Source organism: Thunnus thynnus, chromosome 10 (assembly GCF_963924715.1).
Source record: "Thunnus thynnus chromosome 10, fThuThy2.1, whole genome shotgun sequence".
In the NCBI taxonomy this organism is placed as follows: Eukaryota; Metazoa; Chordata; class Actinopteri; order Scombriformes; family Scombridae; genus Thunnus; species Thunnus thynnus.
Window position 1 is genome coordinate 12,006,293 of NC_089526.1, and position 232,697 is coordinate 12,238,989.

The window sequence follows — 232,697 nt, forward strand, 5'->3', positions numbered from 1 at the left end:
GAATATTTTGAGCCACGACTGTGACACCTTGATTTTTACTTGAGAACTGCACACTCAATTATTTGTTACTTATGTAGTTTTACCTTTATGTGAGTTATTTTACCTTTTCAGTAATAACTGCTTCAACACTTTCATTTGTATAAAGATTACATTCTTATTTCCATTTCTGCTGGCAGCAAACAGCTGTGTACAGTCTCCACGTCCATGTGCAGGAGATAACGTCAGGGAGGACAGAGGACAAGATAAGACATTGTGCTCTGCGGTCAGGGAGTACGCCCTCCTCTCCTTCCTCAAGTCTCCCTCTTCTCCTCTGTCCCTCTTATCTGCTGCCTCTGTTTTGACCTCCACCCTGCTGCATGGTGTTTAGTCAAGGGAGAAAACAGCATGGGACTGGAACAAGTACAAGTGAATACAGTTGAAAACATTCTCCAGAGCATTGCTCTCAGAGAAATACTTCATAATGCTTTAATTTACCATTTGTTCAAAAACGGCTATAAAATTGTTACATAATAGACAACTTTCAGTTTGGTGTGCAATGCATTCGCTAGTATAGAGTAAAGGCTGTTTGTGCTTCATGCTGAGAATATTTTATTGAAGACGTATACCTAAAACAAATGAAATGGCATTTCATGGACAAATTAAACAAAAAACCCTTAAAGTATGATGTACATTGTTGGCAAATGGTGGGCATTAATTTCTGATTATGGCGGTGTTCCTCCACCAATACACTCCAAGTAAATGCACACGAAAATGGCTGGTTTATAGCCAAAATAACATTTCACTGCACATTTGGTGGCAGGACATATATTTTAGTATAGCTTTCTACACTCCACAGTTCTACTTCTACACCGAAGTGCATAATAAAATACTTATGAAGATTCATGTGGCTATTTTGTGCTTTTTTGTTAATAAACAAAGATAATGTGTTGAATGTGACTCCTTGTATTTTATTCACTCATGAGTACAACATCATCTGCTTTTTATAACTGTGTGTTACTTGTTTCTTTTTTTGATTGACACTTTCCCCTGCTCCTTAACAAGATTATTCAGTAAAGACAGTAAACTTGTTGTTGTTGTTGTTGTGAGAAGCAACTGCACTTAAAATGTGCAAACAAGGACAACAAAAACACTTAGTGTCTGTCCTGTTATGTCACAGTTAAACCATGATTCCCATTCGTTGTGGAGTGTTATTGTGTAAATCGACCTGAAGTGCAAGTTCACTGACATTTGTTTGCCATCTGGTCTTTGATTACAGTTTTTCATCAAGTTTCATGTGTATATGGATAATCTCTTAATGGCACAGACCTTGTTAGCGATGTTGTCATTCAGAATATCAGCGTTGTCCAAATATGACCACCTGAGTCTGATGTTATTACATTTTTACTTATAAGTGAATTCTGTAAATGATTTGCATATTAACAATAATTTTCACTCACAAGCAGAGCCTCTCCTGTATTAAAATGTGGAGGTATTTCCTAATGTTGAAACAGCAAAGATTACAACAGACTGTGAGTCAACACATGCTGGGAACCAAGTCACAAAGTAGAGTTGAGGTTTTCGAATAAAAAGGAACCGTATAGTAATATTCACTCATTTATGTCGAAAGCACGGCTTGTAATGAGTTGCTGTTATCGCCGCTCCCTCTATTCACAGCAGCCACTTGTTGGTTTGTTTCTCTTGGTGTTGAGGATCGTGGTATCATGTGAAAAAGTGAATACATGATGAATACAAGTGAATATGTCAATACATAGCCCCTATAGTTCTGCACAGTGTCATATAAGAAATCATATAAGAGCTGCAAACAGTCAATTGTTATTATACAACCAATACTGTTACTGCAGTGTGTTAAAAAAAATCACAGTGGTCTACTAGTGCAGTTTACCATCCTTAAAATCAATTTAAATTGGTACCTGAGAGATTCAGTGGATGTCTCAGTTTAACAGAGGAAAAAAAATCATGTTAAAAACCTGGCAGTGATTCATTTGGCTTGGCTCAGTCCTCCATCAGATGTTATTAGCAATGTTTGCTTGATAGGAAACCAATGAGAATGCATGCTATTTCAAATCTGGTATGTATTCCTAGCTGGTCGGTGTGCCTGAACACATCTGGAAGAATGAATCTCTGCTCACATCTAAGCATCAGTATTAGGAATATGTTCCTCCAATTTGTCCTCTCTGCTCAAAGATGCATTAAAACAATGTCAAGGGCTATGTTAGTGGGGTCATGTTGCTACAGGTACCAGTGAAATATAAAATATTTAAGATCAGATCTGTGAATTTGACTTATCAAATGTCAAAACACTGTACAGCAGTTTATAGTACTCAGAAACAGGATTTTGGTGTGGTTATCACAATGGCAACTATTTTATCTTTTGTAACACTGATTGCAAGTAAATGGTAGAAATACTCTGTTTACATTGCAAAATACTGTGGCAAGAAAATGCACTTACATGTACGTGATTAGCCAATGCAGCATGATACAGAGAGCAGAAATTCAGACAGATTAAATGTGTACTCGATAATTGTTGGAAGCTACTGCTGTTTCTCTTTAAAACCCCCCATCGTTAAAAATTTGTCCTGGCTATGGGCCTCAACAGGCAACTCCATGATTACCTTGGGAGGCACATGATAGTCTATATCCTCCCCATGCCAGCAGCTGGTGTTGGCAGTAGGTTGGCAATGATCTAATTTCAGAGGGAAATGTGGAAATTTTTTGAATAATTAAGAATGAATCCCTTTTGTAAGGTCATAAGCTTCTAACAAAGTCTAACAAAAGTTTAGGCCCATGGGGTTTTGTTGTTCATATGTTTAGTTTCAACAAACTAAACAATATAACTATAATAAAGAAAAAACAAAAAATGTTGACTTTCTAAAAGGAACTCTCATCTCAATAGTGGCTACAGTAAAAAAATACAAAAGTATATATTAAGTTTTAATTAGACTGATGAAAATATCCATTTTAATCAGTGTTCTTCTTTTTCCTATCCATGTTGTTTTACACATTATGAGGGAAGGTAAAACAAAATCTCACCTCTACTTATTGAAATATGAGTGCAGGTGAAGTTTTTGAAATTAGAATGGGCAGCAACCAGTCACTGGCTAGCTCTTAACAATTTCCTAGTTTTAGTATTTGTTCCAACTGGCTCAGTCAATTTTTTGAGCAGAAGATGGCAGAAGATGAAATGACTTCACACCTCCAGTTACATTTTGGGAGGTGTGAAGTTTATTCAAAAATGGTGGCACAAGGTTAGTTTTCCATTTCTGCCAAGGGGAAGAATACAAGTAGAAGCCATCCCCAAGTCAGTGTTAGTAACTCCAGTTCCTAGTGAAAAAAAACTGTGATCACCCTGTTGTGATGTGCCATTTTGCCTTCAGGAACTGAAACACCTACGCAAACCAGAGCGATTGCAAATACACTATTAAATTGTTTTACAGTTTAGAGCTGTTTTAAACAGCTGCTTTACTGCTGCTGTTCACTTTTAATGTTTCATAAACCCTCTGCTGTGCCAAAATCATTACGTACACATGATAAGAAGTGGAAAATCAACAATAGGTTTGGTGATCCAGAGTGGACAAAGACATCCTTATTTGACTATAGCAGCAAGTCAACCATAAGAGCAGAGCATAGCTCATTTCCATCCCTTACCAAAAGGACAATGATGGCATTATCACTGAAATGGGATGAGGTGCCACAAGCTGCCTCCTGTGGGGATTTCCTGGCGATGTGGTGATCAGGACACACACTTCCTTACACACACAAATACCATGCCTACTTGACGGGCTTTGATGGACTTATATCCCGCTTCAGCCTGGCTGACAAACACAACTCCCCTGCTACCAAATGTCACAGTGTGAACACACACTGTTTGACTGGTGATGTGTCTGACTCATGGACACATTCATAGGATGACAAAGGCAAGCCAGAATCAGTCATAGTTGTCTAGATTTATAGGCTGCCCGTAAGTTACTGTCTTGTTCAGACATTGAGTCTTAGTGTATGTGACTGATAAAGTGACAGTTAGTGTTTGACAGAAAACAAAATGAAGTCTGTAACTGAAAAACATGTTTTCTTTATATGGTCATCTGTCTTCATATTAAGCTATTTCAGTGTCAAACTATTTCTTCTCCACAACAGGCAGATGATTCAGTTTCTATGAGAGGTTTTTCAGCAGTGAGGCAGTAGTAGAGTCTACAGCAGATTCCTAAGTTCAAATGAGTTGAATACTGCAGGGGAAAAAAAGCTCTTCACATCACAGCAGAGAAGTATTTGTCAGTGTCTCTTTCTGACTCACTTCCTTGTCATAAAACAGCCATACCATCAAGGCTTTTCAAAATCCCTACAGCATGTATGGGAAGCTGTGGAAATCAATAAGCTTCAAGTGCTAAATTGTTTGCTGGCCATTGATCGTCTTGAATCTACATCTCTGTAATTCAATCCACCTAATAACAACCAATTATTGTTTCCCTTGCTTCAAATCCCAGAGTTCAAGTTGCCTACCCTTGATTTGATTCCAAAGAGACAAATCTATATATTGATGCCTTATTTCTTTTCCTTAGCTGACCTTTACAGGTGTGAGGTTGAATAAATAACTGTGCGAATTTGTATGAGTGAATGGTGACAACACACCACAATGTGATGCGCTGTCACTGGCCATCACAAGCATGTTTCTGGCTGCTCACAGTTATAACTGTCCACAGAGTTATAACAGTCAGGTCAAACCAGTGTGCTGTACCACTGGATACACTTCATTCTGCCTGGCATGACATGACCTTTAGATACTGTTAATGCATTTATACATGATAAAAACTGCCGGTCTGTGACTGCTAAAGTGCAGCTGGTCATTCAGCACAGATTTGAGAGCTGTTGTTCAGTTTGGAAAGCAGAGACTAATTGAAAGAAAGGCTGCTGGGAGATATTAGTCTTTAACATTAGACTCCACCCTTCAAGGGATGAAATGACTCCATGAAGGTACATAAAAAAACTGTCTAGACAGTGCTGGTGATGAACACTACGTCAATAGGTAAATGAGAACATTGATACTACTCGTATGTCTGTATAGTAAATATGAAGCTGGAGCCGTCTTAGCTTAGCTTTAGCATAGCATAAAGAAAGGAAGTAGGAACAGCTAGCCCAGCTCTGTCTGAAGGCAAAGAAATGTTCCTACTAGCACCTCTAAAGCTCACTAATTAACATGTTATATCTTGTTTGTTTAATCCATACAAAAAATGAAAAACTGTGGTTTTACGTGCTGGAATTATTTCTTGGCTAGAGGTTGGCCTGATTACCTCATTGTGACGACTCCAGAGAAGCAATCCAGCACGTAACCCTCTGGTAAAACCCCAACTTGTGGTCTTTAAATTTCCGTTTTTGTACAGATTAAACCAGCAAGATATGACATGTTAATTAATGAGCTTTAGTGGTGCTGCTAGGCAAATTTCTTTTACCACTGGTCAGAGCCAGGCGAGCTGTTTCCCCCCTGCTTCCGGTCTTTTACAGTAAGATAAGCTAATTCGCTGCTGGCTCTAGCTTAACATTTAGTGTACGTGCATGAGAGTGGTATCGATTTTCTCATCTAACTCTCAACAAGCGAGCAAATAGGGAAATTTAAACTTTTGCCTGAAGAGCTGAATGGATGTCTCCTGGAGCAGGATTCTATGAAAAGCTCACTGGACTGGATCTGGAGCAGAATCACACTCTGGGCCTAATTCTCATGAACACTGGAAGTGGAGGTGGTGGTGAGTTGTGTCAGCACTGAAATGACAACTGACAACATTTCATAGATAAAATCAGCCTTCCTCTATTTGAAAGACAACCACACATCTCTAACAGTGTGATGCAACTAGTTAACATGGGAGGAAACAAATGAAGCCAATGAGTAATCTGAGGTATCTTTGTACTCGATGACAACTATTACAGAAAGTGGTGCAATCTTTTGTAAAACCATGCATGGGGCTCAGGAATATAGTGAAGAGAATGTGTCACCTCTCTGTTGGTGAGATGGTGATTGCCTTATCAATATTTGAGGGGCAAGGTAAGTAATTTATAGGTGCACCGACACAATGACGGTGTAGCCAAGTGGGTCCTTGCCACCGTAGAGTCTCATGGGCTTCAAGTGGGAATGCTCGTAAATAATTGTTAGTGCAGTTTGCTTATGTGTTTTGGGGGAGGGTCAGGGCGCTTGAGGCATTGATCAGCCTATGTGTGCATATTGCCAGACTTTGAATTATATATGCATGTGTGTGTGTGATTGTGCACACATGGTGTATTGTATTACAGGCCACAGCATCCAATCTTTTTCCCTTCTCCTCTTCTATCCAGTGAGACCCCCACTCTGTTTCTCCACCAGGCTTATCTTGCTCGCTCGTTCATTCTTGCGAGAAGCAGCATTCAGCAGAAAGAGACATCTGCTCAGTGAGAGAATGCCCTAATTATTCATGACCATTTAACCATTCAGGATTTGGTCTGCGCGGCATATGTGGCGTTTCTCATAAGTGCGTGTCAGCCACACTTGTTAATGGCAGTTTCATTGCTGCTGTTTTGTATTCTTTACCTCCAAATTATCACAACACAGCACGCAATAATTACTATAGTTATTAGTTGTTTTTGTAATTCTAGAAAAATATATTTTGTTTGCTGAAAGGAAATAAACACAACAGAAGAATGAAGACTATAATGTGTTTCTTCTTCACTTTTTTGTGGCTGGTTGTGTTTTTCTTGTAATTTGCTGCAGTTTGGATGTCTGTTCTCAAACATTTGTGACATCACACTTATATTATTGTTCAGCACTTTCTCAGGTGTGTTCAGGAAGTGTTTTCTAAAGGGGATTTCAGACCCACACACACACACACACACACACTCACGAATGGACAAACTGCACTCTGCATTTGTGGGTTTTTTTTTTTCATTCTGACTTGACTTCTCACTCTCTCTGTCTGCCTTTCTTCTCTCCCTCCCTCACCCCTCATCTGTTTGTCCCTATCACAACAAAACCTTGTCACCACGGTAGCTGTGGCCACGTAAATCAGCCCAGCCAGCATCATCTGTTCCCAGCTGTTTACCTCTAGCCAGACAAAGGAGTCTGCCTTTTTGTTGTCGCTGGGGTGGAGTGCTGCGTCGGCTGAGGGCTGTTATTCAACAGCGCATGCTGCTATCAGCCCCCCTCTCTGAAAAGGCCAATTCAACACAGAGAATCAATAGAAAAGGAGAGGAGACAAGGAGAGAAGATGTCAGTGTGGGGGTTGTTGGACACTTAGAAACTATAAGCAATCCTTCTTCCCAAAAGAGCAAAGACAGACTGGGCACAAAGGAGGTAGATCACAGGCAAACGTGAAAAGCAAATAAATAGTTGCGCATCCCCTCTTTTCTCAGCTCAGGTGTATGCAGGAGCTGTTCTCCGGGGAGGAGGGGGTTCAGTTTGTGTCTCCAGAGGAGGAGTAGCAAGCGTCAGTGGGAGCTGCGAGGTCTCGTTTGCATCTGCAAATGAGACAGAACCCGGCTGGCCTGTGTCACCTTGGCAACAGGCCATCAGCACCTCCCTCTCTGCTATATTAGCAGCCATGGTTGTCTGTCTGCTTGTCAGTCTGCACCCTGCCTCCCTCCATCCCTCCACTGCGGGTCTCATCACCACAACAGCAGCAGTAGCAACATCCATCTACCTGACTAGACCCATAGGATTAAGCATCTCCTTAAATCTTTCATTGAGACCGTCATATAGAGACAAAAACAGCATTATAAAAGATTAATGCCCTAGGCTTTTGTGGGTGTCCCAGTGAATCCGACTCAAAGCGAAGAATTGGCAGCAGTAACATGCTGTGGTCATGAAATTTACATGGTGTGCCTGTGCCAAGTGATGGGAGGTTGGCAGCCTGGGTTCTTTAGGTTTTTTGCATAAGGCATGCTGTTGATCAATGAAGTACCAGCAAACAAGTTGCATGACAAAAGCTACAGATACCAGGCAGGTCCGTGACACTGCTACCAGCACTGTCAGAGGAAAGATACAGGTCATAGTTAACTCATCATTTCAATTATCCTCACTATTGATCTTCAGAAGGTGGCTAATGTGTTAAACTGCTCGAAGTGAGCTGCTGTTTCAGTGTCATGTGTCAGACATATCAGCGACAAAATTTTGCACATCATGTTTCTCTCTTCCTCTTTTGAGCTCTATTTTTAAAACACACAGGAATGTCAGAGTTGACTCTCAACAATGATGTGTGACCATGACTTTTGTTGTCTGTCGCCTTTCCACCTCCAACTTTATTGTCTTTCTGTAATCTGTTAAAGTGAACATATGATATATATGTAGTATAAACTGTATGACTGTGTAAAACTGCTTAGTTTTTCTTTGTTTGTTTCTTTCTGTCTCTCTGTCCTTGTTTCCTATTTTTTTCTTTCCTCCTAAGCTTTTGCCTCCCCTCCCCCTATTATAACATGCCACACACTTCCTGTTTACTCTTAATACAACTGGAAGAGGAGCAGACTATTTGGCTTGGGTTTGGCTCCACAAAATCCCCCAAGACATACACCACAAGTCATCGGCATTTAAAAATCATGTCAAGTGACCTCTTATCAACTCAGCTTCAGTGTTACCCAAATGCTTGATTACTGATCAGATAGAGTCATCTTACCGATTAAGCTTTTATATTACAGTAAATGTCAAGATTTGAGTCAAACTAGGTGTGCTAACAGTATTGCACACAGAGTGTCAACCAGTGTCAGCCCTCCCATTCAAATGATGCAAATATGATTTTCGTGGAAGAGATCCAAACAGTTCATACTGAAAGCAATTAAACCCAACTGATGCAACTCTGCTTGACTTGAATTGTGCACATGCTTACATCATCACATCCAGAGTGACTCTGTTTATAAGAAAACAAGAAAACACGCCTACATAGATAGAAAATTAGATTGTATGTAAAATGCTGTATTGGATTTGACTATACTATATTTTTGTTTTATACATTTTAAGAGTTTTAAGATTTTCAGTTCAGCATTTATTCATTATAAGAATCCTTGTTCATTGCTCCTTTTGTGAGATATGTATTTAAAGATGATTCAATGTAAATCAATTCATGTGATGTATTAATTTTAACTGCAATAGAGTAAAAACACTGTGTTACCTAGAAATCCAGTGCATTTTTCACAGCTTTATGGGTCAAAGAATGTTTTATGCCACTATAAAACAGTATGCCTTTACAGAGCTCTTCAGTCTGCTGGTTTCACCTTTTAACATATACGTGGTCATGACACTTAAATGATAATTTACCCTGAGTGTAAAACTTAGATGTTAATGTGACCTCTTTGGGTATTCATGTAAAAACAGAGTCCAGCACCTTCTGACCTTTGAGCCGGTTAGTGCAGCGTGCTTATGTTTGCCTTGGCGACCAGTGTAACGCTAGCCCCAGCGCTGTGGCCACAGGGTGTGTAACTTAATCACGTCCGGTGTGATTGGCAACGCTGATGAATGTCCACTTTGTTTGCACAGCACATTCATCCCCCCTCAGGTTGGATGCTACCAAGACTAAATCTAATTTAAAAAGGCCACCAATGCTCCATGCCCCCAAAATGCTATCTCATCAGTACTGATAGAGCCAGGGTCCCTGTGTGTACTGTGACAAGTACGAATCCTTTTGTTTTCCTTAACTCAGACACAAGGATCAGTCCTCCCACATGTGTGACCCATTTTTCAGACATCCTGTAGGCAATGAGCCACACCTCCGGCTGCCTTGTCTGATTTCTCATTACAGGTCACAGCACTTTTTATGGTTCCCGTGGAGTGAAACACTTCCAGTGCTCATTGATTCATTGTCATTGTGGTAAGATCGTCTTTAGTCATGAAGGTAAATTGGAAATGGATCAATGCAGGGTGATGTAGTGACAGGGAGAAGAGGGGGTCCTTGTGTCCTTTTCAATACAATGTCCTTTTCATGCCTTCAGTTGGGACTGATCCATGACCATCCAGCGTGACTCATTTATCATGAATGTACATTTAAACTATCAAAGGACATTGTGTCTGGGTTGGAGAGCAAGAAACAACACTATACAGTATATTTCACTGTATATTAGTTACAGTATGCACTGTCACTGTAGTTCTATGAAAAACTAATCATTGTGGTGTCTGGATTTTGTGACAAAAGCCCAGATGCTGGGATGGTTGAGCCGCTCCTTATATATGCAGATTAAATCAATCAAGCCATGTAAATAATGCAAATGACTTGTGACAACATGTCGCACAAAAACAAATGCATATGGATGTTTCTGCTGGGTGACAGCGACTGGCTAAGTCACACAGCCTTAAACACTGTAGATTTGTATTTTTGAACCAGAGGAGTGGAACACATCAGAAAACAAGTAACAAAATGGACAGTTTGTTTACTGATGTGTGGGTGAATACTGATGGGCTAAAAAATGGGACCAACTTTTATTTGCCTACAACAAATATATATTCAAACAAAAAAACTTGATATATTCTGCAGTTTAGTCCACCTCTCCACTCCATCCATATGGCTTATGAGTTCCAAACAGTCATATTTTTGTCAAAATACAGCTAAATACACTGCTTCTGTCTTAATCCTTAATGTACAATGCTGTTAAACTTGCAGACCGCTCTTCTGTTCATCAGAGAGACTTAATTTTAGCTTTCTTAGCATTTATGATACTTCTGATGAATCCGCCTCCAGCCCCTTACTCATTCATCAAAACAGTGACTACCTCAAGTAACAAAACACCACGTTCAAGAAAGCCAGCGCACAAACCAACACGTGTTTGCTTGTTAGCTTGTAAGCATATTTCAAACATACCGAAGAAAGAGATTAACATTACAGAAGTGACTGGCACTGATGCACACTGTTGAGCTCAGAGCAGCAAAGGAGCCAGTGGGTGCACAGCAGGTAGCTCGGTCTTCTTTGCTCAGCAACTTGACACATTTAGAAAAGAAACAGAACTCTTCACAACATGGCTATAGCTCCATGATCAGCTGCTGCTGTCATCTTGTCTCTGATAAGGTCTAGCAGACTGCACACTGCACTTCCTCTTCCAGCACACATGCTTCCAAAGTACTGAAATCAAACCTAATGATTGACTGTATTGACAAAGCAATGGCAGAATAAGAACTTCATGACAGGCTAAATACTTCATAAACACATTTCATAATGTAGTCTGGATGAGGGGCAGCATCCATACTGCATTTTGATCATGGGTCATCCCCATATATTGAGTAGGCCCATCCTGATTGGTTGCACACATGCTGATTTCAGGGTGAATATGGTTGGCTAGTTCTATTTTATTAAGATATTGAAGTGGCTTAATTTATATTTTTCTTACTCCAAGGGAGAGCCTGTGACAAAATATGTGATGAAGTCATACTGAATTAAAATGAGTGATAATGGTTTTTGAAAAGCAAAGTCCTCATGAAGTAATCTTCCAGTATTAAAAAACAACATAATTTTATCACTGAACATAATCATCTTTGACCGTGATCATCAAATACAAGCAGTGGCAGAATGACAAAGAAATAGGTCGTTGTGATCGGTTAACAGTATAGGCTTTGTTTGACAAAGTAATTATGCAGGAAAAACTTTAAAAATTAAAGTTTCTGGCATGATTCATACCCCAAACTGTCCTTGGAAGACTGCAGTGAGCCTGGATGACAATAACAAAGTAATGCGTGCTGATAAGGAGTAGCAAAGAAGTGAAGGCCTGAAGGTCAGTCCTGGTTGTGCTGGGAGCTCCCAGAGCGCTGAGGATTCTGCTGACATCCGCCGTCTTTGTTCTGCGTAATTGGCTAAAAGACTGAGCAACTATATTTACACATCCCCCGAAGAACATTAATTACTGACTGAGGGGGAGAAAAAAGTAGCATTACTTCTCTGGTAGCTGCGCCTATGAATGCTTATTAAGGATGGTAGATAATATACTGGCTTTGATACCATTTAAGATCATGTATGGGGTTCAGAAGGCTCAAAATCATGAATATCCATTTGTATGTATGTGATAGAGAATGATTCTGTATTAAATCCAACAAAACTTAAAATCATATATGACAGCCAATTGCTGTTATTGAGAAGACATTACAAAAAAACCCCACTACAGATATAAAGTGACAGATAAGGTCAGAGGTTTAATCTTTCCCCTTTGCTTCCATTGCAGGTGCAGGTTCCTTAAACAAATAATCTTTGAAATGAAATGGAGCTCTTCCATTCAGCTGTGGATTATACACTGAGATCAAATGAGCAATACAAATAGCAGGAGGAAAGAAAGAGCAATCAAGAAAGAACTAGTCATGCTCCAACTCTAACACAACATGTCCTTTGGCTACATTGCATCATGGTCTATTGTGGCTATTGCCAGAGAAGAAAGTTGGTATTGCTTGTCTGTTCTACAATAGATTTGTCCCAGTGCAACCCTGTCTCCTAGAAATTAGGTTTATGTAATACTAATTATAAATGACTAATACATTTGGGGAGAAATTAAATATTGTTGTGTTTTTTATCAACATAATTAGGAAATGTTTTTTAATGAATATGCTTGCCAAGTTGCAAAATGTTGATACCAAACATAGCTGCGAAAGGGACAACACATTTCATTTGTTTTCCCAACAGTATCCACTCTTGCAACACAATGTCACCTCGTAGCAACTAAAGCCTGATTAACATTTATTATGTTTATGTTTAAGCACTCAAAACACTTGATTAAGGTTAGGGAAAGATCATTGTTTTGGTTAAATATCAGAAAAGTCAAAAGCAATATTTCCCTTACCTTAACCAAAGTGATTTTGTTGCCTAAACCTTACTGCACATGGGAGTGAGGAGGCGAACCCTGGTGTCTGGTGTCAAAACCCTGCAGTTTTTACACCCACCATCCACCCCAGCCACCATATTTCCATGTGGTACAAAAATGCAGCCCTTTCTTTATTAGTAAAAACATTGCCACTTCACCTACTCCATTGAGATATTCAGTTTCTCTCATAACATATTTGACACATATTAGTAGTATCTAAATATCATTTCTAGGAGAAGGGGATGCCCAGTGAAATTATATCCAGACAGACATATTTCTTTAGTATGACACCCAACCACTGACAAAAGCACTAATGACTTCTATTGAATATATTTATGCAATCATTTCCAATTTTGATGTAGCTACCCTGAAAATATCTTGACAGATTTTGTTCTTTATTTGCAGACACAAACTAATCCAGCACCACCAATCCAAACCACATCCAGCAACAAAATGAATCCAGAAGGCAAGTTATAACAATAACATCTGTTTCAGTTTACAGTGTTATTGTTTGTATTTGAGCAAATCACAAGTTTTTTTAGGGATTTTTATTAGCATTAACTAAGACAGACATCCCCTCATAATCTGTTTGTACATGGGTGTGTGGTGTGGGTGGGTGAGCTAAAAAAGCAACCTCACCTTTTTCCTGCTGTTCACACTTTGTATCCTGCATTTTTGAGGACAAAATACATTTTGTGGGAGTGTCCTGTAGTTGTGACTCAGTGCTCTTTGACATTCAGTTTGAAACAGCCATGTTGCTGTGGAAGGAATTGGAGCATTTCCACTACTGGGGATGCCTGTTGGGGACCTTGTTAACCACTTCCTGTTATTGTCTGTCACAGGAAGTGGATGCCCATTGCAGAAGTTCAATGGCAGACTTTCAATTTTCCTGTGTCTGTGTTCATATTTTGCAACGGATAGGTGCAGATTACTCCATTCAGGAAAGAGGGAAAAAAAAACATAAATGACCTGACCAAAAAGCAAACAAACATAATGTGATTACAGTCATTGTAAATAATAACTGCAACTCTTTATTATGTGCAATCATGGCCAAATTGACAAAATACCCCTCTAAGTAAAGCAATAGAGTAATCATTTGTGCATCATGCGGCTTTAAACATTATCACAGTTCATTTTACTATTATAGGCAACGAGAAAATCCTTCAGAGGTTATTTTCAAAAGGCAGTTGACTGAGTATAGTGTTGTGCAAGAAATACAATGGTAGCACTTGACCGGAGAGCAAGGAAAGTAGCTAGGGAATCATGATAAAAGGCAGCAGGGATGCGAACAATCTGGATCATCAAGCCATTTTTCTGATACTTCACACCAGAGTAGTGATGAAATACTACAAAGAAGGGTTAGCAATAGAACAGATTGGATGATGTGACAATATTGTTTGCAGCAAGACACCTGTGACTCATAAACTTGACTGAAAAAGACAATGTGAGGGTAAAACCTTAGCTGCTATGGCGAGTTAAAAATCAAATCTGTAAAAATGATTTATGGTACTCTGAGACCCTAATCTTTCACTTTATGGCTCTCCTGCCACGGAGAATGATATACCTCAGCAGGTAAGGAATATTTAGGATTTTCTTCAGCATTTAGAAATGATTTCTGAAGCTGAAAAAAGGAGGGAAACATAATTACAGGAGCACATAACCATGAGCACAAGAGAGCAAATAATAAATCATATTTCACAGGCATTGTTGCATCTTGTCTGATGTTTGTCAAATTACATCATGCTACGCTTTGCAAATCTTTGAGTTTATTATGTGTGACCAGTGCGGCTTATTATTTGGAGTAACCAAGAGCGGTGATGCAATTGAATGCAACCGAACAATCATTTCCCATAGAGCATGTTTTTGTGCACCTTTCTTATTTGTCTTAAATCCACATTTTTTTGTTTAGGTTATGAGCCATAAAACTAATGCTTTCACCCTATTGACACAGATGCCAATCACACTGTTAATATTTATTTTTTTTATACATTCATCTGTATATGGAGGCTATTATTACATAACACCGAATGCTGTTTAAAGGAGACATAAAAAAACTGACAGAGGGTACAAGTGCCAGCATAAGGGAAGAAGAAAAACAGTTCTTGCTGAGGAGGATAGGGAGTTGGCTGATGTAATTGAGATAGAATGAGATGGTATCAGCACTGGGGTCGCCATGAATAAACAGAGGGAGGGCACTGAGGACAATTGAGTGTGTGAAGGAGAAAGAGGCCAACCCTGTGCATGTGTGTGTGTGGAAGCATTCTCCTATGCCTTCGAGCATATGTGTAGCTCGCATGCATGCCCATGTTTGTGTGTGTGTGTGTGTGTGTGTGAGAATCATCATTGTGATGGGGGGAGGGGAAGCCTTCGCTATAAGCCCTGGAACTGACTGACTGGTGCTTTTCCCTGTGGAGCTCTGGCTGTGTTTGTGCTGCATGGAATAAAGACCTCGCTCGCGGGGAATACCCGGGGGACAGTCACCTACACAAAACACCATAACACACAACGTTGTCCTCTCTTTGTCTCACCCACACGTCTATCTCACGAACGTATTTACTCAAACCCCATGCACTCATGCACACACGTATCACCGACACACCATCCACATCAACAATCAACAGCTAGCACAAAATATAGGCTGACAACCGAAGGGTGTGATCACGAAAAAAAAGAAAACACTTTATGAATATGGAGAGGAGATGCCAATCATCAAGTATTTACAAATAAATAATAGCATTTTCCACAACATGCTTGGAGTACCAGATGGATTGAGTTTACACATCTCTACAATGTAAACAGTGTCAGGTAATTTGTCTTTTAATACTTGTCACACACTTGACTTTTAGATACTTTTTTTTGCAATGTGAAAGATCACAATGCATGAACCAAATAGCTGCATGTGTGACACCAAAGAAAGAAATATCATAACATATGGCCTTGATCGGCCCTGGGATGTGTTGGGTGTGACCAACTGCCATGCTCAGGCAGTTCAGATTTAGTTACTCTTCCCTTCCCCCACGATAAGAAAGGGTAAAGCCTTTTAGGATGAGTAGAGTTGGAATGTACACTACAGTAGAGATACTACTGATGGTATCTAAACATGACCTCCAACAAGCTTGAACATTTCCTTCTTGAACATTACAATTAAAATGGATGAGCAGAGGATAAATGTACATTAGGTCACTTGCTATGTTGGCAATAAACATGTAGATAGCCTATGTTTCCTCTGATAGCATCACACACTGTAGAGAGTGTGGAAGTTTATCTTTTTTTTTTACACAAACTTCAAAACTGTTACAGTAGGGGTACAAGTACAGAAACAATATATATATATATATATACACACACACACATACACACACACACACACACGCACACACACGCACACACACACACACACACACACATATATATATATATATATATATATATATATATATATATATATGTATGTATAAAATATGAAGCTAGGACCTTGAGATGATTAGGTTAGCTGTATACATCAGTACTGGTTTTACTGGCACATGTTGATCAGAAGGCACAATATCAGAAATCTGCATTTACCCTTGTAGATCTCAAAGGTTGTTTTGAAATGTTTGTAATTGTATACTGACATTATTAAACAGGAGTCTCTCAAAGCACAAATATGATTTAATTTGGAATATTCCCGGAGGCTTTTTATTGTAACAACCTCAGGTATATTCTTTGGGGCTTGCTGGAAGATATTCTGGGAAATGTTCGATCATGCGAATCATTAAACTGTGTCAATGTGGATGAGATGGGTTGAGGATATTCCACTCAAAATTAATCTTTTGAGTACCAACCACTCACTTCCTTTTTGCTTTCTTGCCCAGAGTTGAGAAGATTGAAGCCACTCTTGTGTGTTTACTAAATTTGAAGCTATAGCCAGCAACAGTAACTTAGCTTAGCATCAAGACTGGAGTCCAAGGGCAAACAGCTAGCCTTGCTATATTCAAAGGCTAAAAAACAATCCACCCACCAGCACTAATTAACACAATAGATTTTCTTTTTGTTTGTTGTTTGTTTGTTTGTTTAATCCCACAGTTGGTATTTTTTATGAGGGTCATATGGTAGACTTTCTTATTACTTAGCTGGGTGCGGAGACCTCCTGGAGTTTCAGCTGGTTGCCTGAAGACAAGTGTTAGTTAATTTCTATTGACTTTTAATATGCACATAGATGCTCAACAGTCCAAAATTGACACCCTCCAAGCGCCAAATGCGGGTAGATTTTCCGTTTGGCAGGTAAATCTCAGAAGGCTATCCGCAACACTGGCAGGTAAATGTTTGTACCAAACAGTCATGTAATAAAATACTTGGCATGATTCTCGGAGGAAATTACTAAAGTTTGTCCCTATACAGTGAAGACTGTGTGTTTTTTACATGCCTCTAAACAGTGCCCCGAAACCGTAGGAGCACTTGAGACGGACTGAGGCAAAGGAGAGCCAGCCACAGACTGTCTCGAGCGCTCCTAGTTTTGCAGCACTGTTTACTGTACAAGACATCAGCTACTCGACATTGCAGCTCTCCGCTGAACTGTCACTTGCCGCCGGTCTGCTGCTAGCTACCATTAATTAAATAGCTATTATGAATATAATTTTGCTTCAGATTTTGCTCTGGCCTCTTCTTTAAATTTATTCAACATAATACCTTATTATCAATAAAATGCACTGAAAAAAATCTATATGTGACACAAAAAGGCAATTTATCATTTTGGCCATTAAAAAATTTGCTTAGCTGGTGGATTTTTTTCATCTACCAGTCCCCTTGGCAGGCAAGTCAAAAAGTTAATTTCAGGTACAGCACACAGACATACACAAACACACAAACGTGTCCAAAACAGAGACAGACATGTCTGCCTTGAATATAAGCATGTCCTGGCTAGTCTCCCTGGAAGCAGCTCGTGGAGAGCCAGGGGACTGAATGAGGCCTTTTGAGTCCTGGCTGGTGAGGGGCAGGTCCATTGTTAAGGACAGCTGGGCCTCTTGTTTCTTGCTTTCTCTCTGGGGGCAATGTGCACCCAATATGAGGAGATTGGGTTTCTACCACCCACTCCCTCCCAGCCCCCCACGCATCTGCAGCAGCATTGACTGTGACTGTCTATCCTTCTGTCTGAGGCCACTTCTGGGCACCTTGCAGCTCATACGTCTGGGCATGAGAGGAATGTAATTTGCCAAGAACTTTATTTTTACAAGCAAATGCATAAAGTACGAGTTCAAAAACTTGTTTTGAATAGGATTTCATAATAAATGCTATAAAATTAAGTTGCATTTTAGCTCTAAACATGTGATGATAAATGAGAAACAATCTGTTGAATTTTAAAAAAATAGCATGTATATGCAGAGATATCATACACTTGTATATTACATGAAGCACCAGAGAATCTGATATTCCTGGTGGCGGAGCGACTCTGCTCTTTTATAGTATCATTCATAAATGGTTTTTCAAACAACACACACAGCTCCAAGCTCATTCTTGTCGCCACATCTTGTCCTTCTGTATCTCCATCCCCCATTCCTCCACCCCTCTCCTTTTTCCCACACTCTCCTCCTTCCTTCTCTGCCCGAGGGAGCGCTGTGATTGGGTGAATAGAGCCGCTCTCTGCGCAGTGTGCTCCGTCTGTCACTATCCTTGTGGCAGGAGAGTGGAATGGAATAAAGCTCCCAAACTGGGCTATTAAAGGCTATTTTCATCCCTGCACGTCTGTTTCTGTGGGCTCATGCTCCAAATATAGATCTGGCACCAGTGACGCTAATGAAACACGTCCCCCTTTTCACTGGTTTAAATCTACTTATGTAATCTCTTCCTTGCATCAACAGGAGCTGGCCGTACCTTACCATCTGGGCCTGATCCTGCAGTTAACTCCTCCTGTCATTGCTGTCTTACAAACTCAGGCCTGTGTTTTTATTCCTGCAGTTCTTGTAGGTCAGGTGGAAAGTGGAAGTACGGAATGGAGCAGCACGTTTCCATTTGGATGCTGAGCACAAATCCAAGAAAAACATGCTGGGTGTGACCTACAAGTTCCAGCCGGTATCCTGTCATTCCAGTGCACAATGCAGGGAGGGAGGTGACAAATCCCTAAGCCACTTTGTGTCAGAGGCAGACACAAATAGAGTGGCGTTCCATGTGACAGATGCTGCACGCGCAGGGCTGTGTTAAAAATCAATGACAGTTCACTTCACCTGATGTTCGACGCTTTGTTTCTCTAAAAAAATAAGTAAGTGAAATAAATAAATAAAGCTGTTGAAACAAAAAGTCTGCATGCTCTGGAATTTAACAGAAAGCAGTAATGTCACCAACACCCCAAAGACACAACCATGGAAGGATTTGTTTGTGTGACCTGTTTTTGCAATAAAACACTTCGGTACATGAGGGGGGAAATCAGCAAGCCTTCTTAACAAGTGACAAAAGTTTATTGTGTGAAAGATGTGAAGTCAGGCAGTAAATACAGAGAAGAATAACATTTTATGCCATGTAGGACAGGTACACAATGTTCTTAAAATATGCTGATATGTTTCATTTTGGAGCTGAATCTCAAAAAATCGTAACTATGCTGTTTCAGCAGCATGTAACAGATACAGAGTGGATTTAAATAATACTTGATTTATAAGAACAGAGCATCCTTCTCAGTTTGCGGTTCTGCTACACGTGAGCGCGTGTGGCAACATTCCCCTCTCTCTCCTGTGTGTGTTTGCTGAATAGAGGTACTAGGGGTCAGTGGAGCAGCTGGTGACTGGGAGGAAGAACTTAACCAGGCCTCCTTTGTGGATCAGCTGTCTCTGCCTGAGCTTTGTCATTCCAAATTGGGTCCCTTACATCCAGAGCCTGGGGAGGTTTTGACATGTAAATGGAGGAGTGAGAGCTCCAAAGCCCCACGATTACTCACTAAAATGCTACAGGAGCCAAAAAACGGTTCCCTGAGATGCACCGCTGGGGGGGGGGGGGGGGGGGGGGGGGGGGCACACAGCCTCACCACAGACTGAAGTGTGCCTCACAGTCTGGAATTATGTTAATGATTGTGCTTCCGTCTGGACACCAAACAGTCTCCACCCTAATAGAATTATTTACGGATGATATGGGTAGCCACTATATGGGCAGTTACATGAAGCATGCAAACTCTATGAAGCCCATTGGGATACTGTATGGTATATTGGGCTATAAAAACAAACTTGACTTCCCTGCACTATTTTATTTTATGGTTAGTTAATTTAAAAGGGCATTACAGATAAACATTGCTAGGAAAAGGAAAGGCATCATATGTAATGTAGTGTATATAGAGCTAATTTGCAGACCTTGTCCCTTTTTATGCATTTGAAATTCATTTGAATCAGAGTAAAAATGACTAAACAAACAAATTAATAGAAGAGTCAGGATAACAACAACAGAGCATTGTCTATGTCTACTGTATATGCAATTACATAAAGGTGCAAAAGTGTATGTGTGTGTTTGTATGCATATGTACATGTATATGAACTGCATGTGAACAGTTGATCCATTCAAAATGCATTCAATGCATTGTTACACTTGCATACTGAAGACTTTAACCCTTTATAAAATTTTAAAGTTTTTTGTTCAAATAGTAAGGCATTCCAGATTTGTGAACATATATCCATACATGCAGATAATTACAAATGTTTTTACAAATTACAAAATCAGTTTAAACACCTCATTTACAAGAGCAGTATTTAATTAAAAAAACAAACATGATGAGTCTTTCTAGAGGAAATAACAATGGTGATGGACTTTTCCATATTTCTCTTCTAAAGACACTGATACTTCATGTGAAGGAGCATGAATGTTGCTGAAGGTGTTTCACCTCGTTGTTGTTGGTTTGCAATGGAAATGTAATTGACCACAATGTGAAATTAACTTCAATATATTCTGTATATTTTTTTAGTAGAGGGATGATGTCAGACAACATTGGCATTGTCACTGGTGCAACCACAGATGCACAGAAGGCATATTATGAAGAGTACATCAAACCAACGTTCCATTTTGAATTTTGTCTCCATATTGATAATATAATGAATTTAAAATACATTACAGATTTCACCTTAAACTTATCCAGAAGTATCTGAATTATAACAGTTAAGAAATGAGTATGCTGAACTAAAGGTGCCAGTGTACTCCAATCAGAGGTGTTTGTTAGATGGTCATCTTTCCAATGTCCAAAATTTCATTCAAAACATTCACACCCACTTCATGCAGTGATTGGCCAGGTGTGTGAGGAAGTAAGGAGGGTTTGAACTTCTTTTAAAGCTCTCTTTTTTCATTCTTCACATAAATATGTCATTTTCGTGTTTACAACCAAGTGCAATACTATGAATACCTTTCAGGAGAGACTGTACTCTGTTATCCTCATATTTCTAAGGACTAATGCCTCTCGCCCATCTCTATGATGGCCTGCTTTCACCCTGCCTTCCAAGTGTAACCACTCAGAGAAGCTTTAAAGACTTTTGCCTTCCAACATTGTTGGAAAACAAGTCATACGAACTACCTCTTTTCTAGCATAACGCGACCATAAGGTGTATGCTGAACTCTTGCGTCCATTCACACAGGAAAATAAGTAGAAAATAAAATACTCGAAAAGCGATTTTACACAAGCCTAACCTTTGATCATTTCAGTAGCTCTATAAAATGAAGCTTATGGCCAGACAGCAACGCCCCAGAGAGCTGGTGTTCAGCACGTCTGTGTGCCACATGTGTGCATGGGCTGTAAAACGACCAACACCTCTCACTCTGTCACTCACAGGAGAAGCTGCCCATATGTAGTTAAATAGTTACAATGCTGCCTTAACCAAGAGAGCAAACAAACAAGAAAAACTCTACACATTTGGACAAGCGCCAGAGCTGCAAACATCATTGCACTAACACAAACAAAATACTCTGTGGCCTCAATAATGCACAACATCACACATCTGGAATATGTGTTGGTCTCATATTTGTAAGAGTGGAGAAAACCAACAGCAGAGAGCTGCTGAGCAGCAGCAGCAGCAGCAGCAGCAGTACGCACATAGGAAGTGATATTTGCTCAATATACTGTAGCCTGCGGCAGTTTGGGGGATAATTGCTGACACTCCTGGCTTGCTAGATAGCCATTCCATGCTGCAGTGGTCAGGGAAACCCTCTGTTACTGACAGCTGTCTGAAGCACAGCACACTGTAAGGACATGACACGAGGCATGTAAACATGGATTTACCCATGTCCTCCATACTGCCCGCACAGCTTATTATAGAAGGATCCTGGCAGAATAATAAACCAGGAATTGCTGCCTGCTGTGACAAAGTGCTTCTTTCCAGGCTGCCCTACTTTCTGCCTGTAGTTTTTGACTTGGGTATTTGTTCTGAATGGCCACTTATCGCTGTTTTTTTCTTTACTTTTGCAGGTTATACGGAAATAGAGTGGCTCTACAATTGGGGGCAGAGTACATTTAGGCCTACTGCTGTGCCTCTTTGAATATTTTCCATCATTGATATCAGGGTAGAGCACGTTGGAACTATGTAAACAAGGAAACATTTCACATTCACAGAGAAGACCATGATAATTAGTTTTAATTGACAGAAGAGCAAACAGTTTAAGTTGCTTAATGTGTGTGTGTGTGTAATGTAAAGCACTTAATAATGTGTTTGCATTTAATGAAAATCACACAGGAGCTGAATTGATATGTCTTTGCAGTAATGTGACGCAGTAAGAGAGAGAGGGGGGGGCATGGGGGTGTGGGGGGGTAAAGAGATGAACAGAGCAGCAGATAATGACCTCAGCTTCCATCTGCTGGGCACCACGGGGCGGAGACACCTTCAACCTGCCACCGGTTGGTCGCCACGGCAATCTGCCGCTCCCCATCGTCCTGGTGACATCTGCTTTTGGGTGACTGAAAGATGAATGCAGCACCAGCCGCATTGGGCACAGAACAGACGTCACGCAGGCCACTAGACACACACACTAACACTGCGGCACAGATGGCCACAGACACACTACTGTGGAGATTACAATCCAGGCATTCTCACTGCCTCTAACCTCTCAGTAAAGTGGATGTAATATTATCACAGATTTGTAGCGCCGTTAGCTGTGACTATGTTATGGGTCTCTTCCTAAAGAGCTGGCACTGGCAGCCTCTGGCTGGTATTCCAGAAACCTTGCCATAGTGCATTTTATTTAGACTATCTTACACCAACAGCCTCCTGTTACACTGCTTACACACAACAGATTTTTTCACCTGTTAAAGGAATCAGACTCATGTTTATGGCTGTTTGAGATGTTAATACCAATTTGTTTGTTTTTATAGCGTGGGGAATAAGTGTTGTTGTTTACTAGTATTCTGTATCTATGGCGATATCGTTTTGCTTGACTAGAGTCCCCAGCCACAGCTGTCACAGTTATTTAGTGCCTCTGCGGTAACCTTGGAAACACCCACCCTGCATACAAGTGTTTTCACGAAGTGAGATCCCGATAAACAGGTGAAGAGCTGGGAATATGGTGATTACACAGAAAGCGGCATGAAAAAAGTAACAACAGCATCTTATGTGTTGGGTTCAGTTTGAGGGGAAGGGCAGCTGGAGGGAGGACAGAAAGAAGAGAGAGAGAGAGGAAATTAAGGGGTGGTGTTGCACTGACAGAGGAACAGCAAAGCAGAGGAAGCCAAGGAAAAAGAGGGGAATTCAGGTCAGTGTTGTGGATTATGCATGCTGGGCCGGGCATTTTGATCCACCTCTGGTTTTGAGAGGGAGAGAAACACTGGGTGAGAAAGGGCAATTGAGTGATAGATGGATAGAAAGAGAGACCGAGAGCCTAGGAGAGGAACAGCAAAGTGAGAACATAATCAATTGTAACTGGCTTTCATAATTTCTCAGGGAGCAGGGCTGAAACTTTGTCGCAATCATCTCATGAGACAGCCGGTTAGATTTAAAGGGAGTGTTGACAGGTTATGCCAGACTTGAAATATTACACTTTGAATATGATCCAAAACAACAAGGCTTTTTGAAATCAAGAAGATGGAAACTGACATTTGCAAGAGGACCAAAGTTAAACCCAACTATAGATGTTGAAGAACTCTAATTGTTAGCTAAAACAGACCAAACATTAATGGTTTTGATTTCAGTTTTCAAAAATATCACGCAAGCTTAGTTTATAAAGGAATGATTCCACATTTCATGCAGCTCTGTTAAGCATCACTTCTTAGAGTCCAGAATAGCCCTTTTATGAGTGTTAGAAAAACAGAATATCTCCCAGACCAGTGTCAGAGGTGTCAAAGTACAAAACTATGTCAACCCTCAGTATTTACCGGGTCAAACGATTTGGGTCAACCTGGGTATTCTGATTTTTGTGTTTTTATAACCAGCTTAAGAGCCAGAGTTTATCACGCAAACAGTAAACTGGCAATCATTTTATTGTAATATATTAGACAAAACTTTTCTATATTGACTTACAACCCATTTATGACAAATCCCACCCTCCTGACACATAAAGGGTTATTTCATCAAATTTCAACTTGAATCCTATCATTCTAATGTTATAATAGTAACCTAAAGGTTTTGTGTTTTTACATTGTGCCCCCACTCTGTTTCTTTGCCATTATTGCTGCTGTCTCTGCTGGAGAAAACTGTTTACATATGACAGCGGTCTGGAAGACAGGTGGCTTGAACTACAGCCTCAACTAATTTTCAGTAAACGCACCTTTAGGAAAAGGCTAATGTGTCTCCAAAGTTGTGTGAACAGAAAGAGTAAATATCCACAACTTCATCAAGTTTCGACCATATACCATAAATTTGGCCCTGGCCAAATGGCTCTATTTCTGAAATGTTTTTTGTTGTGGCTAGTAATGTTAATGTCACTTCCAGACCTTAGCATTAGCTGATTGTGGTAGGCTACCAAGCTAGCACAGCTAATGTTCACCGGCACCTCCCAGCTGCACAAAAAAAAATATCCATTGCTCAGTGTGTATCCTTAAAGTAACTAATATATTTATATTGTTCACCTGTCATGCGCACAATTGCTGTGTCATGTTAGCACAAAAATATTAGCCACCTCAAGGTCTTCTGCTAGCTGGGGGTGTGACAGGCCTCATCTCGGGATGGGCATGGGCTGGGCAGAAATGTTTGTGAGGCATTAGTCCATATGTTCAACATTTCTTCACCAACTAATGTCTTACTGTCTGTCTGTGTGCTGTCTTGTTGCTGGGCAAACTGCATACAGTCTGTTTACCAGCATTTGTTTGCTGAAAACAGTTGCTTGCAACCCCATTACTGGAAATTGGGTTAATGGCAGTGGTGAGACATACAGTAATGTGTTGGCTTTTGATATTGTTAATTGTAAATTGTAGATCCACAATAAATAATAAGAAGATAGATCCATGAGTGCTGGTGTTTTATTTGTTTCATAATTGTAAATTGTTAAATTATAAAAATGATGTGATATAGGCTATTACTCTGTAAAAACGTAAATGCTAATAAAGCTAACTTACATACTGACATAAACTGTTTTTGTTAGTGCAAACAACAACAAAAAAGTACAGTTTGTAGAAAACAAAAACATTGTTGTATAGCAACTGACTTGTAGAGGACTCACCAGCCTATTTCTGGCTCTACAGACTCTGCAAATTTAACATCACACTCCGAAGATTCCACTCACTACCACCAGCCAAGTGTGGAGGGCCACAACAACCAAGCCCCCCACCCCCAACACACACACACACACACAATAACCAACTCATTTAAACATGCACACGTAGCCACAAAATCACGTTCTCCAATATACATGCGGGCCCCCTACTCACGCATGCATCCATGCTGACTTACATGTGCACGTACACAAACATACACACACCTCCCCTGCTGTGCCTGTAAAATCAGCATAGCTCTCAGAAATTCCACTCCACACCTCCCACCCTACGTGGACGCACATGTACACATATACACACACACACACACTCCCGTGAACCCACACAATTAATGTGAAATCACATCCATCTTCCACCCCTCTGCCCCTCCCCTGTTCTCCATTACAAATAGCTGAGGATTGCATTCTCTCCCTCTGGCCTTGCCTGATGTTGTTTTTACATGTCTTGTTGTGTGCAATACTCTCCCTTATGTAAGACAAAATTACCCAACATGAGTGTTATTCTCAGTGGGGATGATTGCACTGGTGCATTCCAAACTCAATGAGAGATGGAGGAAGATTGAGAGTGAGGTGAGAGGGAGATAATCTTTCTTTAATGATTATTTTTATGGCAGCCATGCTTCACTAGATAGTGTACAATGAAGATGGAGGGAAGACTGGGGAGCAGGAGGCATGGAGCAAACATCATGAGTCAGATTCAAACGCATGAGCACCTGCTGAGCTGCCATGATTCCTTAGAGTCAACAATCCTAAGTGGATCATTTCTTTGCAAATTTAACCCCAGCCTCAGCATGAGTACTGAGGATTCCTTGATAAACATTGACCAAGAGATAAGGAGGCTCTGTGTGAAGTTTAGATCCTGTTTACCCTGTACAAAGTCACAGGAGGCAGGAATCTAATCCAGTATACAGTGGATGGACAAGAGTAAAACATCCTGACAGTACAGTTTACAATGTATGTATGGTAGGAGAGTGTGCAAACACTACACTCAAAGTGCAGGGGGATCCACTACTGAGAAGCAACAGAAGGACGTGAAAATATGTGCTGGTCAATAGCTTTTTGTTTCTGATGCTTCATGCACTATGTACAACAACTGACACATTGAGTCTTTTGGTCTTTTGCCTGGAATGACCCATACAAGTCTTTGAAGCACAGTTTCATGGAGGACCTTGATGAACCTTTGGTCTCTGCAGCAACTCAGCGTTACAGCCAGGCTTGTTACCAAACAGTTCACAATCCACAAGGGCCAAACCACATTGGTTCTGGCTGGGTCATGTTCCTGCATTCTTCCATACATGTGATCCAAAGTGATATGTCCTCCAATCAAGTTGTCCATTGTCCTTACACTCCTTCATGAAGACTTCCCACAGACAAAGCAGGGGGCTGAGATACTGACAGAGACAGATCCTCTATTGATAAGGCGACCAAAATAGAACACTACATTGTATAATACTGTAGCTCCTTTGTGGGCATAATGTACTGGCAAGCGCACATGAGGTATAGGACAGGAATGGAGGCAGCCTTTTGACTGATGACTGTGTCCTGTTGGCAAAATAAAACGTGTGTGGAATTGGGAACATTGTATGGTTATGGAAATCTCTCAAGCATGGTAAAAATGAAAGCAATGGAAGAATGCTTATATACTGACATTTTGGGAATTAAAGCTTAAAACTGCACTACTCAATATTTTTGCATTAAAAAAATGGGTCAAATGACTATGTGTTATGTGAAAGGTATTGTTCATAGTATGAACCCACAGATAATCATCATTATTAGTTCCCCTCAGCTCTATAGAGCTTTTTAGTGTCTTCCAGCTCATTGTTTTGGTTTTCTGGCCTGCAGCTTTACTGTTCTGGTTCAATTTCAGACACCGCAGGCTGTTTTCCATGAAAACACTCTAAAAATTCATTGTACACTACACTTGTACACAGCACCAAACAGCAGACAGCAACTGGCTGGTAAATATAGTGGGCAGTTTAGCAACTAAACAGCCATATATTTCCATCATGAGTTGGTGGAGACAAAAAAACAAAACAAAAACCAAGACTATCTTCGGGTTGCCAGAAACACAACTTCAAATGAATGCTAATGTAACTCCTTGTCTGTTGGGTGTGGAAATAGACCACAGTTTCACTTTATATGATGATAATAAATCAGTGTTGTGTTAACAACTTGTTCGGTTGCCCCCAAGCGCCTAAAAGGTGATTAATGCATGTTTAAATAAAACCTTTTGTGGTACTTCAGTGTACTGTGGTGAGTCAGAAAATATTTTCCCCTGACAACAACAACAAAAAAAGACCTTTAGAGATATGAGAATTATTTGCAGCCTTGAACAAAATTCTGTAAGAATGTTGGGAAATATTCCTGTCTTACGGCAGTATGAGGAAGGAAGTAACCTGAACTGTATCAAACCGTATGAACATGAAGTATTTGAACTTGATGTGATGTGAAGTGTCAGCAGCCAGTCACACCTCTCCTGCCTGTAAAGGATGCTGCCACAGCTAAGTGGTGTGAGTGAGCTGAACAGTCTTCAATGCATGAAGAGGTTGAAATAATTGAATAACAGAGTTAGTGATAAAAGGACTGCTTGTTCATCCCAGCCTAGCATCTGACTTGAGAATGACATGTGGTCTACAAGCGCTAATGCACGTGGTCACAAGGCATCAGGGTACATCCTTTCTCTATCTTTGGTATGATCTGTTATTAGACTGAGTACTCAGTGTCCAGGGTGTTATGTCTGCCACCTCAGTTATTTTGGGGCGCAAGACTGAAATTATGTGTCAGTGTGTTTCAATTTGAAAAATAGTACTTTAATTACTGAATGGAATCCTTTATATTAAACTTACATCAAATGGAGGTGATTATTGTGATCATGAGTGCACTAATGTGGCTGTTTGTCAGTGTCCCTTATATTAATCATATCCTGTCTTTATTTAAAACTTTCAATATGCTTTTTAATGAAAAACAGAATGTGGAGCTTTGTGTTTTCATTATTAGAACAACAAAAGATTCTCTCTTTGTTTGGCTTGGCCTTGACATATCGATCGTATCATCATTCGACCATCAAAAAACACAGAACATTCACAGAACATATAATAGCAGTCCAGGTCAAAGGCCACAGCCTAAGTACTCAGGCTTGTTTGCACATTACACACATTATTTATAATGGAATACATGGCTTGATGAATGAGCCCCCATGATCTTCCTCTCAATCTCTCTATTGAGCAGGCATGTCCTCCTGAAGGGGGGCTCAGTGGAGAAAAAAGAGGAGAGCATGCGTTTTAAATTAATCAATCCTTCTCATTTCCCCCTCTCCTTCTAGGCAGACAGACCTCTCCTGGAGGGGGGTCTGCAGTAGTGGGAGGGGGGAAAAAAAACAACAAATCACTGTCATCTGTTTTCATGGAGGTGGCAGAGGCCCAGCCTCTAGCTGTGCTTTGGCTAGGTGGAAAGATAGAGAAAGGAAGAGTGAGAGGATGGTGAGGAGGATTAGGGGGTTATGGAGATAGAGGAGAGAGGAAGGGTAGAGGAAGGGAAAAGGGAAAGGTGCAGGAGGAAGGAGGTCGAGAGAAGCAGGGAGAGAGCAGGAGGCCACATGCTAGGAGTTGGGTCGGGATAATAGTCGAGGACCATGGGATATTCTGGCCTCCATACGTGTACAAAGGCAGCTCACAGATGACAGTGCTGTGGCATACCGGGCACTGATCCAGAGTCTCATTCCCCATGGGAAAGATCTCTCTTTCACTCTATCTGAGTGTCTCTCTCCCCTCTCTCTCTTTCAAAATCACTCAATTTCTATTTCTCTCCATTTCACTCCCTCTCATCTCTCTATTGTCATCCTTGGTGCCATGTTATCCAATAAACTCTCTCCCTCAATGCCTTTCTTCACTGGTGCTCATAATCAAATTAGATTTGCTCCAAGTAGCGAGAGGAAAGACTAACTCTCAGTGCAGACACCAAACAGACAACGCCCTTCAACTGACATTTGTTTTCTCAATAACTTGTGGCTTAGGCAATAGATGTCACACTCCCACACAGGCACACGTGTACGCGCGTAGCGTAAACAGAGTATTAACTAGGTTTAAGACAATGACAAGAAACTCAGAGTGTGGGTTTCCCCAGAGGTCTATGAGCTGGATTTCTCAGAGAGCCTATTGTTTGCCTTAGGCTCCTGTTTACAACCGCACCTGATCTTGTCGTCACATGTGTGTCACTGAAGCTGTCAAGGAATTTTTATATGTATGTGTGTGTGTCACATAAGAACTTCTACCTTTTAAGCAGTATCTCTGATCTTGCATCGGTAAAAACGTTGGTTCAGAAAATATAATTGAAGCAGTATTGAATAAAAGTAGAGTGCTCCCATGACGGTGAGTGTATCAACACTCATGAGTAGACAACTAAAAGATTGGCTGATTGGTAGAAAATGAATAGACAACAATTATGATAAAATTGTTTAAGTCATTTATGACACAAATAAAGGAAATTGGTTCACTGGTTCCAGTTTGTCATGTTTATTCATGTGAGGATTTGATGCTTTTGTTTGTTTTATATCATTTGAATTGGATTTTGTGGAAAAATAACAAGTAATTTGATGACGTCCCCTTGGGCTCTGGGAAACTGTGATGAGCATTTTTCACTATTTTCTAACATTTTATTGACTAAACAATTAATTGATTAATTTAAAAAAATAGCACATTAGCCAAAAATGTTGACAGCAATGATGGTTTGTAACCCTGTAACACCTGATGCACAGAGCTCTCTGAACCTCAGGATTCACCTGAGCAAGAGAAACCTATTATATTCTGTCCGGCACCTGGTTAAGATTTGTGTTTTTGTTCCGCTGCAGTACTGCACTGATCATCATTATCCATGCTCACCCACATGCCTAACCCCTTTGCCGCCACAGCCACTGTTTATCCAGCCCACCAAGCACATGAGCAGCCATAATGACACTAATTGCTCAAGAGCTCACTTTTCCTCTGAGTGGTTGTGTACTGCATTGTGTCTTAAGAGCCATCTGTGTTCCCATCTTAGATCGATCTACCACCTTGCACATTCCAAAACTACAAGAGGACAGGGAGAGGCACCACTCCCATTCATAAATAATGTGTATGGGGTGCGGGGGATGTGGGCTACTGTTTCTTTGTGTGTCTCTGTTTGAGCTGGGAGTTGGACTTCACCAAACCACTGGAGGTCTTTGAGAGTGAAGTAGCTCATGACATCTGACTCCAGTGCTATCTAACTTCACAGGGTGGAAGTGAAGAAAACACTGCCAACACTAACTGATATTTTACTTTGGTAGAATGTTTTCACAACTTTGGCTCGTGAACAGCTTACTTTGCATTTATATTTTTGGTATGAACTGTTTAGTTTGTGCCGTATTACAAACAGTAAAATATGTAACACAGAGAACACATTTGATCAGTTAATATTCCAAAAACCTTAAAAAAATAGTGAGGAAGTTAAATTTAAATGTGAGTCAAAAAGGCAAACATACTGTTATTTAATAGAAGTCCTTCAAATTAGCTCCAGGAATCATTAGTCAACAGCCATTTTCTTATGATTTGTGCTGCTGATAATTGGCATCACATTAAACTATAAGAGACTATAGAAACGGAAGAAAAGTCTTTTTCTTTTTTTACATAGAACAGATAAGTGATTTAGTAATGACATGTTTAACTTTGCCAAGGTGAAAAGTGAGAGTTCCCAACCAAACCCACAAACCTGTTTTCCCTCAGCTGTCACTGTAAAGTCTGCAATGCAATGTATATAATGATATGTCCATTTTAACAGTAGCAAAGTCTATCAATTTTGTATGAGGTCCAATATGATTTCAGTGGATAAATTAGGTCAGGCCCATCTCCCCCCTTTGAAAGACTTATAGCCTTGAGATATTTTGAGTAAAGTTTCATTCAGTATTCAGATCTCACCAGACTCGTTGGCCTCCCTTCGGCTCTTTGTGGAAGGTAAAAAGTATTTCAGGATTAACATTTATAAATAATCATTAACAAACAAGCGTGAGCATTCACAGCTGACTTTGGCCACAGTCAGACACGTGACCAAAACACGCTGTACAACATGGCATTGTATGGCACTATCTCGTGGTCTTTAACAGAAAACAGGAACATACTGTAGGTGGATGATACAAATGACTGCCTGCCATCCTCAGATGTGTTTCCCAAAAAGGTGAATTCAAAGAGGTGGAATTACCGTTGAATTGCCCTCTCTGTTATTTTAAGATTGCAGAGAGATGTGGGAAGCACAGAACCTCTTCATGCAGGAGGTTAATGCGTGTCTGTGCTCACTTGTCAGATGTAATTGAAGGGAACAGCTTACGAAAATGAGGTGGCAGGGATGAGGTCTTTAATTAGATCAAGATCATGGACAGAAATGAATTAGAATCACCACTCTCATTACCCATAGCAAAACTGGAGCAGCACATCCGTGAATACATGAAGGAAAACTTTAGTATCAGTTGTAAGTGGGGTTTTGAGGGGGCACTGCTGTATTTTGTTGTGGCTCATTTGACCAAGCCTTAATCTATGAGGCTACCTATATGCTTACACCTGCATTGATCTCTATGTCACAATAACTGATAGGCAACCTCATGTACTTCCATAAAATTATTGGGTTCATTATTTATAAGTAATCTTATGCATATTAAAAGCTAAATTTAGCCTGCATATATATATGAGATAACGCACTGTGGAAATTATATGCCATCTAGTGGTGAGAATATTACTTGAACAATAAAAATAAAGAATAGAGGAATAGCTTTTGACTAAATTAGAGAGTGTAAAATAATCAGGACATTGAATATTTTTTAATTAATTTCGACCCTATTACTATATGAACTTACAATGACCTTGAAATACTTGTTGCTTGACTCCAATACATGTAAAGTGAAAACCTTATAAGTATTTTGGGAATTTATTGCCCATAATTTTGCCTCTCAGGAAGACTTCTCCGTAACCAAGCCTGAACTCATCCACCTGATTGGTGGATCCTGTGGGGGTGGTACAAATCCTGGAGTAAGGGCTGCCTGAGGGGCTCAGGAAAGGGCGTAAATGTTTTAAAGTCACACACAAACGGAAGGAAACAAGCTGTAGGCTCCTACTGGGGAGAAATGTTTCGCCCAGAACCGCTGAACCTGAACTGCAAGATTGTAGCAGCTATGATGACGAGTGAAGGGAGCTAATATTTGCACTATAAACATGACATTATAGGCCTATTAGGGGTCTGCTGGGGAAGGCATCATGGAAAGTACACAGGCTTTTAATCAGCTACTTAAAAGAAACATAAATACTGAACGCAAGTACAACTTTAAGGCATTTGTACTTTACAGGAGTATTTCCATTATATGCTGTTTTATGCTTCCACTACACTACATCTCAGAGGGAAATATTGTACTTTCTACTCTACTACATTTATTTGACAGCTTTAGTTAATAGTTAATTTTCAGATGAAGATTTTACACAGTGGAAAATATAATGAGCTTTTAAAATACAACACATTGTTAAAGATTAAATGACAAAAATCAGTGTGTAGTTGGGTCACATTTCAGATGTTTATGAGTTGTTAACAGCTCCACCAAATAGTTATTATTCCCTCTGAACTCTCATGTTTTCATTTCAATAAATGTTCAAATGAGCCAATATTTCACCAAAAATCAAAGATTAGAGAAAAAATCCCCCCAAAAAACTGAAAACAGATTTGTGTACCAGAACTTTGTTTTTTCTTCTTTCCTCTCCCATTAATCATTTCAAGGCCCCTCAGATTTATCTGGTGACCCTTTGGAGGGGCCGACCCCTAGGTTGGGAACCCCTAGGTCGGATTAAACTAGCTAAATATATATGAAGTAGTTCAAACACAAACAGTAACATGCTGCTTTTACATTGATGGTACAGTATTAATAATTATTAATAATCTAATGATGTCATAACTAATAATATATCAGTCACAGAGATGAAATGAGTACTTTTATTTTAATACTTTAAGTACATTTTGCTGCTAATACTTATGTGTGTTTACTAAAGTAGGATTTTTCGTGGAGGACTTTTACTTTTAATTGCGGTATTGGTACTTTTACTTAAGTAAATGAGTAAATGATCTGAATACTTCTTCAACCACTGAACAAAAGAAAATGTTCATGTCTGCTTATGCTCCACACTCCAATCCAGTAGGTGGCGGTAATGCACCTGTAAACTGGTTTGCGACTGCCAATAAACATAAAGAAGAAGAGGAAGTGGCTCAGTCAACAAAGGGAAAGGTTCATAATAACATGGATGTTTGATAAGAGCTCTTATCATACATCCATGCATAATATCCATTGGAAAATTGCATTGATGTAGTACAAGAACGGAGGGTTGATTGAGTTTTGATCATAGAGTTTAGAAACATGTAGGTCAAGGAAAGAAGAAGTAATTTGTCACAGAATAAAACTTGGTAATTCCAACTGGTTTATGAGCATTACTAAACATCAGGTTGAGGAGTCTGTTGTGCATGTGGGCCTAATCATGGGTTGTAATAAATATATTCAAGATTCAAGAGCTCTGCAACACAGAGGGTGGCAATATTGAAGGTAGTGAAATTTGGATTCTTCGAGCTCCAATTAGAAATAAATATTTACAATTATAAAAAAAGGAGAGAGAAGAGAAAGATAAGATAGAGATGAAATAAAAAATACAAATATGCATTATATATTGCACACACTGTATATGATACAAATATAAACTAGAAGAAAACTTAATAAACAAGAACTCAGTCAAAGCTGGAATTAAGGATCTTACTATAAAAATATGAATGAACCTGTCAAGTGGGTCATGCAGTAGAAATGTATTTGAATTCTTCAGACAGTCAGGATTTATAGGATTTAATATCTGGTCCAAACCCCGAAGCAGAAGGTGGCGGTAATGCGGTACACTGGTTGCTAACTGCCTTTAAAAAAAAAACAAGAGAAGAAGAAATCAGCCGTCAGTCTCCCCTACACGTGCTTGAAACGCGGTGGGGCCACTACAGCTGGTGACCCGTAAACAGACATAAATAGACAAAGTTACGGAGATATAAACATCACCTGTCAATCACCTGTTAATCAGCCTTCGACGCCAGTTTCTCTTTAGGCGCTAGGTAAGTTGGCTTTAATGGCACCAGTGTTTGTATGCTAGAGAGTCACTAAACAGCTAAATATGCTGTCAAGTTAGTCGCTAAGAAATTGTTGCCATTCGTTAGCTAACATAAATACTGTTCGTAGCTGTGTAGGTAACGCAGGCTGTACATATTTATCTCAGTGTCGATTAGCATTTTGTCTCAAAAAGGCAACGTCTAGCTTGGGAAACGATGATTGTGGCAGTTTGGGGGATTGAGAGCTAAGCTAGGTCAAACTTCCCTGCCGCTCCGCTTTAAGTACTTTATACAATGTTAATGAAGTACTGATTGATTTCTTTATTAAGACTGCCATCATTATGTGAAGATTGTTGGAGGGAATTTTCACAGGAAGCTCATAGGAATCATCTTCCTTCTTCTTTGCGCGCTTAACGTGCCGCGTGTTCCCGCCACTACATTTCATATACTATGATCGTACACAAAGGTAACCCTGATATGGTTGTAAGATGTGTACAGTCGTATACACACATTCAACTTAGAACAACAACTTAGACAACATTTGTTTCTGTTGGAGTGACTTGACTGTCAATGTCATTGTTCCCGGGTATTGTAAAGACACAGCCCGCCATCCAGATGTAAACAAATGCGTAGCCCCACCTCCAAAATTCAAAACAAGACTGTCAAATTGAAAGTTTTAACGTTTCTTTAAAGTTACAGTATAAAGGTTTGCAAACAAAGGAGTAAAACTTAAAATTTCTAATGAGAAATTGATCTAATGAGAAATGCATAAATCATTTTTTTAATCTAATTGTAGTTGCACGGTCAATACACCTGTTAATTATATTGATTGGGACGTACAATATTAGTAATCCATTCGGTAAAGTTCAGTATGTCTGTATTGCATCACCTCTACAACTGACAGGCGGTTAAGCAGGTTTTGTTGGACACATTTCTTGGGCTTGCTGGTTTAATTTACTTGGATATGTTCCTTCTTGTATTTTGTTTCTAGTCGTTATATGCCACTATGAAGTACATCCTGGTTACTGGTGGTGTAATATCCGGCATTGGTAAGGGCATCATTGCCAGCAGCGTGGGAACAATCCTCAAGTCCTGCGGCCTTCATGTCACAGCCATCAAAATCGATCCTTATATCAATATCGATGCCGGCACCTTTTCACCTTATGAACACGGTGAGTAGTTGCTTTTATTTACTTTGAAATATCAACTGCTATTTTTTTTATTGATTGTGTCTTTGAGTCCTACAGTTAACATTTGACAAGATGTAGTGGGGCAGCATGGTGGCCTAGTGGGTACACAAACCACCCTCAGCTAAATGGCATGAGATCAACCACCTGCTGGTCTTCTCTGTTTCCATGTGATATTTTTGTGTCAGTGAGCAAAGTATTTAATTAAAAATAAAAAAAATACAAATTCCCCTGAGATGATCATTCAGCTATCAAACAAAGATATAATTGCTATATGACAAATAATTATAATATCTGTGTTCAACAGGTGAAGTTTTTGTTCTTGATGATGGTGGGGAGGTGGATTTGGACTTGGGAAACTATGAGCGTTTCCTGGACATCCGTCTGACCAAAGACAATAACCTCACCACAGGAAAGATCTACCAATGGGTAATCAACAAGGAGAGGAGGGGAGACTACCTGGGCAAAACTGTGCAAGGTTAGACACCGCTGTATTTAGCTTATTGGTAACTATTTGTTGTTGAGCTGAGACCTTGATACACAAGCAGGTTATTGGTTAAAGCTGCTCTATGTGTGTTTTTATATAACTTTAAATTCCTTGCCCTGACCTTTGGAAGACGCTATATGTGCCCATACAGGCAGCACAGCAAGGCTTGTTGGTATTTGTGTTTTCCAGTTTGTCTTTATAACAACGAATTTGGCAAGCACTGTATTGACATCCAGAATCTGAGGGAATGGTGGCGTGGTCCTGTGGGTGTCCTGCCTTGACACCTTCTCCTGCTATTATTGCTATTATTATTACTAGTCATATCATTATTGTTATTATTGTTGTTATTATGCCTCTCTCTGTCTCTCCCCCCCCCTCTCCCTCCCTCCTTCTTTCTCTCTCAACCCAACTGGTCAAGGCAGATGGCTGCCCACCTAGAGCCCAGTTCTGCTTGAGGTTTCTTCCCGTTAAAGGGGAGTTTTTCCTCGCCGTTGTTGCCAAGTGCTTGCTCATTAGAGGATTGTTGGGTCTCTGTAAATTAAGGAGTACGGTCTTGAACTGCTCCATGTGAAAAGTGCCCTGAGACAACTTTTGTAATGATTTGGCGCTATATAAATCGAACTGAATTGAATTGATTTATATTAATATTATTCTATCAATCTGTTTTCTCAGTGGTGCCCCACATCACAGATGCCATCCAGGAGTGGGTGATGAAGCAGGCCGGGATCTCAGTAGATGATGATGGTGTGGAGCCTCAAGTTTGTGTCATAGAGGTACATTTTTCTTAGATATTTGTTTTTCAGCAAGCAGGGGTTTATGTGCACTAGAAGACTGGGCATTCAAATTTGCATTCAGTGTGAAAGTACACTGAAAATCACCATGTCAAGTCAAAAGTGTTACATTTATTAAAACTCCAATGAACCACTCTTTAGTCATTATTGACCAGGGCATTTTTCTACTGCGTTAAAGAGGAATGGTGGAGTATTTTGATCAGAAATTAAACTGAGCATGTTGCCTGAAGCGATAGAAAATATTGGCACCATTCTGCAAGCAGTGTGAGAAACTGCTGAACCTTGCACAAATGGGTGTGTCAAGTGAAGCAGAAAAATAGACATTGTAAAAAAAAAAAAAAAAAGAAAAATCAAACAGTATAATTGAATTAAATTGATTTTGTTGAGAAGAGTCTGTAAAACTGTCCTTCTGTAAGCCAGCGTTTGTTTGCCAATATGCACTGCAAAGATATTTCATCTTTAGTGAATTTGTAGCGGCAAAGGGTCAGAGCCGCATAAACAAAGTTAAATTATTACCCTGCCTCCAGCAATTGTTTTCTTTCGGCACACATCAAGAACAGCTCTGGCAGTATTATGGGCTCAGTGCAGCTGACAACATTCTGTACTTGTTAAGGCTTTGTTAGGGTTACGTAAGGTACTGAGAACCAGCCTGTGTGTTCATGCATGCAGTTCTGCAGTCTGAGCTAGTGTTTTATGTCAACAGCTGGGAGGCACAGTGGGGGACATTGAGAGCATGCCCTTCATTGAGGCCTTCAGACAGTTCCAGTTCAAGGTGAAGAGGGAGAACTTCTGCAACATCCATGTCAGCCTTGTACCACAGGTATGTCATACTGGTGGACACACTAACCATTAGGAATCACAGAAAGTGCGATAATGGCAGGATGACTGCATCTTCATTGCAGTCTGTTTTTAAGAACTGTGGAATAACTTCTGCGGTGTCCTCACATTTATCAGCTTGTTTATTTTGCAAACACATTTGTGCTCCAATTTGAGGTGAATTTACTTTCATGTTCTCAGCCCAATACCACAGGAGAGCAGAAAACTAAACCAACCCAGAACAGTGTGCGAGAGCTCAGAGGTCTGGGCTTGTCTCCAGATTTGGTGAGTCAGATTATACTTTGTTCCCAAGCTTCTTGCACCCCAGATACAAACATGCCATGCCCCTCCTTTCCCTTTTGTGTGTAGTTGAGTAGCGTAATTATGCATTCTTCTCACGGTAAACACAACCAAATATATAAGCAAAAGTCTGACAGAATATGCACTTTAAAGAGAAATCTTCAGGTTTGTGGTCTAGTATTGTTTTATTTTATTTTTTTTAACATAATATACATTATTCTTTGTCAGATTATGTGCCGCTGTTCAACGCCACTAGAAACGGCCGTAAAGGAGAAGATCTCCATGTTCTGTCATGTGGAGCCCACACAGGTGAAGTACTGTGATCTCTGTCCATTAAAACAACCTCAATTTAAGCTCTGTGTGCAGTATATGTCGCTTAAATAAGTTATGACCCCATGTGTCTGCAGTTGTGGTATTGTGAATTGTGTTTGATAATAAAAGAGGTCTACATATAAGAAGGACCCGGGCTTATAAGGATAACTTCTCCTTCAGTTTATGCTATCATCAATGACGGTTGAGTAAAGTTTTATTAAATCTTTAACTTGATGATTGCGAAAGTCGTCGGCTCTGGCTGATGAGTCAGACTTCCTTCGGCTGGAATCAATGAGGCGTGCCACAGAATTGATGAAATATCAACCACACTTAAAGCTCCGGTGTATATTTTGAAAAATGCGACTCTCAAATGTTGAAAATGAAATGTAATTTAAAAAATAAACACACAAGCCACTACTACATCAACAACAGTATACCTATGATTTATTTCTTATTTTTATTTTTATTTATTTCAATGTTGAGTAATTTTCAAGGCTTTTTTTTAACAGATAGCTTATTTATGGGGGATAGTATTATATCATATATCACAAATTAAAATCACAGTGTAAAAACAATTGCTCAGCCTTCCTGTCATTTAAAAACTGAAATAACATGTTTTGTAACTCTTTCCAGGTGATCTGTGTCCATGATGTCTCTTCAGTCTACAGAGTGCCCCTGCTGCTGGAGGACCAGGGTGTCGTGAGCTACTTCTGTCACCGGCTGAACCTGCCTATCGAAATGAGGCCAAGAAAGATGCTCACAAAGTGGAAGGAGATGGCTGACAGGTGAGGAAAGTTGTCTTTTTACGTTGATCCAATTCAACGTGTTTGGTCTCATGTCTGAGTAAGCATCAGAGTCACTTTTACATAAAAGATCTATCCGTAAATGTCATGTCTGAATAAAGCCGTAAGAAACATTTACACAAAAGACATGTCTGAATGACAAAAAGTCATCACTTTAATGGATAGATGAAGCCAACAATGTTCTTTATTCCATGTCTGGAAAGGGCTTTAGCCACTGATTTATTTTTTTTTGGTTTTGTGTGTTGCTCAAGGAAAGTAAGGATATGGACACAAACCATTTACCTTTCAGTTATGAGATAGTCGTTTTAATTACCGAGAAACTTCTAGGACGCTTGCCAACCAAAAAAATGTAGGATTCTGAAAGACAAATGTTCCTCGATCACTACAGTGCTGCATACTGGAAGTGGAAGAAGCATCACTGTACCCTCTATTGTTCTCTGTGCAGCTGAGTTGATTAAATGATGCATGGGGTCAGTATCATCTCACTCCCTTTTTCAGATCTGACCGTCTCCTGGAGCATGTTTCTATCGCCCTAGTGGGAAAATACACAAAGTTATCAGACTCCTACACCTCTGTTATCAAGGCCCTAGAGCACTCAGCCCTCGCCATTAATCATAAACTAGAGGTCAAGGTATGGAAACATTTCAAACTTGTATTTTTTTATTAAGATTCCCAACTTTGGCATCATCATGTTTTTGCTGTTTTTATGTGTTGACTGTTGTAACTGAACACTTGTTTAACTGGTATATTGCCTTAGATATTCTCATATTTATACAGTAGTTACCCTGTCATGATGTTGATTGATCTCCTTCCTAACGACGCTGTTTGATGCTATTACAGTACATAGATTCTGCAGACCTGGAGACTACCACTCTGCAAGATGAGCCAGTGAAATATCACGAGGCATGGCAAAAACTCTGCAGTGCTCAGTGAGTAAATAAACCAGGGAGAACATGGATGCCAGTAGGCTTGTTAGTATGATATAGAGCTTAACGACCATCAATATTCATTTTTTCCTCCTTTTTGCCACTTGATGGCAACAGAGAGCCGTCGTGCCCAGTGGGTTATGCAGCTGTGCTTTTTTAGAAATGCTTGATGTTCTACTACATTTTAATGTATAGATTACACCTCTAATGTACTGTAAAGCTTCATATTGCAAAAATGAAAGGAAAGTATAAGAGTTAATTTTGCGGCTCTTGTAGCTATTTTCATGGCCTGAGTCTGTCAATGAGTAAATATAGGATTGTAAAGGTTTTGTTGTTAATGAACAAACGCAGGCTTTTTGAGTTAGCTTTTGGGATTGATTAGTTTTGAAAGTCCACGGAGTAAACCAGTGTATCTTGATCAGTCATTTATTAACACATAGCATCTCACAAAGTTTTGCAAATGCAAGCACAATAGCAACTTGGTTTAGTATCCATACAGCATGATGTTCAACTAGTTTATTAGATTGACTGTTACAATAACAGGCCAGTATTTTGCATTTTTAATATATAATGATTGAATCTGTAAAAGTTATTATGTCAATCAATGTCTTAGTCACCAAGTATTCTAAGAAAATATGTAGTTTTTCAAGAATAGTAGTCAAATATTGGATGTCTTGTACAAAATCATCTTAGATTTTACCTCTAAAACTGTCTTTTAGTCATTGCACCGTTATCAGTAATGTGTCTTTGTACACAGGTCATTACATTGCGTAACGTTGGTCTCAAAAATAATCTGGACTACATTATGAAATGAGCTGAGACTAATTTCTTTCTTCCTACCACAGTGGTGTGTTGGTACCAGGAGGTTTTGGTGTGAGAGGGACAGAAGGCAAGATGATGGCTATTAACTGGGCGAGGAAACAAAAGAAGCCATTTCTTGGTGAGAGAGAAAAGAATTCACGCTTTTTTCATCTTATAAGTTCTCGATGCTGACTTTCTTCACACAAGTGCACAAGCAGTCATTGTATTATATGTGTGTAGTATAAGAAAACCAGTTGAATATGGTTTGTTTCTTCTTATGTGTCGACTGTTGCTTAAGAAGTGGTAATAATGAATATGATTTGAGGCTTTTTTTTGTATGCAGCGTCATACTGGTTTTACGGTTCTAATCTTTGTGGGTAAAACACTTGAATTAAAAGCTACAGCGCTGCTAAAATATTTGCTGCTTTGGATGTTGTCATGTTTTATTGTTTGTCAACATTGAACATTGACACAGTGGATGTAGCTGTTTTTTTTTGCACAGCTTAACAGAGAAGTGAAAACAAATCTCTTAATATTTTAGGTAAATTTAGTAGGAATGTCCTGATCAAAACAGTTTTTCATCAGAGTCCTTTAATAACAAGTATCTACCAATACTAAGCTGACCAGTGCATAATACAACCTGAAAATGTGACCATGTAGAAGAAAGTCTAATTCATCCTGTATACATAGTGAAAATAATTATTCATAGCAGTAGAAGATATGCAGTTTTGATGAAATATGTATCTGGCGCATTAAAATAACAGGTGTAGTCTTAATTTAGCACTTCTTGTTTTTCCTGTGCTACTTAATCCAAATACTGAAGGTTCTGGTGGGAGACTCCTGAAACTAATGTGACACAATCAGCTAGAGAGAAGATGTATCACTCTGTCGGAGTTGTTTGGACTACAAAAACGCTCAGTAGTGTTAACATCAATTAGCAACAGCTGATATAACCTGCAGCTGCTGACATTTTTCATTTTAACCAGTGACAACAACAGTTAGTGCCAGCTAAAACTTAAAAAGCTGCCACTTGAATGTTTTTGTACACTTCTCTTTGCTAAAAAAGAAAGAGAGAGGTGAGATAACAGATTTATTAACTTCTGAGCACATCAATGTATTTTCCAATCCAGGTGTCAGTCGCTCACACTGCTACGCCCGAGTAACATTCATATACAGGGAAACGCTCACACTGGGTGTCCAGAGCAGCTATGTAGCAGGCTGATGTAGGCAAAACACAGTTAAGATTTTAGCTGATACTAATCTATTACAATATAACCAATGGGACATGTCTAAAATTAAATACATAAGTATATAAAAAATAATTAGGTCCAGATCTCAAACCAGTTGAGAATTCGTAGCAGGGTTTGCTGTAATTTGTTGTCCACTCACAATGCCCAATTGGGGAATTCTGCACAGAGGAATGAGGAAAAACTTGGTGTCCCGATATGCAAAGCTGATACAGACGCAAGGCTGTGACAGCTTCCTCTGTTAAATACTAACTCGAAGGAGGAGAATTCTTATGCACTAACTCTGTGTTTTATAGTTGTACTTAATTTAGATCCATTGTAGAGATTTGTTTTCACTTTGACATTAAAAAATATTTTTGTTAAGAAAAAAAAAAAGCTTAATTACCTCCATTTACAGCATTCAAAGTTGCAAAAATAATGAAACACGAAAAGTCCAGAGAGGTGTGAGTACTATTATAGGCGCTGTATAATTATATGCAAATACAGTAGTGTTAGTCATGAAAGTGGTTTGCACAGTGGGGATTGTGTTCAGTCTTTATAAATGAGTCCTTACAATAGCACAAATTATGCAAGAATCCTGCTGGTCTTCTTTTGTGCAGGGGTATGTTTGGGCATGCAGCTGGCAGTGTGCGAGTTCGCCCGCAACGTTCTTGGATGGGAAGGTAAGTAATTGCGCAGTTCACCTGGGGTGACTTCTAAGCAACATTTGACTCCTGTGGTTCCTAATTTAATGATTAAAGAACATTATGCCAGGAGCAGACTACATGATATTTTTGTCTTTCACAATGGTCACCGCAACTAGCATAGCAACTAGTATGACCCAGACCAAGCATTGTTTGGGACCTTGCCCAAGTTCATAAGTCGTCGGGGAGGAGGGTTATGAAATTGTCAATCATGGCTACAGAAGTGCTATGTGTGATGCTGGCTGTCTTATGTTCCAAAAAGAAAGAAAAAAATGACTGAGGCGTTCCTATGTGTCATGAAGAGGACAGTATGGGCAACCTCAGATAACAAATGTGTTAACATGTCAAGAACATAAAGCTACCAGGGTCACTGTAGGTAAACAGAAGGTCTCGTGGAGGGGAAAAATGATTGGGTTTTGAGAATTGTATACTGTGGTAAATGAAGATACAAGGATATGTTTTAATAGCAGGTGGTTTCACAATCACTATAACTGAAGTGGTCTCTGTATGTAAACACCGACAGAGAAAGTCAAAGCTGTCCGGCGGCTGTCCAGCTGAGCTGAGCCGTATTTAGTGTCTCAAGACAGCGGGGAGAGCAGCGGCTCATCTCCCCCCCCTCCTCCACAGGCTGACTCAGGCAGAAAAAAACCTGCTGCTGTCATCAGAGGCTATTAACTGAAATCAAGAAAACGATGTTGGAAATTTGTCGGTGACGCTAAAGTCGGGGCTGAATTTTTGTGTGTAGTCTGATCCTGGCAACATGTCCAGAAGTTAATTTGAGCTTAGATCAGTTTCGCTTATCTCTTTTCAGATGCGAACTCCACAGAATTTAATCCTGAATCCAAACACCCAGTGGTAGGTTATCTTTTTTTTTTTTTTTTTTCCGCTGTGCTCATATCACATCGTGTCAGCAGAGTTGTCCCCAGAATGGTGTTAATATCCAGTTTTATCTCGACAGGTGATTGACATGCCAGAACACAACCCCGGGCAGATGGGTGGGACTATGAGGTTGGGGAAGAGGAGAACCATTTTCAAATCCAGCAACAGTGTACTGAGTAAGCATGCTTCTGAATTAAAGATGCATTCTTGGACTGTTTGTTTGTTTGCAGGCTGTCATGTTTCTGATGACTGATATTTCATCATTTCAGGAAAACTGTATGGAGATGTGGAATATGTTGAAGAGAGGCACAGACACAGATTTGAGGTAGAGACCAAACCCAAGTTTTAAAGCTTTTTTATCTGGGAGCCCACCACCTCAGACATACTTTATAAATGTAAACTTTATTTTTTACATGATAACACATGCATATCCTATAGTATCTTATTCAGCCAGTACACATTACAGGGACTTGAGATGTTCCCTTGAATCAGTAGTTTTTAAATATTATAGGATAACCTCTTTATTTCTCCAAAACCTCTGAATCATTGAATCTCTTCTCATTTTAGGTGAACCCTGAGCTGAAGCACCACTTTGAAGTGAAAGGTCTTCAGTTTGTCGGCCAGGATGTGGAAGGAGAGAGAATGGAGGTCATTGAATTGGAGGGTGAGATCAAAGTTCTCTTAAAGACAAGTGTCAACAAGCAGCTGTTATTGAATACAGTATCATGTATATCACCTAAAAGCTTCCTCACCATCTCTGTTTTCTTTAACATGCTCTGAATCGAATCATCTTTCTTTCCGATGAGACAATATTTTAGCCATGTGTTTTATTACTGGGCTGACGAAGTGGAGGTGAATACGTCTGTACTAATCCACTCGACCTTGTTGTCACAGATCATTGTTACTTTGTTGGAGTGCAGTATCATCCAGAGTTCGCCTCCAGGCCCATCAAACCTTCTCCTCCATACCTCGGACTCCTGCTGGCTTCTGCCGGAAAACTCCAGAGCTACATGGCCAAAGGCTGTCGCCTTTCTCCACGGTAAACTTTGACTCAGCAATGTGTATCATTCGAATTTATCTGGTGGAAGGTCGAATAAAACTACTAAACTGCAGCAGCTTATAAGTTTAGCTTTACTTATTGTGAGTTCTCGTTATTTGTGTTCTATCAGGTTTTTCACAATTCTGTACCAGTTTCTATAATTTTTTTTTCCTGCTCTGACTAAAGTACTCGAGTTGCATCAAATTGCATTTAAAGTTTAAACACTTTCAATGCAACACTTTTTATATGAAATTTATTAACTTAAATCAACAATGTTGGCTTGAAATCTAAAATCTATCTTTGCAGCTGTAGCAACGACTTTAGCTATTTTAACCACAATGTATAAAATAAAGTAATGCCAGATTTTTCGTTTAGTGTTTCATGATTTGTTGTTTTCTGAACTCAGATGTAGTTGACTTGTTAACATGACAGTTTCTAATGGCAATTCACAGGCATTTTTTTAGTCTGTGTCATTATCTGCACTCTGCTATTATGCAGTGTAATTAAATCAAAAGATCCGTGGCAGTTTACAGTGACAGTATATTGTCAACATTACACCTCCACCTGCAATCACAATAAACAATCCCTGCCAGGCATTACTGCCGCAGCACTAATTTCTTGTATTTGTTTTCCATCACAGGGACACTTACAGTGACCGCAGTGGCAGCAGCTCTCCTGAAGCTGACATCTCAGAGCTGAAGTTCCCCTCTTTGTGATGAGTCTGAAGTGTTTGTGTCACTCATGCAGATAAATGCAAGGTCTGGGAAGAAATACTGGGCTGCACGTTAACTGACTCTGTAAAGCCAAAAATTGTTTAAAACTGTTTTTACACTCTGGTTGTTATAATATATTGTTAATAATGTATACTCTAAATATATTCAGTGATTGTATGAAGCTGAAGGGGCATCCCGTTAACTCTGTTGGTTCATTAGACTTAAAGCTAGGGTAGGCAATTTATTTTAGAAGAATTTTTTGTTATATTTGTTGAAATTCTCTTTACATCCTGACGGCAATCAATAAATCAAATGCTCTGGCAAAAAAAGAGAAAAATCCAGTATCTTTAGCTGTCGCAAGCCCGTCCAATCATTTCATTCAGCCTACTTGAAATGATATGATGGCCTATCTGCCTACTTACCTACTGCCTATCTACGCACGCTCTGCTCGTCTCTTTTATTGTCCAACTCCAAAACCTGCTCAGTCATCAGCCCGTCAGCAGCACCAGGGTGTAGAGACTGGTCAGTATCTGACCCAAAGCCGCAGTGATGCATAAAAATCTATCACCGCTTTCCACTTCTGGGAGCAGAGTTCATTTCCACTGAAAGTCTCTCGCTCTAGTGTTGATAAGGTTATACGCTGTTCAGTTTTGCCTGCACTACAGACAATAGTCTTGTGATCACACTTTGCTTTTCATTTTGCTTTGTTGATATTCTCGTCTTTTTTTTTTTTTTCCCGTCACAACCTATCAGTCAATGTCCCACTGCTCACCTGGCCTCCAAACTTTCTGTTGTGTGAGTGAATGCAGTAGTAAACTGTTAAACTATTGTGTTGCGTGCATGTTTGAAGCACGTGCATATGTTTATGCTCGTCTGGTGGAGGGAAAACTGCCTACCCCAGCTTTAATGCAATAAGTAAAACCAGGATAAAATGTTTGTGGGGGAATTACGGACATTGTTGAAGATCTGTAAAGAAAACTTTTGTAGAATGAAAATAACAGAATAGGGTGAGAGGAAGACATTACCCTATCAATATACAGTATGTGCAATGTCTTTTATTTGTAAGGTACAGATGATTTGGCAACATTATGAGGAGATGTACAGTGTATTTTGCAGTAAAAATAGCAATGGTGACAAAGTGAATCAGGGTCTGTGCAATCAGGTTTCTCATTAGGGCGAACCAGTCCAATGCTTAACAGTATGGAAATCCTGATAAGAAACTCCATACAGTTTTTTGAGACTTGTGTTGTCACAATTTTGCTTGTGTGTCGTGACAGACATATCTTTGGTACATTTACCTCTTTTAAATGCTTGTTATTGTCTTACAAATTAATTTTATGACATTTTGAGTGTGTGTGTATATATACATATACATATATATAAATGTATTTCTTCTTTAAAATTTAATACAAGTTAACTTATAACACTCATTCAGGGTTACTTCACAAGTGTGTAAACAACATTTGACTCTGGTTTCAAATAATGTTGCATTGCATGCATATCTTTACAAGCATGAGATAAAACTAAGTCACAGTCATGCTTTTGTAACTGGGTTATTTATGGGTTTTTTTTCTGTTGTAATAATGTAAATTGTTAAAGTTTTGTCAATATAACAAGGATAATTGGTTTTAATCTCTACGTTAAAGTTATTATTGAAAACTTGTGCACTTTGAGATGTTTTAACGCTTTGAACCTGAACTTGTTCAGGTTGCATGACTTTAATGTTTGAGACCTTTTACCTGCTGACATCAACAATGACAGTTAGCTGAAATAAATGGACCAAGCTAATGTTTTTTTGAACTCCATTGCCTTTTACTGCTATGTCTGACCTGTAACTTCCTCAAATGAATTCTACTGATGCACAGTCATCTGACAATCTGGCCAACTTTAAGTGACACTTGAGTCATCACTATTAACCGGAAAAGAAAGCTTGGCATATGAAAACTGAAGTCATAAAACCAAAACATAAACCTAAATTTGATCTCAAAACATCAGTAGCATCCAACTGCAGATGATAGGCATCAAGCTTCCAAGTTACACTTCCATTTGGAGTCTGAGGTGTCAAATTGAGTGACATGAGCTCAAATTGGCCTGTTAAGTTTAATAAATGCTTCCGTTTATCTGTTGGTGGTGCAAATGTGGGGCAAACATGCCATATTTGTATATTCATGGAGTTCAGATGCATGTGTGATGTGTGTTTATCCAAAATAAATCTATTTTTATTCCTCATGAAAGTCTGGTCTTCATTTAGTGGAGCTGAAAACTGCTTTTTATCAGTAACTATGTGCCAGCAAAAGTAATGCAAGATACTCTCACACCCCTGACATTGAAAACTTTAGTGTTCACTGGTTTGTTCATGAAAAAAATAACCATACACATTTACGATCAATAATAACTAGTAAATAATTACAATTTCCATTGTAAGGTGCAAAAGAATATCCAAATATTCATGAGTACTGTATTAAATTTGAAATTACAGTACAGGAATCATATCTAAAAAATTGACAAGATTTTAAATATGTGGGTAACTGCTAGACAAGAAGTAAATTTGAGTTATTAATGTTTTCTTATGCTGTAGTAGGTTTGTTAAATAAAAAATGTAGAATACAATCAAAGCAGTCATGACTGTTTAAATTATGTTCACAAATATTACCAGTATAAACATATATATATATATACATATATTTTGAATCCCTAATATTTATTTTTTGTACCACAAACATACAGTAGTAGACATGACATCATCAAATGATATAGTAAACATAAACATAACGTACATCCCCAATAAACTCATCATAGTAAAATTAGCTGAGCCCAGAAGTGGACAGTAACAAAGTACATTTACTCAAGTATTGTACTAAGACTCTGAAGTACTTTAGGATTTCCATTTTATACTGCTTTATACTTCAAAGCCAGTACAATTCAACTCCACTACATTTATTTGGCAGCTTTAGATTATTGCTGTTTTCCAGTTGAAGTCTAGTTTTTCATTCAAAACATATCAGCTTATAAAATACACTGCCTTGTTATAGATTAAACTGCTCTTCAATAAATAAAATGGATAAAAGTAGCTCCACCTTGACTGGCTGCAGCATTAAAAACATGAATGCATGAGTAATAATTATTCAGTAATTTGTCTGATAATACTTCTGTACTTTTACTTAAGTGAGATTTTATGGGCAGGACTTTTACTTGTGACAGTTTTTTTTTGTTTTTTTTACATTGTTGTCGATCTTTCCTCACTGTTAGTGAAGGGTCTGAATGCTTGTTTCACCTCCGCCTGACTCTTTCCTAGTGCTTCCCAGGGGATATAAAGCGGTATTGTTATCAACTTCCCTTTTTGGTTGCAACTCCAGTCTACGGACAAGACCATAAAGTGATAAAAACTACTACATAATAAACGGGCAAACAGATGCCCACACTCACCCTCACTTTCTATGATTGTTAATGATGGCATGTAATTATAAGTTGATGAAAGCAGAAAACTGCAATGTTTGCCTCAATATGGTATCAAACGCAACTACTGCTTCCTTGTAATCCTCCCCCCCCTTTCTCTCCCACATCTGGTCTTTCCTATGTCCTTGCGCTCATGCCCCTCCTTTTGTCAAGTATCAACAGGCAAACTTTAGAAGTCCACACCCCTGCATAACCACCCTCACAAGCACATGCTTACAGTAGCAGTTAAGATCAGCAGCTCAGATGAGAATCGCAGCCATACTGGAATCTACTCTGTGTGGGACAAATTTTTCTACATAGCTGCTTTTGTGGAGGATTTTAGGAGCCAGCATGAGAATGATACGGACGGAGTTGTGCTGCAACAATCAACTGCATAAAAGTGTGGGATGTCGACACAGACTGCTCTAATGGTTGTGAGATTCATAAGGAGTGGCTGCTCTGGTAGTTTCTCAACATTTGGAGCGTCACAAATAGGAAACCAACTGGTGGGAAGCTTGTGTGGGGGTTCTAGTCTCTTGCAGGTTCTTCTTTATTTCTCTCTTTCTCCAACCCCTTTGGTACCATCTAGGCTGTTCACTATTCCTCTTTAACCATTCTTAACCTTACTTACAACCCCATTTGTAATTCCTGCACTGCATATTTTTCTTCTTCTCTGAGTCCCTCTCTCTATACTCCCCTCTCTGTCCCACAACTTTTACACACCTCTGTATTCCCACAAGCTCTCCTCATCCCTCATTTCCCACTGCCAGCAACAATGGACTTGACTTTGTGGCAGTACCAGTTCAGGGTCATCATGCTGGGGGACTCCACGGTGGGCAAATCCTCCTTGCTGAAACGCTACACTGAGGATTTGTTCCTGGAGTTCATCAACGAGACGGTGGGTGTAGACTTCTATGTCCATTTCCTGGAGGTGGCGCCGGGGGTCCGTGTCAAGCTGCAGTTCTGGGACACAGCTGGACAGGAGAGGTTCAGGTGAGGATGAACACATCTTGTGACAAATGATGTCACAAAATAGGTGTCTGTCTTCTACAGTGGTACCAGTCATAGCTTAACATCTCCCCTAGAGCAGATTGGATGCCCCAATATATCAAAACACACACCTACACCTACAGTATGCACCAGGCCTGGTAGTACAGATATGTGTCTCTTTGTATAACATGGTAAATGTTTAATGAAAACAAAGATCACAATTCTCTTGATGAATATTTAAGAGACGTGATGTGCATCCAACTATTCTATCCAAATAAACTACCACTGGTTAATCCGTTCACGACAGAGCTGTTATCAGTGTTTGCTCTCAGCTACGATTGTGTATCCACCCCGTCACCCTCTCAAGATCAGTCTACAGTGTGTACAGAGATGCAGTGCTTAAAGTGGAAAAGGCAGCTCTCTCAGCATATTAAATGCAAGAGCTAAGAGTGACATGTTCCCTTCTGTCTCAAAATTCATTATTTCAGTTCTCCAGTTGAATGAACCGCAGCAAATTACAAACTGTGCCTGTTTTTGTTTACCTACGTCTGTAGCCTGCTAATCCCACGAGTCAGCTAAAAGCTCAGCTAAATCAGTCTGTATTATACTTCAGGTTTTGTTTTTATGAAGAAGTACTCTAATAAAGAAGTAATGTTTCACCAACCGGCTGCTGAGAGGACCCTTTAGGTTATTACTTTGGTTTAAACATTCGGTGACTCAAGGGGGAAATACATGCCTTTCAACTGTGTCAGTGGTAGAAGAAGGATTCAGGTCCTTTACTAAGTAAAAGTACTAATACCACACTGTGAAAATACACCACCACAAGTAAAAGTCCTACATTCAAAACCTTACTTAAGTAAAAGTATGTAAGTATTATTAGCAAAATGTACTTAAAGTATCAAAAGTTAGGGTTAGTTAGGTTAGTTTAATCCACAGTAATGCATCATAATCTATAAGAGCTTCATGAAAACGGTTTTCAGTTTTGTGAGATTTGTGCATTTCCCGGTAATCCAAGTGGGTTTTTAAATAATTTATTTAGCTTAAGAAGTAGGAGAATTTTAATCCTTCAGTTTATCAGAAAAAAATTCAAATTCATAATCACCAAATTTGGAGATACATAGTTTTCACTGGACAGGAAGGGTATAAAAAATTGTAAAAGTATAAAGTAGAAGTATAAAGTTGCATAAAATGGAAATACTCAAGTAAAGTTCAAGTACCTCAAATTTATACTTAAGTACAGTACTTGAGCAAATGTACTTAGTTACATTCCACCACTGAACAGTGTCATGATAAAGGTGAGAAAACACAGTGGTTGTCAATTTCTTACAAAGGAGCAAACTATTTGTCAATCTGCTTATCTAAAAGAGCTCAACTCAAACAGTGCACAGACTCAGCTGATTATTTGCTCACTGAAACAGGAAATAAGTTGGTAGCAAAGTCTGAACACTGCCTGGTGTGAGTTTTGGGAGGTTTCCGTGTGTTGAAATTCAAAATCTCCTTCTCTCCTCTTCCTTTTCTTTTTTGCCCTTTGTCTTTATTCTTTCCTCAGGTCGGTCACCCGCTCTTATTACCGCAACTCGGTCGGAGGCCTGCTGGTGTTTGACATGACCAACCGAGCCTCATTTGACCATATTAAGGAGTGGCATGCCGAGGTGTGCGAGCGGGTGCAGCCACATAAGGTTCTGTTCGTGCTGGTGAGCCAGAAGAGTGACCGAGATGCTCACGGGGAGAGGGTAGTGAGTCACGAAGAGGCTCAGAAACTTGCCGGACAGTTAGGGATGCCTTACGTGGAGGCCTCTGCCAAGACAGGCCAGAATGTGAGGGAGGCCTTCGAGCTCCTCACACGACGGATCTACCAGGGTCTGTTGAGCGGAGAGGTAGAGCTGCAAGAGGGCTGGGATGGGGTCAAGTGCACTTCCCCACAAGCGCTGCAGTTACAGAGAGCCAGCCTGACTCAGCTCAGCAAACCCCCCAAGACCAACAACAAGAAGTGCTGTAGTTAAACTGTGTGCTGGTGGTTGTCACCTATATGCACTCGTGTTACTGTAAAACCAAAACCAGCTCCCTGAGCTAGATTTGTGGTGACATTTTACTGTATGACGTGATCATGGAACACACTGATTTACATCTTTCTGTGACAGATATTCTGTGACTCTGTATGTAGTTATGCGTGTACTTTCAACATCCTTGAAATCAGGTTTTGTGTACTTAACTAAGTGTTTTTAAAATGTTAAATCTACATTTTGTGTTTTTAAGATTTTGTAAGGGTCTACACTTGGATTCATGCTCTCTTATGGGAGATGCTAGGGCACATAGCTGATCAGATGCGGTCATTGCTTACCTCAGTTCAGCAGGGTCATGGGTTGTAATGATGATATCCAGTAGTTGAGGCTTTTTCCCTATTAAGTCTAATAGGTGCTATAGATGAAACTCTGTTACCCATTTAATGTGTTAGGACAGGATACTATCACATCCACTCTACTACTGATTTTTGGATCTCGGGACCTATTAACTAGAAAGGTGGCTCCCAGCTGGGGGGAGGCAAAAAAGTATATTTGGTAAAACTCCTCCTGAGGTCATGATGTGTAACCAGGGGTTGCAAGTTTGATTAATTGTGAGAAGTCACAAGCACAAAAGGTTGGGAACCACTGCACTGGAGGGACATCCTGCTTTTTCCTCAGAACCCATTTCTGGGCATAAATCTGGGAATTCTTGTCTATGTTGGTTGTTTAAGTCCAGTGTTGTGCAAATTACTGAAAATTAGTAATTAGTTACAGTTACTACTCTCAAAAGTAACTGAATTACCAATTACTGCATAGAAAAGCCTAATAAGTTACGAGGGAAAGTAACATCTGCGTCACTTCTAAATGTCTGCTTCAATTCTTCTATCAATGCACACATAGCTATATTATTTTAGTGTTGCTTTGGTACATTGTGGGACAAAACAACCGTCAAATTTTATCTATCATTGTACCCATTATCACTATGATGATAAGTAAGTAGTAGAACAATAAAACAAAATGGATGTTTTGATAGGCCTATTTATTGTAGCCTCAACAGGCCTTCAAATCAAACACTAGTGCACAAGTCAGTTTTAATACTCTTTTGGCAGTGTAACATGAAATAGTCCCAACAACAGTTTCTCTGTAGTGGAATTACTAACACTGGCAGCAGAGGAAGATGGGGTATTATATTGGGTCCCCTGCTTGAGATCAGAGGCATCACTCTGGGCAATTATGCTGCCAGTGCATCTTTTGGGACTGAGCAGGTTTTTGGAAAGAGCTTTGTCGCATCACCAATAATTGCACAGCGTTCTGCAAGTTAGCAATTTTAGCAGGTGTCAGTGTTACCTCGGGGTTCTACTCAGCACAAACAGAGTCGCAAGCAGTTCTGTCCACTTTAGGTCATCCCTTTTTTATTGACCACACGCATGCTTTCACAACATAAACATGTTTCTCACTCTTAACTCCTCCGCTCACTTGACCGGTGTTTCCGGAGGGCACACAGTCCACTTTCTCAAACACATAATCAATATACAATTATAACTGAGAGCTGGCATGTCTTATTCTGGCTCCAGTGTGTGTGTGTGTGTGTGTGTGTGTGTGTGTGTGTCTTCCCAGGTCCAGCATGCTACTGCATCAAGAGGAGAGATAATAATTAGACGACAGGTAACACCTGTGCCAATTAGACTACCCCAGTACTGCTCCCATGAGCCACTCCCACCCGTCTCTCCCCTGCAGCTGAACCTGAACCACATCCCATCACCTCAGTGCTGTTGTTGAAATGAATTACCGAAAAACTCCAGGGTGCCTTTGGATATTGTTCTTTTGAAATGCTGTGAGAGGTTTCCATAGCAATTACCGTTCCTCTGGCTGATGAATAGTCTCCTGTGTTTCTGCATACCAAAATGCAGACAAAGACGCCCAGATTAAGGATTCACTGACTGGTTGTTAACTGTTGAGTCTGTATGATGGTTTGTGTACTCGGTTCTCTACACACTGCAAGTTCAATGATTATGTTTTGTACTTTTAAATGTTTTAACTCCACTGGACCCTTAAAAACTTCAATGTAGTCATATACTGTACAGTGTAGTCCTTTTAAGAGACAATAAATCACTTTCAAACTAACAGCAATAAGCATTTTTTTCTTACAAATTGAAAGCCTTCCCTACAAACTCAAACATAATCCTTTCTAATAAATGCAGACACCATGTTGAACTTCTCCTCAGTTCAGTCTGGCCTCCTCATTTGGTAATATCAATCATTTATTATTTTTTTTATGACATTATGAAAACATCTGGAGATCATTTCTTCCATCATTATTTTGATGCAATATTCTGAAAATGGACAAGAATAAAAATAAAATTTACATGGATGTTTGGAGTAAATTACTGTAATAAAACCAACTACATTCAGTTACAATAGACAACAGCACATACAGTACATGTTTAACACAAAGGCAAATAATCTACTGTATTAGAATCTATCATGTGCAGTAGGAATTTGGTATTATAAACTATTTATATATTTAAAAAAAACAATAATCAACATCGTTTGAGTAGAGTGGGTAAACAGAGGAGCCGTAATCTCTCACTCAATGTTTATGATTATCTATTATTGGCAAGATAACACCAAAGATACTTTTTTTAAGGAGGCAAATGAATCTGTAACATTCACATCCAAATGCTCTAGAGTATCAAAAGGCATACTGGATACAGCAGTGGTCACAATCCAAAAGAAGGTGTAAATGTTTATTGACAAAAATGCAATGAATAGAGTTTTGCCAGACTTTGCTAAATGGCAACAAAACTGTATCAAGGGACAAGAGTTACATTATTAATGATGCTGGCAAAACACTCAAAAATTAGGGGGAAATGACAATCAAACACTAATGTCAAAAAAAATGAACCCCCACCCAAACCCACTATTTCTTCTTCACCAGTCAAAAAATCCAAGTTGAAAATGAAAAAAAAAACAAACAAACCAACAAACAAAAAAGAAAATACAGAGTGGGGACAACACATTAGTGTACAGTCTTGCTATTTTTTGGTCGTCTTGCGGATCAGAGCCATTCTCTGAAATGAAAACAAATGCAAAAGAGTTAACCTCATGTTCATTACAACACAAACATATCAAAAATAAATTATCTGTAATATTAACAGGAAAATCTAACATGTCAAATAGAAACAAAGCATCTTATGTTCACCTGTTTGTGAGCCTCTGTGGTGCAAGCCTTCTTGAACGGCCGGATCTCATCTGAGCCGTAACCAGGGATCCACATGTTCCACTGACGCTCTGGGAAAAAAAACACAAAGCACAATGTCAGCAGGACCAAGGCTGTATTAACATCTCAGGACATCCAACACATTTTCTGTGACATTAAACACTTTCTAAATCAAACAACTAAATTTGCTGTCAGAGTTATCATTTTTTTTCTGATTAGCTCAGTCTATCAGCATAGTGTCACACTCTCAACCTCTAATATCTATGGCATTTACAAAAATTGTTAAATATCTTGTCAGGAGTTTAAAGCAAAACATTTCAACATCCATGACTGCCTTGACTACACAAACACCGTGATGTCCTGTGTGTGCTTTAAACTAAACACTGGAAAGCAGCAGAAATGACAATACGCCCATCGGTGATGTGGTTGACACATCATCTGAAATCTGCCTGTACATTTTTAAGGAAGCTCTTGCATTTTCTGACTGAGGCTGTGTGTAGTCACTCTAGAAGTTTTCAAACATGTTTCTTTTTCTATTTTCCCTCCAGCATGTGGATATTTGACGCCTTAAAGATGTCACTTATCAGCAGTTTTTGTTAAATTCTAAAAGGGGTGAATCTGCTCCTATCAATTACCCATGTTTTTAAATGAACACAAAGTTTGATAAATAACTAGAGTCACTTGAAATGCACAGTGCAAGTTGTAATTAAATTAAAATCACCCATGCATCAAATCTGTGTGATATACAGGGCATAATCTTTGACACCAGCAACTTACCAAGATGTAATTGGACATCTTTCACCTCCAAGGTGTTGGACTTGCGATGGCGTGCCAGTTGACAGGCAGCTGTCACTACACTCTCGATAAAGTCATCTGCAATTTGTAGCAGCATCTGCGAAGAAAACGACAATTTGAGACCCATCAATTAATTAATAAGCCATGCTTAGTAAAGTAAACCAAATCAAAGAAAAAAATTCACAACGGCTGGAAAATCTCTCATATCTCCACCAATCTCTGTTGCAAAAATAATTTATCATGCAGCCAAGCTTTCAGTGATTAAAACTTTAAAATGAGAAATGTGGAAGCAGGTTAAAGAAGCTTTAAAGCAACAGGATCCTGCAAGATGAAAGAGATATTATTTTCAAAGTACTTTGTGCTTATTAAAATACAAGTACAACATTAAAGTGAAACTGTAATTAAAACCACGTACCTCCTCAACGTCCTCATCCAGCTGCTCATTTGGGTCGATCTCTCTCACCAGGTCTTGCAGCTTCTTCTTGCTGAGCACCTGGGAAGAAAGCAGATGTTCAGTATCCACTTACTGTGTTATTAAGACTACAGGATATAGACAGCAACCATAGGGTGTGTTTTTTTATAGGAGTCTAATGATGGCCCAAAATGCAATAATGACAACAAAGCACTCACAAGAAAATGGATTGTGGGGCCAAAATGTGAGTTTGACAGTGAAATTTATAAGGTATCACCATATTCTTTATATATGTTATCAATCGATCTATCTATCTATCATTTTGTCATCCTGATTTTCCATATTGTCATTTTGCTGTTTTGGTCTGTTTCTTCCATTTTTCCCCCATTAAAAGGTTTTTTTTTGGGATGGGTTCCTTAACCTATTTGAGGGTCTCATGACAGAGGGTGTCATATGTTGTACAGACTGTAAAGCCCTTTGGGGAAAATCTACGAGTTGTGATATTGGGCTATATAAATGAAACTGATTTGACTAACTGATGAATTAATGGTGAATGTAGCCTATGAAGACCCTGTCTGTAAAAGGCACAACCTGGGCTATGATCAAAACGGCACACACATGAATAGAGCAACACCCATGTTAAGTATACAGAGCTGTGCTAGTATATCCTGCTTTTCCACGTGAAGCATGTTTCAGTAACCAATTGTTAGCTCACATGTGTAAGAGTAACTCTCCAAACTATATAATGCTGCCACAGAGTGAGGAAGGATTTACCGATTTGCCAAAAGTCACAGTAAAATGTCACAGGAAATGTTATTCTTTGTAGTTTCTAAAAATCCAGAGTTCATTTTATTTCCTGTTTTTTTTATTTGGTAAATGATTGGTGAATGGGCTGCATTTACATAGCACTGCTTAACAATTAGCCTCTCATTCACCGGTTTACACACACATCACACTTCGACATGGGAACAGGAGTCAGGGAGCAATTAGTGGACTTCCCACTGCCCACTCTACCGCTCAACCTCCTGAGCCACAGCCAGTTTATGTGCCTTTCATTAATATCAATCAAGAACATATCTTATTATAATCATATTAGACCCAACAATTGGTGACACTGCATAGAGAAAAAAAAAAGGTTCTTTGCATCTGTTTGAGTCAATTTGATCACAGCCACAGTGAATAGTTTTTCAGACAGGAAGTAGTTGGTGTTATAGCAACCAAACCAAGCCCAGCACCGGTGTCAAAATAAGTTTTAATGAGAAGAAAATGGACTAACCTGAGATCCCTCTGGACTACTTCTGCCAGCAGGGCCAGGGGTTCCCAGAGCCTTTACTGCTGTTGTGGTGCTGTTAGCCATGCTGGTGGCCACAGGAGATGTGGAAGGACTTTAGAGTTTCACAGGAAGCAAAACTGTGTGTCCTGTCTGTGCCTGTATATGTCAGACTCCTGGGTAACAGTCCAAGTTGGGCACCGATGTGATGGATTATCTTTTAACAGGGACCACGTCCATAAATCTATGGAAAAAAAGCCAGAAAGTATAGAAATCAGCATCACAGAGGCACCTCTCTTATCAAATACGCTTCTTGTTAATTGTAACTATGTTATAGATTTCCAGTTGTAATATGTCTCATCTGTGTTTTGTTTTTATTTCTCCTACTTTTACCTTATATTATTGTATTGATTTTTGATTTGTTTCTATAATTTTTTCATATTTGTTTACACATATGCAACAGATACAAATTACTGTACACATAAACTACAGAAAATGTGATGGAGAGGTGCAAAAAAGAAGTAAAAAGTACACAAAGTAATTAAAATAACTGATGTATTTTACGCTACAGTTTGTATTCTGTTATTCGTCTGATTTTATGTAAGTAGCTCTGATGTTTTAATATTTTTCGACTATTTCAAACAATTTGTAACTTTGTTTTTGAAGGTGCTATATAAATAGTTCATTATTACTATCTTATAACATTTTTAAATATCGCACTGTATACTACGGTAGCCGTTTTAGCTAACTTGCAATACATATACAGGAACTAGCCGTATAACAACGTTTAAGGATCTACTCAAAATATTAACCGAGTTAGCAAATTAACACCACATTCACAAAATAGAAACACTTAACAGATATCTATTATGTGGCTGTGAAACCTCGACAAATAAAACAAACGTGTAAAATACAGACCCCAAAGTAGCGTTATGTGCTAAAAACAATAGCAGCAATCGAGCTTTGACGTTAGCCGAACAGGCTAACATTAGCAACTAATCTAGCGGTGTGGCTTTATGCACACTGCAGAATACATTTACGCGTTAAATTACCAACTTACCCAATTAAATAAACATTATCTGTCCATGTTTCGGTGCCGTTGCGACGACAATGTATAAGATTGATACAGAAAGACTCCCTCGAACAGCCTCAACACAGCAAGAAAAATGAGCGAGGATATTTTTCACTACTTCCGCTTTGTTTATGTCTGTTTCCTGCCGTAACATGTCGCCTCAGCTCTGCCACCTGCTGGATAGTTTGTAGAATTACACCGAGATTGAACACTGATGAGCGCTTAATTTGTCTCAGTGTAGTGAGCGCAAATGTGCTGCAAAACCCGCACGATGTCATAGGAATAAAGTAGAATCTCTTCTTCTTTTTTTCAAGAAATGAACAATGAACAAACAAACAACAACACAGCGCTGGAAATATAATGCAATAATACATAATTATCCTATACCAGAGGTGTACTCCATCGATAATAAAATATGTAAAGGCAATAATAATTCGATAATTATTAAAATATTATTCGGAAAGAAATACCTTGAGGAATCAGGTTCAGTGAGACTTTTATTTAACCACTTCACTTTTAAGGAACTATTAACTTCAGGAGGTGCAATACCTCCAAACTAACCTCCGAGCGTTTTATTTTTAAAGACCTGTTTTGTGTTTATATGGCTTATTCTTACAAATGAAGTCACAAAAGGCATGGCAATATCCTTAGCAGTGAGGCCTAAATGTCCTATTAATTTGCAGCCAATTGTTTTGTTGTTGTTGTTTTCCCTTCACCCCTCCCCCTCCCAAAACAAAAAACGTATTTTAGATACTACCTAAGCATTTTACTCATTATTTGACAGGTTTGCTGTTGTTACTTTAGGACACAGGTGACCAATTTCAACAGTATGGGTCCGCGCAGGACGCACCAATGCATCCATCTGAGACTGATAGTGAGAGAATATTTAGTGTGTTAGTCTGAGCATGACTCTGCATTTTATGTCAGTTTACACAGCAAACTACCTTCAGACAGACAATCTTTTTCGATTTCATCCCCTGTACATCTCTGGTTAACAGTTGATCAATCAAAACTCGATTCAAATGACGCTAAAATGTTTGCTTGGTCGGTATTACATGTCACGCCAGGTAATTGCAAAAGTCTGCGGTAACACAGCTTTCAAATTCCCATGAACTTCCTCAGAAACACAAACCTTAACAACAACAAGCTCAAACTGAAAACATTGATACGGCTGATTGACCCAGAGACAAATGACGCACTGGGAGTGAATTGGTTATTGGAGCCGCAGCCATTTTTGCATTTACTGTTGACATACAAAATATTTCTGACATAAATGCTCATCAGCTAAAATTAGTCCTTAGAAATAAGGATAAGGAAATAAGGCTCTTTCAGCAATTTATTTCAGGCTGTAGTATGGAGTTTCCCTGTCCTTTCGGAAGTTCAGAATATTTTGAGGCCATTTCCTGAAAACACAGGAATCAAAGCCCCCATGAAGCCACACCCACCTCGTTATACATAAATACTGAGCAAACTTTCGTTTCAAATTAGAAGCTGCGCAAGACTGAGTTCCGGTTGTTTTGCTACACTGCAAAGGTTTTTCACAGCCATGAAAGTACTTCTAGTTGTTGCAGCGGTCGCCCTGATTCAAAGCAGTTATGGTAAATATGTTTTTTTATGGACTGTTATACAATTTGCTCAAAGTATTTAATTTTATTGTTGCTCTGCAATTAACCATTGGTTTGATTTGCAAGTCTGGCTGTGGTCATTTCTCAAAATATATTTTTACTGTTGCTGGTACTGAGTTTTGTGTGGTTTGCATGTATGTGTGTGTGTGTGTGTGTGTGTTTGCTTGCTTGCCTTGTTGTCGACTGTGTTGTCATTGTCAACTCTGTGTTTGTCTGGCCTCTAGAGGAAACAGTTTACTTTCTCCTCTGTCACACTGACGCGCCTCTTCTTGTGGTTACATGACTCGAGCTGAAACAGGAAATGTTCGGGGAACTGAAATGAGTAACAATTAAATAATTTTATGTAAATATATACAGAGGCCTCTTAACCTTGTTCTCGCTCTTAACTGCGAAAAGTGTCGTGCAGTTATATTTGCCTGTAGGGAAAGACAGATGGCCTCTGTTGACCATATCGCAATAGCAGTAAAGTTGAAGAACCTGTTGCTGGTCATGTGGCCATGGTGATTTGAGAGTATTGCCAGTTTTCCAGCAGGAGCCTGAAACAAATGTCAGGAAAAGGGAGAGGTTGTTTTTGAAAGTGTTGCCCAGAACAGCAGCTAGATCCCCAGTGCAAGTCATCAAGTCTTTTCCTCTGAGCTCCATGCCTATTCATGTTGTGATCAATAACCTGCATCTGTAATCTCTGTCCACATGCAGCTGCTTTGCTCATTAAAGGGCCAACCGAGCCGGTTCTGGAGGGAGATCTTGTCACACTGGAGTGTCTGTACACAGACTCTGAACACAACATCAGTGAGGTCCACTTTGAGGTGTTCTCCAAGGTGAGCAACAGGAACAAATGGGTTTGAGAGCAAAAAAGTGTTGCATTTCAAAATTCAGGACTTTGAAAGGCCAAAGTCCTCAAATGTTTTTGTTCATTTTTTTTTATAGAACAGATACTGTAAATGAGCATAGTGTGAACTGAACAATGTCACATGTCATAATGTCACATGTCAACTAATTTGCAATGCCTGTCCCTAGATGGGCAGTCAGCTGCTCTATGTTAATATCACACAAAGCAGCTGACTGCTGTACGGTATAATAATGCAGTGGAGAGAAATTTGTCTCTATAGTTCTCAAAATATGCAGCCAAATAGACATCTAAAATATTTATTTAGTTTCAATTCAAGTTTTTACCATCACCATCATTCACGACAATAATTAGTCATTTTTATCAAAAAACTGTGGTGATATAATTTTTCCATTTCTTGATTCCACTCATATGTAAACTATTTTACTCCTGCTGTAGTTTGCTGTTGTGCATTTGCAAAGTGAATAAAAAAGTTAAACAGAAGTCTCTTCTCTCTCTGTCTCTCTTATCTTCTACTCTCCCTTCACTAGTACATGCAGGGCTGGCGTTCGATTTGGGAACGATCTTGGTGCTACTATTCGATGCAGATCGAGCAGTTGTCTGACAGGCTCGTCCTTCTAATTCCCCGTGCAGGGAGGTACTATGAGGGGCCCTACCGCTGTGTTTCCGACGCCGATAACGTGACTGCGCCAGACAACTCCTCCCAGCCGCTGGTCATCAAAGTGCATTGTGAGTGCCTGGGTTGATACGGGTAGGATCCGTGTAGGAGCTGTCTGCTGAAAGCCTGTAGAACAATGACTCTGCGACACCGCATTTCCCTTTTACCAAATAAAGAAACTTTAGATTTTTCATAGCGCCTGTGTCCTGCAGAAGTCAAAGAGGTTTCTGTAAGAATCTGACAGTCGGCTAGATAGTATGTGACATGCAAATAAGATGCACAGTTTCTGAGTTTCGCTTTTCTTAAGTTGAGAATACTGACATGCACCACAAAGGAGGAAGCAAACAAAACAAAAAAAACTTGTCTCTGGATGTACATTGGTAAACAGTCTAGGCGAGAAGACAGAACAGAGAGACTCTGAAACCTTGCAATTTTCCTCATATTTCCAACCAGCGGGAGGTGAAGACAATCTTTCAGACACTGTGGACACAGCTTTCTTCACAGTGAGGGATAGAAAAACACATTAATAGTTAATAACACAAGACATATCTATGCAATGCAGCTGCAGAGGAGTACACAACAAAACATCACTGTTCCTTATGATAGGTTGACAACAGTTATTTCTGATTTTTCTTTTTTTTAGCACTCCAAGCAAACAAAGACGCATTCCCCTGGTGGGGCTCAAGATTGAAACTATCAGTGTAGGATACACAGTTGTGTGAAACGGCATCCATGGCGCAGCTAGTGAGATTATCAGTGTCCTCTATCTTCTCAGTGGCCATCAAATCGACCGTAATGCTGTTTGATAGGATCCTCAGCCTCATGGGGGGAATCAATAAGAGGCAAAGATTAGAATGGACTAAAGGAGATAGAGGGGGGGAGAGAAGCCAGGAGCTGGAAGGACGTGGGCCATCTATTGAGATAGAAGAGAAAATGAGCCATTATTCACAACACTGCCTCTCTAAAGACTTCGATAAGATGAAGCCCATTATCATTATTATTGATTGCTTGGTACAGTCAGTACCACTGGGAGGCATTCATACTTGAGCCCATATACTTAAATATACTCAGAAAGATCTGAGTGTTGTACCAGCTGCTACCACTGCAAACATATGTTCAGTCACGTCCCAAACTCTGGAAGAAGTATACAACTGTAGCGTGATAAATAAATCTCTTCCTTCATTAATGCCTGATCGTGCTTCCTCATTCCCACTGCGTTTTAGATATGGGAGAGCTGTCGCTGACCAGGGAAGGCTACACCAGCTACCTGGGTGTCTCACAGGAGCTGAAAGTGCGAGCAGGGGATGACGTGGTGGTGAAGTGCTCTGCCAGCTCATCAGAGCAGCCGAGCTTCTACTGGCAAAAAGAGGTGAGAAAGCCTCGCGAATGTGCACAGCGACAGCGTCCCCATTATGCTTCTGGAAACTTGTCAATCTCTCTCCCTGCTCCCTCTCTCGGCTTTTGATGTGACCTCTTTATTCTGGTCTTCGTCTTCTTCCAGTCTCTCTTTCTGTCTCGGCTTTGTTCAAGGATTCTTTTAATTCTCTCTCTCCTCTAACACACATCTCTTTTTCTCTCCCTGTCTTCCTCAAGCCACTTGTTTCCCCTTGCCTGTCTTCTCTCCATCCCCTCCACAGAAGAAGTGCTCTGTATTTAAGTGACCAGTTGGCTTAGGCCCACCATTCGCTGGGGATTGCAGCTTGCCCACTTACAGAGAATTAATAGTTTAATGAGGTCTAGACAAGAGCCAGTCAACCTAAAAACAATTATGTGGATAGATTTCTAATGATTTTTTTAGTGTTTGGTTAACCAGCGTTGAATTATTCAACTCGGCTCTTCGCTGCGATAAAAAACTCTCACTCGAGGGAAATTAAGACATCTCAGTGTAAAATGCCATGCTGACAACAGGCGTGTAGAACAAGCAGAAGTTGATGTGTTGGGAGATACACTGTGGCCTTGTGGTGAGAAAATGGTATTACACCTTCAAGATGTCGTCAAAATGAACAGCACCGCCACTTGCAGGTAACAGGTGTAATGAAGCTATGAAACTATGAAGATATCTTGGGAACAGGCAGACGTAATTACCAAGTTTCCCCCAAGTTTCCCTTTTGTTATTCTTCTTGATAAGTCGGCTTTGGGTTAATATGCTTGTTAAAGGGTCACTGCTAATCCGGGTTTTAAATGGGCTTACAAGTCCAAATCCAATTCAGTTCAATTCTATACTGCTAATACAGTTTGTCCGCCACATGATCATATGTATTGCTTCAGGTTTATGTCATTATTTGTTAAATATTCAGCCACTGTCATTATGGTGAGGAGGAAAAATCTGCATTATTATTACTGTCAGCGTGACTGACAGGTTCATCACTGTATGGAGGTGCAATCATTTTGCACATCAACATGCCTGATTCGCCTGTCGATCTCTTTGTGCTCCATTTACATAAGTCACAAGGCCTTTGGAAAAGACATTCAAGGAAATGATCAGATGAGATAGAATGATTAAGTGTATTTGTGTGTGCATTTTTCCACTGAGTATCTGTGCGTGTTCACTGTACGAATGACAGGAATGGATATGGGACAGAGAGTGGCATCAGAATGGCCCACTTTGACAGACAGCCGCTGTGGGTACAGTGGCCCCCAGTAATGACAGCAGGACAGAAGCAGAAACGGGCCACTGCTTTGGGAGCCTGTGGATTTGCATACAAAATGCTGCTTTGGCCAGACCTGGCCTTTATGGGAAATCCTCTTAATTCAGATCCATTCAAATTGAAATGGACTTTCTTGGCAGGAGCTGCAGCTCCCAGGAGCCAAATCATTTGCATGGTGTAATGTCTTTTTTTTTTTTTTTTACCCTCTCCTCCACGTTCGTTTGTTTTCCAATCCTTGTGTTTGGCCTATTATTTGTTTCCTCCCATGTCGGGCTCTAACTCATAATAGTGCTGCTATTTTTGTGTCAGCAATTCATCCTGCTCCCTTGCCATCTCATTACGTGTTGTGTTAACACTGTGTGTTGTTGCTGCATCATTCTTTGCGGATGATTCTGTTATCTGGGTTTTTGACTTGTGTTGATGTGTGTTCATTCACTGGGATTACTGCTCAGGTAAATACACTTCATTTGGGACCTTGGGGACTGCTCTCTGAGGGCCACACAACAGCAGATATTTCTGTCTTTCTGTCTCTTTCTGTCTTTGTCCTACTGCCATTGCCAATCTCTCTGTTTTTCTTTATCTCACTTATTCCGTTTTCCTCCTTTGTCCCTCTTTACTCTTCACTATTATACACAAATCAGCCAAAATAACACTTTTTACCACCTTTCTCTCTTTAGCATTCTTTATGTCTGACACTCTTTGTCTGTTTCTCTCTTTCTCCAGCAAGCATCCTCCATCTTTCATGTGTTTTCAGTTAAGAACAATTTTAATTTGAAGGAGTTTGTCGATCCTATTAGGGCTGCAAACAGCTCAGACAATAAAACATTTTTTACTCTCTGCCCTGCTTTCTGTTTGTTTCACACTCTCCTATGCTCTCTCGTATGTCTCAATCTTTCTCTCTCAGGGTGATGACTGGATCCTACCTTCCTCTACGCTGACGCTGAGGAAGGTGAGCCCAATGAATGGAGGGCAGTACACCTGCATGGCCGAGCACCCCTCTGTGGAGTCACTCAACAAGAAACGCACCATCAGCATCACTGTGCTGCCTGGTAAGACAATACTTTAGATCTACCTGGACAGGGACTGAGTCTAGAGCGGTTGTTTCCCTCTTCCTCTGTCTAAAAACTGTATGAGCTTTCTTTTTAAATGTTGGGAAATTCAGCTGTCAACATTCCAAGAATATTATGTTCCATTTCCTCTTCAATCGGCCAATCCTGACTCTCAGGTGTGACCAAAGAGGTCAGGTGTTTAGGTGGAATTGCGTCATTGAAAGCATTATGCAGAAGTGCTCATTCCTAAGAATGAAACCTTTTAAAGCCATACATTTCCGAGAAATTTCAGCAATTTCAGTTGAACTTACCTGTACATAGAAATGAGAAAAAAGTCAAAAGCTGCATTATAGAGCACAAACCGAAGAGACAAACACTTAAGAGAAGTTACTTTGCCATTAGCAAGCCATTAGATAGATATCTATAGAGTGACAGTCTTTGTTTGAATGCGTATGACTGACAAACTGTATTATTTCTCTCGGAACATGAAGATTGTATTCAAGTGGAGAACTAATTTCATTACAACATTATAGCTAATCTAATTATGGCACTTCATCTGTCTTCATCATCTTTATCAGTGACCTGTGAGATGACTGCACTATGTTAATGCAAGGCAGTTTTTAAACACCGTCCTCTCACCCAGTAAGATTCACAGGCCTTGTGATTTAAATCGTTGAAATTATGCCTCCTCTAAAAATGCAATTAAGCCACTGCATGTTATTTATTATGGTAGAGTTATCTTATTACTGTCGCAATTGACTCATTGGTCACTGTGCTCCACAATGTCTCAACTATCGCCTCTGAAGCACATGTACTAATTAAAAAGCTAATCATTTCTAGATGCTGGAATAATGTTTTCTCATCCTTGAAGGTATGGTGAGCAAATGTTGCATGTCACTACTGCTGCTTTGAAGTTGTACCACAATGGCAGTACAAACCTTCAGCAAACAATCGTGGTGCAAACCTGTCTGACTAAAGCTGCCAAAGAATCCTCTTAACACAAGGAATTTGAACAAAAGCATTTGTTTGTTGCTGCCTCAAATCCTCATAACGCGAATTTTTCAATGTTTACCCTGTCTGTTACTTTAAAGTAAGGTCTCAGAGCATACAGTCCATGAAATACCTGTCTTGAAATGTTATATATAATTTTAAAATTCATGCACATGAATAGGATAATCAGCCAGTTTTTAAAATTGTAAAAGGCAGACTTCTTGAAGATCAGGGCACCACAACTGTCTGAACTGCAGACAGATGCTCTTTTATTCAACAAACAAACAGGAGGTTGCCTTTAGAAGCTTTGCTTTGAGGTGGGAAGCTCATAGTTTTGCTGATTCCAGTTTCTGTGTGATGCACAATTCCCTTCACGTCTGACTGATCTGTCCCACAGAGGATGCCCCCTGGTATGAGTCTAGTAATGGCCGTCTCACGTTGATGACCTCGGCAGCGGCTGCTGCTCTCTTGGTGCTCATCCTCTCAATGAGTGTATTCCTGTGCTTCAGGGCCAAGCAGACCAAGACCAGCAAGGGACCCATGTAAGGAATGACTGTTTGTGTTTTGCGCTTTACTTATGATCATCTTAAATCATGTTCAGTCTGATGGATAACGTGCTTCTGAAAGCTAGTGAATGTGTGCGTGTCTGTTCAATTTCTTCACCGGGTTTTATCCACGCTCACTTTCCTATTTTCCCTAACTCAGCCCCAGTTTTTCCTTCCACGGTTTAGCTTTATATTACGGATATGAAAATTGCTGCAATATTTCATTCTGTCTCATGTGATAGAACCAAGGCCACTTCAGCTACAGAGTGTGTGTCAGTGTGTACCCTGGTGTATACTTCACATTGTGTTTGTGTGTTATGTGTGTCAAGTGTTCTGGCAAAAGAGCACATGTGCAAACCTTTTGTGTGTTTAAAAGGCGTTGTCCATGCTGAATATTAAAGTCTATCTCAGCAGGTCTGACCTACTTGACCCTATCCTTGATCTCCTTCATGCTCTGTCCTCCCATGTGTTTCCACGCTTTCTTTTGAAAAAACCTGACCTAATAGCACCAGGTTTATATTCTGTGGTAGTATATCGGGTATAAATAGGGTCCTAGCAATGATAAGAACATTAGTGGAAGTCCCATTAAACCTGTATGCTGACAGCATGTTAATGTGCACTGTGACCCCCTGCGACTCTGCTCATTAACTTCTTTTCCATATGGGCTGAAAAAAAAATTAAATTTTAAAAGGAATTTCCATAAGAGCCTGCTTCATTCAGGATTTTTGTGCATTTGTGGTGGAGAAAAATTGACTTTTAAATCAACAGCCAGGTGTGGCTCCATTGCTCACTTCTAGTCTATAATTTCCCTCACTTATACTTTTCTAGTGCTTACTGGGAGGTCGATATACTGATAATCACGCTCCTCTGTCTTTCCCTCTCTCCCTCTCTCCAGTGATGACAAGTCTCAGAAGAAGCCCATCTACAAATCCAGTGTGGAGTCCCTGCCCTCCACCTGCGGAGACAAACAGCCTCTGGTGTGACCGCATAGCCAGGTGGCAGGATGAAGAGGGGGAAGGAAGATGGAGTGAGAGATGAGGAATATGGAATGGGTGGTCAGAAAATGAAGGATGGCATTGAAGGGATACTTCAAGACGGAGGAGATGGTATAGGGTTATAGATGGTCACATTGGGGGAGAATAGAGGAAGGAAAGGAGGGAGGCAAAGAGGAGTATTGGGAGACTGCAGGGAGAGCAAAATCGAAATCAGTAACAAGCAGGATGTAAAAAAAAAAAAAAAAAAAAAAAAACCTGAAGGGCAAATGATTGCTTTAGAGACATAGAAGCTGCTTTGCTTGTGGGTGTAGCCTGCAGTTATGCGTCTTGTACAAAAAGGTGGGCAATTTTCTCTTCATTTATTCTGCAGTGTGGAAAGTGGTGAGCTACATTCTTAGCAAAACCTTGGGGGATGAGTCCTGTGTACTGTAAAAGCTGTAAAGACTCCACAAGCAATTTTCTCCTCTCAGTTGCAAGCATAATTGCTCAGCTGTACATTATGAATGAACCATTTGGGTGATAGGACAAGGTTTTATTTTGTTGATTTCCTTCCCTTTCAGTCTTTTTTCCAAAGCAGTACCAGCTCAAAGCATTTGTGAGAAGGTTTTGTTATAATCTCTTTACTGTGACAGCTCTCAAGCACATAGCACTTCACTATTTAATTTACTGTACTTTGGATTTCTTTTATATTAAATTGCTTTGAAGAAATATGATTTACTGTCCTCCTGTGTGCCAATGATTTTGTTCCATTTTAGAGATACAAAAGAGGCTGAGAGAGTATTGACAACATGGTGAAAGCCGGACATGCATGCTCACTCAGCCGCACATCTTCTCAATCCAATGCCATCTCAGGTTTGCATCAGCTTGTTTACCAACCTTCCCTTTCAGTCTGTAAGACCTTACTCTAAAGCTATGACCTTTACACAAAATACCGTGCCCATGAACGCTTGTGTTTTCCCCCCATCAGCCTGTCAGCATGCACCCCCACCCCAACCCCCCCATCAGTCGGTTCAGCTACATAAACACGTGTGGAGTTGCAGTTACACACATAAACACTCACACATTGCACAGTGAGAATAATGGAAAAGTCGGATAACCTTGAAACTTTGCCCATCTATTATAAGAGCAGGCAGAGTTAGCCACAGCTAGTTCTATTGTAATCTAAACTACGTTTAGTCTCTTTTAATCCCCACCCACCCAAAATAACCATCACAACTTCATATTTCTAATTTTCTCCTCTGTTGCCTTGTGTCACAGCCTGTGGCAAAAAAAGGGAAGTCACAGTGGTATTCCATATATTAAAGTGAATTTATTTAAAACAAAGCACTCAAAACAAACTGAAATAACAAATTGGTGGGGTGAGTCTGAGAAGTGTAGTTTACACTGACATCTTGACCTTGATAGTGCCTCATGGATAAACCACCGGACAACAGCTTAGGGCAATGTAGGAGCTGTGCAAAGAATACAGAGCAGCCATTTTTTTTGTCTGTAGTGCAGGCAGGATCCTAACAGGACAAGGAAGCAGATTTGTGACATTTAAGTCAGGCAACTCCTCACTGAGTGTCGACATTTTGTCAACTGGGCCAATGTCCTGGCAGCCCTCACACTAACCTATATGTAAAAGTGAATTATACCAAACATGACATCTCATTGACTAATGCCCTGAAGTGCCAGGCATTTGTAACTTTGTGCCAGTGCCCACTGCTGTTCTCGTCACGGTCACTTGGTTTTGTATGTGCATCCTGCATATGTTGTGTCAAATGGCTGAAAATGAAGGAGTGTATTTCGCTGGAGAAGCAGGTGTTTTCCCTTCATTACTTCCTGACAATGCCCCATCTGGTGCGGCGGAGCTGCTGCCACCGACTCCCTGCCAACCAGGGAACAAACACTCGCAGAGAGGCTGACAGGGAAAAATGGGATGGGATGGGAATTGGGGAATGAGTGGGGCAGATATTATCCTCGCCAAAACAACAAGGTTAAAACTTGTGTGGTGGAGGAAATCACCAAGAGAAGAGAGCCTGAAGCTAAGACTTAAAGATTTCACACAGATCCATGTAGTCAGAGATCAGATATGAGGTGGGTTCAAAGCAACTTTAGGGAAGTCAAGGGTAGCTATATTAATATTAATGTTAATCATCTGCTTTGATGCTTTACTGGCTGTTTGAACTTTTCTGACAGTTTGAACCAAACTGACCAAAGTGTCTGGAGGATTTGTGACAGATGAGAGAGAAGCCAAAGCAGATTTGAGACCCATGACTTGCTATACCTAATGTCACCTGAGGGAGGCGCCAAAGATACAGTTTCAGAAGGACGCCTTCAAGCCTTGGAGGCTTCAAGCCCATGGTAAAAGATCAGGAGGGAAAAAAGAGACGTGGAAAGAGAAACAATTTTCATAATGGAGCAGCACTCTCTGACTGGAAAACACAATTATGGGTAAACTGTGGCCACAGCGTGATGCTAAAGTTAAAGATCCCCTTCAGCAGGTCCTAATAGGCCCAGACTACAGATGAGCAGGAACACTGGCTGGTCCGGAGCACAAGTTTTTGCTCCGGGCCATTACCGTCATTGTGAACGGTGATTTAACCGAATACACTCAGGTCTGCTCCCTGCTCTCCTTGATGAGTCCTATGCACATTTTGGAGACAAAGCAGCTGCAACAGAATGTCCCCCATTCTCACAACACCCAAAGGCTGCTGCATGTATTCTGTTGCTCCATCATTTAGCCTATCAGGAAAAAGAAAATCACAGAAAATAAGATCTGCCACCATATCAGTCTTCAAATGTGGGAAAGATGAGTAGGCTGTAGGCCAGTCCTCTACTTGATAAATGGCATGCAGATGAATCAGTTTTTCCAGTTGACTTCAGAGGACTTCAACATTATTGTCTCTTCAAACAATAAACATCAGTTTCATTTTCGTCATCTTTGTGCCACACGTCCATTTCTGTCTGTGAGACTGAATTTGAAATAAATTGGTTATTTGCGTCGGAAAATTAATGTTGGCTATCAATCACATTTAGAGCGAATTGATTTCAATTAATTGGAAGATGCATCCCTTCTTCCCTCCCCTGCTTCTCCTCCTGTGTAGTCTTTCTTTTTTAAAGCCCAACCCCTCTTTCTTATCCGCACACCCCTCCACCTGCTCCTGCTCTCTGCAATTGGTCAGAAAGACACACAGGCCCGCCCTATTGGCAAGCTTTTAAATATATTTACAATGTAAAGTAACCAAGAAAAACCGGCCAAGCCATCATACTGAGGCATACTGAGAGAGAGAAAGTGGGTGTGTATGCGAGGGAGCATTACTATGTAAAGACCTGCTGTTACGCACAGAGCGCTTGATAAAACACACACTCGTTCACGCACAGTCGCAAGCGCGCGCACTCACACACACATACACAGACGCTGAAGGCGCTGTCGGAGAGTGAACCTGCGGGTTCATGTCACTCTGATTTCTCCAAGGAAGAGGAATACTGAGGAAGACATCAGAGGGGAATATCAGCGACAGCGATGGCGTTCGCGTCCCTGTGGAACTACTGCGTCCCTCTCACCATCATAACCGTCGCCTGCTTGGCGCGCACTGGTAAGGCTGGAACGAGAGAGAGTGAATGAGTGTGATGTGAATGAGAAGAGTGCTAAGCCGTCTCGATGTGTTGGGGCTTTTCAAGTTTGTCTAAGTCCTCAAAGATGAAGCTGAATTACGCTTGAAATGCACTGGGTCTATTCTGAGAAGAGAGGTACAAGGAGCGCACGGCGGGACAACACGTGCGGATATTCCAGTTTACAATCATACTGCGGACCACTGTTGGTATTCATCACTGTGTAATTAGAATCAAAGCCCTTTGCGCAAGTCTGTGCTACATCCTTTCTGCTACTTGAGTATGAGTCATTGTGTTGACCACTACACGCAAGCTGGAAAGACCCCAGAAAACCTTGAGATGAAAACAAAAGTGAAAGGAGGAGGTTCCATGTCACTTTTTGCCCACGTAGAAATATATTGTGAAATCAGTCCATGCACTGTTGACTCTCGTGCGTCACAGTATTTTGATTTTCTTCTCCGGACAGACGGTGATTGGGGTGTACTGTATCATAGCTGCTGTATGCGTGACGGGACGGGAGGCTGTGGCATATGCCGAGTGTGCGCCTGTGCATACAGCTATGCATGTAGTGGGCTCCGATTGAATATGCTGACAGCCACATGAGAGCTCATAACAAATGCCCGCAGTGGACCAGATGTGTGTGACACACCAGACTCGGCAGTGGTGTTATACTGCTATGATATCCTGCAGTGTTGTTGGGGACTGAAAGGACCTTTGAGACCTCACCTTATCTGATACAATAACATCCAGCAATCTATTATAAAGCCCTGTAAAGGCACCTGCTGTGCCTTTGTTGCTATCATTCTCCCCCTGGAGCATCTCAGTCTGGGACAGTCCTGCACTATTCCCTTATAGGCACCATATATTTTACAGTCATTATAACATGTGCATCTATTTCAAAAACATGGATTTGGCTTAGGCTTAATTATGACTCTAAGCAACTTCTGTCTTCAGTGGTATTCTGTGCCATCTGCTTGGATGTAGATTGAAGTACAGACTCATAACAAACCTTATTAAATTCCAGTGTTTCTAATTGAGCAGAAATAGTAACAAGGAAGTGTGCGGGTATGTACAGATGTTGCTTCACTGGTTTCTGTCCTGTTGGTGGTTGTGCTTTGTTTACGTTGTCCTGAGGCAGTGAAGGGGTTAAGTGCAAGGTCGGATATTGTCACAGTCAGACCTGTGCTGTTCTGTGCTGTGTCTTTTGTATAGAGGGAGAGCGCTACATTGCTCCATAGCCATTCTCCTGGTTGCACTGATACCAACCTCACCATGGCCTGCGCATTGATTTCTTCCCTCGTGTATGTTAGTGCGTGTGTCTATTTGTATGTATGCTCCAAGAACACTGGAGGGTTGATTTATATGCACGAGCGTGGAGGCATTTGTATGTTAGTCTAACTGGAGTACTCTGTAAGAGGGTTGTTTGTGTGTGTGTGTGTGTGTGTGTTTGTGTCCAGGCAGTCGTTTATGAATATGCTCGTGTGCTGCATGGAAATGTGCTTCACGTCTCTGTATGTGTATGTGTGTGTGTGTGCTGCTTACAGTGCCGGGTTTTGCCTGAGCTGCAGGCAACCTCTGCTGGGGGCTGCTCACTGATCACTGTCATTAATCTAGCCACTGACAGGGGCCGGGAGAGACAGGGGGGCAGGGAGTGGGGGGGCGGGGGGGATGTTAGAGGCAGGGGGTGGATGGAGGAAGGAGGGAGAGGAGGAAGTGTAAAGATGGTCTGTTTCTGAGCACCCCGCACATATCCGTACAAACAGTGCATGCGTTAAGAAACTGTGTTTCTGATAACAAATCAGCATGTCTTGGTCCTTGGCAAAAGTAATCTAGAGGAAAGGGAAAGGAGCGAGAGGGTGGGAGGGGATGGGGGTTGACGGTAGTTACTATGGCAGGATAGAGATGCACAGATTGATTGGGTGGATAGACAGACAACTGGACAGATAGATTGAGAGGGTGCTGTGAAGATGCTGAAGCTGAAACACTTGGTCGTCCTTTGTAGAATGAAGGAGCGACAGAGGGCATGGAAAGATGGAGAGAGTAAAAAAGGCAGAGAAGAGCAAGGGAGAAAGGAAGAGTAGAAGAAGGAAGGCAGAAAGACTTCACAGTATGTCTGACGGGCAGGCCTGAGGGACACATGCACACAAAGTCAGTGCTGTGTGTTTGTGTGCTGAGTGCATGGCTTTGTGGGGGTGGCTGATCCACAGCAGCTGTGGGCCAAACTTGCACCCCACGTAAAGTAACAAATGCCGTTAACTCCACCTCAGTTGCTTGCCCACCTCTAATAGCTACTACACATCCCTCCATCACGTTTATTCTTCCACCTCCTCCCCATTCCTCTCCTATGCCTCCATTACCACCTGCCTTATCGCAGTGTGCATTAAATCACCTCCATTTGTTTATTTGAATGTGTGCAATGAGAGCCATCCGTTAAGGCTTGTTCCCCATCATGCTGTTTGGACCTTGGCTTGGGCTCTGGTGGTTGAAAAACGGCAGCAGTTGGACGTACTTGTGGGAGGAGATTTGAATACCAATTATAGCTGGTATATGTGTGCAAGCATATACTCACACACAATACACTCTCAGACACACACACACACACAGAGGCCATGCATAAATCAATGTCGCTGTGAGTCACAGAAGGGAGGCCTGGCGTGTAAACACAAACATCAAGGGAAATGCTGTACACAAAAACTAAAAATATGGATGCATATGGGCAAACACATACATGCAGAAACACACATGTACACGTACACACAGTACACTTACCTACAGATAGCTTACATAGTAAATTAGTTTCTTCGGAACATAGGAAAAGGATTGCTTACACAAGAGTTTGTCTGAGCCGAATTGAAATTTTTGATGCTTGTCAGGTGCAATTTGCATCATGCCAGAGTTAACATTGCCTTTTTACTTACCACATTACGCTAGGCTTGCTATTTCAGTGTCTTTCTTTGTTCTCTAATGCGCTGAAAAAGTCTTCACCTAAGCCAAGGTTTATCCTTTGATCCAAACCTTGGAGGATAAATCACCCCCAAAAATAAAATAAACTTGTCGACAATTTAATTAAAATGAGCGAAACCTCCCTTCCATGCTCTCTACCCTGCCATCTGCTGGTTCATGGTGAAAATTTGAGCCCAGTGCACAATGAAATTTCTCAGTGTTACATTTTTTTTCCCTGTGATTCCCTGTCTTTTGTAGGTTTAAATAATAGGACAACCTGAACTTGGCAGACAGAGCTGGCATGCCCGTCAACACAAGAGAAGCTGAAATGAGCCTATTTTAGAAATACACTGCTGTTGTTGTGCACGGCCCCGTTTGATCAACTGATGCAGTCTTAAAGGGTCCTGACAGGGTGGCCCACTATCTCAGTCGAGCAACTGCCTCGGCATAAGCTCCATAAACAAATTGGACTGTGTCGCTTCTTGGGCAAGTCACGACTGAAAGAGTTGCAGAGCTTAGTGATGGGTGGTTTTATTCTCCCTTAGGCATTTATGGGTCCATTACTCAGGAGTAGAAGAAGTTCCTGGGCTCACCGTTTAGTGCAGGTGAGGTATTTTACAGTAATTATCTTCTAATCTGCCCCCCAGTCTTCAACGCAATCCGTAATTCCTTGTTTTGAACTGCTGTTTCACACAATGATTGCATCTCAATAACCCCCTTCTGCATCGTAGACTGGGTCCGGAAAGGATTTTATTTTTACATTGATTTGAATAGAAATAAAGGGAAATAAGACATTACGAGTCATTTTGTTCCCATTTCAGTCCATTCCATATCCCTTTTTCACATCCTGTTTACAGTATACTGGGCTGCATTTCAGTGTACTTTTTGTTCTTATGGAGAACTTTGTGTGTAAACAGAATACATGAAGCACAATGACTGGAAGGGGCAAACAAAGACACCAATAGGTAATTGAAGCCTTATATCTCATTTTACCATTTGTTTAATTGTCCATTAGTGAAACTTTCTGTCAATCTAATCAGACCAGTGCTAATGTAGACACACTCTTTATGGCTGCCACCTCATCTCCTTCCCATTACTATTCCCCAGACAGTGCCGCTTGTGATTATCATAATGGTGATCTATGTCGTCCTTATGTGTCGCTCTCTGAGAACAACTGGCGTTTCACCAACTTTCCAGCTGAAGTTTTTTAATGTTGAGTAGGATACCAAGGACGTCTCATCCATTTGCTGGCATCTGAAGCCTGCCAATCAATCCAGCACTCTTAACTCCATCCGATGTGATTGGCTCAGTGCAAAAGTGAAACGCCCTCCCTGGGTGCAGCTTTCCACACTGTGACCTGATGTCCCCTGAGCCAGCAGCTTTTCACCAGCCGCTGACCCATCTCCTTGTATATTTGTCTTTGCCATGAAGGTGTGAAATCAGTAAACAATGATTCCCTCTGCACTGCTTCTTGGCATTACTGCTACTATACTACACATAGGTATTAATCTCTCTAAACAGATATCTGCATATGAATGCAGAATCTGTAGGCAACAGGAAAAGATCTTGGTACTAGAAGCATTGTTGTTAATGTTTGTATTCCATTTTGTAGTCTGAATAGTATTGACCAATCACGTTTGAGCTGGCTTTGGTTGCATGCAGGTAAACATTCCGTGTGGAGAGCAAATAAGGCTAATGCATTGGCAGAAATGCAATCTCAGAACCCATTGGTTATCGTCTGATGACAATTTAGCTTTTTATTAGCTTTTTAAAAAAAATTATAGGCATTCATATGCATATATCTGTTTATAGAGATTAGCCAACTTGTCATCCGGACCGTCTCAAGTTGCTAATTCGACTATAAACAATGACCGGTGCACGGAAGAGGAAGTTTTGGCCAGGATATCCGTTATCTGTTATCTGGATATCCGCTTGCTAAACTGGAATCCCTGAAATATTGGCTGTTGCCCCCAGAGGCTAAATCGTCGTCAGACAGATAGCCGATGGGTTCCGAGATTGCATAGGCAGTTGCTATGTATTCTTTCTACCGGGGTACAAGGTGTAATTATGTTTAAAGTCAGTCAGGGTTGAATTGCAGTCAGGAAAGAGAGACAGAGGGAGAAAGATGGAATCGCGAGTCTGAAAAACATTACAATAAACTAAAGCCATGGGGTGAGCATTCCTCACTATTGGTGACACAGTTTCCATGACTAAAAGTAAATGTTTATACCTCCTTTGTGGCCCTGGGCTTGTTTAACACCCTTCCTCGCTGCTGTGACACCTGTCTCCACAGCTCCCGCAGGGCACAGTGCTAACGTGGCCAGACAGCGGCCTCCGGTAACGCCGGTAACCAAGGTGATTATCCCCACTCAGGCGCTGTGACGGAGCCCTCACTAGCTGTGATTGGACAAGAGAGGTTGATTGAGCTGAAAAGGGCAAGTGCCTAAAATTGAAGAGCTGGAAACTGTGTACTCTGCCAATGTGGAGGCTAATACACATTCTGTCTGAAAGACTTGATGTAGACACAAGAGAAGAGGGGAGGATGGCTGGTAATGAGGTGCTCGTCCGGGGGTAAGGAGGATCAGAAAAGGACTTACACCTAGGTGAAACTGTCAATGCTGGGCACGAGGTTGCCAACAAGACCCCATTTCCCCTTACCCTTGGGAGGTCTGTGTGTCCAGTGGGGGCTGGCTGATGAAGAGTTACAAGGCTTAGCTTGGGCATCGAAGGACTGATGGGGTCAGAGAGGGAGAGTGAAAGAGAGAGGAGGAGAGAGGGAGAGATGGCTGGCTGCACAGTGTATAAAAGAGCGAAAGAAGGGAGCAGGGAGGGGAGGGAAAGCACCAGGGGCATGCGTCACAGACCAGTGAAGCAGGGAGGAGCAGAGCAGAGGAGAAAGTCAGGCAGAGAGTCCAACAAACGAGTGAATGATTGCAGGATTTCAGCTCTAAAATGAAAGGGTGTTAAAAAAAAAAAAAAAGAAAGACAAGGGAGGGAGAGCAACTCCCGCTGTGGCGAATGATGGCTTTAGAAGGCAAAAAAAAAAAAGTGAGGAAGGAAGGAAGGAAGGATGAGATTAAGAAGGTGGGACTGAAAAAGAAAAGTACAGGGTGCTGGTGTGAGAAAAGGATGGGGGTGAGGAGGAGGAGGAGGAGGATGAGGAGGAGGGGAGACAGAGAGATGGATTGGTGATACACGGAGATAAAGACAGAGAGAGGGCAAGCACTGTGTAGGTGACCACACCACAGGGATAAGGTGTCATGATCGATGAGGTCAGGATGCACACACACTCTCACACCCACACACACACATAGACACAAGCAAACAAGTATTGAAATTGTTTCCCAGCTGCTCATGGCTAGTCCTCCTCCACTTTCAGAGAAGCTACATGGTACTTCAGCTTGGAGAATTAAACACCCACACACGCACCGGGCTATTCATCTGTCTGCCATTTACAATCCGTCTTCGTATCATTGCCATTAATAGGTTCGCTTTGATAAGATTGTCGGATGCTGAAAATTGCCAGTCAACGCAGTACACTATCTACTGGGAAATCAGATGGAGATTTTCAGTAGGCGGACACAACAATGCTGAAGAGGTCTCAGATGAGTTTTCTATCTTAGAAAACTCTCAAAATGTCTCTGCCATGAATGGGGAATTCATTTGAGCTGTGACCATGTCTGGCATAGATAAAGTGTCAGTGATTTCAGAAACCTCAGTAATGACTTTTTCAGTGTTCTTTACTTGAGTTTGACCAGACTTAATTAATTCAGTTTGAAAGAACACTTTAAGTTGGGAGAGAAATCAGGATGTTGGTTTAAGATCACCGCAGTTGATCTTTGCAAATTTTACAGAAAACCCTGTGTTTTGTTTTGCTGGTTGCACTAACAAACAGTATCACTCATTGAAAGACATGTGATAACAGCAGCTGCCAATAGATCAAACTGAGATTGCCCCGTTCCATTCTGGACTGATGCCTAGTGATTGTTGACACAGCTACTGGAAAAAAAATATCTACTGCAGCTTTCACTGTACATCCCTGATGATGCACCCCTACGCTCTCTCTGATGTTTGTCTCTATTCGTCTATTTTTTTTATCGCTTTCTTGGGCATAAGACAAGAGCCTCAACATCAGGAGTAGTAAGCTTTGAGCCACTTCATTAGCAAACCATAAACAACCATTAATTAGAGGCAATTAATTAGCAGCACATGAAAACAATCCTCAAAAAGTTGGCCGCTCTCAAAGACCCCCGAGCACTTGTAGGAGGGAAAGAGTGAGAGAAAGATGGACAAAGAAGGAAGAAAGAAAGAAAGAAAAGAAAAAAAATTGAGAGGAAAACGCCTGCGGTCATGCTTAATGTGCTGGGGTGAGATTTACCGCAATGATTTGCCGAGCTCTTTTGAGATTCATAAGGTCATCAATTCATGCTCTGCTTTCAGCCGGGCAAAACAAAAGTGAGGCTATGCAGCCGTCTGCACTGAAGTAAAGAGAAAAGAAAAGAAGCCGGGCCAAATTGGATTGGTGCTGCGATTGTTTCTGCAGAGATTGTTACAGTTGGCAAGGCCACTTAAAAAGTGGCCAAGCACCAACGACCTTGAGGAAAGCTCTGGCTGATTCTCTCCCAGGATTCATTTTCTCCTGAGCAGCTGAAGGGGCATTTAAGTGCACGACTGCTGATTCACCTTATGGCCGTTAACATGGACACTTTTCTTCCCTCACCTCCCATAAAGTACAACAGCAGATTGAAGCGGTGCTTTGACTCATGTCCACAGATGTGTTCCTATCTCCATGTCCATCTGTTGAGTGAATAATGTTATCATGGACTGCAGAAGGACCATGTCTCTTTTTCCTGCTCATTGCAATAGAGGAGTGGAACATCCGTACAGTCTGTGATATTGAATGAGTTTGACACAGGCCTTGGGGATTGGGCACAGTTGCGGAGAAACCGTGGCAACTGCCACCTGCTGGGCCATACTGGTGAATTGAGCTGTGAAGCAGCTTGCAGAGACCAGTGGGGTTCTGCGGTCGGTACCAAAGTCATTTTTAGCTTCTGTGGATACTGTAGCCATGGACAGCAAGTGGTTTTTGTGTCTGTAATATAGATCCTACAGTCCAGAGAGCCACATAGTACACACAGCACGATGCTGTCGCCTCTTGACTGCATATACAGTAACATACTTTATTGCAAGAGAAACTAATAAAAGAAAGCTGTGGGGGAATGTGCTTTCATTCTTGATTGGTTTTTTTTCTTCCCAGGGGCCAAGATGGATGCAATCTGTATTCCACCTAATCAGAACAACTCTGTCCACTGTTTTAGTCACCAAGCATCCAGTGTGCTGTATGTCTGATCCAAAATGACACGATACATAACTTTTTTTAAAAATCGTATCAAAATTGACAATATAAAATACATTTACATTTCATGTTGGTGAATAGAATGTTTCTCCATTGAGTCAGTGTTAAAAATGATTAAATGAAAGTACGAAATGATAGGTGTCATTCTATGAGTCTTGCATAGTGTAAACTTCAGTGTAAACTTGAATTGCATGAATCTGAGGTTATGTCAAGTCACTAAACTGTTTGATGAATACTCTATATGGCAGGAAATTGAGGTTACCAAGAGGGATGCAGGCTCAATAACATGAGGAAAGTAGATGTGTGCTTCTGCAAAAATGACCAGAGGACAAAGTTAATTTCACAATCAATGTCAAAACTGGAACAACTGAGATAACTGAGGAGATATAGCTCATATCTGGTTAATGTGTCACTGTTGGTTAGATAGCTTTTCCAAATGCAGAACATAGCTTAGTAGGACAGTTTGGACAAGTTTCTTATATAATATCATACAAGATATCAATAAATTACATCAAGTTTCTTTTTTTTCCCCATTTAGCTCAATTAGTATTCAAAGACCAGTTTTGACATTGAAAAAGGAATTGTCAACCCAACAGAAAACATTTTACGTATTCTAGACAACTCTATTTGTTTAGAGTGCAAGTACAAGAATAATATTTGCACCAAGATTGCACCTAATTATGCATATTTTCTTATTATTCTTTAATATCAATTTAAATAAAAATCTTCTTTATAATTGCAATTCATTGTTAAAAAAATTATATTCATGACTTCAATGACTTCAGTTATTTGTCAGGGAGGTTACACATCGGCAAAAGATGTCCTGCTTTAAAAAATATCAAAAGCTTTTAGACAGAAAATCAAAAACCTTAAATCCCAAATTAGATTAGTGGAATCATTACAATCAAATCAACATCATCCTACTGTATATTTAATTATTACTTTTAGCTTCTAAACCAATTCTCTTAAAACCATGACGACATTGGTAGGAAGGTCGAATTTAGATTTGTGATGGCAGTACTTGTATATGCAATTATGACTGATGCTTATTTACCATGGAGATGGATCTGAGTTGTGCTGTGGGGAAAGCGATTTATGGGCTTATGGAGAAAATAAAAAACAAACATAAAGCACTGGTAATTAAAAAGCAGGTTGATCCCAAATAATGACTGATGTGTAAATCACTGGCCTTGTTACAGAAGGTGCACAAATCTGTAGCAAAGCAGACAGGCAGGTTGGCAGGTTGGCAGGTTGGCTTAAGCACACACACACACACACACACACACACACACACACACACACACACACACACACAAATACACAAATTTACATATGCATGGATACAAACATTACGCTGCAATCAGGAGACTGTAGAGACCTTTTAGAGTTTCCAAACTTATTTATGGTGTCATGTTGTGTCCTGATGCTCTGTGCTTTTTAAATGCCACATTCCCACTCTGGCCTTCTTTTTATAAGCCCCCCCAGGATATTGTAGACAAATGGAGAGACACGCCTGGTTATTGTGTTTCAAGCACACAAACATATTCATAAATGCACAAAGACTGTTTTTTTTTTTTTTTCATCCACGTAGCACCCTTTTGCTGCCTTTTGTTCACAAACAAAACTTGTTTTTCACTCTTGATGGCTGTACTGGTTCCCCTCTCCCTGTCTTTTTTTATAGCTCATTCTTTTTTTTCTCCCCATCTGTCTTTCTTTCCTTCATTCCCTCCCTGCTCTCTGATCCCCCACTCCCAATTTTCCCGCAGTGTGAAGCCAGTTCAAGGGCCCCGGCAGTCTGCCTTTTTGTTTGTACTCACCTTGATCACTCAGAAGCATTTTTGTCCCTCCTGCCCCTCCCTGTGTGCCTGTCTTTCTATTGTATGTCTAACCTTGTTGGTGCTTAAATGCCCATGCCCATGCACACCCTCCACTTATGTGCTCCAGGTGCATGTGCCTGCATCCATCTGCTCCGAATGTTACTGGGAGTTTGCAATGAGAGGGAGACTCGCTTGATAGTTGGAAAGACAGATTTTGGTGAAGGGGAGGGGAGGGCTTTTTGGTGCAGGGAAACAACGTTGCCAGATGGGAAATGTTAAAGTATTGTAATAGAGGCTTAAAATGATCGTATTTTGAGGAACATTAGCGTACATGAGTCATAACCAAGGGAACAAATAGGCGTAAATGTGTAATTTCAGAAAACATGTATTTACTGAGACAAATAACTTTTTGACACCGGCTACAAAACTAGCCACATTGCTGACGTAGTTATATGATGCACATTTGCACGAGAACGACAGCCCTGCTTGTGAGTCACGTTCATCACAACAAACATGATTGGCTGGAAAGACGTCACATGAGAAGAGATGCGTAAACACAGACGTATGATTCATATTTTACTATCCTGATTTTGTCGGGAAATGAATTAAAATGACATAGCCTAGACTGATTACAACTACTAATACTAAGTGTCACAAAATGATCAAATTATCATAGATTATGGGACTTTTGGCATTATTGATCGTACAGAGGGAAAAATTATCGTCCAAACACGATAATTATAGTACATCTGGCAACGCTGCCAGGAAAGCTTGCTGATGGATCTTTTGGCTAACAGTCTCCCCTGTCTTCCCGCTGTTTGCACCCTGTTCCTGCTTCCTCCTCATATCTACCCCTTATACTGTAGCCGCAGGGTATAGGGATGCCAGGGCCAGGTGTAGAGAGATAGACAGTGAGAGAGAGAGGGAGAGAGAGAGAGAGAGAGAGGGAGGATTGACAGGGCCCAGGTGGCCAGCTTTAGCGCCTGTGCCTCTGCTTTTCTCTTCTCATTTGCATAAACAAAATGTTTTTTTTTTTTCCTCTGACTCTTTATTTTCCTCTGACTCTCTTCTGCCATTTACATATCGATTCATTTACAATATGATTTTTCTTTTTCTCCCCGCCTCTTCTCCCGCAGCTGTACCTGTTTCTCGGAATAAGTTACACTTCCACATTTTCCCTTTTCTTTTAACTTTCTGTTTTCTTTGCATAGTCAATTTCCCTTTTTCCCCCTCTTTTTTTTTTTTTTTTTTTTTAACCGTACTCCAGATTTACCTTCTCTCCCCATCTCTCTTGCTCTGGGCTTGCTGAACTGTGCATTTTACTTATGTGCTGCATTGCAATATTCTGGAGGTGGAGGCTTATTTTCACCGTACGTACACTTCAGAGACCTCACAGTCCCCCAACCATCTCCATTCATCTCCCACCCACCTTCTCTTGCTCCCATGACTGTTTTTAACTAATTCTATGTCGTCTCTCCCCCTCCTAACACCCTCGCCTCCTTCCCCCTCACTCCCTTTATTTCTCCTGAAGCCTGTGCATAACTTTGTGTTCCTGTTATTTCCAGCAAGGCAGAGTTTAGCTCCTTTATATTTAATTCCCTCATATACCTCCTACCAATCTTTTATGATCAGGCCGTCACTCACACACACACACACACACATACACACTTTATCACACTTCTCTTTCCTTCTCTACTTTTTCCATCAGTCTTCTCACTTTATCTCACTTATCCATCATAGATCATGATTTACCTCTTCCGCTTGGCCTGTTCTTGGCATATTGGGCATTTTACAGTTGTGTGTATGTTTTATGTGTGTGTGTGTATGTGTGTGTTTTGTAGGGGGCTGAGTAGTATTCTGCTCACACATGCAGGCACATACACATGCATCATTGTCCTGCCGTTTTTGTCATGCCAGACACACTCCTGACTGGCTGAGCTTGTTGATAAAATGTGCGTAAGCAAGCATGCGCTCATAAAAATGTATTTTAAATAGTTTTGGTACTTTTTTTTATCAATTTCAATACACACACACCTTAACACACCTTCCTTTTCGAGATATGTTAGGCTCTCGTCTGTAAAATTACACAGAGCTATATAGTCCCACATATATACTTACATCTATAAACCGTTGACAGTGTCTGTCAGATAGCCACACACAGATTATTCTCACACACACACAAACACACACACACGAGGAAACAGCCATCAGGTTCCCTTAGAATTGCTGAATTGAGTTATGTAGCCTGTCAGTCAACTCCCAGCTCCCACACATACACACACAACCCTGATAGATTCCTTCCACACACACATCTGCCCGTCTGACGGTGCATATTTCGCATGGGGAAGGGACTCAATTACGGCGAAGGTGAAAGAAGCAATAAACACAGCACAGATACAGTGAGGCTCGCTCAGCACTGCTGCAGTCAATCACAGAGCCAGGTAGGTAGCCGTTGCCGCTTTGCTCATCCAGTTGTGAAGTGCCAGGAATGGCCAGGGGTGGTGGATGGATAGAGGGAGGGAGGGAGGGTAGTGGGGGTGCAAAATGCTGCCATCCGACCCTCCTGAAAATGATGTGGCTGTAACCGATGTACACGGACCTGCAACTGAGAGGACAGAGAGGTGGAAAGAGGGAGCGAGGCAGTGGGAAATGACAACAACCCACCATAATTTCAGCCCTCAATGTACACACATGGATTATATTCGGTATATATACACAAACACGCACACACACACTTGACCGTCACTAGCACTGTAGCATAGCTGCATGGATTTGGTCACCCACCCACACGAGAGGACCAACAGCACAATCACACAAAACAAAATAATGCATCATTTGCTCAGGATGCATCTGATGTCCTTTTCCCTTGTGTGTGTGTGTGTGTGTGTGTGCATATGTGTGGGTTTGTGTGTGAGGATGATCAAACATTTCACCCATTATATTTTTTGTTACTGCCAATATTAATGCAGTAGACACCATTGTATAACAGGGTTACCATACTATGATTGGTAAATCAAACATTCTTGATGAGAGGCAGAGATTTGTTTATTAAGGCAGAAGAACAGTTCTAATATCAGAGATGGCTGATAATTCTGGTTCATTCCAGTGTGGATTGAAATATGAGCAGTCAGATGATCGTTCAGGTTGTAAACAAACCCCTATGGTAGCCAAACTTAATTGGAAGACAAAGCAAAAGGCAAAGGGTAAAAAAGTGTCAAACTATTTGATGTAAACATCTATCTTAGTTCAGAGAACAACTTTCCCACTTTGTTGACTCATTGACCCACCGTATTTATTGTAGTTCTCTCATTATCATTTTTTTTTTAGTTTATATGAACTGATCGTCTTGACAACTTGTGGTTTTTGCCTCATTAGACTTTGTTGCTGTGATTTCTCTGTGTTCTGAGACCTCAACAATTCCTTTGATGAATACAATGTTATCATAATCAATATGAATGATGGTTAAAACTTTGAAAAAAGACCCACAATGTAATAAATCAGAATTATTCCTCAAGTACCAGTCCTTGGTTGTAAATATCACTGAGCTAAGATATGAATGTATGTTAGTGATACTGATATTTGCCAGCCTTGGGTATGTTCACAAACTGACAGTGTGTGTTACAACTGGCAGGTGAACCAAAAAAAAACAAAAACTAGAAGAGCTAGCCAGCTGACAGAATTCTGCTCCATCTCAGCTGTAACAGGTAGCCTGGATGGCTGTGTGGCAAAGGTCCGGTTTGCTTACCCATCTAGTGTTAAAGTATGTGCGTAACCTCTGCAAATATTTAAATCCTGTTTCGTGATTTACCTGTGGTGTATTCAAATGAAGAATTTAAAATGTGTGTCTGCACGTCCACAGAACCAGCAATCTGTGGCTGTCAGTGGATCTAACAGGCTTTCACTTACAAGTAAGCAGAGATATTCAGCCACACACCCACATAGACACACAGCTCTGAAAAGTTCCCTTCATGCCGTGTATTCCCACGCACATGTAGGGATACAATCCATTCTATGATAAGTACTGTACATACATGTGAAGCACACCAATGGTAGATGAATAAGCGCTTACTTGTGCCAACTCACACACACATATCACACTGTGTGTGTTTGGTACTGTATTTGATTTAACAGCATCACACAAAGCTAGACTTGATAACTACAGCAGAGGTAGAGAGGGAGCATACACCTACTGAGAATCTAATAGTTCCAGCAGCTCTCTCACTCACCTCCCCTACATTAATTTCTGTTCCCCTCAGCACAACCGTATTTCTCTCTGCCTCCTCCTCTGTCTCCCTCTGTCTCCCTCTCTCTCCACCTTGTCCGACTCTGAATTTACCACCAAGGCTTCCCTTTTGGCAGTCCCTCCTCTATTTCTCCCGTCCTGCTCTTCTCTCCCTCAGCCTTTTTCCTCTTGTTCCTCTTGGCCTCGCATTCTTTCCGTCGTAGTCTCTTTTGCTCAGTCTCGGTAGCAAATCCCGTTCTTTTGTACTTGGCCCAGACCTTTGCTCTGCTTTTTCTGTCTCCCACTCCGCACCTTCTTTCAGGAGTTTGAGTTGGCAGGGAGCTATAGACGGGGGGGAAAGACTAGAGAGAGGAGGAGGAGGAGAAAAAAAAAGTGAGAGGGGTATGATGAGGTCAGGCGTACCATCAGAAAGAGACCCGCACTGTAAAGAGCATTGCAAACACACATCCGCTAGCTTTAGATTAATCTTATTAATTGCTCTGTGCAAAACTCAGGGTTGTGACACTCTTGTTATTGCTTTGTGTTATTAATAAAAAGAGCTGCAGATTTGAGGGGGTGCGAATCAATAAGCAGGCTTAAAGGGAAATTATACAAGGAGAGAAGGGGACAGGGCACAGGCACAAGCTTGGTGAAGCTCGGACGTTGTTATTAATTGCTGCTGCCCTTTTAATGAGGGTTATTTAACAGGCTAGGAGACAGGCACACACAGTATAGCCAGCAAATAGAACGCTGATTTGCATTTGCAAGCACAAACCAAAGTCTGACAGAACTCCTTTTATACCAAACTGGAAACAATGGGAGTGAAATATGAAGGTGCTGGAAAAAGCAAAGAACTTGGCCAACCCCCACCCTGCTGACCCTTAAATCCCCCACTCACTCTTGCTTGTGTTTGCCGTTTGTTACACTTTTATCCTCATTTACCTCTCTTTCTCCCTCTCTCCTGTTTTCCCACAGCACCTTTCTTTTATGGGAAATGTATTCATTATAGGACAATAAAAGCTTGATAGGAAAGAATGGACCGCCTTTCTGAACAGTGTCTTTAAAAGCGAGACAAGAGATGGGGAGAGAGAGTATATGATGGCATTACACACCTGATATCTTCACTCAAAGGCAGAGTGCTGATTTTTCTCTACACCGCTGCTTACCCCTCACAACCCTCAACAGAGCTCCTGTGATAGAACATCGTTTTTTATGCTATTAGAGCTGAGGGGAGTTCTAGGAAATCATTTGTGCTCAACTTCTGTAGTCAGCCTGCTCCGCAAACATAAAGCTATTCATAGGCCAGTATGACTGCAAAATGGATTTCAGAAACACTTGCGATATAATATTTACATTTAACAATTGTCTGGATCCGAGTGTGACACCCGTTCAATTATGTGATGTGCCTCCCCTGTGTAAACATGGCACAGCAGTGTAATGTGATTCATTGCAATAAAGACATCTCAAGGGTGGATGACAGAGATGGATTGAGCAAAGCAGTCACAGAACCTCATCTGCATGGTGTTCAGCCCGGGTTATCGCCTCCAACTTTTCTTTATTTTTTTCCTCTCACTCCTCTGGTGTTTGTTTTTTTTACCATTAAAACAATGAACAAAAATTTTGGATGTATTTGTTAATTTATGTTAATGACAGGTAATCGTATTACTCTGATAACACGTCTGCACATCCTTAGAAATATTTGTTCATGTAGACACAGCATGTGCATCACCAGAAACACATTACATGGCTACAATGATGTATCGGCTAGTATTAGCTTAATGCTGATATGTCGGATCAGTGCTATATTGGCTGAAACCACAAGTAACAGGAATTTGCAAAAATTTGCTTAAGATACACTTGAGATCTTTTAGAACCAGTGTTTCCATAATACATTTTCCTTATCATTTTTATGGTATGTGTTTATGTAAGAACATGATCAGATTTTTTTAGAAAAATCTTCTTCATTTTCTCCATTTATTCCACAAACACAGCATTTTTAGTAAGTAGTAACGCTACAAAAACACTAAAAGATGTCTCATAAACTAATAATGGAGATTCAGGTGAGTGACATGTACTTTTGTAATAATAACCTTCTTTTTGAATGTAGAATGAGGAAGAAAGCACAACCTATTTCTAACAGAATTTACTAGATTGATAAACTACTAAACTATAAATCTATGCATTTAGGCACTAGAGAACAGATTCTGAATTAAATTGATCTTGGGACCAAAACACATCTCAGAAAGAAAATTAAAAATACATTTTTTGTTGTTTTCTTCTGAAAAGATGCCAAATATGAATGTGTTGACATCATCACTGGCCTCCCTCAGCCACCATTAATGATCCGTAGAAGACCATAACCAGCCGGCACTTTTATTACATTCTGGCTCAGAAAAGCTCAGTGGCATTTGATTTGAAAGCAGTCCAGTAACAGAAACAATAGAAATGCTGCACTGCACTGCACTGCACTGCACTATACAACCCACAGAAGAAGAAAATGCTCGTGCTATACAAACCACACCATAAATAAAAAGAACTAATATTGTAAAAATGAATGATTAAATGATTAGGGAAATGGTACTACTCAGTAAGATGCAGGTGTGTTAGCTATAGTTTAATTACAAATGCCTCTAATCTTTTTTTTTTACAATTCAGAGATATTTTCTTCATAAAGCACCAACAACAGAATTGTGTGATATTAGCTGTAAATGCTTGTAATGAAGAATAATCTAACCTCAGGCTTAATTACAGAATTTGTCAAGCTCACCTGAGTGCAGTTCACTGAGCTCAGGTCCCTTAGTGTGGGCTCATACTGTTCATTTGCACACTTTCTGAGCAGACGGAGTGCAAAGCGCTGTCAGCACTGATGAATATAGCCTGCAGGTGTTTACAGGTGTAGACAAGTGTGGTGTAGATGCTCTGAGGATCAAATAGTTCAATTCTAAAAGTCTGTGATTATACAAAACCAGAAATATACATGCACAAACTCTGTGCCAGATTTGTTAACCCCTGTGTGTGCATTGTCCTATAAAATTCATCTCATGTCAGTGTGAAATTTTTCGCAAGGGCACACGCGTAATGCCTGTTCCCACAATTATCCAATAATGGATGTCAGCAAATCCCTGTTTGACCTTATTTGGACATAAACCAGACTTGTTTTGTCCTTAATCTGGAACTGGCAACATCCTCTGACAGCTTCACAGCAGTCATTTTTGTAATTACACACATCCATTACACACCGATATGTTGTGAGCTCTAACAGCCTGTTCATGGCACATGTACAGCTCATAGTATGATCTCATGCGTGTTATCCTCACATTAATGTACAATTGGAGGGAACATTGTGTATGGTAACCTTAACCTATTTCCTCGCACAAGAATCATCACACAGTAGGATGTTAATGCACTCCTTGATTAATGTTGTGTGGAGCTGTGTTGAGAATCTGTTGATACCGACAGCATGACGTGCTGGAAAAATTAGGTTCCAAATAAAATGTCGCCCAAAGCTGCTCTTTGATGTTATCTTTCTCTTTGCCACATTGCTATTTCACAGTCTTTGCTTGGTATACTCATGAAGGTCTTTGTACGCATGGTGTAAAGTGTGGAGGGAAGTGCTGAAACAATGAATCAATGAATCAATTAGTCAATCAATAGAGAATGAATCAACAGTTATTTAGATAATCATTAAGTGTAAAGGCAAACTCCAGTGATTCATGCTACACTTAAAGTTGGAAGGCTCACAAGAGACACATATGAAAAACTATTAAAATTGAAGCAGCAGAGACTGAGATAGTTTGTAATACAGGCTTTCTGTTATCTGAGATAACCCTAATGACATTACTATGACATCCCCAGGGGTAAATTTCTCATCACAGCCCCTCCACTGCCATGTGAGATATTATAAGTGTTTTCACTGGCTAAGTACTAACATGACGAGTAAACTGACCTTCATGTGTAAAATTGGTGGTGTGGCCCCTTTAAGTCATTTGTAAAGCAAATGGCAAACATTTGATGGTTTTCTCTGTTTTATATCATTTTAAAATTTAACATCTTGGGGTTTTATACCATTGGTCGGACAAAACAAGCATTTTGAGATGTCACCTTGGGTTCTGGGCAGTAGTGATGGATATTTTTCAATGTTATCCGTCACTATTTTCACTATTATCACTTCATTGACTAAAAAATGTAACAATCAAAAAGAAATTAACATATTAAAGCACAATATAAATAGTAGTAATGGTTAGTTGCAACCTTAGGGAAGATACATGCGCTCATGATTTGTTCTTCCTATGAAATACGTGTGGAAAGTGACACATTGATTCTCTATGTGCACAAATGTATTTTTGTTTTTGTGAATGACATCCGGTTCTGGTGAAAACCTAATATAAGAGAGCAAGAGTTACAGGCATATGTCACTTCCACTTGCCACTTCCTTTTCTGGATAAAGTATAAACCAATCAGTATGGATCTCAGTGTGCAAAGATTTACCTTTGCTGTGTAGAAATGACGCATTTTATTTGAAATTAAAACACATCAGTTATCACCTAAAACTGTTAGTACATCAACGTTATGTGCCACATGAAACACACAGCACAAGGGTGAAAGTTTCTCGCTATAAATCAGGTATTTTTGCCTGCGCATCTTTGCTTTTGCTTTTTCATTTGAGTGTATTAATGTGTTTCAAGAGATGTGTATGTGGGTGAGTGTGTGTGGGTATTATCCGCGTGCGCTCGCTTAGACTTGTGTTTGTTGCCATTTCTGTTTTGAAATTTCACAAAGAGCCCGCGGTGGGAGTGAAAGCTCAGCCTCTAGTGCTATAGGGCTTCGATGGAGAGATTACCAGGGAGAACTGTGAAATAAAGAGTGTTAATTAAAAGAGAGTGGGGGTGTGGGAAAATCAGGTAAGAGAGATAACGTGGAGTCAGAGAGCTGAAAAAAAATATTTACCTGCCCACACACACACACACACACATACTCACAGAAAACCCCATTTTAACCTGAAAAGATAGGGGTTGAGGAATAAAATGAGCAAGTTAGTGATGTGAAAAGTGTGCAAGGAAGGGAGCATCGCTGAGTAGGAGGTGATGGGAATAAGGGATTAATTAATTGAATCTGATTTAATCCTCCTGTTTGTGTGTGCTTGTTGTATACATACATTTAAAGGGTGGGCTGGTGTGTGTGTGTGTGTTTTCCTGTGGTTGTGCTAGGTCAAGTAAGGCAAACAAAAAGTGAAAGCCATCGGGGCTATGATGGCAGATTAAGAAGAGGAAGGAAACTATCTGCCTCGCTTCCTTCCTTCATGTTTGAAAAAGAGTAAATGGAAGGAGATAACATTTGAGTCGGGCAGCCGAAATGATTACAGTTTCTAGCCATAACATAATTATCGAGTAGAATAATGTTTATGTGTTTGAGAGAGATGGGGCAAGGGTGAGGAGAAAGGAAAGGAGGATTTGAAGGAGACAATGTGAGAGGCTCCGCTCACTCATAAAAACAGTTACAAAGTTGGGCGAGGATGGAGAAAGTTGCCGAGGTGTAAAGGGCAGTAAGAGAAATGCGTGTAAACAGAGAGGTAGTGAGCAAAAGGGATTAATCGAAAGGGATTTTAATCCCGCTGGTGATATTAGGGTGAGTTATATTTGGGGGATGCAAGGGGGCGGGAACTTGGAGTGAGAGGGGGTGAGAGTGAGAGAGAGAGAAAGAAAAAGAGAGAGAGAGGAAGGGGAGGGGGGATTACATCTGTAAATCATTTTAATGACGCCTCTCCTCTGCATTAGGGGGCAGCCAGGAGGCCAAACAAACTGTGTATAATTAGAGCAGGGGAATGGGAAATAGAGATGGCGAGAGAGCCGGGGTAAGGGAAAGTCATTTGGTAAAGTAAAGGATTGGAACAGGAGACCTTTAGACAATAATGGTTATGGCTCTCATTATATGGTGCCGCTGTTAAGAAATAAGACCTGACAAGCTCTGTAAAACCAGAGAGGAGGAGGAGGATGATGAAGCTGCAGGCTTCGGCGGTGACGTTTCTTAGCATTGCTGTGAGGATGATGTCGAAGGTGATAATGTAAGTTACCATCCTCCAGGGACGATGATGGGGATGGAGATGAAGATACTGGTGTAATGATGATTATGATTATGATGGTTGGAATTGATTACAGTAATAGAGATTATGATAAATGTGATGACAGTGTCAGTGCTCAGTTCTGGTAATTATCCATCCATCCATCCAATTTCTATGGCGGTCCCAGCATGCAAGGTGAGAGAGGAGAGGTATATGACAGGGTTATCATATGTCACACACTCACATTCACTTTGGAATTCCCAATTCACCTAAACTTCATATCTTTGGACTGTTGGAGGAAAACTAGAGCCCCCATGCTGACCACTCTTCTAATTATTGTAAGCTATCCCACATAATTGTGTGTCTGAGACGTCAGTGTGCTCCTTGGGTTCATTACAAGCTGTGCAGTAGTCTAAAATGTCCAGTGTCCAGGCATTTCTTTTCACAAAATTGAGAAAGGAAACAAAGGTTACAGAACTCCTGCATCTTTTTCCCCCCATAAAAAAATAATTGTTTCTGTATAAATAGAGGTGAATATATATTCAGCTAAAACTAACAATTAGTTTCACTGTTGATAAATCAGAAAGAAAAAAAATTCCATCCTTTTCCAGAGCCAAGGTTACATTTTTAAATTTGTTGAGTTTATTTGTCTGACCAACAGTCCAACAGTTTTAATTACACTGAAATCAGAGAAAAGCAGCAAAAGCTGTTTGAGAATCTGCATGTGTTTGGCATTTTTCAAGGATCTGCTAATAAATTAATCGACCAATCAACTCAGCCCTAATTCAATATTTAATGTTGATCTTGAAACATATTCTGCACTTTATTGCCAATGATCATGTACAGGTAAAGAGTGGGTGTTAATGTTTTTTATATGTTAAGCGGTGTATGGTAATGATGAAAACAGCATTTCCCATGATGCACATAATGATTACCATAATGATGTAAATTGCAATTAAATTCATAATACTTGTATGACCAAGGGCAACTGAACATAGACCCTCAATATGGTCAGTTAAAGTTATGGCGATGATAGTGACAGTTGTGTGGGCATCTATGATGATGATGATGATGATGATGATGTAATTTCATTTTGTTGAGGTCATAGGTCAGCCCCCATATATAAAGATTTTTTTCTCACTCTCACATGTTAACACCGCCATTGTAAGTGTTTTTTATCATCACACAACGCTAACAATGATGATGAAATGAGCCATTACATTCGCTGTCGTCAATCATCTAACAGGGCCAGAGAGATCGCCCTTTGTTGCTCCTCTCTGACCTCCTCTCCACACTTACACCAATACATAATTCATGTGGTGTGAAGTGGCTGCTGGATGGTGATACTGAGATGCTATCTGCTGTACAAGAACGGCTGTTTGTTTTGCTGGAGAGATGCATATAAATGAACGCAGGCAGGAAGGAAAACCATACCTGCTTATCTAAGGTGCTACGGATGTTGGCTCGGCAGTGAATGAAGGGGAAGATGAACAGAAGGATGAGAAGGAGCCAGGTGGAGAAGTGCGGCGCTGTGCACTCAGCTGATGCATAGGTGTATGTGCTCTGTATGAGATTGTGTGCGTGATTACAGATGTGTTTAACGGCGTGAAGAGGAGCGGGGATTGTGTGAAAGAGAAAATAGATGAGGAGAAGGGATTAAGGTGATCATTGATTAAGTGTTTGTGTGTGTGCGCGTGTTTCTGGGTCCCATGACCATAGTCGTGTCTGTGTGTGATTTCTCTCTGACCTGTCGCCTCTGGCTCTGTGTCTACATAGACCCTCTCATTTGCACCACACACACACACACACACACACACACACAAACACACATATACGCTCTTCTAAATCCAGTGCGTAAATCCAGCCAAGGGCCACAGGGCAGGCAGGAAAAGTACCTCAGAGACACAGAATCTCTCCATTGCTCCCTCTTTTTCACTCTCTGATCTCTCCCTCTCTCGATTTTCCCCCTCTTTCCTCCTCTCCCTCTCTCCTAAATCCTCATCTACATATTCATAGACAGAGGGGCTCTTTAAGAGGGCTGCTATCTAAAATGGGCCGGCAGCACCTCTTGTTTGTGGCTCTCCAAATGGAGAAAAGCCATTTCCTCTTCCTGTCAAGCATGGAGGTATACCAGCGTGTGCATGTGTATGTGTTTGTGCATGCACGTCTGTCGTGTGCGCCTATGTTTGGATGGAGAGTTGCGTTGTCAGGCAGGCCAACTGTCGGAAGCTAAACCTCACATCTACTTTCACAATCACACTTTTCGTAAAACCCTTAAACTGCAGCAGTGCTGGAGGAAGCGAGGAGATGCAGCATCAAAGGCAGAGTCAAAAAAAAAAAGAAAAAAGAAATTGGAAGATTTAGACTTTGTAAATGTTTGCAGTTTCTTTTAAAAGATTGTATTCATATGATTCTCACATTAATATGAAACAGTGGGTTGAATTTCCTTCAAATTGCAAAAACTGGAAACCTCATATTATATACAGCCTCGAAAAGAATGACTGATTGCATCCCGTTCAGTGATGAATTATCTGTAAGATGTTTCCAGAGTGGTCGTCTGTGCTGTTTATATGGATGGGAGTAAATCACATTAGATTAAAGAGATGCTGAAAAGATGTGCACAAAATGAGTACAAATTCAAATATTGCTGTCAGTCACCTGTAAAAGACAAAAACACGGAAGCTGATTGTGTTTATGAGACTTTTAAAGTTCAAGTTCAAGTTTATTTGTCACTCAACCACAGATGAATTCACACATATAGTTGAACAAAACGTCTCTACAGGGTCCAGTGCAAGTCAAACATACCCCTGTGAAAACCCCATAAACAACACTTGATTTACTCTATACATAATTGAATTCGTGAAAGGAATCTAATTCATGTAACAGAGCTATCACAATACATTCTATCTGCAGTAGAATGATGCAACACCATTGTGTTTTGTAATTTGGAGTGAATTAACATACCAACACTAGACTAGAGAGCAATCCAACACAATTTTAGTGCCTGAGGGATGAGGAGAAGTAAGAGAAGGAGAGGAGGTGAGTAAAACAACATGGGGGGGGGGGGTGAAACAGAAAACGAAATTGAGCAAGTTGAGGAGTCAAAGAGTTTTCATTGCCTGCTCTCACCTTCCCCCCATGTGTTTTAATTCTTTCTCATCTTTGCTGTGTCCATGATGCAACTGAGGGCAATTGCTGCTTTACTTGGAGATTCATTAACTCATCAGCAGAAAAAAAAAAAAAAAAAAAAAACTGATGAAGGAGGTGACGAAGGGTGGCTTTCGTCCCCAATCTTCTTAGTTTTTCTTATTTTTCTCCCACTCTTGCTTTCTCTACCTTCTGCTTTGTGTAAATTGAGTTCACCTCAGTAGGATCAAAGGCATGCTGTTGCATTAATGGTACGTCACACGTTGACTCGTGTCAAGCCATCCCAAAAACACTTGCGTGTCTGGCTCAGAGTCAGGCTGCTTCTTCAACGAGTCAAATGTTTGAAGCTTTTGTCTTTTAAATCTTAAATCCCACAGAGCTTTGAGTAAAATATGGGTGGTTGTAGGGTGCCGCAGATTTTGGAGTGCGTGCTCTAGGGCAGAGACAAACACAGATAGATCGAAAGATGGATAGATGGATTAATAGATGGATGGATAGATGATTCAACCCTGTCTCCTAAACCTAATGCTCATATACAACTAATTTAGATTAGTAAGTCTTTTTTGTAGGAAATGTCACGTTTAATTAAATACGTTTTTAATCAACATAATGAGGAAACCTTTATACTGAACATATCATTCACTGCCAATTGTTCATTAGTTTCCCTTACAACATCTGCTCCCGGCAACTAAAGCATGATTAACTGTTCTATCGTCATGTGTAGGCAACTCAAAGCACAAAAGAGTACTCAGCATTGCACTCCTACAACATCAGACTTATGATTAATAGTTAAAAAAAAATATATATATATCAAAATCAATGCAAGAGAAAGCCTGTTACCTAATTTACCCACAATGCAACCCAATCGTGGAAAGTTTGGTCAGAGAGCCCCATAGTTCCCCTTTCAGGTTAGGGAGGGACTGTTGTCTTGATCAATAACATAAAGAGCAGCTCTTTGAGGCTGCAGTGTACAGTGCTTTGAGCAAATATGCTCACAATGACTATGTTAACATGCTGATGTTTAACAAATGTAATGTTTACCATACCATATTTTTATTGGGCGTGCTAGCATGCAAACATTGATAAGCAGTAACAAAGTTTAGCTAAGGCTGATGGGAATTTCATTAGTTTTACAGGTAATCCAAAGATGACCAAATCAAAAGTTTGACCTGAAGATGACCCTAAATGAAAAGTCAAGGGATCAGCAAAGTTATTGTGATTCATCCTGAGGGGAGAGGGCATGAAATCTTTTTATAAAGCATCTAGTAGTTGTTGAGATATTTCAATCTGGACCAATGTGTTGGAGCGACAAGCCAATATTTCAATCCCTAGAGTCACGCCGATAACATGGCTACTAAAAAGTCATTGCTGACTTAAACAGAAGATGTGAGGTTTTTTACATATTTAACCAAATCCATAATCTTCCATGAATAACACTTGTGATGCAGAATGCAATCCTCGGTTTCCGGAGTCAAAAGCCTGTGCTATATATAACCAGCAACCCACCCTGACCTTCTTCCTATGAGCTTTGTGCTGAAGGAAGTCACACTTCCTGGATTGGAAATGAATGCTAGTGAATTTAATCCATGCAGAAATTATGCCTCCTTCAAAATATATTTGGCAAAGAAAATTAGCAATGTATTTGTGTTTTTTCAGAGGACAAGGTTGCATGATTGAACTACTGGAAAATGTTTGAGGCACCTCAAGATAGAGTAATGGAGGTGTTATCCATCATCAGTTCTAACTTCAGTCACAAATAAATACCTGTGTGAGTGACTGATTGGCAAAAATAAAGCACTAATGACACACATACCAATCTGCATCCTCCGCACCGCTTCTAAGCAGTGTGTCATGATTTGATTGCGACCGTTGTTGAAAATTGGTATGTATCAGCAGGTGGACAATGATGTGGCCTTAGATGGCTCTGATTCACGGCGTTTATGTGATTGTGTGTGTGTGCGTGTGTTTGTTTTTAAGGTGACTTTGGTTCTACAGAAGGAATGTGTTTCCTCCCAGTCCTGTCAAGCCTGTCTTATCTGTCATTTAGACATAAATGTGATGTCACGCTCCTCACGCACACATGAGGGTGTGTGAGAATTCGCCTTGGTGCCTAAAAACAGAAACATAAGAAATGTGTATAAGTGTAGGGGCACACATACACTCACACACACACATCACACTGTACATTTATCCTCATTTACTCCTCCTGCCTCCCCCTCCTACTCTCCCTCTCCCTTCACTAATCCTTTTCTCTCAGTGTTCTCTGTGGGCTGATTTTCTCCCCCCCCTCCTCCCTCCATCCTTCTCTCTCCTTTCTCCCCATTCTTTTCATTTTTCACTTTTCCCTTGTTTATTTCCCCCGTCTTGTTCCCTTTTCTTCCCAATCCCTCCCTGCCTGCCTCCTGTCTTTTCTCCTTCCACCTGCACTCATTTCTCTCCCTGGCTCATTTTCTCCTTCTCCCCCTGTCTCCTAGTGTATCACTGCAGACTCTTGTAGTCAATTATCCCTTCTGTTAATGAGCAGATAAATCTAATTGCTCTCTCCTTCAGTGCCTGACGGCGTCTCTCTTCTCTGCCTTTCTAAGCCCGCAGGACGCGCATCATTCTATACCCCCATCATTTTTCAACCCTTCCACCATACAGTGGTACTATTCCACTTTTTCATCATCTGCTGTGGCCTCCTGGGCCTTACAAGGATTTGAATTGACATGCCTATTGGTTTACTGCCTGCATCTTTCACGTCATCCCTGTTTATTCCTTCCCACTGCCCTGGCCCTTTTCTTTCACCTCATCTTGTAAACTTCACCTTCACCTCGACACTGCCTCCGCTCACTTTATCACCCCTCTACTCTTTGCTTCAGTGTGACCAGTAGAGGGCTTGTGAAGGGCTTGCGGCCATAGAGATTGATGGCAACTCAGGGCATGGCTGGTTTATCTTCTCCACTCAAATGCCCAGCTCTGTTTCTGATAATCTTTCCACTATCAACAAACTTTTATAGCCTTACCCACTGCAGTCACAGGACGTGTTAGTCTTGGTCAACAGCAGCAACTGAGGAAACATAAACTTTACTAGAGAAGGAATAATGTTGCTAATGTTTTATTGTAAATAAAAGTTTATATTTTTAACCGTAGACTACTCAAATGGACAATAGCCTCCCTTAGTATTCAGTCAGCCGGTAGCCTACTGATGAGTTTTGGAGAAAGTACTGGTAGCAATCTCTTTTTCCTATAATGGAAATAGCCACTGAGGCAGTATTCTTCAGTCAGTGACATTATACTGTCTGCTTTTTGACAGGACATAAGGAACAAAAACTGTATGTAGTAAAGTCAGCATTACTGATCCCTGTGCTCATTTCAGTGATCTTCATGAGTTTCATTTTGTAGACTTATTTCCTCAGTGTGTGGTGAGTAGCGCACCTCCTGCTGCAGTCACAATAAGGTGAAAACCGATGTGTCAACACTCCATAATGTATGTGAAACGTTGGCAGAGGAAGCGTCTTATTGACATAATTGATGTCGCTGGATGGCAGGGTGACTGTAATAACAGACATTACACAGTAGTAGCAAACAGAATGGACATAACCCTGAATCAGCTCGCTGTGCAATGCAAGGGTCAGCATGAATTATCGGTTACTGTAACGCTTGAAACAAAGTTGGCCAGGCGAGCGTGCTAATCGTAAAGGATGTTCATGCCATGATTCAAACCTGATACTTTCACCCAAACGGGATGAATGGGTTAGCATTATATTGGACTTAACATTCAGTGTAGCCACACAGACAAGTGGAGTCAGTATTACAGCTGTTAGAGTATAGTGCTAGATTTCTCAATGTTGCTTCTTTTGATAAAGCTATTAACAAGCTTATATTAGATAGGTTAGATTGTGTAGCTACTAACATGGCAAAAAGTTTTCCAGGTGGTGAGTAAAATTCTAATTAGCAGGTACAAATATCCAGCTGTACATAATGCTAAGTCTTTTTACATGAGAAACTTGTGTTTGTCCAAATATTTATTGCTAGACACTGACTGGCTTCACACTTAAATGTATTATATTTGCTACTCTTAGAAGACAGAGGGGTTCCATTGTGCATGGTAAGAGTTTTGATCAACAGACCTCTTTGGCTTAGACAAGGAACCCAATTTGATATCATTGCCCATTGGTCATTGTTGCCAAATTTAGATTCTGGGCTGAAAAAGTCACTGAATTGATGAACAGATGTCACTAAACCAAATTGGCAGTAATACATTCAAGGTCCCCTTTTGTGTGACCAGACTGCACCTCTGATGAATATTTAAGTCAATGCATCAGGACTATAAAATGCTGCTTGTTTAATTGTCACTCTACACTGGCCCCAAAAGGACTGAAACTATATTGAGTAAGAGTGTAAGAATGTAGGAAGTCCATCAACCTGTTTTTTTTTTTTTTTTTTTTCCAGAAATACAAACTAACTGTCTAAGCTAGCTGACAACCTATACCCAAACTCCAGGCTTCAATATAATCCTTCAGAAACTTCACAAAAGTCATAGCTGTGTTTTTCTACATTTCATACTGTATGTGTCTCCCAGCAGATAGATAGCCGCAAGGATTTCCTGCATTGCTGAGGAAAAAAAAAATTCTGCCACTGAAGTAACCAGAGGGGTGTCATAACAAAAAAAATCCCCTCTAGACTTTCACAGTTGGGGGGAAAAAAAAACCTCTGATATATGACTTCGTGAAGTATAGAAGTGAAAGCAGGGGAAAGCAAGTATTTAACTCATGCACTGGCTCTGCATTAATCATGAAATATTATGAAAAAGGCTAAAATAATCTTTAAGTGTAACGTGCCATAACCACATTGTCAAAGCAATGTATGTGTTTCATTACGCATTGTGCAGTTGTGTTTTGTGCAGGCACACTAGAATAGCACTGGCAAGGAACCCAAATTTATTTTGTGCTGGCAGGATTTTAGTCTTGGTGATGTAAGTGATATACATAATGTCCCAGTATTTGGAAAGCCAAAGGGTGCTAAAAATAATCCACCACATCCATGGTAGACCTGTGAGAGGTTCAGAAAGGCATATGCACACACACAAGGGAGAGAAGACACGGCACAGCACACCCAAGCATAGGTAGGAATGATATTTCATATAATTCACACTTGTGCATACGTAAACATCAAAGCGTTCAACTATCTGCAGCCAAACACAGATGCATAAAAATGGGCACATACACAGTGGGATATGGGAAAGATAAAAACATCTCTCTAACGCACATAAACATGAAACCGCACTGAAACGTGAACCTGCTGTGCATGTACACAGTGGGATGTGGAAAATTAAGAAAATAATGTAAGAACATTGCATGCAAACAAACACACACGCAGCAAGACCGGGGGGAATACAAACAAGAGAGCGATGAGCCATCATATGGTGTTATCAAGCTGTGGGACACCTATATATACAGATGAAGTGCGTATGTGTGCATTTAATTTAAGTGTAAATGAAATGTTGTATCAAAGCATATCCGAGAAGCTTTTATCAGTACAAGTGTTTATGTGTCAGTGCTTGTGTATAAGAAAAAAACCCGAGAGGTTTGTATGTGTGAGAGACTGCGTGTACTTGCACTGCAGGTCAGGCTTAGCTCATTTCCACCTCATCTACCTCAAGCTCATCGTTTCCCGCAGAGCCAATCAGTGTCCTCCCAGACAACCTATGTCTCCAGCAGTGCCCTGAGAGCCAAGTGCAGTGATGAACGGAAGCACGGTTTTCAAAAATGCACACCTGCACGGATTCAAACACACACACACACACTCACACATAGAAATACACAATTCAGACACGCTCGAGTCTCCTGGTTGGCCGGGCTCTTTTCTCATCATGGCAGAAGCCTGTGGGAAGTGAGAAGAGGGGGATAAGGATGGTTGGGTAAAGATAAAAGAGATAGTTAAGACATAATTTGGAGCCGCACCCATTTTAGTAGTGCTGCTGTCATCAAACATAGCTCCCATCAAGAGCCAGCCAATCTTGGCCACCCCACACACGGTATAGGTCAATGGCAATGCCTCTGGCTGCCTACATCAAAGATGGTCATTCTTTCAGAGTGGGTGGCCATGCTGGTAAAGCTGCCATCCTGGGCTTTGAGACTCATTTACCACCTGCTGGCACATTAAATGCCAAATTAGGAAGCCTGTTGTTTCATCAGAAGCCTGCAAGTGTGACATTTGTTCAGTAGGGAAAAAAACTTGAGTCTGATTACAGGCAGCGATCACAGCCCTTAGGTGCTTCTTTTCAGGGCAAGAGTGAAATCTTAAATCATAATTCTTGTTTTTTATCATGTGAAATATGAAATATTCTTTAGCCTGAGGCTGAGTGAGATAAAACCGCATTGCATAGTTTGGTTTAGAGTGAAATTCATGAAAACATCATTACTGTTTAGTCTCTGACAGTCAAACAAAGTAGAACTAGAGCAGACAAAATAAGTAAAAGGAAAAGGATCACCAGTAATTATAATTTAATATTAACCTTGGGAATATTGTCACAAAAAAATACTAGTTTAAGTCCAAACCAGTGACCTGAAAAGCAACTGACACAGCCACATTAGTGACCAATGGGATTCTCATCACTTCCTCACAGGAGACAGGCACATTTCATTTCTGCTTTTCTATCGGGAAGCCGTCAGATGTGATTGATTCCATTGGAAGATACACCTTGATAATATTGATCACCTGCCCTGCCTTGGGCAACATTCCCTCCACTAACAGTGAGATGAAATCTGCTGCAAACAGCTCAAAGCCAATTTTATCCAAGCCAAATCCTGTTTGTCTTGTGAGGAACAAGAAGCAGCAGACTTGACAACGGGAACTTTCAAGGATCTATAAGGAGGTTTTTATAGATTTTTAGTTTTAATATTGATAACGTAGGCAAAAAGTTTAAAATCCTGGTATTTTCATTCATAGATTGGGTGGGTGGGTATTTCTTGGTAAGAGCTCTTCACTGGATTTTCTAGTCTTCCTTTCAGCTGCAGGTAAGGTGCTATTAGAGGTGAGTACGAGGGAGCCTATTCATTATGCATAGCAGGAGGGCACTACTGGACATTCATGCAAATGCGATTTATAAATAGCAACTGTTGGCAAAAAGATGATGTTCAGTTCAAAGTCAGCTATCTCAGGTGTAGTTGCTGCAGTGAGAGGTACTTGAGTTAACTGGTTTTGACCAGTGCCAAGTATATATATCCATATTTTGTTGGATGACTTTGATTTAAAATTCCTGTTACTGCAGCTAATCCGACCAGACAGCAGCAGGGAGAAAATAATTCATTATATGTCTGGTTATTCTTAGTTTTTGCTTTCACTTTTATGAGAGTGATGAAATACTGTATAGCAGATCATGAAAAATAATGAAAAGGCTTGATCTGTCAGAACCAAAAAGCAGAGTAGCTCATGCAAAACGAAGCTTGTGAAATGAATTTGGAAGGGGAAAATGAGGCACTTGAGAAGTGGAGAAGAGCTGATTAATGGTAGGGAACAAGTGTGATTGATTATATGATGAAGTTAATCTTTTATTTCCTTCCCACTCTCCCCAACCCCCTTTTTTCATATTAAAGCCCCCTCTGCTGACCTCAACACCCCTGTGAATGTTGGAAGCTTTTTTTAAAAAAAAAACACTCCATTTTCGCAGAAGGATGTGTGATTATCTCCACTTACTGCACTCCAAATCAAACGCAGTTCACCCCATGCAGCTGACGGATCGGTGCAGAGATGCACAGCTGTGTCTTTTCCTCTTAGCAGATATCAGTGTTTCTCCCTTTATGCTCTACAAACCAAGGATAAGCCTGAAAGATTGTCCAAAAAATCCAGAAGAGCTGAATGAATTTACAAGTGAATTTGAAACAAAGAAAATGTATTATCTTGAAAGTGCAACAAGTGAGAAAATTTTATTTCACTCAAAAACAGTGCACATGGGTTTTAAAAACTACACATCTCAGTACCTGGCAAAGGAAATGATTCATTTCATTTTTATTGATCAACAACCCCATTAAACCCCTGCAGAAGTATATGTGGATTTTATTTTATTGACTTATTTATTGACGTATTCAGACTTATTCCACTCATTGAGCAGTTAAACAGAGACAAGATACAGACTGAGATAATGTCAGATTTTAGATGATATAATGAAATTCTGATCTGGCTTGAGAAGTGCAGATTCTGCAGATCAGGTAATCATCAGGTAAAAAAATTATATATTTTTTCCCCCCACAGATCAACAAATCTAATTTCAAGATATCGTAGTTGTCCAATTTTGAATTTGTTTTGATGTAAACTTCCAGCTAACACTGGGTACCGAGACATGGCTTCACATACTGAATATGGTTCATCATTTCCACAGAACAAATCAATTGAAATTATTACTGAATATTGCAATAGCCTGGGTTAAAAAAGACAGTTTACCTTGTTACTAATCTTGTAATAACCTGAGGCAAAATGCATTAGGGTGCATTAGTGCAGGAAGTGTGTGTTCGTAAGCTGTACTGGATCAGTGATAATCGTTCTTGCATTCAGATATTTCAGTTCCAATAAAGCCGTATTTAACGTATCTGTGCATCTCTGCGAAGAAAAACTGCTGCTTATGTGTCTGGGGAATGGGAACGGAGTTTGGTCGGAGAGAATGGTGAACTGTTATTCTACATGCAGAGAAAACATTGATTGGCTGGTGTGGAGGCAGAGTGTTCGTTGGTTGGTTGCTTGGTTGGTTGGTCTGGGTCAGGAGAGTCCCCAGACAGCTCTGGAGCTCTGACTGCAGACAGAGCTTGCCCTCATCTGACTCCACTGCCTTGACAGTCTCATGTGGGCCTACATCAGTGTTCTCCCGCACGTCTTACCCGGCTCTGATTGATCATGACGACATGTCTTCTCTTTTCGCGTCTCTTCTGTGTGGTTACATTGTGCTTCATGGCAGCTGCAGTCAGAGTCAAAGGCTATGGGGGCTTGCATCATGGCAGGAGATTTTTTTGGCTTTTAAAAACCCAGTATTCCTGGAAATAGCTTCAGCAAGGTAGGCTTTATTTCAGCAAATAAATATGACAAAACACAGTGAACAAAGCGGTAAAAGGATTGTGGAAGTAACAGTAATTGAAGAAGACAATAATAAAAAGCAAGGGGCATATAAAACAACACACTTTAAAAGTGAAGTGACAAAAGCACTACTGAACTGGACTGAAGAAAACAATGAAAACAAAACCCAACTAACAAGACATTGCGGATATTTACACACTGAAAGTAGTTTCACATCTCTATTTTATATGAACAACAACTTTTTCTACATTTTTTCATGCATTATCAGTGAGTCCATTAAAGTGAATGAGTCATATTCTTGCTACAGAAGCACATTAATAAGACAAATTGCAGTTGTTCGACACATTAGATGTTGTAGGGACTGAACCTGTGGACTCTCTGTTGAGGGTAAAGTCTTTCTAACTATTGTATCATCCTTTCTTTTTCCAAATAACCACATTGCCTCACTGTTTCAAGTTAAAACAAAGATACAAAGGTGATGGTATATTAATTTAGTTTACCGGCTATGTGATATTGGCAAAATACTTTTGGGGGGTTTCCCGCTGAGCACATTATTTCAAACAGTATCTGAAAACTTGCTGCCAGTTATCAAAGTCATTGTCTGAAATGAACATTGGGAAAAGGAAGCTTTTTTCCTCGCAGCATTTACATTGATGGATTGCAGCCGCAGATGGGCAAAATTGTCTGTCAGCAGGGTATTTGATGGAGATCGAAATCCTGTGTATACCTAGGAGACCTTGTATCACACACCCAAACATCAAAATATAAAAACAAAAAAGCTAAAAAACTGCTCTGCACTAAATGACAACCTAGGTGGGTCAAAAGTAGTGAGGAAAAATGGTGGAGATAAAACTGGAGGAAAAACTCAATAACCCCTGTGTATCCCTTCAGGTTGATTTTTTTTTTTTCTTTTTGGCATGTTCATCTTTTGAAGTTAAACTTCTCAGTGACTGCAAAGTTTGCTTCTGGCATTCAAAGCCATGTGAGAGAGCAACGCAGTTTCTGACTGCCTGGAAGCTCTGCTGAATTACAGAGGCTGTTAAGACTGTTAGTCTGCCGTTTCAAGTCAGCGATGGATGCTTCTGCACTGCTTATAAGCTAAGCCAGGCTATGACAGGTAATCACTATTATGCCTGCGTTTCCATTTGGGTTACTGATCACGGCATAAAAGCCCATAGCCCTGATTTGTGTGCTCTATAAAGCCCAGGGAGTGAAATGAGAGAAAAAGTGAAGTGGAATGTGGGAATGGTGTTGAGAAGGGTGGAGAGATGGAGAGCTATAAGTGTTAGGAGGTGTGATAATGAAAGAATGGAAGCAGGGATATGAAGGTGGAAGAAGGGTGGTGGTGGGGGGGTACTGAAAGCTATTCTCATATGGAGATGTGGAGATTGGACAGGAGTGTGAAAGACTGGAAGAATGACAAGTGTGTGGGCCAATCAATAAGATCCTGTCAGGCAGATGGCAAATTGGAGAGTGGCGTGACACTGAGACAAATTGACACAATCAGATCTACGAAGATGAACAGTCATTGGAGGGTGTGTGTGTGTATGTGCATGCGTGTGTGACTTACAGAAGACAAATAGGCAAATCACTACACACATGCATGGAGAGGGAAGGAGGGGGGAGGGAGCAAGAGGATGTGAGAAGTGGGAATAGAAAGGCAGAAAGAGAAGTAAGAGAGACAGCAGTCAGAGCGAGAGGGGGAAATGAGAGGAGGGCGAGTGGGAGAAAATTAAGGTGTGTGTGTGTGGCAGGGAAGGAGAAGTGCATGAACCATAACCTTAAATCTGTCAGGGTTGGGACCAATATTCTCTTCCTCTGTCCTTGTGTCACTCACGCATTCGCTTTCCATCTCAGTCTCCCACATTCGCTTTCCATCTCAGTTTCACACACATCCCTCTTTGCAATTGCGCATTAATTTTTCAGTGTCAATCTGGCTTGTGCCCTTAGCCCTACTATCTTCTCCACTCTCAGCTTTTCTCATTTCTTTGCCACTTTTCTCAGTTTCCATATTTTTCTTCCCACTCTCAGTTTTCCTTCCCCTTGGATTTGTTTTGTTGTTGTTGCTGCATGCCCTTGGTTAATATGTGTGCTGTGCTCATGTGTTTGAGTGCCTGTTTGTACCCATTCAGCTTTAGTTTATTCAGTCAGCACCATTTGTCTCTTTTGTTTGTTTGTGAGCGAGAGATAGATAAATATAATTAGACAAATGAAATAGTGCCTTCCCTGTTTTATCTCTCTTTGCTCTCCCTCTGTTGGGCATAATCCATCTCTGGCTCCTTCCTTCTGTTGCCCCTTTTACCCTTCCCTGTCTTCTCCCCCTTGTTTCTCTCACCCGCCCTCGCTGTCTCTCACTCCCTCCCTCCTCTTTCCTTCGTGTCTTGCCCTAACGTATTTTCATTTGGGCTGTGAAAGTTGCTGTTTGAATAGGCATATTTGTCCTGCTTAATAGCATACCTCCTCGCTCACTATGTGATTTAGCTCCTTGGCCTTATCTCGTGCAAACACAACCACTTCTCTCTATATCTGGGGGCTTCTCACACTCTCTCTCTCTTTCTTTCCCAGTTTTTTTTTTCTCCTCTCGCGTGGCTCTCTTTCCACCCACACCTCTGGCCGTTGCAACGCCCCACGGCTTTATCGAAATAACGCAAAAAGGTGGCAACCATGCCTTTTGTATGACAAGATATGATAACTGTAGCGTTTTGCCATTACACCGGTGTGGGCCGCTGTTAACCATTTATCTAATGAACAGCAGGTAGCTGGATGCAAAGATTCATGAATCTTCTTGAAGTTTGAAAAAACCCTGCAGCTCCAGTATTTGGTTTTCACGGTCAAGACAAAGACACAGTCCTTGCTCTTCAAACAGTTTACTGGGAAGAAATCTGAACCAATGCCAGTAAGAAGCATATTGCATGTGTACCAGCTGGTTGAGCCAACAAGTGGTTTGAGGATTTGAAATGTGTGCAGTTGTACTTCACTAACTGCTGCGGCTTTGCAAAGACTTAATTCCTTTCCCTGTGAGATTTCTTTGCACTAATCTGACTTCATTTTACAATTACAATTTATCGAACAATATGAGGTGTTCAAAGTTGACCTTTAGGAAAAAATCTATGGAGGAGGAGAGGAGAAAAATGCTGTCCTCAGCTCTTGAAAATCATCACCAAGGTTACACTCTCAGAGGATTCACTGGTAACTGTGAATGTGATTGAATGTTAGGGGCACTGCACGAACAAAACGTGTATGGATAGTGGTTAAAAGGTATTGTTTTGAAACACAAGCTAGCTATTTGGGTTATTACAATGATAAACTTTGTATTGAATGCACCTTCTCTCAGATAATAAATTTCATTCACCATTTTATACTAGTTTTTATTTGTATAACCATGAGTATTTCCACTTCTCTGAGAAAAAAATGTTTTCAATTCTAATGAATGCCATACCCTTGTTATAATCTGTGCCTGGATGCCATCTTATCCATCTTTTATCTACCACAGTGCTGTTTACTAGACAGTATGTGTGGTTTTTCTCAACTCAAATGTCAGTGGTTTTGCAACAGGAAACTCTTTCTGTGTCTCAAATATCACTGAGCCAAACTTGGACCCATTCCCCAGGAGAGAGACACTTCCAAAACCCAATTACATTGTCCTTCTAAACAATCAGTCAGCCATTGCGTGCATCTGCATGAACTGAGGAAACAAGCCAGACTGTTGTTCTGTAGATTGAAAGAACACACCGCATGTTTCGTCTTTCATGAACTAGAAGAGGGAACATTTTATTTGGAGCCTCTTTTGTAGTTTGTTGTTCAACATTTTCTAAACATATCCGAGTGACCTTAGACACAGCTCCGGTCTCAGCACTTCTGCTTGTGTAGTTTCTCGACATTTTAGGCACAGCTGTCTCAGAATGAGGATTAACAGATGTAATAAACACAGACAATGCGCAAATGTCGAAACACGCAGGAAAAAAAATCTACATACAGACAATCGATGCGTGCACACACACACAGGCAGTCATACGACGACACACTCAGACATCCTCTCACACTGTGACTTGCTCTCACGCATGTGCACACACTTTTACTGTTTCAGGCAACACACAAATAAACACTTATCCTTGCAGAATTCTTATGTAAGGAGATTTACGTAATCAATGTCTGAGACTGTGGCAGTACTGTCAGTCTTTGTCTGGCCTGTGGATGGGGAGCACTGGGAATTGTAGCAGCATTGTAGCACTCTTAAGGCAGTGAGAAATGGGACCCGATCTTCTTTAGCTTAATTGGTCTGATCTCAGTTACGTGTGTGTGTGTGTGTGTGTGTGCATAAGTGATATTTTGTGTCTGCATCCACTTGTATGAGAGAGTTTAAATGAAAATATTCTGAAGATATTTTGTCTTGTATAATGTTAAAAGGAGTTCTTGGATTTGAGGTTTTTTTTCACGCCCTTTTAAAAGTTCCCTTTTAAAATAAATATTTAGCAACAATGACCGGGTAAAATATATTAAAATACTCTCAGTTAAGAGCAGGGCAGTAGTTTATGGCCATGACCATGTTAACTAAAGTTCATGTTTCATTTGTCAGAATATTGCAGGTGAAAGTGCATGTTTTTGTCTGTTGCCTTGACTATGTTGTGTGTGAGAAAAGGCAGGTCCCAACAGGTTAAGTATAACTGACTATACCTAACCGGTACAGTCATTGTATTGAATGAAAACCTACAAACTCTCAGCCCTCCACTGACTGTTTGTCATGATTGTTAATTAAATCTTTAAATAATCTGCTCTTGAAAGACATGGAAATATGACACCGTGACTTGACACAATCATTATTTGACCACTTAGTTAGAAAAATGTGCAAACAAATCCTGCAATGCAAGGTACATAACCTAATATATTTAAATGAACTAAATATGTTGATTTACATTTTTCCTGTAAGATCACCCAAACAAATACATTGATATGAAATATAAAAGAATTTTTTCCAGCGGGCCATTTTGTTATTGTGTGCTCTCTAAGTTTTAGGAATTGCCTGTTAGATACCAGAACCTATCTCCTGTAACCTATAAAACCACCCTAGGATAATTTGTTGCAGTCATTTTCACTTCTCATAGCAGTCTGCGCTGCTGTTCATTTGGAATAATACTGAGACCTACATTTCCAATCATTCTGAGTGCAGTTATTCAGTAGCACCAAAGTTAAATCAGCTTTGTTGTCACCTACACAAATAGATCAAAGTGAAGGTGCTATGATGTGAGCATGAATAAACCACTTGCATGCAAACATGTTCTTATGGTAATGGTTTGGTGAAAGCATTCGGTGTTCAGGGATAGGATAGGGATTAAGTGACACATGTGCTACAATAAAATCCTATTTATGATCAGTCAGTTAATGATTATTGTGTGTGTGCGTGTGTGTGTGTAGTGTTGTCATGGGTGTGAATTGTACATGTCTGCAGCTCAGTGTCAGTGTCTGCAAGAAGGTCCAGAATCCACTCCTGCAATCTCATCTCTTAACTGTTGTCAGGGATTGTTTATTCACATCCAGCGTTCTCTATTTCCCAGCACCCCGTATTTGCATGTTTGTGTCACTGTGCTGCAGGTACGCTGTGTGTGGGTGTCCGTGTTTGGCACAGAGCTGTTTCACTGTATGCCAGCTCACTAGTGTGATTTTTCTCGGGGACAAGGCTAGGTCATGTTTGTACTTGTTAGTTTCGGGAAGCCGGCTGTGAGTGTGTGCCAAGGTGTGACTCTGGGTAATTTAGTATGTGAGCCTGTCTCTCTTACTGTGTCTGTCTCTGTCGTTGTTTCCTATATGTCCGTTTCTATCTGCGTGTAAAAGCAGGATAATGACATTTTCCCAGCTACCACCTGTTTTGTTTTATAAATACAGATGACATTTAAGGTTTTCGAAACATCCAAAAGGACGTGAGAGGTTCTTTTTAATAACATTTTGATAATATTTTAACATTACCAAAAGCACTATTGAAATCATTGTTTCCTGATATCCACTATATCATATACACTGCATATGAATCATAGCATCATGGCATGTGAGTGCCACTAGCAGCAATGTAATGATTTTTCACATTATATGTGAGTGTGGAACTTCAAACCTTGAACAGTTAACAACTGTATCTGATTTACTCAAACAATGTAGAAACACAAGTACATCCATTTTGTCCAGGTTCTGAGCCAAAAATATATTTTAAAAGACACTCAACGTTGAAAAGTGAAGAGCCTCTTTGAGGTTGAACTGTTGCACTTCCCTCATGTTATTATACTTCCATTAATTTACATATCTGGCCACCTGGGTGCAGAAACAGCAGGAACAAGCTGTATGCACAACAATGACACATTAACAGCTTATAAAGTTGTTGTGGTAAAGGTGTTCGCAAACAGTCGCCTATTTATATCCAGCAGACACAGAGAAACGTTATTCATTTCGAGTTGTGTTTCTTACCAGCTGGTGAATGCAAGGCCGACATTCACTTTCCTTTTAGCTCCGTTTTGGTCTCCACCAGTTCTTGGGGTAGTGTGTGCTACTTGTGTACTTGGGGAGAGAGTGTAATGTGTGTTTCTGTGTCAGACTGTTTGCTCATATCAAGGACAGAGGTGGTGTGTGTGAGATTTGTTGTGGACATATGTTTATTTATGTTGCTCTGCATTCGTGTCAAAATGTCAGCCAGGATTAACGTCAATGAGTTAGCGAGTGTTTTAAGCACACTGGGGGTGACTGAGTGTGTGTGTCTGTGATAGCTTAGATGGCCTTGAGTGTCAGTGAATTTTTACGTCAGACTATCTGTTTGGATTAATGTCTTTATTCAAGTCTTTTTTTGAATGCATGTGTATGACAACTGTGTTGTTTCTATTTTCATCTTTCTTTCTTTGTGCCCTTGTGTGGCAGCATGAGTGGGCTCTTTTGCATGTGTTCATATAGAGTACCACTCAAAAGTTTGGACACACTTTCTCATTCAAGTGAACGGGAAGGTGTGTCCAAACTTTTGTGCATGTGTGCCACAGCTCAGTAAATTGGTAGATTAGTACACAAGGATCTGTTACCAGGCTCAGAGCCATGTGTCTCCCTGCTGTTCATTAGACTGTCTCTCCATCTGGCTATGTGTCTGTCTGCTTGGCTAATAGGCTTTATGGCTTGTTGGCTGCTTGGATCACAGTATCTGTGGGTGCTTGAAAGCCTGAAAATGTCTTAAATTGCCCAAATGAAAACGTCTTCAATACAGTTTAGGCCTTATTTTTCCCTATGCGGTTTCTTTATTCAGGAGGAGAAACGGGGAAGAGGACTGGTAGTTCAATAAACATCTTTTTAATCGTATCTGCATTGCTATGCAATCACACTCAATGTCCCTTAACAATTCCCTGGTGGCCTTTTGTTTATATTGCCAATGTACAGTTTCAAATTTTTAATTTAGCTGTGTTATAAGAGAAATAGGCTGCTTTTGTTAGCTTTGATTGGTATCATTTGAAAAAGTCTGGCCTTAAAAATGGGTTTCTTAAGCTTGCAGATAACCAGAAATGGATGAAAGCATGGCTACCTTGATGATTGTGTGTCTCAGTGCGACCTGTTTGAGTGGATGAATGGATGGAAGTATGAAAGTAGTCTCCTCCTGTCTTTGTTGCTGTCTGAATGTCCAAATAGTTTGCAGGGCTGGCTGGCAGGCTGTCTGTCTGGCACTTGCCCAGAAGCATTACTCCTCAGTCCCAGTTTCCTGTGTGAATATTTAATGAGGGCGGCGTGCATGCTAATAGGCCTGCTGTAATTACCTCTTCCTCAGCTCTATCCCCATTTCTCAGACCGCAGCCGCCCAATGCCAATGTTATTTTTAGATGGCAGTAATGATAACTCTCCCACGTCACAAACATCCCCCGCACGGCAGAATCAAACTCTCCCCTGTCTCTTTTCTCCCCTGCATTTCCGTTCTAACCCTCATTTGTTCTCCTGTTTGGTCATTTTTTTCTGTGTCTCTCCCCCACTTTTTTTTTTTTTCTCTATATCATCAGCTCATTCCTCTTCTCTGCCCACTCTTTTCTAATCCCCTCTTTCTCTCTTTCATCTCCTCTGTGGAAAATGGGATATCAACAAACATTCATCCTGCCTTGCTCTGGTTTCTCTTTTGCTTCCGCCAACCCACCCCCTCCACCCCCCCCATCTCTCCCTACCTTTATCCTTCTCTCCCACCCCTTGGCCACCCTCATGTGCTTTTACTTTCGTTCTTACTCACTTTTCTCCCTTCCTCATTCCTCTGTACCCCTCTGTCTCATGTTTTCCCTGCCTTTGTCATGGCCTGTTCCTTCTTTTCCCAATGAAGTTTTAGCAGCTGTGTCAATGTGTCAACCTGAGCGATGACATATTTTTTCTCCTCATACCACTCCCTCCATGTTTCTCACTCCCCTTTCTTCTATTCCCTGTCTGTCTTATCTTTCCTTCTTTCATTCTTCCTTCCTTTCCGTCGTTCCTCACCTCAAAGACTGAACCTCAATATCCGACTGGGCTTTATTAGTATGACATTCATGGCTGCAAAGCCCTTTATCCCAGTCTGGCCCCCCACCTCTCTTTGACTTGCTCTCTCTGTAGATGTCTTTTCTTGCACACACACTCACAAAAACCACACACGCTGACAGAGTAACAGGCAACTAAACACCTACACACACACACACACACACACACACACACATACACACCTCATTTCCAACATTGGCGGTGATTTTCAGACCCTCTGATCTGCCTCTTTTCTTCATCCAGCAACTTTTCACTTCATTCACCTCTTCTCTCACTCTCTGCCCCTTCTCTGTCTCTCCATCCATGCAGTCATTCATCCCACTTTTAAATCTGCCTGTCTCACTTCTCCTCTCCCTTTTTGCTGGCCTTTTTCTCTTCTTTTGCGCTCTTCTTCTTAACAAGCGCTCAGGTTCCATTAGGGTTCCAGTCAAAATAAAGACAGCCCTGTGTAATTCAAAAGAGGAAGAAAAGAAAAAGTAAATAAAGATGGATCGAAGGAATGAAAGGGGGGGGGGGGGGGGGGGGAAGCTTGCCAGAAACTGGAGTAGGTCAAAGTATCGTGTTCTTTATTATCTCCCCTATTCACTTTTTCTTTCTGTTTCTCAATTTCCTCTCCTTTCTCTGCCTCTCTCTCTCTCTCTTTCTCTCACGTTATCCAGGCCTCCAGAGGGATCTGCTTTAGAGCAGCATGAAAATCAATCACTCCCTCCATCCCGTCCACCCCTCTTTCATCTTGTCGTGACGTGTTTTTTGGAGTGTGTGGGGCTGGTTCTTTCAACCTTCCTCTTTTGTGCTCTCCCTTGTTCTTTTTGGGAGGCTCAATCCCATCCACTTTAAAAACAAATCACTTGGTATTTGCGTAAGGTGGGGTGCTAAAACAAAGCCCCAATTTGGCCTCCCTATGCACCCCTGCAAACGTTTGGCTCAATGATCTGCACAGTCACTGTGGTGCGAGAGGGTGGGCGTCTAATTCGGGTTGCCCATGTTTTTTGAGGTGTGTCCTTTTCAGTGACTGATTGGCCATCTGGAAATCGGGCAGATGCCAGAAGGGCTGCCTGACTATGGGCTGCTTGGGCCGCTCAGAATGGGTCATTGCATTGATTAAAATAAACAAACAAACAAATAAATAAAATAAAATAATAATAATTTTGTCTTTGATGATTTTGATTAAAAAAGTTTTACGCATGGAGCCCAAAACATTTGAGATTGGCCATATTGTACCTTTTTAACAAGACAAGGTCAAAACCTTGTATACGGCTGGACTGACTGTGTATGGTCAGTGTACGAAACTGTGGCCAGTTTGATTGTATTTATTTATTTAGCAGGACAGTGTATAGTTTTAACATAAATGATGCACTGCACCAGAGTTAGCTCAAAGCTAATTTACATCTGCAGTCTCCCACAAACAAAACATACAACAGCACAACAAACAGTACAAAGCAAAAAACACACAGAACACATTATACAAAATACAAAGCTACACACAATAGCACATCACATTACAGGGATAGTCAGTGATGATGTCTGTAAGGTGAATCCCTGGATAGTAAATGTTCATCTGCAATTTTCTGTATTGGTCTCAGTAATATTTACTGAAGTAGCATATCACATGACATGGTTAGACTACGTTTGAATAAAAAAAAGGTTATAAATGCAGTTGCACGAACAATACTCTCCACTCATATCTTGGGATGTTTGATTTGAAAGAGAACAGATTTTACTTCTAATTATAACTATTCTAATTATTATTAACTCCCCCTGCTCTTTCATCTGCTTCACTTGGAACACGATGTCTTGTTTTTCACTGTATTGAGTGTTTTGTCAGTGATGGTTATTTGGGGTGTTTTAACTGTGCTGTAACTCCCTCATGCCTCCCTCATAGAGGCTTATCACCGCCCAGATACTGTTACAGTCAAATCAAATGCACCTGCAGAGCAGTTACCCTACAATACACTGATATAACAGCTACATGAGTCTATCTGCAAGACTTCTGCTGTTCATCATTTGTGATGTGAAAACATCAGAGAAATAAAAAAAAAACTTGCATCATGGTGTTGGTTCAGTTATAAAATACCACAGTGATAACGTTGGTTAGGTATCGTAAACATGGCGTAACCCCAGATTCACAGAGTAAGGGCTTAGCCATAGCAGTCGCTATTTCAGTATGTTTTCAGTTCTTGAAATTTAATTGTAACATTTAGGTCGGCTTAAGTCTTGTCCAGCGTTTGGTTGAACTAAAAGACCCTCTAAGGAGTTGGATGTTCAGTTTTTCTGTGAAGTTCATTTTGTTTCAATGGTTTTAAGCCTGTTTTTCGTTAGCGAAAATTAGCATTAGCATGGGCATTATCACGGTTAACCACAGACTGCAAATACACCGTACTAACCAAGCTAGTAGCTAGCATTAGGGTCGGCTCCATGCTCTCATCCAAATATGGTCGCTTCTTATCACTTCTGGCTCCAAAAATCCCAGATGGCGACGGTCAAAATACCAAACTTTTACAAAGTCCACAAACCAATGGGTGATGTCACGGTGCATTATTTTATACAGTCTATGGCTGACAATGAAAAATGTGCAAAAATAGCAGGATTATTCTTGAAACATGTCAGCACCGAGGCAGGTGTAGCTAGGGTCATTTACTGTGTTGCTTCAGCTAGCAGCACTAATGTTAGCGTGGGCGACGACATGGACATTGAATTTGTGGCGGAGCCAGACCAGGGAGACAAACAAGACAATGAGGGAAACAAACAAGAGGAAGAAGCCTAAGAATCAGACTTGGACACTGGACTTGTGGCAGAAACTGACGATAAACAACAAAAAGCCTTAGGAAGTGGATTACCTGAGCCAGAGGCAACTGAAGCAGTAGGGGGGAGCGTAGCAGCGGGTGTAAGTGTGACTTCACAGGATGCTCAATACGACTTTTTCAGGTGCCCATATTCTGGCACACTGGAATTATTTTTCAAGTTTCACCCACATCAGTCAGCTGACGGACGGAGAAAGAGATCCTAAAGAGGCTGGACAATGTGATTGACAAGGTTGCAGAGAAAAGCAAACTCCTTTGTAAGTTAGCTTGTTAACTACATGAAGGCAAGACACATTTATTTATTATTATACCATTATACTGTGGCTGTGCAGTGCTCTTTTCATGTTCTGATGAAGCTATTGTTATATGCATTGTGGCTGTGAATTGCTCTTCTCATGTGTGGTTGGGGCTATTGCATTGTTATGTACAGTGTGCCTTAATGTCGAGTCTATGTATTTGTGCTGAATGTGCCTTTAGTGGAGCGTATCATGTCGTACCACCTATGCTCTGCCAATCTCAGATTACATTAACTGGTTGTCGGCATATATCAGTGACTGTAGCGATTATAGTTTGTCGTTTGAGTGTGTGTTCTGTGTTCTGTATGGTTTTATCTCAAGCTTTTTATATTAACATTTGAGTGGGGTCGGTGTTGGGTTTGAAAATAGGGCCGGTCTGCTGCAAATTCCAGGGCCACTTTTTGATCCTGGTCCGTCACTGGAGTCCTTTTTAATTCTAAGAGTGGGTGCCTGTTCTGCCGGGATGGTAATCCAATCTGTTGTCCTGTTTAAAAGACTAAATTAACCCCCGTCTAACCTCCAGCCCTCCTCTGTCTGTCTCGGTCTGTCTTGTTCCCTCGAGCAGTGGAGGGGAGGGAGGGAAAGAGGAGGAGAAGATTGTGAGGGAGACAGACTCACAGGATTTCAAACCATGTTATTGTGTTGCAGAGGGGTTTAAGTGCGTGTGAACATGTTTTTTTCTGTGCCTCTATCCTTGTGAGAACCAGTCTGAGCTCTTCTCCTTGAGACCGAGGACATCTCAGTCAAGTGAGGTTAGTTTGGCCAGAAATTCATTAACCGGGATGATTCAGTCAAATCACAAAAAAAAGTATTTTCTCATTTAGCTCTAGAGATATCTTGCTATAATTCGGGTTTTATTTGCTCAGATTTTAAGATATCCATCTCTGAGATTTCTGCCTCCAACTCAACACAACGGAGGTGAATGGAATTGTGTTTGTGATGCTCACAGTAACTATTTGTTGTGGATTATCCACAGTCACTGGGACACCCTCTCTGGAAAGAGGTGTTAAATAGAAATGGACTGCCTTTATATAATGCCTTTACCCTTTACAATGTGCCTTTCGTTCCCCCATGCACGTGTGCAATTATACACACTTATAGCAATGGAGCTGCCATACAAGGTAATAGCCTCACCATCAGGAGCAAATGGAGTTCACTATCTTGCTCAAGGACACTTGACATGTGGACAGGAGGAGCTGGAGATCAAACCGTCAACACTGCGATTAACGGATGACTCTGCCTCTTGAATTTTTAAAATGTCATTTTTTGATGCTGTGAGCACCACATAAGAAATTCCATTCTAGGGCTGCAGTGATTAGTCGATTAATTGATTGACAGAAAGTTAATCAGCCGCTATTTTGATGATCAAATAATTGTGTCTGTCATTTTTCAAGCAAAACGGCCAAATATTCATCGGTTCCAGCTTCTCAAATGTGAGGATTTGCTACTTTTCTTTGCCTTTATGGGACAGTAAATAAAAAATCTTTAGGTTTTGGACTGTTGGACTGTTGGTTAGGCAAAACAAGCAAATTGATGACATCACCGTGGACTCTCATGAACTGTGAATACCCTTTTCCCCCACAATTTTTAACATTTTATAGACTAAAAGATAAATCAAGAAAATAATCGGCAGCGAAATCAACGATGAAAACAAGCATTAGTTACAGTCCCGGTTCATTCAACTGCAAAATAAAGGGTAAGAGCTAGAACTCTAAGAGACTGATATTTTAAAACAGAGTGATCTGCCAAAAGGGGTAAGTGAAAAAACATGTCTAATTTAGCTAAAATGACCCTTTAATGTGGGATGAGTACTGTATAGGCACTACAGGGTTTCTATTAGTGTTAGAAATGGCTTTAGATTAGTCGGTTTAAAATTAAAAACACTTAAGAATGAGGCTTGATAGATTAGGTGTAGGGAATTATCATCAATATAAAGCTGTCATAAGCTTAAAAATAATATGACAAGGCGTCATTTTATTTTGTGCGTCATTCCATCCCCAAAACGCGCACATAAATAGCCATAGGGACACAAAAGACTTCTTTTTTTCCCTTTCGGAAATGAAAGCGGAGGCAAAATAGAATACCCTATACACTCCCATAAATGCTCAAGGCGATGGAAGATTTATTTGTAAGACACAGTGCCAAACCCCCAGGAGCTTTCATCATATTAAAATTCTATAATATGTTTTGTTGTATTTGCCAATCCCTCCCCAACACACACACACACACACATAAATGCACACACACACACATGCCCCCTGTATTTCCAGCACTGTTCAATTTGTTATTCTAAAAATGCAACCGAATATATGCTTTTCTGTTGGCAGCTTTTTTATTCCCTGCTATTCACAGGAATTTCTCTCCTCCTTTCCTTCCTTCTCTCTCCTCCTCCTTACCTCTTCCTACCCCTTCCTCTGTCTTTTCTTTTTTTTTTTTTTTTTTTCTTGTCAGTCCCCACGAGTCGTATCTAAAATGTCCGTTGGGGATTCTGCGCTTTCATTAAAGTCATTATGCAATCGCCCGTGTTCCCTCCTTTCCTCAGTCATTTGCTCCTTCCTTCCCAGCCCTCTCCTCCTCTCTCCTTCTCTTCTGCCGTACTCTCACGCTCTCAGCTGTCTGTCAAATGCTGTAAGAAAAAATACAGGAGATTAATATATTTATTCCCCCCTTTTCTCCTCTCTCCTTTCTCTTTTTTTGCCTCAGTCTCCCTCATTTCTCTTTTACTTTCTTGCTTCAGTTTCTGCCTCTCATCTGTTACTATCATTCTCATCTGTCTGGCAGCCTCCCTCTTCCTTCACTTTCTATTTCTCAGATGCTTCTGTCTCTTTCTCTTTTCTCTCTACCCCCCACTTCTACTCCCTCATAATCTCTCCATCTTCTCTATTACTATCTACCTTTCCCTCCCGGTGCACGACTTGCCTTCATAACATAGGATGTGCATGTAAATCCTTTACTATTCTCTGCAGATTAAGCGGCGACGCAACATCCCCACCTCTGTTTTCTATCTGTTATCCATACCTCCTTTGATCTCACCATGAATTACCTCTTTCTCTGGCTGTCTTTCTTCCCATTTTCACCCCCCATACCTGCTACTTTGATTTTTCCTGGCTCTTCACTGTATTCTGCTTCGCCGTCCCTCGTCTGTGCTTCCTCCTCCCTTTCAACTAACTTTGTTTCTCATCGTCTTTTAATCCCCCTCTTCTCCCCTTCGGTTTCTTCCCCTCTTTTAATCCCTCACTCTCCTCTCTGTCATTCGTTCAGTTTCTGCAGGCTTCATCTGTACTTTCCCTTCATCTTCCTGCTAACCACCCCCCTTCTCCTTAAAATCTATAAAAAGCCCTCTGAGTGTATTAGAATAGTTCGGTTTTGGCTTCCTTTCTCTCTTCTGTAAGTCTTGCTTCCTCTTCACCCCCTCCTCCTCCCATTATAACAGTATGCGTGCTGTATATATATCATCGTGCCCTTGGTGTTGTCCCAGATCTGAATGGGACCCCTGGGGGACCACACCTCCTAACAGCCTAATGAATTCAGGGCCCAACATGAATATTTCAAACTCTGCCTTGTTCCTGTTTACTTAATGACAGAGCTAATTCAAATGGCTCCATTGATTAAAAATTCATTTTATTTGTTAGATGCTTGCCTTTATTTATTCCTACCACTGCCTACATAAACAGCCGGAGTGTGAATATGTGTGTGTGTGCGTGTGTGTCTGTGCGGCTGTTTGTGGGGAGTTGAGACACTTACCGACAAGTGGAGGCTTGCTTTGTGCTTCTTGCGATCCCCTCTGAGTGGGAAACATGTGTTGTGCAGAATAAAAAAAAAAAGAGCATACGTGCACGTTGTGTACGTCTGTGTGTGACTGTTTGCATGGCCTAATTTTCCCGTTGTTTAGATTTTTCCCATCTTTTCTCCAGAGGCCTCACTATCACAGTAGGACAACTTCCTTTATCACAGAGAGAGAACACAGAAACCATACCGCTCTAATACAGTCAGACCTCCTTTATTCCATCTTCTCTCGTCTGTCTGTCATTTATTCCAATGATTGCTGCTATTCCACCTTCTCTGCCCTGCTGTCTCTGTATCTCCTTCCTGTTTTTGTTTCTTCTCCCCCTATCTTCCTTTCCTTTATCCTGAGAAACAAGCCTGTGTTTATTCCTTATATCTATTTTGAGTGTGTTTGTCTCTTCAGGTCAATGCAAGTCCACAACACTGCGCTTTCACTCTTCCTGACGGCGATCATAATTGGAATGATTAACACCCAAATTATGTTGTTTGTTTTTTTTATTTTATTTGATTACATTTTTTGGGAACAAGGATGACGTGTGTTTCGGCCTGGGGCTGGACTGTTAACCATCAGATTCCTTTAAAAATGTACTTCTAAACAGACTGTTTCCATGCATTTCTTTCTTGAATGTGAGAGCTACACATTGCTTAAAAAAAATGTGAAAATTGGAGAAGGAAGGAAGGATTTGGATTTGATTTACCATACAATCTGCACATGAATATTCCTGCCACTCGAATATCTCAAACCAAAACGAGCATCATATCAGATACCTATTACCATTATTACAGGCCTGCATGATGGAAAATCCTCAAAACCCATAATATAATGACAATTTCAAATTTCCAAATCATTGAGCTAACAGTCAGTTTGAAAAGTTGACTCACTCATGAGATACATCAGATTAAATTAGGAAATAAACACTGAATCTAAAATGTTGTTTTATGGAAGCTGTGGTAACTTAGTTGCCAATGTATGACATGATCGGAAAAAAGGCTGGATTGGTTATAAAACTTGCCTCAGTTGTTGTCACTGTTTGTTGGACTGCTAGACCGATAAAATATAAAACTTTCTGGCTATCTAACACAAGACTGGGCTAGTTTGGAGGCACAACTAAGCTATCATTGGTGACAGTTTATCTGGCCACAGTGCAATGCAAAGTACGTTCTCTGTATATACGCTCTGCTCATATTGTGTCCACATAACTTGGAACTCATGTGGACATTTACACACCTTGTTTTCCTGGCTCAGCATGAGAGAATGTTTGTGCCACTGCTTCAGCTTCAACCCCTTTTACCGTTAAAAAAAATCTTCATATATCCATTATTGGTCTTGTCTCCGTTCCGTTAACTGACAACAACTCACAAACTGCTCAAAGTGGAGAATTATTCAGGGCTGAAGAAAAAAATCTTCAGGACAACAGCCATGAATGTCCAGGCCAGGCGATGGCCATGGTTTGGGCAGGTGTGTGCATGCGTGCTTTTCCCCAAAGACAGCTGACAGCTGATCACAAGCCTTCTGCGCTGATGCATGTCTTCCTTTCGGTCCTCTGTTCTTCATCTCTCCACTGATCTTGCCCTTTTCTGACTTTCCACGCATACCTCCTCTCTGATCCTCCTCTTTGTGTCGTTTACACTCTCCATCTTGCCTGCTCCTCTCTATCCTTTATCCCTTTCTACCTCTCCCAGATGTCGGGTGGGGGGGGGGTGAGAAATCTTGTTTCATTTGATTTCTTCCTCATCTAATCTCGTCACAAGTCCCTGGCAAGTGAGGAAGAGAAAAGGAGCGTGTGGAAAATGGAAAATGGGAAATGGGGCCTTTATTCATGTAGTTCTCGTTTTCTTCTTCTTATGTGCCGTTTTTTTTGCCAGAAGGGCGAGATTGTCGCACATATCTGAGAGGAGAACAGAGTGGGGGGAAAACACAGCGGAGAAGCGCGGGATGGCACAGAACAGCGGGGAACAGAGTGGAAGAGAGAGTCAGAAAGTGATTTTTTTTTTTTTTTTTTTGAAGGGTTGTCAGGCCGTGTCGAGTCAGAGAAAAGAAGGGACAAGAGGAGAAAGGAAGAATGCAGAGGTGTCAAATCTGTTTATCTCCCCTAAAGAAAGTGACAGTCGTTTACCAGCTAAAAATCCATTGCTGCACTTCTCTCCGACTCTCTAGCCTCTGCCTCTTATTCTGTCTTTCACTCTATTTCCCTCACCCCCCCCCCCCCCCCCCCCCCCTCCCCTAGAGCGTGCTTTCAGAAGTGGCCTCGCCAATTTACTGTAACTCTCCATCATCTTTTCTCTCTTTCCCTCGTTTTTTCCTTTTTCATCTCTCTGCATTTCCTTTCTCAATCAAATATACATGGGCTTTCGCTGGCCTCCCTCTCTTTCTCTCTCTTTCAGAAATTCTCTCATGTTTTCTTCCACCACTGTCACGGCATTTTATCTTGACATTTGAAAACCGAGGAGCTCTCTCTCCAAGAAAAATGTCTCAATTGTACACATGATGTTGGGCTTATTCATGTGCTTGAGTGTGTGTTATACTCTGCCTTTATTCAAGAATGTGTGTAGGCCTTTCCATTTCATGTGGTAAGTATTCTGATGCCCTCAGGCGTTGCTCACAATCACACCATTCATATTGTCTGCATGCTGTTGTCAACTTCGACAATCATTTGTGTGTGTATGTCTGTATTTGTGTGCGTGTGTGTTTACGTGTGGACACGGCATTCCAAGATTGCTCATCTGTGGACAAGGATAAATAATTGATTACACTTAGCTGCCATTGTTTCCAACATGACATGTGATGGATGCTGCGCTGGGGGCAGCGTGTGTGTATATATGTGTGTGCTCTCTAAAAGATTAATTATCACTGGAAGGTTGCTGCCCTATTGCCAAATGCCAAATGTTTTGTTCTGCTCTACTCCAGGTTAATTGGCTGATTGAAGTACAAGACTCCTACTAATGTGTGTGAACGACTTTGTGTGTACGTGTGTCTTCTGCTACACTTATGCTATGCTAGAGAGGGACACGATTTTACGCTAAAACCAGGAAAAGCAGTGCTAGGAGTGATAATGAGGGTAAATCCTGTTACATGTGTGCAGACACACTGTTCTTAAAGGATATTTCCAGTTTATTATAACTCAGGTCTTATTTTTGTAGTATGGGCTTTTTCCACTGGCTATAACATTGTGCTCATTAAAGAAAAAGTTGAAATCTGAGAGCAAGCTAAAAGTTTAACCAGATTATCTAAACCACTTTGAGGTAAAAACCAAAAGTCAGCAATGCTTCATTGTACAAAAAAACAGTGTGTGCATAACTATGGCAAGTACGGAAGAGGAACTGAAAGTCCAGCTGTTAACTGGATGTTTACAATGGACAGTTTAGATAATTTTTTTTATTGCTTTCACTACATTCACTTTGGTGAACCTGGGTGGTTGTTTAAAACCTGTGATCATTAAACTGTATTTGAAGGCTGGCAAACTGGAGAGAGAGAGAGGTTGTGGCCAATTCACATAGAAAGTGTTTACTCACAGAACAGATACATTTCCATTTTATTAAATGTATCAATCCACACCCAATCCGAGACAGTCTCGTGGAGACACCCTGCAATTTTTTACGCTTCGAGTCTGTTTCTATCGTGTTAAGTGAAGCGTAATCTGAGCAGGCAGCTGTTTAAATCACACAAATATCCTGCTGTATATGTAACTTATTAACCAAATCAATGAATCAATAAATACAAATACTGTCAATTTCTTCCCATGGAGCTGACATGCAAACTATTTTGGTTCAGTAAATTTTTGCTGTCATTCAGCCTGGTGAAGGCAATTTGGCGGCTCGCTGTCCTCTCAGCTCCCCAGGAGCTGCAGTTGACGGAAGGCTGCTTCTCTGGACGGAGATGCTGAATGTAGGTGAGTGAGAAGTGGGGAGACGGCAGAGAGGCGAAGAGTGTGGACGGACTGTTGTTCCCACTTGAGATGAAAATTTTTTTCTGCTCGTGAAAGCCGAATGTGTGAGTGGAACAGAAGTGACTCTACAGCTGGCATCGCTCTGAGTTCTCGTTCGGTTGTTGCCTTGGCAATGCACCATGAATTTAGGGGGCAGAGCTTCTGAAGGATCATGAAGGTAGGGGTGCATTTGTTTGGGTGTTTCAAATATAAACAGTCTTTCTCCAGGATGATTGACTCTACCCAAGCGGGGCTGAAAAATGAAGCCAATGCGGAAGTGCCAAAAACTGCAGTTCCTCGAATGGCCACTTGAGGCTGGCTCCAAAAGCGAGTCAATCACCATAGACCCCCATGTTAAAATGCCCAACTTTACAGCAGAAATAAACATGTTTACTGCCTGGTACAAAAAATGGTTTTGGTCTCTATAGCTAATTTCCCCATTCATGACAACTATACAGGAGGTGAACTTTTATTATAACTCACCTGTTTAAATTTTAGTAAGCTGTAAAGTTATGCATAATTAAGGATGTGGCTGCTTTGAGTGAGAGGTGTGCTAAGTAGCTAAGTGGCTAGTTTCAGCAACTAGGCTTCATTCGGTCGGCCTTAGCTCCACGTCTTTGCTCATTTTGGATTAGCTGGGAGTTAGGCGGAGTCAAGCCCACTTTGAGCTTCAAAACCGCTCTTCAGGTACTAATGGGTGATGTTACGGTGGCTATGTCCATATTTTTCACACTCCATGACTCTACCTTTTTAAAGGACGACTCCATCCGTGTTTTTTCTGGGTTTTTCAAGTGGAAATTCCCACTTAGCCTCATAAAAAACCATGACGTGGGTTAGAGCACTGATGCACCTGCCCTCTCTAATAACACAAACACCATTCGCAGACAGTGTCTTCTTAACGTACTCGCTTGCTAGAGTACAAAAAAATTTCCAGATATACTATGAGCGACTATGAGATGTTTATAAATGCACCAGATGAAGTAGAGGAACAGACAGCTGCTCAGTGCTCTAGAGGAGAGAGCCGGGAGCAAAGCCGGAGCTTTGGGACAATAACACTCATGAGTCACACCAGATTCTGCTCTGATCTGGAACCGTTTACTGGCGGGAGGAAAACTCAGATTTTATTTTTTAAACTTTGAGCAGCAGCAACAGTCAGTGCTCAGTCTGTCCCTGGGACTACTGGCTATGCAGGCAAGGGGGTTTATAGTGGTTTATATGTTGCAACGTCATCATGCAGAAACCTACATCAGGTCACAAGGGAAAAAGTTTTTAGAAGGGATTTGGACAACAGTGGATGATTAAAGATGCAGTGTGTAGGATTTAGTGGCATCTAGAAGTGAGGTTGCAGATTGTAACCAACTGAATACCCCACCATCCCCCTCCCCTTCCAAGCATGTAGAAGAACTGACGGTGGCTGCAAAAAGTGCAAAAGGCCCTCTCTAAAGCTATTGTTTGGTTTGTCCATTATGGGCTACTGTAGAAACATGGCAGCGCAACATGGTGGGCCCCGTGGAAGAGTACCTGCTCCCTATGTAGATATAAAGGGCTCATTCTAAGGTAACGAAAACACAACAATTTTTATTTTCATGGGATTATACACTAATTAAAATGAATATTATATTCCATTTCCTTTCTGCTAGAAGCCACTATATTCTACACTCTGCACCTTTAAATCCAGAGGGAGGCAGTAATTAAATAAGGATGCCAACTGCCATAAATCCTGAAGAAGTTTTTGAAGGCCTTGGGAAAATGGCATTTTGACACTAAAATATACATACTTTGACCAAAAATTGAATTTTCTGATTTGAATAAATATGGAACATTAGTGACTGATATAAAAACCTCAACCCCCCACCCCCCACAAATAATGGACCTGCCCCTTAAATATAATTTAAAAGTTACATTTTAAGTAAAAATAAGCTAAAATAAGACAGGAGACTACAAATTACAGTGCAGCTACCGTGCAGTACAAGATATGAATCAAAAGCCTCAAATTTGATTTAATAAAAGGCAACGGCAAACAGAAAATTCTTCAGCCTTGATTTAAAAGAGCTGAGAGTTGGAGCGGGCCTCAAATTTTCTGGGAGTTTGTTCCAGATATGCGGTTCATAAAAACTGAACACTGCTTCTCCATGTTTACTTTTGACTCTGAGGACAGAAGGCAGACTAGTCCCAGACGACCTCAGAGGTCTGGACGGGTTCATAATGCAGCTGCAGATCAGAAATGTATTTTGGCCATTAAACCATTCTACATTCAACGTAAGAGCGGCACAGATGGATGACGCGAGCTGATGACATGCCTTTGTTTTCATATACTTTTTCTATTTACATTGTAGCGCTATGATTCACCATGCATTCAATGCATAATCTGACAGCCTCAAATTGTTATTGTGCAGTCTGACACAGATTGTGACCAAGATTTTATTATAGGCATCTTGCACAATGTGTCATGCAATGAACTTCGTGAACAATCGTTTTTGTCACACAGTCTAAAGGAGCCTTAACTTGGTGAGTACGATGTCATAATCAATACAAATGATCCCAAAAGTATGGAAATCAGACTTAAGTTGTAGTAAATCAGAATTATCCCTTAAGTACAAAATGCAAGATCTCCTACAAAAGACAGTCTGATAGGAGCCAGACACTGACACAGTTGGCTCTCAGGACTGTTGGTTAAAGAGTATCACAGCTGACCTTAGCATTGGAAACACTGTAGGCAACACCGTTCTTCCACTGAAATGTCACGTAAGCATGAAAAGAATGCGCAAAAAGCTCTGGACATGTGTGCACATGCTCATTGTGTGTGTGTGTGTAGGAGTGCTTAAAAGAGAAATGGAGATATAGTGTGCCCTTTCAAGTGTATACAGTGTGTGTGTGTGTGTGTGTGTGTGTGTGTGTGTGTGTGTGTGTGTGTGTGTTGTGCGTGCATACGTGCGGGCGTGCGTGTGTGCGTGTCTGTGTAAGCCTGTGGATCAGAGTGCTGGTTAAATGAGAGGGGTAATGCTGTAGCTTTGTCAGAGCGACGAGGGGCCTAACTCAGCATTAGTCCGACTGATCTCCATTTGTTCCACCCGTGTAGAGAGAGTCAGAGAGAGAGAGAAAAGGAGGGAAAGAGGGACACAGAGGCAGCGTGATGAATTACATAACCATTTGGGAGTTTGGATGGGGCAGAAAAGATGGGAAGGAAGAGAAAAGATGGAGGGAGGCACATAGACAGAGAAAAAAAGAGGAATGAGACAAATTGGAAAGTTTAAAACTGGGTCCACACTAAACCGGCTGAATTTGAAAATATCGTGTATGTGTGAAAACGACATGTTCACACTAACGTTTTCAAGTGGTTTTCTTTAAAGCACTCTCCGTACATACAAAGGCTGGGATTACTTTATAGTCAGTGTCAGTGAGTCTCAAGTAAGCGGATCGGTTGATCCAACACCTATCGGGAAGCGTATTCAAAACGGAGAAGAAAAAAAAGGGACATAAACGCACTACTCAAAATTCATAGTGTGTAATAGAAACAGCCACTCAAACCCCGGTTTCGCAAGGAACGAGGGCCAAAACACAGAGAAAAAGATATGTTTTCGATTGAGCTGTTTTAGTGCGAATGTACTCTTACTGAAGGGAAGAAGTAATTTTAAAGGAGAGGAAAAATGATAGTAAAGAAAAGATAGAGAGGGGAATGTAGCACTCTGAGGCCTTGTTACTCGGGTATCTCCCTCCCTCTCTCTTCTTCTCTCTTTCTCCACCATTGCAGTCCTTTGATCTGAGCTCATGGCAAATTTAGAGATGTGGTTTAGCCCTAACCTTTCGTCATCTCTCTCTCTCTCTCTCTCTCTCGTACATGGACGCACACACATTAAGAGGCACATACATACGCACTGATAACTCTCTCTCCCTTTCTAGCTTTGTCTCTGTTTCTCCCTCTCTCGCACACACACATACACACCCACAGCACAAATCCATGCATTCACATGGCTTCATGCTGTTATAATTTGGGTTCCGCGTGAGTGGGTGCATGACGATGACAGCTAGAGGACAGCATGTAAGTGCTGGCACCCAGTCCTCAGCTTGAGACAACGTCATAGACCCGAACCCTGCCTATCTGCCTAACCAGCACCACATCACATTATAACCAAATCTCAAATGTCTAACACTGACGCCTCAGGCTTTTTTTCTAGATGTAATTATCATACACTACAAATCTCACTCCTGCACTTGCTGTGCCACCGAAATGGATTCTTTGAAAAAAAAATTACCCATTTATGTTTCTTTTCAACAGGCTCAAAGACTGTAATCTGTTTTCTGGAATGAAAAAATGTTATGCAGTCAAAAACCAAGAATGCATGAAAGGTAGTAATTAAGAAATCAAAAAGGACTTATGAAGTTGTACAGCACATGATGTTATCAACAGACCAATATCACATTAAAGGAAAAAAAAAAACATGTAGGAAGTTGAAAAACATTGTCACAAACTGAAGCGCAAATAGAAAAATTACATAGTGAATAAAAAAACTGAATAATACTAACAAGAATAGGGCATCAAAACTCAAAAAGTAGAAGAGGCTCTTCAGATGCAAAAAGGGAAGACGTGGTGAGAGAAAGTTTGTAAGAGGCTATTTTCCCTCTTACTCACCTTCCTGAATGGCTTCTTGCCTTTTTATGTCTCAAAGATTACATGGTATGTAATTGTGAGATGGTCTGATGACTAAAAGGTTCACTCAGTCTTTTAACACGTTGGCACCTTTTAGAAAATGAAATAAATGGATAATTTTATTTGCAACTGAAGAGCAAAAACTTCTTCATTGTCAATATGTGCAAAAGCACACATGAAATAATTGTTGCTGTCTTCTTTTTTGCACAGAGGAAAGGAAACGACAAGAGCAACTATCAGTAAAAAATCTGAATACTAACTTCACTATAAGATGGTGCTCTTCCATAAATCAACTCGCTCAGCGCCGTGAGACCTTCTTGCTCTGAGGAGGTATCAGCATTATCAGTGCATCTACATTTGCACAGTTAATGTGAAATGTAATGCCCTGTCCCATAGGGATTATTAAGTTTATTCAGTTATCCTAATTCAGACTGCTGTTGAATCTGACTGTGCATTTCTTTTACCAAATTTTAAGTTGACAACATATTGTAAAATACATCTACGTAATGGATCTTTGGCATTTAGCCAGACAGGACAAAATGACACGAGATATAGTAAAAAGAGAAAGAGAAAGCTGGCTTTACGCTATTTGAATCAGTCATTATGATCACATGGACCACTAAATCTCCAGCACACCCACTTCAATAATTTTTTGATGGACATTATAATTTCCCACTGCAAGTGTATACAAAAAGAAAAGCTATATAGTATTTAAATCTAATGAAAACTATAAGAGGCCTATTGAACAGCACATGTTTTGTCAAATGTAATGCTACATTTGAAGGTGATTGCTTGCTCACGGGGACCTCAGTGGTATTTTAAGGATGCAAGAGCATTACTCGCTCAGTTCCCTCTATTTAACCAAACAACAGGGTATGACAACTCTTCTGGCACACTACTAAGAGTATAGACAATCTAGTTAAAGTCAATACATTAGAAGCAAACGTATTGGCCAACCGTCCAGATCCTTTAAAACTGACTTGAATTCACCAAAAGTAATTACTCCGATTCTCCAAGATCCTCGGTACAGCGTTCCAGGAGGAGGCAGTGTATTTAAATGCTTTGCTCAACTCCGTCCTAACTCAGGGAGATATTGATGCATGTCTGATCTGGGGGAATCAAACCAGTGACCTTCCATTCGCCAGCCAGCGTCTCAAGTTTTCGATACAGTTTCAGAACCATAAGCGAGTGGATACTAATCCTGTCCTAATCCCACTGTGACCTTTTAAAATCTCTATAGTGAAGTATACGAGGGTGCATTTATGGAACCTGGACCTAAAATGAAGCTCACAGAAGAAAGTTAAAGGTTGGCTGGCTTTAATGAGCTGATAGGGTTGTGTTTATGTTGCGCCTGTGTAACCGTGTTGCACCCACCCTGACCCTGCTGCTGGCAGGCTTCCAATTTGAGTTTCTGGCCCACAGTGAGAGCGTGTGAAGAGAGAGGCAGGAGCGCTGAATCTGAGACTAGTTTTTAGAATAATGTTGTGGCGGTGCACCGTCTGAGCCTGAGGTGTCGAGCATTAGCTGTGGTGATCTTGGATGAGCGGTCTGTTCATGTGCGATGCGGTGTTTATGTGTGTGCAGGTGATGCTGCTGGGTCGTGTGTTTTTATCTGAACTCGAGAGTTCAAGCAGCGGTTTTGGATGAATTATGAGTAGGTTTCGTGTGTTTGGGACCGCTGCGTTCGTTTTTATACATGCTTCTCCTCTCGCCGTGCATGTGTGTGTTTGAAGCTCACGGGCGATAGAGTGTGTGTTGTGTGCGCAGTGTTTACTCTCGCTGTGACAGGTGAGAGGTCAGGACATGATAGAACAAGGGGGGAGAGAGAGAAACAGCGGGCGAGCTCAGTGAGAAAGCTATGTCGGCCAAGACTTTCTAATGAGACCTGGCACCTGCCCTGCAGCAAGGGGAGAGGGAGGGAGGGGTATTGAGGGAGGGGAGGAGAAAGCGAGAGAGTGACTCAAGAAGGGAGCAATTAGAGAGGGCACTGAGATATTCTATTTGATTATACATTGCAACCGCCATACAAATATTATGATAATTTTCACCTCCTTTCATTTCAAGTTTGCATATCCATCTACTTTTCTTTTTTTTCATTCTTTTACTATTTAATGTGACTGCAAATGTTCCTATTACTTAGCTATGATTTTAATTTTCCGTTGACAATCATTTAAGTCATCATCTGTAATAGCTAGAAAGGAAGGACGGCGAAGGAGGGAAGAAGGAAAGGAAGGAAGGCGTCGGCGGTGGAGTCGCAGATCGGGGGGGAAAGAATGGCTCAAGGCTAGAAGTTGATTGAGAGAGAGGAGGAGAAAATGAAATGATGAGGGAGACGTATAATGAGAGAGAGGGAGGAAGAGATGGATGAATGGCAGAATGAGAAAAGAAAGATGAAAAGATGAGAATAAAGATGAAGAGGCATGTACGAGTTATCTGCGCGGCGCAAACAGAAGGGGAACAAATGAGATAACCTGAGGAGCAAAAACAGAAGAATGTGTTGCAAAAAAAAAGAGAGATGGGGGTGAAGAGGAGTCAGATTAAATGACAAGAGTGAGCTGAGTGATGCGAGAAGTGGATGAGAGCATGACTTGGGAAGGAGGAAGGAGGAGCTGGATGACAGGAGAGTGAGAGGAGAGCAAGTTCACAGTCTTAGTATCAAAACATCTCCCTCTGCCTGCCAGTATAATGACTTTTCTCATTCAACCACCAGTCTTATTACCACAGCTATTCAGCCAGCCTGCCCTCCTGGGTCAAGTGATGCTGACCTGAATCCTAAGTACCTTGTAGCACCTCTGGACCCATCTCACAAAGTCATTTATTAACAAGCACACTAAAAGCTTGGGGGAGAGTGATTGGATGCCCTCAGCTATGTATTCATACACTTGAGCTTAGGAGTAGATGTTGTAGCTGTGTGTTGTTCAGAAAAAAAAAGATGCTTGTAGAAAGATGCTACAGTTAGCAGAGTTACTGTAAATGTCTGAGTTGATGAGTCAAAGATCAGTTTGACAGTGATTGTTGGTACAATTGTGTTGTTTTTTTTTTTCAACTGCAGAGTGAGCACTTCTGAGCCAGCACAGTCAGCCAGTAGGGCGTAGATTTGGGTATGGACAGTAGAGACATGTCCCTACCAATATTTTTACTGATCTCAAACAGCCTAGCTTTAACTCCACGTAACGTTAACTGTAAGATCTCTGCAGAGTTGCCATGTTTGGCAAAAAAGTGTGCTATTATGATAAAGAGTGAAAGAGCAAGATATGGAGGTACTTGACCTGATGATCTTCAAGCATTGTGGACGAGCAGCAGCAGCAGCAGCCGCAGCAGTGGAGTCGATGAGGTGGAGGATCTGAAGCAGTTAGTATTTATGGTTCAAATGTTCCAAATGTCACAGAATTGAAATCAACTTCACTTGACAAAACTAAGATCATTTGATATTGTATTTAATTTCAGGTGTTAGATACTAATTTGCGATTGTTGCTCAGGCATGCTGTTTAATTAAACAACTTTATTACTGTTGGTGAAAATTCCTCCCAAAAGCAAATTAAGACATCTGGTCCCTTTTTACAGAAGAGCCAAAGTGTCAGTAACAGTTGAGCTTAGTTAATAAGAATGTTCTGTGATCAATCTAAACATTAATCTTTGAAATTAGCGGGAGAGATAAATATTTAATGCCTTCTCTCCCCTTTTCCATGAGTGGATCAAGAGCAGAGTTATTACTGCGTATGTGTGATTAAGACATGAACATTATTTATAAGCTAAATTAGCCACAGCTTGTCCAACTGATCTGTTTGTGACTGTCAGGCATCATTTCATGAAAATCCCGTCAGCAGCAGCCTGAGCGCCACCGAGACACACGGACGGATGAGCCGTAGCCTCTCAGGTGAGCTCTGATGTCATAGTGAAAGATCCAGCCGTGAGTTCAAGAGTTGAATGAAATATAATACAAATACAGCAGCTGGTTACATAGCAGCACATTACCTACAGGTTTATGTACATTTATTGTATTGTATCATTCATTGTGACAGTTATTTTTAAATATTAATTTTAGTCTCCGATTCATAGGAAAGTAGTCGACGAATAAAATACAATGTGAAAATCAGAGAAAAAAATCATGATACCAGTCTGGTTTTGGGCGAGTCAGCAAATTCAAAGTTAAAACCAAACCTCTGCCCTTCAGTAGTAGCACAGAAATCCAGAAATGTCTTTTACAGTCCTGTGAGCTGAGGCACAGGTAAGTGTAAATTTGAGAAGTGCTGAGGGTGGATAAAGAGCGCTCCTGTTGCTTGTAGAGTGAATATTGGAATTGTGTTTTTGTGCAGGAGTTGTGGAAAAAATCTGTCACGGGCGGTAGTAGTGTGAAAAACTAGGCCGATGTACCCTTTTTTATTTTGTCATCTAAGCCAGACTGCTGTGTAAATGCTTGGCTTAGATAATGACAAAAGGAAGTGTTAAGCTACATTACATCTCGTGTACTGCAATTAGCACGTGGCTTCTATTACACAAACCTGATAAAAAAATTTTTTAACTGTGGTTCAAAGCTCGGAGGATTGTGTGCCAGAATGAGGAGATGGTCATTAACAGGTGTTTATACAAATAAGCTGAGAAATATACACTTGTGCGACAAAGCAAAAGAGTGAAATAATATCACAGCGTAATGAAGGGGATAATTTTAGTAATGATCTGGTGTTTTTTGTCTGTGAAGCTATTTACCTGACTGTATAGGAATACCAACTTACTTTAATACAAACAGAATTACAGTGAACACTTAAAGTGCCGTGCAAATGAGGATAATTTGTAACCACTTGTTAGATGATGATGTAAACGCAAGCAATCATGCGGGTTGTATTTATATAATTGGAATAAGGTGGTATTATTTTAAAATTCACATACAGTAGGCAGCTATAAGACTCACTGAGAGAGGGTAGAAGGTGATGATTTGTACATTCGCTATTCTTTTTTTAGCGACGTAAACCCCCAACCCATCTCCTTCTTCTGTCTCCTCCATTAATTACAGTTCCATTCTCTTCTCCTCCTCCCACCTCTCATCACTCTATCATGGGAAAGAGGTAAAAATACCACACCGTAAGACTCCCTCGCCCTGACTCCCATCCTCCCTCCGAACCTTCGTCCCGACTTTTTACAGTTTCCCTCCTCTCACATCTGCCCTCTTGCTTCCACATCACCGTCACGATTTTTTTTTTTCACCACTATCTTTCCATCTATCTAGCCCTCCAGAATAGCCATCTCTCCATCTTTTTTTCTCTCTCTATTACTCTACTGCTTTGCCTCCCTGCTCTCCTCATTTCTCACTCTCCCTTTGTCCAATCACCTCTCTCTTTTTCTGTAGCGCTGTTTCCTTTTTCTCTTTCTGTCAGTAGAATTAAAGATAAAAATCTTTAATTAATCAATCCACATACTGTTGCCGACACTGTCTCTAAATCTCATGTCTCAGGCTCTGCCGCTGAAAAAATGACCTTTTTGCACCATTTCTATAATTCATCTTCACTCCAAGAACACAAGAATATTGTTTTTTTCCCCATATTTTGTAAGGTCATTATGACTCTGACCCTTGCACGCCTGACTGAGCATTCATATAAGATACTGGGTGAAAGTTTACCTGCTGTATTAATCTGAATTAAAAGATAGTTCATGTCTTTTGTGGCATCTCTTTTATGTCTGGTCAATTAGAATCAGTTGAAATTAGGCATCTTAGTCTTAGTTTTTCTTCATGTGTGCATGCAGTTACATTTTTTTTTAATACAGGTTGGGCAGTTCCAATTAAAAGTCTCCTTTTATTCAGAAAATTCTGCTTTTGTAACCATGTAATGTCACAACCCCAAGGGGCATTTTCCCAGCTGCACATATACTAACAGCTTCTGACATGTAGGAATGTGAGATAATGGATCCTGGGCACAGAAACTGACTGACAAAATACTATAGAGCACTATACTAAATATGACAGCAGACCATCAAAGTAGACCTGTGACGAAGGTTATTGCAGAGCTACTCAGCTGCTGTAAAAAATTTTATTTAGGCTTACTGTTGCCTATAAGTGAACACTGTGCAGCTGTAATATAGAAGAAAAATGAGCAAAAATATAATAAAAATACAATTTGGATTGGACTCTATCAGCAGATACTCAATATTAAAGAATCAGCCAGATAATAGCTCTTTAAAGATGAAAGTTGACAAAAAAAAATAAATTTCAGTACAGAAATACCAAGATATATTCGAGATAATTTGTAAATGTAATTTAGAGAGCACTGACAAGTTATTTTTTGTAAAACTTCCCACTCAGTACATTTGCTTAAAGTGGCAATCTCATGACACATATAACATTAAGTGGTAATTGCTGGTGTGTTTTTGGACCACACTGTTAGGGATCGGGCTCAGTATTTGTATTTGTATCTGTATTTTTTGAGGCAGCAAAATGATTGGTATTTGTATTTGAATCAAAGTGGAAATAGGGGTAACGATCCTGTTTTTGTTTTTATTACACTTCTAATTTTAAAGTGTTAAAATAAGTGCTCTATAATAAACTATTTTACAAAGTAGGGTTCCCACACCAGGTCTCAAACCCTGACCACCACTCAGCCAAAGTTCAGCCCTGCCAGACACACAGACCTGCAGCTATTTATACATCCATGACACAGAAATAGAAAGAATGGAGCAGAGGAGAGAGACGGAGACAGGTTCAATCACCATTGTGTTACCTCATTTGGCAATAGATAGTGACTCAACAGACATTTATTTAAATGAAAATCTTCAAGATTAAAACTTTAAGGGCTTCTTATTAGAAATATTTTAAGTCAAAAGCCGGGACTTCAGCCTGCTCTGTATGTTTTGTTTCAACTCTACTTCCCCACTGAACCTATGTCAGATAGTTCGTGGATGCCCAAAAACAGCCGTCTGTTCCAAAGCCTTTGTTGCAAAGGTTGTTGCTAGGTTGTTGTCTACTTTGAACCTTATCTCAACTGAAAAGTTGACATTTTGAGTAAAAAATAAGAAAAGGAAGAAAACCCCAACTACTATTGTTTGGATATATAGGCTCTTTGGCCGATGGAAGTCTGCAGAGGGGCAGCTTCCAGGAACTAAGAAATCATCAGGAGGGGGGCCTAAAGGAGACAGGTGCTAAAATGGCCTGTTTCAGACAGAGGCTGAACTGAGCGGCTGTATAAAGGGACAGTAGTACCAGTCAAAAGTTTGGACTCCTTCTCATTAAAGTGAATGGGGAGGTGTGTCCAAACTTTTGACTGGTACCGTACATAAGGAGTTTTTCAAACGGTAAATCATGCAAAGATATTCCAGTAGAGCCTCAGAGTAAAAACATTGACCTGGAAATGCGCTTGATACATCCCCTTGAAAAACAAGAATGTAAATAGCTAAAGGGCCTCCTTGACCCTTTGAGCGCTTGTACACCATAGGCCTGATTGGTAAACCACCCATGAGCATTAACTGTATTCTACTTACTAGCTGTGCTCAAGCTGCATGCAATACTAACTGGAGGGAGGAATTTATGGTTGCCTGGAAAGCCTCCTGCTTGGCAGTGACTGTCTTTCACTTTATTGCACAAGACAAAAAGCCTGCTTCAGTTGAAGTTTTGCCTTTTCTTGGCAAATTTTGTGGCAACTAGAGCAAACAATGTGTCTCTCTCACTCTGCTGGTCTCCTTCCATCGGATTATACTTGGATGTTTCGGGTTTTGGCAATCTAGGTTACTCTGAGCTCACTGTTACTCTGAACAAGAGCGGTGATCAGATGCTTTAAATGTAAATGTCTCTTTCTGTATGTGTCTGTCTGTGATTTACAACAACATATTTTCCTTTTTCCTTGACCATTGGCATCATGGTTTCTTATCCTTTCCCTTCTGCACAACCTCCTGCCAATTCCTTGTAGTGAGCACAGTACTCTCAGCACAGACACACACACACACACAAACATTCACACAGATGTTTACACATTACACCATCACACATACAGTCTCACTGTGAGCCATGATTGTCTTCTGCAGACAATAAGAGCGAGGTGTGACCTCTTGCAGCATCTCTGTGTCTCACACTGTCTCTCTGTGATCCCTCATCTCTCTCCCTCCTCATCTACACCTGCTTCTCCTCACAGTCCTCGCTTCCACTATTCCTGTCTTGTTCAGCTCCCTTTCCCACAGCTGATTTCTTTGTTTGCACTCCTTTCTTCGCTAATCAGTTGTCTTGTTGTTTCTTTCCCCCCTCCCTCTTTCTTCTCTTTGTTCCCTGTTTTTCACTTTCTCGTTCTGTTGTTTGGTTTCTCTCCTTTTCTCGTTCTTGCTCTGTTTGTTTTATCTGTGTTTTTCTTTTTCTTTTTTTTACCTAACACGCTGTTTTTCTCTCATCATCCTCCATCCCTTCTGACTTGTTAGCTAGATCACCACTCGCCATCGCGCCATTCCTCTGTCCTTTACCTTCTCTTCTTCCCTTCTTTTCATCTCATGTTGTCTTTTACAACATCCACTCTTGGCTGTGTGTTTACCTCTCCAATTAAATTAAATGAATCAAAATGAGTGTTAATTACTCTTCCTTTACTGGCAAGCATGGAAAATGACTTTATGTTACAAGGGCATATTTCACTTGTGTAACAAAAAGCCAAGACACTCCGGCAATATGTCTAAATGGATAAACACTAATTAAATAGTGTAATTAAAAGACACTGCAAAGTCGGGAAGATGGTCATGCACAATTTAGCACAGCTCAGCTTGCCACAAACCCCAGTTTGACAGGTTCGTTTGCAGTTTCTGTGAGTGACGTTGATTTGAAGCATTTCATTTGGTATAACGTTGACAGTTTCCAGTTGAGAGAAATTACTCGTATTATTCATTATTAACAAAACATTTTTAATTAATTGGTTGCTAATTTTAGAAATGTTACACACAAGGAAAGTTTGACATTTTTTAAAATACACTAATGTGCTCTCTTGAGGATTGAGACCATTCTCATGTCTGTACAGTAAATATGTAGCTACAAACCTAAGCCAGCAGCCTGTTAGTTTAGCTTAGCATAAAGACTGGCAACATGAGGAAACAGCTTACCTGGCTCGGTCCACAGATAACACAATCCGCCCACCACCACCTCTAAAGCTCACCACAGTAATTAAGTGTAAAAATGACAAGTTGTAGATTTACTGTGTGCCGGCACATAAACCCACATAAAGCCGCAACTTGTTTTTACACTTCGATTTTTATATGGATCTAACCAATGAGATATAACGTGTTAATTAGTGAGCTTTAGAGGTGCTGATGGGTTGAAAGGCTTTGTTTGTTGAGTCAGGTTAGCTGTTTCCCTATGTTTCCAGTCTTAATGCTAAGCTAAACTAATTGGCTACTGGCTTCATATTTAGTGTGAAGACATGAGAGCAGTATCATTCCTTTAATCTAACCCTCAGCAAGAAAGCAAATAAGCGTATTTCCAAAAATAATGAGCTATTCTTTTAAATTTTATGTGAAGTTGCAAAATCGAATCCAAACATATAGAGTATACATAAATACAATTTGCCATCATCCACTACTGTGGAATTAAAATACCTCACAGTTTAGATATTTACTCGACATTCAGGTAAATGTAGAATTTGTAAAACAGTAGAATAACCTTCAATACCTTTAAGTACCCTAACTACCCTAGCACCTGTCTGGGCCATGAAAAAGATTGCAAAGAATTGCTCATAATGCTGGAAAAGTGCAACAGAGAGAGCTACAGCAGAGGAGAATTTTCGTTCCTTCAGACCTCTAATCTCTGCCAATCAGTGCACTTCTGTCTCAAATGCAGGAAATGGCTTTTCAAATTTAAGCATTTCTGAATGTCTTATTTCACCAACAGCTCAACAAAATACATTGGCTGCCACTGGTTTCAACAATGAATGTCAGTATGGAGGCGTAGCATATTAAAAATGTAGACTTCATGTTTAATGCATCAATCGCTGATTAATTATCCCTTCTGAGATTGTGACATGTTGAAACAGATTTGGCAGCCAGCTACTGCACCACCTCTACTCACCAAGCTCTGCTTGGAGTTTCTAAATATTATAAGAGGAGAAGAAAATAAATGGCCTTACATTTACACATGGACAGCAAGTTCATTTTTTTCATCATATTTATAATGTAGGAATGGAATTCAGCTCTCTTTGGTGTGTCCTTTGGTTTTGCAGTCTATCTTCCTTACTTCCCTCAGCTCTCTCTCTCTTTCTCTCCATCTCTGTATGTGTCCACTGTCTGCAGTGAAAGAGAGTTATTTGAAAGATTAATTGCAACCCACTGTACTGTGTTTACTGTCAGCAGCCCCACTGGACTGTACAGAAAGAGAAAGAGAAAGCGAGATACGGAGTAAATGCAACAAGGGAGCTGTTAACAGACTGGGCTTGGGAGTGAAAAAGAAAATAAGAGGTGGCCTGAGAGACAGGAGGAGACAGAGGGAATACAGAGACATGTAAGAAATGTAGAGAGGGAAAGGGAACAAAAGTGGAAATGAGTGAGAGATGGGAACAGTGAGGAAGGGAGGGGTTGGGCGAGAGTCAGTGCAGAAAATGGAATTGGAGGCTACTGTAGCGTTACTCTATCTAGATGGGAAAATCAGGATATAGGTGGGTTCAGCACTGTGTGTGAGAGAGGCTTAGGCAGTGAGTTATATGCTATTGTGATGAGTTTGTGGGCCCCCTGTGTGCATGTGCTTGCATGTACTTCTTGCATGTGTGTGTCCTGGCGAGAATAAGTGACTGTGCTACCGTTGTGATGCTCTGAGGGGAGGCAGCATCGAGTACCTCATTGACACAACTCATTGTAGTCACACAGTGAGAAGCTCAGCGTGGATAGTGTAAGCATGTGGGCACATAATGTACTCATTATGTAGACTAAACCAATTTGCCTGTACCTCAAAGTTAAGATAGTCTCAAATGAAAAAGGCACGTGTACCATTTATTATCCACTTTCTGTGACGAATTTGAAGAGAACTCGTACTCAGTGTATGTAAGCCTGAACTAAACAACTCTCAGTGTGATTAGATTACTTAGTGCTAATCGTTTGAGAATTACATTGTGTTTTGTGATGATTCCACATGAGTAGTTATAGAATTTTTAAAATGACTTCCTAGCCCCTTTTTCCTTTAATGTTGCTCCCCCCTTTTTGTTCTACACTTTTAGTCTGTTCAATAAAAAAAAAGAAATCACAGAGCCAGTAATAGTACCTGTAGCAGTGGTACCAAAATGTATGTCTTTGCAATTTGCATACTGCTTAACACGGGGCACAACTGTAGCTGTCAATGTCCTCAAGGATCCTCCCGGCACTGCCTCATCAATTACTTTGCTACTCAATAACTACTGGCAGACTCAAGTACAACAGTAAATGAGATTCTTACATAATACGACATGGACCAATAATGACTTTAGAAGCTCACTGCATTTATTAGGTTTGGTGGCCAGGTATTGCTATTCTGCGCTTACAATCCAATACTTAACTCCACACAGACCGGCAAATTCTTTTATCAACACAGCACTAATAAAGTTATGCATTGCATTTTATGCCATATGTCTCAGTTATGGCCCAGTGATATCAGTTAAAGCATCATCAGCGTCATCATTTCTTATCTTCTGGCTGCCAACTCACTGTGCACATAAAACATTTTGATCAGTTTAATTTTCGCCCCGTCCTCTCATACAAACAGTACCTCATTTTAGTTAAAGCTTTGTCAAACCTGTAGTTATCTCTCTCAATGTATGCTAAGGCTACAATTCATGAACCTCTTGGCATTTTATCATCAACATAGTTAAAACAAAACTGTGCCAGGCTATTCCATAAGGGAGTAACTTAATACTCACTGTCCCTGGCTGGATTTCTTTTTCTCTTTTTTTTTTTGTTATGGTGTGGTAATAGGAGAGTGGGTATATATACAGGGAATGGACACAGCCACATGAACATTTGTAAAATCGTGTTTCTGCTACATTTTTGTCAGGCATTGTGGAGCATCAAAACCAGATACATTTTTACTGAGCCGAGGGCAACCATGTCCAACTTGTCTAATCAATGTTCCTCCTGTAAGATTACCGGTATTGTGTACAGATACGGAGCTTACAAACAGCATCAAGCCTTTGTGAGCAGCTGTAATCAGAGCTTTTACTGCAGCCACACTGCCCTTTCTGCCCTGCTCTGTCAACAGGACAGATACAGAAAGGCTCATATTCATTACATGTTGGAAGTTTGAAGTTTACATATACTGTAAGAAACTAAAGGAACTAAAGGCAAGCAAACAGTGCATGCCTCATGAAAAATATGTTTTTTGTGCTCCGTTTCATAAAGGTTATTGTGCTTTGGATATGTAACAAAAATATGTCCTTGAAACCTTTCAGACTTTTCGTCTCGATCTTTTTTTAGATAGACTTCATGAAGCTATCTTTTTGGTAAGGTTACCAAATGTCTGGCATTGTCAGCAGTTCCAAAGGTGGCTCCAACGGTAAAGACCTTCCACTGCCTTCACATTAAAATTGATTTATTGTGTTGTGTTGAATTTGTACCGACAGTAACAATAGCTTACAGCAGCAAATACACAAAGCAAAACTGAAACAACAAGGCTCCTGCTGCGACGGTTTGAGTGACAGCTGGCAAATAGTGATACATACAGCAATATTATACACTGCAGATTGCTGTGGTGTTGAAAATTCAGGTGTACAACTCAATAAAAGTCACGGAAATATTGAAAATAAGCAATTCAGTGCAACCACCGAGTAGTAAATACTGCATTTTTAAGCCTATAGTGTTCGATTTTTATTGAGACTGTGTCAGAGCTGTGTTGATTCAATTAATTTTTAGTCACTTTTTGGTGTTTTTGAGCTGTTCTGCATCATATTTGGAAGTGTTATGGACATAAGGAGAGGGCTGGTGAAACTACACAGACGGTCAGCAGTTGGTTCATCTTAGCGAGTCATGTTGGTCAGTTTATAAAGCTGTTACATTCTGACGCTCCAATCAGCCCACACACTGGGCAATCCACCAGGATTCACTCTGTATCTCCAGACAGGCCACCTGGTATGTATATATGTATGTGTGGGAGTTTATATTTGTGTGTCAATTTATTTATTTACCTCTTTGTGCCTGTTTAACTGTACTGTATATTGGATCTTGTGTTTTCACAGTGTGTGAATTATATTTGCACGTCTCTATCTGCATTTGTGTTCATGCATACAGTACTATATGCGTTTCATCTCTGTACGAGACTGTCTGTATGTGTTTGTGTCTGTCTGTGTGTGGCCTTTGAAATGTGCAGAGGGGGTTGTCTGTCATTGTGCATCCGTCAGTCTTCCTGTCAGGGCCGTCAGAGAGCGGAGCGAAGGAGGGTGGAGTGGGAGAGGAGACGGAGAACGGATGAGAACAGGAGGAGAAAGAGAGACAGCGACGCAGTTGTGGGAGCAGAGCTTGAATTAGAGAATTGTTTTCGGGCAGACAGTGTGTGTGTGTGTGTGTGTGTGTGTGCGTGCGTTGATGTGTGTGTGCTTTAAATTTAACCCAGCACTGATCAGCATGACAACGAACACTACTGAGAGCTACACGTACAGGGATATGGTTTACACACATACACACATAGTGAAACAAAGTCCCTGAAAAGGTAAAGTCATATACAAAAAAAAAAAAAGATCAGTTCATTAATTATAGAACACGCATGCACACCTGAAGAGAGACAGAGGCTCAAATGAGGGCACACAAATTCATCAGTTGATAATTAATAATGGTACATGCACACACACACACACACACGCACACACAGAAATCCCAGCCAGACAGGAGTCAAACATCCTTTTTAGAGATAGTTGGATTCACACAAATGCAGTAATGAGCTCTTCAAGCCTTGCCTACACACAGGCTGGCTCTCCCATGTGTATTCATACAACTCAAACATTAACAGGCTAAAAGATTAACTGCACGCACACACACACATACACACACAGCCTCTCTCTCTCTTTCTAACAGTCTCTCTCTCTCTCTCTCTCTCACCCACACAGACAGACACACACACACACACACACACACATACTGTACACCAGGGCTGCTAAGCTTACCCATGTATCGCCAATGAAGTGTCAACTGTTAATTAGGCTTGAATACCATGCCTGGATGTGCTGCTGTATATCTGTGTGTGTATGTGTGTGTGTGTGTGTGTGTCAACTATCTGTGTTGCTGTGTTTGACCACAGTGGATGGATGAGCTGGCCCTGGTCTCTCAGTCCCTCGGCCTTGCTCTCTCCTTCGGGCCAGTGAAATACAGCTAAATTACATCCATACGGTAGTAAGCCAGCGAAAATCTTTCTGGCTTTATTTACACCCTAAACTGCCAGTTTTCACACCCAAAAACTGAGCTTTTCAAAAATGCTCAGTTTTGGTGGTGGCCTCACGTTTTAGTGTGTATGGCAAAAAAAAAAACAATAACAAAAGCCTCTCTGTCGCCTTTAACTATTTTTGTGATCACTATCTCTTTATGTTTATGTGTCAACAACTTCTCCATTATTAAATAGTGATCTGATTGACATCTCAGTCCAGCAGAGGATGAGCTGCATTCTTGAGCCTCGATCAAATCACTATACTTTGTCACACTCATTTGTTCGACAGAAGAAATAGAAAGCTGTGCAAATGACAAAAGCTAAATTGTAGGTTTGACTGCGCTGAAATGCAGTATATGTGACCGTAGAGAGCAGGAGGCGACAGAATGAAGCAGCTGAGATTCAGCACAGTAACCGCCGTACCACATGTTAGCTGTGATGCACAGTTGGCTTGTCTTGTTTTGCCCACTGAAAGAGGAGGAAGACATTTAGCCGTGTATTTAAACAACACAGGGGGCTGCGTCGATGGGGGCACGTTGTTTAAGGTACTGATGAGACAATGAAATACAATTATAAATGCAATGAGAGACTTTTCAGACACCAAAACACTGCACAACATAATAATTACAGACAGGATTTCACAACTCTGGAAATGCATCATGGTGGCAACTATTTCATCTTCCGTCACAACGATCACAAGGTATACGACTGGCCAACGCAGCACCTTACCGGATGATGTCGCATTGCGGCAAAAGTTGTGCCAGGTTCAACTTTTTTTCAGAATAACCCTGCATTGTTTTGCCGAAGCCCTCCGAGTTGGTGCCCTCACTGTGACATCAGATAGGCTCTGTTTAAATAAATTAGAGGGCTACACTTTTTCATGCAGGGCTAATATCAGTCAGAACGCAGCCTGATGTGGACCCACATTGTTTTCACATTCATCCGGCTTAGTGTGAGTGTAGTCTGACAAATAAAGAGTAGTAGTAGAAAAAAAAAAAAAAGGAAAATATAAGCCAGTATGATTGCTCTGTTTGTGTGTTATGCTTATGACAAATGTGTCAAATATGTGCCAGTGGGATACTTGTTTGTGTGCCTTTGTGTGTATTTGCACCTGATTGTGTGCGCCCTTATCTACATATAACCAATGTTGGTGATGGGAAGCAATCAATCGTCCAACTATCCCATTAGGAGCAGAGCAGCCTAGAGAAAGCAAATATGGTGTGTGTCGGTGTGTGTGTGTGTGTGTGTGTGTGTGTGTGTGTGTGGCGGTGAGGGGGTCCTCTCTGTTAATTTGTGTCAGGCTATTTGCATTCATAACACAGCCAGAAGAGGGAAGAAAGAGTGAGAGAGAGAAAAAGAGGATAGACGAACAGGAGGACAGACCGAAAGGGACAGAAAACAAATGGAGTGGAAGAGAAAACAAGACCCGTGGCAGAGAGAAAGAAGGACGGATTAGATGGGAGGGGGGTAGACTGAGTGAGAAAATGGGATGAGGGAAGTGTCAGGGAAGGCCAACGAGTCAAAGTCAGCATTTAATCCCAGTGAAGGCTCACAGGCGGGGCAGAAATCAGCCTCACTACAAGTAACCAATCACACAAATATACACACGAATACACACATACCATCTACTCATCTTGCATATCACGTGTTGAGGTTATATCCACTCGGTGCTTCTGAGCTCTCGGATACCAGCATGTCTGTTTACTCACATACAGTATATTTCCACACACATTTTCACAATTGCACACATTTATGGACAAGGACATAAGGCTTTATTTATTCATTTACTTGTTCAGTTATATTTTCTGTAAATTCTGTCTGCCTGCATGATGGTGTTTCAAAGACTTCTCCATGCTGCCAGGAATACTAAATCAGAATAATTTTGCTGGAAAAATTCTAAATCCCTTCATTTTATTTTAACTTTAATGCTTAGAAACAGTTTGCTTAGTTCTAACAGAGTTGTCTGAGTGTGTTTTTGCATATATATAGTGTGCATATCTTACCGTGTACCTACAGTATGTGTTTTTATGTGTTTCCCCGCCTCTACACTGCTGCACCAACAAAGGGACATTAGTTACTCGAGAGAAAATTACTTAATTCACAAGCCATTAAACACCGATCCCTTCCACCCCAGTAACTAGATACTGCCGTGTGGAGAACTTCATCTGGCATTAGCCTCTGTGTTCATTTCTTCATTACTTTTAGCATTAGCTTAGCTATAGGCACTGCGCCACCCTATTAATTAAGTCTGTTTTGAGCACAGAGCATTTCAGATCACGTTAGCGCGCTAACTGAAGCAGGACCGTTCTGTCTTGCTGTGTTGCCTCCCTCATCACACGCCTGTTTACCTTCTCAGGCTTTACTTCTTTGTCTCCTTGCCTTCCCTGTTCTCATTTTCTCCAGGGGTCATTGGCCAACCACAACAAAAAGAACTGTCTCTGTATGTTTGTGTGGTGTGTCGTGGCAATTTTGCAATTCCACTCTGACAGAGGAACGAGACAAAAATCTCTTACAGTATTGTCACACTTTATTAATGCTCAGAGCATGGTACACAGCACAAAGTTAGTTTGTAGCATGCGCACAGATGAAAAACTGTTCACACCTTTTACCTCGGAACTCTTCCCTCTTGTCAAATCTGCTTCTTCCAGTAAACATCCTTATCTGGTTTTGTTCCCATCTAAAGTACTGTGGCAATCTCGCAACCCTCTGACGCACCATTTTAGCTTTGGCCTCTCTAAACAGTTAACAGTTAGCAAACTCTCTCCTCATACTCTTAAAGACAAAGATACACATTCCAGGAACCCTTCTGTTATATTGATAGCGCCTTAGTATGTAAACAGGCTAAAGGTCTCTCAGTTAAAGGTTACATGGCAAGATTCAGAGTGATCAAATATAATGGAAATAAAACATGATTGCGTGTGCAGTAATGGTATTCGAACATGTGCAATAAAGATATTCTAACTTGATTATACATGTAGTATGTGTCATTTCCCACACAGGTGCATGTGTGCTGTATTAATATCCTTGTGAGAACCTTTTATTGAGATTAGGATCATTTTAGGTTAAGCTAAGTGTGAGGGATGCAACAGTGAAGGGTCATAATAAGGTTAAGGCTTGAGAAATGAATTGCCGTGTGTGTCTGTGAGTGTGTATGTACTGTACACTCAAAGACACATAAAGTGGCTCTGTCATTATCTTCAATGTTTAGCTCTGAAAGATGAGATTTATCTCTCTGCACCTGTGAATGTGTGTGTGTGTGTGTGTTTATGTGCACGTGTATGGAATAAAATGTGGCTTGGCTGGTGGCTCAGTTTTGATTGGAGCAAGGGATGTGCAGAGGATGAATGGATGGAGGGAGATGAGGAGAGGAGGAGTGGATGACATGATAAAGTGCAGGCTCTGATGGGAACATTGAGGTAGAGTGTAGAATAGCTGTCCAACAGCATGAGAGAAATGAGTGGTAGTGCTGGTCTTGACAAGTGAATAGGTGAATTCAGAGTAGGAGGAAGCAAACAAGAGCAGGTGCATTTTATGATACCCCTTACTGCTTCAGAAGCAGGTGAAACAGTAGCCCCAGAAAATGATTAGTGCTGTAGACTTCCTTTTTAAGAAAGGATAACAATGTTGTAGTGAAAAAGTTTGGCAGCCGATATGATGAAAGTCCTCTACAGGTGCAGCCTACAAGAGAGGTATTCGGAGGTCACATAATTGATCAGAAATGCAAGGTGTTAGGGGTAATGTTTGAAGCTGGCTGCATGTCATGTTTCTTACTCAGGTTGAAAAACTTGAGTAAGCACCAGTAGAGTGAAGTTCTGTTACATGTTGATCTTGGCCATTGAACATCTATGAAAAATGCAGAACTGAAGAATAAATAGACTGACTAAGGACAACTTTTCACATAAAAGAGAAACACACACAGATCCAAGAAGCTGCCAAGGGAAGCTTGTGTTTTGAACACAAAAAATCTGCAAGGCTGAGCAAGGAGAAAGACTGAGCGAGGTAATCAAGTATTATGCAAAAGTACAAATTTGAGTTACTTGATCAGTCAATACAAATATTCCAAAAAAAAAGAAATATATTTAAGTCTGTGAAAGCAGTCTTTCCGTAAAAATAGTACTTATGCTTTTGATGCTTAAGCAAGTTATGCTGATAATACTTTTGGGACAAGGCTTTTACCTGTAATGTAATATTTATATTGAATAATTCTTCCCCCACTGGCACAAATACACAGATGTTTGCTACTCAAACTCATCCTCATTTAAATAGTTGTGGTATAATGATGTATATCTCTTCATATGCAATCTATAACACAGTCTATACAGTATCAAATTCCTTGCAAGCCTGTTGAGAAGTAGTTAAGTAAACTCTCTTACGCTTGCATGTGTTAGCATAATGGTGATTTTATAATATGAGATGTGTGTGTTTTAATCTAAATGGAGATGCATATAGGCAATGTGTTTTGCATTTTTATGTAGGACATTAACATTAACGTTAAGAACATTAACAGGCAATTAAAGCCTCTTGAGTTGAACTAAATAGATGAAAGAAGTAAAGAGGAGGAGAGAGGCGAAAGAGTGGAAAAAGTAGAGAGAGACAACAGGACAGAAAGACAAATTAAAGAGAGTGAGAGAGACAGAATGAGAAGTGGAGAGAGAGAGAGAGAGAAAGAGAGAGATGAACAAAGACAGCACAGAAACACCTCTAATGAAGATGAACAACAGAGAGACTCTGTCACTGAAGAGGAGAGATGGCTGATAAATGGCAGCGATAAAGGAGAAGACGAGCGTTTTACTCTCACAACAGTCATCATCTGGCCAGCCCATAATAGTCTGCCCATCCTGGCCACTCAGTGACATCACTGCTCCTTACTGTGGGGGACGTTGGGCGTTAGTGTCACCGCGGCAACTGGCTCTCCTCCAGCTGTTGCCAGGCGGCAGTCTCCATGGAGATGTATACGGTGGGGGCGGGGGTTGAGCTGAGAGAGTGACAGAATGGAAAGGGGGTAAAGGGGTACTGTGTATGTATGTGGGTTTGTGTGCGCGCATGTATGTGTGTGTGTGTGTGTGTGTGCATGGCTGTATTAAACACATTTTTCAAGGTGCGATAGTAACGTCATTAAATATAATGATGATGTTGACAGAGATTAAAAACCCATAATGGCAGATATGTGACTAATTCCGGTGGTGCTTGCTGGAAAGAGTACCTCCACCTTGGGATAAAGCCAGCTTGGACTAACAGCTTTCTTATCATATGTGTGTGTGTGTGTGTGTGTGTGTGTGTGTGTGTGTGTGTGTGTGTGTACATAGACAGAGGTGAAGATAAAAAGAATAGGTAGAGGGTGTGTGTGAATGTGTATGTCACAATACAAGAGTAAGTAAAGATCTCTCTTTCTGTCTCTAATGATATACTACCTGTAGCTGAGACAGTGGAAGTCTCACACACACCCACACACACACACACACACACAAACACACACACACACACAGACACACACACACACACATAACTGCATTTTCCTCTTCATACTTTCATTGTATTCCCTTTTTCCCGCTTCACTTCACCCGCTCCATCTCTCCAACTCGCACCTCGTCCTCTCTCTTGTAATCAGATGTGAGTAATACACATTGTCACTACTGAGCAAAGTCACTACTCTTCTCTTTTTCGCAAACACAATACATACACATTGCATTATACACACATACGTGCATATGTACACATTTCCTTTCCTTTGCTATAGAGGTGCAGCTAGGGGGGGACTGCACAATCCCACTCAGAAAAAACTACATTTAGCCAGGCAGTCTTTTCCTTCAGAGCATCACATCAATGGAATTTAGTACCACAATCAATTAGAAATACCCCATCCTACTATTCATTTAAGTGCAATGTTAAGAAATGGTTCATTGACACAACATTATTTTTTATTAAAGAATGCTAACAACATCATGCAAAGGGAAACTAGCCTTTTGGCTAACTTGGGTACATTTACATCTATTTGAGTGTTGATTAATGTACAAAGTCCCTTTTCAAGTAAAATAAGCAAATTGGAAAAAAATAGGCAGCACCAATAAATCTTATGTTTTCTGCTGCAATGCCCAACACAGTATAGTATATACTGTGTAAGCCTTTTATTGAGCCTTGTGCTGCTCAACGCAAACATATAAACTGAAACAAATAGACACATACACTGAATACCTAACATGATGGAGTAGCTGTGGGACCTATTGCGCTAGAAAGTTTTCACAATATTTAAATACATTTGCTCTCAGTGCAGCGTAGTGAGATGTGTATCTGTTTATATGGGCTACAGAATCCTCACAGGCTTACAGCGCTATTGCAGTCAAAAAAAGTATGCACTCTGCATTTCTCTAGCATGTATTTCTCCAGAAAACTAATTTTCAGAGGGGATAAGCACAAATGTTAAACCCACTCATCAAAACATTGCTCTACAGTGTCGCTAGTGGTCAAAAAACATCACAAGGTATCTTTAAAGTCCCTCTCCATGCACTCAAAAAAATGTTTCATCTTGTTCCTGCTGTTTGAGCTTCACTGTAGAATTATGTATGTGCAGAGTTTGATACTGGAAAGCTGTTTTCACATTCATCTGTTGAAAGTGGAAAGTTTCTCCGCTCATTGGAAATCCGATTTTAAGGGTTGGGCCTATGAGTGTGATTTCTGACATCACAACTAGTTTGGAAACCAATCCTGGTCCAATATTCAACTTACACTAGTGTGATGAAACTTGAAGCCTCTAGTGCACATACACTGAGAATGGACTTTATAGTGAAATAGGAGACACCTTGTGTCCACTAGTTAAACTTTTGAAATGAAATATATTTGCATATTTAAATTTTTCTGAATTTCTGGATTTCTTTAATGTGGGAGAGGGAGTAGATGCAATTTTAAGGATTTTAATGTGGGGTTTTTTTGGGTCTTTTTTGTGGACACTCATTATTGTTCCAAGCAGAGTATTTTAATATGTCTTAATACGTGTCTGGAGGGGATCTTTAAACTCCATACTAACTTCAGTCTGTTGTTTGGCCAGCATGACTTCTATATAATTTCAAATGCATGGTGAGTTATTTGTCACAAATCCCCTCATGATTGAGATTGATTGAGCTATTTACCTCTAAGGTTGTCCGGCTGGGGAAAAATCCGGTTTTCTGTTTGTGTGATGTGCTGCTTTTAATAATTACGTGAAAGCTCTTAATGATTACATGAAAGCTCATGTATTATGTCAAAGCCTGATCAATCACTGTCATCTGGTGGGCTGAGTCTGGCAGATCCTGATGGCACATCGTTTTCTGTGATCAATTTAGTTTCTAGACAATGTCTGATATAAAAGTGTATTAATTTCCTCTGACGTTAGTGGAGGTTGTCATTAATTCAATGGAGGCAGTCTAACTCCGCAAACAGCTATAGGACAGGCTGATATTTACAGTACAGTGAATGGCAAACCTGGGCATTTCCAATTCGGTTAAAAATAGATGTGCCACCTTCTGTGTGGAAGTAGATTATGTATGTATGTATGTATCATTTTGCATTTAGTGCTGCTTTAACTATAGTGTAACACACAATAGACTTACTACTAAAAATACTTACACCCTTAGGGCATTGAAACAAATTAAAGCCACTTTATTTTCTTTCACGTGCCATTGAATTTGTATACCTGCATTGTGCTACCTGTAGATGAAGTCATAGCTTTGCATTCTCACATGCTTATAATGGTTTACCTGTAAATGCAATTTGCAGGTTGAGCAGGAATCGCCTCGGGTGTGGAAGTTGTATTGGAGTTTTTTTTTCAGCTGAGTGTTGAGCCTTTGATGAGGACAGCCAGGTAGTTACAAGCCTCTTCCACATTTTAAAATGGGTTAATCATGCAAATAGCTCGAGAACGGTTGAAGTTAAAATGTTATTTTAGACCCTCGGTGGAAGCACAGGCTGTTAAGACACAATATTTGTGCCTGCAGGGATTAGTATTGTTACTGTGTGAACTGAGACTCCCTGGCTAACCCTGATCTACTGTGTCTAGTTGCAGCTCTGCCAGTTTTTCTGCCAGGCACTTTAATCAGCTCCTCATTGCTGCATGAATTCCCTATGTAGGCCTGGCCTTCCTCCCCTTGTGCCTGGCAGCCTGTTATTTTTTTCCTGCCACATCCACAACACATCAACCTGTAAGTGTCATTTAGCTATCAACACACACAGCTCCCCAGAGCTTTTTTTGTTATTAAAAAATGGGACACGCTCCCCCCACCACCAGGTTGCCACATGTTTTTGCGTGTTGATGTTCATTTTGGCTACAGAGAGACAGTGCTATTACTAAGAGTAACCCCGTGTTCCCCTGGAGGAATCAATGAATCAAGAATTATTTGTGTGCCTCCCTGTGTGTATGTGCTTGTCTGTGTGTAAGCGCATCTTTTAGAGCTCCAAGAAATAGGTGTGCTTATTCTTGCATGCGTTACTGTGTGTGTGTGTGTGTGTGTGTTGTAAATGTGTGTATGATATGCGTTCTTGTTATGCGTGGGCTGAATGCTGCAAAAAACTGCAAGAGAAATATAACCCCGGAAATCTTGTTTCCCTCACTGCTGTATGTTAGGTCGCAAATTCACCTTTTTTTTATTGCAGTTTTGTTTGTGATTTTTTTCCTACTTATATGCATTCGATTTACTGGCTTGTATGGAAGAAACCCTGGGTTGTATGTTAGCCTTGTTGTCTGAGGGACCAAAGTGCAACGTGAGATTTAGGTGTTTGCAATCGGAATTGTATATCACTTTATTTTATTATTTTTGTTCGTGTGTAGATTGAAATGAAGAGCGTTTATATCAATGAATCATTAAAAATGACACGTAGAGATGTCTCCGCGACGCAGCTGCCTGCCATGACTGACTTTGTATTTCACCAGCCCTGCAACTGGAGCAAAATGAGCTGTCAGATACCAAATTTGGTTACTCTGTGTGTGTGTCTGTGTATACACATTTCATGTTTGATCAAAATTAAGCTGTCAGAGATGTGCATGGTTTTTAGTGTGCACACTTTTGATCGATATTGAGCTGCCACGAGTGTGCCGTGTGTGTGTGTGTGTGCATATGCGCCACTTTCATGTCATTTTTGAGGAGGCACACTCTAACAGGCTTTAGCCTCGCCTAAATCTGTGCCATATTAGTATTTATATATTCAACTTTATTTTCCACTCACTTACACGCAAGCACAAGCACATACATTCATAAACCATACACACACACACAGACACACACACATTCACAGAATGCTTTATTTATTTGTGGGAGTTTTTAAGCTAATTAGTTTGAGTCCAGGGGAAAACAGTAATTGCCTCCCAGGAGTAAAGGGGGATGACAAAGGAAAAGAGAGAGGAGGGAGGCCTAGAGGGGGAGAGAGAAACGGCGAAAGAGTGAAAGAAACACACAGAAAGAGAAAGTTGTTGAGTGGGAGGAGCTCTGCCGCCAACTTGAACATGCTGAAAAAGCATGTTTTGACACGTACCATATCGAAACCTGCACCTATGCACGCATTTGTCTTTGATAGTGAGACAGATCACTACTGATGGCGATTGAAACAACATGTTTTGCGAGACGTGACCTTTGTGTACGTGTGAGTGCGCATCAATTTACGCGTGCTTAGATAATGGTGTGTTTTTAAGCGGGGGCGGCGAGCGAGACATCCCTAACTGACACTGACAATACTGTATAATTTGAGTGACGGAGAGACTGAGAGCGGAGCATCGTGACAAAGACGGGCAAAGACAACACGCAGAGAGGGAGAAAAAGAAAAGCTGTGTAAAGACTGAAAAGGATTTGATGTTTAAGGAGATTCAGTGAGACAGGAAGAGAGGCAGAAAGACATACACTGACAAAGTTAGACAAACAAGAAAGAGAGATGCAAGAAAGCCCGGTGGCAAAATGATGCAGAGATTGAAAGATAGGGGGCAAGACAGCAGGAGGAATGAAATTCATTGAGAGAAAAGATGGAGATGATGAAAAATAGGCCCCCTCAGAGGGAGAGGGGGGGGATTTAATCCTGACTCACTCTTGCCCCAAACATACATCTTCCTCGTCCAGTTTTGTCTGTTGCATCTCTTCTGTTCTGTTCTATTCAGTGTTGGGATGTACAGTACAGTACCACTTATTACTTATCATTGAAAGAGCAATTACATTACTTTTAATTGCTCAGCAGCAAACTAAGTTAAATTACTCGTTATATTCCTTTTGTTTCTCGTCCACGCTCCAGGAGAAATAGAAATGTGTGGAAATGAGACATTGTGGTTGAACAAGTAGATAGAGAACAGTTTGGACTTCATGCAGTTATCCAGATGTTCTCCTCTGGAAAGATACCGAACAAGCTGACCGTGATTACTGAATTTCAGATTGTATTCCTTTACAATGCCTGTACAGGAAAAAATAATCACATTACTGTAACCTGTTACTCAATAATGTGTTACCGCCCGACACAGATTCTATTCACTTCACTTTAGTTTAGTTCTGTTCAGTTGTGACGTAGTAATAACAGACAAGCAGAATTAAAAAAATCTTAATTGATGTTGTCACGTCTTCCTTTGTCTTCCTCCCTGTTTCTCCAACTTTGCAACAATGACAAAGAGTACTACGTGATTGTCGAAGATTATGACACAAGGATTTAACAAAATACAAGTGGATTATGTGTTTTATAGTACAGCACTACAGTACGATCCACCATCTGCCACAGTGCCAAACACCGAAAGCTTCATCTCGTTTGCATTAGAAGAACAGACGCTTCTTTGTGCTGTAAAGCATGTTCCCCATTTTGCAGTAAAGAAACGCAACAGATTTTTTTTGCTAAATCAGACCGGGTGATGCAGAGGTAAAAACGATTTTAGAAGCTGCTCGCAGGCTTGTCTTTGTTTCTTTGTTTCTTCCTTGTTCAAATGATGCATTTAATACCTTTAAACTCCGCTAATCGGGGGTTAAAGAGATGTTTCTTCTCATTTTTCCCCTGCAGTGTGACAGGAGTAGACACATCTAACTCCTAGCCATGCGGTACTTTTATCTTCTCTACCTCTCACTCCGAATTCTCCCAGTAACTCTCGTTGTGTTTACTTTTGGAGCTGTTCTGGTGAGCCGTTGTGTGCTTCCATCAGCAGTTGCTCTCCTGGTTCTTATATGTTTCAAGGCCATTAGTCACATTGTCATGGGGTCACCGCAGGTCACGACAGAGTGCAGCTTGGGCTTGTTTACTCCTTGGTGCTCTGAGCTCATCTGTTCATCTCACTGTCTCTATTTCTCTCTGCTTTTCTCTCCACTTAGCTATCTGACCTCCACTTTTTTTCATAGCCCTGCCTTTCCGTTTGATGTCTGATTACCTTGCTCATGATCTGTATTATATGTAATTAGACACGGTGTGCATTGTTAGTCGCATACTATGTGTACACACTCCTCAATTGAACTATCTTTACTCGCAAGGATATTTCGACAATATCGCCGAAAGCAACGGCACAAATGAAACAATTAATGTAAATCAATTATCAAGTTAATCATCATTATGTATATCACACGATTTTTTTTCCTCACTTTTTTCTCTCTCTTTTGATTTCACCTATTCCCACTCCACTCAGCTCAAATCGATCCACGATGCTTTATTGACACGATCAAATCCTTCTCTCATTGCCAAAGTACAAGTGCAAATCACATCACCAATACATCTCAATTTAGATAAACAAGTAATCAAACTTTACAAATTGTACAAATATATAAAGCTATATTCTTCTCTTCTTTTGTTCTCGTCATCTGTAGGACATCATGCTGTATCTTTTGAATGTGGTTTTGTTTGGCTGCACAGGCAATACTCGTTTATTCAATTTATTGTTGATTTTTAATGTTTTCATGGAATTTGTTTGAGAATAAGAAAGATATAGAATACCGCCAGCCTTCTCCTTTAATCAACATGATGTTTATTACTCTCTGACTTCTCTTTTCTCTCTCTAACCCACCTCTCTCTCTCTCTCCGTCTGTCTCACCTCAGTTAAAATCAATTGGAGACGCTTTACTGGCATGATGTAGTCCTTCTCCGTTGCTAAAGCGCAAGTGCAAATCACACCACCAATACGTCTCAATTTAGATCAAATAAACAACCGAGCACACCTTTACAAATCATGCAAATCTATCGTGTACGGCTATATTTGTCCCAGCTGTGTTCTCGTTGTTTTGAAGCTTCAGGTAGATTCGCTGACTTTTTATTGAGGAGGATGAGGGTTTATTGATCCTTGTGGGGGAATTCTGAGTTTATGCCAGTTATTATTGACATGTTGTAGCAACTATGACATGTTAATTACACATCCTGAGTAGGAGGTATCAAGTTTTAGGACTAATTTAGAGTTAGTTGTCGCTTGGAGACGTTTTCAGCTGTTAACGTGAATGTGTATCACAAAATTTTAGTTCATATACGCAACTTAAATTTAAAATGCTCTCCATCTGTTGAGCTGGACTTCTATGCTGTCCCTTTTTACCCGTCTGTGTGTCAGACTCTGTGTCTTCTGTACTGCTCTTTAACTGTATTATAAAGCCATTTTCCTACAGTAGCCGCTCTGTCTCCGAACCTTCCCCTGTACCCACTCTCTCCCCTCCTACTGGTTCAAATCAATGAAACTGCACAGGCCCTTCCTCTCCCCCCTCGACTCTCTGAATACTGTTCTCTCTCTCTCGTTCTCTGAATACTTTTCCCTCCTGCTGTGTTTTCTCCCTCTCTGTCTCTCTCTTTGAATACTCTCGCCCCCGTCTCAGTGTCAGTCTGTCTGTCTCTCGCTGTCTCTCTGTCTGTCATCTCAGCTGGACAGTTAGTCTGTTTTCATAAAACTTTCTCTGTCCTCCACTGGCTGGCTTTTAAAATGTCATTTGAGAGCCAGAGAGCAGTCTCTCTTTTTCTTTTTTTTCCTTTGACGTACACAATGTCCCTCTCTCTGTCTCTCGAAAACACACAAATGCAGACAAGTACGCACATACACACAGTGAGACGTTAATCAATGCTTCCTCCTTCTTCCCACACACACATATACATGCACATACTTCCTTGCTCACACACATTAATTTGGTGACTCATACTAATAGGTAATGTTCTGTCTTTCAAGTGTGCGCACACACACACACACACACACACATTTGGCACTCACAAAGACAGCACTCGTACAATATGGACAGAAATACACAGTGTAGTGAGCGGTGATGACATCTAATTTTTTGCCTGTTGACATGTTACATGCAGCATTGCCAGTAATGAAGCCTGTGAGCAGTTCTAGCTCAACAGGCTTCAGCACAGCCAATTACAGCAGGAATCCTGAGCACAGCTTTTAAATTGTCCACAGCAGAGGATTTGAACACACAGAGAGTCATACGACAGCCATGTCCTGTCCTACTTTCGTGTCGTTTTAACTTTGCCATTTCTACAGCAGAACATGGGGAATGGGAGGTGACTTTGCCATATTGTTGATGCTGGCATGTAATTTGTTGCGGAGTGGAGAAAGCAAATTAGTGATGCTAATCTCTGTTATAGAGAATTTGTTTAATTGGAAATCCTTGTGATGGAAAAAAAACAAAAAACAAATAAGAGGGAAAAAAGGCAGGCACTTTTGTGTCTGGTTAACCAATCAAAAGTCTTTTAAATATGTCGGATCTGAAAAAAAAGAAGTTTAATTTCACAGCTACTTGGGGACGTCTTTCTGAATGGTGTGTGCAGGAGTGTAAATAGCTGTAAATTGTTTGTGCATATGTGCATGTTTCTATGCCTGCTGCTACTAATACTGCAATGTGTGTTTGTTTGTCTTGGATGTCTCTCTTGATACTCAATAAATGTGTGTGTGTGTGTGTGTTGTTTAATGTTATGCACTGTCAATAGCGACGTGGGTGCATGCGTGTTCGGCAGCAGCTGTGTTTGTCTGCAAAGGAAATGGATGGAAAGCACTTTGTCCAATCGCGAATAGGCTGCAAGTGTGACTCTTATTCAGAGAGGGAATGAAAGACTTACAGTTGCGGCTTCTTTCAGAGGGGTGTAAGAAATAGTGAGAGATGGAAAACAGTGGAAGAAAAAAAATGTTTACAAATGAGAGAAACAGTGAAGGAGGAGGTAAAAGTGCAATTTGACAAAGTGAAAGAGATTTATTTCCAAAACAGCAGCTGAAGAAGGACGTGCACAGAGGAAAATGGAAAGGCATACTGACTGGCACTATTGTGGGAATGAACAGAAGGAGAAAAAAAATGGAAAAACAGTGATGAGAGGAGATTGAGTTGAGAGGTTAGATGAAAAGGATGCTGAGGAGAAACACACACACACACACACAAGGAGACAGATAGAGAGAAACGGACAGGGTCATGCCAGTTTCCCCCGCCATTGTCAAAGTCAAATGCTGCCAGTCGCTCAGGAAACATGCAAATGAAATGCAAATGAGCGGAACCACACGAAAGGAGGGGTGGTTTTCATGTTGACGTTGTCATGGAAATGCCCTGTGACACACACAAGTAAGTGCACGTGAGTGTGTTTGTGTGCGGGCATGTGGCTGGATGGATGGATCGGTCAAAGGGTGAGACAGGGATATAAAAGAGGGGTGGACACACGGTTAATGAAGATGAAAGAGTGAAAGTGGCTGTTTATCTCAGAGTAAAGAGGGAGGGTATAGGACGGACGGGTGCATCTGGCCAATAATGCAAAATACAGGAAAATCCTGGAACAAATTTAATAGAGGTGAACTGAATTATAGGCAAGGGTAAACAATTGACTTTATTGGTGGAAAATGAGGCAAGACAAGCGGAGAGAAGGTCAGTAATATGAAGAAGATGAGGCTGAGAAAATAGAGCCTGTCTGTTCATCACTCCCTTATCCACTGTCCTTCAGGTTATTCTTCCTCTCCTCCATTTATGCATCAGTCATTATCCTCCATTGTCTCTCCTTCAACACTCACCAACCCTCAGCCGTTCCTCTTTCAATTTTCAAGGTTCAATCTCAACAACGCGCCACCGTGTGTGTGAGTCCGTTGAAGCACCATTCAGCGAGACAGGTACTGTAAGTCTTAAGTGAAACGCATGCACGGTGGTAGCTATGAAGAAGTCTCTCATCATTGTTTTTTTCCTGCTCCTTAATCAGTCTTCTAGTGATACTGCAGTGCTACTGCAGTGAGAGATACGGCGGTGTTTTTCTTCACTTCAAATGGGGTCAAAGTTTTATACTGACAACAACTCAACCAACCAACCAGTCTGCAGGTCGCTCTTTGTAACTTTGAGTGACAGCGAAAGGAGCGCAAAATGTTTTATTGTTCCCAACCGTTTCCTCTTGGGAATGGAGCCAGAGTGAGCAGCAGTTCATAAAGTATGCAGTTTAAAGTGGAGATTCAGCAGTGACTGCATCTGTATGTGCATGTCAATATGAAACTATATGCAGAGAAATAAATTCTTAATTACATTACATTACGTGTAAGAAGCCAGTTGAAATCCCTAAAATCATAATTTAAGAAAAAAAGAACAGGAGAGGTAAGATGGGGAAGATAATGAGAGTGCAGCAATGGTGGACAAAGAGGTAGAGATAATGAAGAAGAAAAATCACACGGACTAGGAAGGGCAAATGAGAGAAAGACAGAAATACAGAGAGAGATAAACAGGCAGAGAGAGAGGGAGATAGCCAAGGATGCAGAGTGCACAGGAGGTATGGAAATGAGCGGAGAGATAGAGGGGAAAGGAGGGAAAGTGAGGGAAGGAAGTAAAACGAGTGATGTGAAGAGGAGAGAGAGGGGGGGAGGACAGATGAGGGAGGGGAGCAGTCGTGCAGGGAAGGGCTGTGAGGCAAGGGAGAGGGCTAACGGAGGGCCGTGTTTTACAAATTGCCATTTGAGAGGAGCCAACGGAGGGATGAGGGAAGGAAAAAAAAAAAAAAAAAATACAACAACTACAGACCGGCTCCAGATTGCACACAGCGAGAGATGTACTCAGGCACCTCCAAACACTGCATCATACACACATGGTTGGATACACACACACAAACAGAAATGATTCAGATACAGGTAGACTGAATCCTCAGATACACACAAACATGTTTTGATGGGTAAAATAGAGACTCATCGTTGTAGCTGTGTCCTCATCCTCACTTCACCCGGAACTGTCCCGTCTACTATATACAACCTGCAACAAGAGTAGAAACAACAGAGAAATAACATTTTCAGGTTTTGTTTTTTCCTCATCTGGCTCTTTGAAGAATCTTTTTCATACACATGATTGACTGACACAGGTGCGTCTTGATTGAAATATCACATTTTTAATGGGGACAAAAGTGTCACAGGGCATAATTGTCGCTTCATTGGACATGCAGAATTTGTAACGTGCTGGCAATGTCAAGGACTGTTGCACAGTGTGATTGGATAATACGTCACCATTGTAGTAATGTCCACTGCCTTTACTATCATGACTTAAATGATTCATTTACATGGATATACAATTTTACGCTTTATTTCTATTTATTGCTATTCTCATCCATGAGTGAAATGACAGCAGTCTTTCCAGAGGGTAGAAGAGGTTTCCTCACTCTTAATAAACTGCGGTGTAAATTGCAACATACGGTCACCACTGTTATGACTGTTTCTTTCACGTGCAAAATGAACAATGGCTCGAACTCTTTTTCATGCACAAAGCCATTTTGAGAATCTTGGATATGTTTTTGTTCTTCTGTGCTCATTTCTGCTTTATGTTCAGCCCCAACATCTGTTTCAGCTGCATTGAATTACTTATTAAAAAGCAGCTCCCTTTTGACTTCAAACACGACTTTATACACGACTAACCGTGCTACTTCTAACCTGCAGCCAAAACCCAAAAGCAACGTTTGAAGAAATTATTTTGTAACAAAAGTTTCTCACTGTGCTATCTTAAAATGATTTATTATGGCGTAAAGGAGCAACACACACACACATACACACACTCACATACAGTTAGAGACACTAACTGTCTTTGTCCCACTCTGTTAAGCCCTCCAGACCCACCAGGTGCCCACTCTGGAGCGTATCCTTTCAGAGGTCCTGCTGACACTCTTCTCTCTCAGCCCTTATCCCTCCTCTTCCAGCTTCACGCTCTGATGATACAGGACATCATAAAAGTCCCATCAGCGCAGCACCACCTCTTCTCCCCCACCCACTGTCCTTCCAGCCTCCCGTCTCACAGCTTTACCGCTCCCCTCCAGTTCACTCCGGCCATCAGTGGAAAACGAGGAGGGAGAGTGAAAACATAAAGGGATAAAATGTGCTCCTCCCTGGCAGTTTGATTCCAATAACACAATACATTAAGAAAAGGGTTGTTGAGCTCAATATGATTTGTCAAGCTACATTTAATAGCCAAAGTGCTAATCACTTAGTTTAATATTTATATATTTATTGATTTTTTTTTTGCACCATTTGTTATCTTTTATTGTGGCAAACAGTACGGCCTATATGTTCTACAGTTCTCCTTAGATTTTATGTCAAGGGAATTGAAAGGAGTTGCGTTTTCTTCTAAGCAGACATGATAATCTTTATATTCAGTGCTTCTTCAGGCCTAAAAAATGTGTTGAATAGTGTTGTATTGTTTACATCCAGCGGTCTGCATTTTTTCTTGGTGCATTGCTACATTTTGGCACATCTCCCATCTGTATATGTACATACTATCTGTCCTTCTCCGCTTTCTACAAGGACACAATATACAAACAAAACGGGGAACGGCTTAAAAAAAACATGGCTCCATAGCAACACTAGTACTCAATAACTCAACAGGTTAACTTTATGTGTCTGTAAGAAGTGCCATTTTATTTGTCCAGCCAAAGAAGCTGCTAATAAGGATGGGATAACTACTAGTTCCTTCCAGCTAAACAGAAAAAAAAACAACCCCATAAGTATTCATTATCATTGAAGATCGTGCTGAATCTAACCAACTGATCGATGTGAAATCATGTTGTATGAATGTAGGATTTGTTTTTAATCAGTATAACTTTTAACTTTTAACACTCTGCCTAGTCTTTGCTCCACTCTTACTTTTTCCACCCTGAAACATTTCCAAATTACAACCTATAGTGCCTTAAAAAAACTACTATAATTGATTATATGCTTCTGTCTCACTTGGCTGTTGGCACTGCAGAAATTACAGCTGGTTCAGAGTGCCACAGTAAGGCTTTTTTACAGTATGCAGAATCAGCTGCAGAGCCAACCCCGTCTTCTAGATATTACAGTTATATATTACTAAATTGTTTCCCCACTTATGTTGTGATGGCAAATGTAATAGCTGCCTTATTATGTTCAGATGCAATGCTTTCTCGAATGAAGCATTATCATGAGTCTTAGAGTTAAATGTTAATAAATGCGTCATGTATCGAGCTTCAGGTCACTGCTGACTTTTTCTGTGTTTAACCAAAACCATGATCTTAATCCTCTACCCTAACCTTAACCAAGTGCTGACATTGCCTGAATGTAACCACAAAAATGCTTTATTATATTATATTACAAGAGTTTGTTGGAAAACAAAGTATATTGAATCTTTTTGCAAGTTTTCAGATACTAGCAACATTTCCTCTTTATAAACATAATCAAATCTATTTCTGCCTTTGCAAATTAATTTAATATAAATTCATTTATGATACTAAATTAGTTAGTATAAACATAATTTGTAGGAGACAGGGTTGTCATGGCACACATCGTCCCTGTTCTTGACTTTGTGTCGCTGAATGCCGGTGAAATGCAACGTCGATTTCAAGAGTCTCTTTAAAATGTGTTTATAAAGTCTCTCATCCAACTCGTGCTTACATTAGCAAACTTTAGACCTCTCGTCTTACTTGCCGGCCAGTGTTTACTGGCAATTTAAGGATCATGCAGAGACTGAGCCCGTTGTGGTCTCCAAGGTCGCCTTCTTATTACGTTTGAATTGGTCGGAGTGTTTTGAAGTGTGTCTGAGCACCAATTTGTACAAAGAGGCTTTTTATCAATGACTGTGTTTTACAGTGTGAAGTATATCTGTGTCATTTGTTTCAGTTTATTGACTTGAGAGGCACTTTGTTACACTCGCTATATGAGGTGCCGCACAGATACATTTTTACCTTTTACAAAAGCTCACACAGAACGGTTAATGTAACGTTTGTTATAAGATACGTGTAATTGAATTACCATTTTATCATTAAGTAAGAGCAACAAAACAGAGCTTTATTTGAAAATTTCCTGTTTTACACACACATGCGCGCACACACACACACACACACACATTCACAGCGTGCATGGCTTTCAAGGTTGACAAGATAGATAAAAGCTTTCGGTAAGAATAGCACCTCACTGCTTTTATTGCTTTTTTCACTTTCACTGTGTTATCCACATTGATTTTACTTTCCAACCGCAACCATATTGCAGACATTGCTTCATTTCCCTCAACATATAACCTATTTATTCATCTTTAGAGGGTTTTAAATGTAGCTTAGCATTGGCCTCATACACAATAACATCATTGCCACAATAGAGTAAAATTGCCCTTTTAAGCTGGGTTACATAGTGTTGTATTATTTGGTGTCATTCAGGTAGTGTGAGAACTGTGTCACACTGTTCTGTCTCATACTTTGACAAGGGCCTTCACCATTCTGCTCTGTCAATATAGGGCAGATCCACTGGGGGACCGAGCTGAATACATGAGCCATTTGGAGGCGATCCTTTTCATGCACTGTCTGTCCCTGAGGTTTTCTGAATTCTGTTTGTGTCACAGAGACATGCAGTGTCTGTCTTTGTGCATTTGTGTGCATGTGTGTGTGTGTGTGTGTGTGTTTCTGTGTGTAAGGGTCAACAAAGACTGATGATAGACTGACGTAACAAGGCCCAATGATGAGAATAAGCAGAAGGTTGGCTTGACTGTCAAATCAGATTAGATTAATGGACAGAAGCTCTATTGATGTTGTTGTTGTTGTGGTTAGTGGTGGTGTGTGCATGCGTTGGTATGTGTGTGTGTGTGTGTGTGTGTGTACAGTAAGTGTATGTCCAAGTGATGTGTAAGAAAACTGGTCCTGTAGTGGTTTATCTCTTTCACAGTGCCAGCCACAGACAAGCACTGTTGTATTTTATACTTCCTTTGTGCTTTTTTTTTCTTTCTCTTCTAGTTTATTTGTTTCATATATTGTTGTTTTTTTAAAGTCTGGGAATATATATGTGTTTCGTAATTCTATTTCTAACCAAATATGTTTGGATTTACAAATCCATTATATAAAATCCTGGTGAAAAGCTGATAAAACTACCATTTGCTGCTCCAGTGTTCAACTATTTTTGTTTTTTTTTTAACTAGACCACTGATGACTCATCCAACAGGGATGAGAATGTTATTTAGATTTTATATTGCAGTGCACATGGAGTGAAATGGTAAAACTGAAGATATAGCCCAAATCTTCTCTTTGAAGTTACCAAAAGATAGAGGCCATCAAGACATCTTAAAAGGGTCAGTGTTCTGATTGCACCCTCAGGTTTTCTGTAGGATTGTTACATCTTCAGCTCCTCAGTGTCACTATGCAATATGGGTGCTCCTACTCTTCAAGAAGAAAAAAAAAAAAAAATCACCTGCGTCGTCACTTGACCACCAAAATTAAGAAGGGAGGACTTTTTACGCATCCATGCCCAGGGGACAATCATCTCATAATCTGTCCACGATTTAGAGGGACTATCATGCATAATCAGCAGCTCATTTGCATGTGTTCCCCATTTTTCTCATCACTTTCAATTACTGGAAGACTCTCTGAGCTGTCTCTTTGCAAAAGGACCCCATTTACTGTAAACAGCAGCGATCAGTGTGTTCTTGCCTAGGACCCACAACAAAAGTTGTTGTGAGTCTTTTTGTCTCGGTGAAAATCAGTATTAAGTGTCGTGCTCGTGTGGAAAAACTGCAAAATCGAAGACAATTAATCTTACTGCTCTCGCTTTCTCATGTAGGTGTTTAAAATGGTGAAATTACAGAGGTGATAAACTGTGCGACTTTATAGAGGCTCCGAGTTTTAATAAGGACAAACAACTCTGCGGAGTATTTACTGTGTTGTTTATTGGTCACCATATTAGCTGAGTGTCGTTATCCCAGCCCGTGTGGATCAGTAGGGGAGTGAGAAAAAGGGCAAGTCATGCTGCTAATTTGGCCTCTGTACAAAGTTTCAAATTTAGTGTATAAGTATGGGATTTGGGAAGGCCGGAGACAATGGAGGATGGCAAAGATGAAGAAAAAAAAAAAAAAAAAAGCTTTTGTCTGCTGTTATTTTACGGCTCACAATGACCTCAGTGTTTGACAAGTGAGATGGGAGGGAGGGAAATGAGAGATGAGCAGGCGACAGAAGTGACAGATGATGCAGCGGCGTACTGTAAATGGTAAATAATCCCAGCAGAGGGAGACGAGCAAGTGAAAGTGTGGGCTGGAAATAATGGGGATTGGGAGGAGGGAGGAGTAGATAGTCAATAATGCGGGGGGGAATAGGGTATGTCAAAAATGTGTGGCCTCCTGGAAATGCAGTACGGTAGCCTACTCTGCATACGCACACAGAGAAACATCCAGCGATGACATTTAAAACGTGATTTTCTTGGGAATAAATTACATGTAATTATTTAAATTTCCCATCTCTAATCATCACTCCGCATCTCTCTTTCACTTGTTTGATTCTGCCCCCATACTTTTCTGAATATATTGTTACGTTCACGCAGACACAGTTGCAAAGTCACATTCTCGTGCGCACGCAGTCACAAAGGCGCCCTTATCCTCCTTGCCTCCCTTTGTGTCTGTCCTACTGAATAAACAATAACTCATCTTTGTGACAATAAAAGTTGACACCCCACCCTTCCCATGAGCATCTATTCACGCTGAATGGCCCTCAGCACAATGAAGGAGCGCCGCACACTCGGCCTGTCCTTCCTCTCCGTTCCTAACTTCATCCCTGCCACGACTCAGACTCCTTCCAACTTTTTTTTTTTTTCCATCCCCGTCTCCCTTCCTGGAGTTAAATTCAAATCATGCAGGCTGCTTGATGAATCTATTGTTACTAAAGCACTTCATAGAGAGGGCTAAATGCAAGCTGAATTAATTGGGGCTCAGGACCAAATAGCTTTCAAAAGGCAGCTCCTCTTCAGCTTTTCTCATTGCTCATCATGTTCATCCCTCACCGCTCTTTTTGTTTTCTTCCTTGTATACTCTGCCTCCCACTCTGTTTTTTTCTCCTCCCTGCAGGGTTTACACAAATACTAGTTCAACCTCTGCCACATGTCTGACGAAGATTCCCTCCATTTCTCTCTCGCACCTTTCATCTTTTCTTGTTTCTGTGTTTTTACCTATCATGTTGCGTATCTCTCCGTCTCTTACCAGCTCTTTGTTTTCCCTCACTCTCTCTGTCATCACAAATTACCTCTCCGCTCAGTCTCACCTTCTCAGCACAGCACTCTCTCCATCCGTATGTTTCCCTCATCTGCCTCAGTCTCCCGTCTACGCACCCTTTTTTGTTTTTCTTCTCCTCCTCATCTGTCCCTCCATCCCTCCTTTTCACTCCTTCGTGAGCAGCAGGGTGTCTACAGTCCTCCAGGGTGTGTTTGGTGTCACGGTGAAGCTTGTCTTGTCGCCGCAGGCAGCTTTCATCACCGTGGGCCTCGAAGGAGCACAGATGCACGCACGCACTCACACACTCGCTGGCATTCACACACACACACACATTTTAAGATGCTGACTCGTTGCGGCAGGGGGGTGATCCTTTTGGGACAATTTTGGCCTAAGGGCTGTGACATTATCAAAGTGTTGCAGAAAGCTTGTGTTTTTGTGTGTGTTTGTGTGTGTGTGTGTGTGTGTGTGTGTGTGTGTGAGGGTGTGTGTGAGGGTGTGTGTACTATGACTCCACGCAGGGATATTAGCTATTTTAATTTGCATTTTGTCTGCTCCCTGCATGTGTATGAGAGGGCACCATCAGCCACTACTTCACATTTAATCTATTAGTGTGTGTGTGTGTGTGTGTGTGTGTGTGTGTGTGTGTGTGTCTGTACTCCAATATTATACAGGAGCCATCACTTTAAATTGCCATTCCTCTGTTCCTTTGTGTGTGTGTGTGTGTGTGTGTGTGTGTGTGTGTTTGTCTTGGATGTCTCTCTTGATATTCAATAAATGTGTGTGCCTTGTTTAATGGGATGCAGTGTCAATAGCGACGTGTGTGCACACGTGTGTGTATGTGAGAATGTGTGTGTGCGGATGTGTGCGTGCAACCTACTCAACCCCTCCCTTCCCCTGTCCTCTCTTTGAACTCTGCTCCAGTGTTCGCCGCAATAACTGCCGGACACAAGGACCATACCAATAAGATTGTGGGAACACACACACATACACACACACATATACACACACACACACACACACACACACACAGGAACATGAGTCTCATCAGTTTCAGTTCTTAACGATTTTTTACCAGAAAACTACCCAGAGTTTTATTGAAAGGAACTTACCAGATCCGTTCAAACTGATTTTCGGTTAAATTTCATGCTCCCACGCACCAAAAAGTTGCTCTGTTTCCTGCTGCCAGAGGAAACTGTTAACCACAGTTTACAGTAAACAAAGGTCCTCTTGTGGCAAAGACTTCTCAGAATCTGCTTTGCTAATGGATGGAGAAGTTAAATGAGGAGGAAATGCAGAGGAGCTGCTGTTTATACTGCAGATCAGCTGTCCAAGAGCCCCTGGAAGTAATAAACAATGATGTGATAAGGAAATAACATTTTTTTTTGCTGCAAATTCTGTTTTTTCATAATCCAATTTTCACCCAGAGTTTTGCATTTCTTATGTCTCTTGTTTAAAAAAAAAAACAATGGTGGAAAAAACTTGGAAAAATAAGGGGCTGTCAACATGTAGTGTGTAGGCACGTGTTACTGTAGATGTGGATACTGGCACATGCAAGAGAAAACACACGCTGAAGCATTAACACGTGAGATGGAAAGAAAGACACGGCCAGTGATAAAAGCTAGATAATGGTGTCATGTAGAGGAGATGAAACACAGGACACAAAGAAAGAGAGAGAGAGGGAGAGATAGTGTAATAGATTGCAAATACACAGCAAGACACAGAATGTGACAAACAGATAAGAAATGGCATGATGCATGATGACATGAAGGAGGACATGGGGGAGCGAGGGAAGGAGTGGCCGAGGCAGAAAAAAGGATGGCGTCAAGGAGAGGTAGCAAGATGGAGGTGGGGGTTTCAGGAAGGGTATGTGTGAGGTATTGAAGGAGAGCGACGGATAGAGAGAGAGAAAGAGAGAGAGGGCTAGGGAAGAAGGGGGGGGCTGGTGAAGCGATGAGGCGAAAAAGCACAGCACACCAGGGAGAGATAGAAATGATGGATAGAAGTGATGGAAGGATTGCAGCTGAGGCACAGGGACAGACCGAGAGAGACATGGTGATAGAGGAGGGCAGAGAGACGGATGGAGTGAGACAAAAAGCGAGAGGTTTTCAGTGTTTCCTGCTGCCTGAAATAATGACATGGTAACATAATAACATACTGTCTGACAGATACTTGTAGCCAGAGTTCCTCACACTTGTGTATATATGCTCTCTACGAGCACGAGGGCCACAGTGAGAACGGAGCCTCTAACCCTTGAAGTGAGTGAAGCTGCTGCTGGTTGCAGAATTTTTTTTCCACCACAGAAAATTCAGGTTTCCAGTTTTCTTTGAATGATATCCTCAAAATTGCCTGAATAATTTAAATATACCACACTGTATGTTTAAGTTATGACTATATTCATGAGAAATCAGTTTTTCTCATTTTGGTATAGTGGTTGGCTGGAGAGGAACTCGTGAATCAGGGCTGTAGCACATTTAGGATTCTTTGTCATTGTAATCGGGAACAAAACATGTGAGATAGTTTAATAGCTTAATTTATCCATATTTGACCCACAATCCAAAAGAGAACTGACATCCTGTGATATCTATTCATGTTTCTTCACAGAGTAATATTTTTCTTCTACTTGCGGTTAGCGGTGCATGCACCTTGGGAGTCATGGTTGACATCTCTCCTTTCATGTTTATGTTTACTGGCGTGTAGCTTTCACTTTTTATCCAAGAACTAGACGTGTAGTTTCATTCAGTTTGATCACCTTTTGTAGTGATGATTCAACTGTGAGAGTTTTATGTCCATCCAAGCTTTTTGCAGGGCGCCAACTGCCCGTCAGCTATCATTGTCTATGCACAGAACGAATGGGACTTTTATGTCCAAAACGGCCAAAAATAACTTTTTAGTGCACAACACAGGAGCAGAAGAAGAAAATGGGAGCAGTATAGAATGAGAGAAAAGGGGAAGAGAGTCAGAAAAGGAGCAAGAAAGAGACAGAGTGAGACTGGTGGTATGCCAGAGGATTATCAGGCTGATTTACAGCAGATTTGCCCCACTGGACAATTGGATCAAAGGCTTGATCGGGACCAATGGTCAGCCTAAATTTATCCGGTAGAGTGGAGGGGTTTTAAGATTAAATTCCAGCCTACCCTGTGAACTTGCAGATTGATCTGAACCACCTAATAATGTCAAACATGTCAGATAATTATAACCTCTATCTGCACAGATCCTGACCAAATCCTGTACTGCTGAGGGATCACAGCTTCAGTCCAGCAGCAGACATGACCAGTGAGAGTTTGTTATAGTGTGAGGTGAGGCGGAGCATGCTGAGTCTGATCCTCTGCCTCCATTGTTGTTTTGATTGGGGTTTCACTGGATCAAGTGAGTTCTTGTGAGATTAGAGTTCCTAAATTTAGTGTCATATAAAGAAGCGGCAGGATTATCTCAGTTTTACTGTTAAAAGGTTATATGATTGTTTTATGAGTTTGTGCTTCTCTATACTTTCCCCAGTGGTGTGTTTACAGAACTGGAGACAAAATATTTCATTTTTCCGCCATCAAAGGAAGTCACTTTTATAGCCATTTTTTATTCTGCATGAAAAAGTTCCACAGACTTGAAAATTGCCTAAGACAGAAAATCCATCAAAGCAAAAAAAAATGAAGCTTTGATTTGGTCTTGTTAGAGTTTCAGTTTTATCATTATCTCATTGTGCCAGAGAGTCCCCAGGTTGAGTGCTTTCATATCACAGCGTTACATTGTGCTCTGCTTACTGTCAATCACCTGACATCTACGAGAAGAAATGAAATTCTCTGGCGGGACATAATCCCTCTCAAAACATGCTGTATTACAAACACTGTCACAATCAAAAAAAATATATATCGTCACAGCTAAGTCTTCTTATTTGAAGCATCTTTGTTAGCCGGGATAGCAGTACATTTCAAGTCTGGAAAGCAACGACAAATAATAGAAAATGTTAAGAAAAAAAGAATTCCTTTTAATGTGCAAAGCAAAGTCTGTGGTGGGAAGTAAACAAGAGATAGAAAGGCATAAATAAATGCAACTAAATAAAACCAGAAATATTTTTTGAATGAGTGAGCAAACAAAGAAAAAAACATAGTGGAATCCATGCAGTATGTATCTGATGCAGTATATTAACCAAATAGGTTTTGGTTTTAAAGTCATAGTGTGCCTCCTACACAGAGAGAGGTTGAGAGGAAGAGGAGGAGAGCTGACGAGAATGAGGTTTGAGTGCTTTGACATCAATAACAGTGTTAAAAGAACATAAAAACAGAGTGAAAAGCCTGACAGAGAAAAAGAGAATGAGGTTTGTGCTGGTGACACTGAAGCATTATTGACTCTACGCTTCCCCTCCCCCCCTCTCCTCTTGATCACAGTAGTTTGTCCCAAGGGAGCAGTTCACCTGATTGGCTGCCTATCAGGAGCAGGAGGCTTGGGTCCAGAGGTGAGCGTGTTTCCTGATAGGTGGTTGCTAGGAGATAGATGTTGGTATGAGGAGCTGGGTGTGGAGAAAGGACCAGCTGCAATGGATGATTGTGTGTAACTATGTTTGTTTGTGATGCTGTGGGGGGGGTTGTATGTGTTTGTGTGTGGATTGCGCAACCGTTTCACGGTTTACTATGTGGGTTCTGTCCAAAAACTATCTCCATGATTGAACTGAGCGAGTGCACATGTATCAATTAAAATGCGTGTAATAGTGTGTGTGTGTGTGTGTCAGTGTGTGTCAGTGTGATAGCCTCCTGCAGGCAGAGCAATGTAATAACTATCATTACCAAACCATGGGCTGAAGCTCTCATTTAAGACTAAAAGGTAATTAAAGGATGGCCACTGTCAGAGACATAGCAATCATAAATGGTTTTTGTATGCAAATGTGTGTGTGTGCACGTGGAGGGAGAGCCGAGGGGGGGGGGGACAGAGTACTGGCAGATTAACACATATGGAATACTTACACAAACATGTTTTCACTCATAAAGACTTTCCACAGGTCATGTAATAAAACTGTAGCCCCTGCATCCATCTCCTTCTCTCTCACACACAGCTTTCATTCTTTATATTGCTGTGCTAGCCTCACATAGTGCCTTATTAGGCCTGGTTGTGACTGCTGCAGCTTAATTTAGTCCCCTGCTGGGGGTGTTATTCCCTTCATTAGAATTATCAACAGGTGTACCGGGGCCTCACAGATAAAACATTGCCTGAATGCAGCAGTGTTACAAGTGTTAGTCATGCTAGTTGGGGTCTAATTCTTCCTCTTATGGTTAGCCTCTAAATGGTCTGATTCCCCAAGTTACCTCAAGCTCTTGAACCAACCATGCTGTTGATCAAGCTTAATCAAATGTGAAATTGTGAATTTTTAAAGAAGGCAGGAGGTATATAAAATTTGGGCTAGTTAATTGCTTTAAGCTATTTCAGCTCATTTAGTGGATCCCTCTGCTGTTGCTTGGCAGACTCTCCATCCACTTTGAGTTGTCCAGCAGCAAATAGAGGAATGCACGTGTGTGTGTGTGCGCGTGTGTGTTGAATTCACTGTGATGTGTGCTCTGAGAGGCATGGTCTACTATCGGCTCGTTAAAGTGGTTTGAACGAGTATTTGCTTGTTGAAGGCAAACAGTGCCCAGTAGTCCACTGTACAATAAACGAGGCAAAGAAAATCTCTTAGTTGAATTGATAAAATTTTTCTTCGCTTGGCATAAGAAAGATGGAGGCTGTACCAGTTTATGCTTCTCTTGGCTATGACTGTGATCCACTGAGTGCTGTGTGTGATTGATGGTCCTCAAAAAAGTTAAGGTAAAGTAGAAATTTGACAGATTTTCACGTGAATTCTTTTTTTTGTTAACAATCAGTCAAAAGTTAAGTTGAAAAACAATTAGCAGATTAAAGGGGCCTTTGTTAAGGTGTGTGTGTGTGTATAAATTTGACTATCTCTGTTTATTAAAAGTATGATTAATATATTGTAGATATGTCGACTTAATTACTCCCTTACTGTAGCGACTAATGTGTGTGTGTGTGGGTGTGTGTGTGTGTGTTTTCATGTGTTTGTACAGCCTTATGCTCATTGCCCAGTCCAGTGCAAGAAAACACTAATACCTATTAGCTAAAAACAGTGGTGGCGCATTATAAAAGAATAAACTGAGCCTGAGGATAGTTAGAGCTGGAGGACGTGAAGAAGAGATGAGATGAGAGGAGAGGAGGAGGAGGAAAGGGCACACTGAATAAAAACAGTGTTGTGTTAGGGTCACTTGAGTGGAGGCAGTGATGGGCACCTTGAACACGCCAACTGGCTGTTTTGCACAGTACTGATGTACAGTATGTGGGCAGCGTGTTGAGTGTTACTTAGGGAAGGACAGAAAGAAAATATGCTGTATTTGGTAGCTTTAGATATCTGATGTCAACAAAAGAAACACATTTTGAACACAGAGAACGTCACCCTTCTTTTTTACTAAGAGAAAAATACACAAAAATAGAAAAATAACAGCCTGAAAAACAACAAGAACAACATAGCCCTGAAAGAAATCAAATCAAATCAAAACCCGCAAGACAGTTCATGTTCCTGGACTTAAGTCAGCAGTGGCAGAGAGACACTGTGAATAAGAGAGAGAGAAGATTGTATAGCCTGAAGAAAAGTGATAAACTTATTCTTATCCAATAAATCATACTTGCTTTTTCTATCAGTAGTCATTATTCTAATCTGTTTAACATTTTCTCTTAAACCACAGTTAGCAGTAGCCTCATCATGTCTTACAATTAGTGACATATTCATTTGTCTGCATTGATCATCAGTGGTCTGATATAATCATAGAGGAGGACTGTAATAGAGAATGATGTGGTAAATTACACATTATTATAACTATGTTCAAGTTAGTTTATTGAACTTGAACATAGATAGATATAAAAGCGATTGTGCTGTACAGAATAATAAGTGGGTACCAATAGACAACAACAATAAAAACTGACTGTCTTATGATAAAAAATAAAGTCAATGTTTATCATACAGTAGCCAGCTGTATAAGAAAGAAAACCTTGTGTAACTTACTATGTATAGATCATAGATCAAAAAGCTCAGACTTAAAATGTTGAAGTTCTGATCTGTAGCTCTTAGAAATCTGTAATTATTATTTTTCTGCAATTCCAGTGATAGGAGAGAATCCTAAAAAGACGGATATTTAAAGTGAAAAAGAGCAGCAACAGTAGGCTGAGAGAAGGGGAAGGAAGTACAGAGAAGTAAAATCAGGAGGACTGCTGTCAGAGTCACCTTGTAGGAACAGAAAGTGAACGTCCCAGTGAGGGATGTTTGGTACAAGTCGGACTAAAGAGAGGAGGACAGAGTTGGAGAAGGAAAAGACAGACTGATGAAAGAGGAGGAGCGGTTAGGAAGAGCTCTGACAGATTGTCATTACGAAGGACAGCCGCCTTTTTCTGCGCGTGGTGATTCTTATAATCTATAAACCATACACACACACACACACACACACACACACAGAGGCAAAGGCATGCACATACTCACACACATTTTCATTAATGCTTCCAGGTAGTCTCATCAAAATTGAGATCTCCTTTTCAAGAGGAACTTACATGTGACAATGATAATGCACAATCTAATTCATTAACATGATTATTCAACATACACTTAAAAAGCAATTATTAAAAACCTTGGAAAATGTGAAAAGGCAAGAAATTTTAATTTCACAGTGCTTTGCAGCCGGTTTTGTTTATATTGTGCAGAAACCAGTCATGTTAAGAATGTATGTGCAATGTAGCCTACTTAATTATAACAGGCTCAGTGAACTGTCACCGTAATTACTGGACCTAAAAAAGACTAGAGATTTTAACAACATGGGCAGCATCAAGAGAAAAGTTCAAAAGAAGATAAAATGCAATTCTCCTTCTTAGTCTTACAAGAGCCAACCTTTGATATGAATCACAACGTGGATCAATTTTTCTCCTGTTATACACACATGCAGACCTCATTTAAAAACAGGATAGGTAGACTATGGATTTTTCTGACTTTATATAATACTTGCATGCCATACTGTATGTATGTTAATCACTGTAATTATTCCTCCTCTTCATACTGGCTTTGAAGTGATAGCCTCTTAATACGACTCCACCATAAAGGTGTGCTCCAGCCCGTTCTCACTCCCAACTCATCCAATACTGATGCTTAGTCACGCCCCTAGGCATCACTTTTTAATGCACTGGGTACCCCTTAGCATCATTTTTCAATGTGCAGGTTAGTCTGATAGACGTCTACGGAACCCCCACAACATCTGAAATAGGTGCCATGAGATCAATGATGTCATATATAAGGTGACAAATGTCCTTGTTCAGAGGTGGTGGGTTGGATGGATGGTTAGATAAATAGATGGTAAAAAGTGGACTTAGCTGGACTTTGCTGCAGGAGACCACTGTTTGCTTTCCACTTCCAACCGCACTTCAAGTGATCATTTTAACCCAAACCATGATCTTTCCCCATGTATTCCCATGTAGTTTTTGCGCCAACCTAACCAGACCTGAATCTGCTTCATAAATGTACAGAGACGAGAGGAAAAAGGGGAGAGACTGGAGAGAAACTAGAGTTCATAGTGACTTCTGAAATCAGAGGCTGACTGGCTAACTTCTAGTTAGCTTACAGCCAAAATCTGTACTGTTAGTACATTGGTTGTCTGGGGCAAAGCAAACATGGCACTGCACAAACAGTCCCGCAGTCAAATTCATGTGAACGAAGCAAGGTGAAATTTACTTTCTGTCTGAACACGCTGTAAGAATTCCAAAATTCAGCTGAATCTTATGAGGCTTCAGCAGTCTGACCTCGCCAAATCAACCGAGTATCTTCGTTCATAGGTATATTTTCAGTGTTTCATCCCAGAAACACGCCAGGATGTCTCCCCCTGCTGCGGCTCGGAATAAAATAAACTGTAATTTTGGAATATGCCCATTTGATTTGGCTATCTCAGACTGCTTATGCCATGTATTAGCATTGGCTGAATTGCAGAATGCAATTTTGCACATAACAAGAACGGTGGATCTTTTACAGCGCGGTGGCACTAAAAATCACTTCACAGCCACAAGGGAGAGGAGGAATGATTTCAATGTACTTCTGTGAGTATTGCATTAAGATTGAAATCCAAACCTATCCTTCAACACAAACATACACATGCATGCCGGCATGTGTGCAGTCATACACGTACATGCGCACCCCATCACAAAGTCAGACAGGCGTGAATGAACTAATTAAACACACTCTGTCTTTCTCTGGCATACTCCTGTTAAGTCTATAAAACAGTGGATAATTGAGCTGACGTACCTACAGTGTATTAACATACTGTAGCTTTAATATGCAGCGAGAGAAAACAGAGTAGAAGGAAGGACAGAGAGGGAGAGAGTGTGACAGAAAGACAGAGATAGGGGGAGAATGGAGATGAAAAACATGACGAGAGAGTGAAAACAGATGAGAGGGAAAGAATGGAAGGAGGAAAGTGGGAGAGATAGAGGTGGGAGAGTGATAGGGAAGCAGTGGAGCAAATCAAAGTAAAATTAAGTGCATTTACATATTTAGATGAGCGCTTCTAGTCAGCCTGTCTAATTATTTCATCTCCATTTTTCATTTGCACGCTGTTCAATCCAGAGGCAGCAGGCCGTGAGGAAAGTTTCTCTCTCTCTCTCTCCTCACCATTACTTTATCACATTCACACTCGCCCTTCTCACTCGGTCTCTATGACTCTCCACCCCTCGCAGCCACCTTTCGTTATCCGGGTCATTACCATACGCTTTTTGTCCGTTCGCACTTGTTCATCCTATCTCCCTCACGTCCCCCCGCTCCTACTGTCTCTCACCATGTTTTATGCATACAAGGAGACTGAACCACATGTGTGTGTGTGTGTGTGTGTGTGTGTGCACGTGTGCAAAGGTTCACTGCTAATGCCCTTTCTACAACTATGTTTTATGCATTGTGTTGTCCTGGCTAAGGCAAGTATGTTACATGTGTCAGTGCCCAATGTGTGTGTGTGTGTGTGTGTGTGTGTGTGTGTGTGTGTGTGTGTGTGTCTGTGTGCATGTGTGTGTGTGTGCGTGTCAGTGTACACCCATCCACTATTAAACCTTTCAAATTAGCATGAACCATGTCAGGAGCAGCCAAGCCACGTTAACCTTCTATCACTGATTTTCCCCCCTTTCTTTATGCCTTTCTTCACACTCCATAAATCTGTCTCTCCTTGCTCCCCTCAGTCTTTCCTTCCCTCCCTTTCTCCTCACCCTCCTTCTCCCTGCTGCTCATCACTTTGTTTGCATCCCCTCTCCCTCTATATTACTTCCCCTTGCTCCTATAAATGTCCCCCCTCCTTCCAATACACACTCATCAACACAATCTATTTGTGCGTGTGTGTGTGTGTGTGTGTGCTTCTGTTTATGTGCACCTCTTTGCTAATACGAGTGGGTTTGTTCAGCCTAAATCTTTGTGTGCAGCAGTGAGTGTGTTTATTTCCTGCATGTGTTTGTGTGCCCTAGTGTGTCTATGCATGTGCAGCCCATATACGCGTGTGGGCAAGTGCACGCACGTGCATGCGAGGGTGTCTGCTGGCATAAAAGGTTGTTATGTGCTTTAGGTGTTAATTGGCTGAGGAGCTTCGTTAATATTCTCCTTGCGAGCCCGCTCGTCAGGAACAGAGCCGGCAAACTGATGAGTGTGTGATTTTCCTCCAGAGAGAGAGCGAGAGAGAGAGAGAGAGAGTGAGAGAGAGAGGAAAAAGAGAGAAAGAGTAACAAGAGTGACTTAAGTGCAAAGATCCTCTGTAAGGTCAAAGTGAGAGAGGAGTAGAGCAAGAAAAGGATCGGAAAAAAGAAACAGAGGCAGAGAGGGCGAGCAGGGAGAGAGAGACAGACGAGCAGGGAGGGGAGGGGAAAAGCAACAGACAGAGTGAGAAAGACAGAAAGAGATGGAGCGAGGGAGGGAAAGAGAGATGTGATAAAAAGCCATAAAGGGTTCCATTGAGGCACTGGGTGAAAGGAAAGATTATATCATGCGAGGAAGAAATTATCCCTTTGTTAGGCATTTGTGAATTGGCGGAATGGGGGCAAGGCGGTTGGCAGAGTACCCCACAGCAAAGTGGCACATAGCTGCTCAATTCTAATCACCCACACTATGCCATGGCACACCCAAATACACACATATAACCCTGCAGAGCGCACAAAAAAATGAAACATCATAAGCTGCGGCCTTGACAGGTTGATATGCACATTAATAACACATCACACGCATATACATGGAAAGTAAAAAGAAAGATAACAAACTGGTGCACGCAGATATGGGCACAGTGACACACTCTCTGTCACAAGTACACACATCAGGGAACAAAGGAGAACTCCACACACTCCGTAACAGGCAAATGTTAGCACATGCACCAAGAACACAAAGGAGAGAGATTGACACATGCACCGCAGTAGAGAAGACAGAGAGCAGAGAGTTGTAGCCTGTCACCGGGAGGTATGATGCCACATGGATAATGAGTGTAACTCCCAGCAGGTAGCTGTGTAGCATGTGGCTCACAGCGCACGCAGAAACACTCGTTAGGAAGCTCCATCGGTACGTTCCCAACTTGGCAGGTAACACTGTTTGCATTTATCTTACTGAATAAGGGATGACAGAGCTTAGCGTTCAGTTTCACCCAATGGGGGGGCTAGCATGGTTGTGCATAAAATATGCCTGTAATGCCTCCTTACTCTTTAAGTGTGCATCTTTCTATTAATGCATGTATGAAAACAGCAAGGGCCAAGGAGCACATTTAAGTGTCTGTGTTAAAAATCTTTACACCTTGTATCCTGCAGTTCTCTTTATCTGAGCAAATGAGAAAACCTGCAGCTTCTTTGACTGCCGCTGTATCTTTCTCGATTGTTACAGATGTTATTCACACTAGTAAGGACTCCCGCCTCTTCTGAAGCCCTTTTCACACATGACTTGTTTTTCCAGTTACTATCCATAAAATGTCCAATAAAGATTGTTCACATATGACACACATGTGATATCATAATCCCAGAGAAGGGCACTGCTATACAATATATAGTATATCTATAATTATTGGTGTGTTCCAGGCCTCCTCAGTCATACACAACACAACCCTGTCTCCAACGAAATATGTTTATGTACTAAATTTTCTTATCGAATATGTTTTGTAGGAAAAATAATTGCTGCCTGGATTACATTGACTGGCAGGTGTTTTTCCAGACCAAGAAATGTGACTTTTTTCATATAGCACAGAATTCACATGGAGGAGGTGAGCCTCAGTACTTGGGTGCACAGAGCACAGGACTTCAACATCAGAGATCATTTTGTGTCCTGTTTGGTTGTTGTATTGATAGGATTAGGTGACTAAAACAATAAATTAAGATATGGGAATGATTATGTTTTGATTAAATATTGGAAAAAGTCAATACATCCCATCTCTTGCTTTAATTCGCCATTGATTTTTGTGTGTGTGTGTGTGTGTGTGTGTGTGTGTTTAACCGAGACCACAATTGTTCTCTGACTTTAACCATGTGCTTTGAGCTGCCTAAACTTTAACATAACAGCAGCAATCATTCTTTAGTTGCCAGAAACTGAGGTAGAGAGTTTGTGAAACCGAAAGAAACATGATAACGGTGAAGAGTTTGTAAGTTAAAGTAAGTTCAATTGAAACGTTTCCTTGTTAAATCAATGAAAGAAAGCAAAAAGCTCTTTTGTGTCAATTTGAGCAAGTTGTAGGAGTTTCTTTTTAATTTTTTTGACCTGAGAGCCTTGAAGCTTTTGTCTGCACTGGCATTGGAGAGGAATATTCCATTGAATTTATTGTTGAGATGAATTATAGATCTGGCCCACATTCATGTACGGCACCAAAGCAGAAAGAAATTCTGGTAGATTTGTGGATGAAAGAATGTGACTGATAGAAAGGTTCTGAGTCCTATGTTAAATAACTGCTCTATCCAAGTGAATTAAACAAAAGGGTAGCATTTCTACTGAAGTAGAATACTTCAACTGGCCTCTTCAACTAGTTATCAGTAGAATTCTCTATCTTCGATACTTGGCAGTTTGTCACTGGAAAGTGTTTTGTTCTAAAATGCATGCTCAGTTCTTTGCCTGGCTTGAAAAGAATACGCTAAAATTGTCCCCCTTAATGCACGATTGATCCATGGTAAATGCATAATTGGATGAGACTAATAATAGGATGTCTACAATGGCTACCACAGCGCCTTTATGTCTTCCCTTCCACTCTGCTGTCTGCCAGAAAGTCAGTTTAATCTCCAGGTTTACTATAGAGACACAGAGGAAGGTGAGGCAAAAATTGGAGTAAGATATAAATTAACACACCCTGTGCTCAAGCAACACCGTCCAAACCGTGCAATTTCAGACAGCCAGTGATTCAAATCCTAATATTTGTTGTGTATTCTTGTTAGCCTGTCCTGATGTGAGCCATATTGACTTTTATTTATTTGCCAGGCTCCACTGTCAACAGACTGTGAAAAATAAAGAAAATCAAAACTTTGTAATCCCAAGTTGTGTGAGGAAAGACAGGCAGCGTCACTCGAAATATACCCAAATGATCGGGCCGTATTGATTCCTGTGTCCAGGAGCGTGAGGTGAGCAGGAAGTAGCCTGCGCCGCGCCTCCAGAAACTGCAGTCACTGATAGTGTCCATAGATCGAGGAGCTGTGACTTTTCTAATTAGAGAGTTCACAGCAAACCCAGTTGGATTAGCTAGTGCATGGCTCTAGGCTAGCTATTAACACCAAGTCAGCCAGACAAACAAGACATCAGAAAGACTAGAGAAAGGAGAGCAGAGGCCCAGGGAGGTGATCATGCCAACCCTGATGCGAATGTACACAGAATTGGGTCGAAATTGTTGTTTGTTATAAGAAAAATAGCTTATAATTTGGTATTTATGATTTTCTCTTTGTAAAAGAGAAAGATAATGTATAAGGAATCAAGCCCGGTACAGTTGTTGTAAATAGTATTGTGTATTTTGTTTACACTGGAGAGAGTCCCAGAGGAGATTACTCAATCAGGACAGTACAGATAATACTTTCCTATGAGCGATTAAACTTTCTAGTGTTCTGGGACTTTGTGGCAGCTCCATAAAACAAACTTTATAAAACATTTTTAAAAAGGACAAGAAGATGCGATTTGAATTTCATTTAATATACACAATCTGTATTCATGAATATCTGTATGTATGAGTTCACATCAATGTAACCGCACTAATACTTGGATGTTCACTTATGCTCAAACACCCTTGGGGAGATGCTCATTTGATTTATCTTTACCTTTCAGGAACACATGCCCTCCTTCACACTTTGCCAGCTAATAAACCCTCAAAATTCACGCCTACTCAGATGCATATACATGTAACCCCCCCCCCTCCATCGCACGCTTACACACACAGACAAACACACACATGCATGCTCCCAGCCCACTCGCCTGCACAACCTCGAGGGAGACATAAGAAATAAATTCGACACTTCCGCTTACCCAAGAAGCGCCTTAAGGACAAAGAGAAATTTAATCTTGGATAAGCCTCCCGATAGAATCTCTGCATTAGCCCTCTGCTGCTGGTTCACAGCTATCCCATCAACCCTTACCTCCCACACCTTGGCCCGATTCCCTCACATCTCTCCTCCTCTACAGTGATTTTTTTTTTTCATTTCCTTTCCTCTCCTGTCTCACCAATTCTTTTCACCCTTTTTTCTCCTTTGTCTTCTCCTACATTCTTTAGTTTCCCACTCTTTTCCTCACCTCACCACCAATCTTGCCACTCTCTTTTGTCCCTCCATCCCTTTGACTCTTACTTGTCTCCCAAACATGTCCCCCCGCCCACCCACCCATCCGCCCCCACCCACCTCTACCCACCTCTTTTCATTCTTCCCGCCAGCCTCCATCTCTCCATCTATTCCCAGTTGTGGTACATACTGTATATATCTATATTTCTGTTCCTCTCCCTTGTCGGAGCGCTTTAATACCATTGGTATTAAATGCTGGCACGACCTCCTCGGCATACTTAAGCAGGCAGGGATCCTTGTAAGGCTGTTTGAGTGCTTAATATTTTCAGCACGCTGCTGACTTAAGCCCCTTAAGTGCTTTGGCAACACTTATTCCACGGTGGCACCAATGAAGCCCATTAAAAATTAGATTTGGATGAGAGAGAGAGAGGAGGAGAAAAAATGGGAAGGGGGATAGGGGACACAATTTGCCATTACCTCCCTTCCTTCTGCGCATACTGCGACAAAAACAAATACACCCATCAGGGGGTTGCCCACACAGGGCCTTTGCAGACACACACACAAACATGCACACACTCACCAGTCGTGCAATGATTTGTAATGTGTTCTTTTTGTCTGTAATTATGTCCTTTGTTGCTGCGTAAAGCACTTTATGATGACCCTACTATGTTAAAAGCACTTGATAAAGAAATTCGACTTTATTTGACTTGATAATGGGGAACAGCACGTTTCAAATTGAATGCATAAAGATGTTTGTAAATAGAGCTTGTGGCAGATTAGAACTGATATTTTATGATCACTTGATTAAGAACAAGTACAAGTGCTATTACGACATCAAAACTGTGTTGCCTTTTGCATTTTACAGGACAATGAAAGTCATAGACTCCAAGTCTAGAGTAGTTAGCTTTCACCGTTGGCTTTGTATTGCCAGTTTTATTGCCAATAGCAGTAATGATAGTACATGTGGCAATGAGCTTGAACACAGGAATTGCATTATGCATGATGTGTTGATGCAGAATATACTGACAGGTTGGACTAGCTGTTGGCGATGATTTGTTTCATCAGTATAAAAATATGGAGCAGATACCTTTTATTGAGCCAGCTTCACATCAGCATAACTCATAACACAGCCATAGTCATGTTCATTTCTGCTTTATCCACATCCGCTTCAAATTACAAATGCCTTGCACAAACACGTACGCAGTTCTTGTCAGCAGACAGCCGAACACATCCCTGCAGCCATAAAAACGGCCATTTAACATAAAGAGGCACTATGATGCTTCTGTGTGTGCCTGCATGGGTAAATTAATGGGTAGTAGATAGTGAAAGGGCCAAACAGACAGCCAAATGTACACCCTGCTTCAGTCAACACTGGACAGTCAAGCACATTCAGACACACACGCCGCTACTGTTTGTTGACCTGAAAGACGACCATTGTCACTGCTTCCATCCACACAAACATCCCTATAACCTTCACAAAATAGTATTCAAAATATGCAGACACTGATCCCACACTGACACACACACATTCTAGCAAGAGCAAGGGGAGGGAGGCCAGGGTTATATAAACAAGTGGAAGACAGAAAACGGATAGAGGGTCGGACGTGATCAACAACGATACCAAATTGGGATTATAACTTTGTTCATAGATCAACAGGAAAGAAGTGAAGCGATGGAGGAAAAAACTTGTGGGAACTAACTAGCTGCTGCGGATTGACTGGAGGATTGAAGGAAGAGGAGAGAGTAAGAGGGCAGAACGGATAAACCAAACACAATTTGAGGAGATCAATTTGAACAAGTGAATAGATTTTGTTTCCGTCCGTCTCCTGCAAGGACCCAGACCTGCCAGACCTGAGCTGCTGGTGTATACCAACACAGAGTAATTTTCTCAGCGTCTGCCAGTTGACCAGTGAAGTCAGCGCTGTAGGGAAGATTGGCTATGATCCGCTTTCGGCTTTGCCAGGAGGGTCAGGGCCATCACCGTTAGAGCTCATTGTGTTTGCAGTGGCACAGAGAGAAAAAGAGAGAGAGAGAGAGAGAGAGCTGGGCAGTGTGTGGTAATCTAAGGATGACACTCGCACTTTATTCCATCAGATAGTCGTGCTCGGTGAGGTGTGCGGTGCGGCTCGTCACGCTTTGTCTCTATGCTTCGAACACACACATATTAAACACGCGTACTTACACATACAAACACACAAAAGCTACATACTCTCAGGGACCTGCGGTGCATTAGGTGCTGACAATCAGCGGAACGCCATCCGGACCTAAAACACAGCAGGCTTTCAGATCAGTGTGTATGAGTGAGTGTGTATCTAGAGTGCACCCAAGCGCTGACTGTACCCAATGGAGCATGTTGGAAGGGAAGTGTTAGTCAGGTCAGTGCTGCACTGTTATACTGTCTGATAGCCTGTGATTATTCTGAGGAGTCCGAAATTACCATGTAAAATCACTGTCCATTTGAGCTACAGTGTATACATGATAGCATATCGAAAGAGTTCTAGCATTCAAGCGAATAATAGTAGATACCTTGTGAGAATAATGTGCAAGTCTCCGGGGTAAAAAAACGGACCAAAAAGTTTAATATCTGCAGTTTGCTCGACCCCTAACAAGTTGGTAATTCTACACGAGGCAAGCACTTCCACTCTCTGTCTTTATAGAGCTGCACTCAAGCTCAATGGATTTTATTTAACCATAGCCATCTCTAGATGAGTTGCAGTGAGAAAGTGTATACATCTCTCCAGAGACCTGGCCGGTTCGAGTTATAGCTCAAAGGAACATTGACTTCTGCCTGCTGATTTGTTGGGTGAGAAGTGCTGAAAACCCTTTTTGATTCATTAAAATACAATTTGTTCGAGAATGAACATTGTTGCCCCGGATTTCTCTGTCCTTGAGGGCACAGCGATGTAGGTAGCTTTATTTTATAAGTTAGCCTTCAGTCAACATCAGTTGATATAAACTTGACTTGCTTTGGAAGACATTTTCTCAGCCTGTATCTGACTAAAGTATAGATTACTGATGCTTTCTTTTTGTCCCTTGGAGCAGTGTGGTTTGACCTATAGGAGGCAAGCAGTTTATTTGTTATTGTGGTTAATTGTGTGGCTGATTGTTAGGGCACATGGTGCTCGAACTAGCTTAGCTCAGAGTTTGACTCTGTGGTGTACAGACAGTGACTAACTAATTAAGTTGTCCCTCGTTTGGTTAAAACTGCATTGCTGCCAATGCTGCATACCTTTTCTGGTAAACATAGTATTGCAGGTCTGCTTTGGTCACTTTTGGTATTGGTTTTTCTAGTTTATTGATCTGAGAGTCTTGGGCTTTGGTCTCAGGAGGCTCAAAGCGCTGTGCGGTAGAAAAAGCCTAGCAGTGTTTGTTGTTTTGCTTAGATGGGACTGAGCTTCTGTACTGTTTTGTAGCAGCAACACTTCTGCACTGTGAGGATTTTCAGACAACACATGTCATAAGTTCTTTCTAAGTACCACAAGGTGCTAAATTCAACAGTGTTATTGCTGCAAGTTCATCTGTGCGTGCATTGTGATACAGTGTCTAAATTGCTTGCTCTGTTAGCACCCTGAGCTCTGACCAAACTTGTGTATTGCATGCAAGCTCTGGCTACAATTCAGCTTTATGTGACTTTCCAGCTAAAACAGTTTTTCTTTGCATGTGTTGTGATGCAACGTAGCACATTCGATTCCTTTCTTTAAGTATTGTCCTCAGACAGCATCTTCTGTCTGATTGCACTGAAGTAGAGCTGGGCAGTTAGTGTGTGCACGTGTCTGCAGTATTGCAGTTGAGAACAAATCAGAGTGTGTGTGTGTGTGTGTGTGTATATATGTGTGTGTGGAATAGTTTGTCTGTAGCAGTGCAGGCAGGGTCACAGAGGAGCCATTGATCAAACGTGCACATCCACACAAACACACATTCACACATACACACACAGCTTCTCAATACACAATGAGGCCTGTCCGGAGCTCTGTCCTCTGCCGCCTCCTCCCTGCCCCCTTCTCTCTGGCCCTGCGCAGCTTGGTCCTGGTCCTGCTCTGCATCACTCGTAAGTCATGCTCGCATGAACACTCACATGTACATACACACACATCCAGATTAAATGAGACGTGCAGTATTGATTCTCGAGGGAAACTCAGGTGTCATTATGCACCACATAAGTCAGGGAAACAAGTACATAATGTTCACACACTAATGTTATATTATTGCCAATATGTAGAAATATAATGTAAGCACAAGCTCCCTTTTTTTTAGGTTAAACTCCCTCAGGATACACCCCAAAATGTTGTAATCTGATTGCTCCGTTAAAAAGAATATGATACTAATTGGTGAAAATTGATACAGAATGAGATCCGGTGCATTGCCGAGCACATGACTACGGGAGGAATAGCGTGCAATGGAATCATGAAATGAGAGCTTCGGATGAATTGTTCAAAATGCTGGTAATTAAGTTAGAATCGGTAATTAAGATTAAGAATAGAGAGAATATGAAGACATGAGCGTATACCCAAAGGGGGTGAAAGGACCAGGGAATGAGAGACAGGGCAGAAAAAGAGAGGGGATGAATGGACCAAAGGACTTTAAGGGAAACAGTTACGAATGAAAATAGAAAGAATGAGAGATATAAAAGTAGCTCAAGCCTTTTTCTCAGCTTTCCTCTGAAGAACCTAATAAAAGAAAGTTAGACCCCAGAGTAGGAGAGATATAGAGAGCCAAATGGAGAGGTTGTCGAATAGAAAGAGGGGGGGGTGCAGTACAAGAGACCAGTATATATTGAGAGACAGACCGACACAAGGAAAGAAGGACCTGGCGAGATAGACGCTTGTATGTGAAGGAGGGAGGGAGCAGCAGAGGCAAAAAGAGAAATAGCGAGACAGAGATGGAGAACAACGCTGTCTGTGTGTGTGCAAGAAAGACAAAGATGGAGGGGAGGGGTACAAAGATAAAAACAAGAGACAAGGCCTGAAAAAGAGCTGCATGAGGTCGAGTTTTGAAACCAAGAGTCGCAAGATTGACTGAACACCAGGCAGAGACGGTGAGAAAAAAACAGTACATGAAGTGGAGTGAGATCAGTGGCAGTGTTGCTAGGTGCTATTAATACCTCCTGCCATTATTATTATGCACTTAATACAGGGAGATGTTCTTTCCTCGCTTCTCATTGGTAAACAAGCACGTTGCCGCTGCGCACCGTACATTCTCTTCCGTGCCAGGCAAAATTTCAATTCAGTGCTGGGTTGTTTTTTTTGGGGTTTTTTTTTTTTTTGCATATTAGATGAACAGAAGGACATTGTCTTCTGTGGGATGTTGTGGAGGATGCTGGGTAGGGGTGACATAGGGGAGTAAGGGACACAGAGAAAGAATGAGTTTGTGTCTTGGCAGTCAGCATAGTTATGTAATTCATGCCAGGAGGGCAGTTTTGTGTCAAGCCTTGAACGTGCACACACACATATACTCTGGCGCACGCACACTTGCCTCTAAATGCATGCACACGCCGCATACACACTCAACCGCATCACACAAACAGTGCACAACAAATACACACCAAAGGGAATCCAGCCATGTGGTGGATTTTGAAGGGGTGTTAAGACCACTGCTTTTGGCTGTGGTGAATCTCCAGTGTGGTAGCCGTCGCGTAATAGCCCTGTAAATTTCCTTTAAGCCGCTGTTGGGGTGTGCGTGGTGGCCATTGTTGCAGGGTTGTTGGGGCTGTGACAGACCTGGGCCATAAAACTCTGCACAGTAGATAGAGCTAACCGGATTTAGATGACAGAGAATGGGAGGAAGGAGAGGAAAAGGGAAAGAGACAAGAGGAGAGAGGAGAAGATGGTGGTTTGTGAAGGGTAAGAAGAGGTGAACAAGAGAGCAGAAAGAATAATGGGATGGGTGGACAAGAGGAGAGGAGAGTGCTCAGGGAGATGCAATGCAGCGGGAGAGAGAAGAAGAGAGGATGGGGTAAAAGAGGGACGGAGTGATTGAAATACGCCAAAGGGCTGGAGAGACATAAAGATACGAAGGTCAAAATGAGAGATGCAGGAGCGGGGGGAGATTAGGGGAGGAGGTAAAGGAAAAGCAAGGTGTAGGTGAGAGGAGGGAAAGAGAGAAGACAACAGATTTCAATGCGGAGGATGAGGGCAGCGTGACTAGGGAGCAAAGTCAGAGTGTTAAAAACAGGATGAGAAATATATAAATAAATGAAAGTAAATGATTCTAATGAGAGGTCAAGAGTGAAAAGAAACAATTTTATGCTGATTTTGCTGATTAGCAGTACACCAGTGGGTGATGGAAATAGAGTCGGATGAGAGGAAGTCTGAAGTTCCTGCCAAAGAGAGAAAGATTAAGAGAGACGGAGAGAAAAAAGAGAGGGATAGAAAGTGGAGAGCGGGCTGAGTTATACGACAGACGATTAAAACAGTCAAAAGTAGAGGAGAAGATGAAAGAGGGAGGAAAAACTGAGACATTCGGTCTCCCTCTCCACTCATTTGTTTTGTCCTCTTGTCCCATTTACTCCTCTGACTTTTTTTTTTTCTGTCTTCCCCCTGCTCCTGCTCTCTTCCGCTCTCCCGGCACACTATAAAAACAGCGTGATTATGCTGCAGACTTGAGCTGCAGAACAAATCACATTTAGCGAAGGAGAGTGTGGAGATAGAACCAGCAGAGAGGCAGGAAAAGATTCCCACTGAGTCACAAAAAGAGAAAGAATGAGAGAGATTGCAAGGGGGAATGAAAGCACATTGCAGCTTGGAAGGATACTATTGCGGGGGGGGGGGGCGGAAAATGAAGAAAGGAAAGAGAAGAAGGGACAGGAGTGAGACAGCCTCTAACAGGGGAGAGAGAAAGAAAGATTCTCCTGAGGCTCAGGGGAGAAAGAGAGAGGAGAGGAGATGTTTGGGACAGCGCTGACGAGGAAGATGCATGATGAGCGATGGACTAAAAGATAAGGGAGAAGAGAAGGAGGAAGAGGATGAGAAGAAAGGAGAAAGTACTGGTGAAGGGAGGAGGACTCAAGGATTAGATCAGGCAGAAGGTGGGGAGGAGAGGGATGGAGAGACTGAGGGTTTAAATAAAAAGAGAAAGAGGGAGATGGTGAGAATAAGATTAGACATGAAGGCAGCAGGAAGAGAGAAATATGAGTTGTGGACCAAGTGGAAGCGAGGGAGGGAGGGGAGGGAGGGGTGGGGGAGTGAGCTCAAAAAATCAGAAGAAAGGCTGAGCAAAGGAGAGGAAAGAAAAGGAGCACAGGAGAAAGCGGAAGAAAGAAGGTAATGAGAGAGACGAGAGCGAGATTTGTAAAGGATTATGTATTATTTATAGAGGGAGCTTTTTTTTTTTTCTTCTTTGCACTGGATTTGATTGGCAGAGTTCTGGCTCCCTGAGAGAGATGGAGTGATAATTTTAGACAGGGAAGAAAAAGGGGGGAAGAGGGATTGGGGGCGAGATGTGGGTCTGCAGAGGGAGGTATGGAACAGAAGAACCTCAAAGTCAGCTATTTCATGGAGTCGGTACACCACAAAACTCTGTGATTAACCTGGAGCAAGTGTTTATACACACATACAGTACACACTCACACACATAAACATTGCAGAATTCATTTGCATACTGTCGAAACTGGCTCACCTCGCAGACTCCGGGGATAACGGGAAAAATGTACATCCAGATGGGAAGAGATGGAGAAGTTGCCAACAGACGACCCCATAAGAGTGGAAACTATGAGCCGCTGTTATTGTTTTAATTAAAGCTGTAATAACATAAGGGGTTGTGCATTGTAGTCTCCATCATTGATTCCCTTGTAAATCCGTGGCCTGCATGCAAAGAAAACACAAGCTCTTGGCCCACTTCCAATTGAAAGATAATGAGAGATAATGAATAGGGAGACAGTGACTGCACTGCTTCAAGGATACATGGGGGCTTGTTTGGGGCAAATTGAGACAGCTCATCTCTTGTGCGGCTTGTCTTTTTGTTCTATCTTTCCCCTCACTCTCCTTCACTCTCGGAGATATGTATAGAGAGAAACGGGGAGCGAGCGAACCGGAGAGGGAGAGCGACGCAGCAAGGCGGTAATTCAGTCAGCTAACCCTGCACCTGTGAGGCAGCTTCTAGAATTTACCGTGACCAAGGTTGAGCCAGCAGTCCACCTGGCTGCCTCCCAAATCTCCCTCTTTTACATAACTCTCCACACCTCCCATCCCTCTGTCCCTCTTTCCTCTGCCTTCCTCGGCATATAACTCAACCCCATTGCAGGACCATTAGGATGGGCCCCTAAACAGCCTTGTCTTATGAATTTGCACGGCCATTATTTATTTATTTGTTTATGTATTTTGAAATGATGGCCCCTCTCAGATCTCTATTGCCGTAGTAAATAAAGGCTCCTTTTTTTTCCGGGGCCATGGCAGTGGGGGTAGAGGCATTTCAAATGATGAGAGGCACCAATTCACCGCTATGAAATACTGCCCCCGCTTGGTTGGAGAGAGAAGTGATTGTTTTTGTTCCCCCTCTTGTTTTATTTATCCGTTGATCATAGCCGTCAGTGCACTACCATGGTATCGATTGCTCTCAGCATTCTCTCTTAATATGATTCAATGCTTGTGGAGTATTTTATTATGGGCATAGATTTTAATGGGGGCCAGATTAATACCTCTGTCACAGAGGTTGATTCCCTCCCTCTCCTTCTCATTCCCTCTCTCTACTGAACTATAGTGGTGATCGGAGGCACAGGCTCATGGCCTTGATGTGAATGGCAGCCAATAAAACCTACAGTCAAACTAAAGTGCTATACCCAGCTGTGTTATGAGCGGGAGTGGAAGAATATGCGTCATCTTCCGTATATTTTCGTCCAGCCCCCGCCAGCTGCATTATTATACCCAAACCATCACTTCCTAACTCCCTGCTATCATTTCCTGGTTAGAGCCCTCACTCCCCCACCGTCTCTCCATCCCTCTGTTCTCTTCACCCAGACTGATCATCCACCAGCAGCCAGCAGGTGTTTCTGGGTGGCATCTCTCAGCAGGCGACAGCGGATGCCAGCCGTCACGCTCGCAATGGCGGCTAACGATTTTTTATTTTTCTTTGTCGCTTTTCTTTGCTCTTTACTGCTACGCCGCTGCAGCTAATTTTCCTTTGAAGGGGTGACAGCTGTCAGGAGAAGTGGGTGTACAAATGGACAGCTAATTAGTTTTTCTGGCCTCCTCCCACAAGTAAACTTTTGGCTGCTTCCTTTGTCTGGAGTCGCTCTCCCACTTGAAGACCTCTTTCTCTGTTGGCTCTGATGGGTCACTAATCAGACACAGACTTTGTCATGATGCACAGCAGCAATATTACAATTAACACTGTTTAAAACAATGGTGGCCTAGCCTGGTTGCCACGGTGATGAGTAATAACAGCCATTAGAAAAATAATTGGGATGGCGGTGGCAGGGCCTGATGGCCCCCGATATGAATCACAATATTGATGCAGAGAATGGGAGCAATAATGACTACAATTAGTGGTAATTGTCAAGATTTTTTTCTCTTTTCCATAGAGTATTAGAGTCCCCTTTGTCTTTATCCCCTCTTGGTTTATTTCTGTCTTCAGTTCAATATCCATTGTGTCTCTCTGTTTCCCCTGATGTGATGAATATGTAGACTTTGAGTATTTCATTAAAAGAGATTAAAATCGAGGGGAGAATTAAATTTGGATGAAGTTGGAGGGATCAGATGATGTCAAAGTAGCTTAATTGCAATATGCCAACCCCTGCAAATGCGTACCCCACACACATGCCAAACTATTGTACATGTCGTACAAACACACACACAGAAAGGACAAACTCGGTTGCAGATATAGACATTTATTTTGGCCCAAAGCTGTCAAGTCAGCAACTCCAGCTATGGCAGCCACCATCTGTTTTTCTCACAACATTTCCTGCCTTCTGAAGGTGTTTTAGAGCTCACAAAGACTGCTAGACCCAGCAGTTAAATATATATAGTCCTGCCGTCTTTATCGGCAGTCCTTATTGCCTCCTTCATCATCATGCTTCAATACTGATGTCCTTCTTTCTCTAAATCTTCCCCACGGCCAATACTTTGCCAGGGAGAGAGGGAATGCAAATGGAGATGCAAATTGGTAAATACTAGTTTGGGGAGCCCAGCAAGCTGGTACTCTCTTCAAGGCAATCACATTCCACTACTAGCTGGAGCCATATGACTAATTGCTCTGCAAATCATTTGAATTCAAACGGCGGAGCTCGGTGTCCATTGTGCTCAGTGGGAGGTGTGACTCAGCCGAGCCGTGTCAACAGCCTGACCCACAAACACGGAGGGCGCTCCAATCAAAGCATAATCAACCTCCTCATTACTGACTCTTGGGCTGTCAGCAACATCAAAGAGGCTCCCTGCTGTTTCTCAGCCCCCTTGTCTAAAAATATTGAGTTTAGAGGCCAGACAAGTTTGTTTGAAAGATTATGTGCAAAAGTTTCTGTGAGTGTGGGTGTCACTCTGCATGCAAACACATATCTGTGTATGTATTTGTTCTCATTCGCGAGTGTGCACATGTTTGAGCACTTGTACACACGTGGATGTTCATACAGGTGCGTGTGTATGTGCATATTCGTTTGCAACAGCCAAAGTTGGCACATGATCCGCCTGTACTTTCCAAATACCTGTAATAAAAAGCATTACGTTGGGATAATAGAATGTTATCAATTGGTTTAGCTAGCCTCTGAATGAGAAATGGCATTAAGAATATGTGAAGTGTATTCGCGGCTGCCACCACAGCTCTGCACTTTGGCCAGCGTTTTTACACAATAAGATTGCTGTTCAAACTATTATTATATGCACAAGGTGGCCAAAGTCCAGCCTTTAATCTGTGTGTGTATTGGTATACAGAATGTGTGGCCATGTTTGTGTTAATGTGTGTCCATTCATGTGTGTGTGTGTGTGTGTGTGTGTGTATCTAAATTCAAGACCGAAAGGCACTTAGAGCTTTAATAAGGCATTATGTATTCAAATATGTGTGTTGATGCATTCTGTTAGAGTAGCCAGAGGCAACAGGACTATTTGTATGTGTGTGTTTGTGCACGTAAAAAGATGAATGGCAGTAATTATAATCATTCCTATTATAATCATAACATTGTTCCTAGGGACCCTCTTTTACTTGTTGAGTCCTTTGGTGTCTTTTCTCTAGCTCTCAATCTTTTTATCTCTATCACTCTGTCTCCTCCGTTCCCTTCCTCTCTCTCTCCATCTCTCTCTTATTGTGTCCATATGATGAATAGCGAGTAAATGAAGGATGCTTTGAGTGCCTTATTTTTAAAGGTTCTATCTCAAGTGAGCAAATTGAACATCTCTTTTTCACCGCATTTGTTCCCCCCATTTGTCCGTCTCCTCTTATTTACTTCTTTTTTTTCCTCTCCACCATCCACCCTCTGTCTCACTTTCTTATGTCCATCTTTCTCTTCCCCAGCCCGTTGTCAGGCAGTACAGGCAGAGAATGTGACAGTCTTGGAGGGAGGTACGGCCCAGATCTCCTGCCGCCTGCAGAATTACGATGGATCAATTGTGGTCATCCAGAATCCCCGCCGGCAGACCCTCTTCTTTAATGGCACACGAGGTGTGTATCTGCATGCACGTTTTTCCCTGCAAAAGAACCTAATCTATCAGTGTCTATTCACTTGCCCTCAGTGACATTTGAAGCCAGCCTTTTAAACACATTAGCAATGACTCACTAACACTCACACTTTACATTTTTCTTATTGCAAGTGTCCTCACTTTGTCTTTGAAGCGATTCCACATTAAAAAGTCAGATAACCGCAGAGTTAATTTAGGAGATGGTTTTACTCTCTGCCCTAACAGTGTGACTGCTTTAACTGTTTTAAAAGCATAGTTCAAAGCTCTCTGCATAATCCACTGTTAACCCCAGTGATGAGATCACAGCTTATTACATCTCCTCATTAGAACATGGCCTTGGCAATCACATGTTTTTTTAAAGGTGGTTTTATGGCAAATTATTATTGTAACCAATATTATAATACAGGCAGATTTTATTTAGGGCCTCAGAGAAGGCAAACATTACATGTTTTTTCTTAACTAATTAAGGGCAAAAGTTGCCACCATAGCCAGATTTTCTGCTGGTGCTGCTAGGAAACCTCTGAGCAGAAAAACAATGATCAAGGATGTTAAACATTGTCTTTGTGTGGGGCAGCTTAATTGGAGTAAAGTTTTAACATTGTTTTAGTTATTCATACCCAATGTCATGTATGTGATGAACTTCTTAAGACATTATCTTGGGCTTAAGGCTAGGGTTAAAACTGTGGTTTGTAACTGTTTAGATTTAAATCAGGGAAAGCGTGAGAATTTGAATATATTCATGGTTCAAACATACAAGACACCATCAACCTTATAACGTAATGAATGCCTTGATTAATTTATGTCAAACCAGTAGCAACTGCAAGTTATAGCAGTAGTTGGAAGTGCAAGATTTATGAATGGAGCCCCTAAAAAGAGGAAAAAGAGGCACTGAATAACCACCCTGTAAATAAGGGGTACATTTATAATAGACCAAGTTTTGGACTTAAAAGGCTTGAATATCAAATCAAAATCAACTGACTGTGTGTGACAAGTGTTAATTCGGCTCATGGGGGAATGTTGGGTCTAAATTAAAGAATATGGTCTTGACCTGCTCTATGTGAAAAGTGCCTAGAGATAACTTTTGTTATGATTTGGATCTATATAAATAAAATTGAATTGAATTGAAAAATGTTCTCAGATTGACTCAGATGCTCAAAGACTGTTTGATACACTAACTTTACTCAAGCTGCTATAGTCGAATGTTACTGAGCTCAAAAGTAGCTCATGGAATGCTTTTTTTCTTTATTTCATTGAATGTTGTCAACAGTCACATAAAAATCCATGCCAAACAAAACAGTGCAAAAATGCAACGCTCTACAACACAACAGAAGCATAACACGAAGTGAGAATCTGATGGCAGGTGGGACCAAAAAAAAACACACAACCATTCAAGCATTCTCAAATTGACAGTCAAAATTTGAGTTCAAAATATTAGTTTGTCCCATGGCTTTTAGTTTGGGATAGATAACGAACCCCTCAGCTGCAAAGTTCAAGTGTCAGTTTCATGCAGCCTTCGAACTGGGTGAATATCCATCATATCTCCATTACATAAAGTAGCAAAGAAATTCCACTGCTAGTGGTGTGTTGTAGTAAGAAGGTAGAAGGCCTTTACTGTAGTAAGGTCGTTTAAGTGTCTTTGTGCAAGAAAATGAATGGCTACCAGATCCAGAACTGGTTTTTCTGTAGCTGACCTTGTAGTTAAACCTTCATATGATCAAGTGGTTAAAGAACATTTCTAGCAATAGTTTCATATCATTAGTTCATATCATTAGAGGGTGAAACATGCTCAAAGTATCTAAGAACTGCTCAAACATATTTGAACTTGTGCTTTTAACCACATGAAAAAAAATGCAAACCTCTTCTAACTTGAAGGCATTATTCTTGTATTTTTTTACTTACTTGTATGTACAAACATATAGCATGATATTTTTGTTTGTGAGATTTTGCACTTGAACATATTTTCACATTTCTAATGATTACAACCTCCAGCACTTTTAATTATATTTCTTTGACAATCAGCACTCCCACACTCCCCATGGGAACAGTCATTGTTTTCTGATTAGATTAATATACTAAAGACAGAAGAGTTGCTTTCGCTGTTCACTGGCAAAGTATTCAAATACTTTTGTTCTACACACCTTTTCTTCACTCGTTAGTCACCTCGATCACGGAGAGGCCCTAATTGGGTAGTCGAGGTTGGAGCTTTGGGAAACCTTACTTTCAACTCTCCCCCCAATTGTATCAGATCAGCACAACCGGTACGTCCCATTAAGTATTTAAACAGAGCCGCCCCGTATGCTCTCCCGCGAGACATGGACTTGCACCCTTCGGAAAGCACGATGAAGTCTAATCAGAGCAAGGAGGAAGAAGGGGTGTGAGAGCTACAATAAAAGAGAAAATGAGAAAGACTAAAGAAAAGAGTGGGACAGAATGAGACAAAGGGTGGCGAATTAAGAAAGACACAGGAACAAAGAGAATAAGGAAAGGCCTTGCAATGGAAAAAGGGAGATCGCTGGGAAATGATCCAAAGGTTAGGCAAGGTATAAAGTATAGATGGATCCCAGTAACTAATTTGGCTCCTGTAAGCATCGGAAAGCCTCGCTTGGGACATTTTCTGGGAGTGTAAATTACATCTCACTCTGGCTCCCTCTACTTCCACATTTGCTTCATCACTCGCTGTAGGGCTCCTCTATTTCTGCCAATTGTCCATCTGCTGCCCAGATATCAGGCTAACAAACTGAGGCCTTTCTGTGCCGAGCCATTCCACACTAACTGCCCAAATAGAGCTGCTGCTGTAAGTGCAGGGAATTAGGCTGCCTGTTTTGCAAGCGAGCAACCAGTCAGGGCTGTGTTTTATGAGATTGTGGGGACAGATAGCCATAATAGAGTGGTGGAACTAACCAAATGGACCCTTTCTCCTCAGTGGTCCATATCTCTCTTTTGCCCCCCATTGCCAACTCTCTTCAGCATGCAAATGAGACAGGACAATAAAGGTGAACTTGGAGTTGAACACAAGTCTGACATTTAGTTGCCATTTAGTGCAGAGAGGGAAAAAAAAAAGATTTACCTATCTGTGGGGAATAGCTCTCTAACAATGGTCTCGCTGACGGGGGAAGGGAAATTTTAGGGGTGAGGCGGAGAGATTAGTTTAGTATACTTCCAGGAAGAGTGGACTAACACTATCGCTCTGGGCCGCTCTCAGTCTCCTGTGGTTTTTTTGTCTCTATCTATATTATTTTTCCCCGCCTGCCGCATTATGTAGCTATATTAGTCTATTTTTCTCATTCTTTCTTCCTCCTCTGCTCTCTCTCACGCACGCACACACACACGCGCACCCACACACACTAAGCCAATATCTATACGTGTCTGTGTTGTGATGAATTATGCTGCGAGATGGCCGGGTGTTACATCAGGGAAGTGTCTGCTGTTCCCTCCGTGAGCCAAAGCCAACACGGAGGAGCAAAGAGAAAGGGACAGAATAAAATAGAGATGGAGAGCGAGGGAGAGGTTTCACAGTCAAGTCGATACAAAGTGAGTCTCAAAGGTATTTATGAGAATCTATGGACATCGAGCCACTGTCACCCACAGACTGTTATTAGCGTTATTTGTTATTATCAGCATTTTTCTCGCCATTGATTCCACTCTTTCTTCACTAACAAAAGGAAAATTGTTTCATATTCACTTCTTCTCATCCTCCCTGTCACTGTCCCCTCTTTTCTCTCTCCTTTGTGCGTTATGGGGTTAGTGATTGTAGCAGCTAATTGGTCCGAGGTTCAGGATTGGCTGTAGAATTAAGCATTTAAAAGGCAGATGTGTTTTTACTCTTCATGTTCAATCTTTAGTTATTTTCTGCAGTGTTTACCCTGCGTACAGTCATAATGTTGAGTTTGTCTCTCACTGACTTAAAGGGCAGCAGCACTCAAAGTAATAGCTTTACTAAAATCATTTTTGGTTGGAGCAATAAGTTTTATTCGTATAGCACTCTTCAGAAAGTTACCAAGTGCTTCACAGCAAGTAAAACAATAATGATTTAAAACCTAATAAGATGAAGAATAAAAATGCCAGACACTAATTAGAAATGGGCTTACAGAGGAATAAAGCAATCCGTTACAAAGAGAATGAATGAATAGATTCTAGTTTAGGATAGTCCAATCAGTACTTGGGAAAATGAACAACACTCTCTCAAAGCTGGAAATGAGAGAACCAAGACATCTGTTGTATCAATGTACAGCCTGGAGCTGCTCCATCGAGACTGACTTTGCAAACTCCCTCTGAACTTTTTTTTATATCAAACCAAGCTTTAGATTTAGCAGCACTATCAATTCCAGAGCAGAAAATCGTCTTGGGTGCTGTCACAGCCACTATTTCTCCCATGTTTTGCAATTTTTCCTCTGCAGTGCTGTCCATGGGAGTGACATCACAAATTAGAGGGCGGTGAAAACTCTTCTCTCATCGCAGAGTGTGGGAGATAGAACTGACTGTTTGCTAATGCAGAGCAAACTATCTTGAGGCTAAGGAATAACTGATACCAAAGCTGCAAATGTTACTCTATTCAATTAAAATGCCCTCTGCCTTTCTGTTGTGCTACATGATGTACAGTACTTGCCAATTACTGCTTGCGAAAAAGGTAAAATGTATTGAATCCTCAAAGATTCACAAACAAAAAATATTCACCTCACAAAGTAAAATTTCTCCACTGTAATTTATGCAAAGTAAATGATGCTCTGCAGTATCTGAGTTTTCAGAACAACAACTTAAGACCTCTCGGTTTGAATCTAACCTGCGGCTCTTGTTGGCAAGAAAAGTGCAAGAAATTCCTGCAACTGTTTGGCCTTTGTGGCCACATCTGCATACCTACATCTACAGGTCTAAACCGCTGTCCACATCAATTCACTGACTTTTTTCAGTTATTCAATTAGTTCTGGTGCTGCACTCAATAATAGCTTTTGTACTGGTTGGAATAAACAAGAGCCAACAAGAGTTTTGTAGGTGGTATTAAAAATGGAAACATCATCTTCCTACACAGTTTGTTACCTAGCTACATCCATTAAAAACAAGATATTGTGTACAGGTTGTTCGAAGTCCACTTAAAAAAGGACATCTCTTAACTATGCATATTTTATAGATGAAAGTGAAAAATGTTAACTGGCTCTTAACCACTACTGCAGCTTCCATGTTGACTGAAACTGGCATGAAAACTGCAGGACAGATATGTCACTCGCTACTGATTGTTGAAGGCAAAATAACAACCCTTTCCAAAGAGAAAACAGCTTTCAGCGTGGGTAATGAAGTGAAACAAAATGGCAAATCAGTCTCGTTATCACGCTAGGTTTGTATATGTAGAGCTAATCTGGAAATGACCAAATAGCTCCTTGAAGAGAACCTGCAGCCTGCTGAATGTGAATAAGTGAGTTTGTGAGTGAGGTATAAAAATCAGTCCCCTGAGGTGCTTCCCATCGGAAAACGAATTCCAAATAAAGCCAGTAAAAGCCCGCCAGTAAAATGTGTTAAAACGTTCTTTAAAATATGACACTCAATTTGGCAGTCTGAGCCTGTGTGTCTGTGTGTGTGTACGTGTGTGTCAGTCTGTCTCTGAAGCATTAAAGAAAAAAATAATCAATTACACTGACCCAGAGTGAAAGGATTTTTGTTGTTTTCGTTTCCACTTTGTTTTTACCTTTACTCTTTTTTTGCATGAATGTAGTTAAAGTCCCCCTCCACTCAAAAATGTGTTTTTCCTCTTGTTCCTACAGTTGACTCTTTGAGCTTCACTGTGCAGAATGATGTATGTTCTGAGTTTGAGACTAGAAGGCTGTTTTCACATTCATCTGCTGAAAGTGGAAAGTTTCTCTGTGCTTATTGAAAATCCAATTTTAAGGGTCCGGCCTACGAGCATGATTTGTGGCATGACAACTAGTTTGGAAACCAATCCTGGTCCAGTATTCAACTTACCCAAGGGTGATGTGAAAACTTGAAGCCTCCAGTGCACAAACACTGAGAATGGACTTTATAGTAAAGTAGAAGACATCTTGTGTCCTGCAGTTAAACTTTTGAAATGAAAATTACTTGCATCTTTATAGATTCTGGAATTTTTAATGAGATTGAAGATGTAGATTTAAATGTATGGATTTTACATATCAGAAACAAATTATTATTCAAAGGAGAGTATTTTATGTACATCTTAAAACATGTCTGGAGGGGATCTTTAACCCTCCTAATGTGTTAGAAAAGGGTTTACACCTTTAGTGTTCATGGGTCAAAATTGACCCGTGTTTGAATTCATTAACAAGCACTGGAAAAAAAACAATAATTATCATCTAGTAAAATGTTTTACCTGCTAAGTGACTTATTATTCATCAATAACCATAACATATATATAGTTACTTTGATATTTTATGTACTTTAGACCACATTTAACTTACATTGTACAAATTGTTTTTAGTTTAAAATAGGTACAATTTATCTATTTTATTGCTTATGATGAACAGAACAGGCAACTATGCCATGAGATGATCTGATAAACAAAATAATTCCCAAAATAACTTGTTTATATTTTCTTACACGTTAAAAATGTGCATGCTCTATCAGGTGTGCGGTAAGAAAGCCCCAACCTATATGTTGCTAACAGGGGGACAGGAGATGTGTATCTGTGTCTGTGTCTGTGTCTGTGTGTGTGTGCATGCATATGTGTGTGTCTGTCGTAGGCTACTTTTGGGGACATAATTTTAATATTATTACACAATATTATTATACTTTTTTTTATAGGATTTCATTTCTATTACTTTTGGTTTTTTGTAATTTTTGTTATTCATGATGGTTTGGCAACAATTAATAACTATGTATTTCCGTGCATAAACAACCCATAATTACTGCCAGATCAAATTTGACCCATAACACAACCGATGTAACTTTTTTTTTATAGGCATTTAAAAAAAAGAAAAATGTGTTTTATATTATTAGGTAGGCCATTGTAGAGAATGTAATTTGAAACGGGTCAAATTTGACTCTAATACAATAGGAGGGTTAAATGTAGTCTCTCATTTCACAGACAGACTGTGGTTTTCTCTGACAACAAATGATGTTTTCCCTTCCTTGTTTTTGCCACTCTTCCTGTCACTTACCCCCCACCCTCTCTCATAATGCCATCTCCCCTCCTTACTCTCCCACCTCCACTCTCTTCCTCTTCAACAACCCAAACTCATGCTGTCCTACTTCCACCCTCTACATTGTCCTCGCCCACCTCCAGCTCTGAAGGACGATCGTTTCCAGATGGTGCTCTTCACGCCACGGCTGGTGCGCATCACGTTGACCAATGTCAGTGTCATGGATGAAGGCGGCTACTTCTGCCAGCTCTACACGGACGCCACACACCACCAGGTGGCGACACTCTCCGTTTTGGTGCCCCCGGAGACGCCCACGGTGGAGGTGAAGCAGGAGGCCGTGGAGGGCGGCGAGGTGGAGCTCACCTGTGTGTCACCGCGCAGTAAGCCAGCCACCACCCTGCGCTGGGTCCGTAATGGCCGGGAGATACCAGGTACCAGGATATGGCTGACAGATGGACTGATGGATGGTTAGATGATTATTAGAGATAAAGGAGGAAATTAATGAGGGAATGTAGGGCAGGTGAAGCGTAATGGGTGGATAATATCACAGACTGAGCGCTGAATAAAGGAAGGATGAATGCATGTGTGATTGATGGGTTGACAGAGGGAATGGCAGATGGATTTGTTGATGTGAGCAGGTATGGATGGATGAATGGATGGATGGATGGATGGATGGAGAGAATGAGCCTCTTCTCTCCTCCCGTTTTCTTGATTTGGACCAAGCGTTGTTTGCAATATTTAGAGGCGATGATCTAGTTCCAAAATGATCAAACGCACTTTTTGAGATGTGAACAGTAGTCATTTTTCTGTTTTCTTTCCCTCAAGGAAAAATCATAAGTTCTTGGAAGTACATTTATATATCTATGTATTCATAAGACAGACATGAACAGCAACTACTAGAAATATTTTAGAGCTTTTCTGTCTTTCTAGTATGTCCACTTGTCAAATTCTTTTGCTATTAACACATTCCCCTACCTCTTTATATTTCATTCCCCATGCTTTCTAATTCCATTGTGCTTTGTTTGCACATTCTCTGACATGTCCACAATTACATGAAAGCACGGATGCTACATAACACTCCAGATTTTCTACTTTTCTCACTCTACCTCTCTCACACACGCACTCAAAGACCTACTTTTTAATTCACCATCGTCTAAATTCTCCCTCACCCTCATTTCTTTGCTTCTGATGAATCTATGAGCCATCCATCAGTCTGTTACCTTGATCTATCCTTCTTTCTTTCTTGCTGTCTCCCTTGGCTTCCCTCAGTTAAAGGGGCACTTCACTCAATAAAACATCTGAGACCTATCTCTCCCCTCGCCTTCAGTCTATTTAACCCTGAAGAAATGACTTTTGCACTCCACTGTTACATCAGCATTTGCGTATAATGCCGAGATTTGATTTGAATTCCTCAAAAAGCTCTTTCAGTTGACTGAGCACGAACCAAAAAACTCTCGCAGACTAAGTTATGCGCAGCGTCTCTCGCTCAGGCTTATGGCTATTATTATTTTTTTTATTCAATTTATCTTTTTTAAATGTTTTTAATAAATACAGACATTGTACAAAACACTCTGAGGCGCATTATTTTATTGGTATTCATGAATTCATACTCTGTGCCTTCAAATAACTCACAGACCAGATGAAATAATGTGAGATAATCTGGTGTCAACAGTTTTTGGGACATGAATTGAGCAATGTTTTGCCCTTTCAAACATGTCAGCCGCCGTCTCTTTCACTTTCTATTTTCGTCTGACACCCCGTGTCTCTTTCATCCAGTCTCTCTCTTTTCTCTGTCAGTACATGCCTGTCACGTTAGTCTGTCTCTCCCCTCTGTGTCCTTCCCCTTTACTCCTTCCATTTCTTTTCAATTGATCTCCTTTTCCTTTTTTCTTTCTTTTAATTTCACCGGTAACAAAGATGTGGCACTCCCTCCTCGGCTTGGTTATTGGTTGCAAAGAGACAGACAGGGGATGCACTCTATTTTGTCTTGTCTTCTTTCCTAATGCTTCCTTCTCTAATGCTCTTGTTTCGTCACTTCTCCTTTCTCACTGTCTGCTCCCATCCTGTTTCCTTTCCTCACTTCTTCTCGTTTTCTCTCTTCATCTCTCCTCTCCTCTCCTCTCCTCTCCTCTCCTCTGTCTTTTGGCCCTGAGTTAAATGAACTGTGACACTAAAGGTTAGAGGCAGATCCTAACAGATATGGGAAAGCACTCTTTAATTAAGACACTATCTTCCCGCTGCTCCCTTATTCCTGCTCATCTGCTCCCTTCACCCTCCTCTCGCACGCTTCTATCGGGCCTGCTTTCATTTGCTCGCCGGCAATAATTGAAAACTCAGCGCGATATAAGTAATATTGTTGTATTCTGCCTCAACAAGCACAAACTCCCAGTATGTGACCATGTCAAGTCCCGTTAGTTTGGCCCTGCTGTTTCTCCTCCCTCCTTCTGTCTCTCCTCCTCCTCCTCTCCTCTTGCATCTTTCTTCCACTCTGCATCTGGCTTGGCACTCTTATCGTCCTCTTTCATGTTTGGGCTCATTGCACCACAGCTCTCCTCCTCCCCCCCCACCCCACTTCCCCCCATCAATGATGCCCCGTTTTGCTGCCCCCTCTCTCTGTCTCTGAGTCCCTCTCTCTTCTTGCCTTTCCTCTCTCACCCTGTTCCTTTGACGCCCTTCTCTCTCTCTGTGTCTGGCTGAGTTAAAATCTCAATTCGGTTATGCATATTCTCTCTTTTATCCTTCTCTCCCCGCCATCTCACTCTCTCTCTCTTTCACTCACACATACACACACACACACACACACACACAAAACATTCAGTTGATTTACCATCTGCAAACAAACAGTTCTGCTTCTAGTAATTGCCATGAAATATAGATGCAAATTGCTTTCTCATCTTTCTCTCTTATTCTGTCCTCCACCACTCATCCTCCCCTCTACAGGTACTTGATGCTGCTTGAGAAAGCTCATTCATCAGTCACTAACTTCTTCCCCCTTTCACTCTGTTTGCTTCCTATATTCACCTCTGTGTTCTTCTCTAAAAGTCTCTTCTTCTACTCCCTCCCTCCTTCTTCACTGTTCCACTCCAACACCCGGCATAGATGTGATGTCTCAGCAGAACAAAGGAAGAATGGGCATGTTTTGGCTGCTAACTGGTTTCTTGGCCACCCCACCTGTCCTCTTTCTTTCCAACATCTCATCCCCTCTGTTCTCTCTCTCCCCCTCCAGGCGTGGTATCCCAGCAGGAGAACGCGAAGACGTTCAGCGTGTCCAGCACCATCCGGATTCCAGTAGAAAGGAAAGACAACGGGGCAGCGCTGAGCTGCGAGGCATTCCACCCGGCCCTGGGCGGCCAGAAGAGGATTCGACACTACCGCCTGGATGTGTATTGTAAGTCTTTTTTCCAGGCCAAATGTGTCTACTTTATGTCAAAGCACTTTCTATCAATCTTGGGAAAAAAATTAAGTAACATAATGTTCATGGCCAAATATTTCAAAAACACAAATTATTCCATCTGTATTGCCGTCATTTATGTGACTACTTCAGTACTATTCATTATAGTGTTTTGCTTTCATGGCAGCAATCATTTTGTCAGGGTTGCAGCCTCATTTTTCAAATGGTGGATATCTCATTTTAGAATGAAGCTCATTCATACACAGTCCAGGATTTTAACAGACTGATATTCAGTGCTGCCCTGTATGAGACCTGCTCTCATTAAAACCTAATACATACAAATCATGTCATGCAGGGAGGTGGCTGAAACAGGCCTGCAGCCAGGTTTGGGTGCTGGCCTGTGGTTTAAGCAACTGTGAAAACCTGAGTCACATTAGCATGTGCAACGATCCCAGTACTGTTCTTGGACTGTTTGATCTTTGCTGTCTTATTTGCAGGAGTATATATGCACAGAAATCTCTGCATATGTGTCCATTCGAGGGAGGCAAAAGCAAAAAATAAACTACTGCAAGAGATTTAAATTCATAATTGGCTAAAGTCTAAAGAACATTTTTTTTTTTTTTACTGAATTCTTAATATTTTCATAAATCTGTAGATGGTTCAGTAGGATTAATGTTGAAAGTATCAGACAGCCCTAATCTACATCATTTTTGGAAAAGTGTGAAATTCATCATTAAATATCTATGAAATGTAAATCCATTTAGTTTGCTTCTAATCCTATGAAACATTAGGAAACATGCTCCTGTTACTGCAGTTTTGACATTTCTGGGTTTTGTTTTTGTCTGGATTTTGTTTTGATGTCAGGAGGAACAACTGTCACTGTCTTACAATTCAGTATAATTACAATTTAATACATATTAATTTAGTTATTTTGATTTTTGAGACCAATGCAAATCCTTTTTTTAAATTCAGAAACACAGATATCAGATATCAGAGAAACATCTGTGGAGATCCAGAAGATTTTCAGTGATTAGTTGATACATCAATACTATTTGTGTTCCATGAAAGTATGAATCCATCGCTGAAAATGCATATAATTATTTTTTCTCTAAGCTTATTAACAAATGTTGACAGAGTTTTAAATTGACATGAACCTCCTATATTACTGTGATACTATCCAACAAGACAAACAATATTCAGTTAATCCATTTGTTTTCTCTTCATATCAGTATTCTTTACAGTTCAATATGATTTTTATCCCACAATATGTCAATAATTTCCGATATTCAAACATTTCACAGTCACATATAAGTACATATTTACTGATGGCGATGTGATTCATTTTCAGCAAGTACTCCTCTGTCAGTCTTCAGGTACAGTTAATTTGCCACATGTATACTAATGTTTGTTGATAGATCAAAATGATTAATATTCAACAGTTTTGTCAATCTGCATGCTGGTGGTTTCTCCAGCCAGAGAACTGGCAATAATGACCAACTGTCAGTGTTGATTTGGCTTCCCATTGCTCTGTTACTGAAGTAAGTGCAATACAGCAGCTGCTGGAGCGGTGGGCTGCTTATGATAACAGGTGTCTCAACCATGGGATTGTCGGCTGGTTGCCTTGGAAACAGATGTTAAAGACCCTTCCTCCTGCCACTTTCTCACTTTTCCCTTGTTCCTCTTTGTTGTTCCTTCTCTCGCTGTCTCTCTCTCATTTCTGATTTTTTTTTTCTGTTCTTTCTGATTCTCACTCCAGTTTGATCATTTTGATCCATTTTGTTTTCTGTTGTGCTTTTCTCTTTCTCTTTCACTTTCATACACACACATTTATCTTCCCCCTCCTCTTTTTCTCCCTCTCTACAGTTGCACCTACAGTGAGAATTGTTCCTCCTACTGGCATTTTGCGAGAGGGCGACTCGCTTAGCCTGACCTGCTCCGTCACTGGGAACCCTCTGTAAGTGTTTGTATGTGCGTCTGTGTGTAAAATTGTTTTGTGGCGGTGCGATCTGCCTTCAGTAAATGCTGTCTGTGTCCTCCATTTACACATGATACAATGGCACAAACCTGGTTGTTGTATGATATTATAAGAACCAATATGTTTTTTATGAACACAACACATGCAAGTTCATTCTTCAAGTTGATATCATATGTACTGTCAATGCTATTGGCAGTGAAGGTAGCAATTAAAGGCCAGTGGTGAAACGGTCCATGACCTTCAGTTTTGTGTAAGTCACATATTGGACCATTATTGGCTTCAAAACTAGTTGTGATATCACAAATCATGCACCTTAAACTCAGATTTAAGGTGCAATTTTAACAGAAAAAAATTCCACTTTAACCTCTTCCACTCCCCAAGGACGCCAGTGTCTGCGGGGAACATTACTGTCTTTCAGAGGCAGTAGTGGGCTCAGTTTTAAAGTTACTAAGATAAGTATAGATACTTGCATCATATGAAATTAGGTGACAAAAGGAATCCATTGGTATCATGCTAGCTTGTTGGGAAGGGGGCTAAATAATGCTCCAAAGTTAGGATAATTTTTGGTGAGGGAAAAACTGGAATGGCCATTTTAAAAGGGGTCCCTTGACCTCTCACTTCAAGATATCTGAATGAAAATAGGTTCTATGGTTACCCATGAGTCTCCCCTTTACAGACGTGCCCAGTTTATGCTAATACCATGCAATTTTGGGCAAAAACCATGCAGTTTTTTGCATGCAGTATAAATGTGTTATTTTTGCCTATTCTAAAATGGTGTATTTGAATATTTTTGCATACTGGGTCCCTAAAGAGTCTTGGAATTGCATAAATTTGGTATGACTGGAAAGCTGAGACTTTTATGGATTCAATGAGCCCAATTGTATTCATTTGTGATAATGTTAGCCCCCAGAGTAGTCATTTCATTGTAGTGAGACCATTTTTGAAACTTGACCTCACTATGTAAAATGATGTTTTGTCACCTCTAGGATAATCACAGCCTCATGAAACTTCACAACCACAAACTAGAAACCTAGGGCATTCAGAAAATATATGGCTTTCCTAGGCATATTGACAACAAGGGGGTTTCTGAGCAATTTCCAAAACAGAAGTGCTCGTCATCCAATCACCAAAAAATGCAATTCTTACAGAAATCTCCAAATGTCAAAAGTTTTTGATAAATCATAGCATGAATTTTTCTATGGTGTTCCTCAAGGTCTTGGTGTATTAATGTGGTATTTTGGAAGGGGTTTTTGACCATTTTTATCAATTCTCGAGTGGTCGAAAATGGTTACATTTTGAATCAAATCTGTGTAACAAATGGCATCAACCCAAAAATTGCTGTAACAACATATAAGACATAAGTGAGCATGGGAATGACCATCATATACTTCCATCATAATGTTTTAAGAACTTATACACTCTAAACTTTCAAAATTTAAACCAAAACACAATGTTCATTACAGATTTATTACTAAAAAATCTTGACACACAGTGCTGAACTGCATCTCAAATTGATCCCAGCTTTCAGATGATGTATACCACTTCTATGTTCTATGTGGTTACCTCCCACTAAACATCCCCTGTCCACCCCAGAAATGGGTCTTTGGTAGGGGGGTGGGAGTGGAAGAGGTTAAGCAGATATATGACAAAACAGCTTTCTAGTGTCAAACTCTGCACATAAATCATTCTGCACAGTGAAGCTCAAACATCCAACTGAGCAAAACACATTTTTTGAGTGGAGGGGGACTTTAAATTTAGACATGTTCAGTTCAGACATTTACCCAGAACACCTTAGCGAGTAGTTTAGCAGTTCAATTGATGGAGTTGATAAGTATCTGGTATTTTTTTTAGATTTTCTACAAAAATAATATTAATAATAATATAAAGAAACTGGGCCAGGGCCGATTGGAAGATTTTAAACTGTTTTTAGAGTCTCAACACATAGATGAACAGACACGTATTAAGTGTTGGCTGCCAGCAATGAGTTGCTGAGTTGAAAATGGTTGTTTGCTTGAAGGTGATTTATGGGCTACAGAGATGCATCAGATAGGTGATCTGTGAATGTCACATGGACAGCTTTACTGAAATAGATTACTGGTTATTTTCCATGTAATTACTGACAAGTCGCCACACATAAACATCTTCTCCCTCTCATAGCTTTTGTGGAAATGTCCTTGAGTAACCTCTACTTAATCCAGTTGAGTTTTTCAGCGGCTGCAGCAGAAAACATTAGTTTTTCTAGAAGGCTACCAAATGTGTGTAAACTGTGTAAGAGTAAAACAGGTCTTCACTGAAAGGACAACTTGTGCACTATATCAGAACTCAATACAGGTTCTAAAAGAAAGAAAGAAAGAAAGAAAGAAAGAAAGAAAGAAAGAAAATGGATGAGAGCTGCTTCCTTAAGCTTAAAGTAGCCAGCTGGATACAGGAGATTTTCCCCCTTGTGATTGTCTAACACACCCATTGTTCTTTTTATTACAATAATAATAATAATACGTTTATTTAGTGTAGCACCTTTCACGGAAATGAAATTCACAAAGTGCTTCACAGGAACAAGAGTTGAAAATAAGACCATAAAAACATACATAGTGTAAAAACATGTGCCACAAGTTAGAATTAAATAAAAAATAAATAAAAGTAAAAATAAAAAACACAATCAAACAAACAACTCAAGAAGACACAAAAGCCAATTTAAAAAGATGGGTCTTCAATAGTTTTTTAAAAGCTTCTACAGAGACTGCTGACCGTATTTGTACAGGGAGAGCGTTCCATACGGTTGGAGCCACAAATGCAAAGGCACGATCACCTTTGGTTTTCAGCCGTGAGCGAGGGACAGCCAGTAGTTTGGAAGACCTGGGTGACCTACTGGCGACATAGGGATGGATAAGTTCCATGATGTATTCTGGAGCCTGTCCATGCAGGGCTCTATATGTAATAGTAAGAACCTTAAAATAAATCCTAAAACGAATGGGCAACCAGTGCAAAGATCTTAAAATAGGAGTGATGTGAGTCATCCTGCTGGACCTGGTTAGCAGTCTTGCAGCCGCATTTTGGACCGTTTGTAGTCAGTTCACAGATGCTTTTCTGAGACAAGTGAAAATGGAATTACAATAGTCCAAACGGGATGATATGAGCGTATGGATGATCATTTCTAGTTCCGGTTGTGAGACAGTGGACTTGAGTTTAGCGATATTTCGTAGATGGAAAAAACATGTATGGGTCAGATTTAACATGCTGATCAAAATGCATAGCCTGGTCAAATATGACACCAAGATTTCTTAAGTTTGACCTAACAGCTGATGAAAGGGACCCAATACTCTTAGCTACCTTGGGAGCTATACTGTCAGAAGCAATAATGAGAACCTCTGTCTTGTCAGTATTAAGCTGTAGGAAGTTGTTTGACATCCAGTCCTTAATAGCAGTCAGACAGTTGTGCAGCACAGACAGTTTACCAGGGTTATCAGGCTTAAAAGATATATAGAGCTGAATATCGTCGGCATAACAATGATAGGAAACATCAATAAATTTGCTGATAACCTTACCTAGGGGGAGCATATATAAGGCAAAGAGAATAGGACCCAGAATGGAGCCTTGCAGCACACCACAGGAAAGAGCAGCAGTTTTGGATGAGTAAGGACCAAGAGACACAGAAAAACTCCTATCTGCGAGGTAGGAGGAAAACCAGTCGAGGGCGCTCCCTGAGACACCCACATATTGCATGAGCCTTTCAGTCATTATTCTGTGATCAACAGTGTCAAAAGCTGTGCTAAGATCCAGCAGCATTAAAATGGAGCACTCACCCACATCTGAGGACATCAATATATCATTGGAAACTCTGAGACGAGCAGTTTCGGTGGAATGCTTCTGTCGGAAACCTGATTGAAACCTATCAAAAATGTTGTGTGCAGTCAAGACAGCAGTGAGTGACAACCTTCTCTAAAATTTTAGAAATAAAATGCAGCTTGGATATAGGCCTATAATTATGGAGACTGTATGGATCAAGGTTCGTTTTTTTCAGGAGGGGCTGAATAACTGTATGTTTGAAGTATGCTGGGACACAACCAGATTGCAGGGAGCTGTTTATAATGGAAACCAGGCATGGCCCAATACAGTCAAGTGCATTTTTGAGCACGGAGGTGGGTAAAATGTCAACAGGTGAGGAGGAGGATCTCATACTGCTCACCAGATCTGTGAATTCTTCCATGGTAATAGGAGAGAAGCTGTCCCAAATTGATGGCCGAAAGGCATGAGTAGAGAGGGGAAGAGATGTGGGGATAATGCTAGCTCTGACATCTCTAATTTTATCAACAAAGAAGGAAAGAAAGTTGCTGCAGTCCTTATTTGACCAGACAGGCACATCCGGAGGTGCCGGAGTGACAATGTTGTTAATTGTATCAAACAGGACTTTTGGGTTGCGCTTACTAGTGGACATAAGGTTGGAAAAATAAGAAGCCCTCGCATCATTAATCAAGCTGTTTAGCTCAGTTAATAGATCTTTGAAGTGGAGACGGTGAACATTGAGCTTAGTGGATTTCCACAGTCGCTCTGCCCTCTGACATCTACGCCGGGGACAACGAAAGGTGTCATTTAACCAGGGAGTTGAATTTATGGATGGAACAGGTCGCAATTTATAAAGTGCCACTTTGTCCAAGATCGTGGAGCAATGGGAGTTAAAAGATAGGACTAGACAATCTGTGTCTACTTGAGGAAACAAAACTGCACTTGGGTTAAAAGCTGCAGAAAACTGTCCAGCAGTGAGGTGATTTAAGATGCGAGAGCATTTCAAACTTTTACTGGGCAGAGAATCTAGTTTAAAAGACAGGTTGAACAAAACACAACTATGGTCGGTAACACCTCAGAACAGCACCTCAGAACAAACAGAGTCAATAGATATACCATGTATAAAAACGAGGTCCAAGGTATGCCCCCTAATGCGTGTGGGCCCAGACACATATTGAATAAAATTGAAGGACTCAGTCATGTTAAGGAAATCAGAAGCAAAGTTGCAAGTGACATCACCCACATGAATATTAAAATCACCAACTATTCAGATATAAAAGAATTGTTAAAACCATGGGGTCGATAAATTAAAATACAATAAAATGGATTAGAGAGACCAACTTTAGTTAACTGCAGTTCAAAACAGGTGAAGATTGCAGGTGAAGATTATGTTATGTTGAAATGAACACTAAGTTGACCTCTTTCTATATAATTACTACCCTACATAATTCCAGGGTTCTTTCTTGGAAACTTCAAGAAATTGCCAAATACTTGTAATCTCCACCAACATCTTCCATTACAGCACAATCTCTTGGTTCTTTGTAGGAATTATCCTTAGAAATCAACATCAATTTCGTATCAGCTATTTTCCAAGACATTATTATAAAATAGACTATCAAAATGAAAATATCACCACATGCTGTCCTCCACAAATGATGCAGGCACCCTTTGGGCCAATCAATCCCAAATGCATCATCCCTTGAAGCATAATTGAAGTTAAACCAGGGGTGTCTAATATATCGCAAGCAAATTTAATTTTAATAACAATCTCATCAGACCAATCAGGACGCTTTTGTAATCATGAAAACTCAGAATTATTGTTCCTTTGACTTTGATGAATACCAAAAATGTTGAGTCTGTGGTATAAACTGACATTTAATGTTTGACGGACGGATAAAAACTGCCTGATCCATATTTTATTGCATGAAGGACAAAGAGAAAAAGAGCTTAAGACTGAGGCAGAGAGGTTACTGATAGTGTACAAGGATACTAGGAACTGAGTGCGAATGTGGACTTATTATAAAGTTGTATGGGACTCTGTGTGTGGGCAGGAGCTACTAAACCCAATCAGCAGTCAACAATTGTAAGAGCCAGCTTTGAAACAAAGCCCTTTTTCTAGTGTGTTCACAGCCCTTTGTGCACTTTCCAGAAGGGTATTGGGTCCTAAGCTCTTAAACCCTCCCCTAGATGGTCCGTCTGTCTGTGGGCATCAAGTCCACTAAAGCTCTCCAGTAAACCTTCATGCAGCCAAAGTGTGAGTGTGTGTGTGTGTGCATTTGTGTGTGTGTTTGATAACTTTAGTGAAATCCCACAGTGAGGACTGGCTGAGAGGCCTATTGGCTATAGCCCCACTAAAGCTTTGTAACGGCTGGTTGGGGACGCTTTGCGTGTGTGTATGTGTGTGTGTGTGTGTGTGTGTGTGTGTGTGTGGTATGTGACAGTGAGAGTTGGGACAGCGGGCCACTCTGGACTCTGACCCTCATCTCACGCTGGACTGCACAGACACACACACATTACAGCACACACATTACAGTCCCCATGTCATCTTCACACTTGCTCCCTGGCCTTGTTAACTGCCTGTTAAGCATTAATTACCAATTATACGGCACTTCCTTTTGGTGGAGGGGTGCACTCATTGTCTATCTGTTCTTAGGAGAAGAAATGGAGACCGAGAGAGAGACAATGTTTTGTCATTTTGCTTGATTGCCTTCTTATTTGTGTGAGTGTTTGGAGGATTTACTGCGTGTGGGAGAACACGTATGTGTGTGTTATGAAGAGAGAGGAACCGAGGGAGATTTTGTTTGTGCATGTCTGGTGTGTGTGTGTGTGTGGGAGGCATGAGAGAGTGTTTGTATGTGTGACTAAGCAAGAAAGAGGTTTAATTAGACTTCCTGGGGGATTAGAACTTAGATGAGTCAGGATTGTAATCTGGCCAGGGTGGCATGACACCAAACCAGACACACACACATACACACCCACACACAGCTTTGTTCACCAGGGTGCCTCTGTAATCCTCGCATCTCCTGTCTGCTCTGCCTGCCCGTCTTTCATGACCATTTAATTTTGTCTGCTCCATCTCCCACCACACCACCTCTTCTTCTTGCTGTCTTATTCTCTACCTGTAGTAACACACTCCTTCTATCCATATCTTTCCTCTTGCTTCTTCTGTTTTGTTTTTTTCCACGCTGCATATCTGTCACCCTATTTCTCTCTCATCTGCCCTCTTTTCCCTCCTGCCAACCCTTTCACACCATCGGCGCCCTCCTCATTATTTGTCAGGATGCAGCCCTCTGTTGCCATCGGCTCTTTCTCCAAACCCCTGTCATACTTTCTTCTCATGTCATCCTCCCCCTGTGGGCTTATTTCCTCTCCTTCCTCACCTCTCCTTTTTTAGCATTGATCCCTTGTCTCTTTTCACTTTTTCATTTTGTACTTAAGGTTTTAAGAAACCTGTATAAAACTGCTAGTAGTCCTCAAGTAGTATTAGTTGGAAGTGGTAGTAGTAGTTAACTAGTAGAAGTGATTATGTGTTAACAATCTAACTGTATTTGAGTACTGTACATTACAGGTTTAACAGCATGCTGTTCAAGGATTTATTGGTTGAGTGTTTGTGCATGCATGTGTGTGGCAATGAGAGGCTGACTCAGTGTAGGTTTGTGTTTTCATATAAGTTTTACATTTCAAACATTAGGGCTGCAACAATCAATTATTTTCATTATCAGTCTATTGGGGTTTTTTTTCAATTTATCATCAAAAACATGTGAAAAATGTCCAAGATGGTGTCTTCAAATTGCTTATTTCATTAGACCAACAGTCCCAATCCCAAAGATATTAAATTTTCTGTTATATAGATTAAAGAAAAGCAATAAATCCTTGATAAACGGACTATCAAAATAGTCGGTAATATCATTTTCTGTTGATTAATTATGAAGGGATCAATCGACTTATTGTTTCAGCACTATTAAAAACCTTTAATCCACTTTCTCTCTTTTGTTTCCTCTAGGCCAAGGAATATTCAGTGGTCCAAGATCAATGATACCTTACCTGAGAGAGCAGAGATTTCTGGCCCCACTTTTCAGATTTCCCGTCTCAGCCAATCACACAACGGGACATACTTGTGCCAGGCCCAGAACAACTTTGGACGAGCTGCTGATCATTACACCCTATTGGTTTATGGTGAGTAACCGTGGCTACCAGTTAATTATTTCCTGCAAGTTTTCCACAAGTGCTTGAAAAGTCAGTTCAATTGATTCTTTTTCTCTGTTGTTTTCATCTCCAGTCTAAGTATCCAAGGCAATTATACCTGTTCTGACTAATTTTATGTTCAATGGGTCTTTTGTTTGTTACATTTCTTTTTCTCTTGTGTTTTGATGATGTTTTTTTTGGGTGAAATCTTTTAAATTTTATTGATCCTTTTATCTTTTCAGCGTCTTTGCAATGTGGTTGTTCTGGCACCGGGCAACAGACACATTAAATCTTGATGCTCATCTCATCTGTCTTTCAGCTTTATTTGTTTTCCTGATTCGGTACACAGCAGGAAACCTCTGCTAAATCTCCTGTTCAGTTGATTCAACAGAAATATTGATTCCAAAAGAAGACATAGGCTACTGTGCTCAGATACTCGTCACCAACATCATTATTCCGGCTACGTCTTGTAAAGAACCAATTTATCATCTCCCCTGTGACCCAATCCTCTCTTCAAGGAATTCACAGTAACTTAAATCTTGTTTTTTGACAACCAAATGGAGTTCACAATAAAGCTGGCACGTAGGAGACAGAGATGACAGATCTTAACACACAGTGCAAAGTATTAATGGGATGCTGAATCTGTTGGAATTTTACATGGTAACATTTGGCAAAAAACAACAGTGGAACATCTGTTGCATTTAAAATTCAGGGGAAACAACTTTGCTGCTTGAGCAGAGGTATCAGAGGCGGAGGAAGATGTGGGTAAGGGGCTTTTGTTGTCGGGTTTTACAAGTTTTCCAAGATGTTGCACCTAGATTCACTAGTGGCTAAATTCATAATGAAAGCTGACCCAGATAGACTGCACACCGTGTCTGAAAGAGGATGATGATGAAGCTTGCAACATCGCATGAAAAACTCGCGTTAGCATGAAGTTATTTTTCAGGAAATGTGACAAATTGGCCCACTTTCTCTCCCAGATTTTGAAGCACATTTGGAAATGAGGTTTTGATGCCTGTTAGTGTAATTCACACATGAAACAACTGAGTAAACCTGCTTGATTCAGTCAAATAAGGACAAAATGGGAATTGTGAGTTTTTAATGAAACTGCAGTAAAGCCAAATTGCAAAGCTTCTTCATCATAAGAAGTGTCTACGGTTTCACATCTTATACATTTGTGGTTTGGCCTAATTACATGCACACTTCTGTCACTCAGCATGTTTGCCCTTTTGATCTGCTCCACCCCCTACTGGCTGCTCCTGTTGTTGCACCCCATCACCTGATATATGGAGATCAGAAGCACAGGGACGGATGGAAGGAATAGATACATGAGATCTTATGTAACATTTTTTGGCTAGCACCCCTTCATTTATCCATCGCACTAAGACTCCCTTTCTCTTTCTCTCACATGCTCACACACAATCAGCAATCATACACTCTTGTAGAAGCACGTCTAGCATCAAACAGCACATATAATGGAAGCATTCCTCAGGCATCAAGGGTGGCAACAGTGGCAAGATGAAAGGTGACATCCCAACCCACTTCTCTCTCCCTCTCTCTTTCTCTCTGTCACTCTGTCTCTCTCTCCTTGGAGGTTAGACATGTCGAGCTTTGATGTACGTTGCCACCTCTGTAGAAAACTGCTCTGTCTCTCTCCCTCCTCCTCACCTCTCCTCAGCTTACTCCCTCACCATTTTTTAGCTGTCTTCTCCATTTGTTTTTCTCTATGCCGCTTCTTTTTTTTCCTGCATTTCAATAGGTATTTTCTTCATGCTGTTGCTCTGTGGTGGTCATTAATTAGATTTATCCCACTTTCTTTTCATACCCTCTTATTGCGGAAAAAGGGTTGTTTTTTTTTTTTTAAAAAAAGGAATCTTGTCTCAACCCAAATGCATAAAAGACCAGAAATCCATATAACCAACATAAGCCAAGCTTCAGCTCCTCTGCTCTGCTCCATGGATTTCCAGCAATCAGCTTCTTAAATCCCCCTGCTGTAGCCCTGTATCAGTGATGGTTTGCTGTACTTAAAAAATATGTACACGCCCACTGGGCAGATTGTTTCAAACATTATCTCAAAGAGCTCAGAGTTGTTGATTCAGCCATCATATTAATCTGTAGAAGACTGTAAGTCAGTCTTGATTTTCCTATATGTCACAACTAAATATCTGGCTACATGGTGTTAATTCTTTCTCAAGAAATGTCAGATGAACTAATTGCATTCAGGCTTTAATGTTTACACTGAGACATGTCTCTTTGTAAATGTTATACCACTGTAAAACCGTGCATTTGCCATACATAACTGCCAGTGCAAATAAAGCACCATGATTTAATTTGGTGTTATTGAAATGCTCTACTTTCTGATGTTTAAATTAGAAGTTCATCAGTCATTATTGAGAATAAAAATGATTCCACGCTATAAAATGTGTTAAGATGACTCATAACCCTAACACTGGATTTTTTTTCATTCCAGCACCCACGTTGTTAGAGTAGGTGTCTTATTTTTTTTTTTCTGTTTTTGAAAAAGTGAATATTTCATTTTGTAACAAAGCTCTTCACTTATTCCTGAAGACCATGTCGACAGAGAAAAGATACACTCTTGCTCTTTTTCTTATGCCTCACTTTTTCATTTTCTGTTTGTTATTCACTCACTCTCCTTTTTTCTCCCTCTCCCCACTTTTCCTCTCAGTATCCTTCCCTTCCTTTACTTTGCCCTTTACTTTGCTCTGCTGTCACCTCTTTTACACCTTCTGTCCACCTACACTTCTTCTCTCTACTCCTCCCACCCCCTCTCAACTGTTTTTCACCTTGCCACCAGTTTTCCCTCTGTTCCTCGTTCACTCACAGTTTAGTCTCTTTATTCTAAGACAGCCTGTCTCTCTGAGAATAAGGCACAGAGAGAACTGAATGTAACTTAGTAAGGAGTTACTGGGGAGGCATGGATGAACGCAGAGAGGGAGGAAGGGAGGTGTAGAGAGGGAGGAGGGTGATGGAGGGATGAAAAGGGAGAGAAGAAGGACGATGGAGGTCGAACGCAGGTTAACATTCAGTACCACAGCCTGTCAGATAAACGGAATGTCAGTTTAGTTGGCTCCCAGCCTTCCCAGAGGGAATCCCAGGGTGCACTGGGGGAGAAAGGAGGGAGCGCTCGAGGAAGAGTGTTGTAAAAGGATGAGTCAGCAGAAAAGAAACCATTTCATTGCAGGTGCAGAAAAACTACCATCGCTCTCTCTCGTCTCCCTCGCTCTCATTTCATGTCAACTTTCCCTCTGTGAGAGTTATCTACCATCAGGGTCTGTACACTGAGCACAAACTCGGGCAAAAGTGGCTGCCAATTTGTTGCAGGTGCTTTAGGCGCTGTCACTTTATGAAGGAAGATGGGCTTAATGCTGGTGAAGAACAGAGAGTGAGAGGTGGGAAACTCCAGGGAGTGCAAGCCGTGGCAAAGACGTGATGCATTGAAGTTGAGCTTTATTTAACTGTTCACACTTGTGTGTACATGTAAGTAAGCTTGTGTGTGTGTGTGTGTGCGCGCGCACATGCTGTAATGTGTTTATGATTTAGAGAAAGAGAGTGAAATTGTCAGTGTGCGTGTTTCTGTGTGCACAAGTTAATACGATGAAATTAACTTTCTGCAACTTTCAGAAATATACTAATGATATAAATGTGAGAAATTGTTTTGAATGAATCATAGAGCAAGCACACATTGGAGGACATACACACTCATTACACACTCATACACATGCACACACACACACACACACACAGACAACTAGTATCTGCAGAATGCGGAAAGGATGTGGCCTCTATTGGTTGTTTCATCTGCGCCACCATTGTTAAAGAGAAATTGGATTTTTTATGTATGTGTATGCGTGAGGGTGCATGTGCATGCGTGTGCATGTGACTGGGAGGAGAATGTTGCTGATTGTCTGGTGAAAGCCTGGAGGGCTCCCTTATGTAATTGAACTGAGCTGCTGCACTCAGATGAATCGCCAAGCCAATAAAACCCATTAGAATTGAATTGCATGAGAGAGTGAGGGAGAAGGAGAGAGAAGGAAAGAGAGAGGGAGAGAGGTAGAGATGAGGAGATAAGAATTGTTAGTTCCGTCTCACACAGGCTCCGCCCTCTACTGGACTCTATGGGTAGTACGCTCCTCCAATCACACGCATGCAATCACCCATTGAAATTTGCATGTACACAGCAGGCCAATCAGGACACACCAACCAACTCCATGTGTCTCTCACAATATGTAACGCAGCGCCTCACTGCCACTCTCATCCTTTTCACCTCAGCAACGGCCAATCTGCACACTGATCTTACTCTTGACCTCCACGGATGGAGTCGCTGCTCCGCAAGCTCATTCCTGCCCGTCGCGCCCTGGCTTCTTTGCCGCTGCCGCCACCCCCACCCACGCCGCCAGACATCTCCTCTGCTCCGCTTTGGTTGAGACCACGCAGAGAGGGGCATGATTCAGCCACTGCCCTGCATTTTCTGCCAATGACTTCCTCCATTTTCAACACTGTTGCCCTGCTACAAGCAAAGCGTGTACGGCTTTCACGGCTCCAAACCAGTTAGCCAGCTACATGAAGGCTTTTACGGCCTGGTTCATCTGGCTCAACCCACATTTGTTTTGCCTCAGCTCCTGGACATTTGGTAGTGTGTTAAATCCCCCCTCCCCATCCTGCTGGTGGATAGGGACACACTGGAACACTTGGAGAAAATATTCCGGCTGGGCGCGCAGCTAGCCTCAGTAGCTAACAACCTGGGTGTGTTGGACGTTGCAGCGGCATACCGCTAGATACCTCCCCACGACTGCGGAATGGCCCATGCCAGATTGAAAAACTCACTGTGTTGAAGATGTTTTTCATGAAAACAAATTACATCGACCAAAGACCAAAATCCTCCACCCTCCCATCTTCAGCCCTCCATGATGCTGTGATGATAGCGGCCCAGCCTGCTTCATCCAGCTGCACACACAGGCTGTGTAATGCAGAGAACATTCACTCAGCTGACGCCCCTGCCTCTCTTCCCTCTGTTAGGGAAGCAGACGGCGAGTGGCCTCATTCAGCTGCAGGCTGTGCTAGCCGAAAAAAGCTCAATGCTGAGCCCATTCACGAGTACTATGTTAGGCATGATGTTGTTAGAAAGAAACGCTCGCTGGTACTATTATCTATCGAACCAGCACAGCTTGCCTCTTCAGCTGACAATGATGTGGCAAGCGGCCTTTTTTCCTCACTGAGGAATAACGCCTTGCGCTCACACACTGGCCGGGGAGAGGACGCTTCATGTCTGCTTAATGTCAGCTCTATCTCTCACTGTGCTCGCTGGTAACGTAATCTATCGGACCAGCCAGAGCAGCTCGTCTCTCCGGCTGACGGTGATGCGGTGAATAGCATTATCTCCTCACTGAGGAATAACGCCTTACATTCACACACTGGCTTGGGAGAATACACTTAATGTCTGCTTAGTGTCGGCACTGTCTCCCGCTGTTTTCAGCGCTATCCCTCACGGGACCAGCATACACAGCATGTCTCTTGGGTTAATGATAGCATGGCTGCTGGCGCTATTTCATCTTTAGAGAATAATGCCCCAGGCCCATACGCAAACCAAAAAAAGGAGAAATCAGGTTTGTTCTGCTCCCATCTGGTTATTTCCGTTGGAAATAGGGAGAAAAATGGACACACTGACACAACATCTAATGCTGTGTTGACGCAGCTGATGGTGATGCGTTAATGGACCACACCGTCAGCTTGGCCGTTTCGATATCAGCCACCCCATAGGCCAGTCTTCCGTTTATGGTGGGTTTGGTGGTGGGGAGGGCCGAATCAGAGTACCACAGCTTTCTGGCTGCTGCCCCCCAGCTGGTCGCCCACTACCTGACACGGTTTTACGAGGACTGGCGTCACAGTTGTGCGTTAATGGAGTGGATGGACAAAAGACTGAGCCTGGGTTGTTCACTCCAATTCTGTAATGTTCCTCCTCCATTCTTGGGTATCAAGGAGATAAATCTATTCTCCAAAAGAAATGGATTCTCTCCTCATGGAGATCCAGAACCTGTTGCTAAAAATCAATCAAATCAAATCAATCATTCCCACACGACAGACAGAGGATGTTTCAAACCCATTTTGAATCTCTGCATCCTGAACCAGTGCATGGCTGTCCTGTCGGACTCCAGACAGACGGCCCTGTAGCAGGCAGTCCTTGGACTCAATGGGGAGCAGTGGTGACAGCTTTTTATGTTAGCACGTTTTTCTGTCATGCAGGTGTTGGGGCTCATGGCAGTGGGTCATCCAGTGTTCCTGCTGGGGCTCCTACACATGTGCCACCTACAAAGGTAGTCCACCAGCCTGCACTTGGACCCCAAGAGGCACAAGGACCATAGGGTGAATGTTCCCCCATCAGTGTAGGAGGATCTGCGCTATTGGGAGTCCTCACAGCATCCGTCAATGGGGACACTGCTGGGTCGAGTGACCTCCTACATAGCGATGTTCACAGATACGTCCCTGACGGGTTGGGTAGGCACCTGCCTTACAAGAGCGATAGGTCGTGCGTGGCCTTTAGAGGAAAACCTACACATCAATCTCCTTGAACTTCAGGTGGTGCTCATGGTTCTCAAACACTTCCTGACTCTGGTTCAGGGGAGACATGTGTTGGTTAGAACAGACAACAACACCATGACCACCAACCACCATGGTGAAATAGAAGGCTATGATATTGTAACCGTAATTCTCTAAGCACAGGCAGAGCCCTCTACCTATAGACCCTGCCACTCCTATGCTGTCCACTGAAGTGGTTTCTGGATGAGAGTGGCAGTGAGGCGCTGACTTGTGTGCCTCACACTGTGTGAGACACAGAGAATCAGTAGGCGCATCCTGATTGGCCGACTACGTACATGAAAATTTCAGTGAGCAAATGCATGCGTGTGATTGGAGGAGAGCATTACCCATAGAGTCCAGTAGAGGGCTCTGCCTGTGCTTATAGAACAAGGGTTACAATATCATAACCTTTGTTTTTGCATATATGTAACACACACTTACATATACAATATATGAATGTGTAGGTGGGTATGTGTGCATATAAATGAGTGGGAGGAAGAATATAGAAAGATCCATGGAAAGCAGAGGGGAGTGATAGAAAGATGAAAGGATGGGTACACAGTGAGATAGAGAGGGATACCAGGTGACCAGGGATTAGTATGTGTCTCCTTGGCTGTTGTAATGAGCCGTCAGGATAATTGGAATGAAAAACATAGACCTCCATTTAATGAAGCAAGACTTGCAAAAAAAACATAGAATGAGAATGAAAGTGGAAAAAGGTTGGGGGCTAGTGGCAGAGGAAGCCAGACAGAGATAATGCAGAGTAAATTTGTTTGAAAAAAAATTGTCTTCAGCGCTGTTTTCCTCCACACATGACAACGCACCTTTATCCAGGTCTGAGTAAATTTTGAATGAGTCCTCGGCCAATCAGTGTTGGTCTTTATGGCCTCAACAGTGCACCTCTGACCAATGTCTAACATTCAGTGCACTGATTGACAGCTGAAGTCACCACTGCTCTGGGCAAGGCACCTATAATCAGGAACACCAAACATAAAGGAATAACAGGGCTCATCCAAAATGGCGGCGCGGTATCCTCAGGCGCACTTCTGCGAGAATGAGATACGAGGAGAAACATCATTATCGCAAGTGCCACCACATCCATCCCTGGAAATAACATGGGCTTTGTGCCTGATTGGCAGCCATGTAGTGTTAATGAATAACAATATGATGTGGGGAAAAAAGGACACTATCGGCCAAGAGAATGACAGCTGTATGGCATTCTCCTTAATTAAGTTGAAGAGAGGCAGTGAGGGAATGTAGTCACGGAGGAATGAAACCAGAGAGGCAGCGGAATGAAAGGAAGTGAAGGAGGGAAAGGGGTGCAGATATGGGAAGGGAGTTTGGTTTGGGAAAGTGAGAGATGTTTGCAGGAAGATAAGAAAAGGTTGGAAATGGTGAGAAATAACAATTTTTAGGTCATTCGTGAGAAATTAATCAGCGTCCAGTTAATTAGTGCAGCAACCCTGGCCATTAATCCTCAGCCCTCAAGCTCAAGTGACATCCACATGCACACACACACATGCAACGCATATGCACTCATACAGGAGAACGACAACAGAGATACACACTCGGTTAATTGTAGGGTAATTTCTCTTTCTCTATCAGTTCCAGTCTACATTTTCTCCTCCGTCTCACTTTTCTTCACAGAAAACTCTATCTTTTCCATAAAATACACTTCGCATCATGTACATTTCTTTACAGAGAGAGAAGACTACTAAGGTTGGGCTTTAAGAGAGGAAAAAAGTGGGAGGGGGGAGTTATAGTGCTGACATAAGAGGAGTGCAAAAAGAGATTGATGATCTCAGGGCCAGTGGGAGAAAGGGAGAGAAGAGACAGAGGAATACTTACCAATAAATTATTCCTGAGCAGAAAGGGCAGTGTGTGTGTGTGTGGGGGGGGTGTTTGTGTGTGATTTCTGTTTGTGTGAGTGTAATGGCAATTATGCATTTGTGTGTAAGCAAATGTGCATGAACATGTGTTGTTTATGTGTGTGCGCGCGTGTGTGTGTGTATGTATCTGTGTGTGTCCTGAGACTTGAAGTACATAGACTACCTCACACATTGCAGTTTCATAGAGATTGTTTGATGAAGTGGCATGTTATTCACTCTGAAAGTGCTGATGCGCACACACACAGACATGCACACTCACACCCACTCCTCTATCTCCCTTTTAGCTCTTGTCAGCCATTATTTTTGTCTTTAACGGCAATATGAACTTGTCTCTTTCTACCTCTCTGCCTACTATTGTGTCTCAGCCACTGATTTGGAGAATGTGTCAAGATCCAAGCTATTGTTCGGCATTGAATGAGACAGTCCCAGCATGGCACTGTTCCATTGGGAATGCATCTGTCACAGACAATGTCTCTGTCTCTCCTGCCATTGTACCATAGAAAATGTGTCAGTGATAGAGAATGTGTTCCTATATATTCCAATTGCCTCATAGATGAATGTCAGTCTGCCAGGTGTGATTCTCTTCAACCCCTGCTTTAAAGCATGTCTTTCCCATTGTAAATGTCTTCTTTAACCCCCTCAGCTGGTATAGATGTCAGCCAGAGAGCATAATTTGTCTGTGTCCTTATCGCTTGTCAGGGGTCGAGATCGATTCAATTTCACACACACAGTCAATTTGGAAAAAATAATTAGTAACATTTGTCTCTGGTATCTAAATGGCATCAGCCTCAATTGCTGATCAGCATGTTTGAAATATTTGTATGTGTATTTTAAACCTTTGCCTCTTCTCAAAACACATTGGAAGAAATGAGCTGTCTTTAAGACTTCCATCCAATGATAATCGAGCAGGATGCTGAGGCACAGCAGCCAAGAAACTCATTTATTGTTCATCCATAATAAAACATGTCATATTTAATACGCAGTAGGAACTTTGCTATAAAACCCTGCAAACACTGTGTTGAAATGTCACTGCATGTTGTAGATAATAGTATTTGTGTATGTGTATGTTCCCATTCCTTGTCTGTCTGTAGATAATGTGTCACTCACTACCACGGTCCCTCCCACTCCTACCACCAAACCAATCACCTCCCATCCCACCACCCCAACCCTCCTAACACGCCGCTTTGCCCCGGACCCGAAAGGTAACACACACACACCTTTTTACTCTGCCTCTGCTACCCTCCATCTGCCTACTCGTCCTTTTTGTTCTCCTTTGGTGTCTTCCACTCCCCTACTCATTTGATGGCTCTCAGGTGGCCCACACACACACACGCACACACACACACACTTTTTCTGCTGCAACCTTCCTTTACCCCGCATCTACATGAGCGTATGTGCCTGCAGACGCTTGGGTATGCACCACGCACAACCACCCACTCCCTCTCTCTTTCTTATCACTGACTGTTTGATGCTCCCCACACACATTGCCCAGTCAGCATTTGTGTACCTATGTGTGTGCATGTGTGTGGTCTTTGGTGGTTCTCATGGTGATTGGTGGGTACTGTTAATGAATCTGCGTTAAGAGTTTAAGGAACTGGCAGCGCATCCAGCCTTTTGCTGACTGACACTGGCCTCTGGAGGGTGAGGGAGATGCTACATAAACATTGATCTGAACACACACACATACAAACACACACATATACAGATAGAGGGAGAACGAGAGAAAGAAAGAAAGATAGATCAGGGATCCAGGTGGTTGTCTAATCGTATTCTCCCAGAGTGACAGCTGGAGAAAGAAAGGCTGCTCGGCGCTACTATGCTACACTGCTATTGTGTATGTGTTGTGTGTAAAACTACACACCCTCTTTCACTAGTCTCCCTATCTTTTTATCCAAAGAATCTCTTTATCTTATACATACACTCACACAAACACATGCTCACTGGTATCTCTTCTTTCTCTCTACACCTTTGCCTGCTCTCTGTCTCCTCTCTGTTACTTAAAAGGAGAGATGAAGTGAAGGGAACGGGAGAATTCTTCTTGTTCTTCAGTCGCTGCTGCCGTCATCTCTGGCAGAAAGAGGTTGTTCACCTGCTGGGCATGCGTGGAAATGTCAGAGAGAGTCATAGGAAAAGCCATGCCTCGAACACTTTGGTGAACGTTTAGTCGATGTTGATGTATCATCTGAGAGGCTCCTCAGAGAAACAAGACACTATTAATACTGTCAGTCATTTCCTGTGGAGCTTTGGACCGGGGTGGATTAAGAACAGGGTGGCATGAGGTAAGGCCGAGCATCTGAGTGCTTGCTTTTTCATCCCCTGTGAAATACTGCCTGGGCCCACTGCTTGATCCTATTGCAGTTAAATCACACGTGTCCTGTGTGTCTACAGAGGCAGCGATTCATTCATTCTATCATACCACACACTTATGCCAATACTTGATCATACACATAAGCAGGAAAGCGATGCACTTTACACAGCACTCAATGAGACACCAAGACCAAGAAATACTTGCACAAGGACGTATCGTCTTTTCTTCAGTTGTCAATCCATGCTCTTCTTCCTTTCCTTCACCTCTTTCATCACTTTCTATTTCTTTCCTGATCTCTATGTGTTAGCACTGTATTAATGATTCATGTTTTAATTCTGCTCTGTTAAGGTGCAGGAACTGCATCAATAACACTGTCTCCTTGCCTCTTATTGGTCTCGCCAGCCCCATAAAAAAGAAGCTTTTTGTTATTGTCACCAAGTCAGACACTGTCTCAGTATTTAAGTCCAGACTCAAAGAGTTATATTTTTGCAGTACAAATTACCTTTATTCATAAAATTGCAACCATTTTCCTTCATTTTCTTTATATCCTTCCTGTCTATCACCTGCTTTTATTGTTGTCAGCCAGTATTTACCGCTGAAATTGTGCATAGACATACCGTGTTTCTGTCAAGGTTTGCCTTTATTTTTCTTTATGGTCTATAATAGTGCTGGAACTAATCAATTGATTATTAATTTTGTTTTTTTGGTCTAAAAAATGACAGAAAATACAAAAAAAACCACCCATCACAGTTTCTCAGAGTCTGTCTTTTAATTGGTTATTTTGTCCAATCAGCAGTCAAAAACCCCAAATTATTCTTTTTGTGTGTATAAAACACATTTGAGAATCTGGATCCAATGAATATTTAGCATTTTCGCCTAATAAATGACCTTCTTGATGTCATTCAATTTTCTGTCACTTGACTAACTGATTAATAGACTAAATGTTTTAACACTAACCCGTATGTCCTGTCATCATTCCTCTATTTTTATTTTCGTATTTGTCCTTTACTTTAAAGGAGTGTGTAAAGTTAGTAGAAGGTAAGATTGACATGAATAATTCCTAAGTGCGACTGCAGTTTTAGACCACAAAATGTCACCGAATTTAAATTGCTTTTTTACCTTTTTATCTCTCTTCACTCATCTTGTGGTGAAGTGTTTGATTTCATTTCCCAGGGCTGCACTCAAGGTGTAAACACACACACACAAGTTTCCCTCATTCAAAAAACATTGTGCTCTTGACAGGTGGAGTGGGTTTTTAGAGGCTGACGTACTTATTTCTTTATTCACTCTCCTCATTTCTCCACCCTTTTCCCACCCATTCTGTCTGTCTGGCATTTTGTGCAGTGGGGGGAGATGAAAGGTGATAATGCAAGTTGGGTGGTAGATATCGACTTCTCTTTTCTCCTGTCTCGCTCCCTTTACTCTCTCCCACATTGGCGTTTTAATGTGTTTTCTTTCTATCACTTTTATCTCTTTTTTTTCCTACAGCATCTCACCTGTTTTCATTTTTGATCCATCTCTTTCTTTGTCTCTGTTTCTTTACCTGCATTTCTCTCTCCCTTTATTCCACATTTTCGCTTTATATATCCCACACTCCACCCACACAAGCTATTTGTTTCTCTTGTTCTTTCTTAGATCCTGGTGCAGTGGTAGAGACTCACAGCGCAGTACCTTTTGCAGTGATAGGTGGCGTTCTGGCATTGCTGGTTTTCACCGTCATCTGTGTCCTCATTGTCACCATCTGGTGCTCCGTCCGACAGAAAGGTAACACATACACACACAAACACACAAGGAGGTTTCTTTAAGTACCAAGAGACATGTCTTCGCAATCAAAGTGTTTTATCACATTTTTCATGGGCACGTTGTCTCGTTTCTACACTTTCTAGTGAAACACGCGGTAAAAAAAAAATCATTGGAGGCCAGTTACACCCCTATTCTTTGAAAAACAATCTTTTAAACCAAGGTGTAAAGTTGCTAGTGCAAGGCAGATAGGATGGGATGCTCCTCTCCACCCGGGCACTGTCCATGATGGATGACCTTGGCCAAGATAGCGGATGATAGGGTGGGGTGGGAAATGTAGGTGTGGTCCCCATGTTTTATGACTATATGTCAGTGTATCAAGGCTCATCCATTAAAAGAAGCCTCCCTGCGCTCCCTATCTTTTTAAGTGCCCCTGTGTTGGCAGCCTTCGACTGTGTACCACAGCTGCCAAGAAATGATCCGGGAACACTGTAGCAGGCTGCAATGAGCTATTACTTACCCTATGGCTAGACAAGCTGTCAGTCAACATTCAGTATGGCTTGACCACGAATCAGCAAAGAGACAGGACCATTACAACCAATCAGTGTTGAGACAGGGCCATTAGGCCTTTGTCTTCAGCCCACTTTGTCTGTCAGCATGCCAGTCAACCTCTGCGGTTAGGAGAATGAGAGTGTCACTCACCCCTGGAGTGTTGGGACACTCAAGCAGGAAGATGACTTGAGCACTTCTTGCTCTTTGTAACCTGCACTCCGCTGAAATCATTAATCATATGAACCTGAGGAGTGTTAAAATATGTTTGATGGGTTTTCTTAGTGACGCAAGCATGTCATTGTTCTGTTGCACCTAACCTTCCCTCCACCCTTTTCTGCCAATTTCTCCTCCCTCTCTTTTATTCTCTATTATCTTCTCAACTTCCCCCTCCTATTCGGCCTCTACTATTCACACATCCATCTCCTACCTTTAATTTCCGCCGGTAGGCTCGTACCGTACCCGAGAGCCTATTCTTGCTTGGTATTGACCTAACAATCAGTTAACTAATGAATTAATCTGTCACAGGTATGGTACTCAATAATATTAGCTCTGACTGGTTTGATAATGCTGCATGGCGCTGCAATGATCATGACGCTTTGCCACCTAACCTTCCCTCCGCAATCTCCCTCTTCGTCTCTCTCTCTATGTCTCTCTCTCTACCTGTTTCTCTCTCTGTCTCTCGCTCTCTCTTTCTCTCTCTCAATCTCTCTTCATCCAGGTTCCTATCTTACCCATGAGGCCAGTGGGTTGGATGAACATGGCGAGGTGCAGGAAGCCTTCCTCAATGGGAACGACGCCAGCCAGGGCAAGAAGGAGTACCTACTGTAGCCCTTCTCCTATCCTTATCCCCTTCTCTTCTGACCTCATCCCCTATCCCTCCCTCTCCCTATCTCCCACCTTATATACAGTATACACACACACACGCACACGCACACACCTCTATACAACACGCCATAACAGGCAGCCTTCTGAAAACGACTGTATACAGTTACTGCACACAGCCAATCCATCCCACTCCATTCCATTCCATATCCTCCATACACACCCAGAAACAGACTGAGAGAGAGAGCCTATAGACCCACCAGCCATTAACGACTGTGCCATATTCTGTAAGTCGAAGAAACTAGGGGAAATGGAGAGGTGGGTGGGGGGGGGGGGGGGGGGTGAGGTGGATGTAGACAAAAAAGAAATGATGCCATAATTATTTTGATTGAGAGGGAAATGGGGAGCACAAAGAAAACCGGCACTCTGCCCGTGCAGCCGCCAAAGTGGAAAAGGAATTAGAGGCAGATGACTGCTATAATTCCATGCCTGGAGAAAACCATCCATTTCACAAAGCTCAATCTTTAACTGGCGGAGACAGTGGGAGCAGTGTGTGAGGAGCGAGGGGGAACCGAAAGAGGTGGGGGGCCTGACCAGGAGCTATTGAGCGCTTGATGCTAGAAAATTGAAATTTTTCAAATTGCCAAAGCATCTTGTCTACAGAGCGAGAACTCATATATAATTCCCTAAGAACACTGGAGAGTGTAAGCCCAGAGTCCCGGGAAGTATCCATACTTTATGAAGAAGTTAACTGTCCTGTTTTGCTATCCCTGTTGGGTGGCCTGCCAATAATTTGTTAAAAAAAATTAGGTTTTAGTGGTTCTCCTTTCCTCTCGCTGCAACAGTGAAGGAAAGGTGGTTTTCATTTCTTTTAATTTACCCTCCATCTCCTCCTTTCTCTCCGTTCACCTGTTACCATCCTCTCCCCTCTCCCTTATATCTCTCTTTCTCTCTCTCTGTCCCCCTCTATCGCTCCTCCTTTGTTGGCCCCTGGTAATGAAAGGATTAGTGTTGGGCTATGTTCCCAACAAAGAAGAAAGGAATATGACTTGCTAAGGCATTAAAGAAAAGCTTAATTATTTTAGAATGTCATTAAGAGGATAAAAAGGTTTAAAAGTCTTAATAAGAAGGGCAAAAGGAGTGATAGCAAAAGGAATGAAGGAGAAAATAAAATGGATGGATATTTTTTCTGAATACTACCACACATATGCAGATACATGCACACATTCATACATACAGTGAACATGTTGACAGATCAAGTATACATATCTCTGAATTCCTTATTTGTATAAAAAAAAGAAGAGCAACATAAATTAAATGAAACTTTTAAGAAATAAGAAAACAGTTTACTATTGAAACGCATTATGAAGCAACTATACTAACACAGAATATTAGCCTATAGAGGTGCAAAGCCGAACAAACTACTGTCCAGTGATCTTTAAAGAAAATAAAGAAAAGAATAAAAAAAATCATTTGTCTTTATGAGAAACCAGAGGTCTTATTGATTTTTTATTAATTATTATTATTATTTGAACAATTATGATTGTTGTTACTGTTATTATTATTGCTGTTGTTATTATTATAATTGTAAATGTTAAAGAAAATGTACACTTCCCATGGTTTGTTTTTGGTTCTACTGTAGAGAAATTGCTGTCTTTTTTCACACTTTTCCTCTTACCTTTCCTCTCTTTCCCAGTATTTCTCTCTCTTCGTCTCCTGTGCCTAGTCGTCTCTTCTCCTGTCTTTCACTCTTGTTTATTTTAGAGTCCATTTGTCATTGTTGATATATAGCTAACTATTTCTTTATAGGGGAAAGATACAAAGCACGACAAAATAAAAAAGAATCCAAAAATAACCTTGGGTATCAGACTGGTTTTTGGATGTGTTTACTGTGTAATTAGCAGGTGCTGTTTTTGAAATCCTGTAAAAAGAGAACAGGAGACGGAGCATATGATTAGATCAATGGGGAATAGTGGAGTTATAGGTGGGAAGATAAAGATGAAGGCAGTGGAGCCGGTTATAACTGGCAGCTTATTCAGAATAAATAGAATAAACAAAACAGAAGGTTCTGTGGTGCTGCTAATGAATCATAAGAACAGATAGCAAGGAAGAAAGGGTGACAGGAGGGTTGAGTCAGATGCACACAGAAAAATATGACTCCGCCATTAACTTCCACGCAATCAATACACGATTCTGTCGAGAAGCACTCAACATGTCCATCTGTGCGCAGGGCTAGATTTGAAAGCCGCCGGAGGTCGCTGGGTGATAGATCGATGTGTTTCTTTTCCATCGATGGCAAGGCTCCACGGTCGCCTGTCATAAAGACAGATTGTCAAACGGCAATCAAAGTAATGGACTTGCCAGGCGCTACCAGCATGAGTTGACACTCCAACAAACCAATTCACACAAACACATACACAAGTCAACACCAGACATATCTTCAGTTTATGAAGACGTAAAGGTAGGACAGGTAGCTCCTTCTATCAGAACCACTGTGGTCGATGGGTAATAAAACTGAGAATATTGTCCCTTCATATTTCTTCAAAACAAAAGCGTGTGTCCTTCAAACAAAGGTTTCATCTATTGTTTTCCTGCAGGATTCACAGCACTTAGACTGGTTGTGTTTGTTGGTTGTTTGATACGGTTTTTACTTCAAGTACTGTTTTATATGTTTTATCATAGAGAAAGGTTGTAATCACATTCAAATTTACAGGACTTATCGTTGGGTAGCTGCTAATGTTGTTACTGCTTGCTCTGGTGCATCCTGGAAAACCGGCCATTATCTGACCATAACAATGATAGAACTCAGCTGGTAGACCTGATTACAATCAAACTACCACTGTGATCATTGAGGGCGATTATCAAATCGATAGACATAAGCAAAAATGAAATAGGCACAAGACAGACAACAGTTAAATGTATACCTCCTCAAGTTTATGACATGCGGTGAATGTACCATAATCTGGTCAATAATGACAGCAAGAAGTCTATGAATAACTCACGCAGCTTCTCCCTGATGCTAGTTTCACCGATTAATGTCCTGGAACGGAAAAATACCCTGTTTATGACCACTTATGGTCATAAACAGGGTATTTTTATTTAGGGTATTCATATTTCTTTTCTATGAGTTGCAGTAAATATCACAGTCCATCCAAACACAAACTCTTTGCATTTCTGGTGGCTACATAGCGGATTACACACAGTTTTATCCATCTTTAAAGCAAGCCCTGGTGAACCCAGTTTATGCTCACTGGTCTTGGCAGTGTGACCCTTGTGAGGCAAGGAGGTGTGTACAAAGCGGCAGCATAGCATGAGGCATTGATTGAGGTGGCTGTGTGTTGAGGCCTAGCATAATCAGGAAGCAGAGCTTTCAGGCAGACAGAACAATTGAATGGGTAGCCGCACCAGGGAATCTGGGGAAATCTTTTTTTCTCCCTTTACCAGATTTCTCTATCAATAATGTGTTCCAGTCAGGGATTTTTTTTTTTTTTTTTTGCAGTGATGGAAGACAGACACTGCGTATTTTTTTTTGTGCACATAAAGAAGAAATGGAGAGCAGGGAAAAGACATGACAAGTGAGAAAATGAAAGAAACGGAGGCACAAGATCTGTAGAAAGAGCTGTATAATGATCAGCAAACAAATCTCACAAAGGGAGAGAAAAAGCAGGCGTATGATCACAAGAAACAGAGAAGAAGATGGAGAAAGCGTGTCGCCTGTCATGCAGAAAGAGATGGATTTCTCCTTTTTTCTCCACCAGTGATTTCCTACATCAACACAGTTCAAGATGAACAATCCAATTAGTGTGAGCAAGGCCCATTTTATTACAAGAGAGCATCACTTTGTATTTACAAGTTTAATCAAAACAGCCATGAAGATTGTGTCATAACCAGGTTAATTATGTTTTCCCTACAATGCTGCATCCTCTCTGGACCACTATGTTATTACTGAACGTTTAATTAAATGCTGTCGCTCATATATCTACATTACTGGTGGTTGGCTTAGCAGAGACTTAAAAAAGGGTTAGAATAAGACCCATAGGATGAGCAGTCAAAGAAAACAGACATCTGTGATCAGGATAGTAGTCATCATCTGGAGACTTAATTTTCTCGCTGACATTTGGTGTGGGACCTGATAATTAACTGGCCTTTTCATTTGCAAGTTATTCATAACGTCTGTGCACAAGGTTGCTGATTAGTTAAAAACCACAAACAGGAATATGCTATATTTATTCTACTTTAGTCCACAAACCATTTATTTCAAACTAGCTATTTGTTATGCACACAAAACATGGAAGGAATTGTTTGACGAAGATTATTTAACTGCTTCTAGTCGATGACTAATGTTTTCATTGAGAACAGAATTCATTTTGTTAGGAATTCAGACCTCTGGGCACACTTTGGCTTTAAGGGAGTGTTTGGCTGAAAACCATGGAGCTGCCTGCACTGCTTCACACAGGGCCTTACGGACAGATTTCCCTCTGGGTGGTGCGACTGCAGGTGGAAGGTGGAGGACAGAGAGAGGAAATGAAGCCCGTTCTTCACTCACTTGTTTCCTAGGAGGAGTGAAAAGAAGCTGGGGCACAAGACTGTACAGCTGGAACAGGAACATGGCTGTTGCATGAGCCCAGACGGGAAGATTGGTGCTGGGGGTGAAGAGCAAGAGAGCGTGGATAATATGGAGTGGCAGGCACAACAGAACTAAAAGGGTGAGGGACAGAGCCAGGGAACGTAACCTGCAGGAGTCGTGTTTAGAGGGGTCTGCATGACTAAAAGGAGTCTTCCTGGGTTTCATGCGTAGCAGGTCAAGGTAAATGGCCAGCAGGCAAAGTAAGGGGAGCATGAACACTGTCATCCCATGGACATAGACTAAGAAGTAGGGGCTTAGAATAATGTCAGGGGCACACACTCCCCAGTGGCTGCTGTGAATCTCAGCGTAGGTGAAGTTGTGCATGTCCTCCATGTAAAACTTTGACAAGAAGCCTCCATATGGAAGGAACTTTCCAATGACCTTGCGGTCAGGATGGTTCTTCGTGAGCGGGGAAGTGGTAAGACGAGGTAAAGAGGTCGTCCAGTTATCATCCAGCCCAAGGCCAGCTGAATCTTGGCCGGTCCCACCATTTCTCCAGGTGTCAAGGACATCTGAGCCAATGAACTGTGCGAACGAGGACAGAACAGAACACACCCAGCAGAACAGGACCACACACAGAGCTCGCTGACGGGTCACCACTGTGGAATACCTGGCAGTGACAAACAAGCGGATAAGAGCATATTTGAATGATGATATTACTGAAACTGCATTCCAATGACATACAGAGAAAGAAATCTACACATGCTGTTCCTACAGTCCTAGAATGCCTTGACACTCCCCTTTCACTAACACCAAAAACACAACATTGCTCTCCTTACCCCTATCAGAAAAAGGGCATTTTCATTTCAAAAACTAATTTCGGACTTTTTGCAGAGATCTGCCCTAACAGCTGCAATAGCTAGATGTCAGTAAGCTCTTTAATTGACCACAGGTACCGGTAGTTATTTTTGAAAATAGGTAGATCTGAATGAAGTGCACAAAAATCACTTCTTATTTACACCAGCTGGTTAACTAACCGTTGCAAAGCAATTGAAGGCCATTACAAAACAAATAAAACTCCTAATACAGACTCTCTTCCACTGAAAAGCCGGATTTGTAGGTCACTGTCAATCAAGCATCCAGGAGCCTATTGATATTTACTCAACCTTTTCTCTCGGCTGGCAGTATAAGCACTCTGTGATAAAAGCAGCCTTATGAGCACTGAACTAACAGTCTGTTTTGATGTAACAGTATTCCATACAATAGCACATCTTGACATGTTTTCTGCTTTTTTCTGTTGCCCTTATATTGATTTTCTTCATTTACAGCTGAAAGCAGCTTAAGAGTGTTGGTTGACTCTTGCCTCCCACATATTCAACCTTTCCCACACACTTACATTTATGAAAGCATGAAAGGATAGTAAGTAATATGTAGTTTACCGTATGTGATGCTTTGTTATATTTCTGAGGTAATGTATGATTGGTACACTTCCACTTTTACTAACATTAGAATTTGTGTGCTTACCACTGCTTACATCTTCTAGACTCACCTATCAGCCAAGTGATGCTGCAGGTGAGCGTCCAGTGTGAGCAGCATTAACAGGAACATGGTAAACTGCCTAACCAGCAGGGGGCTACACACCAGGGTTATACAGGTGTACAGACACTGTGGGGTTCGCAGGTTGAGAAACACGGCCACAGGGACCCCCACTGCACCACCAATGGCCCCCACCCAGCCCAGGCACAGCAGAAGACAGCATGACACACTCCCAGGTTGGGGCCTTGTACCCTGGGTTCCCTCCTGAAGGTCTGCCACAGTATCATTGCCACTTACTGCCATACATAACCTTACACTCACCACAATTACAGCTACACAGAGCATACACTGGCACAGAGAGTACAGCCATATGCATTCCATGTCTGGGAGAGATAAAAAAGAGACACAGATAAAGGCAGATTATATTTTTGAATACAGTTTAAAAAGTAATTACTGACAATGATGTTAAAGAACAAAAATTATAAAAGAATGCACGTATGTATTGACGCTTATATAAATGCTGTCTCATTCACTCCCACTCTTGCCACCCTTGCCCTGATACTCCCACATGGCCCTTACAGCAAAGACTGCCCCTGCTGCATTAACTTGCATGGTCAAGAGAAAGACTAAGAATAGAGGGAATACATATTAGAACCAAGTGACAAGGGTAGAGGAAATTTGGGAGTTAAGCACAGGAGTGTAGGTCAGAATGAGAGGTAGAAAGTACAGATGTGGAAGGATAGAGAATGTGATGCAAGTTTGTGCTAGGGGCAGAGAGATGGGCAGGGAGAGAGTAGATATTTTGATAGGTATTGGAGAGCTGTAAACGTGCCTGGAGAGAGAAAAGGTCAGGCCAGACCAGACTTGACAGAACCTCTCCACTGAGGATGTGAGCACCATGCAAACACACAACAACAAGCACCAAGCTAGGTGGCAACATACTGTTAACACTCTCCTCTTCTTCTGTGCTTTGTTTTGCTACTCTTATCCCCTTCTGGACCAGCATGCATCATTCACACACTCATACACACCGTAAAA

At 41.1% G+C, this 232,697-nt stretch overlaps 5 protein-coding genes across 11 annotated transcripts; 4 read left to right on the plus strand and 1 right to left on the minus strand.

Moving 5' to 3' along the window:
• The first annotated feature begins 34,362 nt into the window (after nt 1-34,362).
• ctps1b (CTP synthase 1b) lies at nt 34,363-47,745 on the plus strand. Its single transcript, XM_067600969.1, has 18 exons — nt 34,363-34,533; nt 35,519-35,699; nt 36,022-36,192; nt 36,874-36,974; nt 37,696-37,812; nt 38,010-38,093; nt 38,337-38,417; nt 39,054-39,205; nt 39,722-39,854; nt 40,064-40,152; nt 40,995-41,089; nt 42,797-42,859; nt 43,692-43,735; nt 43,839-43,935; nt 44,029-44,084; nt 44,327-44,423; nt 44,654-44,798; nt 45,439-47,745. The coding sequence occupies exons 2-18, from the start codon at nt 35,534-35,536 to the stop codon at nt 45,512-45,514; spliced, it is 1,767 nt and encodes a 588-aa protein (XP_067457070.1). The 5' UTR covers nt 34,363-34,533; nt 35,519-35,533; the 3' UTR covers nt 45,515-47,745.
• A 1,357-nt stretch (nt 47,746-49,102) lies between these two features.
• On the plus strand, nt 49,103-54,163 carry rab42b (RAB42, member RAS oncogene family). The gene is made up of 2 exons (XM_067600979.1): nt 49,103-49,939; nt 51,486-54,163. The coding sequence occupies exons 1-2, from the start codon at nt 49,722-49,724 to the stop codon at nt 51,937-51,939; spliced, it is 672 nt and encodes a 223-aa protein (XP_067457080.1). The 5' UTR covers nt 49,103-49,721; the 3' UTR covers nt 51,940-54,163.
• Nucleotides 54,164-54,672: 509 nt separating this feature from the next.
• taf12 (TAF12 RNA polymerase II, TATA box binding protein (TBP)-associated factor) lies at nt 54,673-58,855 on the minus strand. Its single transcript, XM_067600980.1, has 6 exons — nt 58,697-58,855; nt 57,643-57,880; nt 56,370-56,447; nt 55,937-56,051; nt 55,142-55,230; nt 54,673-55,010 (listed from the first exon to the last, which is right to left on the minus strand). Exons 2-6 carry the CDS (start codon nt 57,721-57,723, stop codon nt 54,975-54,977), a joined length of 399 nt encoding a protein of 132 aa, XP_067457081.1. The 5' UTR covers nt 57,724-57,880; nt 58,697-58,855; the 3' UTR covers nt 54,673-54,974.
• Nucleotides 58,856-60,151: 1,296 nt separating this feature from the next.
• si:ch211-79k12.1 (uncharacterized protein LOC568891 homolog) lies at nt 60,152-68,778 on the plus strand. The gene is made up of 7 exons (XM_067600978.1): nt 60,152-60,306; nt 61,030-61,151; nt 61,711-61,909; nt 63,062-63,207; nt 65,391-65,535; nt 66,923-67,067; nt 67,966-68,778. Exons 1-7 carry the CDS (start codon nt 60,255-60,257, stop codon nt 68,051-68,053), a joined length of 897 nt encoding a protein of 298 aa, XP_067457079.1. The 5' UTR covers nt 60,152-60,254; the 3' UTR covers nt 68,054-68,778.
• Nucleotides 68,779-71,290: 2,512 nt separating this feature from the next.
• On the plus strand, nt 71,291-227,411 carry cadm4 (cell adhesion molecule 4). 7 transcript variants are annotated; one of them, XM_067600972.1, is made up of 10 exons: nt 181,393-183,668; nt 191,054-191,200; nt 198,464-198,751; nt 201,547-201,708; nt 203,575-203,665; nt 211,470-211,642; nt 221,226-221,336; nt 224,078-224,206; nt 225,181-225,259; nt 225,453-227,411. In XM_067600972.1, the coding sequence occupies exons 1-9, from the start codon at nt 183,572-183,574 to the stop codon at nt 225,219-225,221; spliced, it is 1,239 nt and encodes a 412-aa protein (XP_067457073.1). In that variant the 5' UTR covers nt 181,393-183,571; the 3' UTR covers nt 225,222-225,259; nt 225,453-227,411. The 7 variants fall into 7 exon arrangements, with proteins under 7 accessions (XP_067457072.1, XP_067457078.1, XP_067457073.1 ...); XM_067600971.1 differs by lacking the exons at nt 181,393-183,668; nt 225,181-225,259 and adding an exon at nt 71,291-71,643; XM_067600977.1 differs by lacking the exons at nt 181,393-183,668; nt 225,181-225,259 and adding an exon at nt 181,206-181,363.
• Nucleotides 227,412-232,697: the final 5,286 nt, after the last annotated feature.

What these genes read in the sequence shown, in the direction of transcription:
- si:ch211-79k12.1 (XM_067600978.1), top strand. Translation starts at nt 60,255, where the DNA reads ATGAAAGTACTTCTAGTTGTTGCAGCGGTCGCCCTGATTCAAAGCAGT. An exon ending in ACTTTGAGGTGTTCTCCAAG is followed by an intron (nt 61,152 to 61,710) that starts GTGAGCAACAGG and finishes TCCCTTCACTAG; the next exon opens with TACATGCAGGGCTGGCGTTC. An exon ending in GCTGGTCATCAAAGTGCATT is followed by an intron (nt 61,910 to 63,061) that starts GTGAGTGCCTGG and finishes ACTGCGTTTTAG; the next exon opens with ATATGGGAGAGCTGTCGCTG.
- ctps1b (XM_067600969.1), top strand. Translation starts at nt 35,534, where the DNA reads ATGAAGTACATCCTGGTTACTGGTGGTGTAATATCCGGCATTGGTAAG. An exon ending in TGGAAGGAGATGGCTGACAG is followed by an intron (nt 39,206 to 39,721) that starts GTGAGGAAAGTT and finishes TCCCTTTTTCAG; the next exon opens with ATCTGACCGTCTCCTGGAGC. An exon ending in ACAAAAGAAGCCATTTCTTG is followed by an intron (nt 41,090 to 42,796) that starts GTGAGAGAGAAA and finishes TCTTTTGTGCAG; the next exon opens with GGGTATGTTTGGGCATGCAG.
- cadm4 (XM_067600970.1), top strand. Translation starts at nt 183,572, where the DNA reads ATGAGGCCTGTCCGGAGCTCTGTCCTCTGCCGCCTCCTCCCTGCCCCC. An exon ending in TTACACCCTATTGGTTTATG is followed by an intron (nt 211,643 to 221,225) that starts GTGAGTAACCGT and finishes GTCTGTCTGTAG; the next exon opens with ATAATGTGTCACTCACTACC. An exon ending in GTGCTCCGTCCGACAGAAAG is followed by an intron (nt 224,207 to 225,452) that starts GTAACACATACA and finishes CTCTTCATCCAG; the next exon opens with GTTCCTATCTTACCCATGAG.
- taf12 (XM_067600980.1), bottom strand. Translation starts at nt 57,723, where the DNA reads ATGGCTAACAGCACCACAACAGCAGTAAAGGCTCTGGGAACCCCTGGC. An exon ending in AGATGTCCAATTACATCTTG is followed by an intron (nt 55,231 to 55,936) that starts GTAAGTTGCTGG and finishes TTTTTTTCCCAG; the next exon opens with AGCGTCAGTGGAACATGTGG. An exon ending in CCACAGAGGCTCACAAACAG is followed by an intron (nt 55,011 to 55,141) that starts GTGAACATAAGA and finishes TTTTCATTTCAG; the next exon opens with AGAATGGCTCTGATCCGCAA.
- rab42b (XM_067600979.1), top strand. Translation starts at nt 49,722, where the DNA reads ATGGACTTGACTTTGTGGCAGTACCAGTTCAGGGTCATCATGCTGGGG. An exon ending in GCTGGACAGGAGAGGTTCAG is followed by an intron (nt 49,940 to 51,485) that starts GTGAGGATGAAC and finishes TTCTTTCCTCAG; the next exon opens with GTCGGTCACCCGCTCTTATT.